Raw genomic sequence first — 288,358 nt, 5'->3', positions numbered from 1 at the left:
TGGATTTCCAGTCCGCTACAGAGTCCTGTGCCTCGAGGAGGTATTCGGCCGTCACGGAAATCTGATGGTGGAGGCAGTAGTGGCAGAAGTGGCAGAAGCCTTTGACCAGCTCCACTAGGGCTCTGGACCGAGTGCCACCCAGCCGTTTGATATACTGCACCACTTTCGTGTTGTCCATCCGTAGGAGCACACAGCATGAGTCTCTGTCCCTCTTAAGGGACGGAATGGGAAAAGAGCCCGCCAGTAGCTCTAGACAATTGATGTGGAGTATATAACAACAACAAAAGAGTGACTAAAGGTGCTGTAATCATAATATCGAGATACAACAAAAGCCTAAAAACTACCAAAAGTGATCAAAGCAAAATGTGAAAAAGGTAGGAAGGAAAAAAACTCTATTTTTTAAGAAGAACCCTCACTCACCCTAATGATGACATGCTTCATCATAGGGTTCTCACTGGGGAGACCGAATGTCCCCCCAGTGTGCTACAACGCCTGATTTACAGGGGAGCTGGGTTTTTTTTAAATGAAAAAATTAAGTGCTCAAGTGTGGTGAGTGCAAATTTAAAAGATAACAGCTGTACCATAAACCACTTTATTAAATGGTCAGCTGGTCTCATTAAAACAAGTGAAAAGGACTAATCGCGGTTTTTATTTGAACTGCTGAGTCCTAATAAAAAAAGGTTGACATGTTTAGTGCACAATTTTGCTCAGCTTTCTTCAGGATCAAATTGATCCCCCGGCGGTCCACGCTCGCCAAGGCGTGTCCTCTCCGTGAGGATATGTATGTGAAAAAGTGAAAAACTCACGGTTTTACCCGTGTGGGCACTCCTAGATTTCACCAGGGGCCAAAACAACACATATGAATTGTATATGCAACATGGTCTCGCGGTGGGGGCAATTTCTTCACGTTGCGCGAAATTTGCTGTGCAACGCCTCGCCGCCACAGACCTACTCGGCACACTTCCGCTGCCTGAAAATTGATGTGGAGTGCCAGCTCCTCCTCTGTCCACCTGCCCCCCATGGAGACTGAACCGCATCTGGCGCCCTAGACCAGGCGACTGGCATCCGATTCTATCACTAGGTCCGGTTGTGAGCCAAAAGATTACCCGTCCGTTCCATGCTTCCATGTGGTCGATCCACCACTGAAGCTCCGTCCTGGCTTCCTGTGTCAGAGACATTAACTCGGAGTAAGTGAGTCCCCTCCGGAGGTGGAATGCCTTCAGTCTCTGCAATGTTCTGTAGTGCAGCGGACCCGGAAAGATGTCCTTCATCGAGGATGATAACGAACCAACAGTCCTGGCCAGCTGACATAGATAGATTCTGTCCCATCTGAGAACTTTCCTCAGTTCCTTCTTGATCTTGGCAATCTTCTGCTCTGGTAGATTCAGGGTCGCCGCCTTGGAATCGATCTGGAAGCCCAAGAATAGCATGCTCTGCTGCATGACCAGGTCCAATTTCTGTTGGTGAACCCTAAACTCTGTAGTAGAGATATGGTGGTATTCATCTGAGTTATCAGTCCGATTCGGGACTGATCATCAACAGGATGTTGTCCAAGTAGATAATCAGCCTGATGGCCAGGGTTCGTAGATGCTCCACCACTGGCTTGAGGAGTTTGGTAAAGCACCAGGGCGTTGATGACAGGCCGAACGGGAGGGTCTGTCACTCGAAGACCTGCCCCCTCCACTCGAATTGGAGGAACCTGCAGTGGAGGGAAAGATGGGGACAGACAGGTATGCGTCCTTGAGGTCAAGATGCGCCAACCAGTCGTCGTGCAGCAATAGATCCTGGATGACGTGAATCCCCTCCATCTTGAAGTGGCAGTAAACCAGCCACTCATTTAAGGACCTGGGGTCAGTGACGGGGCGGAAGCCCTTGCCCTTCTTTTCCACTAAAAATAGGTTGCTTAGGAACCTCCTGGTTTGCAGGACTGAGAGGCAAATTGTCCCTTTTGTCAGAAGGTCCTGTACCTTCAGATCTATTAGGGATTCGTCCTGAGAAGAACAGACCAGTGGACGGAGTTTGACTGCTTGTACCAGGGTTCCTTAGAACTCTATGTGGTACCCCCTTACTGTCTCCAGAACCATGAGTCTGAGGGTATCTCTGCCCACTTGTGATAAAACATGATTATTCTCCCTCCCAAACAAAGAGATGTTAACAGGCTAGTGCTTACTGTCTCTGCTGGAGTTGTTGTGGGCCCCTCCACGGCCATGGTTGTTCTTGTCTTTTCTACCAAGGGAGGGGTAGTAGGTTCCTTTCCTGCCATCATGCCAACCATTGTTTTGTCTTGCCTTGGTTCTGTTAGGGCTTTGATAGGATTGGTGGCCGGAAGAGTGATCCCTGCCTCTTTCGGTCCCACCCAAAACCTTTCCAGGAAAGATTTTCTTCATCGATGCGCGGGCCTTGTCAAGAGCTGAGAACGTCCACACAAACTTCCCTAGCTTCTTGACAAAGGGGTCGCCGAAGAGGGAGCCCTGGGCTATGGGACCTGCCTCTGAGGACGACAGCTCCCCCAACTTAGGGTCTATCTTCAGAAGGATGGAGTGATGGCGTTGTGCGGCGAGAGGGCAGTTGGCGTTGCCCAGAAGGCATACCTCCCTCTGCGCCCACCCCGCCACATCGTCCATGGATAGAGGCTGACCTGACTCCCTGGACCACTCTGCAGGCTCTATGATTTTAGTTAAAGGTCCCACCACATCCAGGAGCTTGTCCTGGCAGGCCCTCCATGATCTATCGATCCCCTTCCTGGGGTCCCTCATATATTTACTGAAGAAGGTGCACAGCATAGGGTCTATGGCTGGGGTAGATGTGACCTTCCTCCTTGCTTAGCGGCTGTCTAATCTTGGTACCCACATATCAGCTACCTTCCTGTCAGGGACCCACTCCACAGAATGGGCCTAAAAATACCCTTGGGTCAAACATGTCGGATGGGAGTTGGATGACTGCGGGTGCCAAAACCTGTCCGAATCTTGTGTTTTGTCAGAGGAACCCTCTTCTTCCTCAAAATCACCCTCCTCCATGTCGAGGAACCCTTCTTCGTGGGCAAAATCTGTGGCGACCTCGTCGCTGGTAACCCCAGGCATATCTTCCTTCCGGTAGGGTGCCTCTTTGAGCGTTTGCAAACTCTTGTGAAAGAAGTCCGTTAGCTGGTTAAAGCATTCAAGGTGCCCCGCTTCACACTCATTAACCTTACCTGGGAGAATCTGGGTCATCCCACTAGGTCCGGTCCCCCGTCCTCTCCCAGTATCCCCGTGCCCTTGAAGTCCTCGGCAGACAGTTTATCAACACTTTCCTGCAGGGGGGCCAGTGCCTGGGAATTAGCCCTTGAAAGGAGCTTGTCCACCCCTTCAAGAAGGCGCGGTTGGGTGGACCATTCCTCCACAGAGGAGGGCAGGAGCACTTGAAAAATACGCCCTTTTGTAATTATGGGCAGCCCTCTCGCCGGTACTCCAAATTCCTTTTCAGGTATCCACACAAAAAAATTCCCTAGACTGCCGTAGCAGGAAACAAGGGAAATTAAAGTAAATTAGTGGGCTATGCCCGTAGTACCTACCGCAGCGCGGTGTCAGGCAAGGGTTGGGGGGAAAAAGGCAAGAGCGGGCGGCCGCTCAATTTCCCCAAGCGTGATGCGACCACAGGAGTGCAGGATGCTGCTCTGTGGTGCGTCTGAAGCACGTTAGAGGAGCGAAATAGTGGCATCTAGCGCACCCACGCGGGAGCAAGGGACTGACGCGCTCGGGCCAAAGAGCCTGCCGCTTGGTTGTGAAACATTTGCAGAGCGTTGCCACAATAAACAAAGAGCATCTCAAAATCAACACAGTACTCACGCAAACGCCAGATAAGCCCTAACTCTAACCCCCTTAGTCAGGAAGAAGGAATGAAGGGACTAAACTGACAAGGCAGCAGTGAAGAAAGAGGGAGGACTACGACACCACCTATGTTATATGGACTATTGGACTGTTATGTGACTGGACTCTTGATTGTCATGGTTACTCCTAGTATTTATGGGAGTCGTAGTTCATTTAAGTGCTTTTTTACTTTATCTTTGAACGTGCTGTTAATAAAGAGTGAAGAAAGTGATACATAATCCTGGCCTCCGGTCCTGACATAGAATGGGTTGTCTGTATATGATATTTTGCAGTGAGGGTTCGGGTCTTGCAACCCTCTGGCTAATCCATTTTAGCTGTTGTTCTTCTCACACTTTCGCTTCTAATGGACCTTCTGTGGGTTGTGGTTACTGTAATTTTCTAATGACTATTTGTAGCAAGGGCGAGTGACTAGACTATCGTAGATCTACTACCTATTCTAGTCCAACAGATAAGTCGTAGTCCACTTCAATTAAACCAAACGACCTAACAGACCTGAAAACAATGTTTTTAGAATATAAATTCTAGAAATTTAAAGTGGCGCCCACTCGACATGGAGTGCTCTGGTAACATAGTTCTCACAAGCTTCTTAGGTCCTTGCGTAAATAGCCCATCTAATACAGTTTTTATAAAGTTTTTAAATACCTTTATTGTGAAAAATCAAGTCAGACGCAGTACATTGTGCAACATCGCAGTGCAATATACAAAACAGAAAGCAGGTCAAGCGTTCCATTAGATATAGGCGTCAACTGTCAGCACAGTAAATAATCAAGAGGAGAATGTCACAGCTCAATCTCATCAAGGTCCCTTCCTTGTGGGGAAACACAGACAGAGCGTTGTCAGCAATGAAGGGCTAAGGAAAAAGGGGCAGGAGCACCAACTGCAGGGGGGAGAGGCAGTCATTGGCCAGCACCGGTGGGAATGGGAAAGAAGGTAGGTAATCAAAGGGCCCCAGATGTCAACAGGTCGGGACATAGCAGGTATTAAATCCCAGAACTCCGACAGGAGAGTCTTGCACCGAGAGGTGTCCTCCAGCCAACTCTCAACCTTGGGAGCCGGCCTGCAACTCCAACACATGGCCACCCTACGCCTAGCAAGGACCAGCAGCATTGCGATCAGACGGCGGGAGATGTCAGGGCAGAACTTGACAAAACCGAGAAGGCACAGAGGTGGACGGGGGCGCACTGTAGCGCCGGTAATGCCAGAAATGACAGAACACACCGCCTGCCAGAACTCCGAGACCATAGGACAAAGCCAAGCAAGATGAGCGAAATCCGCTGCAGGAGCAGCACAACGCACACAGATGTCTCCGGGAGTGAACCCGAGCCTATGGAGCTGCACCGGGGTGCGGTAAAGCCTATGCAAGTACTTGAAATTGATCAAACGAAGCCGGTAGTTCGGTGACAACTTCTTCTGATTACAGCAATAGAGCCAGTCAGCTGGCGAGATGTCGGTACTAACCCTGGGCGTAGTAGGAGTAGTGGGGCTACGCGAAGCTACGTTAAGTGGACGAGAAGCTACTCCCACCTACGCGCTTCGCGTAGCCCCACTACGCGCCACCCGCCTCCCTCCCGCCCTCCCTAAATACTTAAATTACCTTTAAAAATGAATTAAAAACCACTTACCTTGTGCGCTGCGTCCCCCGGGGATCCCTCTCGAAATCGCGCAGCCGTCTTGGATACTAATGCGCATGCGCGGCCGCCCGCGCATTTCTTGCGAGAATTGCGCATGTGCTGGCGGCCCAGCATGCTCATTAGTATCCGAGATGGCGGCCCGATTACAAGAGGGAGCCCCGGGGACGCAGCGGACAAGGTAAGTAGTTACTAATTCATTTTTAAAGGTAATTTAAGTATTTAGGGAGGGCGGGAGGGAGGCGGGTGGCGGGCAACTTCGCGGGCGTAGTGTTGCCTGCTACGCCTACTTCGCAAAGGTCGAAGTAGGCAACACTACGCCCACTCCGTGGGCGTAGCGAAGTACTTAGCCCAGGGTTAGTCAGTACCAAGATTAGCACCCCATGCCTCCCGAGCACGATCAGAAGAAATGGGGGCAGACACTAGAGTGAGGGCATATAGTTTGGTGACTAATTTGTATGGGGACGAGGAGGTATAGATGAAATCCAGAGCCGGCATGTTAGGTGGGGGTTGAGGAAAAGTGGGATGCAGCTTCCGGCATGTGGCGCACAGCTGGTAAAATAGGAGCATGTCCAGTGGCCCTGAGACGTCAGGGAGCGTATAGAATGTGTTCTCCGGATAGAGGTCCGCCACCGTCGTCAGGCCCAAGCGCACTGCACTCCTGGACATGCTGGAGGCCTGAAGGGAAGGAAAATCCGGGTGATTAACTATGGGCACGGAGTTAGCAGAGAGTAGGGGGATGCCAGACAGCTGACGCAGGCCAGACCAGGCCAGACCAGGCCCATCGGATTTGATTTGTTTTTTATTTGATTTGTGATTTTTAAAGCGCGCGATTGCTCATGGGTGTCTTGGCGCTGAGTAGACGTAGGAGACCAGCTAGCTTCCTGATAAAAGTTTACAAGCCTGCAGTGAACAGCCAGGTTTTTATCTCTTTCCTAAATGAGAGCAACAAAGGACTGTTTTTAATTGTCATTGGGAGCAAATTCAATGTCCTAGCTGCATGTAACAGAAAGCTCCTCCCTCCCCACCGGACCATCTAAGCGTCTCGACCGTGTCAACCTCGGCCCGAGGGCGCACCGCGGAAACAAACAAAGCTGTGGACAGAGGCCAGGCAGAAGCTACATCTGTCTCGACGGCGACGTGAGGCTGATAAGGGAAGGGGTGGATCCAAAAATGCAGGAAGCTGGCCTGGGCGCACAGGGCATAAAGCCGGAAGTCAGGCGCGCCCATCCCACTCTAATACAGTTTTTTAGGTCGAGCCTAGCACAGCCCGCATGCGCTGCTCTATGGGAGGCTTCTTGTGAGCACTCCAAACTTCCCCTAAACTTGTCCGTGTGATTTTGGTAACTCTCACATATTTCATTGGCCACTGTGTGTGTCTTTAAAAAATGAAAGCAAGCATTGGCCAAAGGCGCGTGTTTGTCCCACCTTTAGTCTAAATGTTCATTCCCATAGCCTTTTGGTGTCTGGTGCGAGCAGCGGTGCACATTGTGGCATCTACATTCTTTCCTTGGATCATGTTACTATAAAAGACAACGCAGTCACTTTCACTTTCGCTGCAGTGTTTTTCACTCCCGGCCGCCCGCCATTTCCTTTTGTTTTCATCACTTTTGTTACAATCTCGGCACAGGAGGGGGTGCCACGATTGCATCAAAACTAAGAAATAGAAAACAAGCATTTACAATGCAATGGTTTCGCCTTTGGAAAAGTTAGAGCTATTGGCATTGCTCATGACATTTCTTTTTTTGTTTTTACTTATAAATAAATGGCATTGTTATTTACATTGCCAACAGCTCTGAGAGAGAAACATTGAACATAGGGGGGGGGGAATTTTGTGGGGATCACACTGGGGACAGAAGAAAAGAGCTGATAAACCTATGCACTCTCACGGAGTGAGAGACAAAATCCGAGACAATCCGAGACAAAAAAAGTCATTGAATAAGAAGCAAATAAATGAGATTGACAATAAACACAACCAATGGTAAGCAATGGACAGGTTGTAGGCACACAGTAGGCATTTTGCAATCAGACAAGTTAAACTACATGGGCTGGACCACAAAAAGTAATGTGTTCACGCTGCGTCAAAATGTCAGGAAGTTAAGAAACAAGCATGGCCAGTACAAATAAGTATGACCTTAATGGGCTGCACTATCAAAGACACACTCATCACTCTGAACTCACATTAGCACTGTTCATCCCCTGCACTTGCACAGGGAAACCACTTCTCCTCCCCTGGCTTTCACAAACACCTCTCCTGTTGCACTCACATAGGCACACATCCTGTATCAGCACTTACACATGAAACCCCCCTGCCTCTGCACTCACAGATAGGCCCACCCGTCCTCCTACACCCACAGGCCCACCCCCTTCTCCTGCATCCACACAGGGCCACCCCCTTCTCCTGCATCCACACAGGCCCACCCCTTCTCCTGTAGAACACCACTCACCCCGCACTGGCACAGAAATCCCTGCACTCGGAGCAACACCCCTCGCGCCGCACGCATTCAGGTACATTGGCACAGACGCACCTCCCACCTCCGCACCTTAATAAAAACACTCCCTGCTGACTTTGGCAGTTTTAGAGCTATCACCTAGAGGTGTATAGACTCCGGATGCTGTGCCACCCGGTCCCTTGGGAAATGGCTGTTTTTGAAACCTCAAAATCAAACATAATTACGTTAAAGACCAGTGATCGGGATTTCGGAAGATATATTACCATAAAGAACATGACCCCAACATAAAATCTCTAAGAAGGGCTCAAATATATATTAATCGACCACTCATTCCAATAATAAGTGTAACCAAAACACGAAAAGGTTTAAACAGTGTAGAATGTATTGTGTTTTATTTCTCCAGCCTGCTACATATTTACCCTAACATTCTGTTCACTATTAAGATGGGCAAATAGTGGGCCACTGTAAATTATACATTTTAATGTGTCGGCAGCACAGCACTACATATGAGAAAAGTGATTACCACACAATATACAGCATATGCACACTCCATGAAGCAGCATAACATGCATGTAGTACTCCATAGATGTGTTAGCTTCATGAACAGTCACGCTGGTGATTGTTTTCCCAGTCTGGAAGGATGAGAGGCTAACATCACCAGCCAGGTTTGCACCATGTGACACACAATCTCAGACCACTTAGGACAATGGAAGCAAAAGAACAAACAATGGACGGAATGCTGAACAATGCAAACATTCACCCCCAGTCACAAGGATGTGGTAACTATGCAGCTGTCTTCTTTAAGGTGTAGGTAAAACCTCGAGAAAAAATGCAGTTATTATGGTGGTTAAAAGTTGAAAGTGCCTTGCTGTTGCCTGGCAACGAGATCCACCCACTAATCACGGGCCTCCGCAGTGCTCTGTCAGGTGTGCTGCTGAATTTGCACAGGTGGGCCAAACATCCAGTATTGACTCCCAAAATAAGACTTCACAATCTGTACAGCTTCGATTGGGAGCCGTGGGATTTGAGGGGAGACTCGCAATAAGCCACACACCTTGTTTCGATATGGAATATGACTGATGCGTGCTCAATGTGACCTGTGTCCAGCCATTCCTTGCCACTATCTGGAGCAAGCTTCCAGTGCCTTCAGCAGACTCCCTGCCACCTCGCAGAGAGCGGACCTTCAGTTCTGAGAGACAGCTCCCTCAAGGCAGGCAACAACACAGACAGCGGGTGGGGGTAGGCAGGCAGCAACACAGACAGCGGGTGGGGGTAGGCAGACAACAACACAGACAGCGGGTGGGGGTAGGCAGGCAGCAACACAGACAGCGGGTGGGGGTAGGCAGGCAGCAACACAGACAGCGGGTGGGGGTAGGCAGGCAACAACACAGACAGCGGGTGGGGGTAGGCAGGCAGCAACACAGACAGCTGGTGGGGGTAGGCAGGCAACAACACAGACAGCGGGTGGGGGTAGGCAGGCAACAACACAGACAGCGGGTGGGGGTAGGCTGGCAACAACACAGACAGCGGGTGGGGGTAGGCAGGCAGCAACACAGACAGCAGGTGGAGGTAGGCAGGCAGCAACACAGACAGCGGGTGGGGGTAGGCAGGCAACAACACAGACAGCGGGTGGGGGTAGGCAGGCAAAAACACAGACAGCGGGTGGGGGTAGGCAGGCAACAACACAGACAGCGGGTGGGGGTAGGCAGGCAACAACACAGACAGCGGGTGGGGGTAGGCAGGCAGCAACAGAGACAGCGGGTGGGGGTAGGCAGGCAACAACAAGGACAGCGGGTGGGGGTAGGCAGGCAGCAACACAGACAGCGGGTGGGGGTAGGCAGAAAACAACACGGACGAATTTTAAAAGCATATTTTCTTTTTTTTTTTGCAGTAATGTGAATGCAAGCAGCATTGAGAAAACAACTGGTGCTAAGGCCAAGTTGACAGAGGAGTTTTTACACTGTGCTCTACATGAATATATTTGCATTTTGTACCACTAAAAGTGAATGAGGTATAATTGATTTTGTGCATTTCATTGCGTCCGTTGTGCACTATGTTTTATCACCATCATGTAGTAAGCTGGTTGCAAACTAAGGGCAAAAAATGAGCATACAAAAACAGCTTCCTCTCAACAAGCATTAGATGGAAGATGGAAAACATGCACAAAAATAGTTTGCATTTTTAACCCATTTCATTCTGACCTCTAAATTAGGCCCCCTGACTGAAAACAAAATGCAACAGGAACCTGTGCTTGAAAGCTCACAAAAATAAACGTAAGTCACCCAAGGCAAACATGTTTCAGTCTATCACCAATGATACCTCACTGAGACTGCTTTTCAACAAGCTTTTTGCCAAAACGAATAGAATATTATCATTCGAAAATGCCTGAAAAAATATTAACTTTGTTCAATGGTTTTGAGACCATTCAGGCGAACCTTCAGTCGCTCTTCTTGGCTGCATGGCAGGCAGCCACTTGTCTTGGGTACTCCTTCAGAGAGTAGCTTCCACGGGCAGTGGTGAGCTGTGGTGGCGACCGGCCACTTGTGGTGTTCGACTCTCCTCTTGTCAGCCTTAGATCACGGACGACTTCTGCGTGGGACGTTGTGAGGGAGGACACTGTGCTGCGTTGTGCCTCTTCCGGGCTCCATTGCTGCTGTGAAGCTGTATGAGATCTACCTGCTGGTTCCAGCAGTGTTTCTTTGTGGAAATGTCTCTGTCTTCTGGGCACTTTCTTGTGCGTCAGGTTCACTGGCGCTGCCTCCTGTGCGCTTCTGAAGTGGTGCCCTCCGTCTTCTTCTGGCACTTGGAGTGCCTGTTTGGAGTGGGTGGTGCGATGTTCTCGCTTGCGGTGGCGAAAGATAGCCACTGGGGTTTGCATTTTCTGTGCGCGGTTTTTCGTATCTCGTGTGAGGCTGGCTGCCTTTGTAAGCTTTGCTGCTCTTGGCCACCTGTCTTGTTTTTAGACTTGCTCCGTTTTTGGGCTTCTCGCTTGTAGTGGCACCGGACACTTATGGGGGTTTACTCGCCATTTGCACAGTCGTTGCAGACTTCGGGTGGGGATAGCTGTATTCTCAAGGTTTGCTGCGTGGCTGAGCAGCTTGGGCTCTGTGATGCTCCTGTGGTACTCTCTCTTGAAAAGGCAGAGCAGTACTTTGTGTCTGTGCCTCTGTTTGCGAGCTTGGCTAGGGCGGTTGGAAGAGGGAGCAAAGTGTCTTGCGGCTTTCACCAGAGAGTGCTCTGTGCACTTACACCGGTTCTGGCTGTTCACTTTGTTTTGCGGGTGAATCAACTCGCAGCTTTCCCGGTGTGGCTGGGTGTTTCCATTCTCCGGTGTGCTTTAGGTTGTACTAGTATATCCAGCTGAATGTCAGTCATTGACCCCTCTACTTTTCTCTGTGTAGGACAGAGGCTTGGGGTTCGCACCTTGCCTGGCAGCGTTGTTACACGCAGTAATCTCTTCTCATTGGTGGTTACTGACCTTCCACACACTACTGGTTCTTTTCCTCCCAACGCCTGTTCCCTTGTCACTGAGGAACTCTCCTTGTGGACTAACTGGGAGGGCCTCTGTGAGTGGCGCGATGTCTTCCAACGGGTCTATATCCGAGTCTGCGGCAGCTGACGTGTTCTCAGCTCCCTGCGGACTGCGCTTTACTAGATACGAGGCTCCTAGTTGGTGGGAATACTTTCCCTCTTCTCGCGGTACTGCACGGTGCAAATGAGGAGATCCAGGCAGGTCGCTTCTCATTTGCGCTTCTTGTTGCTATGTACTGTACATTGTCAAAACCAACAGTCCCCCTGTGGGTGCAGTGGGGTAGAACCTAGTTGAGTGCTGTACTCTTCTAATCACTGTCTCTTCGTCGCAGGTGTCCACTCACACCCGGTGTTGCTCCCTTCTTTGGTGCGTGCGGGTGTAATGTTGCTATATGGCCACTAGTTGGCAGGGTAGCACATCCTTTAAACCACTGTCAGCTTCGTGCTGTGTCCCGGCGGTTTTCTTCCTGCTCTGGGGGTTCGCGCTTTTTTTTTTTGAAGGACGGCCTTTCACCTGGTGTCTCTCTCCCCGGGACTCTCACTAGGGCATCGGCAGTCGCAGCCAGGTAGGCGCTATCGGAAGACTCAGTTTGCGCTATGGAGAGTTATTTTATTTTTTCCGGTCCAGGCCATGCTGGGGCACAATGTGAAGTTCAGTGTGCTGACAAGGGGTGAAGAGGCTACGGTGGCCAGCCGTTCCTGATTGATGCTTTCCGCCCCTTGCAGGACACCGCTTCTCTCTCTGGGCTGCCGGGGGAGGGGGGGACTCGAGCTGGCGCTGCCGTCCGCTTGCTCCGTTGTATGGAGCAGAGTTCCTTCTCTTTTCTGCGGGTGGGGTCCGAAAGTACACTGCACCTGAGGCAGTCCCCACAGTCTGCTCCTCTCCTTCGTTGCTCTCCCCACCCGCCACAGTCTTTCATTACACGCGCTGCGCGAGGCGGGGAGGGGCGGCGTTATACTGCGGGTGGGCTTCGCTTGCTCTCTTGGGTGTCCAGAAGCTTCCCCTCAGGCTGCGGGAGCTCCTTTTGAAGTTCACCCCACCACTGCAGCCTCACGTCAGATTAGGACACTACAGCGACGACCTGCGGAGCCACGCAACACCCGAGCAACACAGCACTCACCGTGGGCGGAGGCGCGGGGCTGCAGCTGTCCTACTCGGCAACACCTGCCCGGCAACGTCCTCCGCTTCTTCCGGGGCTCCCTCCAGGCAGGCCACGGGAGCCCCGCGTGGGCCGCCATACTTCTTGTGGGCCGCCGTCTTCCTTCTTCCCCTGGGCGGCGGGGGGGCGGGCACTTCCGGCCGGCCGCGCTAGGATTGGCCGGCCGGCCGGCTGAAGAAACCTCGGAGAAACCTCGGAGAGGACGAAGGGGGCGGGCGGGAGAGGACGAGGGGGGCGGGAGAGGACGAGGGGGGCGGGAAAGGACACGGACGTCGGGAGGGAGGCGGGAAACGTGGGGACGGCGGGAGGAGGGACACAAGGCAGGACAGCAGCAAGCACGGCCCGGCCGGACCAGACTCGGGGGCGTTCCCGGCGTCGCGTGACGTCGGCAAAAGCCAAAGAATCTCGGGAACGCCCCCGTGTCTGGTCCGGCATTGATGGACAGGCCCCTCGTCCAATGGCTAGGCTCCATTTATGGAGCTAGCCAATGGGACGGGGGGCGTGTTCCATAGTGCCTTACTGTACTCAATAGATTTCTCTGGAGGAGGAGCCTAACGGCTCCGCCCCCCAGCGAAACCTAAAAAGGGCTTGTCATTTTCTTTATGTTTGATGCAATTGTGGCACCGGTGGCGAGATTGTAACAAAGGTAATAAAAACAAAAGGAAGTGGTGGGCGGCCGCTTTCAGCTTGTAAATAAATAGGAAACAAGTAGCCATCACCTCACCTCTGTTTAGAAACTGGTGTATTTTACAGCGCATCACAAAAGAGAAAATTACTGGTGCTCTTTGTTTAAACGTGCAGTGCTTCTGCCCTTTCGTAGCGCACATTTTATATGCATGCTCATTATACTAAAAATAGGATTTAGTTTATTGGGGTTACAGCAACCGACCGGTGAAATGTACCATTTCGAAAATCATGGTCCCTCGTAAATCTTTTTTTTCCATCAAAAGCGACAGGAAAATCTCCCTGACAACATTTGTGGCCCTGCTTGTGTGCCGAGTATGAGGGAAATATCCCATTTCCAACACATAACAAAATGATAATAATTATAAAGAATTGTGGAGGCAGATGGGAAAATAATAAACACATACATTGCGTTTTAAATGGCGAGCCCTCGCTCCACATGCTCGGATGTGTAATATAGAGAGCAGTGCTGGGCACTAGGACCGGCTCGGCCACTTGGGAGTGTGGGAAGGAAAAGGGAATAGGAGGAGCCTGTGAAGGAAGTGGTCAGATAGAAGGTAGGGGCAAAAAGGGATAAGACGGCAAATAAAGAGCTCCATAATTATACCCTGTGTCTGTGTGGTTGGTGGCCCCTCAGACACGACAACTTGCGATGAGGGTGGCCACGATCCGCCACAGCGTGCATGTACGGCGTGTGTACACAGCACGGGGCTAGAGCAGCGTCCCGACATCGCCTGTCCGGTGCTTGGACGGCATCATGAATGGGAGAAGTGTGAGCTGTTTGCTGATTGTGGTCCAGGAGCCTACCCCGGCTGCGTTCGTCCTGGCAAGTTCTGCAGGACTCCGGGAGCCCACCCCGGTTATGTAGCGCTTGGAGACGCCACGCTATGAATATACCCGATTCGAGCTGGGAGCCCACCCCAGTCGCGTATGCTGTGAGGAGCGATCTGAGAGCTGCCGGGGACGTTATACCTACGTGGTGAGTGCTCTAGAGTTCTCTATTGCGGTCCCGGTTGCTGGAGGAGCCCACGTGGAAGTGAAGAAGTCCAAGTCTCGTGTAGTGTGAGATTTCGACGGCGGCCATTTTTAAGTCAGGCGCATGCACCTAACCCCTGCAAGGAATCCCTGGCGGCAATTTTGGAGTCAGGCGAAGCATTGGAAACTCATCAAACATTGGCAAATGTAAACTGAAAAGTGCTTTTCTTCAAGAGCAGGTGCTTTGGTCACAGTATTCGGAGGGTGTTTCTTTCAAGTTATAAGAGCAACCTTGGCCACTGCAAAAGTGGAAAGTGTTTCTTCTGAGGACTAAGAGTGTTTCACTGATTTCATACCGGCATGAAATGCGTACAATGAACTGTCCATTGTAAGGACGTTAAGTGACATTCGTGTGCAGTTTTGGGCCTGTGCAAATACTTGCTGCTGAGGTGTGTCGCAGGGAGATACCTGTGTGTTCTGTGCCTCTTATCCAGCGTTTTCATATCAGGAAGATTTTGCCGCACTATAATGTCCACTACACCGCCACCTCAACAGGGCCCAGCGCCAGACAATACTGGTCATATGGGGATGCTGGGAGTCTCGTTAATGCGCCTACCTGACCCTCTGGTTCTTGAAGCAGGAGGAGGAATGGGTCTTCGATGGGAAGAGTGGCTTGAGGACTTCGAAGACTTCATGAAAGGGTCACACGTGACCGAAGGAGGACAACAGTTGATAGCATTGAGCAATTTGACAGGGAAGGACGTCGGCCAGATCATAAAAGAGCTATAAGCGGCAGCTGCGTTGTCCTACGCTGATGTGTGTGAGGCACTAAATCGGAAATTTCTGCATAAAAAGAACATTGACTATGAACGGTACACGTTCAACCTAGCGGCTCAAGAGAAAGAAGAGCCCATGTGTGTCTTCATCACGCGCCTTAGACGTTTGGCTCGCTATTGTGATTTTGATTCTTTTTCGACAGAAGATGCTCTTCGCCTGAGAATTATTGAAGGTTATCAGTCGGAGTCACTGCGCAGGAGGCTACTAAAAAAAAGATATTCATTAGATGAAATTGAAGAGATGACACGAGTACATGATCAGGCTGAAGAACACGCTAAGAAAATGGAAGCGGGCGGAGTGAAAAACGAGAACAAGCATATAGACTCCAGTCTCGTGGCACACGCAAGTATTCGCCTACGAAATCGAGGTCCTCCAGGTGTGGTTCTGTAGTTCTGTGACTCTGAGGGTTTGTGGTTCGGAGATTCTGAACCCGTTCAATGAAGGTCGTCGGATATAGACGATTTTGGTATTAGCGGACCGCAAATGACGAGTGCGGTATGTACGAGTGTTTCCGTCATAACCGATCAATGAGAACACTACGTATTCAGGGATTTCGTTTGAACCCTTGGGTTCCATTTTGTGTGCGGCAGCCATTTTGTGTGGTTGCCCTCACATAAGCCGATGACTATGGCCGAACGAGTCTTTGGGACACGTACACCTTAACTGACTTCTGTGTGACCTGGCCGAACTGACTCCCTTGCCCGAGGCTGACCTCGTTGAGCCAGTTCCTTGTTAAGCAGCTGGTCAGATAGAGATCAAAGAGCAGGACATTGCTGAGTTTATGGTACATGCACACACCCTTCTATCTTGCTTCTCATCTGCTTCTGTTCCTTCCTTTATGGCTTAATCATTGATATGGGTTGAGGTCTTTATGATGGGTTTGTCCGGCCTGTTCGAACAGGAATGTTGGATTTTGCTTGGTCATCTCTGGTGGGCTGGACAACGGAAAGTGGGATTGTCGTCATGCGATATGTTTGGAATGTCGTTTCTCTATTGGTCAGTTTGTATGTAATTGATGCTAGCCAGGAATGTGATTTTTGGCATAAAAGACGATGCTCCGCTCCATGAATTTGTGCAGTCTCTAGCGAACCACCCGTGTTGTGCTTCGTAGACCTCTGTTCCTGGTTGCAGCCAATAAATTTGGTCTTTCACGTCATCAAGAAGTGTTCCGTGTCTCTGTTTGCCGAGGCAGGGGAACTCGAAGACATCGGGCGTTATCCCTGGCGCCGCTGGGTTCTAAAACCCAGTTCTTCAGTTGGCCCCCCACGTGGGGCGACTTCAGCGGTACCGGTCCAAGCCCGAAGATCGTGAGGAGCTTCGTGTGGAAATTCTGGAGGAAGGCCTGCCACTTCATCAACCCCTGTATGTCTTCGTGGTCCGAAAGTCTTTGCTGCGAGGTTCCCCGCTTTCCGACGGCTACGAAGGACTGCTGCCCTGACTGTCGCCCTGTCTTGGAGCCATTAGACGATTTGTAGAGCGAGACAATAGACGGGTCTTCTGGTGACGCCATCGACATTTCAGTTAAGTATGAGTGGAGCATCTCCCAGTCCTTAGTTTTGTTTTGGGTATCCTTCGGGATCGCTTTGATTTGGTACCTGCAGGCCCCAAAGCTGAGGGACTCGTGTATTCACGAGACTATCGTTTTGAGATTTCCCTTGAAGTTTGAAGCTAGACTAGTGAGCGAAGATGCCTGGTCTTAGCAGACTTGGAAAGATATTTGGTTTTGGTTGTACTAGGGATTCCCGATTGGAGGATTCGTGTCCGGTTCCTCCGATTGGAACTCCGACCTATGAGCTCTACGTTAAACATGGAGTGGGCCCCATCGCGTATAATGAAATATGGGTTAAATATACCAGGAAAGACGGAGTCCTACAGTGGCCCCGTTATGGTAGCTTTGAAACAGAGATTTTAGACAATCTCGAAGTTAAACTGTTCAAGAAGAAAGCCCGGCGTTTGACTCTTTCCGCATATGGCAAAAGGAAGCCAAACAGAAAGAAATTAAGTTAGCGAAGAAAAATAAACGAGAACGAGGTATGTCAATGGTGCAAGCTGCTGTACAGTTTAGGGATAACGAAGAAGAACAAGAAAGCGAACATATGCTTAGGCAGCGTAAACTAGCGGTAGATAAGTGCTACCCAGCTTTGCCACCTCAACAGCAAGAAGAGAAGAAAGATCTTGTGAAAGATCCTTTAATGTCGCATCTATTGAGTTCGCCACCCCCTTATGCACAGAATGCTACGGCACCGCCACAAGTTGTAGTTGCGCAACCTCCGGTTGCTTTGCCACCTGTGATTCCTCAACAGCCAGCTCTTCTTCTGTTGGCTCCTATTCCTTTGGTGCAGCCTTCTCAAGGGCCACCTCCTTCGTCTGCTACTCCTAAGCCTGTCTTGTTTACTCTTCCTGTTACTGTCCCGTCTTCGGTTTCTTCTCATTCTGTTCCGTCTCCTGTTCTTTTGTCAACTTCTCCTTCTGCTCGACAGAGAATGACTGATGCGGTTGCTAGTCTCTTTTCTCCTCTGTTGGGTTCTTTGGGTATGTCTCCTGTTGTAGAGCATAAGCAATCGCGTAGTCAATTGCCTGATGCTAATGAACGGACAGTGTTGGATCACTTAGCGCGTAAATGGGTTACATATCCTTCGCACTATGACCTTGAGGGTGTTATGGATGTTTTCCTTCAATGGGAAGCACCGAAACAAAGATATGTTTTTGATATGATGTGTTCTTTCATTCGTGAACAATGGGAAGATGGTGAGTAGGACAGACTCCGCCTGAGTTGTACCGTATACGTTCTGAGTTTGCGAAAGGGACAGTTGTGGGTCTCGAGGTTGAGAAAGCAGTTGCGACGTTGTTGTCATTTAGGAGTGCATCTCCTTCTCAGCGACTGTTTGATCATGATCCGTCGGTTAGGAGAAAGGCGCGTCAATTTCCGATGCGTGAGGTTCCTCCAGTTTGGAGACCTGGTGATGCAAATGCTGCTCCACCTATTGTTCCACACTTTCAGCGTGTCTGGGTTCATGTCCCTTGGAAACGTGCTGAAGTTTTTTTTTTTTTTTTTTTTTTTTAATTTTTGGTAAACCTTTATTGTCACATTAGTCAGATACAAGTATGGGCCTACAACCCACATGGCTGGCCGCTAGTACGGTGAAATCAACTCAATAAAGCATATCGTGAAGAACAGTAATCCGCCACCCGCAGGCCCCGCGTCAAAGCTAGATAACATTAGCATTAGGCATAACACATGTGTATCAGGATTAAGGAAGGTTTCTTTTAAAAGATATAAGGAAAGCAGGATCCAGTTCAGTATAATCAATCAGTGAGAAAGTAAGGAATCGCACTATTGCAGGATAGTAACAGATAGGATCACTTATAGTTGAAATTCTGGGCGCCGGTGTACATTAAACAGGATCATCAAAGAGAAACAATACACATAGCATCGTTAAAACTGTCCTCCGACATGCCTATAAACATCATAAAAGCACCCTCCCCAGTTGAAGAAGCAAACAGGAAGTATGGAAATACCCTTCTCAGATCCCGGAAAAAGGAGAAAAGAAGGAGAAAAAAGGGCCATAGAAACAATAAAAGGACAAAACTAAAAAAAAAAAAGCCCATCCCCCAACCCCCTACCCTGCACTACTGTAGATGGCTACGGCCTACACCCCCTAGCAGTGTACCTGTCGCCCTGTAAAACCCACTAAAAGAACTAATCTATAAGAAATGAAAAGAAATAGATACCAGTGAAGCGGAGGAGGACCTCCAAGCCAGCCCCCAGCCCTTCTCCGCCCCGCACTAAACCCTCAGTTCAGTAAACAATGCGAAATCAAACACAACCAGTTCACAGAAGGGAACAGGATACTTTGTTTGCCCGCAAAGCTACATTGTCACAGAACGTTTCCAAGTCTCTCTTCCTCCAGCAGCCCGTTAGCAGTCCCGGTACAATGACACCATCCCTAACCTTGGCCCACCCTATCGAGCTCACCCACACACCGCAGCCAGTCAGCCTCGAAGAAGATCGTGTAGAAGGGCTCAGGCACTCCGAGTGGCAAGAACAGTCGGCCATTTAAAAAAGAGTCACTGCGGGGATCAATCCACCCCAATATGTGCACCAAGGATCGCGATAGGACTGAGTATGGGGCCCATAACAAGCGGGGAAGAATCACCGTCCCATGCCGCTGTCGGAGCCGTGCCAGTTCGTTCAGGGGCGCTGCGCGATCCGCCGTCTCCTCCGGTGATACACGTCCAATGTCTCCCGCTTCGCGCGAACCTTTCGTTGGCCGGCCAGAAGTTGTAGCAGTCGGGTCCCACCGAGCCTCGCTTGTTGACGGGGAATCAAGAGCACATCCCACTGATGCGAGATCGGGCAGGGTTTCATCCATGAAAGGTCCGACTGGCGACTCCTTCCTGAGGGCGGCAGTAATGGCGTCCAGCTTGTCCCCTAGGTTCCGTGCGCCACAATCCAGGGCACTGCGGAGGGCGCCAAGGGCCAACGTGCTGAAGTTTAAGCCCTTAAGCAGACTTTGCCTGATCCGCGCAAAAATCCAGCAGGGTTTTATAAGGAGCTACCTCAAACTGCGGATTCATGTATTATGAATCTGGCTGACATAGATATGTTGTTTGGCAATGTTGTTCCACAGCCTATTTGGGGAAAGATTCGTCACACGGATCATGCGCATGAATTGGGGGATACATGGAATAATCTTAGAGCTGCAGATACTAGACAAGTAGGTGGTGCTAAGCCTGAAGATATAATTGCTGAACTCCATGGTAGGATTATTGATTATATGAAGACTTTGATGCCTGCTTTGCGTGTTAATTGGGACAAGTTGTCTGCATGCAAGCAGAAGAAAGACGAAACTGTGTCCGACTTTTTCACGCGGTTCGAAGAGACCTTTGTAGACCTCAGTGGTCTGGACATGAGCACCGAAGGTGGTCAACGGTTGTTCGTTGACAAGTTTGTTCATAATTTGCTTCCAGAATTGTTCAATAGGTTGAAGGATTCTGAGAGTGCTTGGGCTGTTTCTACGTCAGCGCGGATTTTAGCTACTGCTCAGTACTATGAGAATAGGAACAAGGATGAGATAGAGAAAGCGGATAAGAAGACTAAGGAATTGAAGACTAAAGTTCTTCTACAGCAAGCTTATCCGCCCCGTAATAATCAGCGCGATTATCAGCAACCTCAGAGAAACTCGCAAAGGTTCGAGTCTACTCAACAGCGTTTTCCCGTAGGTCCTAATCAGTGTGCGTATTGCAAAGAAGAGGGTCATTTCAAAAGTAGTTGTCCGGTTCTGTTAAAGCGCACGAATGGTGCTTCTGGTGTGAGAGGTCAAGGTGCTCAGCAAGCTCCTAGAGGTAGAGGTCGTGGTCAGAATGCGCGTTCTTTGCCTCCACAGAATTCTATGAATAGCTTTGATCAGCAGAATGGTGCGTCTGGTAGGACGGCACAGTACTATGCGGACGATTACTATGTTGAAGGTGAGGATGTGGATGGTAATGATTGCTAGGACAGCCATAGACAAAGAGAGGGAGTTGTTTCAGTTCCAGTAGATCAGAGTGGACCCTATGTTGAAGTGATTGCATCAGGTGTGTCAGAGCCTTTTCTGTTGGATACTGGTGCTGCGAAGAGTTCTATTATGCACTCTAAACTCCCTGACACACCTTTGTCTGGCTTAAAGAATGTTTCGGTAGGTTTTTCTGGCGCCCCAGTTACGAATCCGATTTCTAGTCCATTGTCTATTTCTGTTGGACCTTGTGAATTCGAAGCACCCCTTATTCTGACGACTGGTTGTGGTGAGAACTTGTTGGGATTGGACTTGTTAAAGAGATTGTATGCGACGCTATATTGTTCTCCTTCGGGAGTACATCTTACATTGGGTCAGAGAGTGATCTCTCTGATGTATTTATCTAAAGATCGTCTTCCACCTGAATTGTCTTCTCTCCCTGATTCTCTTTGGGCTACTGGTCTGAATGATGTGGGTCTCCTAGAGATTCCGCCATATGTTGTGACGTTGAAAGTGAATGCTAGATTACCATGCATTCCGCAATATTGCATCTCCAGTGATGGTGAAAGAGCACTTCTGGCGATCATCTATGATCTGATTGAGAAAGGTGTGATTTAGGAAACGAGAGGTAATGTGTGCAATAGTCCGGTTTTGCCTGTTCTGAAGAGAACTGATTCTTCACAGCCTCCTGTATATAGGTTCGTGATCGATCTCCGCGAGGTGAATAAGATTGTAGTTCCACAATTTCCTGTTGTGCCTGATATCACCGCTTTACTGACTTTGATCCCGGCTACAGCCACGTGGTTTTCGGTGATTGACTTGAAGAATGCTTTCTTTAGCATCCCGATTGCCGTGGAAAGTAGAGATATCTTTGGCTTCTCTTTAGGAGGACGAAGTTTCCGCTTTAAGCGCGCTCCTCAAGGCTATTGTGAGAGTCCATCGATCTATAGCCAAGCTTTGAAGACGCAACTTGATTTGTTGGTTTTACCTGATGGTGCTGCTCTTATTCAGTATGTTGACGATCTGTTAGTTGCTGCTGATAATGAAGAGATTTGTAGAGAGGCTACTTTGTCGTTGTTACGTCATTTGTCTGATTTCCATCATAAGGTTTCTCTTTCGAAGTTGCAATATTGTCGACAAGAAGTTACCTATTTAGGTCACCTCTTATCGAAGGAGGGAAGGAAACTGACCCCAGAAAGAATTCAAGCAATTGCGAAAATGAGTGTGCCTACGACACAGAGAGAAGTACGTGCCTTCTTAGGTATTACATCGTACTGTAGACAGTGGATACCTAATTTTTTGTTGCTTGCGAAGCCTTTGATAGCTCTTACTGTTAAGGATACTCCAAATCCTATTCCTTGGACTGACGAATGTCAGAAGAGCTTTTCAGAATTACATGATGCGTTGTGTTCGGCTCCTGTGTTGGGTACTCCCGACTACAGTAAGCCTTTCACATTGTATGTCCACGAGAGAGAGGGATGTGCATTGTCAGTTTTGACTCAACAGTTTGGCGATAAGCAGCGTCCATGTGCTTATTTTTAGTCGACTTTGGATCCGGTAGCTAGAGCATTGCCGAGTTGTTTGAGAGCTACAGCAGCAGCGGCTGTTTCGATTCGACAGTCTGCTGGTTTGGTAATGGACAATACACTGATTGTGATGGTTCCACATGCAGTGGATACCTTGTTGAATCGTACCAAGACACAGCACTTAACTAGTGCTCGGTTGTTGGGTTACTAATTGACCTTGTTAGCGAGTCATGTGCATATAAAGAGATGCAACACGTTGAATCCAGCTACGTTGTTGCCGATTTCAATTGAGACAGACGATATCGAACAACATGATTGTTTCCTTAGGACTGAGGAAGAAACGAAAGGAAGGATAGACCTTAGGGATACTCCTCTTTCAGAGTGTGATGGTACTTTATGGGTTGATGGTTCATGCTTCAAGCTTCCGAATGGTGATACGACTGCGGCATATGCTGTTACGACTTTGCATACGATTGTTGAAGCTGCACATATCCCACATAATTCAGCGCAAGCAGCAGAGTTGATTGCATTAACAAGAGCGTGTGTGTTGGCGAAAGGAAAACGGGTGACTGTGTATACTGACAGCCAGTATGCATTCGGTGTGGCTCATAGTTTTGGACGTTTGTGGAGAGAGCGTGGGTTCCTGACTTCGCATGCGACTAAGATCCAGCATGGTCAGTTGGTGAATGAACTTCTTGAGTCACTCACTTTGCCATTGCAAGTAGCGATTGTGAAATGCAGTGCGCATAAGAAAGTTACGGATGATGTTGGTCATGGTAATGCGTTTACAGATGAAGTCGCGAAAGAAACTGCAAGAAATGTGATGAGTCGAATGTATGTTGCAGGTCCGGTGAGATGGGTTCCAGATGGAAGTATGTGTGAAGATACGATTGAGAGTGTGAAATCCATCCAAGCTGAAGCTACAGAGAAAGAGTTGAATGAATGGAGAGAGAGCAAGGGTAAATTGGATTCGAATGGTTGTTGGATTGATTTGTCAGAGCATCAAAGATGGTTGTTACCCGATGCGTATGTACTTCCAGTGGTTACAATGGCTCATGGATTGGCTCATATCAGCGTGAAAGGGATTTGCAAGTTGTTGGCTCCGGTTTGGCAGAATGCTGGAATTCCTAAGTGTGCAGAGAATCTGGTTAAGAACTGTATGGTGTGTTTGATGTACAATCCTGGTAAGGGAATTCCAACTCCAGCTGGTCATTTTGCTCCTCCAACGTATCCGTTTGAGGCTTTGCAGCTAGATTTCATCCACATGGAGAGGTGCAACAACCTAAAGTATGTGTTAGTGGTTGTTTGCTCTTTTTCTAGTGGGTGGAAGCCTACCCTTTGAAGGACAATACTGCCTTGTCCACAGCGAAAGCCCTTATTAAGGAATTCTTCCCTAGGAATGGTTTGCCGAGAATGATCTGGAGTGACAATGGGAGTGAATTTGTGGGTCAAGTGATGAAGAGAGTATCTGATGGATTAGGTATTAGGCAGAAATTTCACGCTGCAAATCACCCCCAATCAGCTGGTCTAGTCGAGTGCTATAATGGCACCCTCAAACTGAAGTTAGCCAAAATTCAAGCGAGCTCTAGTTTACACTGACCAGATGCGTTGCCTCTAGCCCTTTTGTCCACTGGAATGACTGTGCATTCACGAATGGGTTTGAGTCCGAATAAAGTCGTGTTTGGTCGCCCGGCAAACATTTGGGGAGTGCCGAGGCCGACAAAGCTTAGCGAAATAGAACATCCTATGTTGCTTGACTACCTGTATGAATTGACGGCTAAATTGTGTGTTTTGCATCAACAGGTTCACGATTCATTGCCACAAGCTTCTGAAGATCCAGGGCACGCCATTGAACCTGGTGCATGGGTACTTGTGAAGAATTTCCAGCGAACAAAGAACGAGCAGCCCCGCTGGACCGGACCTTATCTGGTGTTGTTATCTACCCGTTCTGCAGTACGAGTGCACGGTAAAAAGAACTGGATCCACGGTATACATTGCAAGAGGGCCCCTTTGCCTCTGCCGTACGACCGGTGGGTCCAGAAAGGACTTCCTAATTCTGAGACTGAGACCGTGCCTCGTTTTCTGCCATTCAGCGATGCCCGTTTGATTGGAACGAACACTGAGCAAGAAAGTGATGATCTTCTTCAAGAAGCTGTGCCTCCATTGAACCGTTTGAACACTGTTGACCCTGATTTACTTTTCCGAGAACAGACATTGCCTGGCAAAGAGCGTTATAATTTGCGACCGAGAGTCGCAGGACAAATAAAAATATTAAGTTTTCTTTTTATGATTTTTTGCAGGTTAACTCTCCTCCGAGGAACTACTTTGATTTTTGTTTTTCGAACCGCCATCCGGGTTCAGCTGTAGGGTCGCGGTTGCCGAAGTCTTTGGAGTGCAAGCCGAAGACGTTAGGTCGACGGTTCTGGTTGACCTAAGGGAGTTGCCCTGGGCTGACAGAAGCATTCCTTAGCATAGAACACCCTACCACCGCGAGCAGCAATTAGAGAGGATCGAGTTTTTCGAGTTGGAGAGACCTGTTGAAAGAATAAGCTTTAAGAGCAAAATCTGTCAATTGATGACCCGAAAACGATTTTTAATATTGTGTTTGTTTATGTTGCTTAGCTTAATGATGTTTTTAATTGGATAAGTGACATTCTCTTTTCAAGTGACGTTCATGCCCACTACGCAACCTATACCTCCTCCTACTATTTCTTCTCATTCTTTTCACCCTCTGCCCGAACATGAAATTGTTAGAAGACTGGAATTTGCTAATAATTCCTTTGTTCAACTGCACCAACAACAGCTAGTAATGAACACGGCAAATTGTTGGGTTTGTGGCCTTATGCCCCATACGACCGATAAAGGTATTCCGTACCTGGTTTTGCCTTTCAGCTATAATGGTTCTATTTGGGCATATAGAACGATGTTCATTTATGCTCATGGAGTCTATCCCCAACGTTCCGTGAAAGATAGTCCGAAGACTAGTGCTCTGGTCAAGGGTATAGTCGATATGATTAGAGGAATTAGTTCCTATGAGACTATCCCGAGAGATGAGACACAAGCATACATTGGTTGGAACGTTACTGGATATGGAGTTAGTCTGAGTGTTAACCAGCGAGCGAAAAGTTCTTCACCAATTTGGATAGTGCCCCATCAGGGTCATTATTGTCTGCAAGGTAATGGCAAGAATCCGAGAGCTCAGTTAGGGAAGAGTGTCTGCACTGAGACATATGTATTTGCGTCTCAGACTTCCCCAGCGTTCTTAGCAGCTAAGGGTACCTATTTCATCTGTTACGATAAAGCGTACACATGGTTGCCCCCTGACTTCTCGGGCACATGTTTTGTTTAGTTCCTGTTGCCTCCCACTTTTACAGCTGCGGCAGATTACCATAAGACGAGAGTTGCTAGAGGTGTCTTCAGTAAGGAAGATACCGCAGGACAAGAATTGGGAGATTTCTTTAAGGGTTTTCTGCAGTTCTGGGAACCTATGGCTAACAGCAGGAACATTCGCCAGTTGACGAGAGTGGTTGAGTCCACCATAGTCGAAACTGCCGGGGCCCTTAGTAACCTGACTGCTGAGCTCCAGTCGGATCGCCTTATGACACTTCAGAACAGAGTTGCTCTTGATGTCATACTTGCAGATAGAGGTGGAGTGTGTAAACTGATTCAATCGAGTTGCTGTGTTTTCATTCCAGACAACGCTCCGACAGTCTTCCAGGCCATTTCCAAGCTACATAAGATCTCCGAGTCTGTACATATAGACGAGGGAGATTGGTCGTTGATGGGATGGTTTTGGGGATTGATATCCACGTGGGGATGGAAGATTCTGATGGTCATTGGGATGATCTTAACTATCCTTTTCCTGTTCTGTCTCTCTGTACAGTGTGCTCCTGCTATATGTGGCCTCTGTGCTACTTCGTGTGCGAGGAGACCTGTCCAGAGAGAGTTACTAAGTACTAGGATGATGCTACAGCAACATCTTGATGATCTGATCAATATAGACCTGGATTCAGACTGACATGGGTTTGGGTGCATTGCCTATGTAAGGGCAAAAGGAGGGTCTGTGGTTCTGTGGTTCTGTGACTCTGAGGGTTTGTGGTTCGGAGATTCTGAACCCGTTCAATGAGGGTCGTCGGATATAGACGATTTTGGTATTAGCGGACCGCAAATGACGAGTGCGGTATGTACGAGTGTTTCCGTCATAACCGATCAATGAGAACACTACGTATTCAGGGATTTCGTTTGAACCCTCGGGTTCCATTTTGTGTGCGGCAGCCATTTTGTGTGGTTGCCCTCACATAGGCCGATGACTATGGCCGAACGAGTCTTTGGGACACGTACACCTTAACTGACTTCTGTGTGACCTGGCCGAACTGACTCCCTTGCCCGAGGCTGACCTCGTTGAGCCAGATCCTTGTTAAGCAGCTGGTCAGATAGAGATCAAAGAGCAGGACATTGCTGAGTTTATGGTACATGCACACACCCTTCTATCTTGCTTCTCATCTGCTTCTGTTCCTTCCTTTATGGCTTAATCATTGATATGGGTTGAGGTCTTTATGATGGGTTTGTCCGGCCTGTTCGAACAGGAATGTTGGATTTTGCTTGGTCATCTCTGGTGGGCTGGACAATGGAAAGTGGGATTGTCGTCATGCGATATGTTTGAAATGTTGTTTCTCTATTGGTCAGTTTGTATGTAATTGATGCTAGCCAGGAATGTGATTTTTGACATAAAAGACGATGCTCCGCTCCATGAATTTGTGCAGGCTCTAGCGAACCACCCGTGTGGTGCTTCGTAGACCTCTGTTCCTGGTTGCAGCCAATAAATGTGGTCTTTGACGTCATCAAGAAGTGTCCCGTGTCTCTGTTTGCCGAGGCAGGGGAACTCGAAGACATCGGGCGTTATCCCTGGCGCCGCTGGGTTCTAAAACCCGGTTCTTCACAGGTCCAAAGGTCAAAGCCAATCTGCAAGCTATCGACATTGCAGCTCAAGCACAAGGAACAATCAACAAGAGTGCCAACTCGAGTGCTATCGCTGTGGGTATGACTTCCCTCACGTGGACGCCTGCCCTGCGCTGGGTCAAAAATGCAGGAAGTGTGGGGGAGAAAATCACTTCGAGGATGTATGCAGCTCGTCGAGGAAAGAAAAGCAGCGAGATCATGGAAGACAATCTTGACCCATGAGCAACCGTCATCATGCAAAAGCAGTACGTGACTGCAGAGATTCATCTACGGGATCGTCTCACTCCAGCTGCCAGTCTCGTAGAACAGGTCGGTCCCGGCAGTCGTCTTCACAAGAGTCAAGGTCACTGTCACCAATCTCACAAGACAGTGATGAATATATCTGTATGGTTGCTGACCCCGATCGCCTGAAGAAATATCCTCAACTTAACATCAGGATTGGCACTCATTGGGCCAAATTTGTGTTGGACAGTGGAGTGTCTCTTAACTACATACCAGTGGCTGAATATCACAGGATGGAAAGACCACCCCAGCTCAGCAAAGCTCATGTGCGAGTTTACACGTGGATATCCAAGAAACCACTTCCTTGCCTGGGGAAATTTCCAACCAACCTCACATATCAAGATCGCACCATATCCGCATACATTCATGTCGTTGATGGACCTGAGGCGGACTGTCTTCTAAGTCTTCCCACTGCTGAACGACTTAAATTAGTGGACATACTGTACAAAGTTGATGATGAACTTGATGTTGTTCAAAAATTTCCCAAACTGTTCAGGGGGCTAGGAAAAATGGCTCATTGTCAGATCAGGCTACACATAACCGAACAGGTAACCCTGATAGCCCAACACCACAGAAGAGTCCCCTTTCATCTTCAGCAAGCCGTAGAAAAGGTACTCCATGATTAACTAGCAGCTGACATCATTGAACGAACTGAAGGACCCACACCATGGGTTTCTCCGGTAGTAGTTGTACCAAAGAAAGAAGAGACTGACAACGTTCGTTTGTGTGTGGACATGAGGGCACCCAACACCGCTATTGAGAGTGAACGACACCCAGGACCGCACATTAGTGACATGATTGCTTCCTTAAATGGTGCCAAAATATTCTCCAAACTAGACCTTAACAAAGGCTACCATCAACTAGAACTGCATGAAAGGTCCCAATATATTATGACTTTTTCAACTCACATAGGCCTGTTCAGGTACAAAAGACTGAGCTTTGGGGTTTCTTCAGCGGGCTGAAATCTTTTAGGAAGCCATCAGAAAGACCATTCATCATGTCCCAAATGCTCTAAACTACAGTGATGACATCTTGATCTACGGATCAACAACACAAGACCATGACACAGCATTGGACCACGTCTGTCATGCCCTCATGGAAGCCAACCTAACTCTAAACTAAGAAAAATGTGAGTTTCACAAATCGACCCTGAAATTCTTTGGACACATCTTCTCTGGTACAGGAATGAGACTTGACCCCGAAAAAGGGGCCGCTCTCAAAGACACTCCAAGTCCCCGTAATGCTGGGGATATGCGTTCATTCTTAGGGATGGCAAGCTACTGTGCCCGATATATCAATCAAAGATTATGCGACCATCATCTATCCCCTCAGAAGACTCACCAAACAAGGGCATCTGTTTCAATGGTCCCCTAAATGTGAACAAGCTTTTAAAGAAATCAAAAGGGGCTGTTGAATCGGCAGGCAACCTGGCTTATTTTGACCCAAAAAAGAAGACAGAGATTACGATCGATGCTAGCCCTGTGAGATTGGTAACCATTTTAGCTCAGTATACCACAGACAGTGACCAACGATACATAATTGCATATGCCAGCAGAAGTCTATCAGACACCGAGAAAGCATATTCTCAACCCGAGAAGGAAAGCCTGGCCGTTGTGTGGGCTTGTGAACACTTTCACATTTTCATATATGGAAAGCATTTTACGTTGTTTACGGATCATCAAACTCTAATCACCATATTTGGCAATCCCAGAGCCAAAATGTCACCAAGAATAGAGCGATGGGGTCTTCGTCTCCAAGAGTACACATATACCATTGTGCATAAGCCAGGAAAAGCTGAAAATCCTGCTGAATATATGTTAAGACACCCCAAGGAAACAACCAAGTCCCAGCCATCAATAGCTAAGGAGTACGTACACTTTGTAGTGGCTCAGTCTAGACCTCCATCGGTCCCACTTGAATCTATCTGCAATGCCACTCATGATGACATCACGCTGCAAGACGTAAGACGGCGCTTACAGACCAACAGTTGGCGATACTTGGAGAAACATGAGCAAGATGAACGGATTGACGTGCAGGAACTGGCTTCGTTCAAGCATGTGAAAGAGGAACTGTCAATCTCTGCTAATGGTCTGATACTACGAGATAATAGGATAGTCATCCCGAAACAACTGCACCAAGGAGTCATCAATCTGGCGCATGAAGGTCATAGAGTCATCGTAGCCACTAAGCGAGCCTTGAGAGAACGAGTCTGGTTCCCGCTACTAGATCAAATGTTTGAGAACACATTAAAGGACTGCCCCCAGTGTCAACTGGTCAGCCGGCCTGAGTCTCCTGCACCCCTGCAGATGTCTCAACTACCGGAAGGTGTATGGCAGCACGTTGCAGTGGACTTCTTTGGGCCTTTTAAATCTAGCCAGTACATTCTAACCATCATGGATGAATACGCACGATTTCCTATTGCACGATTTATCACCTCAACAAAAGCGTCCAGCACCATACCTATTCTTGATGAAGTGTTTGCAGCCTGGGGCATTCCAAAAGTTGTAAAGACTGACAACGGGCCCCCATTTAACAGTCAAGATTTCACAGACTTTGCAAAGCACCTAAACTTTAGACACCGCAAGATTACTCCACTATGGCCTCAGGCCATCGGCATGGTAGGAAGATTTATGTCCACACTCAAGAAAACGATTCAACAAGCTGAACTATGTCAGAAAGATACTCAAGTGACACTGAATGAAGTATTGCGAGCATACCGAAATACGCCTCACTCCACCACTGGTAAATGTCCGGCAACTCTGATGCTGGGCCGCTCAGTGCACACCAGAATACCCATGGTGGAATGGGCTTATGGAATGGTTTTTTGACTAAAAGTTCAAAAAGATCGAGAGTTTTATGCGAAATCGGTGATATGAACGTGCTCTTCGGTTTGAAGACTTTGGTTGGTTCAACCATAGGTTGAACCAACCATAGGTTGAACCAACCAAAGTCTTCAAACCGAAGAGCACGTTCATATCACCGATTTCGCATAAAACTCTCGATCTTTTTGAACTTTTAGTCAAAAAGGATTTGACATCAACACACCGGAAAGTCTACTCACATCAGAACTTATTTAAGAAAGAACTTGCCATTTTACGAAGTCTCAGTAACAATCCAGACCTCACGTTCCAGCCGGCTGATAAAGGCGGAGCGTTGGTGGTCATGGACACCAAATACTATGATTTGAAGGTCACACAACATGTAAATGATGCTGACACCTATATACCACTGGATGCTGATCCAACGTCAGTTTTTCAATCTGCTCTACTCCAGATTTTAAAAAAGGCGAAAGAACTAGCCTGGATCGATGACAACACATATAGATTTCTAATAACTGAGTATACCAAGATGCCACAATTATATATGCTACCCAAAATGCATGAGATTCCTAATGATCCACCTTTTTGACCGATAGTGGCATGTTGCAGATCTTTGCACAAGCCCATAGGAAGATTTTTGGACCATCATCTTCAACCGTTGGTGCAGAAATGGGTGACTTACATACAGGATACTACAGACTGTCTCCATAAACTACAACAAACTGCAATACCACCGGACACTGAAATTTGGCTAGGAACCATAGACGTTTCAGAGTTGTATACATCAATTCCCAACGGGGAGGGTATCGAAGCGGTAGAGTGGATGCTCTTGAACAACAATTATGAGGAATCTTTGAACATTTTTCTACTGGAAATCTTACAATTCAGTCTCTACCATAGCTACTTCTCTTGGAAAGAGGATTTCTACCTGCAGAAGACTGGAACCTCGATGGGTTTTACCGGGGCACCGTCATATGCCAACATTTTCATGGCCAAATTCGAACACACATTCATTTTACATAACAGCAACTGGACAGATCATCTTTTACTTTTTCTTCGATACATTGATGACATACTAATCCTGTGGCAAGGTACACAGAATCAATTGGAGAAAGAGTTATTGTTCCTGAACACATGCCACCCTACGATAAAATTTACTCATACCATTGACAACAAAAGCATACACTTTTCGGATATCTGCATTGACAAAGAGGGTAACGAATTAAAAACCAGGGTATATAAGAAACCAACGGACAGAAATAATGTCTTGCATTACCATAGTTTCCATTCACTAAAGTTGAAAAACCATTTACCCCTTTCGCAGTTCATAAGGATTAGAAGAATTTTTACTAACGAGGAGCATGCTTTGAATGATGTCGATGACTTAGCTAAACAGTACCAAAAAAGAGGTTACCCAGTGGAAAGTTTGGAGAGGGCTAAACAGAAGGCTTTTAACAAGGACAGATCCCAATTATTGATTAAGACTGTCAAACCCCCAATGACCCGAGAAGTCTGTGTTCTCGGGTATTCCACAGCAACAATGAACATCAAACGTTGCATTCTCAACAGATGGGAATTGATAGAACAGGAACAAGATTTCAAACAGATCTTTAGAGCCAGTCCTATTTTTGCCTTTTCTAGGTCAAAAAACCTTCGAGAAATATTGAGCAGGGTTAATAACAACACAGATATGAACCCTACCATCACAAGAGGCACGCGCAAGTGCCACAACTGTGGTCACTGCTGTAATGTCATTGAGGGAAGTTTGTTTACACACCCACACACGGGCAAATCGATTAAATTGAGGCATACATCTGATTGCAATTCCAGTGCAGTAATATATGCCATTAAATGTCCGTGTGGACTCGTATACGTAGGTAGAACCTCCAGAAAGGTCAAAATTAGGATGACAGAACACAAGAGCATGATCAGAACGGCCAACACAAAATCCTGTCTGGCAACACATTGGGGGAAAGAAAAACATACCATACCACAGTTAAGATTCACAATACTTGAACAGGTGTCGGCTGCACCACATGTTGACCCTAATAGACACTTGGCTCAAAGAGAGACATTCTGGAATCGTTATTTAAATACGTTGAAACCTAGTGGACTGAATGACAAAATTGAATTCATGTGTTTTCTGTAATGATGTATGATTTCTTACATAGCTCAAATATGCTGTAACACGATAATTACCCTGATGCCCTTTTCAACAAGACACGTATTTATAGACAATTCGAGACACTACCATAGCATTGCAATTATTTTCCCAGTATGGCACCTACCATATATCATATGGTATTCACAACCATTTCTCAGAATTCCAACTGAACACCTACTCGGGCTTTCTAATTTTAACATTTGTTCATTTTTTATGTATTTCACCATATCGGCAATTACTTTTTAAAATAGCGGGCCATTTGAAATAGCGGACTATAATCTGAGACACTTTTGGTGAGGTTCCGCAATTATGTTGGATTTAGACACTCCAAGATGGCGCCTATGTATGTTTAGTCCATCGTCGATATCCACTCGAATCATAGCCCGATACCCGAGTGCTTATAGTTTAGCAGAGACACCGAAGGGTGCTTGAAGATTATTCTTGACAACACGTGAACTGAAGATTTGCGGCTGTTACTTGTCCTTTAGGTAAGAAACAAGCGGATTGACCACCGCGTTTAGACTTTTACACTAGCTAGACGACAGTATGATTTATGTCTAGCAGTTTCATTCATAGGACACGCCGCTCAGAGTTAACAAACATTTTCGAGACCTGCAAGTGTGGATCTAACATTTCCCAAAACGTAAGTTGATGAAATCGCTCGTAATGGACGTAGACACTCATTTCATTTTGTAGAGAATAACACCAATGTAACCGTACCTCGCTGGCCAATTTCATTTTAGAAACAACTCGCTTTGAAATTGCCCACATGGCTCTCAGCGAGCATTTGCAACATGGAGGTAAGCGAGATGACAGAGCATGCTGAAAATTGCATGCCGAAAAAAACACAGTTGATGGACAGAATGCAGAACAATATCTTACATTCACCCCAGTACAAAGATCTGGGCCTAAATCCATCGTTTTTTTGCACTCCACACCACCCTAGGTCAGACAATGGCTATATGCAAATCTGCCTTGACCCTGTGCCTCATGAGAACAGTCCAGCCTGAACTACCAAGCCATGTCTTTCCTAGACCAGAATCAAGCATCCAAGGACCGGTTTCTGGCTATCGGCCTTCTTCAGCCTGGATAGCTTGACTCCAGTGACGTGGAGAGCCTGGGACTCACGTCTGAGCATACCCAGCCCACTCGGGGTGAAAATTGCAAAAAACACAGTTGATGGACAGAATGCAGAACAATGTCTTACATTCAATCCAGTACAAAGATCTGGGCCTAAATCCATCGTTTTTTGCACTCCACACCACCCTAGGTCAGACAATGGCTATATGCAAATCAGCCTTGACCCTGTGCCTCATGGGAACAGTCCAGCCCGAACTACTAAGCCATGTCTTTCCTAGACCGGAATCAAGCATCCAAGGACCGGTTTCTGGCTATCAGCCTTCTTCAGCCTGGATAGCTTGACTCCAGTGATGTGGAGAGCCTGGGACTCACGTCTGAGCATACCCAGCCCACTCGGGGTGAAAATTGCAAAAAACACAGTTGATGGAAAGAATGCAGAACAATATCTTACATTACCCCAATACAAAGATCTGGGCCTAAATCCATCGTTTTTTGCACTCCACACCACCCTAGGTCAGACAATGGCTAAATGCAAATCAGCCTTGACCCTGTGCCTCATGGGAACAGTCCAGCCCGAACTACCAAGTCATGTCTTTCCTAGACCGGAATCAAGCATCCATGGACCGGTTTCTGGCTATCAGCCTTCTTCAGCCTGGATAGCTCAACTGTGGTTTTTGCATTTGTCACCCCGAGTGGGATGGGTATGCTCAGACGTGAGTCCCATGCACTCCACACCACTGGATTCAAGCAAGCCGGGCTGAAGACGGCTGGAATGCCATAAACCGGTCCTCGGAAGCTTGTTTCCGGTCCAGGGAAGGCATGGCTTGGCAGTTCGGGCTGGACTGTTCCCATGAGGCACAGGGTCAAACTGATTTGCATATGGCCATGTCTGAACTGGGGTGGTGTGGAGTGCAAACAAACATTGGATTTAGGCCCAGATCTCTGTACTGGGGTGAATGTATGACATTGTTCTGCATTCTGTCCATCAACTGTGGTTTTTGAAAATTGCATGCCAGCACGATTTATTTTTATTATTTTTTCCCACTCTCACGGTCTTGGTCCTGTTTCTGGCACCATGTTAATCACATGATCATTTGCAGTTTGCACACGATACAACCCCACCCGGTTTTTTGGTACCACATTCATCTCTTCACGTGTCTTATTGAAAACAGCACATATCGAGAAGCACTATAAACAGGGTATTTGATCTTGGTACTTCTGCCGCTAATAATTAACTTATGTATTGTTAAGCTGGGGAACCACACACAATAATTGAATTGATACATTAACTACTTGTAACATTTTGTTTCGTTGCATGGAAATGAATCTTTTGATTGACCGCGTTTTGAACATATGTAAAGCAACATAATGCGCATATATATTCTTGCAGTTCCCCTGATGAAGGTGGCATCACCGAAATGCATTGGGAGATATTGTTGACTCCACTGAAGCATTGAACCACGAAAAGTTTTTCAAATACAAAAGAACTGTATATGAAGACGTATTAATTTCTTGTGGTTTTTCATATATTTTTCTACACTGTTTCCAGCATTTAATGCATATGTTTCTTTTGCTTAAAACTTGTTTTTAAAAAAAAAGCAGTAAACTGAAACAAGAGTGTATATTTGCAGTTTTGTTTACTTTCTTGATTGACTATAATGAGGTTTGAATTTTTGATGACATAAGAGAAGTTGCGAGTTAGCAGCCTATCCAGTTTAATCCTTTTGGGATTTCGTTAAAAACATGTACGAAGACTGATACGTTGTGGTATACATTGTAGCACCCTAAGGGGCTTGTGAATAGTGCACCTTGGTATTCAAACAGATTCTGTTTGCACCTTTGTTTATTATAGTTACCTGACAGGGGTTGGTCAGGGATTTTCCAGGGTCGCACTAATTGTTTAAAAAAACTTTTTTCTAAAAACAAGGCAACTGCCTTTTTGAATCAGGACAAAGGACAGAAGTTAACAAATAGGTGTGCAGGTTAGCAATTCTTTGATTTTCACCTTAGCTGAAAAATTTGGAACTCTTGCATGTGGCATTAACATGCAATACTATATGTTTAATTAGGCATTACATCTTCCTTCAATGAGGCAAGAATGTAGAATCATAATTAAGCTACAGAAGACACATAGTGCATTAACTATATTTCACAGTAAAAACACAAGCAATTCTCTCTCATAAATAAAAATCTAATAAAATCAGAAATGTATCTTTATATTTCCCAGGCGCCACGTGGCGCTAAGAGAATGCTTCATGGCAACACAGCTACTCAAGCCGCATTCCTCGTGGGATATTTAAATCATTTGCTAATAAGACGTCCAAAAGGCGAGACCTATTGGCTATGCCAATGCTTGTTTTGTTTGCGTTTTGTGGCCTGAAGTCCATCTTATGATGCCATCATAAAATCACATTAACTGTACATGCCAATAGACCCGATTCGAGCGGAAGACTCCTGATTTTAAGTAAAAAATTGCTTCACTTTAGCTGTCTCCTGCTTAAAGTTGCCTCTACTTCAATACAAATCAGAGGGAAAAATACATTTGCCTTAAAAAAAAAAATCTAGATCTCCCACTTTCCAGTTTTAAAATGTTGGCATGTACGGATTTACAACTCAAAGCCCAAAATTCAAAGGCAAAAAAACTGGACTGGAAAATCTTCTCACGCATGAACTCCACAACCAACTACACCAGGCGAAGAATAGACCTAGAGAACTCTTCAGCATTGTTAAAAGTCAAACAAACGGCATATCCTCACACGAAATCAAAGCCACCAAAGATCGTTGCAAAGAAATTGCCTGCTTCTTCACAGATAAAGTAACAAAAATTGAACAATCCTTCACCCAAACCTCAAATCCCCCCTCCCTCTTATCCTGCCCCCCCTCAAGCACCCTGGACCAAACAGAAAGAGATCATACCAAGGACAACCAGGTCTGCCTCCAACCAAAAAACAATTCTCACTGGTCAAACTTTGAACTCATGTCGGAAAACAAGGCCTTCAACATAATTGCAAGCTTAAAGCCCTCTTCCCACACTATGGACCCCCTCCCATCCTCAATAGTAAAACAACTCAATCACATAATTACCCCTTTCCAGACAAAAATCATCAACTCCTCTCTCACATCAGGCTGTGTCCCAGACTCCCTTCAACTAGGACAAATCACACCCATACTCAAGAAACCAGGAGCCGACCCCAACGATCTCAACAACCTCTGACCGATATCCAACCTCCTGTTCCTTGCTAAAACATTGGAGAAGTGCGTGCTCCAGCAACTCAACAAACACATCGACGATTTCAACCTCCTTGACACCTTTCAAACGGGATTCAGGAAAGGTTGTAGCACTAAAACAGCGATGCTAAATATTTCTGACAATATCCACAGAGCCCTAGATGAAGGCGAAACCTGTCTCCTCATCCTTATTGACCTATATGCAGCATTCGACACAATATATCATCCAACTTTACTTCAGACTTTGAAGAGGCGCTCTGGCATTAATGGCTTAGTACTAAAAGGGTTTACTTCCTTCCTTCAGCACAGTTCGCAACAAATTAAAATCAACTCCTGTCTCTTGAGGCCAACACAAGTCACACGTGGGGTCCCGCAAGGATCAATCCTCTCACCTTCCCTCTTCAATCTCTTCATGGAACCCCTGACAATCATTCTGAAACAAGCAGGCGTTAACTACCATCTATATGCATATAGGTCGCGTGTCCTGCGAACTTCCCCTTCACACTGCAGCTGCTCTATGAATAACAGAGCCGAGAGAGTCCAAAGGGCATGCAGCTTGCGGACGAGTGCGCAACAGGGACTGACACGGAAGAGACCCCGGTCTGGGAGATCCGTGAGTGACTTTCTCTTCCAGCCTGACTCCCTACTAGGGCCCCCATAAGTATGCCCTTGTCCAAAGCACTCCTACTCCCCTTGTTGGGGATGGATCCAGCTTTTTCGCCCTGGAGTCTCAGAGATCCTTCTGAGAGAGTCCACAGTGACAATGGGAGTCACACATATTGGAGGACTGGGATTGATCCCCTTACCACTGGGAACCGTCTCCTAGGGAACCCTCTCCTACCCAGCCGGACGTCGGACACTTTGTTCACGCTGGGTTTTCTACCCCCTCCCCCTCCCCCACCTCTTCCCTGCTTCATTTTTCTGAGTGTGCCTGTGACCAAAGCACTCCTCTCCCCTTGTTGGGGAGGGATCCAGCATGTATGCCCTGGCGTCTCAGCGACCCCGCTGGGTGAGTCCACCGCGACAAGGGAATCACACAAAACGGAGGACTCGGAATGATCCCTTTACCGTGGGGAGCCGTGTCCCACCCAGCCGGATGTCAGACACAGTTACTTCCTCATCTCCACGCTGTATCTCCTATTCCCTCCCCCACCTCTTCCCTCCTTCATTCTTTGCCTACCTCCCCTATTCCTTTCCTTTCTCCCCCTGCCTGCTTTGTATATCCTTATGCCTATGCTCTGATTAATCTCCCTCCCCGTTACCCTTTTACATTACCCCCTTACCCTTCTACACGCCTTGAACCAACGGATGTAACCTGTAACTGATGTACCTTCTGTAACAATGTGTAACTTGTAACCTATGTAACTCTCCTCATGCAAAGCGCTCTGATTCCTCCTGGTCTCGCTAGTGCTATATAAAACTCAAGTAAATAAATAAACTCAAGTAAATATGCAGATGAAACTCAAATTTGCTACAAAATCAAATCTGCCAGCGACATCCGTCACCTCAATATCACACTAACCAAGAGCCAATCTTGGTTCAACGCAAATCACTTAAAGCTGAACTCAGACAAAACAGAACTAATACTATTCTCTCCAAAAAGTAACCACAGACCAATCCAAGAGTGGCTCAAGTATCTTGATGCCCAAAACTGCTCCCACGTCCTATCTGACTCGGTTAAGTCACTAGGCATTACCCTGGACAAGAACTTATCAATGAAAGACCACATTAAAAACTCTGCAAAAGGTGCGCTTTACTCACTAAAACACCTCAAGAAAATTAAACCTTTCATTCCCCAAGATGATCTCAAGACAATAGTACAATCCCTAGTCCTCTCCAAACTGGAGTATGTGACCGCCACCCTAACACGGACACCGAAAGCTCACCTAGCCCCACTAAGGTCAGTCCTCAACATGGCAACCAGACTCATTACTGGTGCAAAAAGATTTGATCACATCACAACAGCTCTCAACTCCCTCAACTGGCTTCCTATGGAAGGTAGATGTATCTACAAACTGTCCTGCATCACACACAAAACCCTTTACTCACTTTCCCCCAACTACCTTAACAGCCAACTAGTAAAAGCAGAAAAATCCAGAACTCTGATAAGCTTCAACTCACTTCTTCTCATCCCTCCAAAAGTGAAAAGGAAAACCACTCAGTGTCGATCCTTCTCTGGTTCCCTAGAGACCTCAGATGCAATCCCTCCTTTTCCTGCTTCAAAAGGGACTTGAAACTTCATCTCCTCAACAAATTATTTACCAACCAAGGTCAACCAACCTAGACTCTGATAACCTAGTTGACTCCCCCTCACTTGACCATCAAGGATAGGTGGTTACTGGACTGTCCCAACCACCTATTTATTTATTTATTTAATGCATTTTTATAAAGCGCAGACTTTAACCGAAGGTGTCAGAGCACTGTACAATAGAACCAGTTACGTTACATGAGAGAACTGTTACAAAAAAGGAACAAACAAAAATAGCAGGCCATAGAATCAAAATAACGTAGGCAAAAGGAACACAATATCAAACACAGCAAGCGCAGAATGTACAGACAAAAATATAAATATATAAGACAAATTTACAATGACTAAAGAATTTCCTGGCGGGGTCTGAGAAGGAAGGAATTCGTTCTGAAAGTGTCTTTGGAATAGAAGAGATTTGAGGGCCGCTATGAAGGTCTGGATGGAGGTGATGCAGGGCTCGACAAATCTGAAAAATTGTACTAGTCCTGCAGGTCTAGTAACTTGGAAAATCCCCTTGACCCAACTGATACCTATTTGGCCTCTGTCTCTGAAAACGAAGCAAAAGTGACAAGTTAACAAGATTTAAAGGCATCTTGAGCAATAAAAATGTCTTTAAATCTTGTTATCTTGTCACTTTTGCTCCGTTTTCAAAGACAGGGGACAAAAGTTAGTTTGTCTTCCTACTCGCCAGAAAGGGCGAGTAGGACCTAAAAATAGCTCGTCTTCATACATTCTCCCTCGCAAATGCGAGCGGGCGAGTGGATTTGTCGAGCCCTGTGATGGCACGGAGAAAAGGAGGAAGCGAGTTCCAGATTCTCACCGCATTACCTGAGAACGATTGCGCCATCAATTTTTCCTTTTTGAAGGAGAGGGGCTCAAACAGGAACTTTTCCGCATTCTGAGAATGTCTTAAGGATAGAACCTTGAGAGACGCCTTGACCAACCACCAGTGGAGATGAGAGACTGTTTGCAATCTTGATCATTTGGGATCTGTCTGATAGGAATGAGGCAAACCATTTGAGGACTGTGCCTTCCACGCCCATTCTCTGTTGAAGAGTGTTAAGGAGGGTGTTGTGATTAACAGTGTCAAAGGCTGCAGAGAGGTCAAGAAGAATCAGAAGACACGATTCCCCTGAATCGAGTATATGCAGCGTATCATCTATCACTTGCAGCGGGGCTGTTTCAGTGCTGCATTTTTTAATAAAGCCAGACTGGAACATGTCAAGGAGATTATTGTCCATAATGTGTTGGGAAAGTTGTTTTGCAACGCATTTTTCTGTGATCTTTGCAAGAAAAGGGAGATTGGTGATGAGGCGGAAGTTATTGAGGTCATTTGCATCTGCAGGTTTTTTTTAGAAGGAGGGTAACCTGTCCTGTTTTGAGGACAACTTGGAGGGATCCTTGATTGAGGAAGAGATTAACTAGCCTGGTCCAATAGGAGAGAGTGTTGGTATCGAAATCAATGGCGATGACACTGGGAATGTGGTCAGAAGAATGGTTGGAGGGTTTGGTTTCGAGGATGCATCTGAGGAGATCATCTTCTGAGAAGGCGGCAAAGTTCTGCCAAATGACTACGGATTTTTGTTCCTCAATGGGGGAGGGGTGGGTGACCTGTTCCACCAGAGATTTTACCTTTTGATCAAAGAATATAGCAAACTCAGTTGCTTTCTTTGAAGCATCCTCAGGTTTGATGGTTTGGGGAGAACAATTTGGGTTTTTGATGAGGTCGAAAAGTTTTTTGGGTCTGTTTTTAGCTGAATCGAGGAGGGATCTGAAATGTGATGTTTTTTCCTGGAAGATGTGCTTGTGGTATTTAAATCTTGCTGAATGTAAAAGAGAGAGGTTGGATGTGGAAGGAGATTGTCTCCAATGTTTCTCCAAGATTCTAAGGTTTTCCCGTTCGTCATAGAGAGCTTTATTGAACCAAGGAGCCGATGGGGTGGGTCTTTTCCTTTTGCTTTGGAGTGGAACGACCTTGTCGATTTCAACTGCAAGGATTGAGAGGCAATGGGGGTGAGATCGTTGACATCCTTATTGGGGTCTAGACTAGAGAGTGAACGCATAGCAGAATCACATGGAGTCTCAAGATCAATGTTTTTTGTGCTGCGGAACCAAGTAGAGGCTCTTTTAGGTTGGCCGAGAGTTATAATGTGCGAGAGGTGAAAACGGAAGGGAATGAGGAAATGGTCTGACCAGTCTATACGGATGGGGGGAGCAGTGGTAAGCTGGTCTGATTTAAAATAACAAGGTCCAGAATTGAGCCTTGGCGTGTGTAATTTCTGAGCAGTGTTGGACAAGGTTATCAGCTGAGAGAAATGTTGCAAGTTTGTTGGCAGCCGAGCATTCCACGCAGCCCCAGTAGAGATTGAAATCACCTAGGAAGATATGCTAGTCGCTTTGTGAATATTGGTCACTAATGAAGTCGATGAGTTCCTCTATGAAGGAAGAGCAATTACCAGGCAGGAGGTAGATGGCATGGAACCTGAAGGGTGAACCATGATGAACTTGGAGTTCTAGGGAAAGGCATTCAAAAGTGCGAAAGAGGATGGTGGGAAAGACTTTGATTCGGAGGGAGTTTCTGAAGATAATCGCAACACCTCCCCCGAACTTGTCTGTTCTGTCGTTTCTGAGGATAGAGTAGTCAGTAAGTATCAAAAGATCAAATGAAGTGTGAGAGGAGTCATTACACCAGGTCTCAGTGAGAAAGAGCATGTCGAGATTGTGGTGGTGTCCTTCCTCGCGGCCAAAGCATGGAACGCCCTTCCGCTCCACCTCAGACAGACAACATCGCTCCCCATCTTCGCAAGAAACCTCAAAACCTGGCTCTTCGACAGACCCCCCTCCAGACCGTCCTGACTCCATCAGAAGCGGTCGCTCCCACGCTCCCTGGTCTCCTTGGGGTATCGTTGTGCCTTCTCTCGCATTGCTTTGTGCCCTTTTAAATAATTGGTGCCTGCATATAGCCAGGTTCTGAACTGGGATGGTGCAGTGAGATAAATAACGGTGATGGATCAAGCCCTGATCTTTGGACTGGGTAAGAGTGGTCTGCTTAATTCAGACACTCTGTTCATCACCACCCCCTTTTCTGAATCGTTTTTGGCCACTATAGGTGTGGCAGGGTATACTCAGACATGAGTCCCTTTCTCACTGCACCATCAGGATTCAAGCAAGCCGGGCCGACGACGGCTGAAATGCCAGAAACCGGTCCCCGGTAGCTTGTCTCCTTTCTGGTGAAGAATTGGCTTGGTAGTTTAGTCTGCCCTGTTCCCATGATGCACTGGGCCAGGGACAGACTGATTTGCATATAGCCAGGTTCTGAACTGGGATGGTGCAGTGAGATAAATAACGGTGATGGATCAAGCCCTGATCTTTGGACTGGGTAAGAGTGGTCTGCTTAATTCAGACACTCTGTTCATCACCACCCCCTTTTCTGAATCGTTTTTGGCCACTATAGGTGTGGCAGGGTATACTCAGACATGAGTCCCTTTCTCACTGCACCATCAGGATTCAAGCAAGCCGGGCCGACGACGGCTGAAATGCCAGAAACCGGTCCCCGGTAGCTTGTCTCCTTTCTGGTGAAGAATTGGCTTGGTAGTTTAGTCTGCCCTGTTCCCATGATGCACTGGGCCAGGGACAGACTGATTTGCATATAGCCAGGTTCTGAACTGGGATGGTGCAGTGAGATAAATAACGGTGATGGATCAAGCCCTAATGTTTGGACTGGGTAAGAGTGGTCTGCTTAATTCAGACACTCTGTTCATCACCACCCCCTTTTCTGAATCATTTTTGGCCACTATAGGTGTGGCAGGGTATACTCAGACATGAGTCCCTTTCTCACTGCACCATCAGGATTCAAGCAAGCCGGGCCAACGACGGCTGAAATGCCAGAAACCGGTCCCCGATAGCTTGTCTCCTTTCTGGTGAAGAAATGGCTTGGTAGTTTAGTCTGCCCTGTTCCCATGATGCACTGGGCCAGGGACAGACTGATTTGCATATAGCCAGGTTCTGAACTGGAATGGTGCAGTGAGATAAATAACGGTGATGGATCAAGCCCTGATCTTTGGACTGGGTAAGAGTGGTCTGCTTAATTCAGACACTCTGTTCATCACCACCCCCTTTTCTGAATCGTTTTTGGCCACTGTAGGTGTGGCAGGGTATACTCAGATATGAGTCCCTTTCTCACTGCACCATCAGGATTCAAGCAAGCCGGGCCGACGACGGCTGAAATGCCAGAAACCGGTCCCCGGTAGCTTGTCTCCTTTCTGGTGAAGAATTGGCTTGGTAGTTTAGTCTGCCCTGTTCCCATGATGCACTGGGCCAGGGACAGACTGATTTGCATATAGCCAGGTTCTGAACTGGGATGGTGCAGTGAGATAAATAACGGTGATGGATCAAGCCCTGATCTTTGGACTGGGTAAGAGTGGTCTGCTTAATTCAGACACTCTGTTCATCACCACCCCCTTTTCTGAATCGTTTTTGGCCACTATAGGTGTGGCAGGGTATACTCAGACATGAGTCCCTTTCTCACTGCACCATCAGGATTCAAGCAAGCCGGGCCGACGACGGCTGAAATGCCAGAAACTGGTCCCCGGTAGCTTGTCTCCTTTCTGGTGAAGAATTGGCTTGGTAGTTTAGTCTGCCCTGTTCCCATGATGCACTGGGCCAGGGACAGACTGATTTGCATGTAGCCAGGTTCTGAACTGGGATGGTGCAGTGAGATAAATAACGGTGATGGATCAAGCCCTGATCTTTGGACTGGGTAAGAGTGGTCTGCTTAATTCAGACACTCTGTTCATCACCACCCCCTTTTCTGAATCGTTTTTGGCCACTATAGGTGTGGCAGGGTATACTCAGACATGAGTCCCTTTCTCACTGCACCATCAGGATTCAAGCAAGCCGGGCCGACGACGGCTGAAATGCCAGAAACCGGTCCCCGGTAGCTTGTCTCCTTTCTGGTGAAGAATTGGCTTGGTAGTTTAGTCTGCCCTGTTCCCATGATGCACTGGGCCAGGGACAGACTGATTTGCATATAGCCAGGTTCTGAACTGGGATGGTGCAGTGAGATAAATAACGGTGATGGATCAAGCCCTGATCTTTGGACTTGGTAAGAGTGGTCTGCTTAATTCAGACACTCTGTTCATCACCACCCCCTTTTCTGAATCGTTGCTAGGATCTCATAGCGCTCATAGCGCTCTATTGCCCATTTGTGCTACCTGATTTTCATAGCGCTTTAGTGCTTTTTGTGCTGCCTAGACTTCTTTGCGCTGTGTTGGTAATTTGTGCATTTGCTCGTTTGCTCAGCTGGTCCCGTGGCGCTCGCATTGCTTATTACTAAATATTCTCAGTGCCTGATTGTTGCCGGTGCTTTATCTCACTCTGTGCCCCAGCCTTACTCGGCTTTGCTTTGCTGCCATTTTGTTTGTTGTGCCTCGGAGCCCGTCCTCTCTACCCCGCTCCCGCCTCCCAGCTGCCCCTTCCTCCCACTGACCGATAAGGCTTACTAGCGACCCCAGAAGAGCTGTGACCGTCCTGGCTCCATCAGAAGCGGTCGCTCCCACGCTCCCTGGTCTCCCTGGGGTATCGTTGTGCCTTCGCTCGCATTGCTTTGTGCCCTTTTAAATAATTGGTGCCTGCTAGGATCTCATAGCGCTCATAGCGCTCTATTGCCCATTTGTGCCGCCTGATTTTCATAGCGCTTTAGTACTTTTTGTGCTGCCTAGACTTCTTTGCGCTGTGTTGGTAATTTGTGCATTTGCTCGTTTGCTCAGCTGGTCCCGTGGCGCTCGCATTGCTTATTACTAAATATTCTCAGTGCCTGATTGTTGCCGGTGCGTTATCTCACTCTGTGCCCCAGCCTTACTCGGCTTTGCTTTGCTGCCATTTTGTTTGTTGTGCCTCGGAGCCCGTCCTCTCCACCCCGCTCCCGCCTCCCAGCTGCCCCTCCCTCGCTCCGCCCCCCCCACTATCCACTTATGACAGACACACTTACGCGCAGCGTTCACGCGCAGCGGATGCGCCCCATGCGCGCCGAAGGTGCACCAAAGGTAAGCCCGTCTACGCCCGTCCGCGCCTGGACCGCGCCCAGCGCCAAACCCCCTGGCCCCCGCAAAACCCACTCCACCCGCATAACATACGACGCCGCAACCCTGTCAGCCCTCAACCCCGGCCGTCTCCCAGACTGCTGCCAAGCCGCCCCAGGACACACCCATGGACCCTTCACCTGCCACTCCTGCAAGTTAGACTGCATCAGGACGCTCACCAAATCCACTAACTCCAAACAGAGCTCCGACACCAACCATCTGAAGTGCATCCTGCTCAACACCCGCTCTGTCCACAGTCACGCCATTGAACTCTGGAACCTACTCGACACCATATCACCGGACGTCGCCTTTCTTACAGAAACCTGGATGAACGCCTCATCAATGCCCGACATTGCCATAGCCATCCCTGACGGCTACAAGATCATCCGAAAGGACCGCGTCAACCAAACAGGAGGAGGCATTGCCATCATCCATAAGAACACCATCCGCATCACAACCAGTTCCGACGATAACCTCGCAGCCGCCGAACACCTTCACTTCCAGATCCACACCGACCCCAAGACCACACTCAGAGGCACCCTCATCTACAGGCCACCAGGACCCCGCACCCAATTCAGAGAAGACATCACTGACTTCATCAGCCCACACGCCCTCACCTCCGAGGACTACATTCTATTGGGAGATCTCAACTTCCACCTGGAAAAGAACAACGACAGCAACACCACCTCCCTTCTGGACAACCTTGCAAACCTCGGACTCAAACAACTTGTCGACACCCCCACCCACTATGCCGGACACACGCTCGACCCGATCTTCACCTCCAGCAAGCACATCTCCTTCAACCACACCACAACTCTCCATTGGACGGACCACAGCTGCGTTCACTTCAACTACAAAAAGACTACGACTCACAACCACCCTAAACCAATTCCCCGCAGAAACTGGAACAAAATCACCACCGACCAACTCTTCACATCGCTTCACCAAAACCCTCCTGCCAAATCATCGAACCCAAACCAAGCAGCCACCAACCTCACACAATGGATCACCCACAGCGCTGACGAATTAGCACCCTTGAAAAACCATCAAATCAAGCAAGGTAGCAAAAAAGCCCCCTGGTTCAATGACGACCTTAAGAAATCCAAGAAGATCTGTCGCACCCTCGAGAAAGTCTGGCGAAAATACCCAACCACTGATAACCTAGCTACCTTCAAGAATGCCACCCGCAAACATCACCAACTGATCCGATCCACCAAGAAATCAGCATTCAAGGATCGACTCGACAACAACGCCCACAACAGCAAGGAACTATTCAACATCGTTAAAGAATTTACCAACCCCACCGCCGGCACCAACGACATCACTCCCTCCCAAGACCTCTGCAACTCTTTAGCATCATTCTTCCACAACAAAATCGCTGACATACATAACAGCTTTGGAGACCAGCCCGGAGACCAGTCCACCCCACCCACCTCTGAACTTAAACCCACCTCCAACAACCTTTGCGACTGGAACCCAATCACCACTGAAGACACCATCCGCCTAATGAACTCCATCCACTCAGGATCGCCAACTGACCCATGTCCTCACCACATTTTCAACAAAGCAGACTCCATTATCGCACCCCGTCTCCGAGATGTAATCAACTGCTCCCTCAACTCCGCTACCTTCCCGGAAAGCTGGAAACATGCCGAACTCAGCGCCCTCCTGAAGAAACCCACAGCAGACCCCACTGAACTCAAGAACTACCGCCCCATTTCGCTCCTCCCATTCCCTGCCAAAGTCATTGAGAAAGCCGTCAACAGTCAACTCGCCGCCTTAATCGAATCCAACAAATCCCTCGACCCTTCAAAATCCGGCTTCCGAGCCAAACACAGCACCGAGACCGCCCTCATCGCAGCAACAGACGACATTCGAACTCTACTGGACAATGGAGAAACAGCTGCCCTCATCCTACTTGACCTCTCTGCAGCCTTCGATACAGTCTGTCATAGCACCCTTATACAACGCCTCAGCAAAGTCGGAATACAAGGAAAAGCTTTGGACTGGATCATCTCGTTCCTCTCCGGAAGAACACAGAGAGTCCGCCTCCCCCCTTTCAGATCAGAGGCCACCGAAGTCATCTGCGGCGTACCACAAGGATCATCACTCAGCCCCACCCTCTTCAACGTTTACATGAGTCCCCTCGCATCCATCGCGCGCCAACACAACCTCAACATCATCTCCTACGCAGACGACACCCAGCTGATCCTCTCCCTCACCAAAGACCCAAACACCGCCAAAACCAACCTACACGAAGGGATGAAAGAAGTAGCCGAATGGATGAAGAACAGCCGTTTAAAACTTAACTCGGACAAAACGGAAGTCCTCAACTTAGGATCACCCCCCTCCGCTTGGAATGACTCATGGTGGCCACCGGCCCTGGGAATCGCACCCACACAAACGGACCACACACGTAACCTGGGCTTCATCCTGGACTCCTCCCTCTCGATGACCAGACAAGTCAACGCCGTCTCATCATCATGCTTCAACATCCTACGTATGCTCAAAAGAATCTTCCGTTGGATCCCCACCGAAACAAGAAAGACGGTCACCCATGCACTGGTCACAAGCCGACTGGACTACGGAAACACACTCTACGCCGGAACCACAGCCAAACTACAGAAAAAACTCCAACGCATCCAAAACGCCTCAGCCAGACTCATCCTAGACATCCCCCGCCAAGCTCACATTTCCGGTCACCTGAAAGACCTCCACTGGCTCCCCGCCAACCAGAGAATACTGTTCCGCCTCCTCACCCACGCACACAAAGCCCTCTACGACCTAGGACCCGAATGCCTCAACACGCGCCTGTCATTTTACACCCCCACCCGCCAACTACGATCGTCCAATTAAGCCCTCGCCGCAATTCCACGCATCCAAAGATCCACCATGGGGGGAAGATCCTTCTCCTACTTAGCGGCCAAGACCTGGAATTCTCTCCCCATCCACCTCCGCCTCACACAGAACCACCTCTCCTTCAGAAAACAACTTAAAACTTGGATATTCGACAAGTAATATACCTCCCCTCCCTCAAGCGCCTTGAGACCCTCTGGGTGAGTAGTGCGCTATACAAATGTTAAACTTGAACTTGAACTTAAACTTGATCGAATGGAACCTGCACCCCCCCACCCCCACCCCTAGCGCCTTGAGACCCTTACGGGTGAGTAGTTGCGCTTTAACAAACTCCTGAATGATTGATTGATTGAGTGGGTGATGGTGTCAGAGATTTCCAGTTTGTGTTTGGTTGCAGATCTGCAGTTATGGAGCATACAGTGTAGGTCTGACACAACTGTTTTTGTGATGTGAGTGTCTGGACTGATAAGGGGGATAGAGATTAGATTCTTGTTTCTATTCTGTCTCCCCCCCACCGTTTGCCTAATTATTATGTTTTTGTTATATTTTCTTGCTTCCTTAGTTCATGTTATATAATGCAACCTTTACCTCGCACTGTTTTTGCCTAATTATTATGCTTTTGCTTATATACATTTTGCTTCCTTAGATCATTTTATGTAATGTAACCTTTTTGCGCTCCGATACCCACCGGTCAAGCTAGCGCTATATAAAACTTTTAAAATAAAAATAAAAGCATAGTAAGCTTAGGAGCTTAGTAATTATAACTAGCTATGAGATCAGCGCTACTATTATGTGTCTTCTAAAAGATTTTTTTTTTTTGCAGCTTGATATAGCACGAACTCGACCCGAAGGTATTGGAGCGCTTTATATGAGCACCAGTTACATTACACAAGGACACATTCATGAGATCAGTCACAGGAGTGAAACTGATTGGTGTAAGTAGTGCCAGCCGTTACAGCCATAATAAATAAGGAGAATAATAAAACCTCTGATGTGGTCTCAAAAACAACACCATCCCATCCCATTACATATTGTTGACTCTCCTTCGGGTAGGGCTTAAGGACAAGACCCTCAGTATGTTCATTCTAGTTGATCCCTTGTTTAGCCCTCCTCCCCGTCTCCCATGAATGAAACCTTTTATACCTCGTATAACTTCAGTTACGGCAACGTGGCGCCCATCTTGGAATCAAAACAACCCTCACTCGATAGACCTTCGAAGACAGAACGAAGTAGCAAATTAATCAACATATTAAAAAAATATAAAAAATTAAAGCATTCATTTAACATTGCAATGAACATTTACATTAACACATAAAAAATATAAACGATTGATACTGGCATTATTGTTACAAACATATTTTTTAAGGATGCACTTAAATTCTGCTGATTTGATTATTCACATTTTAGAATAAAATATGTGAAAATCGCGCGCACTTTAACCTTTCCCTGCATTTGTTTAAAGGTTGGTGGAGAATTAAAATGGCGGACATTATATGCAAAGCTCCTCAAGTTACTGTATGCGCTTGTCATTCGTGCCTGCCTTTTATTTACATGTTTTGGTGTACACCTTTTCCGGGTTTACCTCGTTGCATGCTGGGACATTAAGTCCAGGCTTTCCCAGTGATCCGTTTAGCTTGCACGAAGGACCGGATGAAAATAAAACTAGAAGAACTACAAGCCCCAGAAAGGCCCCGCCTGGGAAGCATAACATTTCCCTGTGTACTGGGGATACACTATTAGAGCCTCGAAGTAAGTTCAGTGCGATCAGCTGATCCTAAGTGAGCGGAGCCAAGGAAGACGGCAGGAGCCGGGGGATGGGCGCAGAGGAGCAGCGCTTCAAGCTAGCCTAGCCCCTGCTGGTAAGGAGGATTCCTGGGAGGGAGAGGAGCGCAGGCAGGCAAGCCCAGATCGCAGAAGGCAGTCCAGAGGGTGAACAATAGGCATCCCCTGGGCCTCCAGTACGCACCTTACAGTATCACTCCGTAACCCCTATCCATTCTGTGTGCACTTGCCCTGTCTGTGGGTGTCCGTAGACCTCCCTCGTACACCAAGCTGTCGTCCCATTCCTCCCAGATACTTCCTACAGAACCCACAGGAGGGTCACGAGCCCCATGTAAACACCTTAACCTTCAATAGGTAGTCTTTAAATTCTGTATAACCGTTTTAAATGTCAGTGTGTAGCCTCCGTTCCTTCTCTGTGCACACTGCTGTCCTATATGAAGCTCAAACCATCGATAATCTTCGGGCCTCCTTTCTACACTATGGCTTGAAAACCCACCAGCCTCCTGTATGGTACACGTTTACACTGTGACTGACCTCCTTAGTAACCAGTAGCTGGAACTCCCAAATAACCTTTAATTGTCCATAGGAAGGCCAGTGCTTAAGTCTTCACTATACTCCTTACAGTGGGCAACCTATGGACCTCTTGTATATATGTTGAACCACCAATAAGTAGTGTCTGACAATTCCTTGTGTTGTTGTGTAACACTGTCACTAAGCATGCCTTTGAGTCTCGGGTATACATCTTGCAATGTTAACCATAAGTCCCTGGCCATGCACACAACTTACACTTTTAGAGCCTAACACAGCACAGAGACAGCCCTAGTTGTAGCCACGGACGACATCAGATTGATGCTAGACAATGAAGAAACAGCAGCCCTCATCCTTCTCGACCTCAGCACCTTTCAACACCATATCCCACCACATAATGATCAACAGACTCCACCAGTTTAGAATACAAGGAGCAACCTCAAGTGGATCGTATTCTACCTAAAAGGAAGAATGCAGGTGGTTATCCTTCTTCCCTATGCTTCGCCACCCCCAAGAACATCAGCTGTGGTGTACCTCAAGTCTCATCCTTCAGCCCTACCCTCTTCAACATATACAAGACACCCCTGGCCAACATCGTCAAGAGCCACAGACTTAACATCTTCTCCTACACCGATGACACCAACTCATCCTCTCCCTAACCAACGACCCAACAACAAGTTCCAAAGATGCATGGCCGTCTGGATGAACAACAACTGCCTTTAAGCTCAATAAAGACAAGATAGAAGAACTCCTCTTTGGGAATGGCAAGGACTCCCTGTGGAACAGTGAATGGTAGCCTCCTGAGCTGGGCCCAACCCCCAAAACCACTGAACATGCCTGCAACCTTGGCATCATCCTCAACAGGCAGCTATCCACGAAGAAGCAGGTCAGTGTCATCTCCTCTTGCTTCTTCACCGTCCGAATGCTCAAGAAGGTATTTTAATGGCTCGCACCCAACTCTAAGTACTCGTCACCAGCATATTAAACAATGGCAACTCCCAATACATAGATATCACTGCCCAACTCATGACCAAACACCAGATCATCCAGAACACAGCAGCCAGACTCATCCTCGACCTCTCCAGACGGACGCACATCACTCGTCACCTCAGGAAACTCATTGACATACTCTAACGCTCGTCCTGTTACTCTGAAATGGTGGGCGAGTTCCAAAAGGCTCGAACCAGAGGCCTGTCTCTATTCTAGGTTCACTATGATCTTCGAGCTGAGCCTGGCCTCTCCCCATGGTAAGCAAATGAAAAAGCAGCAATAATTCTTCCCCTCTGGTCTCCGATTGTGCTTTACATTGCTGAGTTGATTAATTACACAAGCAGTACAGTTATTACCCGGTAGCTCGGTGCTTTGTGCTTACATAGCATCCTCCAGTTTCCCAGAACTAATATATAGCATGAGAAATTTTATTGCGGTCAGCTAATTTTATTGTGATGGAAATTGGTGGACAACTACTTCAGTAGCACAGTGGTGTCAAAAGCTTTTGACATGACATAAGCACATAGGAGAGCAGTCTGCCGCTCATCTACACAAATGCGTTTCCTTCCCAAATCATTATGATGGCTTTCTTTCCCAAAACCTAAACGGAATTGTGAACGCATGCGATGAAGATGGGAGTTTTGTTTCAAATCATTTGCAAACTGCTCCAACTTCTTTTCTTCACCGCTTTAGCCAATAAAAGAAAAAAAACTGTGACTGGTCTTGGTTTATTTGCCCCTGTCTGTATATGTTTTTAAGAGAAGGATAACAAACGGGAATTCTTCCTTTTTATTTTTTTATCAGGACCTCATATATATTTAATAGTTTGCAATATATTATTTTGTGAATCGTGACGGATACAAAAAACCAGACTAAGTGAAAAACATCTAAACATGCACTGCTCCTTTTAGACCTGTAGCATCAGACTTCACACATTGTAATCATATTGCCTCTTTGCCTATAGTCCTAAGAGGCCTCCACTGGCTCTGTGAGTGCAGTATGAGCACATAGCCTTTGGCTTGGGGTGCTTTTAGTGGGGGTGTGTGATGGGGACAACTTTTGTATTCATCCACAGATCATACCCCCCCAACTGAATTACCTATTCAGCTGGATTAAGGTAAGGAATGGAGCAAGTATTCACCCTGCTTTCATAGGGAAATATGGTCAGCCTGCAATACTAAAAAAGAACGAATATGAACCCAAATGGGCGTTGATTAACCAAAATGCCAGGGTTAGCGAAAATGACATCATATACCCTTTGACCTTAATTACGTCACCAGAAGTGACATCATATGACCTTTGACCCTGCATCATCCCAAGAAGTGATGTCACTTAACCGTAATCCTGATGACATCACAATAATTAACATTGCTGTAGTTACATAATTGCATAGTTCATATTATATATTCTTTTGGGGTAGAGCAAAGGGTGGAAGTTTCTCTTCCCAGAGAAAATGTTGAAAAAAATGGGCTATACTAGTGCATTTTAATGCACAATTTTCACATAAATTTGCCAAAAAGCCATAGGCTATTGAAAAACAGTCACTAAATATTAAAATCCTTTCATGGTGTGCCAAGATACCAGTGGCGGCTGGCAACTCCAGAGAGTGGCGAGGTAGGCAAATGGGTGGTTGCAATCACGAGCTATCAATCTATCAATGAGCATTTGTATAGTATGAATGTCTGGGGGCTGTGGATGCAATGTCTCATTTGAGGAGCCAGGACAGAAAGGTGAAAATTAAGGGTCAGAAACGAGCAGAAAAGGAAAAGAAATGAAGGTCAGAAACTAGCATAAGGTCAGAGAAGAGCAGAAAGAGGCTAAATAAAGGTCCTAAACGAGCAGAAAGAGGCAAAATAACAAGCAGAGAGAGAACTTACCCACTCCGCTGGCTCGCCTCCTCCAGTTCCCTGCTTCAGTCCCTCGGCGTTGGAAGTTTGAAGCAGTTGAATTCTCTGCACCAATTCAGATGCTGCTCTCATGCTGCTGATAATGTTCAGCGGCATGAAAGCAGCACCAGAATTCGCTGGAGTGGGTTTCCGCAATGATCCTACAGGCACTGTGTGCCTGTGCCTGCCCTCCACACAGCTGTCTGAGATAGATGGGTGGAGAGGTTTACAGTGTGCATGTCAGACTGGCCTCGCAGGACAGCTGGCTAAAGTGACATGCTCAGTGTAAACTGATGGAATGAGCCCCACTCCCCTGTTGCCAGTCATCAGCAGTAACCCCACCCTCAAACACCATCTCGGGCTGGGGAAAGGGGAAAATGAAATGTTAATAAATTCAATTTATTGGATTTTTTTTCCCCCTTTGTGGCGCAGGCAGCAGGGGAGGTGACCTCTACCCTAAAGAAGGGGCCGCCTCTTCAAGCTACTGAAATCTGACAGCCCCCATGAGTTCACCCAATGATGTTTTTGAAATGTTCTATGGGTGTCACTTATGTAAAAAAATTACATCTACTGCTAGTACCAGCATTTTGCCATGGTGGCCCTTTCTGCACAAACATTATATACAATATGCCAGTGCCAGAAGTTTCCTAATGCTACTTCTCTTGCACTATGAATGTGCCTCATGTCAAAGGTTATGTCTTATATGTCAAGGACCTCATTTTGTCTTGGATGGCCCCATTACATTGCCACAGTTGTCTTCCCATATGCCTAGAATTTCCTCAGGTATGCCATCACCAGCAATTTGCCACAGGTGCCAACTATGCCAAGAATTTCCTCCAGTTGTCCAAAGGTGGCTTTTGTTTATGGGTTCACCAAGCCAAAATTTACTTACAGAGTGCCAATAGTAGCATTTTGCAGAGGGTATCCCATATGCAAGTATTGCCTCCAGTATTCCAGTGCCAACATTTTGTCAAGGGTGCTTTTATAAGCTGAGAAGCATGCCAAGTCCAACAGCGGATCTGCAAGCACAACAACACATGCTCACTCACATCCACTTATTCACACTCATTCTATCATTTATTGTCATATGGTTACTACGTTTCTATATATTGTGTTAAGTTAGCATGTGCTTATTAAATGTTTAAACGCCATATTTTCTTTCTGCTTCGGTTTTGCACACGACACCTAATTGTTATTGCAGCTTTTAACCTAGACGAAAGATGTGTTTATTTGAGAATAATATGTTATTGCACTGATATCAGTCGTGCTTGGTACACTTGGTACAACTGTCTGCACACTGAGAACTGCACACTCTCAGAATAACCTAACACAAGGTTGCTGTAGGCCTGATCCTCGCACCACGTTAGTCATAACACCAATAATGTTTGTGCCAAATTATGGCTCTACGTGGGTTTAAGATACAGTTACAGGGAATGAATCAACACACTTGATGCTGAGCATGCTGAGAGCTGGTAGCTGTTGATGTGATCTCCTACTACTGAGAATTAGAGGTATGGGTCCGCCCTGCTAAGAACCCAGACGAGACCTTCTTAGATATAATATAATATGCTAATTAGGGTGCGCGAAATAAAGGTGATACAGAATTCTATAGATAACATGTTATCACCTTTTGCTTACTATGGATTAGTGACTATGCTGCTGACTCTGATTTTTATAATATGTATGTTGATATTATACAAGATACTGCGTTTGAGAATGCTGCATTGAAAAATAAACATTTCAAACTTGCACGTGTTTTCATTGCCTCCCAGTTTCGGTTTGGAATGATAATATAACGAAAGAGTGTTCATGTGTTCCACGATACCTGAGGTATTCTAAGTTCATGTTCTGGATTGTCTAAGTCATTGGGAAGTATTTATTACCAATGCGACACTGTAGCTAGCTAGGTAAGGGGATTTCTGAAACAAAGGTGAGTTGTGGGTCACCCTAACTCACCCAGGTTCTAGGTCTCTGTGCACAGTTCTGTGAGAGAACGGAAACCCTGCGACATGGCGCCCAACGTGGGGCATGGCGCCCATACGTTGATTGGCCTTATTTCATGACACTCGAGTAGTATATCATTCAAACCTTAACGCCTACATTCCCGTTTCCGGAAAACGGCAGTGTCGGAAAAACCTACCTATTTTTGAAATAGGTCTTTTTCAAGCTTGATTCTATCTAAAACGGTTTCTTTGAATTACTACCCAGTTGTGCTACGAAGTAATATTTGTATATTCTCTTTTCTGTGCTGACATGGCTCAACCAGTGGACATCCCGCAGCATAGTCGCATTGCGGTGCGTGACCATTTGCGGATGTATGATGTTCCCCTTGAAGGCTTGGCTGTGGTTCTGGTGGTGAGTGCGGAACATGCTTACCCGTACGAACTGTTTTATTCGTGGGTGACATTTCCGGCGGTGGACGCTAATTCTGGAGTGTTCCATTCGTACACTGCTTCAGATGTACCGGCTGCGTACGCTCCGTACAGAGCACTGGAAGTTCCTATAGACGCTTGGCAGCATGGAGTTTGGTTTGGTGGCGCCCTACCGCACGTTTTAACCGCTCCGAGGTTAGGTCCATTGTCCATTCCGGGCACTCCATGGCCCGCTTTGGCTGGGTTTACTCCTCATCCCCGACGTGCCACTTGTAACGTGGCTGATCTGCGGCGGCTTCATGAAGTCGCTGTGGAAGTGATTAGAGCACTTGTTCATTACACTAGCCGTAATGTTCAGGACGCGGCCCCTAGAGGCGCACAGCTTCGTGCAGAACATGCTGGTCTGAAAATCAATCCGGTCATGGTTAATTCCGTGATGGGTAAGAAGCCCCAAGAAAAGGATGATTTTCCATTCTGGCTTGCTGAGAAATTCGGCCAGCTGGAGGCTGTGTTTCCCAATACGAGTCCAGGTGATAAACACCGGATTCTTACACTTAGTTTGCCGAAAGATCTGGCTCCTGACCTTGCTGACTGTGAGACCTGGGGAAAAACTTTTGCGGCGGTCTATTCGAGGTGCTATGGCTCCCCGTCTGTGACCAATCTAGGTGGGGTCCTTAAACGTGTTCAAGACGAACACGGACCAGAGGCGGCTGTTGAATTGGGCATGCGCCTGTGTGGCTCCTTTGAAGTAGTTTGCGGTCTAATCCTTGCGAATGTCAAGGGAGATGCAGTGAACTTTCAGGTGGCTAATGCGTTGGCGTTGGTTCAAGAGGCCGACCGACCCCGACAGTTGGCAAAGATCATTGTGACTGCTTACAAAATGGTTGGCCGCAATGCGAAAGGGGTTAAAGTTTCTCCGGATAAGGAGAAGAAACAGCCCCAGGGTCAGACATCGGAAACTAGTGGTCAACAAAAGTCCAAAAAGCAAAATTGGCCTACAAAACAGAATCAAGGTAAGCAACAACAACAACAAACACAGGTTTCTGCTCCTGCGTCTCCGTTGCCTGCGCAGTCGGATCGAGTTTATGATTTGCGCGACCGCGCGATGATTAAATCGCCTGAAAGGTTTCAGGCTTCTGACCAACGCTCTCCTCGTTCCTTTCAGGACTCATCGGCTCCGTCAACCGGTGGTGGAGGGGGCGGCAGGGGCCGGGGTGGCCAGCAAGGACGTGGTCAGCCCCGCCCGCGAAACGGTGGAGAGCAGCAGGAGGGCTCTACGCCCAAGAGACCACAGTTTGCCACGAAGAAAGTCGCTGCCCTGACCGCGCATCGTTATGCCCCAGATAGTGAGAACGCGGCTTCGGAATCTGACGTGGGCTCTGACCTTGCTGGACAGCGCAGCCGAGATTACCATAGTGAGAGAGGCCCTCCGTCCACTGTTGAAGGTGACAGCGACTGATTCTTATGTTGTAATTGAAACTGCTGATACGCATGTTGCTCCCCCTGAAAGACTTTTTTGAAATTGTCCTGTTAATTGAAGGTGACATGCAGCGAACTGTAAAAGGGGTATTTTGGGAAAATCTCTCGTCTACGTATGACATTTTACTTTCGGAGGCTGACTGGCCCCCACCTTTTGTTCTCGCAGCTCCGCGAGGGGAGGAGGTAATCCTGCCCAGCTTCGCGCACACTGTGCCGAGGGTGGAGGCGCTGCATTTTGCAGAAGAGTGGGCTCTGGCGCTTGCGCCGGCTGTGTACCGCAATCAGTGTGGCTGGGATAAATTGTCACCATGCCACGAGATTCCATTGCGGTCACAGCCACAGCCTCAACCTCAATATCCCATACGGCGTGAAGCGAAAGCTTCAGTCGCAGCTATCCTTGAACAATTGGAATATCAAGGTGTAATTGAAACGTGTGTGTCACCGATGAATAACCCCCTTTTTACTGTGAACAAGCCGGACGGCTCATATCGTTTGGTTTTGGATTATAGGCATTTGAACTCGCATTGCCGTAACTGTGCCGTACAGAATACGCATGGCTCTGCGTTAGTGAATAGTCTTGAGCGTAAACGATTCAAGACCACGCTTGACATTTCCAATGGTTTTTATGCCCATAGATTAGATGGTCTAAGTTCCCAATGGACCAGTTTTACATGCGGCGGTGTACAAAAAAAAGTTTAAACGACTCCCAATGGGCTACAAGAATAGTCCTGGAGTGTTTTCCGCACGCATTGTCTCTCTGCTGGAGAGCTTCGACCCAGTTGCTTGTTCGTATGTGGATGACATTTATCTCACAGACGACGATCTTTGGGAGCATCTGTGTCGAGTAAATAGCATAATTTGTAACTTTGCTGACGTGGGTTACAAATTTAACTTTGCAAAGTCGCACATTGCAGAGTACACAGTGTTGTTTCTAGGTTACGAGCTTAACAACGAAGGGAAGGGTTTAGCACCCCATTTCCTGGAGAAATGTGCACAATTGTGCTCTCCGACAACACTGAAAAAATTACAATCTCTACTGGGCTTTTTGAATTTCGGAAGGACATATATTCCGGAATATGCCCAGCGTATCAAGCCTTTGTATGCTTTGATACAACCATCTTTTTCCAAATCATGCTGGCTGCCTGAGCATTCGGCCATTCTGCAGTCTTTGCAGGCTGATTTGCTCGCTTCTGAATACTTACAGGCTCGTGATAACCAAACCAACCTGGTGATAAGAATTATCCCTGGGGCGGTGGGTTTCACGTACCTGACTTTTAATGAAGGAGATACAGTATCTATTGCTTACAAGTCACACTTGTACACTTCGGCTGAACTGCGATTTTCCACTGTAGAAAAAGTTTTAACGGCTGTGCAGATGGCTATCCTAAAAGAACGTGCCCTGTCACAAGGAAAACGCATGTTGGTTGTTACCCCGTGTCCTGCCTTAGAGGCGGTTACGAAAGCCAGTGTACCTAATTCCAAAGCTTTGCACCCTCGGTGGATTCAATGGGCTGCATCCTTGACGTCCCAGGATGTCACGTTTATTTTTGACGCCACGTTACGGTCGCAGGAGTATTTACAGTATGAATTTGTTCATCCTGCTCCGTTAGCAATGCGGCCGTTGGAGGATTTCCATTGCATCATTTACACTGATGGTTCGGCGCAGGTTGCGCATGGCTCTAAACATGCCTACGTTTCCGCTTGCGCCATTGTGGTCGGGGCCATGGTGAACGATGAGTTCAAGTCCAGTGTTGTGCACACGCAGACGCTTGGGGACTGCACCGCACAATCAGCAGAGCTTCGTGCGCTGATGCTTGCATTAGAGTACGCAGATCCTAGTGTGACGACTTTAATCGTAAGTGACTCTTACTACTGTGTCCAGTCTTACAATGAAAACTTGTTCTTTTGGATTCAGAATGATTTTCGTGACTCCAAAGGTAGCGCAATAAAACATAAAACGATCTGGGTCCGAGTGGCGGAACTTAAAGAAAAGTTGCCACTCGTCTTTGTGATTCATACTCTCGGTCATCAGCGCGTGGGGGTTCATGCTGTTGGCAACTCGCTTGCTGATGAAGCAGCGAAGTCAGCGGTATCAAAATACTTGGTTGCAGCAGTTACGAGGTCCAAAAGCAGAATAGATGATGACATCTTGGCAGCAGTTACTGCAACACAGAAGGGAAGTAAATATCCTGCGGGATTCCCTTCTAAATACACATACCACTTAAGTCCCGATAAGGTTCCTTATGTGAAAATCCCTGAAGTTGGCGAACGTCTAGTTCCCAACTCGGATCGCAGGGCTGCTTTGATTACAGCGGCTCATGAAGGCGTGGCGTCTGCGCATGCGGGCGTCTCGGCCACTGTAACTCAGCTACAACAGAGATTCTGGTGGCGGGGACTGTACAAACAGACGCGTGAATATGTTCTTCAATGTGACATTTGCCAGCAGATTAAGCCTTCCACTGCTGCGCGTCCGCCTCAGACACAGTTGTACATCTCGAATAAACCACTTGGATGTGTTTATTTGGATCACTGCGGTCCATTTTCTTCTGATACTGCATATAAGTACATCTTAGTAGCAGTTGATTCATGCACACGCTTTGTGTGGGTATGGCCGCATCGGAGCGCTGATTCACGTACTGTCATTAAGGATTTGCGAGTCTTTGTGGGAATTTTTGCCTGTGGTACCTTCCATTCGGATCAGGGTCCGGCATTTGCCTCTAAGGCGTATAAGGATGCTATGGTTTCGATGGGGGTCCAAGTCAAATTTTCGAGTCCCTACAGACCTGAGGGTAATAGTGTAGTTGAACGAATGAACCGCGACTTAAAGCAATCTTTGACAGCTCGAGTTATAGGCACTGGTAGAAACTGGTTAGCCCACCTTATAGGCGTGCAGCGTGCGCTTAATAATCTCCCTAGAAGGTCTCTGGGTGGGCGGACCCCGTACGAAATGCTCTTTGGTATCAAGATGTATGTACCTGACCTCGATGGGCTGGACAGCAAGGCCCAGGCCACGTCCTTTGACGTAGATGAACATTGCAATGTTTTACAGAATCTACAAAAGACCAGAGACAGTCTTGCAAAGGAACATTTGCCCTCCACATCGGATGATGCGCTGCAGATCCCGGTAGTTGGCTGGCTACCCCAAGTTGGAGAACTGGTTCGAGAGAAGATCGATAACAAGAAAGAGTTTGGTCCCTCATATCGAGCACCGGTTCGAGTTCTTGGAGTGAAGGGCACAAGAACAGTCATTTTACCACCACTTCCAGGTCGTAAGGAAAACAGATTTATTTCTATTGACAATGTCAAGACACACAGGGTGGCCGATTCTTCATAGCATGACACCGGCTGTATCCTGTCCTTCCATGGTGAGGCACTCTGTGCTGGCTATTACATCTGGTGCAGAACAGGAGGTGTCCCTCGAGATGCCTGCCATATCCAGTCCTTTATTAAATACTATTCCTGATACTAACATTGATGAGCTAAACTACACTTATCCTGCTGATTTATCGATGCCTGATTTACAGACCCGTTTGGGAGGCCAGTCCAGATTCTCTTTTGACTCTGTTTCGGAAACTTCAAAGAAACCCACAAACATTGCCAGATATGCCACATTGTTCAAAAAACATTTTTTAATTCCGCCTTGGACATACATTTGGTTGATCCTATTTTCATTTTATCTTTTCATGTCAATTGGTTTTGTGTTTTATTTTTTCCGCCTGATTGATGGTCACTACGTTTAAAGAAAGAACAGGAATTCGGTACCTTAATGGAACATTGGCCCCTCTTTCCTCTTCACATTCAGCGCACAGACTGAAACGAAACTTAAATACAGTTAACATTACTGCTTGGCCTGTCCTTGATGGGATTGTGTGGGATGCGGTTAGGTTTCAGATACATGGGCCTACTGAAGTGATTAATGTTCCAAATGTGCTTAGAGTAAACATGGGAGATGTAATTAAACAAGATATACGCTCTGATGATTGGGATATTCAGGCCGTAGAGGCATTATTCTCTGATTTAAAGTATTATGCTGCCTTCGATGCTGAGGATCTGTACACAGATTCTATTAATTATGGTGATTTGTTTTGTTTTCAACACTATGGTAATCATTTTTTACTTAAGACAAATTCCAGGAGGGTTGCTGTTAATTATACACAATGGGAACATTGCCCTACTCCATTTGGGGGTAGTTCGAATACATTTCTGAAAAAATACACCTATTTTACAGACTTTAATCAATCTAATCCCGAGTCATTTTATTTTAAAATGACACAAAAATCCATGTCCAAAGTTAGACTTACCGATACAAAATTGCTGTATTCGAAGTCCTTTCTAGACAGGTTGGCTGTAGATGGCTACGAGTTTTGGAAAGGAACAATTGACCTTAAATCGATTTGGGGTACCAAAGATTGGCAGGTACAAGGCACTGAGGCTTTGCACCGTGCATGTCTCATCCCGAATCACATGTTGTTTTTAAATTCATCCATTTTCCAAACAACATGCTTTGGATTGGCTACTTCTAAAAAATTGAATACACCAACCATCCCAGATTTGGAGGAATATAAAGGTTGGGGTAATTTTACTGATTTGTCCATTCATGAGTTGCAAGCTCTTATACACAATTCGTCCTTTAACATATCCAGTTTGGATTCGAAGGGTTGGCTGCTGTGGCATAAAAGTGCTGATTCTTGCCAACGCCGTTTTCTGGGTTTGGCTAAGGGGTTCACAAAAGTCAGACTCGATCCCCGTTTTGAAGAAGACTACACTGTCACTACTTATTCTGTGGGGAAGCTGTGTCAGAATTGGTTACAACATTCCACTTTAGCTGCAGTTAAAATACATCTATCTCTATTAAATGATAATGTGGATTTGAACGATTTTATAAAAGGCCCAGCTAAAGGTAGATCTAAACGATGGCTGTATGCAATTTACAATGAAATTTGGAAGGTTACCCAGGTTGAAGCTGTTAAACGCCTGAGAGCTATTGACCAAGCAAATTTAGAAAAGGTGCTTGCAGTTGTTGATAACAGCATTAACACACTTTCTTCCCGAATTTACACGTTAAACAATATTGTGTCTTCTGTTGTTGACATTGTACATGATGAAGTGTCCGTGTTATATCATGGTCAAAATCAATTGCGTTCTGTGATGCAATTTGCGTGGACACTACAGACTCTTAAGTCTGGTCGAGTGCCATGGACTTTTATGAACGTCTCATCGTTATTTGCCCCGTTTAATCTGACTGAAAAACAGCGCATGCTATCAATGAGAGATGCAACGTTTTCTATGTTGCATATTGAAAAATTAGAATCTCTGCCATTTTCTGTGGCTGAAGTGACTGCTGCAGCGTGGCTTATTCATGGCGTTATAACATTACCTTTTGCTTTGTATAAATTTACAAATTGTATGAAATATATAGCCATTGGGCGATATGAACCATTAGCCAGCGCTTTCCTCCATGAGACATGGTCTTTGCCATACACTTACAGATGCCTTAAGGAGGGAAATGAAGTGAATCTGAATGGTGAAGAATGTACACAGTCGCCTGACCGCTCACTAATATGCAGACACATCCAGTTGCATGGTTCTTGTAATCAGGACAAACCTGATTTGGCCTGTGTTTTGAAAGGGACACCAGTTCCTGCAATTGTTCCCACGTTCACGTTGCTGTCCAACGGTAGTTATTTACTTTTGAATAACGAGTTTTGTTGTGGGTTAGAGGCCGGTATCGCATATGTGGTTACCGTGTCAGAGAGGGTGGTTTGCTGCAAGAATGTGTTGTATCCACCCACGCATGGGAATTCAGAAGTTTTAATTTGGCCACGAATACCAACCTTGAAAGCACAGTTCAATGGTTTAGGCCGTATAAGAGCCCTTTTGTCTCAAAAACAGGTGGCCCTGAGCTCTGCACGCGAAACTTATGTCCTTCACATAGCAAACACACGCACAGAAGTACAAGCACTTTTAAGTACTGATTTGCCGTTTCATTTTTGCGAGCTGGTTCATCAGATCTTTAATGCCTCCTCCACAACGAGCCTGGCTCATTTTTTTAAAATGGTTAGCAGTGGTCTCGTGACTACATTTGAAAAAGTATTTGGTATTATCCCTGCGTTCTTTCATTCTATATTTGCTAGCCTGTTTGGCGGATTTCCTGTTTTGCTGGCTTTGGCTGCAGGCGTTCTGGTGATATTTTATTTTATAAAACATGGATGCCCATCATGCGCAAGGAAACGCACAGCCCCTACTGATGCAGTTTCGCAACCGGATGCTTGATTACTATGGATCCTTGCCGCTTGCGACATTGAGCACGGCTTTTGGATTATCCTTCAGATTTTCCTATTTTACCTGTGTCCAGCCTGTGTTTCATTGCCTGAGCTGTGATTTCGACTGGGCCATTGATTTGTGTCTCTGTTTACCGACTTCTCCTGACGTCAACTTTGATCAGCTGATGTACCCCGTAGTGGCTCACGAGTTGGTCTGTTCTGGCGAAAGGGTTATGGCAGTAGCAGCGATGCATGGACTAATGGGTCAGTGGGACATATTCGCAGCGGCGCATGACTTTCTGGCACAGAGCGTTCTCGAGAACCCACTGAGTTGTCCTCTGATGTTGCTAGAGGAATCAGTGTTGGAGGAGCACGTATGTTCTTTCCCATTGCTTATTTGGATGGCTGAACTGTTTTCGGATGATGGCAGTGATTTCATGTTGGAAGCTGTAGCTACCTATTTTGCATATTCATTCAACGAGGAATGACTCTGAATACTTCCATCTGGCACGTGACTTTTTAGTAATTCTGAATGGTGCCTTTTTCAATACGAACATTCGATTTTTTCATATGTTCTAGGCCTATTAATTGAAATTAGGCCTCAAGTTCGACTTTTTATGTTTTGTGTGACCACTATAGGCATTCATACATACATTTTGTATTTTTAGCTTTTACATACATTTACATAAATTTAGCTTGGCTCAATATCATTGAACTCTGCTTTCATGTCTTGCCTCTCATAGAGTATTGGCTTATATTTTTCTTTTTTAACCGTCCTCGGATCATTGGGGGGATGTCATATGGTTACTACGTTTCTATATATTGTGTTAAGTTAGCATGTGCTTATTAAATGTTTAAACGCCATATTTTCTTTCTGCTTCGGTTTTGCACACGACACCTAATTGTTATTGCAGCTTTTAACCTAGACGAAAGATGTGTTTATTTGAGAATAATATGTTATTGCACTGATATCAGTCGTGCTTGGTACACTTGGTACAACTGTCTGCACACTGAGAACTGCACACTCTCAGAATAACCTAACACAAGGTTGCTGTAGGCCTGATCCTCGCACCACGTTAGTCATAACACCAATAATGTTTGTGCCAAATTATGGCTCTACGTGGGTTTAAGATACAGTTACAGGGAATGAATCAACACACTTGATGCTGAGCATGCTGAGAGCTGGTAGCTGTTGATGTGATCTCCTACTACTGAGAATTAGAGGTATGGGTCCGCCCTGCTAAGAACCCAGACGAGACCTTCTTAGATATAATATAATATGCTAATTAGGGTGCGCGAAATAAAGGTGATACAGAATTCTATAGATTTTGCATCATAACATGTTATCACCTTTTGCTTACTATGGATTAGTGACTATGCTGCTGACTCTGATTTTTATAATATGTATGTTGATATTATACAAGATACTGCGTTTGAGAATGCTGCATTGAAAAATAAACATTTCAAACTTGCACGTGTTTTCATTGCCTCCCAGTTTCGGTTTGGAATGATAATATAACGAAAGAGTGTTCATGTGTTCCACGATACCTGAGGTATTCTAAGTTCATGTTCTGGATTGTCTAAGTCATTGGGAAGTATTTATTACCAATGCGACACTGTAGCTAGCTAGGTAAGGGGATTTCTGAAACAAAGGTGAGTTGTGGGTCACCCTAACTCACCCAGGTTCTAGGTCTCTGTGCACAGTTCTGTGAGAGAACGGAAACCCTGCGACATTATCATGAGCACTGACTTGCACTCATTCATTTTCACCTACTCTTGTGCACTCACTCTCACCCTGAATCACTTATTTGCACTCTCTCACTCACTCTTACTCTGACTCACTTTGACTTACTCACTCATTTTGACACACATCCACAATCCCATATACAAACACAAAGGCTCACACATATATACGCACTCTCACCCAAACTCACTCTCCTACACATGCACGCACACAACATACATTAAAACCATTTTATTATATTTATGAATTTTCTTCAGATGCCAGTAAAGTTCCAGACCTTGCTGCCCCAGATTTATTACACTAATAGTGAATAATAAACTATTATTCACAATTAATGTAATAAATGAAAAGAAAATGAGGTTAGAGCCTGACTCTGATAATGCACGACACCCCTATGTTCTTGGCAGTGATTTTGCCACCTCCGAGGCCAGGGGTCGCAAAGGCTATGCCAGGGGTAACAAAGGACAGGCTAGCGGTTGCAACTTCGACTCCTGGCAACCACTAAATGACATCCATGTACGCCCAGTCAGATGCTGATCTAGAAAGCATGCTGACAACACTGGGGACGGCTGAGGGGCAAGAATAACAAGTACCTCGCTCTCGACCTTTTCATACGTCTTGTAATTTTAATTCTTTTTGTTATACTCTACACTCAGCACTTGATAATTTGTTTTTATTTTAGAGCAAACTGGAGTTTCTGACTGCTAACAAGTAACTAGATTTTCTTTTTCTTAATTTAATGCTATTCAATTTCTTGACATTGAAAAGAGTAAAAAACTGAGTTGGCTTTCCCAACAGTTTTAATTTTTACTCATGGCTCACAACAAATGTCTGCAATGAGCAGTGAGCTCGCTAAGTTATCTTGGGGGTTAGAGGCCAGTGCCAATGTACCTGTTTATCAAAACCTAATGCTTTTATCATTTACAAGAAAAAAATTGTCCTTTGTTAAATAAGCTTTTGCTGGCTCAACCTATGTATTATGTACTAATAGGTTGGTTCGCAAAATACTGAATCATAGTGGGTCATAACTCAACCTACCTCATGTATGTTAATGAGATGGGTCGAAAATTGTGACTTACTACAGTTAGCAGTCTTCGCTGGGATGGTGGGCTGCTGTGGTCAGTAGATCACCATGTCTGTGATTACTTTTAAGTAGAGAATTTTTCTTTCAATGCATCCCGTTTCCCTTTAAAGAAGGCTGGATGCACTTTTGGAGAAAAAGTGTAGGGTATGGTCCATGAGACCGCTACTTACTCTAGAAAAATGTTTTTGTCAACATTCATAAAATGGTAGGGGTCCCTACTTTTGTCTAGTTGGTAAAGTATTAACGTTTTGCAGCTGGATTTCGGTCGCAAACCATAAATACGTCCCATTCTGATCAGTGTTTGGAAGGGACTCCCTAGACCTGCCCCTTGCCGATACCGATTTGGTATGTAGTTGGAAACCCGAATTGCAATTCGGTTACATGTTACAGTATCACAATTTGTGTTTGGTACATGCCAAAAGGTCATTTTGCAGTCTCAAAACGGTTAAATTTTGCTACTCTGACCATTTGACACTGCATAAAGACTTGGCTGATTTTGCCCTGAGTCTCTTGTGTACACTTCCTGTACATCTTATGCAATAAATTGGCATTCTCTTGGCCTCCACTATACATGTTCTACTATCAGTATGTAATAACTGATCCTCCTTTATACACATTTCACTTTCCACAAGCAGCTCATTGGCCTATTTTATATGCTATGTACTGTCAGCAACTGCTGCCTGTGTTCACCTTACTTTATCACTAGACAATGCTGCAGCCTTCTGTATATAAAACACATCACAAGCTAAACAGGCAGTTGCTAGGCCTCTGCTAAACAACAGTTGCCATCCCCTTGAGCTTCCTGTATTTACTGTCAATAATCAGCCTGTATGTCTCTTTTCACACTTTATCAATCAGCAGCCACAGGGCCTCCTATATATCTATATATATATCTATATCTATATATCCTTTCACAAACGGCTTCTCTCGCTGTCATGGCGCTCTTTCGAATGGTGCGTTATCTTGTAACCAAGCCAGGATACTTCAAATCATTGCACACTTCCCTGTGGGGAATAAAGTAGATCGCACTCCGTTTTCCAATTCTGTCAAGCAGATCTTTTATTTCATCTTAACAAACAAACCACCAACGTTTCGGTTTCCACTGAAAACTTGCTCACCGTGAGCAAGGTTTCAGTGGAAACCGAAACGTTGGTGGTTTGTTTGTTAGGATGAAATAAAGGATCTGCTTGACAGAATTGGAAAACTGAGTGCGATCTACTTTATTCCCCACGGGGAAGTGTGTATATATATGTGAACAAGGGCTGCTAAGCCCGAAACGCGTCATGTTTGGTTGGTTGGGGGAAAATACTGGAAAAATAAAACACTTATCTGAATACTGCGGTCTGTCTCCTGCTTCGCCGGTCCTGCTGGATTGGAGGTGGTATCTTGGAGTCACTGTTGATATATATATATATTCAAACAAAATGCCCTAAGCATTAGGGAGCCACACAACAGTTCCCTCCCCATCCGGGCTTCTCTGTTCAGCATTGCCGTTTCGCTCCACTTTTCTTGAGTTTGCCGACGCGTTTCAGGGTAAGGACCCCTTTTTCCAGGGCTGCACAATAATGACACCTGATGCGCATGAGTTTGAAAAGGCTTCTTTTATTTCAAGCCCCATAGTGGGCGTAAGCTAAGTACAGAGCACACTAGGATTGCTGGGACTTGAAGTCCTCTCATGCGTGAATGTCTTTACCTCTCAGTGAGTTCAGGAGTTCATTAAAATATTCGTGCCTATATATTTCACTTGCAGAAAAGAGACCCTGGGCCTCCTTTATTCTTACTACACTGTCCCTACACCACCCCTGGTTCTCCTTTGTATTTCTTTTTAGTTTCTCTAAGAATCTGCTGGACCTCTGTGTACAGCGTGTCCTGGGGGCATTGCCCTCTTAGGAAGCAACTGCATATCCTCGGTACAACTTGCACTATGATTAAGCAGCCGCTAGTTCTGCCCTTTATAATTTCCAAATCGGTTGACTACCACTGGGCCTCATTAGTAGGCAGCCAAAGGGCTTCCTCTGTACACCTTGCACTGCCAATATATCATTAATTGGAATATTCTATGCACCATACACTGCTACAAGGCAAACTGCTAGCCTCTTGTGTGCAGATAATGCTATCATTTGGAAGCCCCTGTGCCACCAGTGCCTTTCTCTAGGAAGGTCCTTGACACTGAATGCACAAGTTAATCCAGGGCTTTCACTACTGTCCTTACTCTTTTAGTAGTTAGTCACTGACATCCCATGATAGAATAATCCCTACTATCTCTGTGGTGCCCATTGCACTTTTATGTACATGTTCTATTTTCAGTAGGCAGGCTATCTATTGCGCAATCAGGATACAACCAGATTTTGTGACTGTCTGAGATTGGTGGCTCCTTTCTTGAAAACTACAGCTTAATGAGGAGAAGTCGGGTATTGTCCTTTTTGGCTAGGCCAATGAAATATGGACAGAAGGAAGATGCCCCCAAGAACGTGACACCCCTCCCCCACCAAAAAGGTGGCAAAAACAAGGCCTTTGATTAGATAATTCACATAGTATGAAAAATCAAGGTGCGGCGTCTGAGGCTTCCGCTTTGACATTTAGTGTATGCTTAGGAAAGTTTTCAGCTCGACGCCCATACATTGTCGTAAGGGCAAACAACGTTTACCCCAAAACTTTTTCCACGCAGGGAATCACAACGTGGTCGTTACAATGACCGCGTTGTGATTCCGCATACCATTACTCCGCAAGTCTGAACAACGACTTGCGGGGGGGTGTTGGATTTAAAATCCAGCACTTCCCTAGTGTCCGCACAGACTGGAGTTGAAATAATAAATTATACTATTCCCACATCCAGCGCCCCCCTCCGCAAGTCGTTGTTCCGACTTGCGGAGTAATGGTATGCGGAATCACAGCACGGTCGTTGTAACAACTGCGTTGTGATCCCTGCGGGGAAAAAGGCTGTGGGATTTCGATACAGATTCTGTCGGAAGACTAACACACAAGCCCTCACTACCAGTCATTTGAAAGATAGCAATACACTTTTTGGAAACATAAATGAGTCGCTGCTGTTGCGCCTGCAAATTGTGCAGAAATTTACAATGCCTAGAAGCAATGGCCTTTCTTTTTGTATCTTGTCCTATATCACTAGAGCAAACTGCCATTATCCATCCGTGCATGCAGCAATCTGAGGAATTTTTAAAAATAGCTAAAAACCTTGTTATTTTAGGGTTCCTACCACGTACCCGATTTGATCTGGGCAGTCAAAGCTGGGATACCCTGTTGAGAGTGAGCAGCATCGGAGAAACAACATAAGCTTGTCACCCTCAAGGAGATCCCATACACATGAGACCCCAGTAAGTCCCAGAGACCAAAGCTCCTCAGTTTCCCAGTCTATTTCAAGAAATGGATCCCAATTTCATGTAGCCTCTTGATCAGGACTGCATGTGAGACTGTGTCAAAGAACACCTAAAGATCTAAAATAATGAGGGCCGCAGGTTGGCCCTTATCCATGCTGGTCCTGATCACATCTGAGACTGGCAGGAGGGTAGCGTTAGTACTGTGATTTGCCTGGAAACCGAATAGAGACAGATCTAGTATCTTGCTTTCTTCCAGGTACTGGGATGATATTTGGATAAATTGGAGGAATCTGCAGTCGTCTTCTTTAATAAAGGAAGCACATTGGCATGCTTCTGAATCGTGGGAATCTTTGCTGTGCTAGGCGAAACATCAAGCAAGCTAGGCAGAACAGGATAAAACAGAGATTGTGATAATGATATCACTGTGCAGGGCAAGGGTCATCAGGAGACCCATAGAGAGTATCAGGTAGTTTTCTTCCTTTACAGTGATTTCAACAAACATTCTGAGGCTTTGTGAGCCTTTGGGGGATGCCTGATGAAGGGAGTCCATAGAACATTTGGAGTCTCTTTGACTCCCAAAATGATCATTAATTTTGTTATGAAAGAAGGAAGATAGTTTCGTAGAGGTCAGGCGAAGCTGGAATCGGTGTTACGCATGTCTCTGGCTGCGTGAATTCTTCAGGATACTGTGAAGTTCTTTTGCCAATGACAATCTTCTTAATCCTATCTGCTGCAGATTTTCTACATACAGCAGTTTATTAATCAAGATTTCAGATCCCCAAACTCAGTAATCGGGAAGAAGTGTGGAAAACCTCAGTAGTTGAATAACAGAGAAACGGATTCCACTGTTTTGACTAGGCGTCCAACACGAGCCTCTTACGGGCTTTACTTTCAGTTTATTCTTAATAACAGTAGCGAAGACAATTGTATTCCTATCAGTAAGTAATTCTTATTATCTTAGTGTGGTCCTAGAGACTGAAGTGTTGCACGTGCAATTGTTTGCATTCTCCCAGATATAGAGCTGCAGTTAAATGCCTTGAATATCCTTAACTCCTTCTGCAGGCACTGCTGAGGTGTTGGGTACACACAGTGAGTAACATCTAGACATGCTTCATCAGGAGGAAGCAGGGAAGCACATTATAGTCTTGATTGCCCTGACTCCTGAAGCTTTTGGGTACTTAGAAGTTGCGCTGGGGCAAACCCGCAAAGAGTAATGCTTACACCATTTAATCTGATTATTTGCAGAGTTTTACATTACGGATAACTAATATTCTTGCAGGTTTATTATATTGCTGTTGAATAATAATGTTGCATGGTAATCCCTTGCAGTGTACTAGAAGCTGAAGCTCCAGCATTATACTGGTAGCGATCATTTGGAACCAATTGTCTGTTCCTTATTGTCAATTTTAATTTTGTTTTCTTCATCCTACTGAAAAGGTGTATTGCAAGCAGTATATTAGGAGCAGGTAGGGTTGTATGATTTTAAGCTATCACTGCTTTCACTTCAAATTACATATGTAATAGTTTTATGACTATTCTCCCTTAATTAATTAATTAAAACAATTGTAAATAAAATAGAATAAAAGACATTTGGCGAGGTAAGGGATACTTTAAGGCCTCTAGTATCCTTACCAGCAGATTTGGAGACTTCTGTCTGTAATGTAAACAAAGTGAAAAGAACCTTGTCCTCATGCCCAGTATCCTCGCAACCTCTGCTGCTCCTTAACTCCGTGGTTCCCTTTACTAATTATAGTTTATGCCAGGGATCTCCAACCTTTTATGTAGTGAGAACTACTTCTGCTCAAGGAAAGTCTTCCTGAGCTACTAGCAAACTTTATAACTGTAAAATAGGGACTACACTATGACCACCCTAAGCAGGATTATCAGTAGTTACCACCCAAGTATTCCTGGTGCAGTTACCATCAGAAATTCCAGGAAAACATTCATCAATATAAAATGCCTCCACCTGACATATGAAGTAACATTCAAATCTAGACATGCCCAATGACACACAGTATATAAATACAGCAGTAGGTCTCCCCAACTCAGCTTGAATCATTATTCATCAGTTTCTGAAAGTGCACTTCTTTCTATCAAATACCACTTTCCACTGGGGGCAAACAAACTCAATTTAACAGAAGAAAATCCATTTTTGAAAACAAAAACTGCCTTTAAAATATCCGTTTTCAGATTTTAGGAAATGCACGGTCCCAAAACATCAGCTTTTCATTTTCATTCAGTATTCCCATGTACAAATGCCTCATATGGACAGACTACTTTAAGTAACCAAGTATTACAGTCTTGTGCCACAGTTGCTCACACAAACACATGATGGACGGAATGCTGAATGAATCATACGTTCACCCCCAGTTAAGAGATCTGGGTTAAATCCATCGGTTTGTTTGCTCATCATGCCACCCCAGGTTTAGACCCAGCCATATGCAAATCAGTCTTGATTCTGTGCCTAATGGGACCAGTCCAGACCGAACTGCCAAGCCAGGTCCTCCCTGGACCACAAACAAGCATCCTGGGACTGAGTTCAGGGTATGGCTAGCTTGAATCCAGTGGCATAGTGAGAAATGGACCCACGTCTGGACATACCCATCCCACTTAGGGTGAAAAGTTCTATGCAAACAAATGATGGACAGAATGTTGAATGAATCATACATTCACCCCAGTCAAGAGATCTGGGTTAAATACATCGTTCTTTTGCTCACCATGCCACCCCAGTTTAGACCCAGCCATATGCAAATCAGTCTTGACCCTCTGCCTCATAGGAACAGTCCAGACCGAAATGCCAAGCTAGGTCCTCCCTGGACCAAAAACACGGATGTCTGTATTATGCCAATAATGCCCACCATTATACTAGGGCCACAGTTGGGCCAAGGCTTGAAACCGTAAGGGTCAAGGCAGAGACCATATATCAGTCATGACCATTATTACGCCAGGAATACGTGAATGTAGGCCAGTCATTCTCCCAGTATGTAAATGATGGCTGCCAGTATACCACAACTAGACCAAAATACCCCAAATAGTCAAGGATGACCATTATTATGCCATTGGCACTATTATACCAGGAATGGACACAATTACGTCAGAGGTAACACCATTATGATGGGGGCTAGCATAGACATTTGGTGGTCCTTGGCACCAGGCGTAGCTTTCAAGAAGCAATAGTGTTTATTAGTGACACACATAAATGCTACTGAGTCATTTTCTCTGTTCTGAATCATGCCCTGTTCTCCCCAGGTCTTGAGCTGGTCATACACCCAACTGACACATTTTCACTCTGACTCCTTCAGTCCCACACTTTGGTGGGTCAGCACTCCTTACTGCTCAGGCTACTACCGTCGTACTTCTTTTATGATCCACTGGTCACACACATGTTGGGACTGATAAAGCAGGGATACAAGATGGTCAACCTCCTTGTGGCTTGGTTTTATTGAGATTAGATACAGACTGTCAAGTGGCAGGCCTTCTACCCCGATACTTATTGTGTTTTAGTGTTTAGTATAAGTTACTGCCATAGGTTTGGCTGGCTGTCACTCTTAGGATCTTGAGATCAGCAGTGCTGCCTTCTTTATTAGGCACCTACTCTCCGAAATGATACTGGGCTTGGCTTAATCTCTGAGAGCTACTTTGAAGGTACTGGCGAGCTACCAGTAGCTCCCGAGCTACTCGTTGGAGATCCCTGGTTTAGGCACACACGAACGTGCTGTGTAAACTACACATTATTTCAGAGGTCTTCAGTTCCTGGCACACACAGAGATGGCCAGTGGGGGCACTAGACTGTAGGAAAGAGGTGGACTATTGTTGCCTCACCCCAATGTCTCTGAAAACACAACCACTTTTACCAAGTTTTATGCATAGCACGCTTTTCAAAAGGGAAGCTGAACATTATTACATTGCTTGAAATATTAAACCGGTTAATATGAAAAAATTAAGAGTAACAATGAATATCACTTTTTGTACACAAAAAAATCTCATTTAAAATATACACTCTTCGACCCTGGCCCCTGTATCCTAATTTAAATGTAAAATTCTGACATGGTTGTGGAAAAAAATCAACCCAGAACATATATTTAATAAAAATGTTTCTTTGAAGATGTTTACCCTTTCTTCTCTTCCAGGCTTTTGACCTTTTCTTGAAATACTAGGCATGCTTGTAATGGTTTACACAACATATTAATTGTGCTAAATAAAAGTTCTATCTGGTGAAATAATGTTTTTCATTAAACATTTAAAGAGCCTATAAATGATCCCTCAAGCGTGTGTGAAACTTCTCCTACTCAAAAAGCACAAATCTTTAAAGAAAAATGATTTACAAAAACCACTGACACAACACAACCAATAACTTGTTTTAAATGTATTATTTTTCATATATCAAAACATGTAAAGCTACCTCTTTTCATATTTCTCTTTTCAACGGCTGTCCAGAGAACATAAAGAACAATACATCACATTGACATAAACATAGTGAAAATTACAAATCTCCCGGTGATCACATACACAAACATGAGACATTGGAACCACAATAATCTAAATGTCCCCAAAATTGTTTGTTCAGTGTATCCTTATATCTTCTTTACATATTCCAAGGATAGCTGGAAGACAGCAGACAAGACCGGAGCTGCTGCAGTTTATTTTAAACGAAGCCACTATTGGGAAAAGACTACTACAATTGAAGCAGGGTAATAATAACCCCATCCCCACATCGAGTGAACCTTGACTGGAGTCTGGGATGTCATGTTACATAACTAATGGATACCGTTTAAAGAAAGACACATATGGCGTTTCCCAAATACATGTAAGGCTGCCCTCTGGTCTGTTCTGAGGAAGGCTTGCCATGATTGATAATGAATAACACTTGATCATGGGGTCGAAATGTCCATAACATTACGTTATGTCCTATTTCGGCTATCCTTGGAATATGTAAAATGATTTTCTTTCATCACAGTATCCGCGCTTTACTTGTAACATTTTAATCCCTTGGGCGCGGCCGCGATTCTGCGCCTGTGCGGCCGTTTTAATGAGTGGGCGGGTTCATGACGGCTCCCAGCCGTCATCAGCACACGCCCACCGTGATGCATGACGGACGGGGGCAGTCATCAGCATGGAAGGGATCAAAAGTAAAGCGCTGGTGCCGCGATTATACCAAAATGAAAGAAATAGATGTTTTTTCTATTTATTTCATTTTGGTTGAATGGGCGTACAGGCAAATCTCAACCCGTTTGCAACACATGCCCCTCTGTGCCACATTGGCTAGGCTTGGTGAGCCCAGGGCCCCTGTGGGCTGAAAACGCCTTTTCAGTCCCCAACACTCACACTGGCCATATTTACCCAAAATATAGAGTCACTCCCGCCAGTGTCCTCTTGAGAATTTTTGGGACCCCAGGCCAGAAATATGTTGGGACCCTGTTCGGAGTAATCTTTAACTGTAGTGCCTATGTTGCCAATTCTGTGTTGTATCAATGTCAAATATATATATGAGACACTTAAAATATAGAGACAAATTCAAAAGTAGGTATAGGTGGTGCTGGCAGAAAAATCGACAAAGATAAGGTCGAGTCAGAGAAATGTCACATTACCAGGGGACCCCTTGGAAGATGGGGGGCCTGGGCAATTGGCCTCTTTGCCAATGCTTTAATACGTCCCTGACTCTCGCTCTTCCTAAAATGCCTCGCAGACCTCTGACCCTCAACCGCAGGCAACAGGCTAATCTGCATTGCTGGGCACGATACAACCGTGTCAAACTGCTTTAGTGTGTGGAAAAGTGCTCCCTCAGGTGTCCTCGTGTGAGGTTCAGAGTGAGCTCAGGCCTCCTCTCCTGTGTGCCAACGGCCATACCATCCGCTTAGACCTACGCCGGTATGTGCAGTACCAAAACAGTCGTGAAGATGCTCTGCTTGTTACTACCCCTGTCCGCCCTCGAGAATCCTACCCCGTTAGAAGAACACATTGCACCCCTCTAAGCGTGGCGGCTTGGCACACTCCCCGTGCTACCCTTCACACGGGTTAGCAATGCCGGGTGTCATTTCAGAGCACGGCCATCCTCTCCCCGTAAACCTCTGCAAAGCAGGTCCCTTTGTGAACCGCTTTGATCCTAACATAAAATGTCTTACGAAGCGATCAAACCAGAATAGCCCCGAAGTCCCCGACGACCCCAGCGCCCCTCTGCCCCCTCTGCTCCCCTCCCCCGGGTGAGAGCCTGGAGCGGGTGAAGCGTGTGTATAAAACGCCAGAAGTTAAGGGCTGCTGCAGATTCCAAAATGGCCGTCCGACAACAAGCTGCTGGACGTGCTTTAAAAGCAGCGGGATCGGGGCCCGGGCGGTCACGCTAAGAGCTACGGCCGCCCCTCTTCCTTGACAGTACGCACTCAGTGACAGCCCCAGGCCTAGGGGCGCCCCTCACTGCACCCCATTCCTATTCCTGCCGATCCACCACTGAGCAGGCAAAATGGCTGCTTCCCTCTCAAACAGCCCACATGTGCAGACAGATCACAGTGAGCGCTCTCTCTGCCACAGTGCCCCCTCTGCCCACATCTCCAGCTTCACGATACCTAGTAAAGAGAGCGTATATCAAGGCTGGCGGCGATGTCCACAGTATTCGCTGCAACGGAACGAATCTACAGAGAAACTCGTCCAGCAAAGGACGTGCAGCGTGTCCTAAAGCGATGTCCACCTACCTACATGCACGGCCTGTGTGGCTCTGTGTGTGTGTGGCTCTGTGTGTGTGGCTCTGTGTGTGTGTGTCTGTGTGTGGCTCTGTGTGTGGCTCTGTGTGTGTGTGTGGCTCTGTGTGTGGCTCTGTGGCTGTGTGTGTGGCTCTGTGGCTGTGTGTGGCTCTGGTGCTGTGTGTGTGTGTGTGGCTCTGTGGCTGTGTGTGTATGTGTGTGGCTCTGTGGCTGTGTGTGTGGCTCTGTGGCTGTGTGTGTGGCTCTGTGGCTGTGTGTGTGGCTCTGTGGCGCTGTGTGTGTGGCTCTGTGGCGCTGTGTGTGTGGCTCTGTGTGTGTGTGTGGCTCTGTGTGTGTGTGTGGCTCTGTGTGTGTGGCTCTGTGTGTGTGTGTGGCTCTATGTGTGTGTGTGTGGCTCTGTGTGTGTGTGTATGTGGCTCTGTGTGTGTGTGGCTCTGTGTGTGGGGGGGGGGGTTTGTGTGTGTGGCTCTGTGCACACACACACACACACACACACACACACACACACAGCCACACACACAAATGCAATAGGTCTCGCATTTGCGAGAGATTAAGCTATTGGCATTGTAAATGACAATGCCATTTATTTATCTGTTTTCAAAACCAACCCATAAATACAAAAAGTTTGCCATTTACAATGCCAATAGCTCTAACTTTTTCGAAGGCGAGACCTATTGCATTGTAAATTGCTTGTTTGGTTTGGTTGGTTTGGGAGTAAAATTCATCAGACAGAAACACAGCCCTTAATTACAGTAATTGTGACATTTAGACACTGAATCAATGTGCTACTTAATGTTAACCTGTGTATCTTTTAATAATTGTAAAATACCCTCGAGGTTTCTTCTGTTGTAGCTGTTTCAATTTTGAAGTATTGTTTAACAAGAACATTTGACATCTTTTTGCCTGCCTAAAGGCATATATTCAAGTCATTTGGGACACCTGCACTTTCTCATAGCTGTAAAGTTTTATTTTAGTTATAGAACATTCACTGTTTTACTTTTTTTATTTATTTAAAGAACTAAATACCATGTTCTGTTATTTGTGATAATTTTGACACCCACATTTCAAGAAATTTGAAATGTGCTGTTCATTTACTGTAGGCTTCAAGTGTTTTTACGCTATTGTTTTTCTTAAACAGGGAACAAAAAGTTCGCTCCTGGCCTATCCTTGAAAGACGCACTCCAGTGCTCCGAACAGCTGGAATTCTTACAAATATAAGGAACAGTGGCACCCTATCTTGTTAAGAGGAATTATGAGTGCTCAGACTCCGCCAGCAGCGGACAAGGGTGCAAGCACTTCTCTCATGTGCCAGGAAAGCTATGCTTGTGGTGGCAGCGATGAAGCCATGTTTGAGTGCGACGAGTGTGGCAGCCTCCAGTGCCAGCAGTGTGAGCAGGAATTACACAGGCAGGAGAGGCTGCGAAACCATGAACGGATCCGTATCAAGCCCGGCCATGTGCCGTACTGTGACTCTTGTAAAAACAGCAGTGGTAACGTCTCGCCAAGCGGCACCCGGCAGCGGGCAGCTATCCGGTGCCAGTCATGCAAGATCAACCTGTGTGTCGAGTGCCAAAAGAAAGCCCATTCTGGCGGCAACAGGCGCAAGCACCCCATCACTGTGTATCATGTTAACAAGGCCCGTGAGCAGCAAGAGAGCGAAGGGATGGACGATGAAACCAAGAAGAAGAAGATGATTGAAAACGTTGTAAGCTTCCTGTTGGTGGATGAAACTGAAAGTATCCAGGTGAGCATTGATGTGTTTGCATCTAATGAAAGAAAGCTTTGAGTCATCAGCTTCAGGTAGACTGAATTCATGAACATTTTGACATTCACTCTGTCTCCTAACCTTTTATTCTTGAATGAATTAATGATGAAATCTGTAGTGTCCATTCAAGAGTTGCCTCATTGACCTGTTTTTCATCCGCTTTAAATTCGACTTTCACATCTGAATGAATGGGTGACTGAACAAAGTAATTTTAGTGACTTCTTAGGCATGAATGAATGTTGGGATATGTTGTTAGCACATGCTAATTTATAGGACAAAAAGGCGGCCATGCAAGAAAAGGCCATACTACATAGTTTTTAGTGCCTTTCTGTGATCTCAGCTAGACTGGCGCAGCTGTTCCCATTCACAACACCCACGTCTGGTCTAAATTGTTTTCAGATTGCTTTTTTACATTTAACGTTTTGACTTTGAGGGCTGCATATAAAAATTATTTAGTTTCTTTCTATGTATAGATATGTGTTTTGTTCAGTACCTCTAGTTTCAAAATGGCAGAGAAGCATTCTACTGGATTAGCCATCTCCCGGCATTAGATCAGGGTTTGTAGACTAACTGATTCGCTTCAAGACTGCCTGTTAGCTTTGTATCAGGGAAAGTCCATCTTAAAACATGTGAAAGGTCAGGTAAAAACTGAAAAGCATTCCTTAAAATGAGTTTCCTCTACCTGTAGATTAAAAGAAAGAGCTCACTAGGTAAGAGTTTATGGCAAGAAGGCAAAAACAGCTCTCTTGGGTCATGTATCGAGTAAGCAAGCAAAAGTAGTCCTACACTGTTGCAGAATTAACTTATATACCTGTGGAAAACAATGAGTATCTCTGTTCATAGGAAGTGACAACATTGATGTGGTTTTGCCTGAAAGGTGACTAAGTTAAGGGAGTGCATCTGAGTGTCTGCAAACCTCAATCTTCACCCTCTCAGATGTCTTAGCCCTACTTGTGGCTAGGTAAACATACTGTACTGGAGGACAGTTGTCAAGTAACTGTGTATTACTTTGGGGAAGAGAGAAAGTAGTGTTCCAAGATTTAATTTCCAGACACTAACAATGAGAAAGGTATAGGCTTTCTATCAAAACTGAAGTCAACTCATTCACTCCAAAGTGCTGTAAGTAGGAGAAACACAGCTCTATGTGTCCCCATTAATAGCAATGTAGAGAAATTATAGCTCAAGAAAAGTAAGGTTCCAATGCCTTCAAGAATACCATGATATTGTTGATCTAAAAAGTGTCAGACGCCAAAGGACGATAGAGCTTTCGATGCCTTGCATACCTTTTCCAAACTAAGCAAAGATTAAGAAAAGGTAGTAACACACCATCTCAGTGGGAAAGACCTGGGCTTTTGGATCTAAGACATTCAGGGTGCCAGGCTGATCACAGAACTTATGTTTCTGAGTTAGACACCATCAGGTTAATGACACCATCAGGTTAACCGCTGACCTGGGGTTTCTGACTCTTGTTGTGCTCCTGCATGTGCCAGCGGCATTTGACGCTGTTGATCACAATGTACCCCTCTGCTGCCATCATCGGCTTAGACCCGAGGTATTGCGTCGGGCTCGCTCGTGTCCCTCTTGCAACATTTCGTTTGCTTGCTCTACTCAGGCCCTTATTCATTCTATTCCATCTGTGCCTGCCAGCCATGTTTCCCAATCCAAACAGGGATTTCTGATAAATGCTCGCTCTTTGATCAAACATGGGATTGAATTTCACGACTTTGTTAGCTCGAGGAATCCCGACTGGGTCTTTGTTACTGAAACGTGGGCTTCTGAGTCCTCTGGCCACGATCTGCTTTTGGCCTTACCTGAAGGATACACCTTCCTAAGGTTAGATAGAGATCGCTGTAGAGGTGGCGGAATAGCCATCCTCTTCAAATCTACCCTTTCCTGTACTATAAAACCCCTATCGGTCTCTACGGATCCCTTTGAGGCGCTATACTTTTGTATTGTGCATACCCCGGTGAGTTCCTTTGCTGGTATTCTACTCTACAGGCCCCCCGGGTCCAGAGCCAACTTTTGCCCAGAACTTTTTAGAATTTTGGAACCTTATTTTGGCAGACCGCATTTCACCATCCTGGGTGACATTAACTTTCACTTAGAGGATTTTTCTTCGAAAGATACCTTCTCTCTGCTTAATTCTCTGGAGGCATGCGATTTTGTTCAACGAGTTCTCCACCCGACTCACAAGGCGGGACATATCCTTGACGGGATCTTTTCTAATGATTCTAGACTAGAGGTTGGTATACCGGTACCAATTACCTGGTCTGACCATCTAGCAGTCCCGCTGTCTTTAGAGATTCCCTGCCCTGATGTTATTGTGGGCACTGGCAAAAAACAATCTAAAAGGAGCTTCAAAAACTTTACTAAGGAGGCTCTAGCCCCTTTCATTCTCAACATCAATATTTCTACTCAGCGGAAGGTGGATGAGTCGGCCCAAGAACTCACTGATGCCATTACCAGAGCCGCTGACGAACTAGCCCCTCCTTCCTTGAAATCTGCAGCTAGACAGAAGCCAACTGCCCCCTGGTTTTCCGCCGATCTGAGGCTTCTCAGACAAAAATGCAGACAGAAGGAACGGGGGTGGCGTAAATCCTGGGATCTCAAAGACAGAGAAGGTTATAAAAACCTACTACGGGAGTACAAAAAGAGAGTCATTAGGGAAAAACAGGACTATTTTTCCAACTTAACCTGTTCTTTAACATCCTCTAAAGAGCTTTTCAAAATAGTAGACTCTCTGTGCTCCCTCCAGGTTCCTGACCCTGTAGTTGCTTCCCAGGAGCTATGTAATGATATATCAGACTTTTTCTACAAAAAGATAGATGATATTTACATAGCTCTAAAGTCACAGAGGAACTCGCTTAGTTCCGAGGATTTTTCTCAAATTAAACGACTGGAAGCTTGGAATACAGATTCCCCTCAGTCCCTTGAACATTTTCCTGCTCTTTCTTTAGAGGATCTTAATAGTCTGCTGGACAAAACAAAATCCTCATCCCCGCTTGATCCAGTTCCTCTGAAAGCACTTAAGAGCTGCAGAGAGATCATTCTTCCTCCGATGTTGGAAGTCATGAATGGAGCCTTAGAACAGGGCATCTTCCCAGCTCTTTGGAAGAAAGCCATTGTAAAGCCGCTGCTGAAAAAGACCACCTTAGACCCCGGAGTACTGAAGAACTTTAGACCCATCTCCCTGCTGCCGGCCCCTGCTAAGATGTTGGAGACCCATTTGAATCTCCATCTTTCTAATTTCCTTGACACCTCAGGCTTCTTGGACGGGTCCCAACATGGCTTCAGAAAGCTGCATAGCACGGAGTCTGCCCTGACGAAAGTCATGGATAACATCCGCAGAAAAGTGGATTTGGGTCTAACCACCGTTATGGTGCTGCTTGATCTTTCAGCAGCGTTCGACACCCTGTCTCCCCTTACTTTAACATCTAGGTTAAGGGAGGCAGGGGTAGAAGGACCGGCACTCAGTCTCCTGAGCTCCTTTTTACACCAACGAGAGCAGCGTGTCATGCTAGGTGAATACCTCTCCCCTGCTAAGTCCTTGCAATGTGGGGTGCCACAGGGGTCGGCATTGAGTCCGACCCTGTTCAACATCTACGTGGCCCCCCTTGCAAGACTAGTAAGATCTCAGGGGATGGAGGTAGTGTCGTATGCCGACGACATGCAGATCATGGTATCCCTGACCCACTCTGTGAGTGAAACCGCATCTAACTTTAGGGCCTGCATGCAACTTGTTGCAGAGTGGATGGTTTCCAGCTCCCTAAAGTTGAACGGGGACAAGACAGAGGTCCTGGTCTTTGGCAAGGACCAGGACATGTGGTCAGGTGATTGGTGGCCTCCTTCTTTAGGTAGCTGCCCTATACCTACACAATCTGCTAGGAACCTTGGCGTCATCTTTGACACCCAGCTCTCTATGGAGCTCCAGGTCAATAGAACGGTGGCTACCTGTTGGGGTGTCATCAAGACCCTGAAAAGGATCGTTCATTATCTGTCCCCACAGGCACGGAAGCAGGTGGTTATCGCCCTTGTTGGTTCAAGGCTTGATTACTGCAACTCAGTGTACGCCGGGGCCAACAAGGGCCTGCTTCAGCGTTTGCAGGTTATACAAAACGCGGCAGCGCGGTTTGCTCTCGCTTTGCCCTGGTTGGCATCTATGACATTAGCGAGGAAGAACCTCCATTAGCTCCCCATTCCCTCAAGGATTACTTTTAAACTCCTCTGCCTTACATATAAGGCTTTAACTGCAGGCTCGGCTGATGCTCTTGGATCGTTACTTACTAGATACGTTCCGAGCAGATGCCTCCGATCCAGTGAGCTCAATCAATTGGTAATTCCCAGAGCCAAGAAGGCTAGATGGGGGAGCAAAGCTTTTTCTATACAGGCACCTCGGATGTGGAACTCACTCCCCCTGGAAATCAAACTACTGCCTTCCCTCGACCTCTTTAGGAAGTCATTGAAAACCTGGCTGTTTATTAGTGCATACCAGTAGGCTCTGTTTCTGTCTGCGAACAGTCTGTCATTTGGTTTAGGCGCCTTGACGCCCACTGGGCATAGTTGCGCTTTATAAGTGATATTTCATTCATTCATTCATTTTACCTGACTGGTATATCTAGCGTTGTGGACCAAGAACTCTTACAATTTCACTCATTACTTTTAGTATCAAAATGTGTACGTAAATTGAGAGCTTGTCTGTGATCCCCCTCCCAGTAAGTTAGTCTTTGGTGACACGGATCACTGGTCTCACTGCTGCTCTTTACTGCAGAAACCAAACCCCCTTTTTGATTTGAGTGGGATGTCTCATAACAACCCTATGCCAATGATACACTCAGTATGATAATGTGATTATTTATAGTGGTGCTTGGGAGAATTTGAAACCTGAATGAGTGCCGTCTGGCTCCGAATGAGTGGAGCAAAGACTGAAATCCTATTTTTAGGGGAAAAACAAAATTGAGGGAACTACTCCAGTAGGGAGTGCAAATGGGGCTGCAAGACAACAAATTGAGTCTTACGGCAGGGCCCCGTGTAAAGGCAACCGGAACACAATATTCATGTTGAACAGTTGAAATACTGAGAAGATGTGGGCCTGGCCTGGTATTTGCACCCTCATGTTCAGGAGCAGGGTTTTCCTGAGCTATGGAGTCCAAATATGAGGCGAACAACAAAAAGCATAAAACCAGTTGATAAGTATTCCTGATTTTCGTAAATGTCTGCTTAGGTCATCCAGTCATTGACTTTATGTAACTAGCCTGTATGTTAACCAAATCATGTATTCAATAAACCTGTGACACATCTGCTTCCAAGAAGAAAAACCTGTGAGGTCTCATTTCAGGTAACCCGTTAAATATGTAAGCTTCAAAGTTCTTTGGCATTGCTTCGTAAAGTCTGTTAGAGTTCAAATTTGCATGTCAGGAAAAAGACAGCAGTATAGACTATCCGATGAACAAAACTTAGAACTTGCAAGTAAGCTGTTCATCCACATGGAAACAATGAGATTCAAGAACTAGAGCTGTTACTATTGTAATTTGATCCTGTTTGCCCAGTCGAACCAGAGTTGTTGCTGTTGAAAGCTTCACATCCAGTTGTGCTGTTTATATTGTTGAGATGTGCTGGAAGTAAAAGGCGCTGATGCTGGAGCCGAAAGGTTGTGCAGGAAGTGAGTCCAGAAACAATAAGTGGACAACCGGCAGTTTGCCTCCTCTCAAGAAATGGAGCATTGATGAAATGTCCAGTAAATAAGAAGAGGAAGTAGGAGCTAGTGGTAAAGAGGTCCCACTTTGTTCCGAAGCATATGTCAGGAAAAATCAAACGAGAGTGGGATCTGTGTCCTGAGGAATCCCTTTGGAAAAAATATGTGGGCCCTCAACAACTAATTATGGTTAGTGGTGTATGCTTTGCCACTTTTGTATTGATAGTTGATGGCATCATCATCGGATCTTTCTTCCTCTAACGAGGAGGTTATCTCTTTCCATCAGAGAAATTTTTCGTGGGGATCCACAACTGAGTAAGTGATCTAAAATGATCTCTTGTCCAGCATCAAACCTTTAATAAAAGCTGGACAACGCTAAATGTAATAGAAAAGTAGATGTGTACGGTGGACGTGTAATGTATCCATCACATCTTTGAGTGAGGTCACGGTCTACATGTTTCAGCCTTCGTGCACCCATAAAGAGTTGGTGGCTTTTATCAGGACCGATTGTAAGATAGAATTCAGAGCATCACTTAGTCTAAATAAGGTCAGGTGTGACACTTCCCCCTGAGTTCAGTTAGGTTACCGGTCCCCAGTACGGCAAGAACTATGTTCTCATCTAGAGTTGAAGAAACAAGAATGGAGACAGACAGTAATTTATTTGTGCAGTGCTGTCTCAGATGTTTGTATACGTGTACTAACATATGTACATGTGACGGTGTTGTGTTTTTCTGTGTCCTGACCAGTGTTAGTCACATTATTGGGGACATTTCCAAAGTTCCTGTCTATGTATCAGTGTCTGTTGTATAGTTTTTTTTTTAATTCTCTCTTATCAGATACCAGCGAGTTGTAGTCATGTGTCACAGATTAAATTGTCTATTTTAGTAGTTTTGGCAGTACTCCACGGTGCATTCAAGTAAGTTTGTGGCTTCATTTACACATTAGGCGTTTTGTACGAGTGCGTAAATTAGTCAGTAATTATCTGCTAGATAGCGTAATTTCCAATAGTGTTCACCTTCCAACATTAGATGTCATCTGGCGGGTGGTTTATGTCAACATTACGATTGCTGTTCCTCCCTTGAATGTTAAATTGTAAAATTGGCCTGTTAGCAGGTTCTTAATTCAAACATTTTACATTATTTAGAAAGATACAGGATAAAAAAATACCTTTCTTTCGGTCTATGCGGTACCCTTAGGTACGGAGGAAAGACGTTGCTGCCGCCTTCCTTAAAGAGAAAAGACTGATTATATATCTTCTCACTGCGGTCTATGGATATGTGACGTCAACATTTAATAAAATGTTTGGCGTCTAGTCAAAAGATGCTCAATCCTCTTTTGTCATGTTGCCCACACTTACATGTGAACTGAGCTTCCGTATCCAGATCGTTCCCCCCGTCCAGGATGTTACCAGGCATGCTCGTCGGCTCCTCTTCTACATGGAAGTGTTCTGGCGGATGGCCTTGTGTGCCGGTAAAGAATTGGAGACAATACTGTTGGAGGTTGCCCATAGTCTTTCTTTCGGTCGGGGTGGCAGTTCACCCTAGGGAATCTTACCACGTTTTTGAGACCATGTTGTATCACAGTGTTGGGACTACATTAGTCTATTGAAATATTCCATTAGCTTAATGCTTTAAGAGATTTTTGTATAGGTATTTGGTTCTTTTGACAGGGATACTCTTAATGACATGTATCGACGATTGCTGTTGTATAATAAAATATCTTAGTTGTATGAATGGTTATAGAGTTCTTATGGAATCGGCGTAAAGGGGTTTTATCTGTATTATGTCCTCTTTCTGCAAACATATGCCCGCAGAGTGAATAGGAGCTCCTGTTACTTGTTATCCACTGAAGTTGGGCATGATTTTTGTTAAACTTTTTTGCTTTACATAGGCTTTGAATTCCTTGGAGATGGCCTCATCTCTCGTGGCTGTATACACTTTTATTGTTGAATTACTTGACTCCAGAGCATCTGGTCGTTGAGCCCAACCTTAAATGTGCCCAAACGATAAATCCATCTTTGTTCCTTCTGGAGTAGGTTTTTTTCCGCATTAATGCTGGCATAATCTAGGCTCTCTAGAACATCCCATTCCACGTCATTGGGGCAGTACCCCCCATTAAGGAAATGGTTACTCCTTTTCATTATCAATTTTTTTGCATCTGATGTTGCTTCTGTGCTCGCTGATGCAAGTTTTCACCTCTCTGCAGGTCATCCCAACGTAGCGTAATTTAATGGGCACGTTATTATGTTTTCTTAATGTCCAATTCAAATCTGTTTACAGGTTTGTTTTCGTGGTTTTTGTTAGGTGGCATACTAAGCAGTTGCCACAGGAGTGAAGGTCTACTACAGATGGAAGGCCCCCATAGTTGTTCCTTTTTTCCTTGGTCGAATATATACCTGTATATCCTTCAGACCTCGTTCTCTTTCATAGGCAAAGCATGGTTTCTGCCATCTGAAAGTGCCTGTGTTGACAATATTCCAATTTTTAAAAATTCAATTCTTTACGTGATTAGATGTTGAACCATACGTTGTTATGCGGGGAAGTTGCTCCTGACTCTCCGTTGTCGTTTTATCTTGTAGTAGAGTATCTCTGTGTTGGTTCTTTGCTCGTTTATGGCATTTGTTTACAGTATGAGATGGATATTTTCTAGATTTGATTTTACTGGTAAGTGCTTTAGCTTGTTCTCTGAAATCATTTGAGTTGCCACAGTTGCGTCTGAAGTGAAGGTATTGACCATTGGGTACATTCTCTTTCAGAGTAGGTGAGTGGAAGCTGTCTAATATAATAGGCTGCTTTTGTCTGTTGGTTTTTGATACGTTTTTGTACATAGATGGTCATTCTCTTCGAATATAGTTATGTTCAGGAAAGTCAGGCTTTCATTGCTTACTGTGTTAGTGATTTTAAGGTCTCTCTAGAGTGTTGATCCATGTTAGAAATTAATGAGCTGTGTCCTCCGTACCTTTCTAAATGATTGATATAATCAATAAATGGTTTCCAAAGTACTATGTGCTCGGGAACGTTGTTATAATTGCTTAGAATATGTTTCTTTTCAAATTCGCTGACATAAAGACTTGCCAAATATGGGGCAAACGTGCTGCCCATAGATGTTGTGTGGACTTGGAGGTACAGTGCTCATTATACCTGAAATGGTTCTCCTTTAGAGCTAATTTGCAGCATTCTAGGATTAAGTGCCAGGCTGTTTGGAAATTCCATTCCTTCCTTGAGAGTATTTGTTTAATTGTGACCATGGAAGTGTCCTTAGGTAGACTTGTATATAAACTCTCTATGTCTGGTCCTATGAGTAAGTTGTTCTTTGGGTCAAAGAATAGATCCTCCATTAATTTCAAGATGTCACATGTATCTGTTAGATAGGTGGGTGTTTTTTTAACCAAAGGTCGTAGGAAGTAATCAGCATATTGCGACAAAGGTTCCAGAGTGGGGACGATCCCGGATGCTATTGGACGTCCTGGTCGTGGTATTCTTCCCTTGTCTATTTTAGGGAGGGAATAGAAATATGGCATTACAGGTTCTTTTGCACATAGGTAGTCTGCTTCCTTCTTGAGATCAAACCAAGCCCTTCCGCTTCTTCCACCATGCTTTTGATCATACCTTTCAATCTATCGGTGGGTTCTTCTGTAATGATCTGATAATATCTTGTGTCGTTCAACAGTTCCGTGCACTATTGTTCATAATCGCTTTTACTTAGTAATATGATCCCTCCTCCTTTATCAGCCGGTATTACAATTAAGTCAGGGTTATTAGTTATTGTTAATAAGGCTGTTCTCTCCTTGGTGGTCATGTTATTAAAAATGTGTTGAGCTTCTAAATTTTCAACCTCCTTGAATATTGCTTGTTCAAAAGACAGGATCTCTAGTGGTACAGTTGAGTTCCCATCGTACTTCTTTTCTCTTGCCTCTTAGTTGTTGCTGGCCCCTTCCTAAAAAAGACTTGGGTATAGATTGAAAATACGGAGGGCTTCCTACCATGTAGAGGTTAAGCCAACCGCCAAATTGTGGGGTGTAGGGTTGAAATATGGTTGTTGCCAGGTTTGTTGCCTGCCCCTACCTCTAACTCTGTTCCTACCTCTGTATCTTCTTTGTCCTCTGTTTTCTTCATTGCTACTCCATCCAGTTGAGTCTGTGGTGCTTTCTCCAGATGAATCATAATCCACTAGTTTCAGTACTCTATCTCTGGGAGGGAAATAGTATTCTCTTATGTAAGGGTAAACTTTCTCTTGGGAAAATCGCTTAAGATCTTTTCCTAATTTCTGTATCTTGCTCTGTGTCAAGTAGTCTTTTAGCTCAGACATTTCTTTGTTCATATCATCTAATTCTTTCTTAAACGCAGAGATATGACCCATTGATTTCATTTCAGTTTGGTTGCACAAATCTGTATTGTCATAGTGAGCGCTTCCGATAATATTGTGTGTATCTTTATTATTAACACTAGTCAGTCCCTGGTACAACGCCAGGAAACTGATGCCCAATCTTTCCTGAATAATAAGTCCTTCAGAAATATGTGTGGAGCATTATGTACTCATAATCCTCTGGGTGCTGCATTCACAGGTAGATATTCCGTCACCATTACTCCGTGGATGGCTGTTTTCATTAGATCTTTTTTCAATTCTGTAAGTGATCCCAGTCTACTGTTTGGGCCAAAGTTTGTGGTAGGTTAAGGTCTGTTAATAAAGAGGGACCTGATGTAATTGTGTCAATTTCTTTATCTGTAGAAGTGTCAATTTCTTAGTCTGTACAAGTTTTCTGCCATTATATCGTTATCTATGGGGATTCTGCTTCCTGAAGTGATCCTACAGGTTTTTGAACCAATTGTCAGGTGGATACGTATAGAGAAATATGTTAGGAGTATATTTTTACTCCTTCATCATGAACAATCTCAAATTCTCTTGAAAATATCGAACTTGTATGCTGCTGTTAATCCAGTAAATATTAAGAAGGGGAAGGAGGAGCTACGGGTACAACAAGTCCCACTTGGCTCCCAAGCATATGTCAGCAAAAACCAAACAAGAGTGGGATCTGTGTCCTGTGGAATCCCTTTGAAAAAAATTGGTGCAATTGATAAAACATGAACATATTTTAATAGAATGCAGGCCGGTATATAAACTTAAATTGTACTCTGAAAACTAAGACCCCTATAACTGGCTGCTGCTTTCACTATTCCAAACCACAGATGACATTGCTGAACCATGTAAGGCTTCAATATCACACTTGGCCTGTTGGGTGAAGGGTCATACCAGCAGACATCACCAGGTTTCTGGCTGATTGACCACCCTCTATCCCTAAGTCTTAATTTTGCTCTACCCATAGTGTCCCAAAGCTAATGCATGGTGGTATGCATTACTTTACAGAATTCAAACATAAAAGTAATTCTTACTCCTTTCTTCCTCCTTGGGGTATTTTTGTGTAAAACAAACTCTGAACGCCTCAAAGCTCCGATGCTTCGAGCATTGTGATGGTGTGCTACATAGACAATCAGTCGTTGCTGTATTGTTAGTAGTAAATGTAAATGTAAATGTATTTATATAGCGCAAATCACCCACATCGCAGGCATCTATGCGCTTGCTTAGGGAACCCGTCCTGGTATTCCCCTGTGAGATACCCTGGCAGGGTATCCACAAGGTGAAAGCCAGGCATCCCGCCACGAGGGGCCGTTGTGGAGATTAAGCAAGCTATTGCCCAGAGTCGCAGAGTGTGAACCCGTGAGTCGAGTAGGCACCAGAGCGAGAATTATCGAGTCCGTGGAATTATTGAGCCCAACCCCCGTCGGGGCGGGGAATTGAACCCTGGTCCAGGGCCGATCTCAGCTTCCGGGTCTGCCGCCTCTAACCCCTGAGCCACACTTCTCCACAACAGAGTAGTAGTAGTAGTATTTTTATTAATGATAGTTTTAGTTTTGTAAAATGGGATCTGTTTTGGTTTTCTGAGCCACCCTTGTGGGATTAGTAATCTTCTCTGTTCCCTAGGAAGATTCCTTCCTAATGTAGCATCCTGTGAAGCCAGGATTTCAAAACAATGCCTGATGCTTATTGGGGACAATGAGCGACTGAGTTAAAGCGTAAATGGACAATTGTCTTGATCCCAAGAAGCTGCTGGCTTCTGGAAGTGTCTGAGAGACTATTGGCATGGCCGTAATGTACACCTCAGATTGGCTATCTTTGTGTCAAAAGAAGGGCTAGAGCAGGTGAGCTCTGCAGTAGGGCACAGACTGTGGTGGAGAATGGAAGATGAAGGAACCCTAAGGCCCAGATCCACTCCAGCACAGCTTTGCGGTAAGGGTCAGTTTGTTGCACAAATGATGTCCTGCAGACCCTTCCTTCATGGTAATAGCAAACCATTCCGCTAAGTAAAATCATTTGTGGACAAGAACAGAGCCAGGGGTTGTTACCCTGCTGTTATCCTGCATTTTAACATGGCCACGAAGAGCCATTGGGATGGAGATTATTGTAAATTGTATTTTATACCTTTACAGCTATTTGAAAACAAACAATAAAGACCACAAAGAAGTCAGTAGAAAATACCAACATAGCTGTTTTTTCTTATTAATTGTAGTTTTCTAAAAGTAAACTTCCTCCTCAGCAAGTTTGTCACTCATGTAGAGTTATTCATTCTAGAGTATAATAGTTGGGAAATTAGCTCAGTTTTAGCTGTCGTGGCCCGTGGGTATTGGAGTCATTCGTCTTTCCTTGTTTTATAAATGGAGCATCTTTTAAGTTGAGTATTTGTCTGTTTGTATTAATTAGTAGTAAAAATATTTCTAACATGAACACAGCCCATGGCATTTCTCATATGCGGTTTCATTTGAGTCCTAAATGGCACTTAAAGCACAGATATGAACATGAATATCACTAATGTGTCTTTAAAGAAAAAAAAGACTGTCCACCATTCAGCTGAAATCAAGCTGCGAATGATGTTCCCGGGCACTAACTGAAAGCAGTGTTTTTATTAAATCTTGATACACTCATTGCTGCCTCTGGACTCATTCGCTGGCACAGAAGGCCTCCTGACATTACCTTGTTTTGAAGCTGCTTTTGTGATTAGTCACTGGTGAATGTGTTTGTAATGGCAAACCTTTCTAACCTGTTTAGCAGCTTGACTGATGCTGAGCAGGACCTGAGCTATCTGATTTCCGTGTAGGCATGCCTGCTGTCATCGTTCTACCGTATACGATCAGGAGGCTCCAAGATGGGCGTAGATGCAATGGGTGGAAATGTAATACTCTGCTGGACTTAACCTGGGCTTAATTATTAATAGTATTTTTTGAATTGGGCTCCTTGCCCTTTAAGTGGAGTTGTAGCCCATACTGCAAGACTGGAACATGTTTTAATTTGGGACTTTGCAATAGGCAAGAGAACAGAACTAGTCTTCAGTTGTACCGTGAAGTCATTAGTGCAACATAGAATACCCAAGCCCATCCTCGCCCTTGACAAGGAAAGTTTGGTAACCATGCAGGACAACTGTTGACCATTATATGGATGACTGCTGGTGAACTATACTGCTGATTGCACATGTATCCACCCATTTACTGTCTTGTATTCATGCGAGAGTGGCTAAGTATAAAGAAATAGTTAGATATTATGTTGCAAAATAAGTGTTTGTTAAAATGAAAAGCATACTCCACTGCAAACCTAGCTAGCATTGACTCGGCAAATAGATCAGACGTTGGGTGCCATCCTTTTGGCCTCGTTATTGGATGTTTTGTGTTTATGCCGAAGCCTAGGAGGCAGTACATGCGCTGTCTGATTCAAAAGATATTGTTTACTTACAGTGTGCTTATAGTCCACCCATTGCTTACCATTGGCTGCTTTTACTGCTGTACTTCTTTGTTTGCTTCTTATTCACCAGATTGTGTGGATTTTCCTTACATTTGTCTCCCTCGTGCACTTCACTAACCGTTATCCCCACTCTGTCTCTCTCTTGTCCGTGCACTTCTCCCCCACTCCCCTGCATTGCGTTTTCGCCTGCCTACTTCTTCCACCATTTCCACTTTGCTCTTTCGCTAGTTTGCTCCTTGCATCAGTCCTTCCTTGTTGCTTCCCCCACCCGCTTTTTCCGTCTTGCGTCCCCTACCTGCTTTTCTTGTTTTGCTTCCAACCTACACACTGTGTTGCTGCTGCCCCGACCTTCACCCACAGTGTTACCCCCCCACTCCTGTTGCTTTCACCCCATGTTACTTTCCCCCCGCCTGCGTTCTTTTTCTTTTTAGTTACAGATCTAACATAGACGGGTATCTAGCGAGGGGAAAAAATTAACAGCAGCCCCAAAAGCTTTAATTTTTTTATTTTTTAGCCATGCTTCACAACATTGGGGATGCTGTGCAGCATGGCTAATGTCCTGTTGGCTTTGTCAATGCTTGCTTGTTATGGTTGCTGTGGAACTTTATTTTTGAAGAGCAGCTGGCCTTCACCAATAAGCATTGGCTTTGGCCTGTCTTGCCCCTCCCCCTTTCCCCCCCAAAAGCATGCTGAAGTGGACTGAACTTATGCTCCATGCATTCAGTATTGGACAGAAGAAATATGTGAATGACAGTACAGACCAGTGGATGAAGTGGCCTAACTGAAAGCCCTTTAAGTATGTATATGATATACAATTTTAGTAAAATCAAATGGCCTACTAACTCCAGACCTAAAAATGTACTTCATTACATTGACTCTTTGCCTCCTTCATTTATCTTGTTGTTCACTCGACTAGCTTCCTTATTTTCTTTCAAAACTTTTCTATGCTACCTTCTTTTGTAAAGCCAACCTCTGTCACCTTGCTGGAAAGTTATAGAGTGGACGATTAACTAACTGAACCAGGAAGTAAACTTTATGCCTTTCCCTCAGAAGCCCAGCCCTTTGTAGTTAATCACATATCGCTAGTTGTATCATTCCAAGCTGGAAGTGTTTGGTTTGAAAACGTTTGTTTCTCCTGGAACAGAATACACCAATAAATAGTTCATTTACGAGGGTACCACCAGCAGAGTCACCTAACGTTCGGGCGGAGATATAGATTCTTTGTTTCAATTTTCAGGTAAAAATGAGTTTTCATTGAACATCATGAGTGAATGGCGGCAAATTAAAAATCTAATATGCGTCAGTGCAAGGACCTGAGAAGTGTGGTGACATGTCCACCATTTCGTAACTGTCTCCCTTCTCCCTCTCTCGCTTCTTTTTTTTCTCTGAGAATTGGGGTACTATGAGTGGGAATACTGCTAAGCATCCGTTCAAGTATTAGTCGCACACTTTCACTCACCTCCATTAATTCAGGTTCCCTTGGCTCTTATCCGTTTAAAACCTCTCTGAAAAAAATCCTAAAATGTAGGGTCTTTGGTCACTACGGAGTTACTCTTAATTCTACCTTTAAAATCATTTGGTATTGTCTTTTTCCTGAACAGTATTGTGTGCAGTGGAGTTCATTAATGTATCTTCTATTTTTAAGGTGGCAGATGAAGAGGAATTTATTCAGAAATTGGACTGCAACCCAGAAGAGCATCTGAAAGTTATCTCCATCTTTGGTAACACAGGCGATGGCAAGTCTCACACCCTCAATCACACCTTCTTCTATGGTCGAGAGGTCTTCAAGACTTCCCCTGCCCAGGAGTCCTGCACGGTGGGTGTCTGGGCAGCTTTCGATCCTATCCATAAGGTTGTGGTGATTGACACCGAGGGGCTACTAGGGGCCACTGTAAACCTGAGCCAGAGGACACGCCTACTGCTGAAGGTTCTAGCCATTTCAGACCTTGTTGTTTATCGGACACATGCAGACAGACTTCACAACGACCTCTTCAAGTTTCTTGGGGATGCTTCTGAAGCGTATCTGAAATATTTTACAAAGGAGTTGAAAGCCACCACAGCACGCTGTGGATTGGATGTTCCCCTCTCCACTCTTGGTCCAGGCGTCATCATTTTTCATGAGACGATCCACACCAAACTCCTTGGCACTGGTAAGTGAGATATTGGAAGTAAGGTCTGCTAACTGTAACCACTGTGGAGTTTTTATTATAATATAATGGTTAGTAGATGTTTTGGAAATTTTGACAGATGAACTGAAGCTTAGTTGGATAAATTAATTTACCTTGGATCATACACGTTGGGAACTAGAATAGAACTCTGTTCTCCTGATTCTTCAACCAGCAACTCGGCCATGGCACAACATTTATTGCGTCTTCATTACCCAATTCCTTCGCTGCAGATTTGTCTCCTGGTTATCTATCTACCCTCGTCCAGCTTAATACAGAGTCACTAGCTACTTCATTGACCTGACCTTGGTGCTGGTTAAGCGTAAAATCACTATGCTATGGAAAAACACTGAGCGTTTACAGATTGAAAGTTGGCAGGCAGACGTAATACTATGGGCAACCTGGTTCGGTATCTTCTGCTTTGTGAAGCACACCAGGGCAGACACCCTTTAGAACAGGCAAGGGCATGGGATGTAATTCTGGCAGATTTCCAGGAAGATGAGACCAAGTGCAGATGAGACCTCTGACTGAATGTCACCTGGACTGCGCTCTTCCTGTTAGGCTCTCCATGGCCTGATATTTGAGTTTACTTCTGTGCCTGCAGCTCCCCTGAATCATTAACTTATTCCAATATTGGACACAATTTATTAACACGGCTAGTGATGTGAGTATTACTTCTTCACAGTCAACAAAGAGTCAGACTTAATCTGAACCTACAAACACATGGAGATGTATGCAGTAAATGCAAGGAACCCAACACAACAATATCACAACAAATTCTACTGCAATTTATTTACAATTTCATAAAATTTCAGCAAAAAGAGAAAGGAAAAGAAAAGGTTGGTGCTCAAGTGAAGGAAGGTGTAAGTATAGGTTTTAGAGTGATTCAGTGCAACAAAGAAGTTATTTTTACATTGCACATGTAAAGCCTACCCATTCACAGTCTATATACAATATTATACAGGGGGACAGGGGGGGGGGTGGGGGGGGGCAGGTGTAGGCTTTTAAGAAACAATGGGGGGATCGTCGACGTTTCGACCCTGGCGCAATAAGGGAAAGTCACGACCTCTGCTGCGGGTCTTCTTCAGGACGGTTGTGGGGACAGGGGACGGGGAAGCACCTGTAATGGTAAGTATAAATATATTTTACAATTTTTTCTGTAGGGTTCCAGTCTAAAAGAAGTTAAAAAAGAAGTGTTGGGTACATTACCAAAAGAAATTGAAACGGTGTCGCAATTCCAGATCAGTTGGGCGATACACCTATAAGAGGTAAAGACAAACCAGGAGACTGTTAGCCCATCTCCAAAGGCACAGTCATCCCAAGGTGTCAAAAAAGTGGTGGTCAACAAGGGTTAAGACTCACCTCTGACTGAGGAATTCTGCTCAGTCTAAGGGTTCAGTCGAGAAACAGTTGGTACACAATGGGCACTCGAATTCAATCGTGCTGCATAAGGGAAAGAGGAACCAGTCAGTCCCATAGTACGATTTAACGCCCAGCAGATAAGTTTCATACGTGAAAGAACACTCACCCTAGTCCGGTAGCGCAATGGACATTCTACCGGTGGTCGAGGGCAAGAGGGAACTATGTTAAGTTCAAGTGAACCTGTGTTGGAAAAACCACCTGGTGTAAATCCCATGTTATAAATTACCACCAGTACACAGGCACAATGCTAATCAATAGCGTTCGAAAAATGCCCATACAGTCGTTTTTAAGAAGGGGCATCTGCATTAAGTATAACACAAGAGGACCTGTATTACAACAATTATCCAGGTCAGAGTCCAATGTTAAAAAATGCCGCCAATACAAGATGACCTGTATTACAAGGAATATCCAGGTCAGAGTCCAATATTAAAATTTGCCGCCAATAGTTAGACATGGTGTAGGGCAAACGCGCTCAACGGTGCAATTACAGTAGATTAAGCGAAAAATAATTCGCATTGGGTAACGCGATTGACCATTACCTTAATTTTAAAACGTTATCCCCAATGGTTCAAAAAAGGGGGGGCAGACCACAGTTCATCAAGTGAAATCGCTCGGAGTGTAATCCGGCAGCTCCCGACTCACGCAACCGGCAGGAACCACGTGATAGGACGCCACCAATCCCAACTAAGAAGGCGCATAGAAATAAACGAGGGACTCCGGCTTAATGGAAGTCAGAAAGGGACTAAACGCGAGTAAGTATAAACAAGGGTCTGAATCCGAGTGGGACATGGACATGGATACAAAAGGGTTGATAACAAGCTAGGTGTTAAAAAGATCGCCATGTTGATTGAGAATTCAACCCCAAAAGTCCAATTGAGACTATAATCTCAATAATTAGTCCCTTTCTGACTTCCATTAAGCTGGAGTCCCTCGTTTATTTCTACGCGCCTTCTTAGTTGGGATTGGTGGCGCCCTATCACGGGGTTCCTGGTTTTGAACCATTGGGGATAACGTTTTAAAATTAAGGTAATTGTCAATCGCGTTACCCAATGCAAATTATTTTTCGCTTAATCTACTGTAATTGCACCGTTGAGCGCGTTTGCCCTACACCATGTCTAACTATTGGCGGCAAATTTTAATATTGGACTCTGACCTGGATATTCCTTGTAATACAGGTCATCTTGTATTGGCGGCATTTTTTAACATTGGACTCTGACCTGGATAATTGTTGTAATACAGGTCCTCTTGTATTATACTTAATGCAGATGCCCCTTCTTAAAAACGACTGTATGGGCATTTTTCGAACGCTATTGATTAGCATTGTGCCTGTGTACTGGTGGTAATTTATAACATGGGATTTACACCAGGTGGTTTTTTCCAACACAGGTTCACTTGAACTTAACATAGTTCCCTCTTGCCCTCGACCACCGGTACAATGTCCATCGCGCTACCGGACTAGGGTGAGTGTTCTTTCACGTATGAAACTTATCTGCTGGGCGTTAAATTGTACTATGGGACTGACTGGTTCCTCTTTCCCTTATGCAGCACGATTGAATTCGAGTGCCCATTGTGTACCAACTGTTTCTCGACTGAACCCTTAGACTGAGCAGAATTCCTCAGTCAGAGGTGAGTCTTAACCCTTGTTGACCACCACTTTTTTGACACCTTGGGATGACTGTGCCTTTGGAGATGGGCTAACAGTCTCCCGGTTTGTCTATACCTCTTATAGGTGTATCGACCAACTGATCTGGAATTGCGACACCGTTTCAATTTCTTTTGGTAATGTACCCAACACTTCTTTTTTAACTTCTTTTAGACTTGGACCCTACATAAAAAATTGTAAAATATATTTATACTTACCATTACAGGTGCTTCCCCGTCCCCTGTCCCCACAACCGTCCTGAAGAAGACCCGCAGCAGAGGTCGTGACTTTCCCTTATTGCGCCAGGGTCGAAACGTCGACGATCCCCCCATTGTTTCTTAAAAGCCTACACCTGCCCCCCCCTCCCCCTGTCCCCCTGTATAATATTGTATATAGACTGTGAATGGGTAGGCTTTACATGTGCAATGTAAAAATAACTTCTTTGTTGCACTGAATCACTCTAAAACCTATACTTACACCTTCCTTCACTTGAGCACCAACCTTTTCTTTTCCTTTCTCTTTTTGCTGAAATTTTATGAAATTGTAAATAAATTGCAGTAGAATTTGTTGTGATATTGTTGTGTTGGGTTCCTTGCATTTACTGCATTCTTGTTGCATTTTTAGCTGAATTAAGCTAATAATACATCTCCATGTGTTTGTAGGTTCAGATTAAGTCTGACTCTTTGTTGACTGTGAAGAAGTAATACTCACATCACTAGCCGTGTTTATAAATTGTGTCTAGGACCACATTTTTTATATATATACAGTTACCCAGGTCCTATTGATTTCTTGGGTTCACCCCATTGTTTTCAATGAATTATTCCAATATTGGGCACCGCTCCTACCATGCAGTGCTTTTGAGACATGCCCCTTTCTGTCGCCATTACCTGATTCCTTAATTTTTCTCTGAGGGAAGGGGAGGTGACATGCCCCAGGAAGAAAGGGGGTGAGGCGGGACTGGGTGTTTGTTTGCTCAGTTTTTGTTCTATGTCTATTCAATCTCAAATGATGAATGCCAATTCAATGACCACTTGAGACTTCTTTAGCATGTGCTTATCTTGACTTGCTGTGGGGATTTCATACATATTTTACATTGTTAGCTCTTGTTGTTCTCTACAGTTACTGTCCCATTTGATTGGACAGAACGCTATGTAGGTGCGTTGATATATATTTTACGATTGAAAGTGCTGCAATGTTGAGTTTTTCTATCCCAATAAAAATCTGTTTAAAAAAACAAACATCAGTACCCTCTGACAAATGGAAACTCACTAGTCATTTTATTAGGAAGTATTTGCAGCACCAGTGGGTCTGGCCCTTCCAAGCATGTGTGATAGTAAATTTGTTTTGTATTTTCTACTGCAATCATATGCCACACAAAATTAAGAAAAGAAAACACCATGTGCTGCCTATACATCGCGGCCATGTACATGCACTAAAATTGACAAAAAAGTAAGCATTGAATATAACAGGTATAGTGACCCTTTTTACTTTGCCTGCATATCACAGGAAAAATTATTTTCACAGGCTTTGATTACAGTACCCTTTAGTTCAAGGATAACTCAAATAAAAACCAACCTTGACAGCGCCAATCGAAAGTCGTCTGCAGTCATTGATTCTTCCATACGCCAACTTACTCATCCCCAATAAAATAGAAAGACAAACTCAACAAGAGTATGCAAGATAAACTAAGATTAAAAGCAAAGAGAAGAGAGGGGTACAGTAGGACCATCTGGCACTGCAGGCTACTCTTGGGGGAGGGTAGGGGGGGGGAAACGAATAGAATAAGGAAAAATAGAAAAATAACCAGCCCATGCACTGAGGCACACTCATTTTAGGCAAATGTGCACATGCGATTATACAAAATGACCTCACTCATAGGGCAGTAGCACAAAGCACAGAAGTGGGCTAACACATTGCCCCATGCAGTTTGACATTCCAACAAAAGACGACTGATCGAAATACCCTCTGTTTATGTATATGTTTGTAGGTAGAGTTTTTAAAAACTTTTTATTGCAAGTCCTAGCAGGATATTTCTGCCAGGCTCTCCTGAGGGGGCCTGGCAAGGATTGTTATAGTGCAAATCTTCAACCCCAGGGTTGTTAAAAAGAAGCAACATCAGATCGTCTACAGTGATCTCTGAGATTCCATGTAACAACCTACCTGTCGAAGAGATTTAACACTGTGTAACAACCCACCCTTAAAGGCACATTGCCTTTAAGATATGATTCTTGCAATAAATATATCAGGCCTATTTATACGGTTTAATCTTTCATAATAAACCGATCAGACCTCTGTCTTCTAACATAACTTTTCCTAATCAACAAATCAGGCTTGTAGTATTCATCATTGTCTCATCACCATAACCACTCCTGCCTACTATATCACATGTGAGCTTTCTCACAAGACAGCCATGAGGTAAACAGCCAGTAAGATTACAAATACGTATAAAATTACAGTTGGCAAACAATATACAAACCTTATGAAGGTGTAACCAGGATTACCATGGTGCAAATCTTCTATCCCAAGGGTTAGTCTGAGGGCTGACCAACACTAAAGTCCTTGCTTACTTGGAATCTCATAGATTCATTTAGTAATAAAATACCAATCTAAACTTTACAACAGTGTGATAACAGTCCATTGTTAATGGCCTATTGGCTTCAACAAATAAATGCCACAATAAGATAGCAAGTCAGGCCTACTATCTTTGTCATTATTGTTTCTCATAATAAACAGATCAGACCCATGGCATCTGAAATGAACCAATGAGGTCTATAGCCTTCATCATTGGGTTGTCTCAATTACCAACCAGGGCCTCCTGTATTGCATATAAACTGCCAACCACTGAGCATACAGTCATTCAGTTGCGAGTACATACAAAATTACAGTTGGATAAGCAATATACAACCCTCTGAAAGGGTCCAACATGGATTATCACTTCTTAAATCTTTATCTCCAAGTATATGTTAGATGAGGTAACCAACAGAAAAACCCTTGCCAACGATGGCAATATCTGTGTACGCCCTTCAGGCCGGTGTAATGAAAATCCACCATTAAAGGCCTATTGTCTTTAACAAATGGTTTAATTGTTCAGGCCTACTGTCTTTGTCAAAACCTTTTTTTACTAAACACATCACCTGTAGCATCTGACACAAAGTTTCCTAATTAACCAATTAGGTCTGTAACCTTTATCATTGGTGTGACACCATCATCAACTCTGGTCTACTGTGTACCCCACAAGGTAACCCTCAAACCTTTAGCTAGAATATTATAATTATGCACAGAATTACCTCTGGCACAACAATGTATAAACCTACCTAAAGGGGTTTACAAAAATCATCAAAGTACTAATCTTCTTACTGCAGGGTTTGCACCTGGAGTTGTGCAACTGGTGTAGTAACTTCAGGAAGGGTGTTTTGCCATGCATGTGTGTAATGTGTGACTTAAACTTGATGAGCAAAACATGTGTCATGCACAGCCTCACCATGGCGTGCTACAAACTCTCTGTTATCTTTTGTGTCGTGCCTTGAACTGTGTTCTCAGACGGAGTGTACTGCAAAATCCGCAGCAATTTTAAATAGTCACTTGACTCCTGCAATAAATAGAGTGGCCCTTAGTGTCCCATGATGTATCAATTCCACACTCCTCCAGTATTCACTTGTGATCAATGCTGAAAACATGTAAACCGACACTGTGGTATCCATAATGCTGGGTAATCACTGCAGCAGTGGAAATCTGGTCACAACAGTTAGCCTTCTACTTGAGTTCCTTCTCAAATGCTATGGGGCGGGCATATTCTGCTCATAACTTGCACAACCAAACATTCCATCCATCATTCATCGCCTTATCACAAGATTAAAATTAGGCTGTTTATAATAGCTCAATGGAAAAGCTAAAGCAGAAAGAACACATGACCAGTCTCGCCCTGCCCTTTTCAAGACTGAAGATTAGTGAAGTACTGAAGGAGCAATGAACTGAGTAGGGAGAAAGCCAAAGATAGATCGGGTGGAGAACAGGGTCCGGTCATGGAGCTAGTGACTGTTCTCCTTTTTTCCTTGTTTGTTATTGTTTGATGTTGAGAGCCAATTATAGAACAAGGGGGAGAGGAGAAGGAGAGGTTTAAATCCCATCGCCATAATAACTGCTATATTTTGCAGCAGATGTAAATAAATGTGTGATCGCAATGCAGTAACCCAATGGGAGCGATCATTTTGCAATCTGTACTTGATAAACACAGGAGGGATGCCTTGCAAAGTGTACACTGGGCAAGTATTTATGATAGCCTTGGTCAGCCGCGGTCCATGCAGGTTTGTCGGTGGGGCCGTGTAAGGGGGGATTTCGAGGGACGATGCAGAGGGAAAATTAAATAAATAATTCATTTTCCCTGCGCATCATCCCTCGAAATCCCCCCTTACCCGTCCCCACTGTTGTTACCTGCACAAACCGCGGCTGGCCTTGGTGTATGTTCACCATAGGGCTAGGATACATTTTTACTAAGGGTAATTAAAAAACACCTTGGATTCACAGAGGGAGTAGTCAAATCAGGAGGGGACTTTATCCAAGTCATGGACAGGGACTTGGAAGGAGTATTGGAATTACCAGTGTTTTGTCAACAGACACATTGGAAATCTAACCAGACCTGAGCATAATAATATGTGATGATTGCTCCACTTGAATGAGAGGTACATGCGAATAGAATGTAAAATTCTTTGCATAGGATAGATATTGGACTTGTATTACCATCTACAGTCACACCCCAGTTTAAGTTTTATTTAAAAAAAAATTGATATTGTCCCTAGAGACAAAATGGTGACTTTGAAAATACTGTCTGCAAAACAAGGTACCCAGAGTAGAGATAGTTCCGACCATCAAGGATTTAATGGTCCATAATGACACATCAGAAATCTCATGGGAAATATTGTCGGGAGCACTAAAAGCAGTAGTGAGGGGTCATCTTATTGCCCTAGCTTTCACTGAAAATCGAAACGGTTGGTGGTGTGATTAAGCCACAGCCAAGATGGCCACATAATGCAGCTCTCTGAGTCTGCACTCAAATTTTTTTTTTTAAACATGGTGTGAAGACTATGCCAGAGATTTAGTAGTGACAGTAGGGCGAGTAGGTAGGCGTTGGTGAACGTAGTCCCTGGGGATGGGCGTTCTTGATTTCTTTATCTGCATATACAGGCAGTTTGGCCTGATGGCACTGTGGCCTAGAGGAGCTTTGATTTCGGGGTCTGTGCACCCAAGTGTTATGCGGCCTAGTTGTTATTGGCCGGCCGATACATTGGACGGGCTTGGGCTGGCTCCAGGGGGATCTGCTTGTGCCCAACTAGTTTGCTGATTTGTTGCAATCGTTGGCATTGAGAGACGGCGGCCAGGAAGATAGCACAAGCCAGGGGTGGCCATCAGCCCCTGCCTTGGCGAGTGAGCAATGAGCTAACCTGTAGTAGAATCCTGTGAGGGAACACAGGAGGGGCGGTGCCCTTTAGTCACTGCTACTATAGGGCGAACATAATGTCCATAAAAAATGGGAAGAGCAGGAACAAAAATGTATCATAAGTAAATATGTCAAACAACAAATATTTGTTTGTGCAGCACAACAATACATTGTGACAAACTGAGTTACAATGACTCACCGGAACCATATGTCTTTGTGCTCGACCTTTGGAGTATTTTATTTTTCTTTAAAATGCATTTAAAGGTGTTTTAGTAGTGAATAAAATATATACATTTAAAAACAAGCTTGGTAAATATTGACAGAGTAAGTAAGTAAAGAATTTATTTGCACAATTAATTAAAATCATTACAATTTACTCAGTCATGGTTAAAAATTAGAAAGGGACACGTTCACATCTAATCACAAAGAACAAAAACACGTTCTGTGGTCATTCCCTGCCTATCCCGACCACACCTTTTGAAAAAACAAGTATTTGCAATGCAATCGGTCTCACCTTTGGGACTTTTTATGTATTTAGCTATGCAGCACATTAGTCTGGGTGCTGAAACATCTACTGTTCTTTAACATGGAGGGAAAGTAAGCACCAAACTGCGAGACACACCAGGTATGGGAACATATGGAGAGAAATATTGCCTTTCAGCGGGAAATGGTATAGTCCAAAGATCTGTTTTTAATATAAAAGCAGGGCCCTTCGGTGGTCATATCACCGAAAATGCAAGATTTGAAAAAAATATTATTGTCTACGGGTGCTTGTGGAAGACAATTTCTATGGACTGGAATCTAGAGAAGGCTAAAGTGGTTCTGGTATTTCACTGACCTCTGCTGGTCGTTTTCTATCAAGAAAATTAAATAGAGACAGTTGCCAGAAAAAGAAGAAAAAAAAGAAAGTCCCTCAGCAGAAACCAATTCAGGTATTTTACTGACCTCTACTGGTCGTTTTCTATCAAGGTAGTTAAATAGAGGCAGTTGAACAAGCAGAAAGCAAATCTGGTATTTTACTGACCTCTACTGGTCGTTTTCTATCAAGACAGTTAAATGGAGGCAGTTGAACAGAAAAAAAGGTCCCTAAGCGGAAGCAGACAAATCCTAGGGCTGATCTCCAGAGCCCACAAAGTACATACACATATAATTATATACTAAAGTTTTACAAGAGGTCTCGAATGCTCGACCTAATAATAAATGGGGATTATAATTGTCCTTCAAAGAGTCAATAATCCACATGGGGTTGCCTAGGTAATCTACCAATAGCTTTTGTGTGCTAAATTATTCACCAGCATAGGAAATTATCAAAATTCATTCTTTGTTGACTAGTTGGTCGACGCATTTCAGCCTTTATAGAATTACAGACCGGATAAGGACCGGCGGTTGGTAGGTGACCAATGACTCTAAAATCAAAAAACCCTATATATAACATACTTATTTTCACCAGGGTCTGGGAACACACCCATGTAGTCGGAAGACAGCAGAAAGCTCCTTGATGCGTGACAGCCATTACCAGATCAATGGCAGATGAAGTAAAACTCCGAGCAGCCAGTCCCACAGTGATGTTACTACTACAGTTCTATTTGATCTTAAGGCCAGACTCAATTGCAGTAATACCAAAATAGATGTGCTTTCATAACTTTTTGGTCATATGACAGAGCAACAGGCTATCTGAACATTTCACTGGATGGAGCCGAACAACTTCTCACATTTAGGGACTACGACACAATTCTACAGATTGTGAGAGAGAGAGGCCAGATGTAATATCAGGGTATGACCATATCCATATAGCTTGAATTTACTGCCAGTCTTCGAGGCCAAATGCAACTTTGTGGAAGTTATCTAAAACATTGAATACACAATGTTGTACCCTACTAGACAAAGCAAATGTTGCTGGAATAGCCCAGATAATCATAGATGCTACTGTGTTGGCCAAGTTTAACAAGAACTGTGCGCCTTCATGGAAGCGGCAACTGCTACCCTCAAAAGAAGACTGGGGGCCTGAGCAAAGATCAAGTGATGGAGTGTGGCTAATTATTCAAGACCATATTGAGAAGAGACAGATCATTGAGCAACATAAGTGTGTAGCTGGATAGAAGCAGGCAGTGTATGTACACAACCTAAATACTCAAGCTCCCTACGGTGGTATCAATATTAAGAATTATGACAATATTCAAATGCTTCCCCAGAGGCTAAGAGCCCAACACGATGCCAACTACACAAAGGATGTGACGATATACTTTATAAAGCACGGACAATGGCAAGAACATCACACCCCTTTGGTGTGTATCTCCACTACCACACCTAGAGGGCTGGGTATGTTTTGAAAATGGAGACTTTAGCACTGATGATTGGAGTGATCAGTGTGGGTAGTGGAAGTTGGCAGGTGATAGACAAGTTGTAGTTAATGTAGGTTCTACACTGTTACACAAAGCGAAACAAGTAGACAATATTGCAGCTGAGATTGGCAGCAATGATACATACGCAATTCGGACAGGGAACCCTCACTAGCAGAATGTTGTCTCTAATATCCTAGAACAACCCTCAGAAAGCAAGGAAAATATCAGCATACTTATACATGTATAGGGTAGATTTAGCCATTCTTCAGGAAACATATTCAGGCTTTTGAGGCTGACTAGCTTTGACAGACGCTGGGGACAACATTTATTTTTCTCATCTTGCAGTACATACTCTGGGGGAGTATGTATATTGATAAGAAACTCCCTAGACATTAGTTTGATAAAATAACTGAAGACTCAGATGGTAGATATGTTATGTTAACAAGACTTCTCAATGAAAAAGATAGTACTGATCAACAAATACACCCCAAATATTGATAAGCCTGAATAATTGTTTTTCACAATTTTCAGTAGAATTTGACGTACTCAAACTGGGCTGGTTGTGTAGGACGGAGACTTTAACCTGGTATTAAACCCGTAGATAGATAGATAGATAGATAGATCGATCCATCCTAAGGCAGGGGCGCTCACAATCCCTCTGTGGGGTAACACTGCTGACATGATATATATGCTAGATTTAGTAGAGGTATGAAGACATCGCCACAGGAATAAGAAGGAGTATTCATTTTAATTCTCACAACACATCCCCTTAATACATGTGTCAAGGTGCCTATCTGTCCACACTCTCGCCAACAGGTGTTTTCAACATTGTGATTCATCTCGTGTAATCTTTCTGGAGTATAGTACCAATAAGTCGATACTTTGGTGAACGTTTCAGTGAGCCCTATATGGTATGCAGAATGCCTAGCCCGATACGAGATCTGGTCCCATTCCTTATGGCTCAGCGTCCTGCCTAGTTCTCGATTCCACCGCTCTCTGCCTGGGTAGGGAAAATGGAAGGGTGGCGGCTGCAACAGTTTGTAAAGATAAGAGATGTGTTTAGTGTCGGACGTGCGTGTGATCAACCACTTCTCGTATGGTAACAACCTCCTGTCAGCTAACTCCTGCACCTGTGGCTGTAACGCCCAATGCCTCACCTGCCAGTAACGCATCCTGTCCGATTCAGACAACCGGAATTCCTCCTTGAGGCTCCGAAAAGGGAGAACCCCATTCGTGTCATACAATTGTGAGAGCGCCCTACAACCAGCTGTGCGCCAGTGCGTGAAGGCCCCTGGTTCCATCCCTGGTGTAAAGTCCGGGTTGTCCACTATTGGCGTAAACTGGGAGGGGAACGTAGTGAGCTCATGGACCCTGCAAGTGGCGTCCCACACTTTCAGTGGGACCCACGTGACATAGAATGCATAAAGATTAGGAGGGCGGTGAGCCCTATGCAGAAAAGGCACCTCCTGCAGCGGTCGACCTGCGACTGCCTGGTCCTGGAAGAGCCAGGGTTTGTCTGACTCCCACCTACTCCACTCCACCAGATACCGCAATTGCGCCGCTTGAAAGTACTTGCGCAGATCCGGGACACCCAATCCCCCCGACTCCGGAGCCAACATCGTGAGAACTCTCTTAATTCGAGGTTTGCGACCCTGCCAGATGAAACGGGCCAGGTCCGCTTGAGTCTGCTGGATCCATCCCTTAGGCGGCTGAAGTGGCAGTGCCCGAAACAGATACAAAACTTGGGGGAGGATTGTCATCTTGACCGCCGCCACTCTGCCAAGCCATGGTATCATGCCCTTGCCCCATCTACCCAGCTCCTCCCTGATCTTCTTACTCAGAGCCTCATAATTAGCTGTGACCGTTGCCGGCAACGTGGGAGCTAACAGTATACCTAGGTACTGTACTTGGTGCGACGACCAGTGCACAGGGAAGAGCCCCTGCAACTCCGATCGAGTGGCAGCCGTTAGGGAAAGATCCAATGCCACCGACTTCCCCATGTTCATGCGGAAGCCAGCCACTGACGAAAAAGCCTCCCGTTCGCTAATACACGCGGGGAGAGCTCGCCTCGGATTGTCCAGGGAGAATATCACGTCATCAGCGTAAAGGCTGACTGTATGGACATATCCACCCATTTTCACACCCGTCACGTCCGGGTTCTGTCGAATCCTCTGGGCGAACGGTTCCATATATAAGGCGAAGAGAAGTGGCGACAGTGGGCAGCCCTGTCTGGTTCCTCTCTCGATGCTAAATCCTTGGGAGTTACAACCGTTCACCCGTACCACCGCAGTTGGAAACCTATAGCAGTTAAATACCATAGTGCGGAACTTTTCTCCAATACCCATTCTCTCCAACACTCTTTCCAAATAGGGCCAGTGCACCCGGTCAAACGCTTTCTCAGCGTCGTCAGATAGCAGCATTCGTTCCCCCGGGATTCTGGAGGCTTTCTCCAAAATGTGGACTATCCGCTTGGTGTTATCCACCGTCTGTCTCCCCGGTATAAAGCCCGCTTGGTCCGACTCTACCAGTCCGGGCAGGTGGAGCGCCAACCTTGCCGCCAGGATCCCTGTATATAATTTTAGGTCAACATTGAGGAGAGAGATCGGCCGATATGAGCTGCATTTGGTCCGGTCCTTTCCAGGTTTGGAGATAACTGACACTGTCGCCTGTAGGAGATCGGATGGATGGGCTCCCGAGGTGGAGAAGGAATTAAAGAGTCTGGTTAGAATGGGTGCCAGCACGTCACTGAACGTCTTATAAAAGAGTGTGGAGTATCCGTCGGGACCCGGGGCCTTGCCATGCTTGAGTCTGGAGATGGCTGTAATCACCTCATCAACCCTGATTTCTCTCTCCAAGTACTCTGTTTGTATCGGCGCCAAAGATGTGAGGGTGATCGTATCTAAGTAATCCTCCGCATATCCCTCCCCTAGGAGATCTTCCGTATATAGCTTTGCATAGAATCGCCGGAAGGTCACTTCTATCTGAGCATCGTCAGAAACCACCGCTCCGTCTCCCGCCTCAATCTCTTTCACTCGACGACACTGGTGAGACTCTCTCAATTTATGCGCTAAAAGCCGGCCACACCTGTCCCCTCCTGAATAATACGCATGCCGCAAGCTCAGCGCCGCATATTCGGCCCTATCCATGTCCAACGCTGATAGGACTTTCCTCGCCGCCTTCAACTGCTTCCAGATTTTAGGGGCCCCCATACGGCGGTGCACCTGCTCAAGTTCCCGGACCTTTTGCGTCAGTTCATCACGCTTCTGACGCAGTTTCCCTATTCTCTGCGAAGGAGACAGCAATGAATTCACCCCTCAGGACCGCTTTAAGCGCTGCCCATTGAGTTGCTAGCGAGGTCTCCCCATTGTCATTATGAGCCTGGTATTCTCTGATCGATTCCTTTAACCCCTTCGAAGCTAATGACGAGCTGGGCTCGTCATGGCGCTTACCTGCCGTGCGCTGATGACATGGCCAGCTCGTCATAAAACAATGAAAAACAACAATTTGCAGCACAGGACGGGAAAACGCCTAGCAGCCATGTGGTTAAGCGTGTCACCACCATTTTCTTATGCAAGAGCGTATCTCTGAGCCGCCACACCCCGCGGGGAGCCGGTGTCGACGGCAGCGTGAAGACGCCCGAGACCGGTGCGTGATCTGACAGAGAGAGTACCCCAATTTCAGATGCTGTGGCCAAGTCACGGACTGGGCCAGTGACTAAGATATGGTCCAGTCTAGCGTAAGTTTTGTGTGCATGAGAATAGTAGGAATAGTCCCTATCTGTAGGGTGGAGGTGACGCCATAGATCGTGGAGACCAAGATCCGCTAATTGACCCTTTCCAGTGTGCGATAGTTCCCCCTTCTGTGGGTAACGTTGTGTTGATCTGTCCATAGAGGAATCGAGCACCATGTTCAGGGCCCCCCCTATAATGCTATGCCTGTCTGGGGACGCTGTTATGTCCACCAGGGCAGAGTGAAGGAAGCGCTCCTGATGGTCATTCGGGCTGTATACTGTCCCTATAGTGAGCGTCAATGACCCCAGTTTGAACCTGTACGCCAAAAGCCTCCCTTTCTGCTCTGCGAGTTTGTGGAGAACCTCCCCTCTAAAGGACCCAGACACCAAGATTGCCACCCCCGCTGTTTTGGAATTGTTCGAGGAGAAAAACTGTGTGGGGAACTTGCGTGAGCGCATCCTATGGCAGTCACGCGCCAGCAAATGACTCTCCTGCAGAAGGCAGATGTCCCCCTGCGTACCCTCTAGTAGAGACAAGACAGCTCTTCTTTTAACCGGATTGTTGAGCCCCTTAACGTTCAGGGTCACCACCTTAAGGGTCACCATAATTAATCCAACCAAAGCGGCAGGAGCAAATGAGCAGTAGCTGTAAGAGGTAGAGCCGTGGCCAGATGAGCCCGGGAGCCCCCTTCGGGGCAGCATGTACACACCAAGAGCTCTGGATGGAGCCCACCTCTCTTACCCTCAACCTCCTCCCAACTCCTCTACCCCGAACCCCAAACCCCGCCAGAAACTCCCCAACCGCCTCCCACCTTCCCCTCCCTTGCAAACCACAACCAACCCAACCCCAACTGTTCCCCCCCCCCCCCTCTTCCAGTCGGGCCCAAGGACCCATTGTCCCAGTCCAGTCCAGGATGGACAAGTCTGTGGAAAAGTATTCAAGTGGACGTCCGGCCACAACCCACTCACCTTCCACCCCCCCTCCCCCGGATCCCCAAACCTGCTATGTCAGTGGTGCTTCATCGATCTCCCCCCGGAGTTCTCTCAAGCTGTCAAAGCGACCTCGCCGGATGCAGTAGACCTGTCCACCTCTTGGATTGCCTCAGCCATGTCCGCTCTGATAGTGGGCGAGTCCGGTCGTGCTGAGGACGCGGAGGGGCGCCTCCGTGTCACCGATTGCCAACACTCCCTGGTAGGGCGACGTCTACGTGGAGTAGGCACTGCATCGTCTGTCGCAGTGATCCCCAGGATGCTACAAATATCCTGCAAAGAGCGAAGCTGGTGGAGTGTTCCATTCCACCGGAAAGGGTGGCCCCAGGAATATTGCGTATCGTGGTCCCTCAGGAAGTCTGTGGCGATTTTGAAAGTTTTGCGCTTCTGAAGCGTGATCACCGAAAGATCTTGAAAAAGGGCAATCCGGTGTCCCCTAAAGCTTAGGGACTGCTGCCGTCGAGCTTCACGGAGAATCTGCTCCTTCAAAGGATAATCCGGCAGGAAGGCCAAGATATCCGGCGGGGGGGCCGAGGCCCGGCGCGGCGGTCCCACCCTGTGTGCTCTGTCTATCCTAATGACAAAGTCCGTCGGCTCACCCAAAATCTCTCTGAAGAGGTCCTGCAGATAACCAGTCGCGTCCTCACCCTCCTCTCCGGATGGGACGCCACGGACCCTAATATTGTTTCGGCGAGAACGGTTTTCAAGATCCTCATTGTGAGCTTGGAGGTCAAGCTGCTGGTCTTGCAGGCGCAGCACCTCCTGCTGCAGTTGCGTTATCTCCTCGTCTCAGGTATGTCCCGCCGCTTCTACAGTGGCCACTCTCTCGCCCAATCCATCGACTTCTCTGCGCACTTCCCGCACTTCTCCAGCCACCTCCTGTTTCAGTGCTTGAAAATCGTCCCTGAGCGAGCTAAAAAGAGATTCTAGGAAGGACCTGGTCACTGGGGGCTTGCCACCCACTGCTCCCTGGGAGCTGCTCGCGGGGCTCGATGATTGCTGACCCCTATCTTGCCTCGCCGGGCCCCTCGTTAGCATGTCCTGCAGAGTTCGATCCCCCGTCTTATTTCACCTTTTGCCAGCCATGACACCTCCTAAATTGCTCTCTTGGGGCAGCTCCAAGAAAAGAGGCGAAGTTCCGAGCTAGTCCGGCCCAGTCCCGTAGGGAGCTTAGAGCTGCAGCGTCTCTCTTCCTCGGCTCACCGCGCCCCTCTCCCCGGCCCGGGAGTCGGAAGTGTATCCCAGTGGTTCAGCTATAGGGTGCCGGGATCAGGCAGCACGGGTCCGCACCCCGCAGACCAAACCAGCCACACCCAGTGAGGCGCCTTGCAGGAGAGTGCAATAGTGTCCTGTCCACTCACCGGGCTCCGGGTCCCCCGCTTTGCATCTCCGCCGCTACTCCGTCGATTCGTGGCTCACAATCGTCTTTTCTGATCCTTCACGGAGACCTGCGCGTGCTTTCGGGCCTCCGCTCGTTGGCCATGTGACGGAGGTGTCCTGTCGCCAGACCGCAGTCCTGGTGTTACTCCCGGACCCGCTCGGACGTCCTCTCCTCACTCCATGCTTGAGAGCGATCCGCTCCAGCGGCCTCCCCTGCGTCGTCCGGGTCTCGTGCGGGGTCACAGCCGCGACCGCGCACCACCAGTTCTGCTCCCCGGACAAATATAGCGGGCCGTCGGTGTGGTTCAGGCCCCCGCGACGGCCACCGGCCCCTGCATATGATCCCGGGTTGTCCGGGCCTCTCCCTTGCTCGGCCCTCCTTGGCAGCTCAGTCGTTACGGGGGCCGCGCGTGTTCGGCACTCAGACTGCGGTCTCAGGCCTGCGCTTCCACTCTCCGCTACTCGCTTAGCGAGAGCTCTGTCGGCCACCTCCCGGTCCTCTTCAGCGCGCAGTCCAAACCTGAGTCTCGATGCTCATTGGGGCTCGTCCGCCATCCTTCAGCGGTCACCGTCGCAGCCCCGAAAACCGGACTCCAGAAACGGCCGGGAGAATCCTTGGGCTAGGCCGCGTCCCCGATCTCTCTTAGTTAGATCTGCGTGCTGGGACTCCGCCTCTTTCCACTCCTGCATGCAATCCCCGCTCCACTCGGGGCGCCAACACACTCCTGGGCTCCACTCGTGGCCACACCAGCTTCCGCCACACACCGCTTCTGGGCCATAAAGGAGTTCCACCGCTGCCTCATCAGGGAAAGAGCGCTGCGGTGCTCCGGACAGCCGTCAGGTAGGCCGCTAAGATGGCCGACCCTCGGCTTCGCTACTCTCGAAAACGTCCGAAAGGCAGTCCCAGTGCAGCTCCGGAGGTCAGCAGAAGTGCGTACTCCGGTCTCTCCGCATCCGCCGTCACCCCAGCGCCAAACGGGGGGAGATCGGCAGCTTTTTCACGGTCTAGGGCTCCGAGGTCGGAGGAGCTCGCGGAGAATGCGTCCGCTCCCCTCGCCATCTTGGCCACGCCCCCAATTCAAGAATTTTAAAAGCAATATGCACCCAATGAAAAACCATGGGGAGTAAGATGAGGAAATTGGAGGACCGAGTCTCAATGACGGAGCAGGCCACATACCTGGGAGAAATGAATGGTTTATTGCGGAGATTTCATTAGCTTCCTTGGGCATATACACCTGAGCCAGGCAATATAGAGTGGGAGAGCGCCATGGTAGAACATTGGCAATGATGTTTAGGAAAGACAGACACTGGAGTCTCATATTGCAGCTTGAAGAAGATTGTGGCGAAACAATCGCAACTAGTGAGTAGCTTTTTGAGGCATTTGTGAAGTACTACAGAAACCTATACTAGTTTAGAATTGCTTCCACTCCACACGTCATTGAAAAATACTCAGGTGAGATAGGCAGTTCTTAAATGAACCAGTTGCTCTAAATGAGATTACAGTAACCTGGCGGGTGGGAATGCATCTGGTTCGACAACCTCACTTCTGTATTCTGCAAGGTATATAAACATATAATAGCTCTACACCTTCTCTGGGTTCACACTGAGGCGAACAGCCCTACATGAAAGAAGCTGTAATTCTGGTTCTCCAGAAACTCAGAAAATACCTCCCCAAATGTGCATCATTCCACTCACTTTCGCTGTTCAGCCTAGATAACTAGATCTTGGCAAACGAACTAGCCAACTGAGTAGCACTACTAAGGGAAAGCATAGCCTCTCTGGTTCAGTGTTTTAGCTGTTTTACACCATGTATATCCTAGGCTAGAAGCAGCAGCCCTTTCCAAGAGGCAGAGGAGGTATTGGATTCATTAGAGTGGCCATTCTTGCTGACCAAGTTTCATAGATTTGCCAGGGGTGGGTTGTTTTTAAAGACACTTGTGCTACTTTATTCAAAGCTGGTAGCATTTGTACACACTAATGATCTAACATCTAGACTTTTTGAAGTGGAGAAGGGCACCAGGCAAGGCTTTTCTCATTTGCCACTACTTTTTTGTGCTCGAGAGGGACCCACTGGCCCAGCACTTTATGAAACTTCATATATGCAGACGCCCGTATTTTACCTCTTGGAGATAGCTTCTCTTGAAGTATGGAGACAACATTCTGCTGTTTGTATGTAAACCAAACCATACTCTTTCCCCTATAATATCTGACGTTATTAGAAATGAAGGAGGATCAGGTATATCCATGAATTGGAGTAAAACCAAACAGTTCCTCCTCACGCAAGCCACGACAAAGACCACACTAGAATTCCTGATTCAATGAGTGGAAGAAACAGTAAAATACCTGGGGATAGTGTTGCACCGAGACTCTGATGCCATAATTAGATTCATTACGGCCCAGCAATTGAATGCCTATCTCACATGATTGATGTCTGGATAAAGTTACCTCTCTCAATGACTGGCCGGTTGGCACTTATAAAGATGGTGGACCTTCCTATATGTTTTTTTTTATTTATGGACATCCCACACCTACTTAACAAGACCTTTTATTTATTTATTAATTTGTTTGTTTGATCGGATCACAGATCCATCAGCAATAAAAAACCATAATATAATACAGTATTTAAGAAAATTTTCAAGACACATAATTCTAAAACAATAATTGTAAGACAGCATGACCACAATATTACATAAGGTACTTTAAACAGTAAATCTAAAATGTTACCTCTGTTGTACGATGCTGATTCCAAGAAGTTCGGACCCGCAAATACTGGCTGTTGGCTTGTGTCAAATTTGCATATCCTCTATGCAGTCTTGCACTATTTAATCCCCAGGAGCCTGCAGATTTATTTATTTATATTCTTGTATAGCGCAGGACTCGACCCCCGAAGGGGTATCTCCGCGCTTACGCTTTAACAAGGAAACCTAGACATCCTCATGAACTGTGCGGGAGTCAGTGTGGAGATATCTTAACAGGCCAGAAATAGATACTTTTTTAGTATCTTCCTGAAGGGTTGAAAATTGGTGATTTGTTTCAAGGTGGGGGGTAGTGAGTTCCATAGAATGGGGCCTTTGTAGGAGAGTGCTCGACCTCCCTGTCTAGCTTTTTTAATCCTTGGGACCTGGAGCAGTTGCTGACTACTAGAGCGCAGGGTGCGACTGGGATTATAGGGGACGAATTTTTCTTTCAGGTATTTAGGTCCATTGCCATGCAAACATTTGTGTATTGTACAGCAGATTTTGAATTTTATACGCTGTCTAACCGACAACCAATGGAGTTTGTCCAGGAGGGGACGTGAAGCATAGTGGTATAACCCGCTTGCTCCTTGATTTTAAATATCCTCTGCCAAAAAGTAACATGTGCTCCTTGCTCTTATTCACTAAATTAGACAGATTAGGGAGCTCATGCTAGGATTCGGCCATTTAAGAGTGACAACTGTCATAGGTAAAGTGCCCAGTTTTAATTTAACGTAAAGTGTTCTTGTGCTTGAAGTGTTGATGTTGTCCAAGAACTCCTCAAATTTCAAATCCTGTTTGGATTCTAAAATATATTTGTTAGGCTATCGGCTCCCACATTTGACCACATACTAGACATTACCTGCCATTATCTGATTTTAACAATTTGAAAAGTGTTTTTAGGTATCGTTGTGGAGTTATCCCAGTAGGCCCCAAGTCCCAGAAGTTGAAACCAAGCTCTTACTTAATAAAGCCCAGACAACATGAGGCACCAAGTCTATTCATTGCATTTTGTTGCATCTTGTAGGGCCTCTCTGAAAGCAAATAATTTCCCTATTGCCCAGATACCCTTCCAATAAAATAATGGTTTCATGTGCATAAAAAGAGAAATAGGATTAAGAGCAAAATCGAGCAGCATAGGTATAGTTAGGGAGCTGTGGAGAAAGTTCACCAGGATATTATGAACTTATTTTCTCTTGTATATAGTTTCTCAGCTTAACAATTGTCTCAATGTTCAGCCCATGTAAAGGGCCACAATAACTACCTCAGCTCCATACATTTATAGTAAGAGGGAAATGAGATGGTGGTAATATTCTTTTTAGATCTAAGAAGGGAAGCTGTTCTAGATTCAATTATAAGATGGCTTTGGAGAATATGTGAATACCAATTATTGGACTCCCACAAGCGGATGCCCAGATAGTAGAATTTATGCACTTTCTCCAGGATGGTATAATTTAAAATCATAGTTCCTTTGAATCAATTGTGAGGGTTGAATACCACAAAGTAAGACTTAGGTTAATTCCAGAAGAGAATACGCGGAATCTTTCCAAGAATACTCTCACTCATGGGTGTTTTAGACAACAGCATGGCATTGTCTGCAATTAGAAGGACAGGTACATTTTGGCCAGAGATACTTGGAGAATCATTCATACAATCTATCAGAAATTGAAGACTATCGTTTTATGCACAGCAGGAATAATATGGGTGCGCGAGCGAACCCCTCTTCTGAAGGACCTTTTGTTGGTTAGTTTGCAATGTGTACCCCAGCGAACCTGTGCAAAAGTTGCTGGATGTAGCCACATTAATACTGTAAGCAAGCCAAGTGGGATTCCCTTGCTTTCCAATACGACCCAAAGTTTTTTTCAACAGCACAAGGTCAAAAGTGACCTTGAAGTCAAGAAAGGCAAGACAAAGATATCTGGGAGTCCGGTCAATTGTTCTTCGAACAGAAGACCTGAACAATAGTACTAATCCTCAAACAAAAACCTCTTCGCTAATAGGAAAGTATTTGGTTTTTGTCCATTCATAGGTGTAATTTGTCCAACATCTGCTTGCAGAATATCTTCTGCAGATAATCAATTAAACGTATTGGTCGATAGTTCCTGTTACTGGTAGAAGAGCCAGTTTTTATATATAGGTATGATCTCTGCTCCTCACCATGAATCAGGGATTGGAGCTCCACATTTGAACCCACTCCAAAGTTTATATGAACACCCTATGCAAAGGAGTAAAATTAATCACTGGGGATTTTATTTATGCCAGGAGTGTTGACAATCTTTTGTACTTTTATGGCTTTAAGAGTCAACTTTAGATAAAGAAGGCGGTCAAGTAAGGGATAAATATTCAATAGGGCTATCTTTATGCAAGTTGGAGAAATGAGAAACCCATTCAATATGGCATTCAGAGGGAACTTTAAATAAAGAAGGGCAAGTAAGAACTAAATATTCTATAGTGCTATCTTTATGTAAGTTGGAGTCATGGGAAACCCAGTCATAAAGTTGGATGTATATTTCACTTTTCATAGAGTAGCCCCTTTACCCATAAGCAATGAAGTCTTTTCATCATTTGGCGTGCAAGTTTCCTGCAGATCATTCAAATGCTTAGCCTCCCAATGTTTTTGGACAACATTCTGACCTACTTATAGGTTGCCCTAGAATCTTTGCTTTCTCATCCATCTTTATATCATAGATGAATTATTTTTTGCTGCTCTACACTTGTTAACATACCATCTTTATTACCAATATGTGGACTTTGTGCTTCTCACTTCTTTTTTTAAAAAAAACTACGTCAGATGTTAAAACAATTTTCCATGGCAATCCATAATGACTTGATCATTTACATTATCATGAGGATATAAAGATAAAGGTGTCCTGTTATGAGAGAATTTCATTCCAATTTACCTTTCTTCAATTGTTTATCGTTGGAATTGAATCTGACTAATGACCCATTCCACCTCCCAAGGTGCACGTTTTAGTCATTTTTTAGGGTTAATAGAAGAGGTTGTGGTCACTCTAAGTCCTTGGGTGTACGACCAATTTGTGCCAGATTCGAAAGTCTAGCATTATGTGGTCGATATACTCTTATGGGAACCCCTCTTGAAAGTGCACTGCACAGGGCTCTCTGATTTTAATCAACTGTTGAAGGCACGAAAACCATATGACAATGATATTGATGTTAGCTGGAGTGCTGCCCTTGAGCTGCTATACCTGACAGCTGAAGACATGCCTGAAACTCAATAAGCCTGGATACCACCACAGAAGATTCATAAGCGGCATCTAAATCTCCTGCAATGATATATAACAATTCCTATTCTCAGATTCTCAAATAGTGGTCAATTTCGTTAATATAATAGTCTCCTTAGGTGGGGATATGCCTCTATTATAGATGTTGAATAAAGCAATGGATTTTCCATATATTGTACTAATAATCAATCCCAGGATGCCCTTAGAACATGTATTAATGAGGCTCATTTTACAATTAATAGAAACTGCCCAGATTACTAGACCTCCTGACAGCCTACCTATTTAAGGTGGGTGGGCCTCGAGACTAAAATTTTTATATCCCGTCTTGTGTACTGAGATCTGCCCAGTTTTCCTGGAATAGGCAATCGTCAAAATCCTCAATGAAGATACTTCATCCATGAGCCACAATTGTAGAACTTAGCTCTAGTGTGTTCCAACTAATTAAGGAAATCTCAGGCTGGTTAACAGGAATATTAATTTGGTTTCTGGAACTTTTGATCACGGTAGACGAAGGGTCAAAGTATTTAGTTTATTATTTCCATTTCTCTCGCAGCAGTTACTAGTGCTAGGTGGAATGGTCAATTTTTCTTCATTAAAGGTGTTCTGCAATTTGGATTTCAAAGCTAGACTTCCTCTCGGGGTTCCCCGATTTCTAGGTCTATCAGTAGGAATGTCTGCATAATCATGTTTAATTTGCAGAACTCTGATTATCGATTACATCAGTTGCGTGAGAGTTAACCAATGTATCTCTGCTTTGTTTAGAGTGGAATTTGCAGAGTGTCTCCAGATTATGTCACAATAAGTGTTAACATAGTTTTGCCCCCTAGTTCTGCTCGGGTCTGTATAAGGTGTAGATGCCCGAATCACTAGTTAAAGGGAATCTTTGTTCTAATGCAATCAATCCCTAAATGAGACTGGCATCTACCAATGTTATTTTGATGTAGTCCCACCGTTCTCTCAGGACAGAAGAGTAATTCACATATATAATATCCCATCGAACAATGGAATAACAGCAGCAGATCCAGAAGATGACCTTATTTATTAAAGAATCCTGTTCTTTATGTACATTGCACCAAAGTTTTGGGATATGAGTTAAGGAAATAACCTTTGTTGTGTGACCTTTTAGGGAGAATGTTGGAAAAACTAGGGGGTGAATGGGGGGTATGAGCATGAAAATGAATACTAGGGGAGTGATCCAAGTCATTTCACCCATGGGCCCTGTTCAGGTTGGCCATGTTGTCTTCAAGCCAAAAACTAAGACTGACTTACCTTTAATAGTGCTACACCTGGTATATGTCTCCTTTCTACCAACTCACTATTGCTTGTACCCATTTAATTCAAAGATTCACTAATCTTTGTTGATTCCTGGTAACCGTCGCTCCACCTGTTCCCCTCCTAGCTGTGCCTTTTTCAACAGTGTTGTATTTTAGCATAGGGCGGCTTTAAATGGTGCTGCCATGTTATGCCCCAGCTATTGAAACCTCATTCGGCAAAGCATTTGATTGAGGAATTCATTGTGTTGTGTGATGTGACTGAAAAATATCAACAAGCTTGCTACAACTCGTGTTAGATCGGTGAAATATTGTCTAAAGTTCTGTATGAGTTTGCAAACATCCGTTTGCAAATTTAAAGGGCAGTTGCGCTGTGAAAAGTTTAACTGATCTATAGTCTTTCCACAGTCTTTAGTTGGGACGTCTACAACATCTATTTGATGGTGTTGTAGAATTTCATATCTATTAGAACATACAACCAAAAGTTCTAAGGGTACCCTGCCATTGTACGAACTCAACTGAGTATGTGATTGTGTTATTTTGTGGTTAGTTTCAATGGTTACTGAATTAATCGACTTGGGAAGTTGAACACTATTCATGGACCGTTTCTACTTCGTTTCAAAACTTGTTGCTATTTTTTCCCATTAACAGGGTGTCCTTTGCAGAAGCATTAACCTTCTGAATGATTCCACCTCTTCTGTCAATGTTACCTGTCCTACAATTGTCAGCTGATGTTTGCTGTACTTCATATGACATGATGGGCCTTCTGGACTGCCTTTGGCCTTTTACTTATCCATTTCAGCAGCGGGTAATAACTAATAGGAAAGTAGATTATGTAACATGAGGCCCTGGAGCTGTAAGTATGTAAAATATAAAACGTGAAATATGCTTAGCAATACAGGAACACAAATAAAACCGCCAACAACCTGCTAAAGTGTTGGTAATGGGAGAAAATAAATGTTTAAGCATTTATCAATTAGACTTTGTCAGCCAACTTTTTTGTCCATGCATACTTGCCAACCCGACAAACAGAATCAAGTAGCTTTACAAACGAAAAAGAATTCAGCATTAAAATAGTTAAAAGAATGTCTAAAAGCTGGGCATTTGATGAGTATGACAGTCTAGCTGGAATCTGAGAGGAGATGGAAAGCCAGAAACTATTTGAGTGGCTTTGCCCTGGCTTGTCCTGCTTTGACGGGCGATGTTGTTTGCCCCGGGGTTATGATACTTCTCTTTGACAGTAGAGGATTTAAAGTACCCTATCTTGTACGCTACTACTTGGTGACACAGGGCTCTCAGTTTTCCCTTTTTACAGATCAATACAGACCGAAAGAAATGTTTTTACTATCTGTATTTATTTTTAAAAGTGGTAAAATACTGAAAATGGTGGTTCTTGTGAGAGACTCTCCATGCTGTCTTTCATTAACTCCAGGCAAAAGCTGAGCAGATAGACAACATGTGGAGGATATAAAACAGGATGAGATTTCCTTAAATACAGGCATATGTTATCATAATTTTGTAGTTTAACGCTAATATGTACCTGTGGGTGTAGGGTATTATATGTTGCTGCTTATTTTGCTAAAACGTGACGGGCATCCCTATATGGGTGCACGTCTAAGAGTTAGATAAATGTGGAAATATACCATTTTACGACTCCATTTATTCTCAAAACGCAAAATAAATATGGATAAATAGAGACGGAAATGTTAAAAAAAAAAAGTACCATAAAACATGGAGCCCTAGTTATGAAGCCAGATATTGGTACCACCCGGATAGAAGGATCCTTTAGTTTATACACAAAAAAGAGCAGGCAGATGGCTTACCTTTGACATCAGTACTACCCAGAGGGCTACCGCGGCCCGGGGGGAAGGAACATTATCACAGTAGCTTTTACACACTAGGCATTGAAAACTCTCAGCCGTAGAGCCGGAATTTCCCAATTATAATCACCACTTATACCTCTGGCAGAGAACCCACTTATCCACTCACTACAGAAGGTAACGTCATGCAAGCATTAACCAAAACCGGGTTGACTGAGTTGAAAAATCTCTACACTGAAGGGATATTTCTCATGTCAGAACAGTTTGAGTAGATGTGACCCCACCCCTTTGAACATATTTACGTACTTTTGAACACAAAACACAATTTGTAAGAAGACGCCCGAATACCCTAGAGAACCAGCTGATGTTGAACCATGAACCTGGTTAATTAGATCCACGGACTCTACCAGATGGGTGTCAGGGCTATACATTTTGAGACCTAAATTTGGGGCGACCAAGGCCACCCGCCACAGACCGACCTGGGAATTTGAGCTTGGGAAGGAGTTGACCGAAGTGAAATTGACATACTAGTATGTGCAAACTCAGTTGGTGTCCATGAATCACAGACGACTTCCTTTTTAGCTTTTACATAGCACATACGTCACACCTGAGAGACCGCATAGAATAGATCCATCCAAACTGCGCCAGTGTCTGAGATGTGGAGCAGCACATGCTGGGTTCCTCCATTTGGCGTGATCCTGTTGTTCTATTCTGGTTTATTGGAATGAGATTATTCTGACTATCTCAGCATGGTAGGCACTAGAATTGTGGTCAACCTAATGACGTCCCTACTGGGCTATTTTAAATGAATTCGCCACGGGACAAGCCGATTCATAGCAAAATGTTTGATCTTGGCGAAGCACAGGATTGCAATGCATTGGGGTGGAAGTAACTCACCCAAGAAAGATGATTGGCTGAAAGATGTGGCCATGCGCAATGATAGATCAGAGACGTGCTTCGTTAAAGCCATCACATTCAGGCCAAGAGATATATGGGCCCCATCAGGTCAATGAAACTGTGTATTGAAGATGTCTACTACTATTTAAATAAGATACATTTGGAGAAGACATGCAATATGCATGTTGAAAATACTCCATACTGGCCATAGCCAAACAAGCTGTTAGAGGGTGTAGTTAATATATGAAATTGTCCGGTTGGTAAATCGAGCTGCATGTTTTTTCACTGTTCATAATTTTGACAAAAAATAAGGTTAAGGTCTGAATGTTGGATGTATTTCCGATATGTACTTACAGGGTAAGATGAAATGAGGCAGCAGCATGACTTATGACTGCTTATTGTAATAGTTTAATTTAAAACGTCAATTAAAAAAGGGGGCTTGTCCAACTCAAACTAGAAACTTAACTTAGTGGCAGAGGAAAAGCACAAACAAACCAGAACTAGATCAGACAGAAGGAAGGTTACATCCATCAGAGTACATAATACTTGTGAGTAGATCTGAGCGTACCTCATGACTTTGTCCAAAAACACTATAAATATGTGAGTAAAGCATATGACCTCCTTAGGAGTGCTTTGAAAACTAAATGGAATGGAGGCAGGTATTATGTCTCAAAAACGTAATGGAATATTGATGTTTAGAGAAAGAAAAAAGGGAACCTATTTTGGGTTTTCTATAGACCAGGCGAGACAAAACCCATTACTTCCAAAAAAGGTGTGCAGAAGGGATTGCCGTGCCCTGAGCTATTTATGGACCAGAGAAAAGTGATTCTGGAGTTAGATATAAACGCAAGGAAATGAGAAAGGCAAACCAATATGTTGTACAAGAAGTAACTCTTGAAATAAATGAACCAACTTACATTTAGCCATCATTTCGCAGTCCGTATTGTAGTCAGCAGATACTTTCTGTATACATCCCCTGCATGGGCAAGCACATGGTGCCAACAGTTCTTGTTTTCTCGTTCCCCACCAAGGGTTCTTCTGCAAATAATGTCATCAAGCTTTCACCTCTGACTAGATGAGGTATGAAAAAAACATATAGTTTTATACATAAATAACTCCAGGGCACCTCATAACTTTTACTGAAACAGAGGTAATGGTAACCACTAAAGAGACAACATAATACAAACTACTATGCCTGGGTGGCTTTACATACAAATTATTTAAGACATTCTCTAACATAGTGAGCCTACACACACATGACGATAGCAATCTATAGCAGACAAGCGAGTGTCCACAGACTGTTTGAAGGTGACATGGCGCTTCTTTGAAGCCTGGTAAGGATCATGAACTGTGAAACTCCTACTGCCATATCGCCTTACTGAACATAGACAACACGCTCTGTATATTAGCTTTGGACATTTGGACATATCTTTGCTCCAAGCATTCCAAATATTATATTTGAGGATATCTGTTTTTACCCTGAACACATACACATTGACATAATTGAAATGAAAAGTACACCTTGTTGTGAAGTGCAGTTAGAAAAAATTACTGCTGGCTTTACTGGTAATGGATTACTAAAAGAGGCTCTTGATAGAGTGAGTTAGATCATTCTGAGGAAGATAATGTTGAAATTTGGAGGCAAAAGCTGTCCTTGTTTATACCCAGAACACATTTCTCGAAGAGATATGAGATTAGAAAGAGGCACACAGCACAATGGTGCCCAACATTTTCCCTTGTTTTTGCAATAACAAACCCTAAAGTGAGCAATATTGCCAATACAAATTATTAGAGCAGAGAAAGAATTACTTCGCTGTGTGACTCCCCCTAAAACAAACAGTAGATCCGTAAACATTGAGGAATATGCAGAGTAATATGGATTTCAGATTTGTTTAGAGCTAACATCAAACCACTTGGAGAGAACATTAAAATGGATTTGCATAGGTGCTGGTACCTTGATCTCTCTTGGAAAGCCAGAATAGTGACACTAAGGTAACTGTACCAGTGTAATATATATACTTCTAACCCCAGGATCTTCACCTTTAGAATATCCCCAGGCACCAGGCTGGGTCCTGAAGAATTCTTAGCTTAGCCCATGTACACCCATAGGTGCTGCCTTTAGTATCTGCATCAAATCTGCTGTGCCACAAAAGTCACAGCAAAAGCCGCATATAGGCACTACCCGAGTGCACTGAACTCAGTTCCCTTCTTTCTGCGCCCTCTTGCACGACAGAGGGTAAGTACTGGGCAAAAAGATGGGCATGACCTCTTAAGGAATGTGTCTACAAAGAGTGTTTTCCCCATTATGACCATGATGACATAATATCCCTTAGTTAGGGTTGCATCCATCGCGATATTTTGATCCAGTGAAGTATGAAAATATTTCCCTATGAGGGCCTAGTGTGTATGAGTACATGTGGCAGCTATGTAGGGATTTTTTCTAGTGCTGAAGAAGGCTTTTGACCCATATGAGCAACGCTCCCGACTAAAACATGTTAGATAGTGATGAGCGTGTTTGAGTCCTAGTACTTATGAGACCTCCCTTTCTAAATTCATAACCATGGATCCCCTCTTGTACCCAGTATTAATTTATCAAGAACTCCTTCAATGAGGAGGTTGAGTCTATCCAGGCAGTATTATCTTACCAGTACAGGGTAAGGTAAGCTATGATGATCCATGCCACATCCATACAGTGGGTGAGTTTCGTGTTGCACTCACTGTGAGTTAATCAGCCCACCCTGAGAAAATCGGCCCAGCCTTGCCACTCCTTCTGAGAAATCACGAGGTCGTCAAGGTTCCCCACTATCTCACTCCCAGTGTGCTACGGAAGAGCCAGTGCCTCAGCTGATTACAATGTATCCCAAATTTGCCGACTGTTGACGACGCCACAAAAAATTGAAATGTTCTAGAAGGCCATGTTCCGCATCTTTGTCCCTCTAACAGTTCCTTCTGGCACGCCTTTGGCCCCCATGTATCCACAGAAGTTACCGCCGGCAGGTCCCCCCCTTTGTGACATGTGTGCCTCTTGAACCCACTTCAGGTTCAGCTCCAACTCACAGAGCAGACTCCACGGACAGCACCATGATCCATCCCAGTTCCTGCCTTATTGATGTCAGCACAGATTCTGCTGACACCAGAGGAGGACACTGATCCCATAGTTCTTTCCGACTCTGAGCCGAATCAGTCTTGACCGAAGACATCCCTACGCTCCCGCCCCCATACATTCTGACTATAAGACAATGCATTTGCTTATGAGCAGCGCTCCAGTGCTCCAAAAAATGTTTGGATCGAACTTTACCAGAGCCAACCAGCTTTTGGTGATGGTGGAAAGGACTTTGACCCACAATATGATGACACATTTTATATGGGCTGACATGAGATGCATGGGCTAGGCACTTTTTCTGATGCTGTGCACTTTTCCTGATACTGGAGTGGCATCTCCTTTGGGCCCTTTAATGGCAGAGTCTGCTCTTTATCTCAATGGAAGGTAACTGTAGATCTATGCTACAGTTACCTTCCATTGAGATCAAGACTAATGTCCTCACAGAAGGATTAAAACCTGGATAGTCCTCATTTGAACCCTTATTGGGAGGCAGGGTCGCTCATTTTCTCTACAGGGGTAAGCCATAACATCGGCAGATGAGTCCTGCTGCTAGTAAAAGGACTTATGCCCATCCAGTCCTTTCTGTACTGCCTCTTATTCCCCCTAGAACAGAGAGGCTTTAGAAGGACCATTTGTCCATTTTTCGGCAGGAAGTTCAGGCTCTTTTTAGAGACAGAACCCATAGAGAGGGTCCCGGTCTTGCAGATCAGAACTGTGTGCTATTCTTGTGTTTTCTTAGAGCCAAAAAAGGGTGGAGGTCTTTGCCCTGTTTTAGATCTTCAGCCCCTCCATTTCTTCCTGCAGAAGGACACATTTAGGATGCTCACTCTGGTTCAAGTTCTAACTGCCCTGGAACCAGGAGACTGGATGGTGGTGTTGGACCTGCAGCACACAGATTTACATTACACCATTCTGTTGGTCCAAATGCGCTACCAATGTTTCAAGGTGGGCCATGAGCATTTTTAGTTTTCCATGCACCCTTTTGCCCTCACAAGTACCCCCTGTGTTTACGAAGGTGAAGGTGGTTGCCGCATCATACGTTTGGAGGTTGGAAGTACAATTTTTCCTCTACCTCGATGACTGGCATTTGAATGCTGGCTCACCACAATCACTCTTTAGACCACATCGGATGACGTCATTGGGTTTCACTGTCCACGTGTTGAAGTCATACCTGACTCCACAGCAGAGGTTTCCTTTCTTCTGAGCTATCTTGGATACAGTGGATTTTCATACCTTCCGTCTGGATCAATGTGTAAACTATATTTGAGCTATGATCCCAATGATTCATACTCGGTCCTGGGTCTCAGTGAGGATAGCTCCAAGGCTTCTTGGCCTCCTGGCCTCCGACATCCTGCTCGTCGGCCATGCCAGGTGGTATATGGAGGCTTTGCAGTGGGGTCTGAAGTCTCAGTGGGACCAGTCCAATGGGAGTCTGTCATACTCAACCCAGGTTTTGGAGGACACTGCAGTTATGGACTCTCAAAAACATTTGGACAAGACTTCTCTCCTTACCTCACCCAGAGCTGATGGTTCTGACAGACTTGTCACTGCTGAGTTGTAGAGATCACCTGGAAGAGGTGGAGCTCAGAAGACTGGTCTCCAGTGGAAACCCACCTCCACAATAATCTCCTGGGGTTCCCAGTCATTCGATTGGCGTTGATCGCCTTTCTACAGTCCATCAAAGGGAGGAAGGTGGACAACACCACGGTCATGCGGCATTGCAATAAGCAGGGTGGGTTATGGTTCTGGGCTCTATGCCAAGAGACTCTGTGTCTGTGGACTAGGCTGCATTTTCATAGCATTTCCCTGGTTGTACACCACCTGGCATGAATTTTAAATGCAAGGGCGGACAAACTAAGCTGGTGATGACTGGCAGATCATGATGGCAGCTACATCCGGGGGTGGCGCAAGGAGTCTTCCAGCAACATGGAGAACCCTGACTTGATCTGTTTGCCACTGCAGATAATGCGCAGTGTCAACACTTTTGTGCGTTGGAGTTCTCAAGAAGGCTCCCTCTCAGAGATGCATTCTGCCCACAGCAGAACAGCACAGTATTTATTCCTGCTGCTACCTCTTCTGCTGAGCAGTCTGTAGAAAATCGAGAAGGGCTCAGGTTATCCTAGTGGTTTCGGGTTGGGCCAAGGGAGTGTGGAACCCAGAACTTTTGGTTCAGAGCATTTGTCCTCTGATCATACAGCACTTTGGGAGGATCTTCTCTCGCAGCAGCAGGGCAGGGTCTTGCACCCAGGCCTCCTCGATCTTCACCTCCATGTATGGAGATTGAGTAGCAGCAGTTGACTACAATTTAATCTACCGTCCTGGAGGCCAAGCTTCCTTCTACCAAATCTGTCCATGTTAGACACAGAGACAAGTTTATAGTTTGGTGTTACACCTGTAACCCGGACCCGATACTGCCTAAACCATGAATGAATGAATGAATGAAATTTTATTTATATTGCGCAACTATGCCCAGTGGGCGTCAAGGCGCCTAAACCAAATAAAAAGCTGTAAGCAGACAGAAACAGAGCCTACTGGTATGCCTTAATAAAGAGCCAAGTTTTCAATGACTTCCTAAAGAGGTCGAGGGAAGGAAGTAATTTGATTTCAAGGGGGAGTGAGTTCCACATCAGAGGTGCCAATATGGAGAAAGCTTTGGACCCCCATCTAGCCTTCTTGGCTCTGGGAATTACCAGTTGGTGTTGCTCACTGGATCGTAGACATCTGCTCGGAACATATCTGGTAAGTAATGAACCAAGGGCATCAGCCGAGCCTGCAGATAAAGCCTTATATGTAAGGCAAAGAAGTTTAAAAGTGATCCTTGAAGGAATGGGGAGCCAATGGAGGTTCTTCCTCGCTAGAGTCATGGATGCCAGCCAGGGCAAAGCGAGAGCAAACCGCGCTGCAGCATTCTGTATGACCTGCAAACGCTGAAGCAGGCCCTTGTTGGCCCCGGCATACACTGAGTTACAGTAATCAAGCCTTGAGCCAACGAGGGCAATCACCACCTGTTTCCGCGCCTGTGGGGACAGATAGTGCACTATCCTTTTGAGGGTCTTGATGACACCCCAACAGGTCGCCACCGTTCTGTTAACCTGTAGCTCCATGGAGAGCTGGGTGTCAAAGATGACGCCTAGGTTCCTGGCAGATTTGGTAGGTATAGGGCAGCTACCTAAAGAAGGAGGCCACCAGTCACCTGACCATATGTCCTGGTCCTTGCCAAAGACCAGGACCTCTGTCTTGTCCCCGTTCAACTTTAGGGAGTTGGAGACCATCCACTCTGCAACAAGTTGCATGCAGGCCCTAAAGTTAGAAGCAGTTTCAGTGACAAAGTGGATGTGTTATTATTTGTTCTGTCTTTAACCCATCAAGTACTTGCGGTGGGCACTGTGAAATGTTAAGTACCGGCCCTATCAGCTTTTTTGTGTTTAACGACCCAAGCATCCTTATTCGAATCACCTGTTATGATTCATTTTTTCAAATCTTTGGTCTACATGTTTCATCCTAAACCTTTTGCAGTAGTAAAAAATAAGTGTATTTAGACAACATTCTAAAAACAAATAAACAGTTCAAATCGGTAAGAGGGCCCTATCTTGGCTGCCCAAAACCCCCTTCCCAATACATTTTATCATTAAAACTCTATTTAACAGACCGTAAACCCCAAACAATTCCTACTGCCACATCAAGATTTCGGATAACCGATCCACAGCTGTCCTGGTATGGACAGTATCATATTTAAAAAAAAACAGAGGTCTTAAAAACATAATATGGTTAGAAAATAAAAAAACAATCCATAAGTATATGCAGTTGGTAACATTTTGCATTCAAGGAGCAGGGGCAGAGACCACTGTTATCCTGAACACTGGCCCAGCATGGCCGGGATGAGTGGGTTCGGTTACATCCCACTCTAGCCCTTAATATTTCATTTCACAGGCCAGGGTCAGGTAACTGTGTCGGGTATGGGAAGACGATGTCCTGGCCTAGAGTAGAGATCAAGAAACTGATAGAAGTTTTCTTACTCAAATAGGTCAGGTCACTAATTTCAGTCACCAATATTACAGACTCTTTCATTGCTTGTTTTCCTGAGAAGAGGGTCCAGGATGTAATTGTGCCACTATCTAAATGGAGGTTCTTGATGAAGGTCAATCTGGTTCTTACTTCCTTGTATCTCATCCCAGCAGAGTTTAGATACTTTAGGCGCTTCATCACCCTCCGAGAGGCTATTTAAAATATCTTGGGGTGAAGGCCAGCAAACTCCAGGAGACAAGATTGAGCTCTCTCCTTACGGCCTGAACCATAGTGCCTGGAGGAAGTGAAAGAAGCCTCATAAGAACTGCCCCTTCTAATCGGTCCCATTCATAGGCCGGATCGAAGGAAAAAAAATCTCTTGCATACAGAGCCAACGTAGGTATCTTACCTTCGTAAGCTCTTAGAGGGAAAAGAGATAAATCCCCAAATCTACTGTTGAATCTAAACCGACAACTAGCCTGCTATAGCGCCTTCTGCTTTGTGCAGTCCCTATGCATGCCCCAGTTCAGATTCCTCCTAATTAATTTGGGGCTGGTTCTTCTTGCTATAAGTTGCTAGGGCATTTAATTTCCGCTGCAAACCAATTTGGGTACAGTCTAATAATACTAGATCATCTGCATAGAGCAGACAGTCAATGTGCTGTTTCCCAACTTTGGGGAAGATTGACTTGAGATCTAAAAGTGGGGAGGTCTAGTAGAAGTAGACTGAAGAGCAAGGGTGCTGTGACACACCCCTGTTGAATGCCGTTTCCTATAGGGACTCTTTGAGATAATTGGCCTGATTTATCAAATTCCTCCTGAGCCAAGTTGTCAGAGTGCAAGGATTGAAGTACACTGAGGAGGTTTGAAGGGAGCTCCCATGCGGCAGGTTTTCCCCATAACATGTCCCTGTCCACAGAATCAATGGCTGTCTTGATGTCAACAAAACAGCAGCACAGCCCTTGATATACCTCCTGGGCTTTCTGGATAATGGCCCATAACGCAAAGCAGTAATCTGTGGTAGAGGAGCCCTCCTGAAAGCCCCCTGCTCTATTGGGATTCTTTTGAATTCGGTAGCCCAGTCTTCCAACTCAGATAAAATAATTTTTGAGAAGACCTTTAGCAATATATCAAGGAGGCTAATAAGCCTATAATGCTTGAATATGTTTTACTATGGACCCTTTCAATGAAGAAGGGTGGAGGACGGATGAAGTAATCCAACTGAACAAAGATGAGTAAACCGCTGCCCATCAAACGCTGTTCGTTTTAATTATTACTGCTGGCATGTTAACTGGGCCAGCGGCTCGGGAAAGCTTTATTAGGGCTCGCCTGCTGATGCGTTTGCGCATAGCTGGCGAGCTATATTATGGCTTAAACAGAGTGTAACCAACTCGGCGATTTGTTGCAGTGCCCGAAGCGCGTGCACATCAAAGCCACCAGCTTCCTCAGGCATGTCAAGCTTCACCCAGCCGGCATTTCTCCTCCCCTAATTATTCACTGCACGGCCGGCCGGGGGACATCAAAGGCTGCTGCTCCCGGCCCCTATTCTTCCCTTCTTGCCTCTCTCCCCGCCCCCTTCCCACCACAGCAATGCCGAGGGCTTGTTTATTTTGCAGCCTAACAATCTTGCACGCTGCTCTTGAAACAATAACCGTTGTTGGTCATGATATAATTAAACGCTCTAATTATTTTATCAGGGCCACACAGAATTTTATAAAGTCTTTTGCTGGCATTTTCGTTTTATGCTGATTGCTATTTTACACCTTTCACATGCTGGCAATTTGCTTCAAAGGAATACATTGATCCTGAATCCCGTTACTAGAGCTTTCTCCTCTTCTGCTATATATGGGTTTTAGTTGAATTTCATTGATCTCTTTTACTAATGATTTATAAAAAGTGCCACCCACCACACAGCTCCACCTACACAGCTCCACCGATGCACCCACGACACAGCTCCACAGATGCACCCACCACCCAGCTCCACCAATGCACCCACCACACAGCTTCACAGATGCACCCACCACACAGCTCCACAGATGCACCCACCACACAGCTCCACCGATGCACCCACCACACAGCTCCACTGATGCACCCACCACCCAGCTCCACCGATGCACCCACCACACAGCTCCACCGACACAGCTCCACAGATGCACCCACCACACAGCTCCACAGATGCACCCACCACACAGCTCCACAGAGGCACCCACCACACAGCTCCACCGAGGCACCCACCACACAGCTCCACAGACCGCTCCACAGATGCACCCACCACACAGCTCCACAGAAGCACCCACCACACAGCTCCGCCGAGGCACCCACCACACAGCTCCGCCGAGGCACCCACCACACAGCTCCGCCGAGGCACCCACCACACAGCTCCGCCGAGGCACCCACCACACAGCTCCGCCGATGCACCCACCACACAGCTCCGCTGATCCACCCACCACACAGCTCCACTGATGCACCCACCACCCAGCTCCACCGATGCACCCACCACACAGCTCCACCTACACAGCTCCACCGAGGCACCCACCACCCAGCTCCACCGAGGCACCCACCACACAGCTCCACAGATGCACCCACCGCACAGCTCCGCCGATGCACCCACCACACAGCACATCCGAGGCACCCACCACACAGCTCCACCGATGCTCCAACTAAGCTCCACCAATGCACCCACTAAGCTCCACCGATGCACACACCACTCAGCGCAACCACAGCATCACTCAGCACCACCACAGCATCACTCAGCGCAACCACAGCATCACTCAGCGCAACCGCAGCACACTGGTTCAAATATGTTCGTTCAATGTTTCAAGCTGTTTTCAAGCTTTCACGCTTTATTACAAATCACAAAAAGATGTTAATATTTCACTTCTGTTCTTGGATTTTCGTCACAATAAAAAACACTGAACATAATCTTCACCAAAGTTATTTACAAAAGTTTAAGCTATTGCCATTACAAATTAAATAAATTATTTAATTATTAATTATGTAAAAAAATTAAAAGCCATTGTTATTTGTAATATCAATACATCTAAGTCACGTAAATACAAAACATGTTGCATTACAAATGCTATAGGTGTCACATTTGCGAAAGTTGGCATTGTAAATGACAAAGCTATTAATTTAGCTTTTTTTTAAAAAAACACATAAATAAAAAAATATCATTTATAAGACCAATAGCTCAAACTTTCCTAATGCGAGCCCTATTACATTTCCAATGCTTGTTTTCTCAATGACTGCTCTTACCTCTTTTTTTATGGAGAACCAAATGGGGATAATTTCCTGAATGAATGAATACATTTATAAAGCGCAACTATTGCCGAGGTGTCTTGGCGCTGAGCTGTAATGAGTGATAACTGGTATTTAGTGGGCAGCATTAGGATGCTATAGTTGGAAACAGCCAGGTTTGATCATTCTTCTAAACCGAACTCTGTTAGGTTGTAGCATGAATGAGATCGGCATTGTTTTCCAAAGTTTGGCTGCCCCGTAGGAAAGGGTTCTACCCCCACCATCGAGCTCTACAGATTTCTGGGACCTGAACTAGTCCTTTATTGGCTGATCTGAGTTCACGACGCCGGATATGCCAGCAAAATAGTAGCTGAAGGTCCAGAGACCCTCCTGCATACAGTGCCTTATGCACAAAGCAAAGCACTTTGAATTTGATGCGCTTCTGGATCGGGAGCCAGTGAAGCTCACTGAGACTGTTGGAGATGGGGTGGTATTTAGGGATGTCTAGAAGCAGCGGCCACTGCAAAGCAACACAGGGTAATGTGCTAGAGTGGGAAATAATGGATGGGGGAACTGGGGTCCTAGAGAAAATCGTGAGGAAAAACAGAATGATCAAACTACAGTAAAGTACCACATCAGCTGATGTGTATGTGAAGCTCCTCACTCTCATTTAGTCCTCCTGGAAACTTGCTGCCCAGCAGAATTATGTATTAAGACTCTTTCTGCCCCCAGTGTCTTTCTCTGTTACCACCTCTGACTGTTCTCAATCCTGTCAGTAGCAAAGAAAACAAGAAGGTCAGCATTTTTTTGATGCATCCTAGCCCAGTGCCTAGCAACCCGGTATGCCTGATCCAAATTCTTAGTGTTCTAAGATGCACTTTTTGACACAGCCAATGGTGCTACCAACATTTGAGACCACTGGGACATGTGAGGACATAAATCCAGAAATTACTTCCACAGGTCATACATCTGTTGATGCATCTCTGTTTGCCAATGGCTGTGGTGAACACTCTACTTAGTATTACTACTTCTTTTGCACCTGCCACATTTAAAAACAAACTATTGTTCTTGTAACCATCCCCATCTCCTACTCTGTGTACCTGGGTAGCTATGTAGAAGAGTATCATGTAATGTTTTGGGTTTGCGATACGTGATCTGGGGAAATTGAATCACCATTTTTCCAATGACCGGATCACTTCCTGCAAGATGCCAATGCCGGGCGATTACCTTTCTGACCACCTGGCTCTCACTATTGAAAGTCGTGACAAATCTTACCGATTCCCGAATCTTGTCATTCCTTTTCCTTTTCACAAGTAAGGTGTCCAGTGCCACCTGGGATACCTTGTCACTGGTTCTTGTAAGGATTTTGGTTGGATAATCCCTGGCTGGAATATGCTTCAACATCCTTTTCTTTTCCTCCTTATTCATGGTAAAAGTGCTGCAATTGCGCTTGGCTCGTAGCAACTCGCCATAAGGCATACTCCATTTTAGATTCTGCGGGTGATGGCTATCAGCATGTAAAATGCTGTTTCCTTACGAAACAGTCTGGTGTGTAATTGGCCTGTACAGACCTCTACTGAAACATCCAAAAAGTCCATCATGTTGTGATGTATTTTGTGTGTGAAAGACAGATTTAAATCATTATGACCAATATGCACCCAAAACTCTTCCAAATCACGTTTAGGGCCTTCCCAGATGAAAAACAGGTCATCGCTGTACGTAGTCCACAGTGTTTAAAAACAAACTATGCAATTTATCAGTTTCGTAGCTGTCATTTTTTCATGAGTCCATGAGTGAAGAGCTCTCCAAGCCCATAGTTTGCTATGCATTCTGGGACTTGTATTCCATAGTCATATGTGACTACAGATCGACAAGACTTTCAGCCATGCTGAACAGCAGCTGTGCTGCTCTTCAGCATGGCTAAAAGCCATTGACAACACCAATAGCTCTCAGATTGCTGTATCCATTGGCTTTGCCAGTGCTTGTTCTGATTGAAATAGCCTTAGTACGTCCCTTGAGTAAGCTTCAAGCTCTGTCATTTCAGGTCCCTACTCCACCTTCTTTCCAGACAAACCCGGGATGAGTGATAGAGTAGCATTGCTCTCCCTTTTACGTCAGACAATCCATCACTCTTCTGATGTTCTTTGCCCAACCGCACACCTCAAAAGAAGAGGAAAGACGACATTGGTTGGAGCCCAGAAATTAGCTCAGCTTTTACATCTGTTGCACCAAAGACCGTCGGACCGTGGACGATAAAGGGGTTGTTTAAGGCAAAGACAGGAAAAGCACTGTAGAAATGGACTTTGTCCACATGATAGTGCACTGTATTGCAATCTGCTATGCAATGGATAAAAAGTAACCTCCATTCAAACAGGGCTGTGCCTGTCCTGGATATTTGTCAGGCTGCAACATTAGCTTCAGTGCACAGTTTCATGAAGCACTACAGCCTTGACAAACGGGTCTGATAGATAACGCGTTTTGGCCGTTCAGTGGTGTGGGATTATTTCTTGGGTATCTATTCTAATTATGAAGAAGGTGCAGTTAGAGTAATCTGTCATAAGAACAAGTTACTTACCTTCACTAATGCTCTGTTTGATGGGTACTGCAGGTTCCTCACCACCCTCCTTCCTCCCTCTTCTGTCGAATTGAAACTTTTCCATTTAAGATCGTCCCAAATTAGAGCTCTGCGTACTGACATGAACATTTTTAGGTCTCTGCACTCGAGGGCATGGACGATGTCCAGAAAGAAGATGACGTCAGCGCCAGGGGCGGCTGGTGACATTTGAAAGTGGTGTGGCGTAAACTAATTTGCATATTGCACCGCAGCGATCGAGCGCAGCGAGCGAGCCCGAACCACCTTGCATCCATCCATACATCATTCATGCATCCACCCATCTATCCACCCACCCACCCTGCATCCATACATCATTCATTCATGCATCCACCCATCCATCCATCATGCATCCACCCATCATGCATGCATGCATCCATACATCATTCATACATCCACCCATACATCCACCCACCCATCCTGCATCCATACATCATTCATTCATGCACCCACCCATCCACCCATCATGCATGCATCCACCCATCCATCCATCCATCCATCCACCCACCCTGCATACATCATTCATTCATGCATCCACCCATCCATCCATCCTGCATCTGCCCATCATGCATGCATGCATCCATACATCATTCATGCATCCACCCATCCATCCACCCAACCATCCTGCATCCATACATCATTCATTCATGCACCCACCCACCCATCCATCATGCATCCACCCATCATGCATGCATCCATCCATACATCATTCATGCATCCACCCATCCATCCACCCACCCATCCTGCATCCATACATCATTCATTCATGCATCCACCCATCCATCCATCCATCCATCATGCATCCACCCATCATGCAAGCATCCATCCATACATCATTCATGCATCCATCCACCCATCCATCCATCATTCATGCACCCACCCATCCACCCATCCATCATGCATCCACCCATCATTCATGCATCATCCATCCACCATGCATCCACCCATCATGCATCCACCCATCCATCCTGCATCCATACATCATTCATTCATGCATCCACCCACCCATCCTGCATCCATCATTCATGCATCCATCCACCCATCATGAATGCATCCATCCATGCACCCATCCACCGAACAATCATGAATGCACCCACCCTGCATCCATCCATCATTCATGTATTTTTATGACCATATAAAAATAAATTATGGACTCTAACAAGCCTTTAGGATCGATGTTGAAGGATGTGCCAGTTTACATATTACATCACCCCTACCTTTTTATGCTGGAAACCTTCTACCGCCCATGTATTTGCCATCCTGTAAGCCCTAGGGATGTACTATACAAATTCACATACAAACATACACCAACATGCATGCAATAATAAATGCATATATCATGCTATTCCGCCTCTACCGTTTGTTAACATTTTGAAATTGTACAACCTTAGTTCAAAGAGTACATTATATTTGTGGTGACAGTTGTTAACTCATTTTCTGAAAAATGTTTATAAAATGAAATCTGTTGAAGGCTGTTGTTGCAACTATCAAAAAAGAAATTCTGAGAATTTTTACATTTCCAAAACCCCATGCCGTGAAATAAACGGGTGACCTGGAATAGACGCACACATTTCTGCAGCAGATGCTTTAACACACTGAACTATCTCAAGTCATTTGTGCAAGCTAGTTTACTGGAACACCGAAAAACACACACTCTTACCTTGCTGCCGGTCCCGCACACGTCACAGGCTCACAGCGCCCCTGGCCAATCCTGGCGCCAGGGGCACAGGTACCCTCTCGCCCGTAGCACGCCCATTAGGGCTCCTGATGGGCATGCGCAACGCTGCCAAAACAGTGCGCATGCGTGGGCACGGGTAAAAATTCACCCTCCGTCCCCACGCATGCGTACTTGTGTTGCCGTCTGTACAATCATGTCAATGAATCAACATGACGCCCGCCCGGCGGTCTGACGTCATGTTGATTCATTGACATGATTGTCATGAGGGAGCTGCGGGCGGCGGCGGGCAGGGGGGGCTACGCCCCCACGCCCCAATGGACGAACCGCGTCTGGTCAGGGCACTTGGGTAGCGCCTAAATGCAGTTTCAGTCATCACGTCCAGGGCAGAGCAGAGTCGACGCGGAGCCGCACAACGCTACCCACTGGTGCACAAGGCCTATGCTGAAAATTCTTCCAGATCCACCCTGGAGCATAGGGGTATTCTAATAGTCTTTAGTTAGAGTATCCCCCAGAAAGAGCATTAGCTAAGGTAAGTAAGCTGTTCTTTTCAACCACTCATAATAAGCATCAAGATGCAATTTTCTGAGTACAGGAAAGGTCGTTATTGGACTTCGTATGGCAGCGGAAACCCACTGCATTAAAAAACACTATCCGGCGTCCCAAATCCGGATTCTGGACGAATGGTCCCAGGATGTCACCGGTGTCATTGTGTCCATGTGGTTCAGACAATGGTGGCAAGAGTATTTTGGCACATGATTTTACTTCTGAAGAGGGGGCTCTGAATCTCAATTACCGTTTTGCAGCCACATCATTAGCTCTGCCTAAAATGTATGATTCTCTTACTGTCTGACCACAGCTCACAACGTTTACTCCAGTTAACAAAGTCACAACTTATGAGGCTTGGCAACAATGTCGTTGCAGGCTACTCTATGATTTGTATGACGATGACAGATCAGATCATATGACAATTGTAAATATTTTTGTATGATGATTAAACGGAAGGGTTTAGTACTGCAAGCTATGACATTGGGCAACATACCAGTTCAGCAAGTATGCTTTGACTCGATAACTCACCGATTTTTTTTAAAGTTATTGAAACCATTGGACTGTAATAAGGGAGTGGAGTTGGATATGTACAAACTTCTAAAAATCTCTGGCACATGTAGGCACTTGAAGAGCTGGGAGCATATGATGGATAGACCTATAACGGAGGACTGGGAAATCCTTTGGGAGGATATTACCTCAGATGAGAAATTGGCCTTTCATGGAGTCAGGGCCGGCTTTAGCGCTGGTGGCAGCTATCCAATCTTAAGTTATTGTTAAATACATTGCACCCCCTGAGCTCAGTGTCCCCCTTCACAGGTCAGCGCCCAGTGCAGCCACACCAGTCGCACTGCCCTAAAGCCGGCCCTGCATGGAGGCAACCTTCTAAGTGGTAATGTGTTGGTATTCAAAGAAGTTAAGCAAAATGGTTTCCATTGTTTATCAGAAAGCAAATGGGGGTGTTTAAGATGTTTACTACTTATGTGGGGGAATGTCCAAGGTTTTCAGGTATGTGGAAAGAAGTACTAGCAGCAATCAGGGAGATTATAGGACTTCCAATTTTAGAGTTTCCCACAGTAACAGTAGTAATGCCTCAGTCCCGAATAATGGAAAAGCCTACAAAATAAAGATTGAAAAGCAAGAAAGACTGTGATAGCCCACTTATGGAAACCCCTACTTTAGCTGTGTAGAGTATTATGGTTTGTGAACACCTGGTGATGGAAAGACTGCCCAGATACATGATCATAGCGAAGATTTCCTATCGATATCGATGCTAGTTTTGCAACACATGGACCAGGATTGCCAAGACAAAAAATGACCTCCAATATTGGGAGCCCTACATTTATTTGGTTGATGGGGTTTGTAGGAGCCTGGAATGCTATGTCTCCGGTGATGTACTTGCACTTTGGTTAATTTTAAAAGTGAGTGAGGCTGTTTAGATGCAAATCTTTGAGTTGTACTTTAATTATTTCTAGGTACTCGAGATTGATTTGATAAAGGTGACTCGTTATTTGAGGGGTAACACAGGTGATTGTGCATTACTATTGATGTCCACTGCGCCGTCATATTTATACTAAAATGAATAGAGTCCGAGTCAAATACACTTTATTCGATTATTTTAAAATCATAAAAGTATGCTATACATTCATTTCTGATCACAACAAAAAGAAATTATAAAATTCTTTAAAAACAGAAATTCGTTATGTACAAATCTTCAATGGTGGTCAAGGTAACTATACAAAAATTATATACAACTACATAATTTTTAGAACCACTGTAGATTGTTCTGATCTTTCAAATAATTTACATAATTTGTACATTGAATATACTACAAGTCTATTTACAATTCTATTTACAGTTCTATTTACAATCAATTTACAATCAATTTTCAACCATAACCTGGCGAGGTATGCAGACTTTGAGGAATCCAGAGAACTAAATCAGATGATAAAAACCTGGAGTAATTTCAGTCAAAATGCCAATTCCCATACTATCAGGCTAGTGGTGGTCGAAGTCTTTTTTGCCTGGACCGAATAGACATTGTCAGGAAATTGGCTACCCCGTACATTACTAATGGTAATTCCATAAGCTGCAGGAACAATAAAGCCGGTTTGACTTGTATAAACTCTTGGTCCTTCAATATAGGCTTAATAAACTTCTCCCTGGCACTTTTAAAAAAAGGACAAAAAAACAGAAAATGCAATAAATCCTGATCAGAGAAATCATCACAACTACAGGGAGCATTCTCATGGAGCCTACACCACTTATCGTATTCACCCAGCAGAAAGTGAGCTTGATTAAAACGAAATTTCGTAAGGAGCCGCCGATGATATGGTTTATTTACTATCGTCAGATATGGTTGGATAGCTAAAGTTGTAATCGTCATATAATGGGATCCTACAGTTGGCTTCATTATTTCACATGACTCTCTTTCTGCTTCCCTTTTCTTTATAAAGTGGGACTTGGCCCAGCTAATGTCTTCTCTTTTTAGACCTTCGGGTTTAGTATATAGATCAGGGCGGCCCAGATATCCTGCTGTTGTTTTGATATGTGTTAGCCACTCGATCTCAGCCACTCTGTCCCGCCTCATACAGTCTCTAATGATCTTGTGATTTAGAGTTAAGTTGGGATTAAGCCATGTTTTAATCCATGACAAGAGTGGGGCCAAGGACAACGTGTCTTCAATAAACCCCATCCCCAATTCCATATGGATTGAAAAGGCAGGAGTAGATTGGGGAAGACCCATAGGAGATCGTAAAAACATGTTCTCCGCTCTTTGGATACGGGACATGTTTTTAAAACCCCATATCGAGGCCCCGTACCTGGCTATAGCCAGGGTTTTGGTTCTATAGATAGACACGATAGCCTCAGGTGGTTTGCCTCCAAGTCGTTTTGCGAAACCCAGAATAGCGGCAGATCTTTTTACTGCCGCTGCTTTATTCTGGATTTGTGGTGCCCATGTCCCTTTCTCATCAAACACCACTCCTAGATAGGTGAAAACTTTGACTTTAGAGAGCACGGAGCCATTACAAGAGAGTGTTTTGATGTTATTCTTACGATTGCCCACTGCCATGACATGTGATTTCTCTGTATTTATTACTAAATCCAGATCTTGCATAAAAGCCCCAAATGCATTTAATAGATGTTGTAAACCATTAGGGGTTCTTGACAACAATACCGTGTCATCGGCATATAATAGGACCGGCATCATGGAACCACCCATGCGCGGTACATCAATAGAGGCCGCTTCCAGAGACTCTCCCAATGAGTTAATATAAAGAGAGAAGAGCATAGGGGCCAAGATGCACCCTTGGCGCACCCCCCTTCCAGATTTAAAAAATGCGGTACAGTTTCCCTCCTGGGACATACGAATAGTCGCCCTTAGGTCACTGTGAAGTTGCGCCAGAAAATTCACAAGTGCTCGGTCTAGTCCCTTATCAAGGAGTATTGTCCACAGCTTTGACCTATTAACTAGGTCAAAGGCTGTGGACAAGTCCATGAAAGCCAGATACATCATCCCCCTTGATGCTACTGTATATTTGCTCAGTGTAAGGTGTAGATTTAGGCATTGGTCTTCTGTGCCTCTGGCAGATCGAAAGCCATACTGAGCCTCACACAGAATATCTTTATTAGTTGCCCAAGCTGAGATTCTTTCTAGGATAACCTTACCTAGGATTTTAAATGAAGAATCTAACATTGATATGGGCCTATAGCATCTTGGGTCCCCCCTTTGGCCCTTCTTAAATATGGGGATAATGATGGATTGTGACCATGTAGTTGGGGGTCTTGTCTTATCTATACTGACTACATTAAAGACATTTGTGAGTACAACTGACCACATGGCCGAATTTGCTTTGAACATATCGGCAGGTACGCCATCTGAGCCCGGGGCCTTCTGGGCTGCCGTGTCCTCAATTGCCTTCTGTACCTCTTTAATGGTAAAACTTGGTAAAGTGTATTGTATGTCAATCGGTATTGGTTCTATGGGTCCTAGATTAAGATTGCTGCCATAGTGATCCAGCCAGTCCTGCTCTGGAATATTTACCTCTAGTGGCGCATTTTCTTTCCCATTAAACAAGGGGGTATTAACAATGGTCCAGAATTTTGCGCTATCCCTCAGGGTAGCCTTCTCGTACAAATCATCCCAAGCCTGTCTTTTAATTTCTTTTTTTTCTCCTTAGAATATCCAAGTTATACTGTTTCCTAAGCCTGGCCACCTCAGATCTATCTCGGGGTACCATTTTCAAAGCTTTATGTAATTCTCGGTGAGATTTGGAGCATTCATTATTAAACCACCCCTTTACCTTTTTCTCCCTGTTTTTCGTTTTACATTTTAAATCATCTGCAGCCTGGCGGCAGATAGATTCAAAAGACCGGATTATATTCCCCTCAAATTTAAGTGGTTCCCTACAGATGTTCATTTCTTTACCCACTTTTTGATTTAAGGAGTGGAAAAAATCCTCTGGGATGACTTTGCTCCATTTCACCCGCCTCCCCTGGTCCCTTGGAATTAAGTCTGCAGAAAATTCTGCTTTAGTATTTTTATTAAATAAAAGCAGGTTGTTATCTTCTACTTTCAACACAACCAGGTTATGATCACTAAATGTAGTGTGTATAGCATTATAAAAAATAACATTATGTAACATAGCCGGAGAAATAAATATATAGTCAATAATAGTGTTGCTGTCCCTAGCACTGTAAGTTGGGACCCTTTCATTACTATCGAAGAACTCTGGTTCAAATAATTCATTCTCTAGTAGAAGTTCTTCTAGGGCAGACCCTTTTACAGAATGTTCGAAGTGTGGGAGTGGCAGCATATCTATATTAACAGTATCTCTTAACTGGCAATTCTGTTGACATACATGTATATTAAAATCTCCCATCAGGGTAAAATATACCGGAGTGGTTTGACCCTCTTTAAAATTACCCATGAACTCAGTCAGAGAGTTGATATTTTCATTGGCACCTGTATTTTGAATGGCATTATAAAAGTTGATATAAACACATTTAGATTTATTAGTCATTGTGACTTCCAGAACTAAGTAGTTATGGGATGGTGTGTGTAATACCTTAACAGTTCCATTCACTTTAACTGAAATTAAAAACTGCAACCCTCCTTTATTTCGGCCTGAGCTCGATGTCTGTGCAGCTAAAAAATAAGATGTATATCCATCTAACCAAAAATCACAATCCCTATCCCACGTTTCCTGTAAGGCTACCACATCATATTCTTTTAATAAACCCAGCCATCTTATGTTATCCCTTTTCGAGCGTAGTCCTGCGATATTCCAGCTCAATATTTTGACATTATCCTTTTCGTTTCTAGTAGGCAGTGTGGGCAATAGATGGCTACAAGTATTATCACAAGAAGTCAGTCAATCGTTTTCCTCTAAATTTGATAGGGCAGAAAACCTATTTGTAAGCACCAGACTACTTCTTGCTTCGCTTCCCTGATTATCATGGGTTTTTGGTAGCATGCCAGCTGTTTGCGTGGCCCAGGAGCTGGAACAGGAGATATTAGTGGGAGTAACATTGCGAGTAACCCTTCCTTGGAGCATCTTATGTGGTGCAGGTGGTGGGTAGAAAAAACCTAGGGGTACCGCTCTAATCCTGTCTTCTTTGACCTCTGTAGCATCCCAAAATAAACGCGAGTCCTCATGGGGTCTATTAAAGTTGACGATCATACAGTCACCAGCAAATTTTTTTTCTGTATATCCCACCCAATCAACCCGTCTACCTGTCTGAATGCACTCTGATATATTATTGGGGCCTGTACAATTTGCATCACACCACGTCTTAATATTGGCCAACTGTGTACCATTTGACTCAAATTCACCCGGTTTTAATACAGGTATATTCACCAGAACAGCGACATATGGTGTAGCTTCTGGGGGAAGGTGAACTGGAGGTCTGGGGCGCTGTCTCCTAGGCCCTGCTACGTTATGCTCATCCAAAAGGGGTGCCATAAGCTTAGCCTGAGGAGGACATGTTTTACTTATCAAATGTGCCCTAGATGTGATTTTACTATCTATTTGCCTAGTACCACAACCTTTAGACTCTAGTGGTAGGGCGGATGGAATCAAAGGGCATGTTTGTACAGTATTCCCCTGCTCCATAGGGGATTGGGGTTGCCTCTGTTGATTAAAAAATGGCTGTGATGCAGTTTTTAATAATGTGCCCCGAGAATCTTTCTCAAAAGACGTTATGTAATCATTAATCCTATCACATTTCCCCAATATTTCAGTAACACATTCCTTAAGTTTATCTATAATGTCAGTGGAGATTTGTATGAGTACCCCTTCAAGTTTGTCTACAAGGACCTTCTCCACCATGTCCTTAATTGAGATTTCGAGGGCACTCAATGGAGTTCCTTGTTTCTTTCGAGAAAATGCACCTTGAGCCTTAGATTTATAAAGAATCCGTTTAGGGCGCTTAGTAGTCTGCGTTTCAGGCTCCTGAGTACAATCATGTATGGGTTGCTGAAGGACTTGATTACTATTCACTTGATCCTCTTGTTCCGGGGTGTTGGCTATATCTTGTTGCCTAATAATGGGTGCATTTTTAATCAATATTACAGGTCCCAGGGGAATAGGTAGTCTAATTGCTGTGGGCGATGGTTGATTATCCAGCAAAATTGGGTCCAAACCCAGTTCGCGTTCTTTGTCAGCAATTTCTTGATTCAATTTGCCCACAGCTGATGTAAAAAATGTCATAATATTAGATGATGCTGTAGCTTTTCGCGCAATTTTAGCTTTAACTGTACCCCCATTACTGGATGTTTGCAATTTGCGCTTACCCATTTCCGTGGTGCAAATCGAAGGGGGGATGCCCGTCCCGTCCCCTGTCGTCCCTGGTCGGCCACAGACGGCCCGCCCTCTGCCCGGGCTCAGCCTGGCGACGCCCGCGCGCGTCCGCGACGCGGAGGAAGCTGTTGCCTTTTGTGCGCCTCCTGGCGCTGGATACAGGAAGTAGGCGCTGTTGTGGTGGGGCAGGCTGGGAACTGTGGTCCGCCCCGCTCTGCGGCCGTGGGATGGAGCTGCTCGGCGGCGGGGGCGTCCACAGCGTCAGGAACCCAGCGGTGCGGCGGTGTCCAGGCAGGTCAGTGCTGCGACCCCTCCTAGCGTGTAGGCTTCGCTTGTTGTACTCCCGCTCCTCAATGGGAGCTGTTGCCTTTTGTGCGCCTCCTGGCGCTGGATACAGGAAGTAGGCGCTGTTGTGGTGGGGCAGGCTGGGAACTGTGGTCCGCCCCGCTCTGCGGCCGTGGGATGGAGCTGCTCGGCGGCGGGGGCGTCCACAGCGTCAGGAACCCAGCGGTGCGGCGGTGTCCAGGCAGGTCAGTGCTGCGACCCCTCCTAGCGTGTAGGCTTTGCTTGTTGTACTCCCGCTCCTCAATGGGAGCTGTTGCCTTTTGTGCGCCTCCTGGCGCTGGATACAGGAAGTAGGTGCTGTTGTGGTGGGGCAGGCTGGGAACTGTGGTCCGCCCCGCTCTGCGGCCGTGCGATGGAGCTGCTCGGCGGCGGGGGCGTCCACAGCGTCAGGAACCCTGCGGTGCGGCGGTGTCCAGGCAGGTCAGTGCTGCGACCCCTCCTAGCGTGTAGGCTTCGCTTGTTGTACTAAAATGAATAGAGAAGACATCTAAAGACTCCAAGGAGCTAGAAATGTGAGTGTCGATTTAATATTTGGTTTTAGGACACAGCACCGTGTTTAATCTGGTGAGAGGTCCTTGCCCTTGCTCCCTGTGTCTGCACATACTCAGCTCAAGGTGGAATTTCTTACTTTATAGATGCTAGCACTAGCTAGCTTCTGAAAACATTTCTTAAAGAATCTATACTTGCACTCCTTCTAGGAGCCTCCATAATTCCAAACTGGCTGTCCTAAATATTCCTGCTAGATATTAGACAGAAGGATTTAAGGGAAACAGATCAAGACTTTCCTGTTTTTCTAGGAAGATACATTGAGGCTAGCTCCAACAAATCTGCTGAGGGCAGTGGTTCTATACAGATTACCATAACATAGCATTCCTTTTACAGTGTACACCGGCTACTTCCTGTGTAACTGCAAAAGTGTGTGAGTCACATGTAATTAAGATTGTTTTCTGGTCACATCATTTGATGCACGTGGCTCGTAAAGTAATAGACCAGGTGAATAATTTTTTAAGGTAATGTTTTGATCTTAAGCATGATTAATCATATTTTTCCAAGAACAGCATGAATGTCTCTGGTCTTACTGAAGTGATAATGATCAAAGGTTAATTGCAGGTCATTTACATTCATCCATCCACATGTAGATATACTCTCTAAGTACAGTACATGCTTATGTGTTCTTTCAGAAACTCACCAGAGTTGTAGGCAAAAGTATATCATTTTTTTCAAGGGGATTTTGTAAAGCATAAGTACTGGTACACAGTAGTTTTGCTTATTTCAACCTGCATAAGACACCACCGAGGAAGCTGCTTGCCACTGATTGACAGTTGTACACATTCATCATTGTAATCCCAGCTGTTTGTTAGCCTTTGTCATCAGAAGCACAGGTGGAGTATCCTGTGTCAACGACAGCTCTTGAGACATTCCTTAATGTAGGAAGCTGCCTCTTTATGTAGTGGACCAAAAAGAGGTACACTGTGTAAAGAGTCCAGGACAACCCCAATGGAATTGCAGAGGCACTAATGACACCCCAAATGCTCTCTTTTGTAGTAGTGCATGCGAGCAGTTAGGCATATCAGAGGTTATTGCTAAGCATTTATTGCACACACAAAGACAGTAAGTGAGAAACACACTCAAAGAAATCAGACACCAATTTATAAAGATAACACAAACTTTTATATGAATTTAGATACCGGGGTCATCTTAATCACGCCAGTACTTTTTGAGTTATGGATTTTTACAGTTTTCAAAAGTTGACAGTGCAATTTTTGGGAGCGGTAATGTTCTCCTATGTGTACTGCATCTGTGCACTTGACAGAAACTTACGGGATGGGTCTTCTGGGCTTAAGGTGAGTATGGAGCAAGGTTCCTCTGTCTGGGGAATCCTTAGGTCACATATCAAAGGCGGCAGAGGCCTTTAAAGCCTTCTGCCTTGATATGCTGATTTACCAGCCTTCCTGGAGGTGATGATAACACCTCTCTTAAGAGCAACCATTGTTTCTGTCCTCTGAGAGCAGGACTCTCACTTCCTAGGGGGTCAGAAACTCATCTGTGGTGGCAGGCTGGACTGGACTGGACCAGTTCGCCAGCACACTAGAAAACGCTGGTAGGGATCAGGGTGTACCTCTAAGGTACCCTCTGGGTGAATGTATTAATAAATCCATCACTGGAATTAGTGTGGGTTTATTAATACAGAGGTGTTTTATACCAAACACCAGGTTTCATTGAAGCCAATATGTAACTGGGAAACTCGTTTTGACGAGTGCCCAGTACATACCTTAAGATGGCTTCCCGGTTCACTTGTACTTTATTTAATGGAACTTGCCAGCACAGGGGTATATCTGCTCATGCAGATATGTCCTGACATGTGATATAATGCACCCTCCCTTAGGGCTATAAGGCTTGCTGTAGGGGTGACTTACAAGTGTGTGCCATGTCATGTTTTCACTTTTTAGAGCACCTTGTCACGCAGACTGCAGTAGCAGTCTGTATGAGTTTGTTTCTGAGTCCCTTAGAGTGGCACAAAGTTTACTGCAGCTCTTAGGAACCCTCTTTAGTATCTATGCCCTAGGTACTAGAGATACCACTTACTAGGGACATACAGCAGTGCTAAACTGCTGGTCACTTGGGGATCAAATGACCAGTTGTCTTGTTTTGGGGAAAGGACACTGGTACTGGGGGCTTGGTTAGCAGGCACCCTGTGCACATCTGTCAAATTTGCATCAAATAACAGATGAAAATTGGGGGACTTCTACAACAGAAACCCAGTTTCCTACACTTAACAATAAGGAATTACACACCCCTTGCATCGTCCTTTCTTGGAGAATGTACGTTTAGAATTCTCTTTAACTTGCACACATAGACAAAAGTTGAGGATCACGCTCTTGAATAGTACTTTTTCCAATTAATTTTTAACCACACATGAAGCCCTGCAAGGTTATTAGCTTTTACATTTTATAAAATAATTTGAACAATTACTTGGATAGGGGAAACATTTGTAAAGAACAATACTATTCAAATCTATATGTTTCATTGTTGATTTAATTATAGACACACTTTTACTGAACAAAAGTGTCTTCTTCCACAGTTTAGTTCTCTTTTTCTGTCAATAGAAAGAATTTTGCATATCATTGTGATTTGTCCCACAGGCATCTGTTGTAAAGAGACTGAATGGCTACAGATTGTGTGGACCTTGGTGCCAAAGAGTTATTATCACACGTTTCTCTGCTCAAATGATACACTTAGGATGTCTTTCTCAATCCATCAGCTGACCTATGCCTAGCAATGAAAATGATATCCCTGTACCTTAGTCGCATGCCATAAGACAAGCTACAAATAAGGAACGACCAGGTAGACTCTTGTAACGGAAGAGGAATTGCAGGTGTCTGCAGACATTTAAATTAGCTCTTTTCTTAAGTATCACAAATGAAAGGGCATGCTTAAGGTATGACCCCTGAATATTGACGCTAGAATATTGAGATACACAAATATTGAAGAAAACAGTAGAATCCAAAATATTGAAAGGTAGGCAAGTATAAATTTTGATAACTAACATATATTCACTGGAAAAACAAAGGTAACAGGGACAATATTGTTAGGCTTACATTTCACTCCTACAAAACCAGGGAAATTCAGCAGTTCTAGTTAGCTGAGATAACTATAACGTACCGCCCTGCAGTGCACTGCTTATGACCTCACTTATTTCATCACTCATGACAAGGTCAGTGACATCACTCATGAGACTTCAACTGACATCACTCATGACCTCATGCAGTGAGGGTGAGTGTTTTCCAAACATTTATGAGTGTTAAACATATAAACAAAGGTACTAGTGATACTATTTCTAGCATATATTATGTGAGTAGGTGTATGACTGTGTATATCCATGTGTTACTGGGTTTCTGAGTAACTGTATGTGTGTATACATAGGTGTGTGAGTAGCTGTGTGGTTGGCTTTGTTAGTGGCAGTATGGGTGGATAAATGGGTGTGTAAGTGACTGTATGGTTGAGTGACTGGCTGGTTAAGTGAGTTTGTGTGTGAGTGACTGTATTGTAGAGTAGGTGTCTGTGTGAGTGAGCGGATGTTTGAGCGCTTGTATGGTTGTGTGAATGGGTATGTAAGTGGTTGTGTGGGTGTGTAAGTGAGCATATGAGTGCTTGTATGGAGAGTGTTCGAATGTATGAGTGGCTCCATGGATGAGTGAGTGGTTGTGTGAGTACTTGTATGGGTCTGTGAATGGGTGTGTGAAAGGTTGTGTGTGAGTGAGTGATGTAATATTTGAGGTCATAAGCAGTGCATGGCGGGGGCGAAAGTAACGCTGAATTTCACTGGCTCTGTGCGAGTGAAATGCGAGCCTAACTAGAACGCCCTTGTAACCTTTGTTTTCAGGGACTTAGTAAGGTTTTTAGTTCCTAACTCTAACTTGTAAAATTTGAAGGTGAGTGTGTGAGTGCATGAGTGTCTCAGTGGGTGTGTGGGTCTGGGAGGGGCTGCATAAATGTCCCACTGGGCGTGTGAGTGAGTGTGTTAGTGTCTGAGTGGGTCTGTCAGTGTGTGTGGGCGTCTAAAGTGTCTGTGTGGATGTGTCAGTAGCTGCATGAGTGACTCAGTGAGTCACTCATGCAGCTACTGCCACAAAAACCTGCACCTGCCCTCATATCCAACAAAAGTCTGCAGTTCCACACAAAATATTTACCCAAGTGGAGTACTTTTTACTGGTTACCTACTAAGTAATACCTCCTCTGTAATTGTCTAGTATGTATTCTACACTACAGCTGCGTAATGGAGCACAAGGAAATGTCACCAGTGATCTTGTGTGCATTTAGACAATGTGATTGTCCCTGGCTCGTTTTCTTCTAGAAATATGTGATAACATGAATCCTCCTATAGAAAAGACCACACGCCTACGAAGAGGTAAATCTCCACCAAACAAGGGTCTTTACTCTTAACTATATGAAGTAACTGCCTCTTTGGTAGGTGGAGATGTCCTCATATTCCTAATCATCAAGAACTCCTCACCAAAGTCAGCCGGAAGCGCTTTGTGGTGGGGGGCTGCTTGTTAAGCTGTGCATCATCCTGGCAAAAGGCAGGAAGACACTTGCATACCACAAAAGTGGGTGGGGTTAAATAGGTGACGCTTCCAAGTGATTTACATATTTCCTTACTCGTAGTAATTTAAAGGGAGAACCATGGACTCTGCGCTCACCAGGAACGGACAAGAAAGAAACCCACTCATCACAGTCGAATACAGATTGCACTCCAATAGATGAACAATGCATTCACCTCCATCAAAGATTTCAGATCATTTGTCAATATGAAGTTGCCAAGAAAACACACTTTCTTTGATTTTACCAAACCCCGGAGTTAGTACCATATGTCCTTTACAGAAGTTGAGCTTTAATGGGTGCATCTGCTATGTTTATATGTGTATGTGCTTACTGTTGACATTTAATTTTTGTGAAATAAGCATCAGTCCCAGAATGGCTCTGGTGACCCCATCCCCCGGGGCCTGTTATTGACCTAATGGTGGAGGGGTGCGCCCTTTCTCGGGCCAAATTCAGCTCCGTTATCCCATCACCAGGGATTAAGTAGTGGGGAGAGGGGGGGCACGCAACCCTCTTCCCCTTGCTGATTTTGTCCATGGGGACCCCATCTCCGGGGCCTGGCCTTGTGTCTCTGGGTGGCCTGGTTCCAGCCAGAACACCCAGTGTGCAAGTTGGGAGCCGCGGGGGGAGTTTCAAGGACCCTACGGTCCAAACCGGCATTGCTGCTGCACGCAGGGAGCTGCTGGAAATGCAGCTCCCTGTGTGCAGGAGCAATAGTTTAATCTTTTTCCCAGTCCGCATGTCTGTGAGCAAGGAAAGAGATGAAATCTCTGCAACCAGCAGGCGGGAGTACTTTGTCAGCTCCTGCCCGCTGCAACCATAGTGTTTGCTTTTGGTTGGTGGGAGCGAAGGCAAACATCTATCCGGGGGTGGGTACCTCAGAACCTAACAGGAGCCGGCCCTTGGGTGGTGGCGGTCCCCTGGGCTGAGAACGACTTGGGAGGGGGCTACCTGCCCCCCCCCCCCTCAAAGACATCCCCTCCAAAAAGTCTCTGGGAGGTGGTGGTACCCGGACTTGAGGGCCCTTACAGGTCCCTCAAACAATATATATGTTAGCCCCAGGGAAGTAGTGGTCCCTGGGTTACGAGGGAGACCACACAGCCTCCCCATATATTTTTTAATTACAGTCGAGTAAATGCATTCTTTCTTTTATTTCACATGTTCCAGTGCCACAAAGAAATCCTTTTTTTTTTTTTTGCTTTATTTAAATTTTCAAAAAGAAAAACGGCATCAGGAGAAAATAAAACAAAGTACATAGTTTAGGAACACATGTTAATACGAAAGAAAACATGTATATAAATAACCAAATGGGTACACAATACAGTTAAATACAGAATAACACAGTTACTGAGAAAGCCAATCTGCAAGAGGAGCCCAGTTCTTAGATGCCAATAAACGCTTTCTCCTCCCCCTTAACAACAGCAACGATGGCTCCAATTTGTACCATGCGAGAATCCTAGCTTTCCAATGGATGAAGGTAGGAGTTTCAGGGTTTAACCATTGCGATGTGATACACAGTCTAATCATAGCCATTGCAATGAACAAGAACGCTGATAAATGGTGTGTTCTTTGAGAGCCTGTTGAATATTCATATCCAATGATTATTAGTTCTGCTGAGATCTTAACCGGTATTAGAAGTGATCGATTGAGAAAAACTTCCACTTCATTTAAAAAGGGACTTAAATTAGGACATGAATAGAACATATGTATGGCATCAGCGGAACCCATTTTACATCTAGGACAAGAGCCCCCACTAATTGATCTGGAAGTCCCCCAACTCGCTATCTTTGCAGGGTTATGATACAGGTTGAACATGGCCATATAGCTTTGAGTGCGCAGTGAGCCAGAGACAATAACAGATCTAGCTAATTACAGGCGGCAATTCCAGTTCTAATATTGGAACACCAAATTTAGCAGCCCACTTTGCATTCTGAGCAGATAAGTCATCCGGAAGTTCGGACAGAAGACTTAGGTATAGAGAACTAATTCTAGATTCCTTCCGAAATAGTTCAATTACGTTGATCTTAACATACAGATTGGGATTCCTGGAAAGGTTCTTGTCGAGAAAACTTCTAATCTGTAAATATTTTTTTTTAAAAGCTAGATTGTAATTGAAATTTCTCCTTCAAAAAAGAAAGAGGCCAATTGATCAGAGTGGACTAAATCACCAATTCCCTTCAACCCTAAAGACCTCCATTTCACCAGCAGACCATCATGAAATATTGGAGGAAGTAGGGCAGAGGCATCTAATGGGGTATAATAATTAAGTTTTGGAATAGCCAAGCGAGAGGGAATTTTCTGCCACACAGAAAATAAGGCCCAACAAATCTTAAATTTAGTTTTTTTGAAGTAACTGGGTTCCAGTACACATGTTAATACCCCATTAGCAGCATCCCCAAGTGCTATTTCATAAATGGATGGGGACATACAAATTGGAATCTCAACGTTATCGCCAAGAAGGGGGAGGCCAAAGTGTTGAATCAGAGCGGCCCAATAATAGTATAACAAATTAGGGACAGCTCAGCCACCTCGCTCCCGGGGGAGACATGTCCATTTTGCGGCCCTTCTCGGCCTACGATACCCCCAGAGAAACCGTTGACATATTCTATCAGCTCTCCCTAATGTTGAGTTAGAGATTAGAAGTGGGATGGACCTAAAGAGATATAAAAACTTTGGGAGAGCGAGCATTTTCAAGATATTGCATCGTCCATATAAAGAGAGATGCAGATGGTCCATTCTCTCAAGTTTCCTATGTAGCAAATCAATTACCGGGAGGTAATTTAGATCTGAGATCTTATCGACATCGGCGGAGATTTGAACCCCAAGATATGTGGGTTCTTTGATTACAGAAACATGGGAGAGGGGCATAGCTGAAGATTGAATTATTTGGGTCTTTGAGATGTTAAGCTTGTACCCAGACAAAGCACCAAATTGAACCGCAAGACTCTCTAATGCTATAAAAGATGAGACAACACTTTCGGTTAGTACAACGATATCATCGGCATACGCCAGTGCCTTGTAGTCCACCCCACAAACCCTAACTGGAGCAATCCCCTGACAGTTTTCAATCATACTCAGGAAGGGATCAATGAACAGGGCGAATAGTAGGGGGGAACAGGGACAACCCTGTCTAGTCCCCCTACTTGTAGAGAAATAGGCAGATTCTCTCCCTGATGTGTGAATTGAGGCGGTTGGAGCCAGATAGAGCGCCTGGAGGGCCTGGATGAACTCGGGGGAGGGGGGGGAAGGGGGGGGGGGAGAATCCTTTCTAGCGCAGTACCGCCCACAGATACCCCAGGAGACCCTGTTGAACGCATTCTCTGCGTCCAACAGGATCACCCCGAGGGGAGAACTCGTATCCTGAGCCCAATCAAGAAGAGCAATGACGGGCCTAATATGATCTGTTGTGTCCCTTCTGGGAATACAACCATGCTGCCTAATTGAGACCAAGGGGACTATAACTTGAACTAATCTAAAAGCTAGGATTCTAGAATAAATCTTACTGTCAGTATTGATAAGTGCAATCGGTCGATACGAAGCAGGATTTAGTTCATCTTTACCCTTTTTTTTGAACAACACAATGGTGGCCCGGCGCCAAGAATCAGGAATAACCCCAAGTTGGGCAGCCCTAAAAACAGCTAACATTTCTTGTCTAAACAATCGCAAAAAGGTCTTATAAAACTCGAGATAGATAAGTTCAGGGCCAGCAGCCTTTCCGTTGGAGAGAGATTTGATAGCGGTTTCTAACTCATCCCAGCTGATGGGTTCTGAGAGAACTTCATTCTGTTCCATTGTTACCCGCAAGGTGTTTAAGGGGTAAAAGAAGTCCTCTAGACCAGCTTGGTTTTGAACCATGCTAGGGTCTTCTGTATATAATTTAGTGTAGAAGCTCACAAAGTTATCAAGGACCCCAGCCGGGGTCTCTTGCAAGCGGCCCTGTTGGTCTGTAATTCTGACAATTCGGTTCGCCATGGCCCTCTGCTGTAGTATTTTTGCAAGTACCTTGCCTGAGTTTTCCCCAAACTCGTACATTAGCGTACGAAATTGAACATATTTGGCTGCTAGGTCTTGATACAAAGGTTCTAACAGATTAGACTTAGCTATGGAAACCGCCTTTTGACTATTTGATACATCATGGCCCAAATGGATATTGTTACATAATTCAAGTTCAGCTTGCTGTAACTCTTTGAGTCTATCTTTAGTGGGCTGCTGTGCTTGTTTCCAGCGATGAGAGGCAAAGTTTTTAGTTTCCCCACGTAAGGTCGCTTTAAATGTATCCCAGACGATAGAATCAGAAGAGGTACCCCAATTAATATTGAAGAATTCTGGGATCCGAGTAGCCATACTTTCCTGATAGTGCTGATCTATAAGAAGCTTTCTCTCGAAAGTCCAGGGCCTAATCTGATTAGTAGGACGGTCCCATGGGGGATCAATAATTATAGGATTATGATCAGATATAGTCCTGGGGGCAACTTCAATGTGTGCCAAAGAGGCATTTTGATCTGAGAGGAAAGCATAGTCAAGGCGTACCATTTTGTTGTATGGGGCAGAATAGAATGTATATCCATCCAAATCATGATGGTGAAAGTGCCATAAATCAATAAGACCGTGATCCAAGACAAGAATTTGAAGAGCCTTGAATACTTGAGGCTTTCGGCCCACATAGTTACGACAAGTTGAAAGATTGATTTGACTAGAGAGATTAATATTAAAGTCACCAGTAAATAATGTTGGGTGGGGCCATCCCACTAATTCCAAATTTAAGCTCCTAAGAACTTGCGAATCATCTAGATTAGAAGCGTATATTGAGCAAACTGATAATGGAGATCTATTCACCAAAAGTTCAATAATTGCCCATCTTCCAAAATTATCAACCCTTTTAATGGATCCAACCCCGTTCTTTAGGAGAATAGCTACACCCCTGATTGTAGATGTTTTTCTAGAACAGGCGACCAACTCATACCCAGGAAATCTTAACCGGCTACGTTTAGTCCACGAAATATGGGTCTCCTGTAAACAAATTAGATCAGCTTGTAGAATTTGGAGGATCTTATAAAACATCCTACGCTTCTTGGGATCATTCAAACCACAAATATTCCATGTGACACAGCGTAGCCTACCCCCTGCCATTCAGAAGATAGAAAAACTAATAGCCAGCAAAACTCAATTTACTAATAGTACTGTACACAGAAATAAGTGGACCACTGAGCAGCAATATAGCATCAATCATGTTTCCATGTGACACATCGTAGCCTACCCCCCGCCATTCAGAAGATAGAAAAACAAATAGCCAGCAAAACTCAATTTACTAATAGTACTGTACACAGAAATAACTGGACCACTGAGCAGCGGCTTGAAATAGCATCGAAAGGCGCAGTGGCTGCATTGAAGTCTCGTAGTTCTATGCGGAATGCAGCTGAAGGGGAGCTCTGAAAAACCCGGTGCAGAAATTAAATCTTAACTGTTATCGGGGTCCTAGGTTTTAAAGAGCTTTCTTTGCGTTAAGGGATCCATACAATTTGGCTGATCTTTAGTTATCAAGGTTAAATAAGTCAGATGTTTGAGATGTTTTGAGTTTCCTGTCCCGAAATAGAGCTATAGTTGAAGTATGACTATGTTGCAACACTATTCTGTAATGTGAACATATCAAATGAACATAAAATGTATGTGTGCGTTTGTGTTGGTTGATCTTTTTTCTTTTTAACCTTTTGCAGAACACCCTGCGGAAATGCCAGAAAAGCTGATCCAAGAAAGGTTTAGAAAGCTAAGTCGCTTTCCTGAAGCTTTCAGCTCTATCCGCTACAAGGGAACACGGACCTATAACCCCCCAACGGACTTCTCAGGGCTGCGGCGGGCCGTAGAGTTTCACCTTGAGAATAACACTACACGCTCTTCCCGGCACCCAGGTGTCATTTATAAGGCTCTAAAGGTAAACCATTTATTTGAGTACCAAAGAAGAGACTGAATGAGAGGGGGTAGGTTAAGGGGGAGACAGTAGCTGGAAACGGGTGTCATAGATTTGGTAAAGCCAAGGTGAAATCATAGTCTTGAGAACCGCCTTCTTTAGCCAGATCTGAGCTTAACCTGGAGCAAACAGATTGAAGTGTTGTGCTGATAGTGATTGTAAACTTAAAATCACAGCTGACAAAATAATTAAGATTACTTTCAGTGTAGCATGGTATTGCTCATGTTTCTTTTTTGAAAATCAGTGTTTTCAACCATGGAATAATGAGAGGGACAACTTACTACTTGCATCCTTTCCGGTGTTTTGATGGTTCAATCTTTTTAAAAACTCGTTGGTATATTTGTTGTTTTTTACCTTCCTAATATATCACTATATTTCACCCTTTTCACCCTGCCTGTATGCAAAAGAAAAAATCAAAATTGAAGGACAGAATGCAGAACAATGTCATACATTCACTCCAGTACAGAGATGTGGGCCCAAATCCGTTGTTTTTTTGCTTTTGTATATGTCGCCCTAAGTGGGAAGGGTATGCCCAGACGTGGGTCCTGTGCTCACTACACCACTGGATGTAGTGGCTAGCCTGGCTGATGAAGGGTGATGCCCTGAAACCGGTCCCAGGATGCTTTTTTCCAGTCCAGGAAGGACCTGGCTTGGCAATTCGGGCTGGACTGTTCCCACATGGTGCTGTATGCATTTAAAGCAATGCTTTATTCTAAGCATATAGTTGACATTTGAAACGCTATCGTGAATGAACCATGAAAAATACATTTATGAAACAGCTCGTAAATACAGAAGAAAAAAGATGCCTAAACCATTTCATCATAGATTTCATATAACTGTTCTGTATGTGGACAGGGTCAAATATTGTCTCTGGAAGTTTTTCAAAGAATTCTAGTTCTCTATGAATAGTTCTACTTTAAGCAGATTACTCATGCCAAAAAACGAAAACATAGTATGGAGCTGATTAGAACCTAGAGAAACCTTTGGCAGTTCTTGGCAAAACTAAATCTATGCTAAAGACCATACATACTTCTTCCCTCGTACTAGACTTAGATTAGGTACATTGGGGTAGGCGTATTTTAGAAGCACTAGTTGAGTATTTTAGCCTGTGTTATTTATGTATGTATTTTTATATGGCTTAGAAACCATACAATGCTATTACAGTATTATTTTATATTACTGTTTACGCTGTACGCATTATACTTTGCATTCTGTCTAACGATTGTAGCAATTCTCTATGAATAGTTCTACTTTAAGCAGATTACTCGTGCCAAAAAACAAAAAAAATACAATTATGGGAAGGAAGGGAAAAAAAATGTATCATAGAAAAAGAGAGTGCCAAAGTTAGAACTTTTTTTTGAAAAAATGAAGGTCGAATTCAGAGTCTCTCAGAACTCTGTGTGCCAAATCAAAAGTCAGTGTTAGTGTTTAGAGAAAACATCAAATCTTCTAAGTCTGTAAAAAAGTCGTCTGCCATTGTAGGTGAAAGTTGGATTACCTCGTTAAGAAGACTGCACATAGATGTGAAGCATCGCCGTCAGCATCGGTCGCATTAGCAATGTTCGAATCAGATGGTCCCTGTCATTTCTCGTACCTCAGCAGTAGCATTTTGCGTCTGTGAGATCTCAATGAATGTCGTCCTCAGAATCGGTAGCTGCTGGGAACAACACATTGCATGGGCCGTTGCTGGTTCAAGCAAAGTATCAACATCCGTTGGCGTGACTGATGGGAGTGTGAGACATGTGTCCAACACGCATTCTTCTTCGCATAGCAGGCAGCGTAGAGCAGGTAAAATGCAATCTTGCCAAATTGGTCTGAATGCCAGAAACTGTGTGGTATTTAATTCTCTTAGATGAGGCAGTTCCAAAAATTGGACAATACGCTCCAAACACTTCATCGCCAGTAGAGCTGTCTCCATGGAGAACTGGGTGTCGTTTGTGAAATGACTTGCCATATTGCAGCAATAGGAGCAAAAATTGTATTCCTGCAGCGAGTCCCAAAATGAGAGGCGATCCGCCAAACACAGAGTGCACGAAGTTTGGAAATATTCCTAGGACTGCTTCAAAAGGTGCTAACAGTCCCAAAAATACGGTCTTAAATACATGTACAATACCTCTCGTATCAGACATGTTTAAGATACAACTTAACATTTCTGAGAAATGTATAGGGTAATTTGTAGTTAAGAGGGCATGTGTCTCTGCAGAAGTCCTTGCGACCTGCAGATCATAGGTTTCTATGGCTGAGGTCAGTGGCACAGTTTTTTGCAAAAGAATGGTTTTCATTCTGCTTAAAGTACCAATTCGTATAGAAGAAATGTTCAGTGAAGGCCGTAAAGGCGACTCCCTGTCTGTCTTGGTTTTAGGAAACAATACTCTCATACAGCAAGTGACCCTGGCTGACACAGTTACTAGATATGGTATTCCTGGCAACAAGCCACAGCAGCTGTGATCATTGAACATAAGGTAACTCCCATTCGAGAGTTGTCCAAAAATTGGATCAATCACCGCGGCTGGTGAACCTTGCAGGTGGCAGGATAAGTTGTTAAAGGAACCATCACAGGCCCCGTGTAAGTTTATTTCTGACAAAAGAGAGAACCGCTTAGTGAGTTTTCACTGTTTCCCCCCGCTAAGAAACACTTCACGACCCCCACTCCAACATCTGTAAGTGTATGGTAATTCCCAGGATGACTTGATGTATTCTTTGCCCAACCTTTCATATGTGCCTGCTGGTATGTGTTTTAGGCAATACTGAAAATGGAAAATTGTAACCCACAGAGTGATCATTCCATAGCTGGCTTTTCAGCGACAGTAAATGGCAATCTTTCCAGTTTTTTAATGCTCAGCACCGTATAGTCTGCTCCCCTTTGTGCCAATTTGATCTGTTTATCAGTGATATTGAATTCTGCAAACAGTGACGTAGCCTAAACGAAGGTTTTGCAACGTCCAGCCTAATAGCATGATAGAACTTAATTGCGACTGACCATGTTGCAACATGACCAAGTCCTGTTCCATGATGTCTATGGCAGAAGACACTATTGTCCAATTAATATATCCTGGAAGACAGTCGTTAACCCATTGTCAACCACAGAGCTAGTTTTCTCTAAATTAATATGATCAATTTCTCGTATTCTTTCTGCAGTCTCTGCTTGCGTGATCTTCCATGCTTCATTATAAGCAGCATAGAAAACGGCATATATAAAATCTTATGACGCGGTGTTCTTGGTCCTAGCAAGAATTCGCTAAGACCAGCGCCATCTTTAAGCAAAGATAAGTGTTGCTTTACATCCTTAAGTGTAGATCGATGTAGCCAATCAAGGCAAAGTTTCCCTACACTGTATGTTGTTACTATTCCTGGATGCTGTCTTTGAACATATCTTGGGCATAGGCTATTGAATGTGAAACCCTGTGTTTTGTTCAGGAACCTATCTTGACAGTTGTTTGTGTCTGTGGGCCAGATCAACCATTTATTCCAATCTGGATCTGTTCTGTTGTGATGCAAAATAGTATGTACATCGACCCCCCCCTCCCCCCACCCCTCCCCCCCTCTGAAGTGTTACTACTATCAGGCGTAGGTGTAGGTATAGATGGATTGTTCAGGTCTTTGATCTTGGCTAACACAAGACAAGAAGTCTGTTGGACAGTGTCATTCAAAAAAATAATTTGCTCAGGGTTTATGCAGGCTCTAAATAAAGCTTCTATACCCCACACCTGCCAATCTTTTGTGCCCCAGACAGTTTTTGTCTCCATGTTGTCTTTCCAAAAGTCGAAACCTAGTGTAGACAGCTGAGCATTAAAGGCTGCAGAATAAATTTGTTTGGTGTTTGTCAACATACTTTTAATGCTTGTTTTGTTTACATTTTTAAAGTAAAATGATTCCGGATTGCATACATTGAACCCTGAAAAGTACGGAAATTTTCTAAGAAATGTTTTTGAGCTACCCTTTGGTGGCGTAGGACAATCTTCCCATTGGTTATATTGTAATACATTTATAGGATTTGCAGATCTGTACAAGAAATGATGACCATAATGATTATAACAATACATTTGTTCATAGTCTGATGAACCTTCTAAATATTCATGATTAGTGAATACTGCAGACATTTCTAGGTCTGACATATTATTAACAGTCTCGAAGTCTCAATCATCAGAAAAGGTACTAGATGAAACAAAGTCATTCAAGGAAATCTTGAACTGGTGTGGAATCTTCAACAGCTCCGACGGGCCAAAAATGTCATAATCAGTTCTGTCCCAAGCTATACCCCCTGGTGTAGGAACGGCTGTGTTGTTCACTGATGGCAAGTCTCTTTGTTCACGATGGGATGACTTGTGTGGCTTGAGGAGTAAGTTGATGTCCTTTCTTGCTGTGTCCATTTTGGCATATCTTCCATTTATCAGCATTCCCAAAGATATTACCAGAGTCAACCAAAGAAGAAGAAAAAATACACCCAACACAATCCAAAGTTCAATCCATGGTGAAACTAGATAAGTTTTTTCCAGGTGATCAAAAAAGTCTGTTGCTTGTTCTTTGAAAGTTCTTTTTACTGGCTCAGTTTCAGATTTGCTTGGATCCGCGGAAAACATAGTTGAAATCGCTGGAACCACTTGATCACTTGTTACATTTGTATAGTCAGATGCTATTTCATTGTAGACAGGCTTTTCTTGACGAACTGTTATTGGGGCTTCAAGAGGTACAAGTTCCATAGCTATGTTGCTTAGTCCTTCATTTCGCACTGCAGATTCTTCAAAGGTGATTAGTCTCTCAGTTTGAACCTCTTGGACAGTAGGCAGAGCTGGGCGTCTGCTACATTGGCAGAGTCCACTTGGCCTACTGCTTATGATCGGCCACATGATGTGGTTTGACCAGGTCGTGGACCAGAACCTGTTCTCCTTTTTACCAGCAAGGGGCGGCAGTAATACTGTTCTTGATCTGTGGATTGCTAGGACAGGTACGGGTTGTCTATAAGAAGGCCCAAATTCCTTCTTGTCTGTGATCTTTTCTCTGGCCATATCACCAAGCTTTGGGATCCAGACAGGCCTTGCTGGGATGGTTGGTTTCTCTTCAGTGGTGGTTGGCTTCAGGAACACGTTACTTGTTTCGTTCTTATTTCATTCAAGTTCTGTAAAACAGCCAAACGGTCTTTGATATCAAAGGGCTTTTGGTCTACCACTGAAGTCTGACAATCGAGGTCCGCTACTAACATTCTGGTCCCAAAAAGGACTTCATATGGAGTGATACCCCCAGAGAACTTCTTGGCAGATTGTTAATACTACGTTGGACACTTAGGGAAGAGGTGTGGCGCCGCAGCCAGGGCGACTGATACTGGACGCTGGGGGTCAAGGTTCGATCCCCGGCTCCGGCGGCAGGTCAGCCCAGTACTATGTGACTCTGGGCAATAGCTCGCTCAATCTTCCCGACGGTCCCCAGCGCCGGGACACCAAATTGGGTAGCTGTGCGCTTTACAAATACTGGACTTACAAATACTGGATTTACATTACTTATTAGATGTTTGACCCACCCGTCACCCGAACCTAATACTCTAGCTGTTATAGATTGCTTTATGTCCCGTTTTTTTCTCTCCTCTACCGAATTTCCCTCAGGATGGAATGGACAAGAGTACCGCAATCTAACGCCCAGATTATTCATCGCCGCCTTGTAAGCTCGAGAGCTAAACACAGGACCCTGGTCAGAATGTAGCGAGCCGAATGTGTATGTGCCGATAAAGCCTCGCAAATCTTTCATACCAGTTCGAGGGTCAGCCAAGCGCTGAGGCCACATCCACATGCATCTTGTCCTAATATTTGTGGGACCGCATTTGTCCACAAGGACGTCTGCATGTAGAAAGCCTAATGCTGTCTAACAATGGTGTCTGCACTGGGCTGGCTATGCTATAGTCAGGTATCTTGTGGCGTTCTGTGCTGCGATCTCTATTGCAGTTTATGCATTCAATGACAAACATGTGAATGTGAGCATTCATTCCTGGCCACCAGTACATCTCCATAACAGTTCATATTGTTTTAGAGATCCCTTGATGTATCATACCCTCTCCCAAATGTGCTTCGTATATCAATGCTACTCTACCTTTCCTGTTTGAAATCACTCTACCCCAGGGATTCGAGCAAAAGGAACGGAGTTTGCATCAATTATATATGAGTATTCAAGTGGAAACTTATTAGGTAACGCTGCACCGCTGCATTTGCTTGTTGCATTGACTGCTAGCCTTATTTCGCCGTCTATTTTAGTTTTAGAACGAGTGATTGCAGCTACGGAAGCCGTTTGCACAGCTGCCTTCGTGGCTTCATCAGCCAATGAATTCCCTGCAACATGAACGCCATCACGTTGATGACTCAGCGTATGTATCACAAGTGTTTTGTAGTTCTTGTCGTAACTGAACTGCTTGTTCCCAAAGCAACTTATACCTAATTGTGCCACCCTTTGCATCTTTGTAACCGTTTTGAATCCAGTTTTGCAAGTATTCATTGTAAGATTGAACACAATAATACGAATTGCACACTGAGTGTGGGGAATTCGCGGTCCGTATTTTCAAGCGCCATCTTGAATGCTTGTAGTTCAGCTCGCTGAGCTGTACAATCTCCTAGAGATTGAGTTTTAGTGACCATTGGTCGGAATTTGCCATCACGCCAACGACCTTTAATGATCACGCACGCCGCACTATAGGCTTGTTTACCCCCCCGTAGCGGGTTGAGCTGATCCGTCAGTATAAATTATGCATTCATACTGCTCTAGAGGCAGAATTTCAGTAGGCAGAGGACATTCATGTTCATATTGCAAAAATGCTTGTGTTTTCAGATAAGGATCAAAAACTGATTCAACGTCTGTCCAGCAAGAGAATTAACCCATTGTATCCATCTTGGATGTAAAGCCTTACCATTAGGAATGCTCGCTTTTGTCACTGCCTCTAAGGAAGGTACAGGTGTAACGAACATAATGCGGTTACCCTGTGCGAGGGCTCTCTTTTGCTACTGCAGTTTGAACAGCTGTCAGAATTTTTTCTGTAGAAGTGAATTTCATTTCTGCTTGCGTGTACAAATGTGATTTGTAAGCTATTGTTACTTTTTCACCTTCGTTAAAAGTTAAGTGCGTGAATCCGCATTGTCCTGGAATGATTCAGATCACTAAGTTGCGTACGTTTACGCGTGTCTGTAAATGTTTGTCACTAACATGTCTGTTTGCAACGAACGCAAAATTTCTGTGTGTTTTTGTGTCCAAGTTACTGTTTTAAAATCCGGTTTGATTAATTCGTAGAGAAGTTTAACCCTTTCTGCGTAATTTAGAATGTATGTTCTTCCGAAATTCAGGAAACCTAGAATTAACTACGTTTTTCAGCGTTTTTGGAGGTTGGAGCAGCGCACATTTCTCTAGAAAGTTTGCTGCCAGGCTTTTGCCTTCACTTGATAGTTTGTATCCTAGAAAAAGGACGTTGAGGTGGGCAATTCTCGATTTTCTTAAAATTTAATTTATACCCTTCAGAGGCGAAGCCCAATATAATGGATTTCACCCTGTTCAAGTGCCTATCCAAGTCATCGTCTGTTAAATAGCTGTCATCCACGTATGACAATACTTTATCATCAAAAGTTTGTAGTAACTCTGTTATCCTTGCTGAGAATAACCCAGGACTATTCCTGAATCCCTGAGCGAGACGACAGAAGTGACGCTGTGTCCCCATAATTGAGAAAGCGGTCAAATACCTACTTTCTGGTGCAATGTTTTGACAGAAGAAACCGTTTGAAATATCTACTGTGGTTTTATATTTTTTACTCAGTGTTATTCATTAATGCTGCACTGTGTGCATTTTGTACTGCAAAAGATTTACAACAAGAGTTTAAAAGTCTGTAATCCAATATTAGACGATATGTATTGTCTGGTTTGGAGACCGGAAACAAAGAATTGTTCATTGACTAGGTGCATGTTTCAATCACTCCCTGGTATTCAAGTTGATCTAAGATCTCCCTGAACTGTTTTTTAGCTTCTTGCTTAACTGGGTACTGCCGTTGTGCAGTTGTTTTTTTTTTTTAACTGGATTTTATGTTGATGAGAATCCTCATCCCATCCTACATGATTTTAGTATAATGCGGGAACTTGGTCAACTGCCCATTTCCTGGCATAAGTTTATTTTAAATGAATTGGAATGTGGTCGGAAAAGGCTGGCATAATGATGTCCTCGCCATGTGGGCACACCCTGACAAATTCTGGTGGCCAGTCTTGTTCAGCGAGAAGAATGTCATAACCCTTAGAATGCTCCCAAAAGAGTGCTCTCACTTTTCTTGGTATGTCTCCCTCCATCCGGAGTGTTATTTCATATAACTTATGTGGAGAACTAACCCTGGTATCTGCAGTTTCAACTTGGATGAATTCATTCAAGTCCACTGTCTCCAGATGATCCTTCAAGTTCTTGTGAGCTATGATGACTTCTGCTGCGCTGTCCAACATTGTCTGAGCCCATTGCCCATTTTTGAGTTGTGTCCTCAAGATCCTCTGCATGTCTGATTTTTAGACCTGCTACCTTCATTTGGTGAATTGAGGTTTCTTGTTTTTCTGAACGTTGATCGTCTTTGGACTTCACGCGTTCTTCATTGTGTTCTGACTGTCCTCTTCTTTTGGATTTCTGTAACGAAGTCTGAAAGGTACGAGAGGGATGTGTTTCAGTATCTTGATATCTATCAGGTTTTCTCAAATTATCCCTGTTCCTGAGGTTATACCTCCTTTCAGAGAGCTCCTTTTGAGGAGACCTACCTCTGGAATGAGAACGTTTCTCTTTAGAAGTTTGTTTACTATTTTCCCACTTCTTTTAAGAAGGAGTAGGAGTGTTTTTAGTAAAGACCTTTAACTGTGTAATTCTATTAAATTCTGTATATTACTAAGTAATGGTTCATCTAACATTGATTTAATGTCTGTGTCAGGTCTGTAGCTGGCTAAAGCTAGCCATGTTGCTCCTGGGATTCCTAGTGGACCGAGCCTGGTGATGTGATTTATATGTTTTAGGGCGCCTTTAAAACGGAGCCCATGCTCTTTGTATGTTAGTGGAATTTCAATATCCTCGAAAGGAATGTATTCCGTTGGTGGTTCATCTTATTTATAGAAGTAAAACACAGGTGTTCTTGGATCTGCTTCAGGGAAGACTATCCATGAATAGAATACCTCTGTTTGGTGATATTCATGTGCCTCTATCACAAAAACCTCTTGCTGATAGGCCATGTTTTATACGTTTTACAGTGATGGCTTTCCTTAAATTTAGAGGGAAGCTTATAGCATCATCGTTGGTTTCTTGGAAACATGTTATGCTAAATGCTGCTGGATCAGCCGCAGCCCACCGTTCTCGGCGCTGTTGACGCTAATTGGCATTCTGTTGACTGAAAGTTTGCAGAGCAAGTTTCAAGGAAACAAAGATAAGGTGCACAATATTTTGGAACACTGTATCCTTAAATGTTGAACAAACTAAAAAACTAATACATAGGATTTTTGTTCTACTCCGCTATGGTGGATATTATCCCTTTATCCACCCCAGACGTCTATTGGAGTATTACGGAAAAAGGGGGTCTCTGAGAAAAGCACAACTGAGTTACTTTAGTATCTAGCGTTAAATTAATGCCTTACCAAACGTTGGGCACCATGTAGTGTAGTTCCTATATTCCCAATAGGCTCTGCGCATTGGAATAATATATCCTGTAGATATGACATAGGACTTAGGTCAGTAGGTCTCTATCGAATATAGTAAACTTAATAGAGAGTGCCAGCTAGCTCAGAGGTCACTAGAAACTTTCTTGAATACACAAGAAGGGATTCGTTTCTGACTCAGTGTCGCTCACCGGTTAGAGGAGGCAGTCCCTGATGCAGAGGTCAGACCCGGGACCAGGGTTCAATCCCCGACGCGGCAGGGCCTTGAGCTCAAAATGTCCACGGACTCGATAATTCTCGCCTCTGTGCCTACTCGAATCGTGGGCTCACACTCTGCAACTCTGGGCAATAGCTTGCTTAATCTCCACTACGGCCCCACCGCGATGGGATACCTGGTCTTCCCCTTGGGGATGCCCAGTAGGGGTTATCTCGCAGGGAAAGGCCAGGACGGGTTCCCTAAGCAAGCGCCTTGAGACCTTATGGTGAAAGGTGTATATAAGAACGTATGATTTAGGATTTATGATTTACAACCGCATAAACATGACAACTTTGTTTCCCTAGGACTGGAATAACTATCTTCAGAGTTGTGGAAACAATAGATAACTATTTTACTCAGTCAATTGTGCATGCTTCGTTTCTACAGAGTTTAACTCGTTTCTACAGAATTGCAGAGAAAAATAGAGAGACGGGCGTTTCAATAAAAGGATTTATTGAACAGTCTTCTTTCTCATGCAAGAGAGGTGAACTGCTACAATCTTTAGACGGAATGCAACGTATAATGCGTACAGCGTAAACAGAAATATAAAATAATACTGTAATAGCATTGTATGGTTTCTAAGCCATATAAAAATACATACATAAATAACACAGACTAAAATACTCAACTGGTGCTTCTAAAATACGCCTACCCCAATGTACCTAACCTAAGTCTAGTACGAGGGAAGAAGTAAGTATGGTCTTTAGCATAGGTTTAGTTTTGCCAAGAACTGCCAAAGGTTTCTCTAGGTTCTAATCAGCTCCATACCTTTTAGAATGAAGGAGGTTTGGTATCTCTGTCTCGGACTCGATTTCCCAACACCTCGCAAGGGGAGTCAGAAACACTGGAGCTGGATTCTCAGCAGAGGAGGACCGCTTATTGTCAGTGCGTCAGCTGGAGAGTCGGCTACCTTCGGCACTTGCTGTAGCGAGCTGCGTCGGGCAAGTAGGTAGTCGAACTGCACCGAACCACACTGTGCTTTGCCATAGGAAGTGAAGGTATATTTATACCTTGAAGGTGTTTAGGAATGCCATCTTTTGACATAAAGTCGGGCATATGAACGTCATGAATGAACCCCTAAGGAATAGATGTTCATGCGTAATAAATGAGTTCTTGAAGAAATCAATATCCAACCTGGCAGAAGTCCCTTCTGCTTAAGAGTCTGGTTTTCCAAGACATTGTTGTGACGTTTTGTGAAGGGATGTAAGTAGTCATGCCTGTATTTGGGTAGCATGGGCTGTGCCTAAATAAGGGCTTAATTTATATGCCTATATAAGGGAAACGTGAATTGTACCTATGTAAGGGCATGAGTCAGGAAAATCATTTGGAATCTAAAACGCCATACAACAGTATCTGTGTAAAGTTATGCTCCTCTTAGGGAACTTTCTTGGTGTATATTCCAGATATCCAAGAAATTGTTCTTTCAACATCAGTGTCCTAATTCAGCAAGTTGATCATTTGAGGCACCATATTTGAGCTAAGTGACACTTTAATACTGTAGTCCGGTCTGAACCGTCTTATTACTTAACCTATTTTTGAAATACTTACAAAAAGTGATGGAATTCTGTTTTGCATTGTCTGAACTACTGATTCTACAGGGCACATGCTAGTGGTTCTGAAACACTGAAGAGTGTATTTAATGTTCTGAGAACTACAACACGAACACCTCCAAGGGCCCTGCATACCTTTCCCTTTCTAAGTCTTGAATAGGAAGGAAAGTAGCCTTTTGTCACCCATAGTGTTGTGTTTTCTTTTGAAGGGATATATTTCAGGACCAGGAATGGCGCTCCTTGTTTTTACATCATAATGTTTTGGACAGTTGTACCTCCAAAGCCTTAATGCATCCTGATATTCCAGTGGTTGTTTCAGATCTTTGGGCCAGATGTACGATGCTTTTTAGACCTGTTTGCGCATGCTTAAAAGCATGGGCCCATGTACAAACAGTATTTTGTTACTCACAAATAAATTGCGACTCACAAAATACTGTTTTGTGACTTATTAGGAAGGGGCGTTCCCTTCCTAATAGTGACCGCAAAGATATGTACCAATGTTTTGCAACCGCAATGGCGGTCGCAAAGCACTTACAAATTACCACCTACTTCAAGTAGGTGGTAATGCATTTGCAAATGGGAAGGGGGTCCCTATAGGACTCTTTCCCCTTTGCAAATGCATGCAATATTATTTTTTAAGGGCAGGCAGTGGTTCCAGGGACCACTGCCTGCCCTTCAAAAATGAAAAGAAAACTCTGCCTGTCCTTCAAAAAAAAATTAAAGAAAACGTTTCATGTTTTTGTTTTAATGCATCCTGTTTTCTTTTAAGGAACACAGGCTGCATTTACAAAAAACACTGCTTTATTTAAAAGGAGTCCCAGACATGGTGGTCTGCTGAGCCCAGCAGGCCACCATCCCAGGGAGGGCCTATCATTCCCAATGGCCTCCCAATTGCAAAAGGCTCATTAATATTCATGAGCCTCGCAATTTGCAACCCCATTAGGAATCGCAAACAGTGTTAAACACACTGTTGTACATGCCAAATAGCACCTCGCAAATGCGAAGCAATTTGCGTAGCGCTATTTGGCAGGTCATACATCAGGCCCTATGTCTCTAGAACCTGTTTCCTGCTTCAATACTCTTTGCTGCTCTTTGCACCTGTGATCCTGCCTTTATTTCCTGACTCAACAGAGAACTCCATCTACTGGTGCCTTTAACTTTGTCTCCAATTGTAGTATCCTTACCTCTAGTTCCTCGTTCCTTTAGTACTGTAGTTTCCATTATATTCAGCCTTCCAGGTCTTAGAACCTTTAGTGGTCCTGTTCAAATTTCGTTTGGCCTTTTAACTTCTATTTTCCTTTACTACTCTAGAAGGATTAGTCCCTAAGTTTTGCTTTTTCTCCTCATAGTACTCCTTCAACTTATTACTTCTTTTGAACTTCTGCTCTAGAGCAGCACCACAAGGTGAGGGATTTAGATGCTTCCATTTTGTTTCCCATCTCTTTCTTTTATTTGGCCTTTTGAAGACTGTTCATCTGCCTGCCTTCTGTACCTTAAGGTATGTTGACTGGAAGCTGATTCTTTACAAATTCATGTCAGGCTAATACATTTTGATTCAGGATTTGCATGATACTGATAGTTCCCCTTGGGCCATCTCTTATCTGGGATTATTTATTTAATAAAAGTGTTATTGATTAGACATCAGTAATGATATCCAGCATTTGTCAATTTCTACAATGATGAAACAATGTTTTACATGTTCAGAAAAGACGCTTTGTGGAAAGAAGGTCTGCATTGGCCTTCAGTGCTGGTACAATAGCTCAACAGAAACTGCGAAAATCTCTGTAAATCCCCTCCCTGCCTCGTGGTAAAATGGGATTAGGAATGGAGTTTAAGATGCTGTGCCCGAATTCTGTAATGGAGAATGTCTACAACAGAGCAGTGCTCCAGGAGTCCTCTTTCTGCTATGGAAGCAAAGCAGACATAGAGTGCAATGTGCAGGAATGTGCAATAGGAGTTAGACTGCAGAGTACTGGATGCTCGAACTTCAGGGGCTTCTACAATGAGGAGCAGAAAGGTGAGAAATACAGAGGCGTAGTGCAGGGCATCAAATCTTTCTCCTGAATCTTCAAGCTGCTTTACCACAATGTATCATAAATTGAAGTTATTGGAAAAGTGACCCAGTGAAACCCTTTCTATTTATTGTGTTCATATTCCTAGATGATCCTTAGGTACACACTTGTGCCAAAAATTCCTTCCGCTTCATCACGTAGCACCTTCCATGTATTTTCAGCCCCTCATAAGTACTTTTGCTTTTCCATGCACTGCGCTGAATCTTGGCTGAAGCATCTCTCAACTGCATACATGTTCACCTTTGCTTCTGTTGAATTTCATGGACTCCGTTATCTATGATTCAATGGCAGGGTGCGTGTTTCTAGGGATTGTTATGTTTTGTATAGAGCTAGTACGTACAACGTAATGTCATAAGATGGCTGTGGCTAATCTGTGTGGGGTTATCTGTGGACTCCGGAGCAAGTGGTTAAAGGTGATACCTTGTGGTAATTTGGGTAGGAAATGGCCTGTTTAAGTCATTGAGCTCACCCGGGAGTAAGACTGCATTTCAGAGTTACAAAAAAGAGGAGTGTCAGGGCAAGAGAATCCTGCACCAGTCGTTCTACCTTATCGTGGCTATGGTTATAATTTAAAGCTTGGTGCAATGGACCTAGGACGTGACCTCCATATGTCCCAAGAAAGTGGTTTGCAAACCACTGAAACAAATTTAAACACAGATGGCCCTGCACTCAAAAACAGGTAGGTTATTAGTAAAGGCAATTGTCTATAATCGAAATATGAAGAAATAAGTGGAAGTCTTCCCAAATGAAAAGAACAATGGTCGATTTTGATTATAGAAAGTAGTTCCTTTTATTCTTTTTTTCATAGAAAACTTCTTAAAACTCAAAACTGCAGACGCTTTTCGTCCTCATAGGAACTTCTTCAGGGCTTGATGTATCATTGATATGTATCAAAGTTTCTTAGAAGTATGGCTGTTACATGTGCAATTGGATCAGTAATACAACAAATAAATAGATATTGATTCTCCCAATTATGTACAACGAAATCGGATTTCAGAGTTTTAGGAGTTCCGAGCACTCAAGATGCACAGTGTAAATCTCTCTAGAAGTAATACTACAGGATATGTATCTCCCGAGTGGCAGTGATGGCGTCCGGTTCAGATACTAGAATCAAGTGCTCATGAGTGCAAGTGGGACAGGTCACCAGCAACTACATGGGATTCCTGCCTTGCTTAAAGGTCCTCTCTTTAATTGTAACCATCTCTGGGCTTTCCTTTTCATGAAAGATTTTAGGTTATGCCAAATAAGGCAACAAAGAACCGCCTGAAACTGCTAGACGTTCCTAGGACAGGGAAACCACATTTTAAGTGTTAACCGTTCCTAGGCTACTAAACACCTGTCTTAAATCAGGTTTGACATATACAGATTGTTAAACAGAAACTCAGTGTATCAATTGTTGTTACATATATAAATATGGGTTATAAAACAAATATCACAACTTCAAGGACATGTCACAAAGGGACCATACATATAAAGTGTTTTGTTTATTAGATAACAATACAAAAAAGACACATAAATATTAACACCATATAATATAATACAACAAGGGTCACTAAATCTGAGTAGGTAAGATGACCCATCTCTACGCGCGTTTTGGCATAACCAACGCCTTCTTCAGGAGAACCACTTGAATTTCTGTATATAAAAAATAGACATTCGTATAACATGACAATATACATACAACAATATAGTACACCGAGTCTGTCACAAATAAATCATGGTGCATGTTACATACAAAAAAAGGGTGTTCAATTAAAAGCAATACAGCTGCAACATTAAAAATTGACTAAGAAATGTATTTTGAGATGCAGAAAATAGCAGTAATTTGCAGCGAATACCAGAAAGAGAGGAGAAAGACCCAAGTGGGGTCCCCAAATGGTGACTAATATCTTTACATAGTGCACACGAGTAGATTGAAGTGGAGTCCTGACCTTATGTTTTTCACCTTGTCGTATATCCTCGACTGGGCATTTTAAAGTCAAAAGACAGGTAATATTCTACAGTCCTAGTAGTTTTAGTTCCTGGATGCTCCCAGAAGTTTTGCAGCCACTTCAAGCGTTTAAAGACCGTTGTCCAGCTTCCAGTGTTTTTTAACTATACAATAATATTTCTAGGTAAGCTTGGAACAGTTCCTACAACACGGGTATCTTACATTATGCTTTGAAATCGCACATTTTTCTTGCTTTGCATCACAGGACATTATCTGGTTCTTCATTTCTATTTTTCTTTCAATCTACTCGTGTGCACTATGTAAAGATATTAGTCACCATTTGGGGGCTGTAGTTAAACTAGCGTAAGGTTACCGTTAAAGGACTTATGCTTTATGGCATGTGCAGCTACTCTTGCATACCACATTTGTTGAAATATTGTTATATGTATGTATGTATGTATGTATGTATGTAAGAGATCTGTAAAGCGTAGGAATCGCCCCTGGAGGGGTATCTCCGCGTTATATATGTTGTTATTATGTCAAGATTATCTGAGATTATAATGGTCTGTTTCAAAATTGGTAATTAAATTAAAAAATCATTGCAAAAAAAGAAAAAGTGAACTCCCTGAACAAGTTATTTTCTGCAGTTGTAATGTAGAAAACACTTAATTAATGCTCACCAGGATGATTTCACAATCCTCAGGCTCTTGGAACAGATGTCAAAAGATAGCCTGCACATGGGCCTCTAGCTCAGCCTTGGATAGGGCCTTTGCAACACCTTGCTGCAAAATAGCCTTTTCAAAGTCTTGCTGCAAAATAATTATGCCTTTTTTAAAATTCCTTCACTAAGAGTTAAATGCCACTTTTCGTAGGTGGAGTCTTTAGATCTGGGATTCCTGCCTGCTTTTCTCTGCTAGGTGATGAGAGACTCTGAACCATTTTTTGCAAGATTAGCATTTTCTATTGATGGACCTCATTTGAGAGGCTTTTGGTCATGCTGCTGCCGTTGCGGAGGGTTCAATATGTAGAAACTCAAGGTGTCAATTCAAACATTCGCCCCAGTTGAACAAATGAGGAGTTTCGTTGGAGTACTGATCTTTGGGTCTTCTAGCAAATGCCACTCAGCTAAGGACTGTGCAGTGTGTGATAAATGTAGAGGCCAAGTTGTTGTGAAGGCATATGCTAATGCAGTATGCTGACTCTGCCGTTTTGTGGGGAGAAACAAGGAGGCGAGTCTTAACAAGGTTGTTAGAGAGAGGCAGCTCCAGAATGTAGTCCCAGGAAGACTATGCTCAGGGGCCTTAAGCATAACAAATGGAAGCTAGTACTGTACTTACATGCCTAGAAGGCGGCAAGGCTTTTATTCTGAAGGAGGCTGTCCAAAGACCACAGGCTGCAATGAGGCCGGTGCGATGTGTAAAGACCACTTCAGACACTCCGTGTACTGGCCTGACACTCCAACCCCACCACCTAGAAACAGCCCCCCTTGCTAATCTCCAAGAAAGGACATCTGATCATATTTTGGATGGATCCTGCACTTGCCCACGCTCCGCCAGAAGAGCCTCTGGCCTTTAAAGCTTTATGGGGGCGTAGGAAAGGGCGGCTTTTTGACATGGACACCCCCAATTTTTGCCCAGTAAATAATGTGATTTTGACTGAGATTGCACAGGGTTCCTGCTAATCAGGTCCCCAGTGCCAGAGCTCTTTCCCAAAACTGTCCAATTGTTTCCCAATTGGCAAAAACTTTAGCTACATCTGTACGTCCTTAATAGATGGTACCATGGTACATAGGGACAGAGGTACTAAAGGAGGGCCCCCAAGGGCTTCAGCATGAATTGTCACTCTAAGGGACCCCCTCACTAAGCACATGCAAGGGTGCCATTTCAGCCTGCGTTTCTTGGTGCAGACAAAAGGGAAAACCCAACATGTCTGCCATGTCTCCTACCACTGCATGTGATACTTTTAAGTCACCCCTACAGCAGGTCTGACAGCCCTACGGCATGCCGCGTAGTACTATATGTGAGGGCATACCTGCATGAACAACTATGCTGGTCGGTTCTATTTCTGCCAGTGCAAGTGACCAGGCATGCCATTTTAAGACATGTGCTAAATGCTGGTGAAAACAATTTCCCCAGCTACATGATGGCTTCACTGAAGATTTGGTATCAAACATCTCGTATTGATAAACCCATATTGATTCCAGTGTTGGATTTATCGGTTTGTCCAGGACTCCTTTGGCACCTCAACAGGTGGGACAATTAGCTAGACAGGTAGGCGTGCCACTCCCAGGCTTGTACGACCCCTAAGGTGGACTAAACTGAGGTGGACATGACTTTTCAGAAGTAGCCGTCTTTGTGATGTCATACTTAGCAATTCTGGGACAGGTTTATGCCCACTTCCCACAGGAAGGGGTCATGCATAAAGTTGTGCCTTTAAGCCAGTGGATAAAAGTATTTTAGCAGTTCATAAAAGTCTCATGTAGGTATTAACATCAGGGTTGTTCAGCTTCCTGGCCCAACTAATCTCAGTCTTTTCTAAGTCATCCGGCAGTTCATCTACCAGCAAGCTATAAATATTCCTTATTGTGCTAGTCTTCCTGCAGATTACTTCCAACATAGGTATCCTATGCAAATTTATAACCGGTCTGCATGTGGAGAGGATATCCCGAATCTGTACAAATGTAAAATAATGGTTGTTTGGAATCCCAAACCTTTGCTGTAATCTGGAAAAATGAAAGGCTTGCTCTCCCTCCTAAAGATCTCCAACCGTAACCAAGCCGAGCTGTTCCCATTGCTTTCCCATCGCATCATAAAGGGGAGGTGGTAAAAGCGAGGATCGCCACAAGGGAGTATATCAGCAAAGTTTGGGTATCGTCGTGAATTTTAACACTCTTTTCCAGATCCTCCAAGCACTGTACACTACCTTAAAGCGAACCTTTTTGTAGTTGCTCTGCTCCACTTTTCTCAACAGCAGCTTGGGGACCTCTTTCCCTATAGCAAGCTCATATATCATTTGTAATCTAGCCTCGTTCTCCGCCTCCTTGTTCATATCTACTGCAAATAAGGAGGATATCTGGTGCTGGAGAGCTGCCCAATAATAGAATGTTATGTTTCGGATCGAAAGCCCCCCTTTACCTTGTGGAAGTGTTTAATAAATCCCCCCCTTACATTTATAGATAAATGCAGCCCATCACTTTGTTTTAAATCTGTAGATATGTACTTTATCAGGAGGTCGAAATTGATTTTTCCAATTTCATCCACTTTCGGGCTAATGCTTACCCAAGATAAACTGCAGATTCAGCATGTCGAGAATCATTAAAAATTATATTCTCTGTGAAAATAACAACTGTCTTCCCTTTATTACGATTTCCTTAATTGCCTCTGGATGGTCGGTAGTTAACACCGCAATATCATCGACGTATGCTACCACATTTGTCTCGTATCTCCTGCTTACCACCAGCATGACTTCCCAGCTCTGTAGCAGCTTTCCCACCCGGGTGTTTATGTACAGAGTAAATAAAATATGGGAGCAGGGACATCCTTGTCTAGCTCCCCTTGATATTAAAATGTTCCCTGATTCTTGCCCCATCAATTGCAGCCAGGCTCTTGGATCGAAGTACACTTCTTAAATGGCCAAGACAGTGGATGTAATGGTCTTTTATTAACTATTAATTGTAATGCTCTTGCCTTTTAATTTCCCAGCAGTAATCCTACTTATTCCATATTTTGTAACTGTTTTTATTATGAATTAGCTCTTGTCTGTTTTTTTACGTGGCCTATTTGTATTTTTACTAATTTATCAGAACTTTATCGCTCGTACAACTCATTGATATTTATTCCTTTATATAATGTTCTCTGGGTATGAATAAAAAAAGGGGGAAAAAAAGAAAAAAAGGAAGGGGTCATATAGGGGTATAGTGACCCCGAGGGTCAGTAGTCCATTGGCTACTGCCCTACTACCCTACACTCCCCTAACATCCTCAAATTCAGTATTTAGGTGATTCCCTGACACCAGAAAACCAGATCCTGAAGACTAAGACGGACGAGAAGAGTCACACCCCTGCAAGAACAGAATATCCAGCAACTAACTTGGCACCAACCTTGCTGGCCTGTCTGCTGCCTTCGCCCACTGCACCAAAAGTCGACTTGTCCTACAGCAGTTGAGTCCCCAGACACCAGGAGACATGCCAGCACTTCACCCAGGAACCAAGACCTCATGTAGAACAGCAGGACTGTTCCATGCATCGTTCAGAAAATCCAGAGAAGAGACTCTGAGGCCTTTGGAGCCACCAAACCCCAACACCTGAGACAACCTAAGCCGGTTCCCTTCTACTGAACATCAAATCCGGGTCCCCTATAGATCCCACTCCACTACACATCCTCGCTCAAGGGGGGAACTTCGTCCTGGCTCAACTTAATAGCCTCATCTCCCTGTCTCTTGAGAAGGTCATTGTACCTAAAGAATAGAAGCAAGCCATCGTACAGCCTCTGTTGAAAATACCCCAACCAGACCCTGCTTCCATGGGAAACTATTGTCCCATCTCATTGCTGCCCATTCTGGGAAAGATCCTGAGAATAATGTGAACGGTGTTATCTCTCAATTCCTGGAAGGTAATGTCATCTTACAACAGACCCAGATGAGGTCCCGATCGAAACATAGTATGGAGTCAGCACTACTCGTAGTCACTGAAAAATTAAAGTGCGGCCTTTGACACAGTAGACCACAAGATCATCATCCACAGGCTTAAAGACATTGGGATCAGAGGTACCACCAATGGGTGGCCTCGTTTCTGAGCAATAGATCTGCAATGTATGGAGGTGAGTATCTTGCCAGATACATTCTCTGCCCTGTGTGGAGTACCTCAAGGATCATCCCTGAGCCCGACCCTTTTTAACATTTACCTGAGCCCATTGGCATAGTGCAGGAGTTTGGACTTTCCATCGTATCATATGCCGTTGATACCCAACTAGTGGTTTAGATAGCAGACACCCTTAACTCCAACCATCGGCAACTAATCCCTTGCCTGGAAAAATAGGAAACTGGAACGCTGATTGCAGCCTTAAGCGTAACTGGGATAAAACTGAGCTTATGATCTTGGGTAGCAGTCCAAACCCATGCACCGAGATTATGTGGCCAGTAAATTGGGGACCCCCTCCCACCCAGAAAACCTCAATAAAAAATCTGGAGATGTGGCTCGACCAGAACTTAACCATGGAAACACAAGCCAAAAAATTGGCGAGGGCCTGTTTTGGGATCCTTCGGATGGTTCGGAAAATTCTGAGTCTACTTCCAGAGAAATCCAGAAGGACGGTGGTACAATCCTTGATAGTCTCGAGACTTGACTATGGCAAGTCGTTATACCTCTGCTCCTCCAAATATGTCACTGATAGGCTACAGGTGGTGCAGAATGCGACAGCTAGACTGCCTCTCAAGATACCCAGGCACCAGTCAGTAAGATTGTCCTTGAGGGAGCTACATTGGCTGCCAGTTCAGGCCAGGATTACATTTAAGGCCCTCTGCCTGGCTCACAGAGCCATGCATAGGAGAGGCCCTACTATGTTGAGAACCTTGATTTCCCACTATTCCCCCCCGCTGATGTGTCAGGTCAGGAGTGAATTTTCTGATGAACACTACTAAAGTCAAGAGATCAAGGTTGGGTGAAAGATCGTTTTCACATCTGGTTCCCAGAATCTGAAACAGTATGGATCCAGAACTACGATAAATCAAAAATGAAGTGGGTTTTTTTAAAACTCAAAACGTGGCTGTTCCCTTAAATTTGACGCACGATAGCTTTCCCCCCCCTCTTCCCCTGTTTCAGTGCTGGGATGCCTGCGGGGTAGCCATGCACTTTATAAATACCTAATACACTTCACCCGTCGCCTCTGGCCCGAGTTGAAGTGGAGCACCAGTGCCAACAAGGTTCCTGAACCCTCCGGAGTTCGAGTCCACCATGGTTTCACCCCTCATGAACTCCCAGACGTCGCTTGCAGCCTTTGCATGAAGGCCCCCTCTATCTTGATTGCTCCTGGTACGAAAATCCGACGCCTAAGGACACCTCTGCACCCGTCGTCTCTGCACCGTGGAGAAGAAGAACCAAGGTGTCCCTACGTCCCTGAACATCGTGAGGCCTGAGCCCCTCTGTGGTTCAGCCCGACAGGCCTTCCAGCCAGAGCCTGCAGCCTCTTTTCAGAATGACCTACCTCCATTGAAATACGCTGTTTAGCAACCTGCACCGGGCCGCCCACATGCCGCTGGTGGTGTACTGCTGGTGCTGCTTTGGACCTTGCCCACCACTCGCCTTAACTCCTGGAGATTGGTCCTGTAAGTCGCTATACTGTACCTGTTTGCAGAACGTTTTTCTTCCTCTCATAGATAACATTTTAGAACTCAAAAATTGCAGTATCCAACTTTTAAAGTGAAAATAATTTATATTTAAAAGTTGCTTACCTGAACGATCTTTCTCTGATTCCTAAACAGATAGTTGCTATTTTTATAAATTGGTGAGGATCTCCTCCTTGTGTGTAGTTTGCGAATGTCTTGCACTCCTCTGTGATAAGCCTAAGGCTGCTCGACCACTCTACTCCCAATGGAGCCCTTTGGGATTGCATAGCAAGCCCCCTGTCCACTCATAAGGGAACCCCTGGACTCTACACAATATATCAGTTTTTTTATATATCCCATAAAGAACCAGCTTCCTGCAGGGGGCGTGGCCATTCTGGAATTCATTCCACCGTTCTGTGTGAGAAGTGGCCCACCATTTAGAGAACTCCACCAAGGTATTTCTTTCGGTTCAGTGTACTGTTTCAAGTTCATCTCATTCAAGAAAGCTTGTGGCATTAGTGCCAGAGTGTAAGAAAATGGCTCTGTATATACTGGACTACGGTAAGGTACAATGTGCACAGAGTCCACAGTCTCCAGAGGTTTGGCAGATGCTAAAGTTAGATATAACCTTACTCTCTAAAGTGGTAGCTTGGTTGAGCAGTAAGGCAGTATCCAAGGACCGTGTAAAGCATTTGTTGTCCACACTCAGTCAGCAAATGGTCTCACACACTCAAGAACTGAACTGTAGGCCAATTGTTTTGTATCAAAATATACAGTTGTTTTATTTTAGAACCATCAAGGTATCAAAATATACTTTCTCAGAATGAGTTACTTTAGTTAAATACTTTTTAAATAGGCAATCATCTTTTTGATTACAATAGTTACAGTTGTTGCAATAGGCAACACAATTTTAAACACAATGCAACATTGAGCTCAATGGGAATTTTGAGTTAAATGCAATAAGTTACTTTGTAGATTACTTTTCTAACCACAGGACTGGATCCTAGATTCAGTCCTGGGACATTTCCTGTAAACAGTTAAGTCAAAGCGTTTTGGTTACAGCAGTGATTTTTAAGGAATATTATTGTATTTTAAAAGTTGACACTAGAAACCTTTTTACATAGAATCACCTATGTTATCCTATGGGAGGAAATTCATTTAGCAGGTATGTAGTGTTATCGTTACTTTTTCTTACTCAGTGTTGGATCCTGGATCCAGCACTGGTGCATCTCCTGTAAACAATTGAAAGAATGCGTTTAAGTCATACAGGCGATTTTTAAGGAATATTTGTAGTTTTTGAAAATCGACACTTAGAAACTTTTCTGGTGAAAACCAGACAATAGATTCCTATTGAAGGAAATTTAAGTTACTGGTAAGTACGGTTAACATTACTTTTCAGGATCAGTGCTGGGCTAAAAGATGCAGCACTGTGGTCTCTCCTGATAACAGGTGAGTTAATCGGAATTTGTTGTTCGGCTGATTGTAGATGAATATTCTAAAGTTGCAAACTCCACACCAGGGGTATTACTGTTTGAGCAGAACCACTGCTCATGGGAGACCCAGTTTTTAGAGGTTCAAGGCTGGCAGGTCCTCCGGGGTTTTCAAGGTTGCTGTCTGCAGGAGACACCAGGATTTAGCAGGAGCAGGTTCAATGATCGACTGGCCTGTAGGGCTGGGGCCAAGTCAGTTGGTGTTGTCCTTTTGTTAGCAGCTGCACTGCAGATCTTCTTCTTCTTGATCTTCTTTCTTGTTTTAAAATCGGGATCTGAGGAAGGAAGCTTCAGGGTGCCCTCTAAAATACTAAATTTAGGGGCGTTACAGGTACAGTAAGGGCAGGGACCAATGGGTCCCTGTCCTGGGGTGGGTACACCCCTATCCTGCTCCTCGCCTGTGGGAGGGGACAGGAGCCTATCTCAGACTGGGCAGGGCTTCCAATCCTCAAGATGGCGGGAGCCCGGAGTTGTGCTTCACCTCGCCTACCCCACCTGAGGGGTGGGGTTGGCAGAGGCTGGCACACCCCCTTTCCTTCCCTTCCTTTGTTTTTTTCCGCCTGTCTTCCTGCCAGAGTGGGGGTTAGAACCGGTGGGGGCCAGCTGCTGAGTACAGACAGTGGCCTGGAGAAGCTCACAAAAGCAGCATGCCTTTGAAGCTCCCCCTGCCCATCCTGGGGGAGGAGACCTAGCACCTCGTCCCAGGATGTGCATTATTGCAGGCCCAGGAGAGCAGATGGCTCTCTATCTAGGGGTCCTGCAACATGTCTGCTGTGTGGCAGCCTAGGCAGCCTCTCAGTCCAGTTAGGACACTGGTAGTTGGTTAGGTTTCAGGGGGCATCTCTAAGATTCCCTCTGGAGTGTCTTTTACATTAAATCCCACACTGGCATCAGTGTGGGTTTAATGTGCTGAGAAGTTTAATACCAAACTTCTCAGTCTTCAGTGTAGCCATTATGGTGCTGTGGAGTTCATAATGACAACCTCCCAGCACCATATACTCTTAATGGCATCACTGCACTTACAGTGCCCAGGAATGACCCTGGGTACTGTCGGGGCATAGGGCTCATGCACCTGTGCTCACACCACTGGCATAGTGCACCCAGCTAGTGTGTTTGTGGGCATGGCACACAGGGATGTGTGTCATGTCGACTCTGTTTAGTTCTGTACCAAGACACTCAGCCTGCCAAGGCAGTGTATGTGTGTCAGGGTACAGGGCCCCTAAGGGTCTCACAGTACGTGCTGCAGCACTTAGGGGTCTTCTCTGGTCACAGTGCCCTGGGGACCTGGGCTACCATTTACCAGGGGCTTACCTGTGGCCAGAGATACCAATGGGGTTTAGGCTTTAGTACAGTTTTTAGGGAAGGAACACAGGCCCTGGGTACCTGATTGGCAGGGACCCAAGGTACACCAAGGAAAAGTGCATCAGTTATCAGGCAAAAAGTGGGGGGTTACTGCAACATAAACCCACTTCCCTACACCGGGTGATTTCTGTGTGTGTCTGGCTCAAAGGAGCTGGGAAGTTGCCTAATCTGGAGCCCAAATCTAAAGCCCAGTGTTCAGCTCAGACATTTAATTATTCAATATTTGTAAAGTTCAGAGCTACTCAAAACCGAGTGTCACAGCGCTCAAGACCCAGGGAAGCAGAGGTGGAAGGAGAACTACGTTGAGAAAACCCAAGTTTATTAAAAGATATTTTAGAGGTCTTGGAGCATAGGTGAAGAGGTATAGAGTTCCATGGCTTTGCAGCCGTATGTGTGAGGGAACGTCCTCCTGTTCGAACCTTATGTAACAGAGGAATGAGTAAGCGTCTTTGCCCCCCGCCCCCAACCAAAGTGCCCAGGGCAAGATTTGACCGTCTGTGTGATGGTTTGATTAAATAGATGAGAAAGGTTTAACGTTTCAAGGGTATCATTGAACGTGCTGGAAGTCGCTTTAAGGGATTGCCTATGTGTAGATAAAAATCTCCTGTTACACATAAATTGGCATTACTAATTACGCGACAAGTCCTCTCCCAGTCCATGCAATTTTAGGGTTTAAGGTTGTGTTAGAGTCTTGCTAAATTTCAGATTCTATGGATTACTGCTGTGTGCGTTCTCTGAAGGGTAATTGGCGAGTTGACAGCTACTGATGTTACCTTTTGTCTAATTGTAGCTGAGGTCTAATGGTACCAAAGGTTATGTTTTGCTTGTTTAATGTCCTAGAGGATTTTAAGAAGTTATATTTTTTGTGCCTGTCTTGGGTTGAAAATAGATGGTGGACACTAAAGAAGACGTAGTCTACTGTAGTGAGCCGTAACCTTGGCATTTCCTTGTTTCATTTCCTATGTTAAGTTTTTCAAACCCACGTTCTTTCCTTTGTTAACGGGTTAACTTTGCCTTCTCTCTCTTTTTCTTTTCTTTTTGTTGCTTTTTATATGCCTTTTCGATAGCCCCCTAACTTTGCTACCTATCTTGATTGTAATGTTGAGAATTCTTTTACACCTTTCTTGTTCCTTCAAGTTTTACAATTGTTGTCCACTGAATATGCTCTCCTGACATCTTCCTTGCTTCTTGTGGCATTTTCAAATGTGGTTTTCTGTATACACGTACACACATACCCACACATCCACTACCACATCCACCACCACATCCACTGCATCTACATCAAAGTGCAAGATGAATGTATAGATAACTATTCCATTAACACCATAATTGTCAGTGGGAACCTGCATGGCCACATGTTTGCCTTTGATTCTGAAGTAGAAACCTCGTGGTTTTGATCCTCTTAACTTAAATCTTATGTTTTTCAGCCTGTTTTGCCATTAAGCTGAGAGCCAGACCTGATGTTCTTGTTACAATGGACAATTCCATTGTGTTGCTATGGCACCAAAAGAGCAGACTGTGGTCTCAGAGGGCACATACCATCATACATCCTTGCTCACATGAAGAGTCACAGGAGGATGGGGATGGGCTCATTCCGCACTTTTACTTTCCCAAGGTGTCACTTCTCATTAAACGAGTGTGATGGGAACAGACACCGGGTTGATGCAGGATTCTCAGATTTGAATGTGGCACCGGAATGTTAAGAAGTGTGGCCTGTAAGTGCTTTGTTGTTTATTTTTCAACTTGGAGCAAAGCCTTGTTGGCCAGTTACAACACATGTAGCACGTTCCTTGGTTTTGACCACTAGGAGTACATGATTGTAGTTTATGATCCTCATATGAATTTATATTGATGTTTAGGAGTAAAAAAAAAACAGATTGCAGGTGCAGGAATTCTAGGAAATCTTGTACCCAAAGACCTTCTACTCATCAAGAGAATTTGGTAAATTGGTGGGGCAAATAATTTAAAACTGTACTACATGGACATTACCTGGTGAGATTTCTTCCCTAAACTGTTCCCCTTCCATTTCTGGTTGCAGTGGAGAGGAGCAGGGATCAGAAGAGTGAGCTCTGGCATTTGACATTGTATTTCCAAGTTCCTGATCACAATGCAAAATGTAAACTTTCTAATTTGCCTTATTTGATTTGAGGTCTGAGGAATGGACAGATGTTTTTGGAGTTGTGGCATGCTAATGTTCAGTTGAGAATAGCAGGCCACCTGATTCAGAGTTTATGGGAATTGCATAATGCCATTAAACATTTACCTCAAATCATTAAGGAAGGATATAAAAAAGATGGAAAGGAAAAGAAAATGATAAAGAGTAGGCGAGAATGCATAATGTGCTCTGGAACTAGACAGACAATTAATCTTCCTATCCTAGTAATGTCTGAAAGAATGATAAAAGTTAAAAGTTGAACCAGCATTGGCAAGGGGCAGTAGGTTTGGCTTGTCACTGAAAGTGCCTCTTAAGCCACTGAGTAGTTTAGAAACTCAGTAACACATTATACAAGCATTCTGTTTTTCACCCTTGCATTCATCCACTCATTGACTCAGTCTTTCATGTATCCTTTCATCAGTCATAAAACTGTAATAGAAACTCAACATGGATATGCAAGATTGCTTTTTGAAGAAGGGCTGAAAAGGGAAACAAGTGGCTCTCTGCACATGGTGGGGGGAGAATGTTTGCATTGCCAGCATTCCGTCCATCATTTGTTTGATGTACACTCTGCACATGGCGGGCATAGGCTTGCAAATAAAAATAAGTAATATAGCAGTGAACAGCCATCTTAGAATGGGATTATGCATAGTATATCATTTTGTTTTGTTTGAATCTGTTTATTTTACAATACAACAACAATGCCATCATCGGTTAACGCAGAGTACATCGTAACATACAATGACATAGAAACTAAACATATCATCACATTAAACATGGTATGTCAATAATACAAAGACAAAGCGCAGGACGAAACCCTAATGGTGTTGAAAACAGATACATGCAGTTCAGCAGTAATGAAACAACAGTTCTAACAAAACAACTAAAAAGACTGCGACCCACCACCACTCTTCACCTCCGTCATTTCTGAAGGATATAGCATGACATGCGCAGTGCCAATGATTAGGGAAAGTGTTTGCATGAGGGTCGTCACAATGGAGAAGTCAATTAGTAGCAACCAACAGGCTGTGTCCAGTGCCCCATCCACAATATCAGTGCTATCATCAGACTCACATGCTTGACTAGACTGCAAGTCAAATAGAATAGTATCCCAGTATGTGGCTATTGGACTTTCTCAGCTCTACTGTTTATTCTCTGTACAGGGCTGCGCTTTCGGCTTGGGCCAGTTAAGCATTAATCGTTCCCATGCTACGAATAGTGGGGGTTCAGAAGATTTTGCGGTTAATAAGACGCTTAGCCACTATGAAACCCAAGTCTAAAAAGTGAGACGTTCCTCTGTGTTTCTTGAGACTATGATACAACACAAGGTGGCATATTTCCGGTTTATGTAGATTCATGTGCTTGGTGCATGCAGATAAACTGGATGGGATGCTAGTCAATTAGTTATGTAAGTGAGGGTAGGCTCACCGCATATGCAACAAGTCAGCATTTATGTGGGCGCAATGTGGGCAAGCCTGATGTGTGAGCCTGCGAGGAGGCGGAGCAGTTAGTTGTTAAACCGCGTACTTTTTAGGTTTTATGGAAGGCCAGGAGGTTGCTTTCTGTGTACAGTCCAATTGGGAGTGAATTCCACAATCCGGCTGGGCTTGCAATTAATCTACCCCCCTCCCCCAAGATGCCATTTTGGCCATGGGGACTACAAGATTTGCAGAAGTTGCAGAGTGAGGCTCCCTTCTTAGAAGATACCACTTGAACTTGTTTGCCAAGAAGTCAGGGCTGAATCCATTAAGTGCCTTAAAGGCGATACAGAGGGCCTTGAATTCGATCCTTCTTTTAACTGGTAGCCAATGTAAGGTTGGTAAGGCATGTGCTACTGATTAATTTTTCGAGATATCAAGCAGCAGGCTGGCCGCTGTATTCTGCAGGACCTACATTTGATTGAGGAAGCCTGCACGTCTGTACAATATGAGCGCTGTTATCATCACTTTCTGAAGCTCTAGTGGGATAAAAGGAAGCAGCTTTCTGATGGTTTTGATCGTGAAAAAGCATGATTAGGTGTATGCATTGATTTGCCCCTCAAAGTTTAGCTCGGAATCAAAATAGACTCTGAGGTTCTGTACCTTAGAGACGGGAGTGGGAGTTTCGCCCATTTCCTGACGCCACCAGCTAGGTGCCAGAAAGGGGTGTCCTACCCAAATAAGAGCACCTCCGTTTCCCCTGCGTTTAGTTTGAGGCAGTTTTGTGACATCCAGTGTCCAACTTTGCGCAGACAGTCTTGGACTCTTAGTGCAGTGTCCGTGGGATCTCCAGAAAAGGACGCCAAGATCTGCATGTCGTCTGCATACAACACGGTTTTGAATCCAAAGGACCTTATGAGCGAACTGAGGGGGGTAACCTACAGGTTGAAAAGTGTTGGGCTCAGTGAAGAACCTTGTGGCACCCCACAGGGCAGGGTAAACCAGGATGAACTGTGCCCGTCAAGCTCCACCTCTGTGATAAAACCGATTTAACATAGGCAGGTGTGAGATAAGTCCTATGTAGAACTGAATAATCTGAAACTGGGCATTTGCGCGGCACATGTCTTGTGCCCTCCAGCAAAGTGGCAAGTCAAGTCCGCTTCCCAACGTCGCCATAGAGGGAGGAGCTGCAAAATAGTGTGGGCGTGGAGGGAATCGGCAAACCAACGTATGAGGTGTCTACCCCTACCCATCACTTGTAAATATTGGATTGTGTGATGGATGGGCAGTTCATTAGTCATATTACCCCAGTGGTCCCCAGTGTGGCAACCAGGGAATTATGGAATAAAAATTTACCTGGGGTAGGCCATCGGCCTCAATCAACTTCTCGTATGTCGAATAGGTGCCGTCCCTGTACTGTTCCCACAGTGTGTGTTGACCTGCAGCGTGCCATGTGAGCAGTTCAGTGGTCTATATAGGCCCACCGGTTCTAGGAATACCCAGTAGTGCAAACCCTGTCGCATAGAGGATCACATACTTAGTGCCGAGACATGGCCCCTAGCAGTAGCAAATCGACCCTCTTGTTCACATGCAAGGGTGAAATAGGTTTCAAACTACTGGCAACCTTCAACCAGATGAAGATGGGGCTGTGACTGACGGGTGCAAAACCGACAGGCATTTGGCAATTGATTGGATTTGGCTAGCAAACTAATATTGCTCGAAGTGTTGAGCTGCCAGACCCCCTTTGTACATGGGTAGGCAGAGTTTTGCTAATGCCACCCTGCACTACGACTTGTTCCAAATAAATGCCAAATCTATTGATCAAACACGACAATAAAACGCAACAGGGATGTGAATAGGAAGGTTGGTAAAGAAATATAGAAGTTCCTCCAAAACCACAATTTTAAGTGTGCACCAGAAAGCAATCTAAGTGCATAGTGATGTTACTGCAAGAGTGACATTACCATCAAAAAGTTCAGACATGGACTGGTACACCCGCACCTCCAAATATCTAAATGTGTCTCGCTGCCAGTCCAATTGCACCCAATCGATGGCAAAACATGGATTGGGGACATCGGGAAGAAAGGAGAATAGGCATGATTGTTTCCAATTTACCTGCAGCCCGGAAATGGGTGTGAAATTGGGCAGAGTTTAAGCAATTGTGGCATGAATGTTGTGTGTGTCCCTGATGTAAAGTAACATATTGTCTACATATAAAGATATTACATGTGTCCTGTTGCCTAGTGGGATGCCCCACTTACGCATGGCAAATGCTTGTGGTTCTATTGGCAGGAAAAATAACAGAGGCAATAGCAGGCAGCTCTGTCTTGTCCTTCTGTGTATTGAAATGGCGTTTGATAGAAGGGATCCGTCTTGACCCTCATTAAGGGGTCGGTGTATGATAATTTTACTAAGCATACAAAGGGATGTATCGATGCCATATTTGGACAGCACATCAAAAAGGCAATCCCATTCCAAGGAGTCAAAGGCCTTTTCTAGGCCTAAGACAAGACATCCTGCGTGAGGCCAGGTGTGGCGGGCATACGTCATAACTCCAAAGAAGCAGAGGTATAGTGGGCGGAGACAAACCCATTTTGATCTGGGTGGACCAAATATACGGGACCAAGGGTGTCAGCCGATCCGCAAGAATTTTCGCTAGGATCTTATAACTGTGTTGAGCTGAGCTAATGGTCTATAGGATCCTACGAGCATTGGGTCTTTGTTTTGGTTTGGGCAAGTAGATGACCGTTGCCTCTCTGGGCGGCAGAGAGTCCGGTCCTTTTCGTACATCGTCAACAAGTTTGGAGCTAATTGGGATGCATATACCTTGTAGAGCTCCATCGGCAAACTATCAGGTCCACAGTAATGTGGGGTAGTGTCAGGACGGCAAAGAAGGTGTTGTAGACGTCCAGGTTAGCGGCAATAACTGTCTGATATACCTGCATATAGTGTTGTGTTAGTTCACCATGGATGGAACCTTCATCCGAGGGTAGTGCTGTTATGGGCCATTGCGGATCCTGCTGGAAAAGCCTTGTCAGGAGCTGTCCAACTCTATCAGCTGTAGTGTGTGTACGAGTCAAATTAGCAGCATAATTAAGGCAACACAATCTTTCTAACAGTGCAATGTGTTTGCGATGTGCTTCTGCTTACTCCTACGAGGCACTGGTATCAGCAGCTGCCTGAGTTTCCTGGTCCAGAAGCATACGTTGTAACCTAGAAATGTCACTATTAATAGCTGCCTCATGTTGCCCTGTATCCTCAGACAGTGGCCCCCCAATGTCACCTTGAAGACATCCCATTCTTTCAATTTAGTGGAAGCCTTCTTAACATTTTTGTCAAAATATTTTGGGATAATTGACTCCAGGAAGGGTCTGAATGGGGGATCTTCCAACAGTGTATGCTGCAGGCTCCAGGTAGGGATGGGGGATTGTACATAGTACATCATTTAAAAAATTTCAAACTTTTGAGATCAGTTATTTCAAGATGGTTGCTCGGTAAACATACCAATGTGCGTCCATCTTGGAATGGTATTGTGCATGGTGTGCCATTCTTCAACCGATCCAAATTTGCTCACCTGTTGCTTGAAAATGGGGCAGTCACTAGAATCAGTACTACATGGATGCATCAAGAAAAAAAACCTTTCCAAGATAACAGACCAACTTAGAAGTAGAGGCTGCATAGGGTTAAGTGTAACACTAGAGCAAAGACTACATTGGGCTAATCCTCTGCCCCATCTTGTAAGTTATCACTGGTGGAAGTAGAATGTGAATGACACTTAAATAGACCAGTAGCTAAAGAGGGCTGCCTTCACGTGCTCTTTGCACATATATATGTAAATCATTCAATGATTTTTTTTTTATTATTACAAAAGCTCAAAAGCCTGGCAAATGGCTACAACTTTGAGCCCAGACTAAAAAGTGGCCTAATACACACACTGCTAAATCCTAACCATAAATTACAAATATCTATAAAATGACAGTTGGCAAAATAATCCACAACCCCTTGTACAAACGCCTAATAAGGATTCTCACAGTGCAGATCTTCTACTCGAAGGATTTGTCAATTAGGGTAACAAATACCAAACCTTTACCTACTACGAAAATCTGTGTGATTAATTTCCACAAAATAACTATCTACAGGCAAAACTATACAAAATTACATTTGGCAAAACAATATTAAATCTCTGCTAAGAGAGCCTAAAAAATTATTTATTTTATACATTTTCATTACAATATTGTAAATACTGTCAGTTTGAGGGTGAGGGTTAGCTATTGATTGTTAATTATGACTTTAGATGGCAACACACTTCGTGCTTCTAACCTTCCCAAAGGGACACAGTAATATAGAGGACATTTGTAGACACCTAGGCAAATTTACCCTATTAGTCGTACCAATAACCATGGGGCAGTAACAAGCATCCAGGTCTGAGGTGAGAAGCAAACACCCGATGATGAAGCATGCCACAGTTGTGGGTGAAGGCACCTTCTACTTTTAAATAATTAATCCTGCAGTAAAGCTGTGGGCTTGATACCCGTACACTTATTCACCAGATCTTGTCTCATCTTTTTGTTTCTTGTGTCTGTAATATAAAGTTGGCAGATCTTAACAATAGTCCTTCACGCGCCTTCCTTTTTGACTGATTCAGACTCTGTGATCAAGGTAGGTTTTTGCACTTGAGGCTTGAGGTTAGCAGAGTAAAACACTTCAGGCTCCATCGAAGATATGGAGTGGAGTTAGAAATTTTAAAACAAAATATTTAACAGGTAATAACTTGAACTCCGTCTAGTGCTTATTTTTATTTTTTATTTTTTTTGTTACTCTTTTCATTGACGGTTTTCCACTTTGCACGTAAAGACACATTCAGAACTGGCAGAGAACAGTTAAGAGTCTATTGTGACATCAAGAGGGTCAAAGCCCTTTCTGCTAATACAACACATACTATTTGTAGTGGTAGTGTCGTTCAGAGAAGGCATTCTGGGAGTCATAAGAACAGTGTCAATCTAATGCAACTTAATACCCCACCACTCAGCCTGCCTCGATCCACCAACTAGTAAACCTAGGTTTCATCATAACAATGCGCCAGTAGGCTTCTGCCTTCTTGTGTAAACAAAGGATCCATATATGAAGTTGCTCCAAGGAGATTAAATGGTCACCCTACACTTCAAAGAGGGAAACAAAGCTTCCAACAATAATGTGTAAAATCTCCTGAGAACCAAAAGTATAATTATTCAAAGTCCAGTGTAATCAGTGGCTCTTTAATTTCCGTATCTTCACATGCATCCAGCGGTTAATTACAACTCTTGAAGCCAACGAGTGTTTCATCATTTTGGTAAGTTAATCACCGACTTCATCAGGGCCGAAATGTATATATCGATTAAGTGCACTGGCAGCTAGTGTCCAAAGTGTGGTATATTTTACAGTTCTAATCTAGTAAAAGTTATGTTGTAGTACGCAGAACGTATGTGTATTGAAGAATTGCAAGAAGAATTAGATTATCTAATAAATGGAGAGTAATCCAACACTTTTTACTGAACAGTTGGACCTTTTCTGTGATCGTAAATAATAAAGTTTGTCTCTTTTTTTTTTTACAAAACAAAGTACTTACCTTTTTAAGAATATAAGAAATGTATTACAGTTAAGTAAAAGAAAACACTTCAAAATATGATGCACATCGAAAACCAAAAGTGTGCCTAGCATCATCTGGTCCAGAGGCCCCAGGAATTCTTATAGCTTTTACTTGCCTGGTGTTAGGAATTGTTTAACATTCAGCCATATACTCAGTTGTATGAAACGGGAGATGTTCATATTGTCTCAGGATCACTCTTGAACGTTTGGGTCATGTTCGTGGAAAAGGGGATTGCTTGAAGGGATGCATGCAGGTCTACAGCTATTGTGGCGTCACTTGGATCCAGCTACCTGTGCTGCCTAAAAGTACTCTAGAATTAAAAGAGGGCATAAAAAATACAGCAACTAGTTGTAGTCTCTAAAGTAAAGAGGGAACACCCAAATACACCTGGCAACATTCAAATTTAGCTGGGCATTAATTTAAATGGTCTCCACAGTGTTATACAAGTATGCGTGAAACCAAACATAATTGCTTTTAATAGGATTTGTAAGTTGCAATTTTTGTCAGTTAATACTTTTGGGTATCAAATCAAAATTGATGCACTTCTTTTATCAACTTTTCCAGTTTAAAATGCTTAGAGTGGTCTTGAACACATGACCCTCAAATTGATTAGACAGCTTGTGCTTCAGACAAGTCCAGCAAAGTGAAGAATATACTGATGGTGAGGCAAAACTGTGAAAATATCTATATTTTTTAATGAAGTATGATTTCCTAGTGACCCTGTCAGGCACAGTCTTCTATTCATGTTTTTGTTTTTACAGTATTTGTACAGTAACCATTGCACCATCCTGTTTGGTGGCCATCTGTGTCAGACAGAATTGTGCTGGCCCTTGGTAGAGGAGATATTTAAATTGGTAATATATCATTTTGTCTGTGGGTCTAATGGGAGTAAGCATGTAAATAAATAAAAGCAATGATTCTTTTTCTATTTACATGGACTAAATGTTGCTTTTGGAACATGCAAACAGGAACTTTCTTTTCTTTCTTTTCCAAGTTGCGCATTTTTCTCATTGTATGTTTTTTAACATAGCCATATACTTTTTCCACCTAGACTTTGATATACGTGCACGGGTAACTCAGTTTAGCTGCAATGCATCTATTTCAGTTTGAGAATATTTACTACTACAGATGTTGTTGAGGTGGTATTGGCTTATACTGAGGTAGGAGTGGTAGTCTAAAATGTTCAATTAATGGCCACAAACCGCCTGTTTCTGTATGCCATTGTTCACTTAAAATACGGTTACTTATTACTTTTAATGACACACTTAAAGAATAACTTTAATCTTTTTGTTATTTGTCTTGAAGGCGCTGAGTGACCGCTTCAGTGGTGACATCCCAGATGATCAGATGGCACACAGTTGTTTCTTCCCGGATGAATATTTCACCTGCTCAGCCATCTGCCTCAGCTGTGGGTAAGTAGTGAAACTGAGGAGTGAGTGTGTTGTCAAGGATACTCCGAGTGTGGGTGGTTGTAGCCTCACATTGATGGCGTACTGCATCCTGATGCCGTTGCCCCTGCATAAGGTGGTAGTCGTTTAGATTGCCTGCCTTCTACATATATAAAGGTAAAAGGGGGATTGGCCCTCCTTTATTCCCTGCCACAGGGAGGTGTTCAAAGAATTACAGAGTACTTTAAAACCATTAAACCAGCATGAGGACTTCATTTTATTGGGAAGATGTAGAAAGTCCTGAACCCACTATGGAGATTAATTAATCATATTTGTAAAGTTAGATCAAATCCTGTTTCTTGATGACAAGTGTTTCATGTTTGTGTTTAATATCTGCTATCTTTGACTTCATTACATATGTTTGAATTGCTCATTATACTTCCAGATACCCTCAACCTTACCAAAGCTGCATTTATTCTCATTCATCCATTCTTTCATGAGGTTTATTTTAAAATCAAGCCATCAAATGATTATTGCATACCACAAATACAATAATAAAATGTAATCATAAAAACATTCTAGCTTAATGTATTCAGTCGGGTGATCGCAATCTGGGTTTTGTCCGTCGTTGTCGCAGAGTATTTTATTTATTGTATTTTAATGACATGTATACAGTGATTAATACCCCAGGAAAGGCACTATGGCTCTTTTTTGGTGACTAGTGTGCTACTTTGGGGAACTCATGCAGATGATTTCCTTTCTCACGCAGAGGGGAGTGCCTCAGAGTCCTGTCTTTTTAATGCTGTTCTTTCTTTTATTACAAAATTGCACGCAACCGCAAGCAAACCAGTGGTATTTCTATCTTTGTTTTAAGTACTGTTAATCGAAAGTCAAGACAAAATGTATAGAGGTTTGCTATTGGTCTAATGTGTAGCTTAGCAAATGTTGATGCAGTGCCTCCGTAAGTCAATGCCAATGTCTGTGTCAGATACGTGTAGGCTGTCCTTTGTCCATGGTGGATAGGTTAGCATGCACATTCCTATATTTGTGGCTCCCAACTTGAACCTGGCTTTTTCTGTCACATGGTAAGTTTGTTATGCTTTTGTTCGAAATAGGGCTCAGTTGCTTTAGTTAAACTCCCACCCACCCCTTGTTGCTATTTGTCGCCAAGCAAAAATGGGTGTAATGTGGATAAATCCACATGAACACATTGACCAGTCTAATCAGGTCTGACCTTGGAATGCCCCGAAAAGCATGTGAAAATGGAAAAAAAGAAGGGAGAGACATTTCTACATGATTGGTAGAACATTTTGGTTCACAAAAGCTACCACCTGTGCATCTGAAGTGAGGCAAATATTGGTCCTCTGGTCCAAGAACTTGCAAAACATGTTGATAGTTAGGAGAGTGAGGGGACCCTTCGCATCGGTAGTGAGCAGATGCAGTGCTGGAGGTTTCCTGCTGGTTGGGCAACAAATGATATCATGGAACACTTTGCTTCTGACGCCTGTGTTAGATTTAGAGCTGTACTGTCCTTTGAAGAGAGGAGCTTCTCTGAGTATCTTGAAGACCTGCATGTGGCTCTACTAAAATAATATCTGGGTGAAGAAGGATTCAAGGAAGCTAGGAAACCCCAGCGCTATGAGATCCCTGGAGTCCAGCTGGCCTGGTAGCAAGGTGAAAACACAGATTAGAGACCAAGAAATGCCTTTTTGTGCAGCAGCAAATACATTTTCCAACATCTAGTCACAGAGGAACCTAGAGGTCTTGCGTCCTCACAGTTGCCTTCACTGAGTGGATAGTCTTGATTTCAGAACTATTTATCTAGCCCTAGTGTTCACTATATATCCTGTTTTATAGTCTTAGGTAATCCATTACACTAAAGTCCAGTTCCTAGTTGAAGTCAGGGGGTCTGAGGTCCAATGGATTTACCCATGGTTCCATAATTGGCTGGCGATATATTTGGCCCTTAAAGTGTGGTCTCTTGTAATACATGATAATGCTTGCTGATAAGCAACTGCCTTTGGCCCCGTTCAAGAGATCGAGACTAGTTGGGCCCTTAACTGACCTTTAAACTCTGTTCTGGTAGGACACCGGCTAGAGGATCCTCCGTAGTCATTGAACAGCACATGGAGTCTGTTGACACCCTAAAAAACATATTGTTGGGGTGGAGTTTTTTTGTTGTTGTATATGTGTTTTTTTGGTGAAGAGAAGTTTGTATTTTAACTGGAAACCGAGCAGATGGAGCTTCAATCAACCAAGCATTGAACGCATCGAGTAAGACTTTACTTACCAACAAGCACAGCCCTATAGGAAAACATTTTCCTGCTAAACGTCTTGTGTCTATCTTGGAAAAACAATAAAATGTTTGGGGTCCTGTCTCGTCTTTTTTACTGTGTTTAAATTTTACCTGATCTTTTTCACTTCCCTGTAAATATTACCCATAATATTCTTGAGATTTGGCACAGGTGTATATTGTGTTTGGTGTTATTTACTGTGTAATCTGTATCTGCGTTTGTAACCCCTACCATCTCCCAGAATAAACCTTGATTGCTCGAGTTTGCTGCTCCTGACAGGGAGTGGCTTGATGATTCAATGCCAGCTCAGTAGTATTGGTGCTCCATGAACCCCAGTAGGGCACAGTATTCTCCGTGTACTATCAAACCCAGTAACCATTGACTGTCCCATTATATTAAAGAAATGCCATGCATATTCTTTCATTAAATCATTTCTACAGCCATGCTTCTGCCTCCTTGTCATATGTCAACCTATTGTCTCTCCTTTGTAATCTAGAGCTGGATGTAAGAACTGCATGAATCACACCAAGGAAGGACTCCCGCACGAAGCTAATCGACGCTGCAGATACTCTCACCAGTACGACAACCGGGTCTACACTTGCAAGGTGATGCACAGGCAAAAGGCTGCACACAAAGCCTTGATGGACGATGGGCAAATGTGTGAATGGTGGAGGAGGTAACAGAAAATGGGTAGTTGGGAGGCAGAGCTACTCCGTACAGGGCGCAAGGAGACATTGGAACAAGGAAGAAAGGATACCACCCTTCTCTAAGCAAATTGTTTGCTTCCTGTGCCTATGTCACCCTCTTTCTGATTTCAGTTTCCTAGAATTTCAGCACCAGAGTTCTGGTTTGCTGCTTCTTAGTGTCACCAAGAGCAAATGTATAAGTGAATTATATATTAAGGCTTTAGCTTTTCTGATAACCATATAGCAGTGCAATTGCACCAGTTCAGAGTAGGTTTAGTCCCTTGCAAAGGAAACTTAGTTTAGGCAAACATAGCAAAAAGACTAATTTGATTATGATTAAACTAACTTGTGTTCACTTCTTGTGGTTAGTTTACAGCTCCTCCTTATCTTTACATTTGACGTGGGTTGGCCGACGTACAGTTCATGCTGGCCTGGCAGTAGATGCAGATATATAAGCAATACAATCTTCCTTGCGGTGGACAAACACTCTTTACATCACTTCATCTGATAATTAGATTCTCAACAAATTACAGATTAATCGCCTCACACCCTGCATGCATAATCCAACCAGTATGGGCCACACTTTTATAAACTGGCTACAGTCTAATAATTTAGCTGTATTTATGTTGAACGTTGCCATGTGAATGGCTTTGGAAATGAAAATTTGCCAGGGATCTTCCAAAGCAACATTGTTGCTGTGTCCAAGGTTCATTGAATGTCAAAACCTTTGCTAAATAAACCCAATCTTAAGACTTTATCTGTCTTTGATGTTATATATTCGAGACTGTGTCTCCTAAGATTATCTGTAGCCGTAACCAAGTCTTCAAAGTGTAGTTTGGATGTAAAAGGTTGTGATGCTTGTAACTGTGCTCAAGTGGCATGGAAGAAGGTTATTGTAAGGCGTTTTTATCCTGCCACAAACACTGATTGATTAGCATTTGTGATGGTCATTTGGCAAAGTTATGACTTTGTAGCATATGTTGTGCAGGGTGGAAATCTTCATTGGAATGTTGGGAGCTTTTTCAAGATGGCAAACACAATTGAAACACCATGCTTCTAATTTTTATTTTTCTGAAATGAAATCTAAATCTTTTGTGAGAGGAATATTTGATCCAGTTAGTGCTGCCAGTGCTGTCATTCGAAAGGTGTTTGAATCACAAAGAAAGTCATGGCTTCTTCAGCCGGATGCCTGGCTAATTGCATGGCATGACAGTTCAGACACAATTAGGTGGCACTCTTGTGTACTTTGCTTGTTTGTGTGCTCTACCTTTTTCACTTGATTTCGAAATAATATTGATAGCTATTCTAAATAGAGGGGGCGATTCATAAAACTCCTAAGATAAAAGCTTTAGATTGGATTTAGTTGACTTAAACCTAGGTTTGGAGTAAATGTCCCACTTTACCGAATTTTGCAAAGAAAATTCCAGAAATACTCCTGGGAATCTAACGCTGATTGCTGGCAGTTCTTTAGAGAACATTTCCCCAAAAGAAAATGAAAAAAAAAACACTTGAACCCATGACAAAACTTGTTCCCCTTCATTATCCTCTACAAGTAGGTCCACCATAAAATGTTTACAGACGTGCTAAGAAGAGATGTGGTCACATGGACTTTTCTCCATACTTGTGTAATTATCATGCTATCACATGTTTTAGAGCAAAACCCCACCATTCCTGATTATGTAAACACTGCTATTTGCACACTTTAGGTAAACTTAGATGCAAAATGACTTAATGATTCATGCCTGCATCTGCAATTCACAATTACTAGATATTTCGTGGCACATGTTTCAAGGACTTTGTGGAATTCTGCGTATTGACGAGGGTTGCTGTGCAAAGACAGTTACTGCGTTTGGCATTCTGCAATTGTAACTGTTGATTCTGTTTCTCAGGCATGCTATGAAGGTGGGAAGGAGGTTAATGTGGTGCCGAAAACATCTGCTTCTTCTGACTCGCCTTGGTTGGGTCTAGCGAAGTATGCCTGGTCAGGGTGAGTATCGAATACACCCAAATGTGCCCTTTTAAGGCTCGGAGTTATTTTTAATCTACATTAATATACCATCACGCCACAAATGTATGTATTCCCTTATTTAAGGGAAGAACATAAAAAAAGATAATGCGACCTCCACAAGAGGATTAACAACAATGGAGCATTTCATCGCCCTATTTACCACGCAAGATATACATTGAACGTTCCATCACTGTCCCTGTTTAGGTCTTGTCAGTAGAATGCAGCTTGAGTTCTTTGGTATGAGCACAGGACCCACTGCTGGACATATCAATATATTGACAGCCTGCTGTCTGTCAATGTGGAGTCACCTCCAAGCCATGAAGGCCACCGAGATTCCCTTGTTTGGGAACAGTGAATGTGTTGATGGGTGGCTCCTTTCCAATGTCATTCTCTATGTCATTTCAACCCATAGCATTCACTTGTTCTCACAACTATCTTACAATTCATATGAATGAGGACCGCTTTGCTTCTCATAGTTATGAAGCTACAACCTTTGAGTAATGGTTCATCAAAAGGATAAATAACTGACCCAGAGTGATGAGTCCCAGTGGAACCACGTGCGTCGGAGTGTTCTGTGGTCACAACCTTGAACTCCGAATGTGTTGGCAATTTGAACTTTGTTTGATGCACGCAATGACCCAGTGAGCATTCTACTACCCACCTCCAGGTGCAACATGCCTGTGCTATAGGATTGTGTTGGGGAACAAAAAAGGGTGTTGGAAAGATCAGTTACGGTTGAGGAGGAGGAGGGGGGGGGGGTTGTATGTGTCATTGACCAGATAGGGTTCGGCTTGAAAAGGGGGATGCCGGAGGGAGTTTTTTTGGTTACAACTGTTGCATTTGTTTGAGACTGACCATGACACACACAACATGACCACTTCTTTAGCGCACACTAATGTATGCTGGCCCTAATGTAGTGAGGGAAAGGAAACCCCTTCTAATTAAATGGATGATGTGGGACGTGTGTGGCCTAAATAATCCTAAAAAATCACGTTAGGTCTTGGCCTACTCCACAAGACACACAATTGACATACACCTGCTTCAGGAGACGCACCTATTACCCCATAAAAGCCAGCATGTTGTCAGGCAGTGGAGCTCCAACCGATTTATCTCTACATATTCAACCTATTCCAGAAGGGTTGCCATATTAATTGGAGGTACCCAGCACTTCCGTCCTGCCCAGGGCCGCTATTTGATTCTTCAGGGTATCTTACATCATAGGAGGGGGGTTGGCGCGCACTGCCTCACACTCCAGCACTCAGTTTGCCCCCATGCATCATGATAAATGCAGTATATGATTACACTTTCTTCGGTGTCAGGCTTTAGTTTTTCACCCTTGTTGGTGCAGCCAGTTCTATGACATACGCACCCTGCTTTTGCCATACGCAGGCTGCACACAATACCCATGGCGCTTGCAGCCAGCCATGCTTCTAGATATGGTGTTCCAAGAGGAGATGTCAGGCCCTAGTAACTACTTTGATACCAACAAGGACTCAGTGCAAGGCTGTGGGACAATATGGGAGGCCTTTAACACCGTGATACAAGGGGAGTGCATATAGAAGGGACAAGGCAGATGGGCTTGGAGGTCAATGTGTCCAAGACAAAGCTAATGGCATTTAACGCTCGTAAGGCAAACCTGAGGGGCTTTTGTATGAAGGATGGACCTCTAGAATTAGTTAAAGAGCTCACTTATTTAGGGGTGAACTTTCAAGGAAGTATGAAATGGGATCGCCAAATTGATCTAGCTTCTCTTAAACTCAGGCAGATTTCAGGGGTTCTCTGTTAGGAACACAGTCTCTCTCATTTTAAGCCTATTAGCCCAGCCCTAGAAATGTATAACCTGAAAGCTGTTAGCTCAGCATTATATGGCTCGGAAGTCTGGGGATGCGAGAACCTTCTAGCTCTTACCATCTCTGAAAACAGGATCCTAAGAAATATTACCAGACTTCCCCAGAGTACCCCTATGAGTCAGTTGTTAATTGATCTAGGCAAGAAACCTATTGCAGCAGCAGCTAAATTGCGTCCCCTTCTGTATTGAAGGAGACTATGGATTACACCAGAACCTGCAGACTATGCACAAGGTTTCCTAGAAATAATCAGGGCTGACACATTACATCGTATTAAATGGCTATGGGTAGTTCGAAATCTTCTAGTAGATCTAGGCCTCATTTTGCTGTGGGTAGATCCTGTAAACTCCCTCTTCCCATCAAAAGAGGTGCTGAAGACCAAGTATTGCGATTGGTTTCCGGAATAAAACGCAAGACAACAAGTGTCAACTTCCCTCACTAGCCGTTTTTTGGACCATAAAGTCGCCCCGAAGCTGAAACCTTACTGGGATGCTATTACTAAACCCCTGGACCGTAAATTGTACTTTCAGTTCAGGGTGGGAAGGCTCCCGGTGAGTTCGTTTACCATTAAATGGTCAGCCCAATCTACAACTAGGTGCCCGGGGTGTAGATCCTGCAACGAGTCCACGGCCCATATCCTCTTTGTTTGTGATGCTTATGTAGCCCCGCGACGGGCCTGGTTGTTACCAATTTGTAGGCTCTTGGGCACAGTGGACTGACACATCACTACCTATTGTATTAGCCATGGCAAATCTTTAGGCTGGGTATGGATTTTGAGGGCTCGCTTAATTTCTCATAGTGTATTAAAACAAAAAAACAAAATGATTTCTACAATGCTGTGACTTGTATATATGTTATGTTATGTTATGTTATTTTAATTTATAAAGCGCGTAGCTGCCACAGCCAATTGGCGTCCCAGCGCTATGATGGACAGTACAACACAACACAATGAAGGACCAAACCAGAAACAAAGACTATTTAACCGAGGTGAAAAGAAATGTCTTCACGGCTTTCCTAAAAGGCAGCAGGTCAGGAATGGAACGAATGTTAACAGGAAGTGAGTTCCATAGTTCTGCTGCCAGAACACCAAAAGAACGGCCGCCAATTCTGGCTTTTTTAAAGCGAGGAATCTTAGCCAGAAATTGTCCAGTAGAGCGTAATGTTCTGGCCGGGGTGTAGTAGACGATAGCTTGTGCAAGAATGGGGGGCGAGGCAGCCTTTAGGATCTTAAACACCAGGCATAAGGCTTTGAACTTGATCCTCTGCCCAACGGGCAGCCAATGTAGATCGGAGATGGTACGCCTGGCAGAGCAAAATTTAGGCAAACCGACCAACATTCTGGCTGCCGCGTTCTGCACACGTTGTAACCGAGTTAGTTCAGCTTGGTTGACACCTAGAAGAAGGGAGCTGGCATAGTCCAATCTGGACAAAATCTCTGCTTGGAGAATAAGTTGCCTAGTAGAGGCATCAAAAAACTTAAAAATAGGTCTAAGGCTCCAAAGAGCCCCAAAACAGGACCCCGCAACTCTTTTCGTGTGGGGGGTAAATGATAAATTTGAGTCCAGCCAGATACCCAAATTCTTTACCTCTGTCACCGGAGTGGGTGCTCGGCCCAATTCCTCTGGCCACCAGCAGTCGCCCCATAATTGAGCCTGTTTGCCCAGGATTAAGACTTCGGTTTTAGAAGCATTGAGTTGGAGACAGTTATCTGTCATCCAACTAGCCACGTCCTTAAGGGCTGCCTGTAACTTAGAGGCTTCAATCATGGTGTCCCCATTTAGTGCCACCGCAAGCTGAGTGTCATCAGCGTAAGACACTATGGTTAGACCCCATTTTTTTGCGACCGCAGCTAGCGGCTGCACATATAGATTAAATAGGGTCAGGCTCAGTGCCGAACCCTGCGGAACCCCTTGAGGGATATAGCAGGAAACGGATTCAAATGGGGGGGGGTAGAGACCTTAAAGGTACGCTCAGTCAAAAAAGAGCGAAGCCATTCGAGAGCTGTGCTCTCCACACCAGCCTCTTTCAAACGTTGGACCAGGATAGTGTGGGAAACAGTGTCGAAAGCGGCACTGAGATCCAAAAGGATCAGTGCCGCCGTCTGCCCTAGGTCTAAAAGCTTAAAACATAACATAACATAACTTCTTATTAGCGACCCTAGCAGTAACTAGGATGGAACTAGACACACTACAATTCTCACTACTATCAGACCGCCCCACTCATAAACAGGGTCACCTATTGGATCCCATTTTTTACCAACTGGGACGCTGTAAAAGCTAGACCCCCTTGCCCTGTTCCATGGTCTGATCACTTTGTGATACCTTTCACGATACAGACCTCAGGACTTAAACAAACAAACGAAATAAAAAATAGGTGGCGATGTAGGAGGTGGGCTGGTTTCTCACAGGAGGCGCTAAATGCAGCCCTTCTTCAGGCGGGTCCACCGGATGGACAGGAGGTTGACCAAGTCTGTGCAGATCTGGAGGGGCGCATTATGGCAGCCCTGGACTACACGGCACCTTGGACTAATAGGATTTCCATAAGGACAGCTAAATCTGCCCCGTGGTTTGGGAAAGAACTTAGGGAAATGAAAACCAAGTGTAAGCGTCTTGAAAGACGCTGGAGAAAGGACTTCTCGGGTGTTGTTAAGGAGGAGTAAAAGAACCTTATTAGGGAATACCACTCACTGATAAGGAAGGCGAAATCCACCTACTTTCAGGAGAGGATTGAGTTAGCTGAAAACTCCACCAAAGAGCTGTTCAAGATTCAGGATGAAATCACCTCCCTGTCTTCTATTGCAGCTCCATTTATAGGCTCTGAGAAATCTTGCAACTTGATTGCGGACTACTTCACCACCAAGGTGGAGCAAATATATGCCTCCTTCCCTGCCTCAGCCCGCAACAACTCGGGGAGAATGGAAGGCGGTATGAATAATGCTATCTCCCAACAACTTCATGAATTTTTTGTGCCCATGCCGGACATTATTAAACAGATAGCTGGGACCATTAAATCCGGGTCTCCCAGAGACCCTGGGACCCCTAAGGTGCTCAAAGGTAGTCTGGACCTGCTAGAGCCTCATATCAAACACCTCATTGACCTGTCCTTCAGGTCAGGAGTGGTCCCTACTAGGTGGAAGGAAGCAGTGGTACTTCCCCTATAGAAAAAGCCCCATATCAGTGCAGAAAAAGTAGACAACCTTAGACCTATCTCCCTGCTGCCTTATTTTTCTAAAGTGGTGGAAAAAATTGTGAACACTCAACTAACTGAGCATATAGAGAAAAACAACCTCTTACACCCTTCTCAGTCTGGTTTCCGCACCCTCCACTCCACTGAGTCTGCCTTGTTATACTCCATCGAAACCATACGGAGACACGTGGATGATGGACAAACTGCGGCGCTTATCCTGTTGGATTTAAGCGCCGCGTTTGACACGGTTGCTCACCACACTCTCCTTCAGGCTTTGAGGAGTGCGGGTGTTACGGATAGAGCACTCAAGTGGTTGGAATCTTTCCTAACTGAGCGCTCTTTCCAGGTCATGCAGAGGGAGTTCTACTCCAGAAACATCAAGTTGAGGCAGGGGGTGCCCCAGGGCTCGACTCTGAGCTCTACCCTTTTCAATCTATATATGGCCCCCCTTGCGGACATTGCTGACAAATATGGGATTAGGACTCTGTCCTATGCTGACGACACCCAATTGGTGGTCTCACTGACCCAAACCCTACCTAATGCCGACCTCAATTTCAGACTTTGCTTAGAAAATCTGGCTAGCTGAATGACAAGCAATTGTCATTCTTAATGCTTAATGCTTAACGGCTCCAAGACGGAGGTATTGGTGTTTGGGAGGGCCCCTTCTGTCTGGTCCTCTACTTGGTGGCCCCAGGTGTTGGGCCCCACTCCTACACCATGTGAACATGCTAAAAATCTGGGAGTTTGGGTTGACAATCAATTGTCATTTAACTACCATACCCAACGGGTGGCAGGTGCCTGTTTTGGCATCATGCGCAACTTATGGAAAACCTTGGACATCCTCCCCACGACCTCTAGAATGAATATGGTACAGGCACTGGTAACTTCGCGCCTGGACTACTGTAATCTCCTATACCTAGGTACAAATGATAGGTGTATGCGCAGATTGCAGGGCGTCCAGAATGTGGCAGCAAGGCTTGTCCTGATGTGGTCCAGAAGATCATCAGCAAAGGCAGCCCTGTCTTGTCTGCACTGGCTCCCTATTAGGGAAAGATTGAAATGTAAAGCCATGTGCGTGAGCTATCGTATCCTGCGAAAGAAGGGTCCTGTTTACTTGCATAATTTACTATGCATGGATGACCCAATTAGGAAGCTTAGATCAAGTGGAAGTGTTTGTGTGTGTCCCTAGGATCAAGAGGGCCAGGATGGGTGGTCGCTCTTTCCGCTACACGGCGGCTAAACTATGGAACACCCTCCCTCAAAGCCTCCATCTGGAGTAATCTGAAACTCTCTTCCGGAAGGGTCTGAAGACTCATTTATTTCCAAAGACATAATCAGTGCTGTGCTGTCTGTGGACTTAGGTTTCTTTCTGCAATGGTACCTAGTGCAGGGACACACTGGGTCAGTGTAACCAGGTGCTCTACAAACTCCCATAACATAACATAACTTGGACCCCATTTTAGCTAGAATCACCAACTTTGGTTGTTGGTCAGGCCTTACCATAAATCGGTCTAAATCGCTCATGATGCCACTCATGAACAGTACGTTTGCATCACAACTTAAATACCCCCTGCAGTATTAGGTAGAATCCATCCACTATTTTAAGATACAAATCCACAGGGATACGTGAGAATTACGGTACTCTAATAGACCGAATTGAAACCAGTACTGCCATATCGATCAAATTGCTCATAATGATGGCGGGCTGTGTCGCCCTCATAAAGATGGTGATCCTATCACCACTCCTATATCTGTTGCAGAATATTCCAGTCCCACTGATCCATGGGATTTCTACTTGGCTACAATCCTGTTTAACCAAGCTCACTTGGGTGTTTAAACAGCCACAAACTGCTTTGAGGGTATGGCAGAGGGTGTACGAGCAGGGAGGCTTTGCTGTTCCACTTTTAGAGCTTTGCTATTACATTGCACAACCTCAGTTTGCTGTTCACTGGTTTCATAACTATGGACAGGTGACATACCGGGATCTGGAACTGGGCCTGCCAATCCCCCATAGGCTAAATAATGTCATCCTAAAGAGCCCCACAAGGCCAAGGTCTAACATACCGGTAGTGGACTGCACAATATTGACATGGGCATGACTTGCTCAGGTCTCTAGAGTGGATGTCTTGTACTCCCCACATTTAAATTTGATATACAGCCCCAAATTACTTCTCAGGAGAGAGCCTTTGGTTATTCGCTATTACGGTATAAAACAACTCCTTATGCTGGGGAGAATATATGAGGAGGGGTATTTCTCCCCCTAACTAAATATCTGAATAAAGGCAGCTCTACACCACTTGCGATATTCACCCATATCAGGCCGCAGAAGGTGACAAAGAAGGTGTTTCCCTACTTACCCTCAGGAACGGGCAGATTGGAGACTGCTGAATCTTGCTACCACTGGCTCATTGAATAACAAAACCATTTCTGTTATGTACACCACTACATCATGAGACTTGCCCGGAGTAGATCCCCAGTCTAGGAACAGCTGGGAGGTGGATCTAGGCATCCGAGTAACAGACACATATTGAGAATATTGCTACCACCACACTAGGAAAGTCTCTATAAATGGCAGGCGTTATAATTTCCTCCATCAAAGCTACTACACTCCTGTTAAACTACATAGCTATGGGATGCTTAGCAGCAATACATGTGAGAGATGTAAGAAACCGTGGCAGACTTTATATGCCTGGCATGAAACTGTGTGGGGATTGCAAATTAATGGTCTCGACTATTCCAACTACTAAGCGATATCGTGGATCTGCCACTTCGACCAGAGGCCTTGATAGCATTTCTGGACCATATTAAAGGGATACCCTGACACTGTAGAAATCTTGTTGGCCAGGTCCTACTGCTGATAAAACAACATGTGACCATGTAATTGGGAAAGGGACGCCACCCACGGTTGATAGTTGTCACACAGATTTAGAATTATGTGATGAAATCTCAGAGACTTATTGCACATTGTCCCCCAGGGACTCGCGACCCGCTGGGGCCCGCTGAAAACCTATCGTACTTTCAGGAGATAAACAATGTACAAGGACCTGAAGGAAACTAGAGACACATCTGTGTCTGTCAGAGAATGAAGGGAGAGTTTGATGATAAAGAGGATTGGATTGAGGGTTGCATGATGATATTCTTGTGAGTTGCTGCAGTCATGATGTCTTAGTATAAAATGTAGGTGTTTTCTGCATTGTTTTTTGGACAGCAAATGATGCACACCATGGAGGTCACAGTGTGGTTTTTTCCTTGTTGTACCATTCAAAACGTAAATAAAGCAACAAAAAAGAACCAGTAAATCCTTCTGTTTCAAAGCTCTTTTTCAACACTTTGTTGGATTCCTTCCTAACCTAACTGGATCTCATGTGGGGTGCACATACCACCTTATCCTCTATTGTTGGCTTGGGCACTGTGCTCTCCTAAACCCTCTAGCCTCCCTCTTTAATTCCAACATATTCTATTGATTTTTTTTATAAAAGAAACACAACACACCAAATGCAGCCTGTGGTATCACAGGAAAGACATGCTAAAGTCACTGTTATTTTGCCCAGTTCACTTGCAATCCAACAAATGAAAGTCCTCAGCTATCATAGTTTAGATTAGTGATTCAACAAGTACAAATTCAGCTTGTTTGCTGACCCCAACATCCCCATCTTACTCTCCCAACAAAATCAAGTACACCAGTCCACTTCTTTGACCCTATCCAAATATCAAACCACTTAGGTAAGGCAGTGCTGTTCATTCACCAGCCATCTCAAACAAGCCCAATTCCCTTATTGCAGTTGTATAATCTCTTTCCAAAGGCAGTGATGTAAAGTACCATATCAAAAGTTTCCACATTTTCACAAATTTCCCAAGCCTGTTAGAAAATATAGTCACACACGGAATCTCTCTTGATGGCTGCTATTCATTTACTGGCAAAAGCAGAATCTATGGTAAATATTCCTTGGCCCATGCTTTGTTTACTGTATCCTTCCACCAGTGTTCGATTTCTGTAAACAGGCCTTCAAATCTTATTCTTATCCTGCAACATTTACTGTGCATTCAAAGGCAGAGGTTAAATGCCGGCTTAGTCTTTCGAAGAAGCTTGGTGTTTACCTTTCTTTCTCTGACTTCAAAGTGAGAGGATATATGTGACAATCATGCCGACTAATGGAATGTGCTTGAGGAAGGCTGTAGGATATTATTTTTCCCAGCTCACAACAAAATTTAAATGTCTGTAAATGATCTGTGCAGATATTTAAGAATATATCAAAATTAGGCAGGCACAAAAGAAACATAGTTTTTTGTACATTGGAAGTGTGGTGGAAACAAATATTTCAATACATTCAAAGAAAATCAATACACTAAGTGATGACATTTCCACACATTGTCGTTTGACTGTATGTCTTTGCAAATGTGATTGGCATTTCAATAGAAGATGTGTTGTCTGTATTGGCAGTTCACTACTACACCACGAATACTTTACTTTATGCCACTCTGATCTACACCACTCCATGCCAGAGAACTCCTCTCTGCACCACTCCACTCACTTCCACTCCACGCCTCTCCAAGCTTCTTTAGTACCACTCTACTCTACTTTACTCTTCACCACTGCTCTCTATACCACTCCATTCTAAACCACTCCATTGTACTCTGCACCACTCCACTCTGCAACACTGCACTCTCTGCCAATGAACTCTACTCTGTACCACTCAATTCTACGCCAGTGCACTCTACACTAATCCATTTTACACCACTCTAATCTACTTTGCACTCTACTCTGCACCACTCCGCTCCATTTTACTCTAGTCTAAAACAATCTACTCTACGCCACTGCTCTCTGCGCCCTGCATTCTACTCCACTCTGCGTCAATCCAAAGCCACTTCAATCTACTTTGCACCACTCTACTCAACGCCACTCTACTCTGCACCACTCTACACTACTCCACAGCACTCTACGCCACTCTATTCTAGACCACTGCACTCTGTCAATGCACTCTACATCACTTTACTCAAAACCAATGCAGTCTTCAACACTGCACTTTCCGCAATCTACTCTGCATCACTGCACTCTGTGCCACTCTATTCTGCTCTGAACCAATGTACTCTGCACCAGTGCACTGTCTGGCATTGTACTATACACCACTGCACCTTACGACACTCTACTCTGCAACACTGCACTCTCTCCACTGAACTATTTGCACCACTGCACTCTATGCCACTGCACACTATGCTGCTGCACTCTACTCTGTACCACTCTATGCCACTACACTATATGCCACACTACTCTTATCACTACATTATACTCCACTGTATTCCACTCTAGTTTACTCTTCACTCTACTCCATTATACCCCACTTCACTCTACTCTATGCCACTGCAGTCTATGCTGCACCACTTCACTCGATCTTGCATCACTCCCCTCTATGCCACTTCACTCTGAAACAATCTACTGCACTCTACTCTACGTCACTCCAATCTACCCTGTGCCACTCTACTGTACCCTGCGCCACTGCACTCTAAGCCAACACACTCTGCGCCACTTCACTCAAAGGCAATACACTCTATGCCAGTGCAGTCTAATCCAGTCTTCTCTACATCACTGAACTCTACGACCCTCAACACTGCAGTCTCCACCACTGAACTATGCGGTACTCTACACCACTGCATTCTGGCATTACACTCTATGCTATTCTACTGAACGCCACTGCACTCTACGTCACTCTACTCTATGCCACAACACTCTACCATGCAACACTCCACTCTACCATGCAACACTCCACTCTACAACAATCTACTCCGCTCCACTCTGCGCTACTCTCCTCTGCTCTACACTACTCTACGCCAGTGTAATCCACTACTTAAATTAAAACTAATGCACTCTATGCCAATCTACTCTTCACTTCACTCTGCACCACTCTATTTTGCTGTACTCTATTCCACTCTACTCTAAACCACTGCACGCTACACCACTCTACTCTATGCCACTGCACTCTTCCCTGCACCCCTTCACTCTTCCCTGCGCCACTTCACTCTTCCCTGCGCCACTTCACTCGACCCTGCATCACTCCCCTCTACTCTTCTTCACTCTACTCTTAAACAATCTACTGTATGCCACTGCACTCTACACTACGCCACTCCACTCTACACAGCGCCACTCAACTCTACACAAAGCTATTCTGCTCTGAGCCACTGCAATCTACCTTGTGCCACTCTACTGTACCCTGCACCACTGCAGTCTAAGCCAACACACTCTACGCCACTTCACTCAAAGCCAATACACTCTATGCCACTGCACTCTAATCTTCTCTACACCACTATACTCTACAACACTCTACTCTACGCCACTCTGTTCTATTCTGCATCACTACGCTGTACGCCACCGCTCTTTATGCCACTCTACTCTAAACCACTGCACTCTACATCACTGACCTCTACGACCCTCTACTCTGCAACACTGAAGTCTCTGCCACTGAACTGTATGGTACTCTGCTCTGCACCACTGCATTCTATGCCACTGCACGCTACTCCATTCTACTTTGCGTCACTCCACATCTCTCTATGCCAATCCACTCTATACTACTCTAATTTACGCTGCACCATTGCACTCTGGCCCTTCACTCTACGCCATTTAACTGAATGCCACTGCACTCTGTCACTCTACTCTATGCCACAAGACTCGAACCTGCAACACTCCGCTCTACCCTGCACCACTCCACGCCACTTCACTCTGCTCTGAAAAAATCTACTCTGCTCCACTCTGCAACCCTATCCTCTGCATCCCTCTCCTCTGAGCCCCTCTACTCTAAACCACTGCACTCTATGCCAGTGAAATCCACTACTTTACTTAAAACCAATGCACTCTACGTCAATCTACTCCTCTCCACTTCACTCTACACCACTATACTCTGCACCACTCTGCTGCACTCTATTCCACTCTACTCTAAACCACTACACTCTACCCCACTGCATTCCACACCATTGCACTCTGTTACTGCACTCCACATCACTCTATTCTACACTGCACCACTGTACTCTATGCCACTGCTCTCATACCAGTCTGCTCTGTTCTGCACCACTCTACCCCTCTCTACTCCTCACCTCTGCAATCTGACACTCTGCTCTCCAAGACTGCACTCTCTGCCACTGAACCGTACGCTACTCTACTCTGCACCACTGCACTCTACTCTTCACTCTGCTCCACTGCAATCTACACTAGTCCTCTCTACGCCACTGGAATCTACTCTGTATCACTCAACTCTATGCCACTCTACCCCACACCACTGTACTCTACACTGCCCCACTCCACTCTATGCCAGGACACTCTACACCACTCTAGTCTGCATCACTGCACTCTACGCCACTGTAGTCTTTGCTGCGCCAGCTAATCCGTGCCTCTCTACTCAATTCTTCACGACTGTATTCTACGCCACTGCAATCTATTCTAAACCAGTGCCTCTGTCACTGCTCTCTACGCCAGTGCACTTTGCACCACTTTACTCCAATGCACTGTATGCCACTGCACTCTACGCTAATCTACTCTGGACCCCTGTACTCTACACCACTTCACTCTAGGCCACTCTAGGACATTACACAACTCTATACTCCATTCTATGACACTACTCCATTAAACTGTACTCTGCTACATGCCACTTCACTCTACAACACCCTGCTCCACTCTGTGCCACCCTAGGCAGCACCCTCTATACCACTCCATGCTCCTACATTACACTAGTGTCTACAACCCACTACTCCACTCTACGCCACTCCACAACAATCTATGCCACTCCACTGTACGATGGTCAGTCCTCCATTCTATGCCATTCCACTCTGACAATCTACTCCACACAACTCCCTCTACACCAGTTACTTTACTCCACTCTACACCACTCAACTCTACATTATGCCTCTCCATTCTATGCCACTCCACACTGCTCCCATCCACTCTGACACTCTACTCCCTCCACGACACTCCACGCCATGCCACTCTACGACAACCCATACAACTCTATGCACTGTATGACACTAAGCTGCGCCACTCTACACCGCGCCACTCTGAGAATCTATGCCCGCCACTCTCCTTTATGCCATTAACCTTTAGCCATGCTGAACTGCAGTCATGCTGTTGTACAAGATGGCTAACACACATTGACACACCTAACAACTCTTGCATAGGCAAGACCTATTGGCTTTGCCAATCCTTGTTTGACTATGTGTGCTAGAATGCAAAGAAAAAAGGACCAAGTGTATCTGACAGAGGCAGCTTGTGATCTCTGAGATATCTGTTTCTTGAGCCCAAGAAATCTATTCCTGAGCACTAAGCATGGTGTTTCATAGGGCTGAACAGCAGACTGTGCCTCCCTGTGGGATGTGACAGCCAGTTTAACACTCCTTACTGCACCTCTCATGTAAATTGCCTTCTGATTGCCGTTTATCACCATTTTTCAGATATGTGATTGAGTGCCCCAGCTGTGGAGTCATCTATCGCAGCCGACAGTACTGGTTTGGTAACCAGGATCCAGTGGACACTGTGGTGAGGACAGAAATTGTCCATGTCTGGCCAGGAGTGAGTAATACATCTTCAGTTTGGTTGTTTAACCTGATATATTTTGACTAATGTTTGCTGTGACTATTGATCTTGTTGAATAAGCGGCCTATTAGTTGCGCTTATCTAAGAGATGACCTCATCACGAGTCCCACTGATACATGGGTGTTGATCGCACACACCCCAGAGTTGATGATGCAGTGCTCCCGTTACCTTGGAGGGACAGATTTTAAGGATATCCAGAGTTTAATCCCTTGAAGAATAAGGAATCACCAAGAGGAATCCGTAATTCCAGCTTAGTTTGACCCTGGCCATTTCTCTTTCTCCCCCTCAGTTTCCCTCAAAGATTTTGGCTACTATTAAATCTCTGGGGGGTACATGCGAGCTGTGCTGTAAATTCATGGACCTCACAGTTTCTGATAGGGCCTGTGAAGGGGTTATCAGTCCCACTGGTCATTTATGTCATGGTTTTATTGAGCTCAGATATCCTGTTGAAGATGTCCTGGCACTAGGAAGCATCTGCAAATGCATAACAGAAAATGAATAGTGGAACTATCTGGGTTTAAGAAGCTTTCTGAAGGTCAGGTGGCTGGGAGTCAATCTGAAAGTTACAAGCAGAACGTTCCACAGTTTAGCTTTAAGGTAAATAAACAACCATCCTGGCAAACTTTCCTGATCCTAAAAATGTTTAATTGATTGCAAGTCTTTGATTAGGAGGACCTAAAGAAAAAAAGGAAGCACTTTCTTCAATCCTCTATGTACCTGCCTTGCAGCAATTTACCACGTTTCACCCTTAAAATCCTGTATAAAATAGAGTCTAGGGATGCCTTTGAGATTAGAGAAGCCTTGGTTGATCCTCAAAAGCCAGCATCCTTAAGGATAACACTGCCTTTTCAGCCCTGCCAAGTGCCACGCATCATGGATTAGGCAAACTCGTTTTAATGCCTATTCTCGCATCACCACACTTTCATTAAATTTCATGCATTTAGTGCCCTTAATTGGTCAAGGCGTGCAGCTCCTGTGTCTGTGCACCTTTAGCGCACAAAACTGATTCCCTCTGACTTCTCCCTCTCTGTCATCCCTTTACTCATCCCATACCGCCCATTACAACTCTGATCCCCCCCCCCAAAAAAAAACACTATCTAGAGCCTTCCCTCTTTTATCCCTCCACTATCCTTTACAATCCAACTAACAGACTCACATGTTCACTGCTCAAATTAATTTCATATTTCCCTATACTAATTCTCCACTATTCTTCTTTGGGTTCCGGAGTAGCGTGCTGTCTGTCGAAAAGTGCTTTGACGCCTCGTCGGGGCGTAATAAGCGCTATATAAATACATTTACAATAGCTCTGCTGTGTGCTGCTGGCAGTCAGAGCGTAGTTACAAAAAATGGGCATAACCCAGAGACCGCACTGGGACCTGGGTAAGTATCGGTATAAAAGATGGTGAACTCGGTGGAAAAACAATTATTTGCACAATAACATTCATTGAATTACTCACAATAAAGGTTCTTGTTCAATATTATTTAATCATATTCTGATATGTTCAAAACACAGCACATATCTGGAAATTGTACGAAAAGTGCCCCAAAAGTGGGACAAAAGGGACGTTGTTGTGTGTAAAAGTGAGGGTTTCAGTGGAAAAGGAAGGGTAGTGACAATATATACATTCACAGTGTTATATAAGAAGCCTGTCCAGCCTGACAAAAGGCTAAAAACACATATTCATAACCAATATGTTCACTTTGACACAGTGAGAAAGCACTGTTGTCCACATTGGCATAAAATAAGAGATAGTCGACGTTTCGACTTCAGCGAAATGTAGGGTACCCTTGATCCTTACAAAGGGGCCTTCCTCAGGACCAGGGGGGCACCGTTATCCACCCGTGCATGTGGTGGTCAAATAATTACTTTGGGCCCATAGGCTCCTGTGGCAGAGAGGGGAGCTGGATGGCAATTTCTGTTTTATCCGTACAGTTCTTAATTCTTCAAAATCGTGGCACAGAATAATCTGTGATTCACTCCTGAGTATTACGCGCATCCATTCACTTCCTCGTAGGCAGTCAGAGAGTAAGCCGAGCCAAGCTTTGAAGAAGGCTGGGACTGTGGATGTCATGGATATGTAGTCATTTCTGCCTGGACCCGGCTCTCACATCACATGCTGAGCTTCTTTTTTTTTTTTTAAATTCTTTATTGTCAGGAATTTAGAGGAAATAGCAGTATGACATTTGTAATTGCCGTAACAGAACAGTAGCTAGTTCCCCGGGTGGGGATAGTATGCAACATAGAGTATAGTAACAGTTACCGTGTTCATGCAGGGCCTGATAGTCAAAAGTTAATAAACAGATATATGCCGCACCATGCCCAGCGTCTTCCCTTCCTCTAAATTCCTCCCCGCCCACACAGTTCCATGGCAGAAGGCTGATTTGTCTCTTACAGCGCATGAGCGGGTACTCATAAGAATAAAGAAAAGTACTCATAAAACCAAACAACTGTCATCACTACATCAGAGTCTGCGTATGTTCTGCTATACCATCTCACAGGTTAACAAATCAGCAATTCGTTTAGAGTGTCAGTGCGTGCATCACTCCCCCCGGTCCCTCCCTCGTTCACAGTATCCCTCTACAGCCACTAGTCTTCCTCCTCCTCCGAATCCGAGTCCTCACCCTCTGGCAAAGCTTCACATGGGTCACCTCTATAAGCGTTCCACTTCAGCCATACCCGGTTCCATTTACGAGGGCAGGCTCTCAACACATACACTGCCCTTTCCTTAATCATGAGAAGGTCCATATTTCTTACCCATCCCGTCACCGTAGGTAACTCCGGAGCACCCCACCTCTGTGCAATGTCTCGTTTGGCCACCGTCATTGCGAGGGTGACCCACAATTGTTCGTACCTGTTCAAGTCCGTAGGTTCCCAAATGTTCAGCAGGCACCTGCGAGGTTCCGGAAGGACAGACACATTCATGGCTTGAGAGACTGTGCGCATAATTTGGCGCCATAGTTCCCTTATGCGTGGACATTCCCAAAACGTGTGTAGGAGAGTCCCCTCCTCCCCGCATCCCCTAAGGCAGTATGGGTGCTGCGCCCTTTGTATTCTGTGTAGCAGTGTGCGAGTGTAGTAGGTGCGGTGTAGCACCTTGAGCTGTATCAGGCGGAACCTAGCTGATATGCCCACCTCCCTCGGGGAGGCCAATGCCTCATTCCACTCCGTTTCATCCATGTCATCTAGCTCAGCTACCCATTTCTCCCTAAGCTTGAGTGTGGGATCAGGCGTGTTATTAATTAATTTCTTATACGTGAGCGAGGTCGCTTTTTGTTCCATGTATTCGGTGAGCAGTCTATCCTCAAGGGGTGAGGACTCTGGGAGTGCCGTGTCTGGTGGGATTGCGCGCAGTAGTGCATGTCGAATCTGTACATAGCGGAATGTTTCAGTGGGCCCTAGGCCGTATTGTTGCTGGAGGTGCTGGAAGGGAACAACCGTGCCCTTATCCCAGAGGTCTCCAACTACTGAGATTCCTATGTCATCCCATCTCGCAAAGCCTTTACAGGCCCTAAGTGTGCCCAGTGCCTTGGTGTCCCAAAGTGGCGTCAGCTTAGTGATTTTCCCTTTCCATCCCAGGCGGGTCTGCGCCATGTGCCAGAGTGTCGCAGTGTGGAATGTTGGACCCAGCAGGGTCTTTACCTTCTGGCGATTGTACAGTACTGACAGCATGTCAGCCGTCCCCAGTTGCGACCAGTCTGCTTTGTATGCGGGATCGCTTCTGGAAACGTGAATCCAGTGATTAATTATTTTAAGCTGTGCCGCCCAGTAATATAATTGGAGATCAGGTAGTGCAACACCCCCCTCGTACCAACTCTTCACTAGTTTCGCCTGTGCTATACGTGCCGGCCCGTTATTCCACAGCAGGCTGGAGACCAGCGCTGCCACTCGCCGGAAGTATTGCGGGCTAACCACATATGGGGAGTTCTCTAGTACATACAGAAACCTCGGGAGAGCCATCATTTTGTAGAGAGCCGCGCGCCCTAGGAGGGTCAGCGGTAGCGTAGCCCAATACTGGACATCTGCACGCAACCTCTGCAGAGGCGGTTGCAAATTTTCGACATAGAACTGTTTAGCATCTCTCGTCACATAAATACCTAGGTACTTGAAGGAAGAGGTGGTCACTGTAAGAGGGCAGGTCGCCGGCAACACCGGGGCCTGGCCGGCAAGCACATAGAGCACCGTCTTGGCCCAATTCAGGGTATACCCGGATGCTTTACCATGTTCATCGCAGATCTCCAGCAGGGCGGGCACCCCTGCAGTCGGGTCAGTCATGTATACCAACATGTCGTCGGCGTAGAGGGAGACCCTGTCCTCCCACCCGTCGCCCCACGTGATCCCTCTAAACAACGGCGTCGCTCGTAGCAGGATTGCCAGTGGTTCTAGCACTATCGCAAACAACAGGGGCGATAGTGGGCATCCCTGCCTCGTTCCCCTTCCTAGTGGAAAGGTTGAGGATATATGCCCGTTCGCTACTACCTGCGCCATCGGCCGGGTGTATAGTAATCGCACCCACGCCATATATAGGGGCCCGAAGCCCATGCGGGTTAGTACAGCAAAGAGGTATTCCCACTCAACCAAATCAAATGCCATTTTAGCATCTAAGGAAAGTATCACTGTCTGTTCCTGAAGGAGATGCGCCCTTGCCAACACCCCGTGCACCCTTCGCAGATTAAGTGCCGTGCTCCTATGTGGCATAAAGCCCGATTGGTCAGGGTGTATCAGCGTAGTGAGATGTTTGGTGAGGCGGCTGGCCAGAAGTTTCGCCAGGACCTTCGCTTCTGTATTGAGCAGTGAGATGGGTCGGTATGAGGTACAATCGGTTGGTGGTTTGGACGGTTTTGGGATGGCCACAATGGTGGCTGTGCGTTGATCTAGTGGGAGCAGCGTCTTCTGTAGGCTGTCGTTAAACATGTCAAGGAGGGGCTTGGCCAGGACTGAGTCCATCGCCTTGTACCACTCCACAGGAATCCCGTTCGGGTCTAAGGCTTTGCCGGATTGTAGCGCCTGTATTGCCAATTGGACCTCTCCTACAGTCAGGTCTGCGTCTAGTTCCTGCTGTGCTTCTGGTGAGAGCACCGGGACATGGATGTTGCGAAGTGAATCTAAGGCCTCCCGTTCAGTGACTAGCCGTGTCGGTGTGTAGATGTTCTGGAAGTGGCAGGCTAGAGTCTGGACTATGTGCTCTGGGTGAGTTCGCAGCACGCCGCTCGTATCATAGAGTCCGTGAATCCCTTTGTTGCTGCCACCCCGCTTGTCTAGCCACGCTAGCATCTTCCCTGCCTTATCGCCCACGTCATAGATCCTGTGCGCTGTATTCGCGAGGTGTCCCTTTGTGATCACTGTAAGGTGCGCCTGATGTTGCTGCTGGCGAAGCTGTAGTGCATGGAGTGTCTCCGGAGTGGGGTCTGTCATATGTGCAGTGTTCGCCGTGTGTAAGGCAGCTTCCAAATTGGCCAGTGTAGCCCTGGATTCCCTCTTATGCCCACTAATGGCAGATATGGACGCCCCTCTGAGGACCGTCTTATATGCCTCCCACAGAATTGAAGGTGAGGCGACCGACCCAGTGTTCTCCTTGAAATAGTGTGTGGTGGTTGACTTGAGCTTCTTTTTGATACCAGGGACTTGCAGATAAGTGGGATAGATCGGGTATATCCTACCCCGCCTACACTCCTTAGTGGAAATGTGAAGGGAGACCGGGGAGTGATCAGAAATTCCCCGCGGCATAATGTCAACACTATCCACAGAGCTCATTCCAACCCCCAGAATGAAAAAGTAGTCAATTCGGGAGAGGGTGTTGTGTGGTGCGGAGAAATGTGTGTAATGCTGCGCTGTCGGGTTCAGGTGACGCCAGACATCTGTGAGGCCCATAGCAGATAAAAAGCCCGGGAGTGCTGCGGCTCCTCTCTGGCGAGCTCGCTGGGGAAAAGTATCTAGTAGAGGGTCCGCGATGGCATTGAAATCCCCCCCCATGATCACATCTCCCTCGGGGAGATCAATAAGGAATCGGCTAAGCGCCGGGAGGGCCGTAGCGTGCAGTGCAGGGGGGATGTAGACTGATACCACATTCAAGGCCCTTCCCTCCCATTGGCCTGAGAGTGCTGCAAACCTGCCCTGGTCATCCGTCTTGCGGCTAGTGACCAGGAAGGGGGAGCTGTTCCTGAGGAGGATCCCAGTGCCCCTGGAACCCGAGGTGAATTCGGAATGTACCGCCATGGTGTATCCACGCCTGTTCAGGGCTTTACAGGTGGTTCCCGCTAAATGTGATTCTTGCAGCAGTACCAGGTCTGACCGAGCACGCTTAACTGTTTGCAGCACCAAACCCCTTTTTATTTTGTCTCCCAACCCTCTGACATTCCAAGTAAGGAGCTTCAGTGGGGGCACTACAGTCGTCGCCTGGGTACCCATCGCTGGTGTAGCTTGATTATGCTGTGCCATGTGTATGATTGAACCGAGGTCTCCATTGTCAGGAGGAGAAGGGTGCCAGAGTGCGGAGGCGGTGCACGCCACCCATAGTGTGTGGTGTATTCATGCCCTGTGAGATCGCAATAGTGATGACCGTGTAACTTAACTTGAACTCGAACTTCAGAACTCCCAACCCACCACCCCCTCCCTGCTCCCCTGCACCACGGACGAATTCCCGCCCGCATCCCCAACTTGGCAGAGTGCTTGATTCCCCCCCCTATCTAGTCTTACTTGCTTGTGGGGTTGGTGAGTCCCCTACAGGCACCGGCCAGAACCCGCCCTACTCGGTTCCATCGGCCCAAGGTCCCAAGTGTAGTGATCAATGCTTGATGCTTCCAGCGTAGTCATTCATCCCCTGTTAGGCTGTCCCGAATCAAGGGGATCTCTTTCAAGATCGGAGTCCAGTCCCCCGGCTGCGCCCTGTTCAGTGGCCGGGCTGTGCGTGCGGCGTTCCGGTGTTCTCTCCTTACGGTGATCTTGGCGGTCTTTGCGCGGGCGTTGAGGCTTGCCCGCCGGTCTCCAGCCGTCCAGCCATTCTCGCGCTACTTCAGGATTGTCGAAGAACCACGTCCTCCCCTCGGCCACAATCCGCAGTTTAGCGGGGAACAGCATCGAGTAGGGTAGTTCCCTGTCTCTCAGAGTCTTTTTGACTGCATTGAAGGATTTTCGACGCCTGGCCACCTCGGCCGTGTAGTCCGGGAAGAACGCCAGCGTGGAGTTCAGGATCTTCACCGGCGGCGCCACCCTGGCCGCTTGCAAAATGGCGTCCCTGTCTCTATAGTTGAAGAGTCTGGCCAGCACCGGTCGCGGTGTGGCCCCTGGTTGGGGTGTACCCCCGGAGACTCGATGAGCCCTTTCAACGGAGAAGAAGGCTGATAGCCCTTTAGGCTGCAGTTTTGTCTTGATAAGGTCCTCTATATACAGGTCCATGGCCCCTTTCCCCTCCGATTCCGGAAGGCCTAGAATACGGACGTTGTTTCTTCTTGAGCGTCCTTCCTGGTCGTCCAGCTTTTCTTGAAGTTGTTTGGTGGTTTTTTCTAGTCGTTCCATTGCCACCTGCAGGTCCGAGGTGTCCTCAATAAGTGATTTCGTGACCACCTCTACTTGGGCCACCCTCTCCGATATTTTCTTGAAATCTGCTCGCAGCAGGGTCACTTCCGTGGAGATTGTGCCGACCGTCGCTTGGACGTCTGTGAGGGTTCTCATGATGGCCTCCAGTGTGACTTTTCCAGCCCCGTTGGTGTCAGAGGAAGCTCCGGCTGAGTGCCGACCAGGCCCTTGCGAATGACTGGTGTGGGCGTAAGCAAACTTGTCCAGCTTTGATTGCGTCGCAGACATGCTCCTCGTGTTCTTGCCCGCCATGATGGCTTGCTAGCGTTACCAGTGTCTATGCAGGCCTTCCCCCCGCTGTGTGTCGTTGATGCAGCCGGTTAAAGGTGCAGGGTTTAGACTCGTCTCAGCCCGTGGTGCGGCCGGTCTGTGGCTGCCTTTGGAAGCAGTGGAGAGATTCCCGCTGTGTTAATGGCGGCGCGCATAGGTCCCTGACTCCGTATTCTTTCACTCCTCCACGTGGAGCGCGCCGCTGCGCGTTAAGGTCGCAATGTGCCTCCGGGGGCTGGTGCCACTACGGTGTGGGCAGCCCCTCTGACTAATGGCAGTCCGGGGTGATATTTAGTGGTGTGGAGGGACTGCGCCGGTCCAGGCGCCGTCCGCCTACTCGCGCCGCTTTCGTTGGGGCGCTTCCTCGATGGTGTGCGGGGCCCCCACTGACCTTGCTTCTACTGGAGTCTTGGGCGAAGGGCGCCCTCAGGTGCAACGTTGTGTGAGCGCCGAGGCGGAGCTCATTGCCAATCAAGGAGGACCGGTCGCCGGCTAGTTCCGTCCCCTCCCGGCCGGGTGAGGTGCGCTTCCGGTCGGCTCGCCTCCGAACCCAGGGCCGGTGCTGTTGAGTCGCTGCAGGCCTCGCCTCCCCATCGACGGATGGGGCACTTCCCGGCGTCGGATTTTCGCTGGGAGCGGTTCGTTCTGTGCCGCTCGGTTCCCGGGGCCGATTTCACCCCTTCAGGCAGGTCGATACACGGATGGGTATTCGGATTAGTGTGCGGGCCGGAGTGCCTAGCGGAGCTCCCGGGTTAAGCTGCCGCCATGCTCGGCAGTTGGCCACGCCCCCCATGCTGAGCTTCTTTACTGAAGTTAGACTGCATAGTGAGTTGTAAAAGTGAGGACCTTTCCTTCCTGTGGTGCCCAGAACATGTGGTCGACAAGCTATTCCAGTACAGGCACCCGACCTGCCGGATGACCCCACCATCAATGCCACACACAACGGATCGGTACGGAGAGTTTAGCTATTGGCCTCTGCCTGATTAAATGAGGTCTGTACAGGTGGACGAGATGCTGTAATATAAATATATAATGCTGTCTGCATTAGTTATGAAGTGCAAGATTCGAGCTATTTAAACTGCTGGGGAAAAAACATGTACTTATTACACTTTTATTTTTTTGGAAGTTAAATAGCGTGATCAACCTGAATAAACCTGGGGGTCTACTGTTGAGTAAATTTTATACTTTGAAATAATAAGACTTATGCCCAATATTAGGTGCGAGGTGAAATACCCTTCAGTCTTCAAAACCAAGTTCATAGTCCAACATACATAACCACCAGTAACAGTAGGTGTGACCCAATGTCCAGGGATAGATTCCCATCAAAGTCTTGTTAATGATCAATATTATCATCTGGTCATCTACAGTTAGGGATGGTGCGTCTCTGGATCACTGAGACAATGTACATACCCTCCAGGAGAGACAGGGTTACGACCCCCAATTACTCGTAAACCATATGTATGACCATTTAATGGGAAAAAGTGCAGTGCAAAGAACCTAAGTGAAAGTGAGATTAAAAATAGAATAGAGGACAAATAGCGAGAAAACTTTAATAGCTATTGGTCTCTTTCTGATTAAAACCAAGAACAGCGCAAAAAAGCAGTTTCGCCAAATAGCTGCATAAGGGACGACATGTTTCTGCCAACCAGGGAACAAACTCCCAGGGCTTTCTTCGGGGCCTCTGTTCTAAACAATTTTTGTCACTGCATGTGCGTACTACATATAAATCAATAAACCAATATCAAATTGTGAAACCATCAAACCATTAAGGATATGTGTAACTATTCCTCCATGTCACTTGGTATAGTAATCACCTACAATAAACAAACAGTGATGTCAGTATATTGGGTATGACAATATGAAAGGATACAAAAAGGCATTCAATTTACCTTGCTCACCCATAATGACAGGGGATAGGACCTCACCTCACCTGGACCAGGCTCAGGATAGGGGAGGCCACGGGCAGTGAAAGCAAGGAAAAGGGGTGCTTGGTAATAGAGTAGGATGATTCGCTTCCTTACTCCTACAATCTATCCCCTCTCTCTTTACTAAGCTTACAAACCCCTTCTTATTACTACTTTCTAAAAAATCTCACCCACAAGCCCTCCAAATGGGCAGTCACTCAGCAACTTTCTATATATCAGAACCATTCATAGAATTCAGAGTAGCATATCTAAAACAGTTCTTAAAAGTATTACTCCAGTGTGCTACATTCTGAAAGTCAGGTCAAGGATCTCCTTACCTCTCCTTCGTTGCCTCAGACTATACCTAAGTCTGGGGGAGGCAACGTTAGGAGGAGGGCAGGGCTAATTTGAAACTAAGAGCACCGGGGTCTCGAGCAATAGGATCGTTTCTAGCTCGAAAAATGTATTAGTAGTGAGCAAATTTTTGGTATAAATCAAGAAAACGAATATATGGTCGGGACTTACTCCATATAAGTTTATAAACGCCAGGGTAGCTCTGGTCTCGACAAAGTTGAAAGTCCTGCCGATATGGCGTAGTCTCGCGATAATAGTTCTCTCTCATGAGATCTATGAACTACAAACTGACGTAATCGCGAGCTGACCTGTAGTTCTAGACGCTTGCGAGTCAAAGTGGACTCTAGCTTGGGCCGATGTGGCAGACAGACTAACTCATCTTTGGTTCTTGGTCAATCCCTAAATATAAAGTTTGAAACCATAGCACTTGTATGGGTAAGGACCGGGAATCCGAAGAGCAGCATACCGCGTGCTCTCGCGATCGATGACAAATCTCGCGAGAAGGTAAAAACTACAGGATGATTACGTGGTAAACGAAAATGTCGTTTCCCAGGTTCACGAGTATGGAAAGTTTCCAAATGGGTCTATATTCAACAGATTAGTCCATGTCGATGCATCGAGATACAGTATGGAAATTATAGCAACAAAAATCCATGATATTAAATAGATACTGTGAATTTGAAAGAACTACAAAATGACGTCCGCTTAGATTAAATTGTAGTTCGAAAAACATGCCAAGTGTATTGTCAACTTGTCAGGGGCTATCAAAGTGGTCTGTAATAAAGAGCAGGTGAGATAGCTCCTCTATTCTATTTTTAATCTCACTTTCACTTAGGTTCTTTGCACTGCACTTTTTCCCATTAAATGGTCATACATATGGTCTACGAGTAATTGGGGGTCGTAACCCTGTCTCTCATGGAGGGAATGGACATTGTCTCAATGATCTAGAGACGCACCATCCCTAACTGTGGATGACCAGATGATAATATTGATCATTAACAAGACTTTGATGGGAATATATCCCTGGACATTGGGTCACACCTACTGTTACTGGTGGTTATGTATGTTGGACTATAAGCTTGGTTTTGAAGACTGAAAGGTATTTTACCTCGCACCTAATATTGGGCATAAGTCTTATTATTTCAAAGTATAAAATTTACTCAACAGTAGACCCCCAGGTTTATTTAGGTTGATCACGTTAGCATAAGGGGATGCTAACCTGGGCAGGTCTTTAAACTTCCCTGAGACCCTCCTACCCTATGTGTTTTATGGAAGTTAAATAGCGCCAACGTTGGCTAAAGAGAAAAAAAAAAAGAGTGCTTCATAACAGTTAAAGACAACATTACTAATGTTTTCTGTATTAGCTGTGAAGCGCTCTTTTTTTCCGGGCAAAGTTTGCGGTATTTAAACTGCTGAAAATAAACGTGCAATCAATACACGTTTATTTTTCAGCAGCTTAAGTAGCGCGAACCTAGCATATGAAAAGGGTAACAATAGTGCTTTGTAACTACAGACAGACTACGCTACTAATATAGTCTGTATTGGTTATGAAGCACTTTTTTTTCCCTAAGCCAAAGTTCGCACCGTTTAAACTGCTGAAAAATAAATGTGTAATGCTTATTTCCCCAATTTAAACTGCTGAATAAGAAAACATTCTGTGGCAGTTATGAAGCAGTCTTTTGATACTGGGCATCATGTTTTGCTAATATAAAATAGCCACTAAATTGGTACCCATTGTAGGAAGGTGGATACCTGACTATGGTTACCCCAGATTTTTTGCCTAGTGTTTAGCTGGTTTTCGACTTAGTTGGCCTGGGATTCTGCTAATCAGGGCCCCAGGCTATCTGCTTTCTCTGTAAAATGGACTACATGTACTTTAGGTACATCTCCAATTGGGTATTGGGTCACCTTATGAGCCCCTATACAGTGTACTATAGGTACCCAGGGCATAGGTGCATCCAAGGCCTACCAGAGGCTTCAGCATGTATTGTGCCACCCCTGGCTGGCCACTCATATTGACACAACTAGCTGATCACTCAGCTGGGGCAAGGTCGTGTAATCACCCCTTGCTTAGATATAGTATTCCTTTGTGAAAACTCGTGCATTTTTTGCACTGTTTCCTATGAGCCCTCGTGCATGTATTTGCGTTTACCTTGCCGGAGCGAACTGCAGTGCCATCTGTTTGCAATTATCGCGCCTGCCGCTGCTCACTCCCATAAGGTAAACGCTGGCCTTGTCTGTTTCTGGGGGCTGAGGCATGACAAGCCTGTCACGGCGCCCGTCAAGCGAGCGCAGCTTTCATTATTTTACTTAAAACAAGACAACACACACGGTTACCACTGATCTGGACTTCACTCAGCAACAATAGCAGTTTGAAAGTTAAAAAAAGGTCACAATAATCAATACTGTCTATTGAACCTTGGTCCATGCTCTACCCATCGTTTGGTCGGGTTAGCGGAGCCATTCCCATGCGATATAAATAGCAGCTTCAGGTAAATTGTTGTTAATAACACTTTAACCCAAAGCGAGCCCGAAGTAACTTGTGCACCCGCAGGCTCTGTTATGAACCAGCTTAAGTCCGCATCGACGAAGCTTGCACCACTCTCAAAAGGGGCACGGAAACGGCGGGGTGACAGAGCACTTCACCCATCTCAGGCGACACCATCAACAGACCTACAGCATCCGAAGCAGGTACACACATGTACACATGGGTCAAATGATGCCGCCGGTAGATTCCAGTCCGGTCTCGAATGGAACATACATGTCCCTTTAAATCTAGAAACGTCCTCCATGCGACCATTATCTCCTTTGTCTGCAGCTCTGAAACTGAGAGGTGCTTTGGTTGACAGGATCTACTCTAACCAGGGGCTGCAGCTCATTTTCCGAAAGCATTTGACCTCTTTTTCTGGGATTACTTTGTAACTATATATAAGTGAATTCAGTTCAGAAAACTATCAATCTGAAAACCAAAGGAGCTGTAAAGTCAAAGAATCAACACACCCGTGGCCCTTGAAACGTGTCTAACCAAAGATCATTGTGCCTTCCTTTCATTCATCTTTTTTTTTTTTTTTTTTGGCAGACCTTTATTGCACATTATTCATATACACAGCGGTGTGCCTACAACCCACTGTTGGGGCCGGCCGCAATCGGTGTACCACAGTTATCATACAAGCTTGACATCAAACGCCAGAGGCACGATTGCAGGAGTCCAAAAGTCTTAGCTCACGTAGGCACTTACAGTTAATCCAGATGCAATATTTACAGCGCACCCTTAGAGTGCGGTCGTACGCCCCCATGTGATCTCGGTCTAATTTTCAGTTTTTATAAAGAAAGGTAACTTCAACAAATCCCAACCCCACCCCCCCGTCCCATCCTGGTTTCAGTGAGTAGTCCAAGTCTAGTAGGCATGATGTGGCAGGGCAGCTAATACAACGTATGTCTAACAGCACTTCCCAGGTAGGGAACGTTCACCCCCTTCCCAGAGCCATCCAGAGGCCATAGCGAGGATCAGTAACTATGGGTACCATGCCAGTCCTTGCAGCCCACTACGTTCTCACTGCCATGACCACCGCCCAGGCATTCATACCATATACAGGGCTAACCAAACGCCTCCGCCCCAAAAACTTCTCAAGCCGCTCCCTCCTCGCAGTCTGATAAAGCAGCAGTCACACTCTCGTCGCTATTAGTGTCTGTTAAAGAGAGCATATAGAGTGTAAACGGAGCCCAGACATCCCTCGGGCGAGATGCCTCAGGTAACTCGTCATAGTAACAGTTCAATTGGTCCCTGGAATAGGCCATATCTTTCAGCCACATTTGCACCTCAGGCGCTCTCCTTCCTCCCCAGACCATAGCAACCCTCCTTCTGGCTAATTGAAGCGCCAACACCACAAGCCGCCGCGACGGCGCAGCCACCCCAGAGGCAATGCCCAACAGACACAGGCGTACATCCAGCTTTACCTCAGTTGAGGCCATGACAGTTAGCCTTTCAGTCACCTCCTTCCAATAGTCGTAGACGCGTGGGCAACCCCAGGCCAGGTGTATAAAGTCAGCGTCCTCAGCTCCGCAGCGGACACATTGAGCAGTGGACCTGAGCCCATATCGTACCAGTTGGGCCGGCGTATAGTACCACTGTTGTAGAAATTTATAATGCAGAAGGCGGAAGTTGCCATTGATCACATACCCACCGGTCATAGCACAGCATTCATTCCAGTCGTCATCACTCAGCGGTTCCGGGAGACTCCTATCCCACCTTGCTCTGGCCAGGGTCGCCCCTCCACCCTCATCTTCCTGTGCAGCCTTATATAATTTAGATAGCAATTTAGTCCTGTCCTTGACCGTATAGAGCAACTGCAATGCACCTAGGGCCAATGGTTCCTCCGGATATGTTGGGTATAAGTCACGCACAGCAGCACGCAGTCTGACATACACAAAGGTGGACATAGTAGCATTCGTCGAGCGGGTGGTCATCTCCTGAGAGGAGAGGAACGATGCTCCCGGAAATAGGTCCCCCATAGTCTGTAGTCCAGCCTCTCGCAGAGTCTGCAGCCCTCCCGGCTCGCCCGAGACAGAGATATCCGAGTGATAAAGTAGCGGCATGGCCGGAGCGTATAGCGGCAGCCTGCCAGCCCGTTTACCCAGGGTAGTCCATGCAGTCGCCGTGAGGCGCACGGTATCAATCTCCCCCTTCTCGAACACCGAGTGCTTATTTACTATCATAGCCCTTAGGGGATACGGCAGAACTGCACTTGCCTCCAACGCTACGTGCGGAGTGTATGGCGGAGAGTTTATCCAGTAGCTCGCAAAGTGTGCCTGTGCGCAAAGATAATAAAGTCTCATATCCGGCAAGGCAAACCCACCTAGATCGTATGGCTTGGTCAGTACCTCCCAAGTCACTCGCGGCCTCTTGCCGGCCCAGGTGAGAGCTATCAGCAGGGATCGCAGTCTCTCAAAGAAGTGTGATCTTAGCGGGACCGGAATGTTGACGAATAGGTAAAGAAATTTCGGCAGCACTACCATTTTAATCAAAGACACGCGATCCGCCAGAGTCAGTGGGAGACGAGTCCATCTCGCCACCTGGTCTTCCAGGTTGGAAATGGCAACGCCGTAGTTGGCCCGTATGACTTCTTGGTAATCCCTGTGCACCCAAACGCCCAGGTATCTAATTGATTCCGTCGCCCACTCCAGCGGGAATTCCAATGGCACCTGGTGAGTGACGTCCGTGAGAGGCATTACCACTGGCTTGTCCCAATTTATGGTCAGTCCTGAGTGCCGGCCGAATTTAATGAACTCTCGAAGTATGCGCTCCAGGTGAAGCGCCGGGTCTCTGACATATAGGACCATGTCGTCAGCGTACATTGATACGGCCAACGATCTGAGAGGGAACTTCAGCGCTGCCTCCGCATACCTCTGACGCAAGACACAGGCCAACGGTTCCATCATGATGGCAAAAAGCAGGGGCGATAGAGGGCAGCCCTGCCTTGTCCCCCGCTGTATTGGAAAGGAGGCAGAGACGTGACCATTAATCCTACCTCTCGCCGTGGGTGCATTATACAACAGGGCAATTAGTGACGTGAAGAAGAAAGGCACTCCCATCCGATGCAGAACGGCCAGCATATACTTCCATGCCACTGAATCAAAAGCCTTGGCGGCATCAAGCATGACTGCCACCGCGGCTAGGTCTGGCTTAAGGAGATGTAATACGGCGAACAAGGTCCTCAGGTTGTGAGTGGTGGACCGGAGGGGGATAAACCCCGATTGATCGGGTAATACATAACCGGCAGGAGGAGACGCAGTCTCGTGGCTAGCACTTTGGCTATTATTTTAACATCAGTGTTTATTAGTGAAAGGGGACGTATGACTCGCACCTATTTAGAGGCTTTCCGGGCTTAGGAAGCGCCACCAAGAGTGCCTCTCTCATAGTTCCCGCAAGTCGTCCGCATTCAAAAGCTTCCTCTAGGACCATGGCCAGCCGCGGAATAAGCAAATCTGCATATGTTTTATAAAATTCGGCGGGCAGGCCATCTGTGCCAGCCGCCTTCCCATTCGGCAGGGCTGCTATCGCGTCTCTGAATTCCGCCTCGGTAACATGATGCATTAGGAATTCCTGTTGACCCCTGGAGAGCCACACCAGCGCTACATCCTCCAAATACCGCGATATTTCTGCCTCGTCCGCCGTTTCTCTATGTTCATAGAGTTGCGCATAGTGTCTCGAGAAGCATCCGACGTAGTCACCACAGTTCCCTGATCCTCAATTTCCAATACAGTGCAGTGCCTAGCCCAAGGGTCTCGAATCCTATCAGCTAGTCCCTTGCCCGGCCTACCCCCCTCTCCATAATATCTGGCTGTAGCGCGTTTGGATAGAAATTTCACCTCCTGGTCTGCCAATTCATTATATTCTGTGACCTTTGTCCTAACATCCGCTAGCAATGTGCTTTCGGCCCCTTCCTCCAGCCGGCGTTCTAAAGCCAACAACTCCCTTTCCAGTTTGGACATAGAGTCTCTGATGGACGTGAGGACCCGGACCGCAACCCGATACATGCACCCCGCACTGAGACCTTAAAGGCCTCCCACACCGTGATCATACTATCGACGGAGCCCACATTGGTCTCGAAGAACTCCTCAATTATCTGCCGCAGACGCTCGCACAACACTTGATCCGTTAACACTCCAGGGGAGAGTCGCCAGGTAAATGGGGCAGGAGCATGTGTAGGTATCCGCAGCTTCAGTGCAACAGGGGCATGGTCCGAAAGCGTTCGGGGCAGGTGTTCCGCATTCAGCACCCATCCACTCACATCTCGGGTCAATAACCAATAATCCAATCTCGACCACGTATTGTGCGCTGATGTGTAGCAAGTTCCCTCCCGCCTGCCAGGATTCTGCAAGCGCCAAACATCCAACAATTGCAGCCCATTCATACCCTCGCGCACCGCATCCGTCCCTCTCTTACGTTCACAAGGCCGGTCGTGTCTCCTATCCAACTCAGAATCCAATGTAATATTCCAGTCCCCCCCACAGAGGATTGCCGACGGTGGTAGGCTATACAGTTTGTTCCAAAGTGCAATGAAAAAATCAGGGTCATCTATATTCGGACCGTAGACATTGAGAAGAGTGATCAACGTGCCACACAGTTTACCCTGCACAACAATATATCTACCATCCTGATCCACCTCCTCATGTAGCACCTCAAATGGAACACTCTTTTTTATCAGAATCATTACCCCACGGGCATAGGAAGAATATGACGTGGCCCACCTCGCTCCCGCCCACTGTTTGCCCACCATTTCGGCCGCCGCCCCCTTGAGATGCGTCTCCTGTAGAAATGCTACTTGTGCCCCATGTCTATTCAAAAAGGCAAGCATTTGTCTAGTTTTCTGCGGCTTGTTTAGCCCTCGCACATTCCATGTAACACACGTGATGGTGCCCCCCCTATCCATATCGCCTAAGGTGTAAGTATCCCAGCAGTGCGTTCATCCTCGGCAGCCCCTGCCCTCTAAACCATCCCCCACCTCTCACCCTCCTAGATATAGCCCCATTGGCGCTTGGAAAGACCCGGAGCCACAAACTGCAGCCCCACTCACAGCTCAAAGATGACTCAGACTCAATCCCCTTGACCAGGAAAAACATCAACAACCCAACTAGTTGCAACATCCCATCCCCCATCCCGCCGCCCACTTCAGCACTCCCAACTTGCCAAAGCCTCCCCGTGCCCCCCCCCCCTTTGCAACCCCCAACAATGCAAACAGCCACATTTGGGGATCTCCCTTATCTGGAGGCGTAGTGGCACACCACCCTCGCCAGAACTGACGAGAGTGCAGACCATTGCCGTTGACAACAACCCCAACCCCTCTACCCACCCCCACGGTCAGAGCATCAGACCCGATGGTATTCATATAACAGCACATTGCACTGGGCGCCCCTGAAAGCGTTCACTTCCCAAGAACATCGCCTAAGTCCCAGAGAGGCCACCTCATCCAGCGCAGTAGCACATAATGCACAACAGACCACATTTAGCTGAGTTCCACTGTAAGAGAGCCCCCGCTACTGCGGGGTGGCAGCTTCAGCAAGGGCAGTATTCACCATAGCACTCCCCCTCGCGCAACATATAGAGCAACAACGCAAAGGGTACCAGGGGCTGAAACGCCCGAGCGTCTCTTCAGCAATTACTGCATACGCTGCAATAGAGGCAACCCAGTGCAATACTCCGCATTTCCCCCATCATCATAGTCAGCAGTGCAATGCAGGTCAGGCCTCCTCGTCCCGCCTTTCATCATCCCCTTCATGACGTCCAGGCGGTTCTTTAGCACGTTTTTTCAGTTTTTTGGCATAGTCCAGGGCTGCCTTGGGCGAGGAGAAAATCTTGTTATCCGATGGAGGCCCAATCCGAAGACGCGCAGGGTACAGCATGGCATAAGCGATGGTCTCCGCCCTCAGCAATTGTTTCACCGACGCGAATTCCTTACGTGCCGTCTGTACTGCCATGGTGAAGTCGGGATAAAACTCCAGTTTGTTACCTTGATAGTCTATGGAGCCCTTCTCCCTGGCGAGCCGTAGAATAGTGTCCCGGTCCCTATAGTTCAGGATCCTTGCCACAATAGGCCTCGGCGGCGCTCCTGGCGGAGGCTTCTTAGCTAGGGACCGATGCGCACGCTCCACAATGAAGACACGGGATAGCTGGTCAGCCCCAAATATGTCGATGATCATGCGCTCCATGAAGTCTTCCATGCGCCCCACGTTCGTGGATTCCGGCAGGCCTGTAACGCGAACGTTGTTCCGCCTGGACCTCCCTTCTAACTCCTCATTCTTCGCTTGTATGACCGCCAGCACTCTTTCCATATTAAAGACTTTGGACGAGACCGTGGCCAGACCATCCTCCGTGGCGGAAACTCGCTGTTCCACCTCTCCCATCCGTTCGTTCTGACGGTCAAATTGTGTCGCCATCTGATCAAGACGATGATTTACAGACTCCATGGTGCCCTCAATAGACTGCAGAGTCTTCTGCATAGCCACCAGTGTGGATTCCAGATTAGGCGTACCCCCAACAGCCCCACCCTGGTCGGTGTCCGCTGGCGCCTGGGAGGATGAATGCGCAGTCTTTTTTGCATCGAAGTTGATTTTAGGCTGGTTTCTATCAGGCCTGCCCATGACTGCGATCTAACTCAGCGTGGTCCGAGACTCAGCTATGCAGGGCAGTTATCTCGGGTAAGTCTTTCAAAATGCTATCAGTGCAGATATCAGCCGCCGCGCACTGTGAACTATGTCCAGGCCCAGGCCAATGGGCACCCCCAGTCCAGGCCAAGTAGTACCGTCACCCCAGCAGGCGAGGCGCGCCAGGCAATCTTCGTGTAGGTCCACAGTGCAGATATGGGCCGTGGAGCGTAGTGCCCAAGGCAACAGAAAGGCAGCACAGAAGGGCCCCCAGGTCCGTGTCCCCTCTCTGGCAGCGCCAATAGCAGGAGAGGTAGCGCTGGTGATGTGCCGATCCCCGGTGTGCAACGAACAGCTGCCAGGTGGAAGGAGGCCCCAAGATGGCGGGCGCTTTACAGGCCCGCCTCACCCAGCGCAGCAGGTCTCCCAGTGCCACGTGTGTGGCGATGTACACTCTCACCGGCAGCCCAGAGCGCGGCTCCGCCTAAGCTCCTGTCCCTCTCAGCCGCTCCGCTCCTCAGCCGACCCTCTCCCCGGCCCCCCCGGCCCGAGCTCACGCGGCGCGGGCTATCGCGGCCTAGCACCACCTCCGCAGCACCGGGCTAGCGTAGCGCCCACGCCCCACTCACCGGGACCAGCAGGGCCAAGTCCAGGCCGTCCAAAGCGTCGCAGTCTTTCCGGGGGATCCCGTTGTCAGCACCGCCTCTCCGCCTCCACAGCCACGAAGCGCCGTCACCAGGGCTCCGCTCTCGCAGGCAGCAACGGCAGCAAGGGCCTAGATCGCAGCGGAGCTTCCGCTCTGCGCCCGCCGGAGTCTCTCCGTCGTCCACGTCCCGGCCTGGGACCGTTCAGCTCCGGGCGCCCGCAGGACAGCTGCAAACACCTCGCAGATCGCCCCAGTGAGTCACCGATGGCAGCGGATCAAGCTCCGCCGGGGTGTAGGGCAAAAGCGCCGGGGAAACAGGATAAATTTGCAAATATTGAATGGTCTAGACGGAGCCTCACGCGAGTGCGGCCATCTCGTCCGGCGCCCTCTAGCGCCCCCCTCCTTTCATTCATCTTTCAAGTGTTTGTTGTTGCACAAGACCACCTCTGCAGACCCGTTGCACTCTACCTGCATGGTACAACACCCACACCCCCAAGCTGAAGTGAAGCCCACCAAATGGCTGAGGAAATTACGAAAAAATACTTGGTGTGCCATTAAAGCTACACATTACAATATATTTCATAAGGTGGCGCTAAATGGCTCCATGTCAAACCTGTGTATGCCAGTGGAATTATGCATATCTGCGGCAGCTGCTTTTTTTCACATAAATATTGGATTTGATGCATAATCCATCATGTGCTGCATAATTTGCAGATATTAAGAAAAATTAAAGTTTGTAGCTCAAACGGATCAAAGTTACAAAAACGTAGTCATATGAATGCACACAGAGGAAGCACCTTTTTCAAAGGTTAAATGATCATCTTTCAGTCGCTTAGTTTTGTGTTTGTCAAATTGATACTATAGAGGTGAAATCTTTGTCCAGACAGTATTATTACCATGTTTAACCAGCATTGGCATAGCCAATAGATCTCGCCTTTGGGACCTTATAAGTGTTAAGCCATGCAACGGTTGATGTTGTTGCACCAAGGATATTGTGCTGCATAATTAAATACTTATAAGGTCCCAAAAGTGAATCATATTGGCTATGCCAATGCTTGTTGTTCATTATCATGTATGAGACACCTTCAAATATGTGATGAGTCCAGGATGTGGGTTGTACAAAATTCTGACTTGTGTTTGATTTAACAGCCTATAAACGGCTGACTTTTACTTTCACAGGGATTGCAGCAGTTTCAAGGCCTTTTAGAGCTTTTAGTTATTCAAAAAGCAGGTAATTTCTGATAATATGGTTTTCGGTAGACTTCACTGCTTGGTTTTACTTGTGAGAAACAGCCCTTCCAAGTACCACGCATTAGGCGTTAGACTAAAGCATTTTAATGTGGCTTTCCACATTACCTTATCAAAATGCATTGTCACCCATTTTTAGCTCCTTGACCACCTATGCACGCCTAGCCTGGGTGAACTAAAGCAGGTAGTGACAGTGGCGGCGCGGTTGCACTGCAGCAGTGCTGTGTCCAAGACTCACTGTGAGAGTGCATGTCGGGGCAGGGGGCTGGGGCAGAGCCGTGGCATGGGCTGCACAGGCAGCCGGCTCAAAGTCCTTCATCGGCTGTGCGCTGAGGTAGGGCGGCTATGACCGGGCTGACGAGCATTCCACGAGTGTGCCTGCACACTGCAATGACCCATGAGTGCGTCTGCACACTGCAGTGACTTGAGCAGAGTCCTGGGAGTCGGCACCAGGAGCCGCCGCATCACATTTATTGCTGCTCCAGTCTCTCATCGTAGTTCAATCATGATCATCTCACTGCACAGGAGTTCATTCATTTTAGCAGCTTCTGCAGTGCAGTGCATAACGACTTGCTGCAAATGGTCTGCAAACATTTGGGAATATGTTCAGTGGTGTTACAAGACGTGAGGGGGTCCCCCTGCAAAGTACATTGAGGAGCCCCCCCTTGCTCAGTTAGGAGCTCTCAGGCCAGGGGACCGCTGCTGTGCACAGTGAAGGACGAAGGCCCCCTGATCCCCCACCCACCCCGGCCCGCAGTGGAGGGGGCTATGGTTAACCACTGAATATATTGTACTGTGAATTTTTAGGTTGCTCAATGAACCAGCCTTGCCCTGTCTGTCTCAGAGCGAGCGATTCATATGTCCTCTTTCTTTCTCTCAGTGAAACTTTTGATAAATATAAACATTTATCTGGACCCTTGGCCCGGCAGAGACCGTGCCCTCATGTGGATCATGATGGCGGCACCTTACTGTTGTTATTTTACAGCAAAACGCTTGCCCCACTGTGTCCTGCAGAATCTCATGGCCCGACAGAGCAGGCACTGAGGTGCCCTTCCATTTCTGGGGCTGTGCAGTAGTTTTAAGATCTTCTTAGTTTCTCATTGTTCAAATGGGTGTGATTTCTGAAATGTATATGTTTCCCTCATCTTCATTGCTTGGTTTTGCTCGCGGGAATGTGTCGTAGTCATTGAATGTCACTCATAATTACATTGAAATTATGAAAATGTCACACATAAGCAATCTGAAATTTTGTAAGCTATGCCTTTTGGGAGGGTGTTTATGACAATAACTCTAACATAGTTACTGATATTGTAGTCCAGGCTAACGCCTGGGTAGCCCACTTCTCCAGAATTTACTGTGTGTGTGCAACATCTCCTGCCTCGCCTTTAACACTCTTAACTGCACATTGTAAGCCCTTGCTTTTTTTCCTAATAAAATTAGAAAGGCTATCACTGGTAGCCCCTGGCCCAGACCCTGTCCCAAAGGATTTATATAAACACAATCTACATCTATGTGTCCCATTACTTACAAACACATTCAACAAGCATGTAGCTCAAGTTTGCCTGAACCTGGTCCAAACTCATTATTGTGCCTGTCTTAAAAAAAGTTTCCAAGATGACCCAAAATGTTATCGTCTGATTTTACTAATTGATCCGATTGTGAAAACTGTTGTAAGAATGCTGATAGATTAGCCCTCAAGAAACAGATATTAAATAAGGCTTCATGGTGGTTCTGGGAACTGCAGGGCAATGCCTTCATATGCAGCTTTTGCTGAACAAATAGAAGGTAGACAAACATGGTGCTGTTCACTTAGACCTCATGGACCTTAGCTCTGCGTTTGACTGTAAGCAGAGCAAAGCTCTGGTCCATAATGCTCATTCTTGGTGCTGATCCAGACATTGTTCATTTTCTGCAGCAATTGAGCTTAAATATCTTGGGCAAAGTAACATACCCAGCGTGATTGAAGGGAAAGGGGATTCCTTCACGCAAATGGAGGCAGACAAAAATGTGCCTCGATGATTTTAAGGATACAAAGCCATTGGAAAGTATGGCTTTTTGAGGTTGGTTCTCCTTTAGCTGAAAGCATCATGAGGTGGCATTATCTTTTGACACTTGCTCCCTAGGCTTTTCTGTAAAATCACTGACTTGTTCTGCTTTCCTTCATTTCACTGCTCTCCCTCAGCCTCCAAGCTGTTTCTTTATTGTTTGTGCAACTTTTAGGTAATGTGAATTAAAATTTGTGTTATCTGGAGGACACTGGTTAACAAGGAGAGCATTTGGCGGTGTCTGGGTTGAAGGCTACAGTTGAAGTTTAATGTAAAATGACCTTTTACGCATGCTATTAGGCTGTAGATTTCTTCCTTAAATATTTAAAACTACCGAATTGGTGAGCAGCAACTTGATTTTTTTGTTTATGTAAAGGATCTCTAATAGCCTTGCTAGACTTTTTTCCAGAGCTGATTCTCTTTTTGGTTTTGTTAATCAATGTTAGTGGATCAGGCTGTAAGGCTTTGGAGCTGGTCTGGCCCAGTTATGCATTTTTTTTTCGTAACACATTTTATTTGTTTTTTGCCAACCAAAGGTCCAGAGCGACCCATATACATGTACTGGACTTTGTACAATAGAACCTGTGAACAATCAAAACACGAACATATGCACAGTGTACCCCTATCCTCCCCTCCACCACCACAAATCATTGACAGTAGTTCTAGTCAAATGCTGCCCCGGATCCCATCTCGGTCCCCTTTATATCATGGACATAGTGTCTAATCTCACTATCTAGTTGAAGCTCGGCACTGCAAATAGGCGCCAGTTATATGCCTCTGCAATCATCCCGTCTCTGCTAAATACTCTGTTACTTGGGGCATTCCCAAGCCTGGAATGCCGCCAATTCTAGCCCCATGCAGTAGTCCATACCTCTCCAGCTACGCTGTCTTGAGGCCACTGGCTCACCAATACCCTCCTGCACCACTCCTGTTATTTGGTTTGGGAAGGTGCTGCTTAGTAACTTTTAGCAGCACCAGTCTATGTCCCCGCAGTGATTCTATACACCCCCCATCTTGTGTAGTAGAAAACATACACAGATTGGTTCAACTGCATAACTTGATGGCAGTGACTACCAGTCGAGGGGGAATGAAGAGGATGTCGGCAGCATCCTCAGTCAGGCTTTCTGCAGCTTTCTTTGCAATTTAGTTTCCACAGGGTGTGCTTCTCACAAACCATTAGTCTTCTACTGATGTTTCCATTTTCGTCGAGTTGCTATTGCAAATCTATCCCATTTCTCTTCACCCTTTTTCCTAGGATGTTCTCCATGCCCATCCAACAAGTTCTCTACTCCTGAAACCAGTATCTATCCAGAGGATGGTGTCACTGTATGAGCTTATATCCACATCGCTGAGCAACTTCCTCCTTCCATAAAAGTTTCAAGACCCACGATTTGACTGGTCACTGTGGAACTCTTCATGCATGTAGCACCTAGAGATGAGGCCCCGCAGGACATAAAACCCCTTACACCGCATCGAAGTGCATTCTTCTTTGGACCTTTCAAATATATTTTTAAATGTAAACATGGTTACACTTTAGTATCTAATAATATGAGATTTGCTTCATAAATGCATATATACGCATTGTGATAGTATTTCTGATTCTAGGATATCCAGTTGTAACCAATGAATGAAGTGTGTAATTGTCCATGAATACTCCTGTGATGTCACAGATAGTGTAGATATCCCCAGGTTATCACATTAGGAGCTACTTCAGCAAAGAAAAAGGGGTTGCCCTATGATGCACTACGAGCATTTACAGTACCAATAAAAAAGGCTACACAAATATGGGCATACCAGCAAATTCCATACTAGCCCAGGAAATATCATCCTGCCTTAATGCAATAATATTTACAATACTAAAAAGAACTTCATTGCAAATGTTTCATAATAAATGTGACACCTAATTAGTTCCTTATGATCTGTATCAGTCTTCTTGCGCATCTGATGCTGGTGATTGGGATATGGGATCGATGAAGGTGCAGATCTTTTTTTAACCCAAGAACCACATTGAATCTTTCTTTTTGTCTTCAGACAGATGGCTTTTTGAAAGACAACAACAACGCGGCTCAGCGCCTTCTGGACGGAATGAACTTCATGGCACAGTCAGTCACCGAACTGAGCATTGGCCCCACTAAAGCAGTGACATCCTGGCTGACGGATCAGATCGCCCCGGCATACTGGAGACCAAATTCCCAAATAATAGTAAGTATTTGTGTTTCTCCTTCTTAGGATTTCTCATGTCTATATCTGTCATTATACTAAATATATCATGCTCCTTGCATTGGAGAGGTCTGTTTGCATTGTTTAACAGGTATCACAAGAACATCATGTAGATTGGCAAGAGAACATGCTCTTGTGACATAGTATGGGTGGTTTAACTTAAACTCCGACAACAGATTGTATGTGAGTCGATCAGTGACGCAAAATCAATGCTGCGGCTTCTAGCAGTATATGGGTGACTTACAAGGCCAGGTGATGTTCATATAAACACCTTCTCTACCCTTCTGTTATATTTGCATTATAAATGGGTGTTTACAGTATACAGTTTGTATGTGTGTGTATGTGTACATATCATAGTAACGTGGTACCAATGTCAAGGGAGGAGTTCCAGTCATGTTAGCATAGTCCGTGTAAATATGGGGACTGGGTTTCACAAACACCCTGTCTAGGAAGGAGTTAACGCTTGCCGTCTATGTAGTTGTTGACAATACCATACCTTTCATCATGCTACAGATGCATGCATATGATGACTCAAGTGTCTGAGTTAGAAGAATGATGTTAATTAATTAGTTTGAATTCAGAGCTTGCCACTGTAAAGGAAACAGCTGTTTGGCACTAAAATGCAGGTTCGGGTAGGAGAATATTTCTCTTGAGCAGAGTCTTGAACCCAGCCGAAAGACCTAACTTTGCATCTATTTCTCCTAGTCCCTTTGTAAAAGGACCTGGCTTTGCAGTTCGGGCTGGACTGTTCCCATGATGAACAGGGTCAAGACTGATTTGCATATGGCCATGTCTGAACTGGAGGGGCATGGTGAGCAAAAGAACGATGGATTTAACCCAAATCTCTGGACTGGGGGTGAATGTTTGATTTGCTCTGCATTCCGTCCATCTGTGTGTGTTTTGATCCGTAAAAGGACCAGGGCAGGCCTTCGGACAATGTGACCAGTGCCACCACACCAGGCGCAGAGCTCGAGGGTCACTGCCTTTTGACATTTCTTGCAGGCTTAAAAGCACTTGTTGGAGAGTTCCATGTGTGCCTATCAATGTTCATGAAGGTATAAAAATGTTAAAATAACTCTGATGATAAATGTACCTGCTGAAGAGATCTTGTCTAGAGGAAGTTTTGACTCATCATAAAGTAGGATTAATGTGCCTACTGGAAAGCATGTGCAACATGCAGATCACAGAATTGTAGTTTATGCATCCAGGTCAGTGGGTTACTGCTTTTGTCACTGAGGACCTTTTTTCTGCTCCCAGTTTATTTGTTACAATCCTTCTAATGTAGCACAGTGCGCTATCAAATGTCATTAAAAAGCTGCATGGAAACTGAATTTCCCTAGTTTTCGTAGCTAAAAAGAGTTTGTTTGGGTGGATGTAAATTCTTATTAGTAAAGTCAATCCCAGACACTGTGTTAATGTTTTAAACCTGAGTTTGTGCTTCTCCAGTCCAAGCATTCTTAAAATATAGTACCTCCTGATATGGACGCCACGTGACTCCGACATCTTGTTGTCCGCATTTCTTTATGTAACATTACCTTTAGATTGATTTACACACATGTGATTCATTGTCTTTCTATAATGGGTGTGTGTGATAGGTGTTCTGACACACTAATTTGGTATAAGTAGCTCTATTAAAAAAAATTGAAGAGATGTGAGAGAAGGCTATGAGAGATAAAGGGCACCTTTGGAGAGTAGTAGTGAGGCAATCCATGGAGAAAGAGGGCACTAGGTGGGCACCAACAGAGATTGTTGCAGGCACCAACAAAGATTGTTGCACAGGACACTACCAGTGCTAAAGCTGGCCCTGAAAAGGATCCTGTACTCTAGCCAAAACAAGGGGTCCCATTAGTGGCTAGATGCTGGTATAAGCACTTAAAACAAAGTATTATTTATTACAGGCATATTATGCAGTGCAGACCTAGACGGAAGGATGTTAGACCTTGGTAGATTTAAGTCAGTACAGAGTAGACAACCAATTGCTACAGTAATGCTGTTAGAATGTTAGTATGTATTTATTTCAAAGTTAAGATTTTGTCTATTTTCCATTGCCAGTGAAAGACAATTATCACACCTAGGCTCATGCATGGGTCCTTCGCAGGCTCACCAAGACTCCCAAAGGAGCAGGGCCATGGTCAGGCCAGTCAAAGTTCTGAATTAGACTGATACCCTGCAAGTATAAGAGCTCAACTAGAATCTGATTGGAGAACACTGCCCTTCACAACTCAGTTAGAGCTGAGAGGATTAAATGTGATCCTAGCTGTGGGTATAGTTCACTCTGAACTTTGCCTAATCAGAAATGATCATGTGTCTTCTGGTACATTACAATTGACGACTTCCACCTAAACTGTGTTCACATAGCCATCGGTTCTCAGTCCTGAGTTACTTTGGTCATAAGCATTCAGACATAATTGAGAGCCTTTTCTTTTTTTGGCCAATTATTTGTGTTTAGTTCATAGTAAACAGTATATTCTTTTTGTTGCACAGAAATGTCATAAATGTGGTAGCCTCTTCAAAGACAATGACACAAAGCATCATTGCCGTGCCTGCGGCGAGGGCTTCTGCGATGGCTGCTCAGAAAAGACGCGCCCTGTTCCAGAACGAGGGTGGGGCCTAGCTCCTGTTCGAGTGTGTGACAGCTGCTATGAACAGAGAGGGGCTCAAATAGGTAATGCATATTTGTATTTTCTGGGTTTCCTTGGGAATATTTGGTCAATTTTCTGATTTTGTGTGTAACTATTACAGTGATATATGGGATAAATAATTTTGATGACATCCTACTCATGAGTAGCATCATTCCTGTAATGTAGAGATGTTCTTTTTCTGGTCGATGTTGAATGGTGGATTTAAAATTTTGAGTTGAGTGATGCAAAAAGATCTTCAGGAATTTCAGTCAATCAAAAGAATGTTTATTTAGACCATTAGTCTTTAAATTGCATAAAGCACACAAACATTAATCATCATAAAATATATACATTCAGAAGGTATCATAAATGTTTATAAACAATAAAAGCCATTCATGAAATTCATAAAAACTTAAACATCATAAAATATACACAGAATGGGATCATATCTTAGACTTATGGAGCAAACACTGGCATTTCCTAAAAACAGTTCAAAACAACTTAAAACTGGCAACCAGTCTCACAACCCAGTTTTTACGATGATCATAAATCTCCCAATGGCACAAGCAGCATCCAAGTAACGCATGTCCATTAAGAGTTCCACTGCTTGCATGCGGTTACTGGTGCCATATTTTTTAAACAGTGGTCTTAAAATAGTTATCTGAAGGGGCAGGACTTTTAGACAATCTATGTGGTTGTGCAAATTGTCCCATTTTACACTCAAGCCCCAGGTACATTTAGCCGCTACATCTATCATCCCTGTTTTTATCTGGACACTACTATAACATGGGTTACTGCTGATTCTCAACCTTAACAGTTCACAACAGAGCCTATGGTTAGGTAGTGAATCTACATAAATGAATCATTTTCATTGTGCCAAGGGTTGAGCATAAACTGGACTGAAGGCTTCCCTTTAAATACTGCCTATAGCGTTCTCTGGAAACTTCCTTCGTTAGGGTTCGGAGTTTGCTCCTCGAGGTTTCTATGTGCAGATTCTGGGTACGTATCCTAACACTCATTTCCCTACATATGACCTCAAGGTTTTTCCTGTTGCCCTTAGCCCATTTCAGTTTAACTGCTGCCACCCCTGCCAGATTGGTCCATGACGTCAGACCTGTTTCCATTCTTACTGCCTGGATCATTGCGGACCGTGGTAGAGATGGTAAACCTTTCTGACATTTCCCTTCCTTAGGTTCCCAACAGCTTTTGCTGCTGAGGCTTAACAGCCCGGCTCTGCACTGAAAATGGGGGCGGATCACGGCAGCATACGCTTTTAAAACTGGTCTGTGGGACATCTCCCCAAAATCTCTGTTAAATATTTATAGGCCACTTACCGCGGCTAGGGCTCCTACTTTGAGTGATTCAGTATGAAGACTCCCCTTTAAATTCTTCTCAACCCATACTCCTAAGTGCTTGTATTCATTAACCGCTTCCAATTTGGTGGAACGTAAATACCACCCAAACTTTACAGATTTTTTGCCAAAGCCCAAAACCTTAGCCTTCTCCATGTTTACCACTAGCTTTTTGCAGTTACAGTATTCCATGAGCACATCCATCTTCCTTTGCAAGCCTATCTCTATTAGATCCATAATCATAAGATCATCCGTATAGGAAAGTGTCCCTTTTTGACGTCACCCCCACTTTTACCTGGTATTTGATGTGATTTCGACTGGAAGTGTACTGGGTTCCTGCTAACTGGGTACCAGATCTTTCCCCAAAACTGGGCAATTGTACCCCAATTGGAAATACCTTTAGCACTCCCTGTAAGTCCCTACTAACTGGTGCCCTGATTACCTTGGGCAAGGAGGCCAAAGAGGGTCCCTGCAGCACGAATTGTGCCTTCCTAAAGGACCCCTCACCAAACACATAGAGACTGCCACTCTAGATTGTGTGTCTTGGTGCAGACAAAAGTGAAATGCATGGAGTACAGTTAAGTCACCCCTACTGCAGGCCTTACAGCCCTAGGGCAGGGTGCACTATATTAAATGTGAGGGCATAACTACAGGCGCAGATATACTCCTTCCCTAGTCAGCCCTATTGCTGCCAATAAATGTGAACAGCGAAGCTATTTTGAGTACGTGTGCTGGACACTGATGAAAACGGGTTATCCAGTTACATGATGACTTCACTGAATACAGGGATGTTTGGTATCAAACATCTTGTATTAATGAACCCACCCTGAAGCCAAGGTTGGATTTATTAATACATGCACACAGAAGGCACCTCATAGGTGCCCCTTGAAAAGCTACCAGCCATTGGTGTACTGACTGACTGGTTTACGCCAGCCGGCCACTAGAGACACGTTTCTGACTCCCAAGAGTTGGGAACAAAACCGCTCGGGTAAAAGGTTGAACGAAAGTTCCTCTTTTGCTATGGCTAGCTTTTTGCGTAGAAAATGATGTAGTTTCGACTGGAAGTGCACAGGGTTCCTGACAACCAGGTCCCCTTTGCCAGATCTCCTTCTTCAAACTGTACATTTAGTTTCCTTAATTGGCACCCCTTTAGCTCACATATAAGTCCTTTGTACCAAGGGCCTTGTGGTTAAAGAGGGTCTCTAAGGGCTGCAGCATAAATTGTGCCACCCTAAGGCACTCCTTCCCAAGCACATGCACACTGCCACTGCAGCCTGCGTGTCTTGACGCAGACAAAACTGAAGAGTCAACATGGCATTCATCCCTGTGTTAAAACAACAGTTGATGGACAGAATGCAGAACAATGTCATACATTCACCCCAGTACAGAGATCTGGGCCTAAATCCATCGTTTTTTTGCACTCCACACCACCCCAGTTCAGACATGGCCATATGCAAATCAGCCTTGACCCTGTGCCTCATGGGAACAGTCCAGCCCGAACTGCCAAGCATTCATCCCTGTGTGCCTTGCCCATAGACACTGCATGAGATATAGGTAAGAGACCCCTCTAGCAGGCCTTAGCCCTAAGGCAAGGTGTGCAATATCTCCTGTAGGGCATATCTGCCTGAGCAGGTATGCTCCTGCAATATCCGTGTTGATTCCTGGATAGTGTAAGTGACCAGGGAAGCCATAGTAGGTACATGGGCTGAACACTTGTTATTACAAGTTCCCCAGCTCCATGATGGCTTCACTGAAATATGGGATGATTGGTACCGACCACCTCAGCATAATAAACCTGCACTGATTCATGTGTCAGATTTATTAAAACGTGTACACTTAATGGGGTCCGCTGAAACCTACCAATCCTTAGTGTGGTCATAGACTGGCCCAAGCCAACCTGCCACCACCAGACAGTGTTCTGACCTAATTGGGAGAGGGCCAGTGCACTCTGAAGCTGAGAACAATACCTTTACTGGGTGGGGGTGTTAACATTCCCCCAGCCACCCTTCCCCCCCTTGTCAGGAAGAGCCATCCATGGCAGGGAGCTTCAAAGGCCGTGACACCTTTGAAATGCAACCCAGCCTCTCCTGTTAGAGGGAGCAGGCCTCCTTCCTGTCCCCACCCCCATTTTGGCGGGAGTTCAGGTGAGATAACATAAAAAGAATAGGAGATGTGCCCCCCACTGCCAACTCCACCCCTCAGATGCTGGAGGCGAGGTGAAGCACACTTTTCAGTGCCCACCCTCTTGAAGATGGTGGGACGACTCCAATCAGGATCAGGAATATGCCCACCCCCCAGGTGGCATGAGCATTAAGAGGGTGTAGTCACCATTAAAGTAAGTAGCCCATTGGCTACTACCTGGTGCTCCGTTTAAACACCCCTAAATGTAGTATTTAGGTGGCCCATTTGAGCCATGAACTTCAGTTCCAGACGACCTAAGAAGAGCCGGACACTACAGGGCCGCACCAGCAGAGAAGACTGCAGAGAACAACTGACTTGGCCCCAGCCCTACCGACTTGTCTGCAGCCCTCCTGCACCAAAAGCCGACTCGTCGTGCACCTCAGCGATCTTCAAAACCGTGAGAGGACTGACTGCCTTCAATAAAGATGAAGACTTCCGAGAACAGCTGACTTGTTTACTAAGCAACCATCTTTAAGGTAAGGACTCTGTGACCTGAAGAACTGCGTAGCCTACCGCGGTTTCACCTCTCCGGCCAACACCGTAAGCTAGAGTCCAACTGGCAAATCAGCCCAAGCAAGGTTCCCCAGCACTCCGGAGCCCGAGTCCACTGTGAGCTGACCTCTCCTGGACTCCCCGACGTCGCCTGCAGCCTCTGCACAGAGACCTCCCCCAACCGCGACCTGTTCCAGTAAGCCGTTTCCAACACCAAAAGGCACCCCTGAACCCATCCGTCCTGTGTCTTGATGAAGAGGACAAAATGTGTCCCTATGTCCCCGACCATCGCAACTTACCTCAGCAGATGTAGGTTGTCTTCAACCAGCCTCCTGGCCTGAGCCTGCTGCCTGTTTCCGGCTTTCATCATTGCTTTGCATTGGGCCCTTGATGCTGTGTTGGCACCCTACTCCCGGACGCCCCGGTGCCGCTGGTGGTGTAGTGGTGCAGTGTTGGTGCTGCTTTGGACCCCATTCAGTGCTTGCCTTAACCCCCGAAGATTGGACCCCAAACCATTGGTGCTTACCTGTACAAAATGGGGTGGTGATGGACGGAGCATCTGAACCAATCAAACACTCGCACCCAGTCAACAGATCGGGGTTTAATCCATCACCGTTCTTCCTAGGACCGGTTTCGGGCATTACAGCCGTCTTCATCCAGGCTTACTTGAATCCAGTGGCAAAGTGAGCAAGGGACTCACGTCAATGCCAGAAACCGGTCCTAGGAAGCTTGAATGCGGTCCAGGGAAGGCATGGCTTGGCAGTTCGGGCTTGACTGTTCCCATGAGGCACAGGGTCAGACTGATTTGCATATGGCCATGTCTGAACTGGGGTGGCAGAGTGGGCTAAAGAACGGTGATGGATTAAACCCAGATCTGTGGACTGGGTGTGAGTGTTTGATTGGTTCAGATGCTCCGTCCATAACCACCCCCTTTTGTACCGCTTTGTTCGCCATAAGTTGGCCGGGTATGCTCAGACGTGAGTCCCTTGCTCACTTTGCCACTGGATTCAAGCAAGCCTGGCTGAAGACTGCTGTAATGCCAGAAACCGGTCCTAGGAAGCTTGAATCCGGTCCAGGGAAGGCATGGCTTGGCAGTTCGGACTTGTCTGTTCCCATGAGGCACAGGGTCAGACTGATTTGCATTTGGCCATGTCTGAACTGGGGTGGCAGAGTGGGCTAAAGAACGGTGATGGATTAAACCCAAATCTGTGGACTGGGTGTGAGTATTTGATTGGTTCAGATGCTCCGTCCATCACTACCCCCTTTTGTACCGCTTACCTGTAAGCAGCCTCTGACTGATTGCCCAAAGTCCCCATTGATTTGTATTGTGTCCTGACCTCGAATTTGCACCCGGCTGCCGCTGGTGGTGCACTTTGAAAAAAAAAAAACATTTTTATTCTACTTTTCCATTTACTAATATTGTTTACGAAAATCCCAAAATCGTAAATATACACAGTGAGCACAGTTGTGCCAAATACAGAAATAACTGTATCATAAATACACATTGCCCGCATGCCCCCCTCCTATGTACACTATGAATACATCGTTCTCATAAGTTACCCCGTTGGTGAGAGTGTCCATTAGTCACTTAGGTCTGAGTCCGATTCTTTGAGCGGCGGGGTACAAATATTGGTGATGCACTGTCGATGCTGCTCTGATCCTTGTCCAATACTGACCTTAACTTCCAAAGACTGGTCTTATAAGTCGATGTTATGCCTATGTATGCTGAATGTTTTCTTCCTCCAATATGTTAACTTTCCAAAGTCTGAAAATTCCACTAACTGTCTTTCTATTGAAAAATGTATTTACCCATGACGAAGTTCTGTGGTTCTGCTAAATTAATATAAGCAACTACTATTTTTAAAAATTGGTTTCGGATTTATTCATTGAGTGTGTGTCTCATTTATTGCCACTGTGTTTACAACAAATGCTTAATACTACCCTCTGATAAGCCAAACTGCTCGCCCACACTGCCACAAAAGAGAGCATTAGTATTAGCTACATTAGCCTCTGCAAAACATCTCAGGATCTACTGGACTCTCTGCACACTGTACCTCATTTTGGTATAGTATATAGAGAGCTAGCTTCCTACCAGGTAGTTCACCTCCTTTGTCCCTGGCCCCTAACTCCCCCACCCCCTTAACCACCTCCCCCCAAATATGATGACCTGCTGATTAGCATTTCAAGGCAGAGGAGCTTCATAGAAGCCACAGCCTTTGATATTAGAGTCTGTCTTCCCTCAGAGGAGAGGAAGCAGCCCCCTTTGTCCAGAGCCCTTTGGCACCTGGACAGGCGGGATAATTACTCATCAGGGAGGCTCCCTGACTTGTACTTCCCCTAAGGTTGGCTACCTGAAGTGGACATGACTTTTCAGAGTTGGCCATCTTTATGATGACAAACTTAAGAATTTTGGGTCAGGATAATAACCACTTCCCACATGAAGTTGTCATATGGGGGCATAGGGGCCCCAAGGGTAGGTAGCCCATTGGCTACTACCCTACAGTACTCCGAGTGCAGTATTTAGGGGAGCCCCTGGCACCAGAAAATCAGATCTTGCTGACCTGAAAGAAGAAGATGGACGTGAAAAGTCACAAAGAGCAAGAACAGAAGATCCAGCAACTAACTTGGTGCCAACCATGCAGGCCTGCCTGCTGCCTTTGACAGTTGCACCAAAGACGACTTGTCATGCAGCTGCTATGTCTACAAAGCCTGGAAGACTCTTCAGTACTTCAACCAGGAACCAAGAACTCCTGTGGGACAGCGGAGCTGTTCCCCCTGCATCCTTCAGGTACCAAAGGCTTAGCTGTGAGGCTTCAAAACTGCAGAAACCCAACGCTGGAAAGCACCACTGTACCTGAGCCGCCTAGCCAGAGCTGAAGTAGGCCAACTGTGCCAATGTGGTCCCCCGACCCTCAAGACTATCTTGGGCTTCCTCACTGTGGACTACCCAACGACACCTGCAGCCTTTGTTCGTGACAAAAACCTGATGCCTAGGGACACCTCTGTACATGGAGAAGAGGACCAAAGCGTCCCTATGTCCCTGAGCATTCTGAGGTTTGAGCCTCCCTGTTGGTTCAGCTCGACTGGCCTCCCAGTCAAAACCTTCAACCTCTTTTTACGAAGAACTATCCCTATTGACTTCCATTGGGCTCCTGATGCTGTTTTGCACCCCTGCACCCTGCCACCTCAGTGCCGCTGATGGTGTCTTGCTAGTGCTGTCTTGGATCTTACCCTCCACTCACCTTAACCCCTCGCATGCTGCACGAATTTTCGCGCTGTGTGGGAGTTTTAAACAGTGGGCGGAATTCAGACGACCCCGGCTGTCGTGCGCACATGCTCACCGTGACGCATGGCGGCCGAGTGCCGTCCCGAGCACCCAAGTGGTTAAGTCCTGGAGGTTGGTCTTGTAAGTTGCTGTATTGCGCCTGAATGCCGTACTTGTTTTTCCTCCCATAGGATAACATTAGTGCTTCTAAAAATTGCAACTTTTTCACGCAAAAAGTATTTCTCTTCAAAAATGTACTTACCTGATCTTATTGATTCTGGTGCTTATGCTTAAATATATATAAAGATGTGTGCTATTTTCATAAATTGGTGTGGATCTCCTCATTGAGTCATGTGCATCATTTACTGACTATTTTGTATATATGCAGATGTAGATGTCTTGCACTCCTCGGATAAGCCTAAGACTTCTCTACCCCCTAAAAGAGTACTTTGGACTTGCTAGAGGAAGCCCCTGTCCAAACATAAGGGAACCCCTGGACTTTGCACGATCTATCTCATTTTGATATATCATATAAAGAGCCAGCTTCCCACAGCCTGCATACAGGAGACATTCTATAGGTTTCCCTTTAATTTTGGGGCTAACACCCTTTGCCGCTGCTAAAGCTGATGGCAAGTTGGCTATTAACAGGGATAAGAGTAAGGGAGCCAGGACAAATCCCTGTCTCAGCCCAGTGTTAAATGGGATTTTCTGGGTCAGTGTCCCCTCAATATTCGTAATTACCTGTGCTCAATTGAGTGAGTGCAGCTCCTGTATTAGACATAGAAGGCTCTTAGGGATATCTTGTTTCACCAGTGTTTCCTATAGATAAATCCGGGCCACTAGATCGAACACAGCACAGAAGTCTACGAAGCAGCAGAATAAACTACCCCTTTGCTCCACAGACTTCCGTGCAAGGAACCATTGACAGAAACAGTGGTCTATCGTATAGTGGCCTTCCTGAAAAACAAACTTATTTTGGAGGTATAATGTGGTTTAATTCAGTCCATTCCTTAAGAATATCTAAGATAGTTTTTGCAAACAATTTTTCACCCACATCTATCAGGTTAATCAACCTGTAATTCTTTGGAGCCTTTGTGTCCCCACGCTTATGTGTTCGTCTAATGATGGTCCCTTTCCAGTTATCTGGTTACTGGCCTTTGGCTAAAATTCCTTGAAATGTCTGGCCTGGTCTTAATTATGACCAGGGCCTGCCGCTCTAGTTAATACCATTACTGATATGGTGTTTTTAATATTGGGCGATGTGCACTGGGTTCTGATATCCTCATCCACTTTCTTTCATTGAATTACTCTCGGGCTTTGACCTTTCTCCATAGATTTCTTTTAAATATTCAACCCATGCGTCTTATCTTCTGCAGCACGAGCTTCCAAATCTTTTTGACGTTTTTGTTTCTATTGCTTCTAACAGGTTTTCCCAACAGCTCTCCTTATATATTCTTATTCAATGTCTCATCATTTTTTTATATATGTTCTTGGTATTCTGAAGACTGCCAAATATATCGCAATCAAACTTCACCTGGTGGCTTTTTACCGCTTTCCTGATCTGGGTCTTTAACTTTCTACAATCCCGATCATACCAATCATTAGCTTTCTTAGAGTTGGCCTGGACCCTATTCCTTGGCTTCCTGTTAGCATTTAATTCAATGCTCAAGTGGTGAACCACCTGATTAATTGTATGTTCGAGGCATGTGGGCTGCTGAATTCATATCTGTGCATAGATCGCTGCCTAGTGTTGGGTCCGGATGATTGCACATTGTTGTCCTGGAAGAGTCTTCGAAGTATCACGAGATAGGTGGCTCCTCCTCTGGACTACAGTGCGCATGGGCATCCTCTCCATCCTCAGATTTTTTTTTTCCGCCATCGGGTTCGGATGTATTTTCTTGACTCAAGTTCGGGATCAATATAAAACACTTTTCAAGGCCAAAAGGCCTTCGGGGCGTCGGTATTGTCTTTCGTTCGGTGCCACCTACTTGATCCCGTTCTTCGAACAGGACGTCGTAGGCCGTTTGCCTTTTTTCGACACCAGAGGCCTCATCAACGATCGACAATGGAATGGAGCCCATTCAAAAGATGCCCCGTTTGCAACTCCAAATACCCCCACATTGATGTGCACCCAGTGTGCAATAAATGCCTATCCCCGGACCACGACGAGGCCAGCTGCATGGCCTGTTCTAGGTTCAGGTCTAAGAAGACACTTCGGCTTCGACGCACCGCAAGACAGTCGGCGCAGAAGACGGCGCCCGACCCGGAGAACATCTTCGAGGCTGATGACGAGGGCGTCGATGAAGAGTATTCTGAACAACAGTCTGATCCTGCGTCGGAGCACGACTCTATCTATGATGAGGACGAAGAAGACTACGTCCATGAGGAAGACGTCGTCGAGGTAGGAGACGACGCAGTGGCCATCGGAGCCGTCGATGACGACTCGAGCGATGAGCAAGGTCCTACCGCAGTCGCGGGGCCCAATACTGACACTGTACTTTCTAAGGCTCAGGTCGAGGCATCGCCGGAAGGCCTTAGCCAAGATCTTACTCCACATTCTATAGCCCCGCGTCAAGGCCCGGCTAAGAATATTTCTAAGGAGCCATCGGTCGATCAACCACAATCACCGGTGAAATCGAAACCGAAACCGACCGATGCTAAAACGAAACCGAAACTGCTGAAGACAGTCCTCGGATCGACGGCTTCGGAGTCATCGGCTCCGATCAAAACCAAAAGTGTCATCGACCCTTCGGGGTCACAAGGGGGCGTCGGCCCAAAGATCGGGGCGCCAAAGCCTGTATCTACGGTCAAGCAGGTCGCGCTGACGCCGTCGACATCCAAAGATGGAGACACTGACAAAGGACTCAAGGCTAAGAAGACTCTCGATCCAAAGCTTCAAGCCTCCAAGCCAATAGTGGGCAAGGCCTCGAGTCGAAGAGCAAAATCGACCCGAAAGAGCATGTCACTTCGAAGCAGAAGAGCGTGCCTGCTGCACACCGGGAGCTCGAGTCGACGCAAGGCCGCAAGCAAACTAGTGATCAGACGAAGTCGGTCGGATCGAAGACAGCGCCGCCCTCGAAGAAGGTCTGTTCATCTCCAATGCTTACGCCACCAATCAAGTACGGGCTACCCCCGACCGCTCGACCCAAGGCGTTCGAGCCACAAAAAAGCACCGACACAGCCAAAAAGGTGTCGGTAGTATCAAGAAATCAGCCCATTGAGGAGGACGTGGTGTTCCAAGCGCCCTCCTATGACAATCAGTCAAAACTATTCATCGACTCGGATTCTGGCAGACTCACTATTTACAAAAGAAAGATCATTCCAGAAAATCCTTTGGAGTCCTACAAGATCCAACTCAAAAAGAAAAGGGACTCTGCCACCTCACCTGTTCTTTTTGAACATGTGGAGTCCTACGGACAACAATATGCCTATTCTCCCACACGTACCAATGAGGATGTGGGTGAGGGATACAATGAGGAGGAATTTACTTATCCTATTGACAGATCAAGAGGAACATCAACCCTGGACTAACCCTGTTGACCCTGGTGAGCCACACACCACGCCTGACACTCAGTCCTATACCGTCAAAACCTCGCCTACTGAAGATACTGCTGCGTTTAATGCATTGATTGAAAGGGCAGCCAAGAACCACGACGTGGAAATGCACGCTGACCCAGTGGAGGAAGACTTTTTGTTTGATACTTTCTCAACTTCAGAAAGATCAGTAAAGACATTGCCTATGCTAAAGGGTGTCCTTAAACACGGTGGTGACATTTTCAAGAAGACGGCAAGGGTTGTGAACGCAAGAATTGAACGGAAATACCGGCCTGCGCCTGTAGACCCTACGTACATCAAGGGCCAGCTCCCATTGGACTCCCTAGTGGTGGCTAATGCTCGTAAGAGAGCAAACTCTCAGACAAGTGGTGATGCTCCTCCCCCGGACAAAGAATCCAAAATCTTGGAAGCTTCTGGCAAACGAGTAGCGGCTCAAGCAGCAAATATTTGGAGGATCTCAAATACACAGGCCCTATTAGCCAGATATGATAGGGCTCATTACGACACGTTAGAGCAGCTACTACAACACCTGCCTGATGCTTATAAGGAGGGAGCAGAAATGCTGATACAAGAGGGGAACCTGATTTCAAATGCATCCATTAAATGTGCGCTGGATGCAGCAGACACAGCAGCTAGGGCCATCAACACAAGTGTGATGCTTAGGAGGCATGCCTGGCTACGCATCTCTGGTTTTAAGCGAGAGATCCAAACAACTTTACTTAATCAGCCGCTTAACCTTGACTTTCTATTTGGTCCTATTGTAGACACAACCCTAGAAAAAATTAAGAAAGACAGTGAGACAGCAAAATCCATGGGAGTTCAGCAGACACAACAGTTCAGGGGCGGTACCTTTCGTCGCTCCAATAATAGGGGAGCCTCTAGAGGTCAAGCATCACAGCAGGCCCAATACAACAAAGGAGGCACACAGACCACCTATAACAAAAACAATAGGGGTGGATATCGTGGAAACAGCACCAAAGGCAGAGGACGAGGAAATAATAATGCCAGATCCTCCGCCACCAATAAACAGTGACGTCTTGTCACTGCCCCCAGACCATATAACACCGGTCGGGGGAAGACTTCAGCAGTTCCTGCCAGTCTGGGAAGGCATTAGCACGGACAGGTGGGTGAGACAACTTATCCAATACGGCTATTGTCTAGAACTAACCTCCACTCCACCCAACATACCCCCAAGGCACCGTCCTATGTCGGCAGAGCACATGCACTTATTGCATCAAGAAGTAATCTGCATGCTGCAAAAAGGGGCCATAGAACTCGTGCCTTTAGAACAGAGTACAGGGGTGTACTCACTGTACTTCTTAATCCCAAAAAAGGACGGGTCTCTCCGGCCCATTCTAGACCTCAGACCCCTGAACCAATACATCTTGTCAGAACATTTTCATATGCTGACTTTGCAGCAAGTTCTACCATTGCTCAGTCAGGGGGACTTCCTAGCAACCCTAGACCTAAAGGACGCATATTTCCACATTCCAATTCACCCAGGACACAGGAAATATCTCAGGTTTACTATAAACAATCAGCATTACCAGTTCAAGGTCCTGCCTTTCGGGGTCACTACAGCCCCCAGAGTGTTTACCAAGTGCTTGGCGACAGTGGCTGCGCACCTAAGGAGACAACACATCCATGTCTATCCTTATCTGGACGACTGGCTTGTCCAAGCAAAGTCAGCACAGCAGTGTGCCAGTCACATGTCCCGCACGATTCACCTCCTACACAGTCTAGGATTTTCACTAAATTACCCAAAATCTCATCTTCAACCCGCACTTGTACAACAGTATCTAGGAGCGACAATAAACACTCTGACAGCAACAGCACAGCCAAACTCTGCCAGAGTCAACAGCATGCAATTGCTGCGCAAGTATTTATGCAACTGATAGGTATGATGGCCTCCTGCATCTTCATAGTCCCTCACGCGAGACTACACATGCGTCAGCTTCAGGAGTGCTTGGCACAACAGTGGAACCAGGCTCAGGGACATCTCAAAGACCTAGTGTTGGTGACCGGTCGTGCATACAACTCTCTGCATTGGTGGAACACACAAAACCTTTGCAGAGGATGACCGTTCCAAGAGCCTGTACCACAGATAGTGCTGACAACGGACGCATCTCTCCAGGGCTGGGGAGCGCATGTCCTCCATTATACAGTGCAGGGTCTATGGACGATGCAGCAGCAGAAGATGCACATCAACCTGTTGGAGCTGATGGCAATCTTCATAGCGATCAAATTGCATTTGTGCAACAAAGTCGTGCTGATCCGGACGGACAACATGACTCCCATGTATTACATCCAGAAGCAGGGAGGCACACACTCTCCACAATTGTCACATCTAGCCCAGAGCATGTGGAAGTGGGACATTTAAAGAAACATTTTCCTCATGGCGGAACATCTCCCTGGCAAGGACAACCAGATGGCGGACCTGCTCAGCAGGCACAGCCATCAGATGCACGAGTGGGAGATACATCCCTCAGTGCTCCAGCCGTATTTCCTGCAGTGGGGTCATCCAGAGATAGACCTATTCGCCAAAAAGGAAAACGCAAAATGCCAAACCTTTGCCGCCAGGTTCCCACACCCGCAGTCTCAGGGCAATGCGATATGGATGAACTGGTCAGGCAGATTTGCGTACGCTTTTCCTCCAGCACCGCTCATACCGCTAGTGGCACGCAAACTACGGCAGCACTCCATGACGCTCATCCTAGTTGCTCCAACATGGGCAATGCAGGCGTGGTACACCACGTTCCTAGAACTTTCAGTGGTGCCTCACCAACGACTGCGACTCACACCCAGTCTCCTCACTCAGAGCCGTGGAGACATTCAGCACCCAGATCCGCAACAGTTGAGCCTTGCAATATGGCTCCTGAGGTCATAGTTTGGCTACCTAAACCTGCCCCCTGACTGTATGAACATCATCAAGGAGGCGAGAAGACCTACAACCAGGGCGTGCTATGCGGCAAAATGGAAGCGATTTGTCATTTATTGTTCCAATAATGACATAAATCCGCTAGATGCATCAACGCAAAACATTATATGTTATTTGCTACATCTATACAGATGCAATCTGGCATATAGTTCCATCAGAATACATTTAGCTGCAATGGCGGCTTATCTTCAGAACAGACAGCACATTTCCCTTTTCAGGGTGCCGGCCATTAAGGCATTTATGGAGGGACTCAAAAGAGTGATTCCCCCCAGACACCCACTTTCACCTGTCTGGAATCTGAACATAGTTCTCACCAGACTAATGGGACCACCTTTTGAACCTCTTCACTCTTGTGAAATACAGTTTCTGACATGGAAGGTGGCCTTTCTAGTAGCAATCACATCACTAAGAAGAGTTAGTGAGCTTCAAGCCCTAACTATTCAAGAGCCTTTCATACAAATTCATGCTAATAGGGTAGTGCTGCGTACCAACCCTAAATTTATGCCTAAGGTGGTGTCGCAGTTCCACTTTAATCAAACCATAGAACTACCCGTTTTCTTCCCAAATCCAGATTCAGTAGCAGACCGAGTACTACACACACGGGATGTTAAAAGAGCTCTCATGTATTACATAGACAGGACAAAATATTTCAGGAAAACTAAGCAACTGTTTGTTGCCTTCTCTCCACAGCACAAAGGCAACCCCATTTCCAAATCAGGTATAGCCAGATGGATTGTTAAGTGCATACAGATCTGTTATCAGAAGGCTAAACGCACATTAACAGTTCCCCCAAGAGCACATTCCACACGCAAGTTAGGGGCATCCATGGCTTTCCTAGGTAACATTCCTCTAGAAGATATATGTAAAGCAGCCACACGGACCACCATACATACATTTACAAAACACTACTGCGTTGATGTACACTCCAAACAGCAAGCTGCTGTAGGACAGGCTGTTCTCAGAACTCTTTTTCAGACAGCTGCAGCTGGCACGGGCAACCACCGCTAAGGAGGAAACTGCTATTTATTCTATGCACAGATATGAATTCAGCAGCCCACATGCCTGGAACGGAATATGCTACTTACCAGTATGCATCTGTTCTTGGCATGTAGGGCTGCTGACATTCATATCGCCCACCCTCCTCCCCGGTGCCTGTCGCAGCTGTAGCACTCAGAATCATTCTCAGGCATGGTCATCACTTATTGTACTATACTCCATCTCTGCCACAATGGCGAAAAACAATCTGAGGATGGAGAGGATGCCCATGCGCACTGTAGTCCAGGGGAGGAGCCACCTATCTCGTGATACTTCGAAGACTCTTCCAGGACAACAATGTGCAATCATCCGGACCCAAAACGAGGCGGCGATCTATGCACAGATATGAATGTCAGCAGCCCTACATGCCAAGAACAGATGCATACTGGTAAGTAGCATATTCCTTTCATACCGCTTTATGCAATTTGCAGTGGCATGAGTCCTCACTTGGCCCTGCTGAAACATTCCTGCGAAATTCTAGTGGTAAGGCACTTTGGATAGTCCATCTGTAGGGGTATAACCATTTCTCTTGACCTACTTGCTGCTATAATTATTTCTAGTTTCACTGGATAATGGTCACTGCCCTCTACTTGCAGTACCTGGAAACTCCATATTTTATCAAAGAACCAAGCATGCATATAGATATAATCAATGGGCCAAAGTTGCATATAGATATAATCGATGGGACAAAGTTGCAACCCATTCTTAAAAGTCTGGTAAGCCGGCTGGTCGGCATCCCTCTGTCCACTGACAGAGAATAAGCCCTTAGAGCCCAAATATTTCCCAAGTGCGATGTAATGTGTTGCTACTATTGTTGCAGGTTCCTCAGCTACTTTCATCCAGAATTCTGTAATTGGAGAACATTACTGTGCATGTGCATGGATGAGATTCTGCTTGGGAGGCCAGGAAGATGTTTCAATTTCGACATGTTAGTGAAGAATAAGATTGAAAACCAGGATGATTGCGTAATCATGTGCAATTCCTGTAGAATCCTTGCATATGTGCACAGAAATAGTAAACAATGACTTTACAGAGCAAGTACAGAATAAATACATAACATCAACATTTGTGTTGAGTGCAAACATTTTTACTGGTGTCATGCTGGCAGGGTGAACTTGGAATTTGTATTTTATGCATCATTTACAGCAAAACAGAAGTTATCTTTATTCTTGCTTAATACCGTGTGCAACAAACCTGCTTTACTGAGCATGTCGTTTGGCAAGATTCAGAATGGAGGTTCCATCAGATGAGGTGTATCCCTAAATATTCTATTCAAATATGTTTTTATTTTTAAAACCTTTATTCATATTCAAGCAGAGTACAAGATAACTCATCAGTTATTTTCATCTGTGCGTTAACCGTATAACCTTACATTTCAATCTTGATTGTTGTAGAAACACAGGTGACAATATATTGTTGTGCAGGCCTGGACTTCTGGGGTCAAGTATTCATTATTTAGTTGTCTTCTCACTATCCGCTTCCTAGGGGAAGTTATTTACCCCTAAGATTAGCACACCCAGCCTAGAGGATATGGGCTCCCATTATTACAGCAGCCCAAAATCAGATGTTTTTAAATAAAGTTATGAGTGTTGGCTGAGTGTTTCACTTTATACTGTCTTTTAGTTACAAGCTCAGGCACAAATGACCTTATTTGTTGAGATTGAGATTACGGCATTGCTGAAGAGCACAAGGCACTGGACATTAAATGTCTCAAAAGCATGTTCTGCTACTAATCCTGGTTCTTCCTGCTATTAGAGGAACTATCGCTAATTAAATATGTGACCATTCCCGCATTCAAATGGACCATCTGGCTTAGGTGACTAGCATTGTTTCAGTACATGAACCATTAAGTATTTTTGTGAAGTGAAATGTTTGGCCACAATAAGAGTCGGTGGGATAACGTTCTATAGGAGAAGCCTTTCAGGTTAATGACTGCCTCTGTTTAGTGAGTCCTAATCAAAAGAAAGTGCACTTAATGATTTACTGGTGTCTTCGTGTACCAGTTGTCTACCCGAAACCCTCAAGCAATATTTGTCTCTGGTGGTGTTAAGTGTTCACCACTATGGTGTAGTATCAGACGACATCATCATTGGGTTTCTCACCTAGGTACTCGCTTCCCTAGGTGAACACCACCTCCTTTCGAGGGAAAGTACCTCCTATGTCTAAAAATTGTTGTTTAATATAAGTGTAGTAGATGGGGGTAAGATCGAAAAGTGAGGTGCTGATGTTTGGACGTGTAAGTTGTCCTTAGCATCACACGTATACAGTCAACATGTTCCAGCCTTTATCGCCTGTAAGGGTCCGAGTCTTCGTCAGGACCGACTGCAGAGATCAACAGATCCCTTGTTGTGATTCTCAAGTATCTACTTACGTGTCTTCACACCGATAATTTTATTGTAAGTAACAGTGGCTTACAATGAACATGTGCTTTGTTGAGAGAAAAGTGCATAGTTAGAGACTAGTTGCGTCTTAATTTAATTTTTGCATAATATACAATTTTTAAAAAACAACAACTTTTGTATGAGTATTTGTTATATTTTAGGGCTACACAGTGTTTTCAAGACACTTGCAAAACGTAGGTGAGGGGGGAAGGAGAGTTGTAATTTAAAAAATCCCATTGGGATTGAAGAATTATACATAAAAGCAGGGGGAAAGGGAGAAGGTGACCAGTTCCTTAGCTACTTGCTAGCCACCTAGTGAAATTATTTGTACATTCGGCGGGAAGAATAGGTATACATTTGTGGCTTTATAGTCCTGTTTAGGTTATACAGAGCGTGAAACTGTATATTTTACCTTCTTGTTTTTCTCTATCCGTCTCACTACAAGGCTCTTGAAACCAAAAGTTCCACAACTTTTTTTGTCTTTGGCAGGACTCTTGTTATTTAGCTGATGGCTATGTTGTATAGTTTCTGGTACCTATCTCGCACTGTGTTAACAAATATTGTATTAAAACCAACAAGTATGGAACATTACCAAAAACAACCCTACACACTGGCCATAGACTAACAGCCATTGGTCTCAATATTATTTAAAAGCTGTTATGAAAGGTTTGGGGTCATATATCGGGCTCTGACAATGCTAGCACCTTTTGGTTTTCTGTGTAGATATTAATTTGAACTGTTCTGGTTTTACTTGCGTGTTGATAAAAACCTTATTCTTGTAAGTAATTAAAGCACTAAAGGGAGTTTGAAGGCAGACACCCCCCTTTCTCAGTTGGCAGACTGCTTCTTCCAGTAGACCGATGGGAGTAGGTGCAGTCGGAGAAAGGACATAACACTGACCACCCTTTTTAGGGTGCACGGTGTAATGTATTTTTTTCCTTTCATGCCACGAAAAACCTGATGATGACAGAAGAACTAAACATCAATAATGCCCCTCATATTAAGGATTTTATGGTCATTAGTTTTCTGTTTTTCGAAAATAAACTTCCACAGTGGAAGTTTGTTTCTGAGAAGCAAAAATGTGTCAATAGTTTGGTGTATAGCAGTCGTACACCATACATTTAGTACCTTCAAATGATCCACCCACAAAGCGGTTCCTTTCAGTGTACAGCGCTGTCTCCCAGGTTGACAGTCAGCTCTATACTTGGTGGAAGGAGTACGCCCAGGATGTTATAGTTATGCCCTCCACCATCCTGATGGACACTACTCTGTCCACCAAACTTTAAATCCAGCCTTCAGTTTCTAACCCCTACAGCATTCTAGAATAGGCCATGACTGCTCCACTCTGCTACTGAATGGAGTACCTTGGTTATCCATAGGCTTTCCTGTTTGGGTGTCTATTTGTAGTGTATTCCGGTGAGGCTTTTTCTGTGTTTTCCAATGATTCCAAAAATACTAAAAATGAGTGGCTATTGGTGTGTTAATTCTTTTGTGGTCTTTATATGTTTTCATGGGTGGTCTTTTTTCGGTGCTTATAAAGAATCTTGTTTTTATTTTCTTCCTTACCTTGTGTGTTCCTGTCATTATTTCTACCTTTCTTCTATCCTACTTCTAACTCTCTTCTTTGTAACTTTTTCTTGTATTCTTATTGCATTGCTGCATGTTTCTCTTTACATGGGCTTGTACTCCTCTGTGCCCAAATGTGTGGTTTTCTTCGAGATGTAGTAAATGGGCATCTTGAAAGCCATGGTAGTGCCTTCACATTGTTCAAAATAGATAGATTTTTTGTTTTCGCTATTCGTGTTTATTTAATTTTTTACCTGGGTTGTAATCAGTAGAAAATGCTACACTGTCGTGCAGCTGGCCCTGTTGCTGACATGGGATAAAAAAGGTTTATATAGTCTGAAGACACTGTTAATTAATTAATTAATTATGTGCTTATATAGCGCTGGAATCACTCCCGAAGGGGTACCTCCGCGCTTCGACCGCTGCGAAACCCTTCCTGGCTTCCCTGAGAGATGGTCCCTTAATGGGTATCTCCAGGGTGAGACCAGGCATCCCCGGCGGTCTGGTGGGGCCGTTAGTGAAGATGAGGCAAGCTAGTGCCCAGAGTTGCCGAGTGTGATTGCTGATCAGAGTCGGCACCGAGGCGAGAGAATTATCGAGTCCGCTGACCCTGGTCCAGAAACCTGCCGCGTCGGGAATCGAACCCTGGTCCCGGGCCGTCCTCTGCTCGCGGGTCTGCCGCCTCTAACCAGTGAGCCACACTACTTCACTTCACTGTTCAGGCCTCAGTTGGACTGTTGTACCCAATTTGGAGACTAGATCCTTGGGTAATGTGTTTACATCTGGAGACCACAACTAAAGTATTGTGTTAGGAATGGATACCACATCTGAAGTTCAATTACTAGATCATGAAGTGTTGCGTCTGGACACTTTGCTCGTGTATTGTTTCTAGTTGGGACGGCCAACGCTGGAATACATTCTGGGATGGATACACTCCGAAGACTGCAGAAAAGCTGATGATCAAATGGTGCACAGTTTAAATCTATTAGGAAAGGAAGGAGGATAGAATGGGTATTCCTGATTATGCCATGCACAAAATTAACATATGAGCAAATCCTGGACACACGTATAGACTCAAAAGTTAATACAATTTATGAAAAGTAATACAGTTGACACCGGTGGTTTTCTTAAGGGATGTTTATGTGAAGATGTTCATGAGGTAAACAAAACAAGTGATTCGCTTGGACAGCATACAAAAGTATACTTTTGTATGCTGTCCAAGCGAATTGCTTGTTGGGCCTTTGTTTTTCCACAATATTCCTTGAGAAAAACTACTTCTGTATGCTTTCCAAGCGAATTCACAATGTCCTAAACTTATCCGAACATGCTTAAATTTTCCATCATGACCAGATGCGACTCCTATACGTTATATTATATTTTTTTGTTGCTTCTTCTTCAAGTAAAATAAGTTTTTGATGCAGGTCTCCATAGGGTTTCCGCTCTAAGTATGGTGTTTAAATAGCCACCCCACCAAAGTCACTTTTTGTGTTCACTATGCTGTGGTCTCACCTGTAATTTTAAAAAAAGGCATTTATTTTCTCATATCATATTGTTCCCAGCCCTGAAGAGACACAGGCATTGACCTGTTGACGAAACACGTGTCGGCTGGTGTTTTGTTTACCTCATGAACATCTTCACATAAACATCCCTTAAGAAAACCACTGGTGTCAACTGTATTACTATTCATAAATTGTATTAACTTTTGAGTCTATACGTGTGGCCAGGATTTGTTCATGTTTGTTTGGCAAAGGGCTATCAGCTCTTCCCTCATTCAGGGGTTTTGGGGCTACCTCTGACCTGGCAGCACCACATGCTTTTGTTCTTCATTCTGTCAATACCCGACAAGGTTACCTGCACTTGCGCCACTTCCCTGCTACCCCAAAACCCTGCGCAGAATCAACAAAGTTAACATAAAATACAACTGATTTTAAGCCTCACTACAGGATACTTAAAAAGGGAGACTCATGAGTAACTGGAACAGAGGGTAGTGAAGGTGTATACAAGTTTTTCAACAGAAGTGGTAGAACCAACATAAATAAATTTCTGTGTGTGTTGGATTAAAACGAGGAAAATGTGCCTAGGAAACTGTTAAGGATGGATATCATATGGTTTTTGTTTTGACTAGCCCAAACAATGCTTCCCTTATTTGCAATCACATTAACTTACTGTGATATTTTTTCTACTTTATGGGAAGAACCACACTTTATCCTTTTCTGTTAATTCCTCGCTTTACAGATGTTGATGAGGCACAGGACGAAGAAGAAGGTGGCACTCTCATTGCTAGAAAAGTTGGGGAAGCCGTGCAGAACACCTTTGGAGCGGTGGTCACAGCCATTGATATCCCATTAGGTGGGTTTGTTTCACCTTTTGTTTATCAACTTTGACATTTGCTATGATACTTTATTTCACTGGGCATCTTCAAACCATTAGCTCTCTCCAATTTACAAATCCGTTATTGCATTTGCTGCCCTGGTAAGGCTTGCAGGGCCGTTTTTGAAATGTGGGTAGTATATGGATTTGTGTTTTTCATATTTTTGATCTGGGTAAATCTGGAATAGGCTTTAATTGTTCTAAATCAGAATTTGGTTGTAAATATGGGGAACATGTATAATCAGACGTTGAAGAACCCATGAATCCTCTGTGGCTTAATGCAGCTCTGATTACTTTGCTACACAGTCATGTTTTTCCATACTTGACTCTTGACCCCCAACTAGAGAAGTAAAGTAAGTTGTGGTCACTAACATGCTACAGTCTTGGATGATTTTTCTAGGATAACAGGTTCTTCTACATTTTAGCTTAAAGGCTAAACCTATTCAATCTTCAGTAATAGATACTAATTGTGATGGCAGCTTGAGAAATCTGCAGAATCCTTCAGATCTCATGTGAGTTTGGTGCCTCTAGGGTATTTGGCCTCCAGTGCGGATTCAAATAAATTATCTACTTCTATGCTGCTGTGCACCCCTCTGCACATTTCCTTACAAGACTATCTGTACATCTGTAACCACCTCATTATCAACATTTAATTACTTTCACATACTTAAAACATGTTATTGTCAATACCTGCATGTACTTCACCGCTATTTTGACACCATTGCGCTTTTAAATTATCAGCTCCCTTAACCGTAACCCCAACATTACCCTTTCCCCTACCTCGACCCCAGTTCCAAAGCTGTATCCCCAGTACCAACCCTACCCCTAAATCTAAAATCTAACACTGTCCTAAAATTTTAACTGTTGAGTGACCGCTTAAGTGATAGCAACTTAAATGCTGTTGATGTGAAGTAAATGACGATGTAAAGTTGACCTGTAAAGGTGTGACCATGTAACTTTTGCGATGTAAAGGGATGGGATGTCTACTTTATACTGCAGTCCAAGCCATATAGTAATACTACCCCTCTCACTACCCCTCTCTGTAGGCTGCTTGACACAAAACCCGTTTGTGTGACCTGCTGAAGCTTAGACAGTCCTTAAATATGGGAATCTGCCAACCTTATATACCTGTACTTTGCTTCTGGGATAACTTTTTTTGTGTAAATAGCTTGACATCTGAGGCACATAGTCTTATAAAGTGGTGAAGGGAGGAATGAATGAATGAAAGTAATGAAGTATATGCCTTGCAAAGACCTCGGTATACTACATGTTAAGCGGAGAACAGTGACTTTATATAGTGCCATGATATGAATAAATTGCTCACAATTAACAGAAGCACATTAACTCCAGATACATATCACTTTTCCTACCATAAAGCGCATGTAAGGGTATGGTCTGGTGAGAGCGACCCCATCAAATCAACCAAGGGTTTAGTCGCACCTTGTTATGATTCAGTAGTGGTTAAGTCTTTTCATACATTTTGATAAGAGTTGCTTGTTACAATAAGAGTTTGCTGGACTAAGATGAATGGTCATGAGTTTGGTTGATGGGTAGATAGGGCCATTTAATTCAGTGACTTGTGGAACTGATGATGTGTGGTGGACAGTCATGTAAATCGAGTGATTTAACTGTTGCTTTATCTATTTGCAGGCCTCATGAAAGATGCTGCCAGACCACTGTACTGGGTACCAGACCATGAAATTGCAAACTGCCACCACTGTCAGAAGGAGTTCAGTGTCAAGACTTCCAAGCACCACTGCCGGGCTTGTGGCCAAGGCTTCTGTGACGAGTGTTCATGTGACCGGCGGCCCGTCCCTTCCCGCGGCTGGGACCATCCAGTTCGTGTTTGCTTTAAATGCAATAAAAAGCCTGGTGATCTCTAACACCTAGCTTCCTCTTCTGCCTCTTAAAAATGTTTAGGTTCTCAGGGTTAGGAATAGCATCTCCCTTTCACCTTCAACCTGTGGAAGCAGGCGCATGCTTTTGACTTCTGAACTCTGATCACCCACAACACATCCTCTTCTGCCATCTCATCGTGGATAAGGGATTTGTTATTATTTTAAATACATGATGCACCTTAAGTGATAACAATTTATGTTATGGAAATCTCTTCCATTGTGGATTGTACGGATGTCGTATGTTCCTGCACCCACAGTTGTGTGAGCTTCATTTAATGACCGGACAGGACGGAATTCTAAGTGTTTGCAGTGCAAATGGTCAGAGAATGTTCTGGCCTGAATTGTCCTCCACTTCAGTGCAAAATAATCACAAAAGGACAGTATGTATTCACAGAAGGTGAACCTTGTTTTGCAGTCATGGATGTGTAGTGTGTATTTAACACAGAAGAATCTGAGTGTACAGATTAATCCACAGCACTTTACGTATCGTATGTATGAAAAAGCCTGGCCAGCCTTTCCGTTGAGCATCACACCAACCTATTTTTTACCTGCGTATGTTAAGGTGTGCAAGGTCACAATCTTCAGAACATGCAAATTCTAGTTTTATGCTTTAATATCTTCTATGAAAAGGCTGCTCATGTCGGATTTGCCCTTTGGAGTACTGTATTCTTATGAATGCTGGCAATCCGACCATTTGAAATAACTCTCACTTTCAAATATATGGTTTCAACATTATCCAAAGCACTGTGGCAGCATTTGCAGCAGGGTACATTCAGAACCTTTGGCAGCTGAATCATGGGACCAGAGTCTTGACGTAGGGAAGTTCAACATTGGATACCACTCTAATTTTACACAGAACGACAGACATCCGTGTTCCTGACGGAATTTCTGGGCATTTATTGACACTGGATCAGCAGTTAGATTGCAAAGACTCACAAAATTAAGTATCAAAGAGGCATGGGCATTTTAAAGCACAACTCCCTATCCTGGTTGAAGTAAGGTTGTGATGCAGTTGAGCTGTTGTATTATCTCCAGATGGGACCGGACAAAGACAGAAGCAAAAGATTGTTATGGAATAGTTGTATATGCAGGAATGCCCTGGAGTATTTGCAGTTTACTCTGCACTTGGGATTGCGTGGCAGGCAACCACTTAAATATTCCAGGGTTCCCTATGCCAATTGAGTTGAATTAAGGGAAGCCATCTGGATGAACTATCAGTGGGCAGTGTCAGAGCTTTCAAAACAAGGAAAGAGGGATACCTTGTTTTCCTTTATTTTAGGAAATTGAGTGTAAAGTGTAAAGAAGGTCCATGGTTACACGTAACTAAATTAGCTGAAATAGCAATATTCCTATTATTAAGTTCCCCTCTTCCCAATATCCAAGGTTATTGGTATTCTGTGAATTTTCACATTACACCTGCTGTGTTTTAAAATCCTCCCTCCAGCTATATTTGTTTCTTTTTACAAATGTAATATTGATAAATTTCCATTCTGTATCTTTAGAGATGAAACAGATCTCAAACGCATTTCATTTTTTTTGTGATATGCCATATTCTTTTAATAATCAATGAGGAAAGAAGCCACAATTTTAAATTATGTTTTTGTTGTGTTATTGGATTATGACTTCCAGAGTCAGATGCAGAGGAATCCTTGATGCAGAAAATGTGGCTAAATCTCTGTGGCCTTTGGAGAGTTTAGCCTTCCCAAATGAGTGGAAGGTGCCCCTCACAGATTGTAAAGCTAAAATATTTATTGAAAATTGTGACTTTTATTGATGCTTGAGAGTGGTTTGGAGATATGGGTGGATGTCACTAGGCAGATTTATAAAAAAAATAACCATTTGCAGGTGAAGCAGTATTTTCAACAGGTGTGCTAGATTGTCTGGGAAAGCTACTGGGCACAGTAGCACCATAGCAATATGGATATTTAAGGTGTGTGTTATCAGGAATACAATGTTTGATGGCATGTGTGGTTGTAGATACACATGCTCTGCATACTCTGAGTTGTGCAGGTTGTTTTTCTTCGGAGAAGTCTTTTGAGTCACGATGTCGAGTGACTCCTCTCTGTGGTATAAAGCATTGACATCGACTCCATTGTTAGGTAGGTTTTATCTACCATAGGGTTCGGGCGTGTGTACCTCCGCTCCGTGTTCGCCTTGAGTTTTGTTTCGATTCTCCAATGCTTTTCTCTGTTCTCGACGGTACTGTTGTCGCCTACGCCTTACCTTCTCCTTCTCCCAATTAAAACTCCGCCTGTTTGTCCGAAGCCCCTTCGGGTCTGTGCCCTTTGAAGCCTACCTTCTCCATTGGCACTAGTCTTCTTGAAAAATATCCACTGGTAATGGAACAAATGCCTTTTTGGTTCTGTCTATGTTGCCACGTGAAGTACCCTCACACAGACCAACTCTCGGTGTGCAACCTGTGCTTGTCCCTTGAGCACACCAAAGTGGTCTGCCACACCTGTAAGTTCTTACGCTACAAAAAAACTCTTGGGATCGGAGAGCTCGTCGCCTCGAGATGTCCTACAGAGCCACTGATGATACTTCCAACCTCTTTGGTGAGAAGTATGCCAAGGAGCAGCTATCCATCGACGGGGGCCCCTTCCCTGTCGATGCAGGTTTGAAGAGGACTTTGAGGTGGAGGAGATTACTCCAGCTCAACAACCTGAGAGTACACCTCCCCCTGCTCCTGTCTAACAGTATAATTTTAACAAAAAACCTTCAGCACTGTTGGTCTCAACATCTCAGGTCCCTGGGCCACCACTTCTATCTAGTCATGATTGGCACAGAAATACCCCTACGTACGCACCATCTTCAGGCTTGGTACTGAAAGCACATGAGAAGTTGAAGCCTTCTACTTCAGCTTCCTCTGACCAAGACCACAATCTGGCACCAAGTCGATCTTCAGTACTGGGCTGACAGTGGCCATCTTCCACCTCGGCACCAAGTGTGCAGTCTACTTCCAAGCTGGAAACTTCAGAGCCAAAGCAGTCCCAGCCAACCTCTAAGCTCAGTATACTTGCTGCACCTTCCTCTCCTCCACCACCTAAGAGGAAGCTTACTTGTGAAGAAACTTTAGACATGCCAGTTCCTCTTAAAAGGAAGACTATGGACAACCATCCCTCCACCTTATCCGCCTCCCATACTAACTCCACCACCTTCGCCCCCACCCCGCCTCTTCCACTGTCTCCTGCACCGCCATCTCTTCCGGGAGACACACAAGATGACTCCCTACAATGGTCTACACAGTCAGACACTGGTGTGCGGGTGTGCGGTTCACAGGGAAATGACCCTTGGGACACCTATGACACTGATCCCCCCTGCTGACACGGATCCTGATATTTATCCTTCATGCCCTTCTCCTAAAGATGCTGCCTCTTACCAGGAGGTTATAGAGAGGACTGCTGCTTTTCACAATGTGGAGCTTCATAAACAACCTTTAGATGATGACTTCCTCTTTAACACACAATCCACCAGGAATCAGCCTACCCAATACTTACCCATGTTGAAAGGTATATTTAGGCATACTGAGGACATATTTAAAGACCCTGTGAAGGCTGGGGTCGTCACACCTAGGGTAGATGAGAAATACAAACCTGCACCATCCAACCCTATTTACATTAGAGGACAGTTGGCACCAGACTCCCTAGTTACCACCACGGCATGCAAGCGTGCTAACTCTCAGGCCACTGTAGACACTCCAGCTCCCAGGAAAGAGAGTAAAATGATAGATGCTGTGGGGAAGATTTGCAGCCTAGGCTGCCAATTTTGGTGTGTTACCAAATCGCAAGCTCTCCTAGCATGCTATGACCACACCCACTGGGATGAAATGAAAGATCTGCTTCAGTATCTCCCAGAAGAACTCAAAATACGTGGTCAAATGTTGGTATGGAAGTGTTAGTGATAACTTTACCTTCAAATACTGTGTGCATTAGATGCTTCAGACACCGAAGCCAGAGGTGTAATTACTAGCATTTTACTTTGGCTCCACCCTTGGCTTCGAATCCCGGGGTTTAAGACTGAGGTTCAACAATCTGTCTTAAACATGCCCTTGGAAACGGAACATCTGCTTGGTCCTCTTATGGATTCCTCAGAACAAATGTAAAAGATACAGAGATGGCCAAAACTATGGGGGCACTTCAACACCTGCTACGTGTGGGGTTTTTCGTCGCTCAGGATACTGTAGACCCTCAAAATCTACCTCTTCTGATACTTCCACCTCCCAACAAAAGCAGCAAACTCCAGGCTCCCACCTAAAGGACTACCACTGTGGCTCCTTTAGAGGAAACTGCACCAGAGGTTAGAGGTAAGGGTGCCTCCTTCGTGTTCAACACCCTCCACCAAACAGTGACTCCTACCGATTCCCCCATCACATAACACCTGTCATGGGAAGAATTCACAGTTACCTACCCGCATAGCAATCCATCACATCAGAAAAGTGGGTACTAGCCATTATCTAACGCGGCTATTGTCTAGAGCTCATTACCACACCACCCAACATTCCCCCTTGTAAATGTAAATGTACATGTTATTTATATAGCACAAATCGCCCACATCGCAGGCATCTATGCGCTTGCTTAGGGAACCCGTCCTGGTATTCCCCTGTGAGATACCCCGGCAGGGTATCCACAAGGTGAAAGCCAGGCATCCCGCCGCGAGGGGCCGTTGTGGAGATTAAGCAAGCTATTGCCCAGAGTCGCAGAGTGTGAACCCGTGAGTCGAGTAGGCACCGGAGTGAGAATTATCGAGTCCGTGGAATTATTGAGCCCAACCCCCGTCGGGGCGGGGAATTGAACCCTGGTCCAGGGCTGATCTCAGCTTCCGGGTCTGCCGCCTCTAACCCCTGAGCCACACTTCTCCACTTGTGTTCACAGACTGTCCCATGAGCATCAGACATTACTCAAACAGGAAGTTCAAGCTCTTCTTTTCAAAGGTGCTAAAGAGCGCATCCCTATTCAACATCAGGGTTCAGGGGTATACCCTCTGTACTTCCTAATTCCAAAAAGAACAGGTCTTTAAGGCTAATTGTAGATCTCAGGCCATTAAACAAATACATTTCATCAGAACACTTCTATATGATTACCTTACAGGATGTCATTCCACTTCTTCAGCAAGGTGGCTTTATGGCAACACTAGGCTTAACACCTTAACCGCAGCCGTTTTTCCGCCGCAGTGTGGGCGTTCTATTGAATGGGCGAAGCGCCGTTGGCCGACGGCAGCACCCGCGAGGTAGCACGAAATGGGTTAAAGGACCTCTACTACAACATAACAATACACTCGGCTCTTTACAAATATTTAAGATTTGTCATAGTGGTAAAACATTACCAGTTCAAGGTTTGGCCATACAAGGTAACACACTGCACCTCGAGTATTCACCAAATGTCAAGCAGTGGTTGCAGTGTATCTGAGTAGACAAGCTGTCCACGTATTTCCATACCTGGATGACTGGCCTATCAAAGCCAGCGCTCTTCATCAGTGCAAACATGACAGCCAGGTGACAATAAAATCTTCTACACAATTTGAGGTTCACTATCAACATCCCCAAATCTTGTTTACAACCATTACAGATTTAACCATAATTAAGAACAATCCTAAAGACGCAATCAGGATTAGCTTATCCCAGTCCCGTAAGAATTAAAAGCTTTTTGACCATACTGCCCCACTTTCAGGCCAACCAACCACTCACAGGAAGGGTGCTCATGCATCTGTTAGAGATGATGGCTTCTTACATTGCCATAATTTCCCACGCAAGGTTACATATGCGTCCATTACAACAATGACTAGCTCATCAGTGGTCACAGTCACAGGGTCCACTAACAGATCTAGGGCCAGATGTAGGAGCCCTAATACCGGTCGGTAACGGCCGAATTCGGCCGTTACCGACCGGTATTAGGGTTTTCATATGTAGGGGGCCTATATTTAACTGATTCTGTAAATTTACCGAATCGGTAAATTTACAGAATCGGTAAAATACATGAATGGGAACTCCACTCACAAGTCATACCCTACTTCCAAAAGTGGGGCTTCTCTCAAATAGATCTTTTTGCCCTAATAGAAATCACAAAATGCCCAAACTTTACCTCCATGTAGTCAACACCCGCTATCCATGGGCAATACACTATGGATGAGCTGGTCATAGAAATTTGCCTACGCTTTTCCACGTCTCCCTCTCCTTCCATTTCCGGTTTGGAAGCTCAAGCAGCCATTCGGAACAATGACCCTATTAGCTCCTACGTGGGCTCATCAGACTCGGTTCACAACATTCTCCAGTATTACATGTTTCATAGATTCACATGCTTGTATCTTCCCCGTCGTCATGGTGGGAGTCTCACGGTAACAGAGTCGGTAGTCACACTCGTCACTTAGTCGTCGTCGACACTGTCTTAGTTCCTGTCGTCGACGCTGCGGTTGTCGTCAAAATAGTCGTCGTCGACGCTGAAGTCGTCGACTGGGCTGATTTTTTTACCTCAGATTTCGACGCAGAAACCCTGGAACTTGACGCCGGAGCAGAAGATGCCCTTTTCTGACCTGACGACGTCTTGAGAGGAGTATGGGGTAGAGAAGACGCCTCCTTCTCCTTAGATTTAGACTTTTTAGGCTCCACCATTTCATCAGAATGTGAGGCCTTCCTCTTTTTTGGTGTTTGAGCAGCAGACTACTCACCAGAACCTGAATCTGATGCAGCCTTCCTTTTTTGAAGCCACAGCAGCAAACGAGCCTCTCTGTCCCTCAAAGTTTTTAGCAGAGAAGGTTCTACAATATTTACAATCCTTGGCAATATGATTTGGATGAAGACAGTAAAAGCCTGAAAAGCCTCTTTTTAGAGCTCTCAGCCATTATAAAGCAAATAAATGTCCAACAATACCTTATTAAGAAGAAAATTCGGTTGAAAAAGGCCAAAAGTTCAGACTTGAAAATTCCAAACTGAGCAGAGCTCAGGGAGACTCCTTCCTCACACGAAGGCGGTTGGAAATCTGAGGCAGGAAGGTTTCTGCTGGGGAGTGTGAGGTCAGGGCAGTAATGCTGATTGGCTGAATTTTGGACCAAACAATGAGGAGGTCTGGTTACCAAATAATACAGTCCCTATGGGCTTTTCTATGAGTTTTTCTTCTCTATGATACTGCTTTGGTCATTCTGTTACCGTGAGACTCCCACCATGACGACGGGGAAGATACAAGCATGTGAATCTATGAAAGATAATACTGGAGAACTATAGTGTACAGGTAAGTAACTAATTCCTTACTAGACCTTTCAGTAGATCCACACGAGAAGATCCATAACAGGCTTTACCTTCTCACTCAAAATCATGGACATCCAGATCCCAAAACTCTCAACCTAGTGGACTGCCTCCTAAGGTTATAGAATTTAGTTATCTTAACTTACCAGCAGAATGTATGGACATTCTTCAAGAGGCATGAAAACGTACTACTAGGGCTTGCTATGCAGCAAAATGGAAACGTTTTGCTTACTACTTTCGTTCAAAACTAAAAAGACCCTTTCACAGCTACAATACAAAACATTATATACTTCACTTACAAAAGGCAGGTTTAGCATTTTCTATACGCTTACATCTCGCTGCCTATCTTTAAAATAGACAACACCTTTCTCTCTTCATGGAAGAACTTAAACATGTTATTCGACCTAGAATTCCACCTGAACCTTACTATAGTACTAACAATACTCATGGGACCCACTTGTGAGCCTCTACACTCATGCTGTCTTCAATTCCTATCATGGAACGTGGCTTTTTTAGTTGCTGTAACGTCACTCAGACATGTTAGTGAGCTCCAGGCATTAATCCTAGAAGAAACATATTCCAAAAACAGGAGGACAAGGTGGTTCTTTAAACCTGCCTTAAATTCCTACCTAAGGTAGTCTCACAACCAATCCATTGAATTGCCAGTTTCTCCCCCTCAACCAAATTCTGTTACAATCTTTAGTTTTCAAAAGTGCGCTTTTACATTGATAGAACTAAAACTTTTAAGAGGTATAAGCAACTTTTTGTCTCCTTTTCACCACCACACAAAGGTAACTCTATATCCAAAGCAGGCACAGCCAGATGGATAGTAAAATGCAATCAGACTTGCTATGCTAAGGCTAAAATACCTTTACATGTGCCTCTCAGAGCACACTTTACTTGCAAAAAAGGAGCAGCCATGGCCTTTTTAGGAAATATTCCCAAAGCTGACCTATGTAAAGCAGCTATGTGGTCAACACCACACACTTTCACCAAACATTGTGTGGATGTTTTAGCACGTCAACAAGCCAATGTAGGACAGGCAGCGCAATGTACACTTTTACAAACCACTGCAACACCCATTGGTTAGCCGCTGTTTACCAGGAGGGACTGTTTTACCAACAATGCAAAGCATGTGTATCTACAGCCACACATGCCATTAAATGGAATATGTTACCCTGACAGCATCTGTTTATCACATGTTGTACTGTAATTTCACATTCGTCCAGCCTCCTCCCCGGACACATATGGGCGTTGCAGCTCTTTACATTCATTAGTTTTCAATAGTTATACATTTAGCTTGGTCATTGGATTACTTACAAATCCTAATGTTTTACTCACCAGCGGGAAAACAATCAGAACCCATGCGTATTACCACCGAGAGGAGGAGTCACTTGACTTCTGACTCATAAGATTTGTTCAAAGAAAAACAACTTGCACAACTTCGGACCCGGCACTTAATGGCAGGAATATGCAGAGCATGTGAATCTACAGCACTACAGTCCACCAACAAATGCTTACAGGGTAATGAACATATTCCATATCTGTCCTGGACTTTAACAACTCAATGCATTCTAGGAGTTGCAGTCTTCATTCTCCTCAATTGTAGATGCATTCGTCCTCACAAGTGTTGTAGGAGGAAATCCTGAATTGCAATATGGTGTCCCAGCTGATATGGTGTAATTTTGTAAACTAACACAGTGGGGGGAAAATGTGCATAGTTTATGGCTCTGTTGGTCCTTTTATATATGTGCAGGCACTTCACCCTTAAGCGGACAGCCTCTGAAACTAAGACCAAATATTCCAAGTCCTCTACGAAGAGCTTTTGCAACAAATAGGCTAAAGGTTTATGCCCTTTCCTTCTATTTTGTGTCTGCTTCTGTTATCGAATGAATCTTCACGAAAAAACAGCTGACACCAGTATGAATCCTTCTTGTGTTAGTAGAGTATATCGAAAGGATAAGTATGCACTTTGCAGTTGCTATTTTATAGAGTACATGACAAGAACAGATGATGTCAATAGCAGTGTGTATGTTGTAACAATTTGTGAATTAGGTGCATGTATCTTCCTCGCAATGTTAATTAAACAAAAACAACCTTTCCGAAGTTCTTATCTTCTTTGTATCAAATCAGTGGTTTCCTGTTATGTCTCTTTTTTTTCCAAGCATGAATAGTTCACATAAGTATTGTGTTAAGTATTATATTCACTGAAAAACACGAAAGGTTAAAGTAACGTTCTAGTTTGGTGAGATGCAAAATAGTTTTTTAATTTTTGTTTTAAAACCTTAAATTCACTGAAAAAGCAAAGGTTAAAGTAATGTTATAGCTAGGTGAATTTGTCAGGGACAACGTTAATGTTTTGAACTAAAAAAAAACACAAATTCCCCAGTTATAGTTAGCAAAACTAACTATAACTTGCGCCCCTGTCATGCACTGCTTTGATCTCACATATGATATTACTAATGACATTCTATCACATCATTGACGACATCTCAGATGACCTCTCCTGCGGCAAACCCCCGCATCTAGCCAATCCCAAGCTGTGCACGACCTTCGGCTGTGCATGGTGGCGGGTTGGCCCAAGGCCTGGCCTGCAATCCCCCCCACACCCCCCCCCCCGACATCCAACCCCATACTGCACACGGACTCCATTTAAATTCTGTCCCCGGTGCCACGCCAAGTACCCGCGCACCGACTCGCACGAAGTGTGCAACTTGTGCCTCTCCCCAGAGCACGACTAACTAGACTGCGATGCGTGCAAAGCGTTCTGATCCAAAAAGACGCTCCGTGACCGTCAGGCTCGAAGTCATGAAATGCAAAAACAGCACAGCATCTCCATTTCGGATGTCTTGGTAGAAGATTTAGAACAAGACGTCAACGATGCACAAGGAGCCGAGGAAGAAAAGGAGATAATTTCCGTGTAAGAAGCCGACTCCGACATGGACGAAGAGATTCCACAGGGTCAGCGTACCGTGAGTACCGATCCTCCCTTGCCCAAACTCCACCGCTGCCCAAGTAAAAGGCACTGAGGACACGTTTCAGATGCCCCGCCTTCAGGCCCGGCACCAAAAAAAATATTAAAGCCTTCTTGCTCAGGATCGAGTCAGCCACATTCGGGTACCAAACCGAAACAATCGAAACTGAAACACATGTTGGAGTTAACTCTTTTGGTACTGAAACCATCCTCTGATCCGAACTCTTAGGTGCCGAAAACATCGGCTCCAAAAATATTATCACGAAAGATAAAACGTCTCCTATTCCATCAAAGGAGCCTCGCTTCGACGTCCTGCCTTCAAATACAGACCCAAAACAATAGGAACTGGTCATCAATCTCAAAACTGGACATATTTAAAACAAAATAGCCATTAAAACGCAAACCAGAAATGGAGGACGCCTACCACATTCCTCTTAAAAGATAACATGTTGGTACTAATACCTCTCCTCCTTCTCTACTGTGTAGTTCCTATATTCCCAATAGGCTATGCGCATTGGAATAATATATCCTATAGATGTGACGTAGGACTTATGTCTACTAGGTCTCTATGGAATATATTAAACTTAATTGTGAGTGCCAGCTAGCTCAGAGGTCACTAGACATTTTCTCGAATAAACAAGAAGTGATTTGTTTCTGACTACCGCATAAACATGACAACTTTGTTTCCCCAAGATAAAACTGATCTTCAGAGTTGTGGAAACAATAGATGGATATTTTACTCAGTCAATCGTGCATGCTTCGTTTCACCAGAGGTGCAGAGAAATAGAGAGACGGGCGTTTTCAATAAAAAGTATTTATTGAACAGTCTTCTTTCTCATGCAGAAGAAATTAACTGCTACAATTGTAATACTAGCTGTAAAGTATAACACGTACAGCAAGAAGACTATTATAAAATAATACTGTAAAAGCATGGTATGGTTTCTAAGCCATAAAATACATACATTAATAAATTAAGACTAAAAGTACTCAACTGGTGCTTCTAAAATACACCTACCCCGATGTACCTAGCCCAAGTCTAGTACGAGGGAAGAAGTAAGTGTGGTGTAGCATAAGTTTAGTTTCTTTTTGCCAAGAATCTATCCAAGATTTCTCTTAGGGTCTAATCAGCTCCGTACCTTGGTTTAGAATGAAGGAGGTCTGGTATCTCTCTGTCTCAGGACTCGATTGCCCAACAACCCGCAAGGGTCGCTTGGAAACACTGGAGCTGGATTTCTCGGCAAGAGAAAAGACAGCGTCTCTTTCAGTGCGTCTTCTGGAGGGTCGGCTTCCTTCGGCACTTGCTGCAGCGAGATGCGTCGGGCAAGTAGATAGTCGAACTGCTCCAAACCACCGTGTGTTTGCTAGGGCAAGTGTGGGCATATACTTTGAAGGTGCCGAGTTTGATGTACAGTTGGACATAATAATGTCATCAAAGAGTCTCAGTTCTTTGAAAACTCCATGAGTTTTTGGACAAATCAATATTCAAGCAAGGGGAAATCCCTAACTGCTGAAGCAGAGTTTTCCAAGAAATCGTTGTGGATTTTCCGAACTAGTGGAATTCGCCATGCCGTATTTGGACTGCATGAGCTATGTCTAAATATGGTTATGATTTCTATGCCTATATAAGGATATGGTGATTTATACCTATATAAGGGCATGAATCGGGAAAATTACACTAGGGTCCTAAAATGCTATACAACACTACCACATCCTTCCCCACCGAACCCACATTTATGGATAACACCAACAAATTCACCACCACCACTATCACCTGACAATCAGGATAACGGGACGGGGTAGATGATAATAGTCCTGATCCATGGAACGATTATAACAGATCCAAACACAGATAACGATCCAGACTTATACCCTGCAAAACCCTCTCCACCTGATGATAATATAGGATATATAGGCCTAATAAATAGGGCTGCTGAATATCATGGAGTTCAGCTGCATAAAGAGTGACTTGAAGAGGATTTTTTCTTTGAGACATCAAGCTCTTCCCAAAGATCCACTCACTCACTGCCTATACTTAAGGGTATGCTAAAACATGTGGACGGCATCTTTAATTATCAGGTTCACGCACACATTCTTACACCAAGGTTGGATAAGAAGTATAAATCTGCACCATCAGACCCAGTTTACATCAAAGGTCAATTACCATTGGATTCTTTAGTGATTCTAATGCCCGTAAACGGGCAAACTCACTAACCTCGGGGGATGCCCCTCCTCCCGATAAGGAATCTAAACTAATAGATGCCTCTGGAAAAAGAATACGTGCACAGGCAGCCAATCATTGGCGTTTTGCTAATATCCAGGCTCTCTTAGCGAGATACAACAGAGCGCACTTCGAATTGGAACAATTGCTCCAATTTCTACCTGATGAACATAAGTCTAAGACGCACAACCTAGTTCAGGAAGGAAAGATAATTTCAAGCACATCCATTAGATGCGCTTCAGATGCAGCGGACACTGCGGTGTGCAATCAACACCAGTGTCTTGTTACGAAGGCACGCCTGGCTTAGAATTTCAGAGTTTAAACCCAAAGTACAGGCTTCTATCTTAAACTTACCTTTTGATAAAGAGCATCTCTTTGGTCCTGTTGTAGACACTTCCTTGGAGAAGATGAACAAGGACACAGACACGCTAAATATATGGGAGCCTTACAGTCCCCATCCAATTGGGGTCACAACTTCTACAGAGGGGGCTCTAAAAATATATCTACTGACAACACCTCTACATCCTCTAAAGGTAACAGTCAGTCAACCTCTCAAGAGGTTACTTTCGAGGTGGATTTAGAGGCAATAATGGCAAGGGAAGAGGTAAAGGTTCCACACCCCGCATCTTCCCCTAAAACAAACAAACACTGACTTGCCTCCCCTTCCCCCGATAATTCCACATCAGTCGGGGGACGTCTCTCTCAATTCCTCCCCTTCTGGCATACAATAACTACAGGCAGATAGGTTCTAAGAATTATCCAATCTGGTTATTGCCTGAAGCTTACCAACAATCCCCCAAACATTCTTCCACGTTCACACAAAATGTCAACAGAGCTTTTACACCTCCTCAAACAAGAGGTTCACTCTCTACTGCAAAAAGGAGCTATAGAGCCCGTACCAATACAATATCAAGGATCGGGTGTGCACGCCCTAAACTTTCCCATACCCAAAAAGGACGGTTCTCTCAGGCCTACATTAGACCTCAGAGAGCTAAATCAATATATTCAATCAGATCACTTTCATATGGTTATGCTTCAACAAGTGCTCCCACTCCTACAGCAAGGCGACTTTATGATCACTTTTGACTTAAAGGACGCATACTTCCATATTCCAATACATCCAGCTCATCGCAAATATCTCAGATTTGTAGTAGCGTGCAACACTACCAGTTCAAAGTGCTTTCATTTGGAGTCACCACTGCTCCCAGAGTATTCACCAAATGTCTGCCAGTAGTCGCTGCTCCCCTGCAAAGACAGCATATTATTGTCTTCCCATACATGGACGACTGGCTTATCAAAGCCAGCTCTTACCGAAAGTTTCTCCAGCACACTCAAATAACACTGCAATTACTGTACAATCAGGGTTCAAACTGAATGTGTTGAAGTCCCATCTCCAACCCTCCAACACACAATACTAAAAAGTTCTAGCCTGTCACAATTCAGCCAGAATCTGCAATATTAAGGCACTCATCTCAGTTTCAGCCCGACCGGTCACTTCCAGCATGAGTATACTTGCTTCTTCTGGAAATAATGGCATCTTGCATCATAATAGTTCCCCATGCAAGACTTCAAATGTGTCTCCTTCAAAAATGTTTAGCATGTCACTGGAATCAGTCTGAGGCTCAATTGTCAGATCTAGTGTTGGTAGACAGCCACACTCCTTGCTCTCTGCAGTGGTGGAACCCACAAAACATATCCTTCATCGACCCAGTTCCACAGACCGTGCTAACAACAGATGCATCGCTCACTGTTTGGGGAGCTCATCTCCAAACTAACAGTTCAAGGTTTGTGGAGTCAGAAGCAAACAAAACTTCATTTAATCATCTAGAGTTGCTAGCAGTATTTCTAGCGCTCAAAGCCTTCCAGACTTACCTTGCAGGCAAAGATGTCCTAGTCCGCACCGACAACATGACAGCCATGTTTTACATACAGAAACAGGGGATACACACACTCTGCAGCTGTCACACCTTGCAAAAGCCATTTGGAGGTGGACCATACATCACAACATTACCTTTCTCCTGGCAGAACACCTTCCAGAGTAAACCATCAAATTGCAGATCTTCTCAGCAGGCGGAGACAACAGATTCATGAGTGGGAACTTCACCCTCAAGTTCCTCTCCCATTCTTTCAAATGTGGGGTTTTCCACAGATAGATCTGTTCGCCACACATCAAAATGCATAATGCCCAAACTTCGCCTCCAGGTATCCACACCCATTGTCCAAAGGCAATGCACTATGGATGAACTGGTCAGGGATGTTTGCCTACGCTTTTCAGCTTCTCCAACTCATTCCACTAGTGGTTCGGAAGCTCAGACAAACATCCCTCACACTGATCCTAGTAGCTGCCACATGGGCCCATCAACCTTGGTTCACTACCCTGTTGAAGCTCTCAGTAGTTCCTCATCAAAAACCCAATCTCACACCCAGTCTCCTCACACAGAGCCGTGGAGACAATAGACATCTAGATCCCAAAGAACACAACCTAGAGATCTGGCACCTGAAGTCATAGAGTTTGGTTATCTCAACTTTTCACCAGACGGTATGAACATCATTAACGAGGCTAGAAGGCCTACTACAAGGGCTCGCTATGCAGCTAAATGGAAGTGGTTTGTTATATATTGACCCTTTAGATGCTTCCATTCAAAATATCATTTGTTACTTACTACACTTGCAGCAGTCTGCATTGGCTTACACATCCATACACTTACATCTTTCTGCAATAGCTGCATACCTTCAAAATAGACAGCATCTGTCCCTTTTCAGAGTACCTGTTATCAAGGCTTTTATGGAAGGACTTAAAAGAGTTATTCCACCAAGACTTCCACCTGCTCCAGTGTCGGATCTCAACAGTGTCCTTACCAGACTAATGGATCCACCCTTCGAGCCATTGCATAAATGTGAACTGCAATTTCTCACTCGAAAAGTTGCTTTCCTCATTGTTATTACATCACTGAGGAGAGTGGGTGAGTTGCCTGTGTTCTTTCCTCAATCAGATTCAGTGGCAGAAGAGACTCTACACACTTTAGATGTTCGGGCTCTACACACTTTAGATGTTAGACGAGCCTTACTGCATTACATAGAGAGAACAAAACCATTGTGTCCAGCTAAACAACTCTTTGTGGCTTTTGCTCCACCACACAAAGGCAATCCTATTTCTAAATCGGGTATTGCTCGGTGGATTGTTAAATGTATCCAAACATGCTATGCAAAAGTAAAGAGGACTTTACCAATACCCCCTAGAGCGCATTCCACCCGCAAACTAGGGGCTACTATGGATTTTTTATGAAACATCCCCATAGCTAACATCTGTAAAGCTGCAACATGGTCTACACGCACACATTCACCAAGCACTATTGTGTAGATATGTTAGCGAGACAACAAGCTAATGTATGCCAGGCAGTACCTAGAACACTTTTTCAGACAACTGCAACAGCTACAGGTTAGCCTCCGCTTTGGGAGAATACTGCTGTATAGTCTATGCAAAGCATGTGATCTATAGCTCACATGCCTCAAACTGATAAGGTTACTTACCCAGTAAGCATCTGTTCTTGGCATGTAGAGCTGTAGATTCACATGCGCCCACCTGCCTCCCTGGGTACCTACACCTGTTGCAGTTCTTCTTACTTACGTACATACGCATGGGCATCTTTGTAATACCTTTACTAACTCCATTCTCACTCTCTGTGGGAAAACAATTTAAGAAAGGAGTTTATGCCAATGCGCACTATCACCGAAAGGAGGAGTCACCTACCTCATGACTGGAAAGACTTCTTAACAACTTGCAAACATCCGGACCTAGCACTAGATGGCAGGAGTATGCAAATAATGTGAATCTACAGCTCTACATGCCAAGAACAGATGCTTATGGTAACATTACCCTTATCTATGTCTGTATTTAGATGACTAGCTGATAAAGAATGGAAGCATTCAACAATGCTTTGCACATTCTCAGCTAGCAGTGTCGCTACTTCAGACTAGATTGAACCATCAATGCGAGAAAGTGGGATCCCCTGCTCCAATAAATTCAGCTCTTCCTAGGCTTAGTTTTGAATGCCGAAACAGGCAAAGCATACTCCAACCAATAGAGAGTAATAGCATTCCAGCAGCTGTTGCCTCTTTTTCAGACATATCTTCCCATCACTGTCCACATTTTAATAAAACAGTTGGGATGATGGCTTCGACTATATTGTGATTGCGGTAAACAATTCCTAGGCAACTCAGAAAATCATTCATACAATGGTGTGCGGAGGATATAGCAGAAATAATAAACCAGGTGTCTAAAGAGAAATAATTAATTTTATTCAGTTATAAAAATACAAGTTGTTTTTTTTGTTAAAAAACCTTTGATCCAGAACATTATTTGAATTAATAACATAGGCAAAACATGTCATCGAAGTGAAACTACAATTCAATGCAAAGGGGAGGTCGAGGAAAACTTTTTCTCGACCTCCCCTTTCCATTCCAGTGACGTCAGACGCCAGAAGCGGTCGGACTCACCGAGGACTACACAAACATCTATCTGAATGCAGGTGATCAGCTCGATCAACACTGACACCTTTGAATTGAATAGCAGAAATCTCTTCTGCCCACAATCGCAGAAATATCTACTGCCTATCATCGCCCGAAGTTAATTTTCATCCATTTTAAAATTAATGGTACAACATCTATACGGTACCAGTCGTATTATTTATTTGAGGAGGCATCAATACAATTAGCATTCTAAGCTAGAAGAAGGAGGTCCGAACTTAAAGAAACAATTGTCCATTTAACCATCGCTCATACTATAATTCCTATATCAATATAAAGGGACTTTGAAATGTTATCATACCAAGAAAATAGGTTATCCGTTCAAGCTTTTTGCGTGCTAGTCTACGAGCAACTAAGTGGTGTGATAATTTCCAGAGGAAGGCGTGTGAAACGCCGAAACGCGCATAGATAATTACTACAAGAAGGAAATTTTTATATGTGTAACACTTTTTATTTAAATGTTATTGATAATTACTACAAGAAGGACATTTTTATATTTGTAACGCTTTTTATTTAAATGTTATTTTGGAATTGTATGTATAAAACTGTAGTTTCACTTCGATGACATGTTTTGCCTATGTTATTAATTCAAATGATGTTCTGGAGCAAAGGTTTTTTAACAAAAAATATAACATGTATTTTTATAACTGAATAAAATTAATTATTTCTCTTTAGACACCTAGTTTATTATTTCTGCTATATCCTCCGCACACCATTGTATGAATGATTTTCTGAGTTGCCTAGGAATTGTTTACCGCATTCGTTTTTCCCTGTCCTAGGAACTGAATCACATTAAGTTCAGGGGGCCCTTGATAACTTCCAATATTTGTATATAGTGATTGCACTGCATTCCAGGTTACACATATGCCTGTTACAAGAGTGCCTCTCACAGAAGTGCAAGCGGAAGGTCATTGGGAGGCGTCTAGTTATGGTAATGACCAGGGGGCCAGCATTCTCTCTGTTGGTGGAACAGAAACAACATGCTGCTAGTCAGGCCCTTTCTATACCCCCTTATTCAGGAGATCATCCCTATAGAGGCATCCCTCATGGAGTTGGGGCCTCCTCCCCACCAGATTATCATTGCGAAGTGCCTGGATACCCTTTCGGGTGATTAGTGCGCTGAACTAATCAATATAATATAACATTGAATGAACTTGGGCTTCACAGCACCAGGGTTGTCACATCAATTAGCTGGTACTTTTAGCCATCAGGTTAGCCCTCATAACATTTCTTCCACTTCTAAGGGGGAGAGCAGTACTTATAAAGACAGACACCATGACGGCCATGATCTACTTCCAGAACAGGAGGGGATTTTTTAGACCTGCAAAGCAGGGCACACCAACAGAGCCATGAGTGGAAACTCCACCCACAAGTGTTCCACATGTACATCTAATGCTGGGGGATAATAGACTTGTTTCCGACTCCCCAAACCGGAATATGCCAAAACGCTGCCACCAGGTATACCATACTCACAGTCCATGGGAAATACACCATGGATGTACTGGTCAGGGATCTATGCCTGCTTTTATCCACCTCTTCCCCTCATCCCACGTGTGTTGAGCAAGATGAGGCAAGTGTCCATGACTCTCATCGTAGTTGTGCCAATCTGGACAAGACATCATGGTACTGCATTATCCGCAAAACATCAGTACAAGAAGTACTGAATCAGGCCAAACCTTCTCACTCAGCATTAGCGTCAGCTCGGACACCCAGACCCCAAATAGCTCAATCTCGCAATTTGGTCCCGGAGTTCCTAGTGTTTGACTACTTTAACCGCACACAGGAATGCATGGCTATTTTACGAGAAGCTGAGATGCCCACTTCTCGTGACTTATATGCAACTAAGTGGAAAAGGTTAATGCAGTACTGTATTTCCGAACAGCTGGACCCATTTACAGTCCCTGTGCAGGACCTTGTTTTCTACCTCTTTACATGACATGTCTAGCGTATGCTTCCATACACCTACATATATCGGCAGTTATGGCATATCTTAAAAAAAGACAGCATTAATCAATTTTCAGGGTGGTTTAATTAAAGCCTTCATGGATGGTTTAAAGAGGGTAACTCCTCTAAAGACACCTCCTTCACCTGTATGGAACATGAATGTAGGCCATACGCGAATTATGGGTTATTCTTTCGCGACACTGCCTTACAATTCTTGTTATGGAAAGTGGTTTTCCTACTAGGAATCTCCTCACTCAGATGTATTATTGAGCTCCAAGTTCTTATAATACAGAAACTATTCATTCAGGTACATAGCGATAGTGTAGTTCTTTGTACGTAGCCTAAATGTCTGCCAAAGTTTGTCTCATCGTTTCACATCAAACTATTGAGCTACCTGTTTTTTTCCCCACAACAATAGTTGGTGTGTGAAAGGGCGTTGCACATTTTGGATGTTAAAAGAGCTCCCATGTATTATATTGACAAAACTAAACCGTTTAGAATGTCCAATCAACTTTTTGTAGCATCTGCCAAACCCCCACAAGGGGTGTGCTACTTCGAAAGCTGGCACTGCTAGCTGGATATTTACATTTATTCAGACCAGCTATGCTGAAGCCTTCGCACTCTACCTGTGCCTCCAAAATCGCTTTCTACTTCTGAAAAAGTAGTCACATCCTCTTTTTTCAGTAATATCCTTATAGATATCTGTAAGGCTGGTACTTGGTCATCTCCACACACATTTTTGATCACTGATGCAATATCGTGGTAAACCATATCGTTGCCAAAAAAATATAATTTACTACAATATCATGTTCCTGATCTCATAATGGTAAGTACAAAAATATGGGGGAACAATGTAGTTGACTATCGTTCACAAATATGGAAAAATATTGTTTCATTTTTAAATAAAAATTATTTAAAGTAGTAAATGTTCAATATTTTAACTATAACGTTTAATATAATGTGAATTAAATAAACTCTACTAATATTTAATACTATATATAAATATAACACAAACGCGTTTATATACATATATGTTCGAGGTATGTGTGTTGTAGATACACATGCTTTGCATACTGCCATCTAGTGTTGGGTCTGGATGTTTGCAAGTTGTTTTTCTTCGATGAAGTCTTTTCCAGTCAAGTGGTAAGGTCACTCTTTTCGGTGATAGTGTGCATGGGCATCGTCTCCATTGTTAGATTGTTTTGTTTCCACCATCGGGTTCAGACGTGGTTTTGGCACTTCAATTCAAGACCGTTCTTCGGTATCCCCTCGGTGCACAACCCACTGTACCCTCATCGGTATTGTTTCGTATGTGTCCCCTTATTCCTGCATGTCGAAAAAATAAGAAAACTACCCATTTTCGATCCAGAAGTCGTCGTTGGAGATCTTTGGGCCTAGCTGTGTCAGTCGTCTTCCACTCCGTCATAAACATTGAGTCTTCTGGAGATAAAATGGACTCTCTTTCAGTTCAGTCCTTGGTACCACTGCAAGTATCCACGCACTGACCTGCATAAAGTCTGCAACTTGTGCCTCTCCCCAGAGCACGAGAAAGAAGATCGCGAAGCTTGACGATCTTTCCGATCGAAAAATACTTTGCGGGTCCTTCGAGCTTCACATAGGGACATGCAGCGGCAGAACATCGTCTACACACCGGATATCTTCATGGAAGATACCAAACAGGAGGAAATGGAAGCAGCCGAAGATGAGGAGGCCTTTTCTATCCAGGAATCGAACTGTGGATCGACTTAGAGTCTAAAGAACTCCCAGTTGGACAGGGTGCCATGAGTAAGAAAGCCCCTTTGCCCACCAAAATTATTTCCACCAAACAAAAGGTTTGTGGGCCACCACTGCCTATGGGACATGGTCGGCAGAGAGTGACTACTTCTAACGCCCTTTGAGCTCTGCACCGAAACAGCATACTAAGCATTACGGCTTGAGTCAAGACAAAACACCTTCAGGACCTAAACCTTTGGCTCCAAAGGATAAGAAAGACGATTCCAGCTCTGCACAGAAAATGTTGGCACCAAAATATAGCCTTCAAAAACCTCTGGAATCTATCCTGGAACTTATGAAGGAAAAACTTGACCCTAAACAAAAGAAAATTTACATTAATCCAGACTCTGGACCTATTTTGGCCAAGGATGCAATACCATCCAAAAGAAAGACTGTTTAGAGGATACAAGCTACAAAATTCCTCTGAATAAAGAAGAAGGACATGGCTACAAGTCCTCTCCGCCCTATCCCTCAGTCCCCTCTAACACCTGCGCCACTACCAGGCTCAGACCCCTTCGATATCACACCAGAAGGTTCTCCACATACACAGCCTGATATAGAGGAGGGGGAGAACAGTCCACCACCAACAGATCCATGAAATGATTATAATATTGATCAACGTAAGGATAATTACACTGATTTATACCCTGCAAAACCATCACCTCCTGATGACAATGCAGCATGCCAGGAGTTAATCTCAAGAGCAGCATCAACCACCCAGAATTTTGCCTTCCTTAACTTAATGAGAGATGCACTTGACTGCTCCTGCTCATGTAAAGCGCTCTGATACCGCCGGGTCTAGCCAGCGCTATATAAAACCTTTTAAATAAATAAATACCACGGAGTTACAATATACAAGGAATCTTTAGAAGATGATTTTCTATTTTAAACACTAGGTTCTTCACATAGAACAACTCAAAGTTTACTCATGCTAAAAGGCATGATGAGAAAGGCTCATGATATTTTTAAAGGCCCTGTATGTGCCCGTATATCAACACCTAGAGTCGACAAAAAATACAAGCCTCCACCATCTGACCCAATATTTATTAAAGGGAAGATGCCTTTAGATTCCCTAGTGGTATTTAATGCTTGAAAGAGAGCAAACTCACAAACTACAGCAGATACTCCTTCTCCAGACAAAGAGTCTTAAGTTAATTGATGCATCAGGCAAAAGAATAGCTGCACAATCTGCCAACCATTGGCGTATTGCGAACACACAAGGACTATTGGCAAGATATGATGGAGCCAACTGGGACAAAATGGAGGAACTACTCCAACACCACCCAGAGGAGTATAAAAAAAAAAGAGGACAGGAACCAGAGCAGGAGGGAAAATCAATATTGAATTCCTCTATTAGATGTGCACTAGATGCTGCTGACACTGCAGCAAGGGGAATTGACACCAGCCTTCTCCTTAGAAGACATGCCCGGTGTAAACAGTCTATTTTAAATGTTCCATTTGACAAAGAACAGCTTTTGGGGCCTCAAGTGGATGTGTCACCTGAGAAAATGAAAAAAGATACAGAGGTGGCAAAATTAATGGGAGCACTTCTGTCACCATCCAATAGAGGTTTTTTTCGCCGCTCATTCTATAGAGGAGGATCCAAAAGTAATCCCTTAGATTCAAATGTATCCTCATACAAATCAAACATGCAACCCTCTTCAACTAGGGGTTTCTATAAGGGGTGGTTACATAGGGAACAATTTCAAAAGAAGAGGTAAAGGCACATCAACATGTACCTCTCCCTCTCCCAATAAACAGTGACTTGCCTATAATTTCCCCTGCCCACCTTACACCTGTCGGGGGAAGAAAACAACACTTTCTTCCCATTTGGGAAGCAATTACAGACAAATGGGTTTTATACATTATCCATTATGATTATTCCCTAGAACTCACCAGCAATCCTCCCAATATTCCACCTCGCAATCACAAGCTTCCATCACAACATCAACAGCTCCTCAAACAAGAAGTAAAAGCTCTTCTACCAAAAGATGATATAGAACCAGTTCTGTAGTAGGGGATCTCTGTGTATAGTCATAATCTAGTGAATAGTCCCGCCCATGTGCGTGGACCCGGCAATCAAAAATAATCTCTTAAATTGTCAAATCATGCAGAAACTGCAAAGACACTTAAGAGAGAATTTAAAGACAATTAATGCAGCCTATATCACAGGCTACACTTTCCAGTACTTCAACTAGAAATTCCACCAAACAAAACCACACACAACACAGCCTGCCCAGTTTCCTCCATAGGGAAACTTGCCTCTACCAGTAAAAGACTCTGGAATGATAGAGAGAAAGGCATGGACAGACAAGCCCCATAGGCTGCCATTATGTGGCTTAAATAGGATACTGTACCTTTAAGAGAACTCTCCAGAACTTTCTCCCAGTATCCCAGAATGCACAGCAGGTCCCTTTTACTTTCAGTTCTTTTTTCCGGCTCCTGCTAACAGGACCCTGGCATTGAGCTCTCCCCTTTTCAAGGGTTTATATTGGATTTAAGTTCACTTTTTGATAAAAAGTGTTTGCAATTTATATTCTTGGTATTCCCTTCTCTCCTGTGTGTTTGTTCAGGCTTTTTAGGGCTCTAAAATGCCTGCTCTTTTCGACAAATGCCCAGCATGTGGAAGGAAGAAGGCCAAGACTGATCCACACGACTTCTGCATTATTTGTCTCCCTGACGCACATGTCCCTGAAGACTGTGACATCTGCCAGAACCTCTCTGCAAGGACCCTGAGGGAAAGGCTGAAGATTAGGCTTCAAGGCCTAGAAGAGAGACGACTGCAGGCTGCAGGTGGGTCTGGGCAGGCTGGGAAGGGTCCCTCTGCCTCTGCTGAGGCCTCTGGGGGGCTCCCCAGAGGCAGGAAGACCAGCAAACGGTCCCGGTCTCCGTCGGCGTCGATTGCATCGACGACGACGTCGAGAGGGATGACGACAGTGTGTTCCCCATCTCCCCGGGGCTCCGGGTCGAGACGGCATGAAGATTCGACATCGAAGAGCCTGGTGAGGCCTCCGTCAAAACTACTGTTTACGGAGTCTTCGCCGTCGTCGTCGACGTCCGTGTCGAGCTATCGGCGCCGAAGGAGAAGCCACAGGCGTCGGCGCTCGTCGTCGAGGCGATACCGCCGGTCGCCGTCGAGAAGACGGTTGGCGTCGAAGGGATCCTCGACGCCGACCGAAGAGTCGACGCTCGTCGTCGAGAGTGGAACGGTCGACGTCGCGGAGGCAGCGTTCGGCGTCGAGGAAGGAGAGGTCGACGTCGCAGAGGTGACATTCGACACCGGAACAACGACGTTCGGAGTTGAGGAGAAAGAGGTCGGCGTCGAGGAGTCGTTCCCACTCCCCGAAGTGGCGCAGGAGGAGTTCTGGCGCCAGAAGTCACGATGAGTCTGGTGGAGGGCGCCGGAGACGGCGATCACATGCTGGAGGGGCTGGTTCGCAGTCCCCTCCTCCGAAGAAGTCACTGTGCTCTGTGTACTCGGTGGTATATACACCACCTCGGCCGAAGACGCCGCCTCCTCTTGTACCTAAGGAGGATCCTCCCGTCAACGCTCCTTTCCCACCACTTCCTCCCTCAGGACAGCCACCACCACCACTCCCGCCGCATGGGCCTGCCCCTAGGCCGGAGATACCTCCTGTTCCTCCACCAATATCGGTGTCACTACCTCCTCTTCCTACCCCACCTAAGGGGACTCCTAGACCAAGACCCCAGGATAGGCCACGGAAGACGCCTCCACGGAAACCTGCGGAGCGCCCACGGAGCGGGAGGTCGCGCTCTCGCTCCAGAAGGAGGGAGCGATCACGCAACAGGTCATCCACGCGGTCGAGACGCCGCCATAGGAGGCACAGATCTCGCTCTCGCTCAAGGTCCTCAGGGACCAGGGACTACTCTCCGACTTTATCGGTATCGCCGGACACTAGGGTGTCGCCGGTTGATGATCTGGTGGCGTTTCATGATGTCCTATTAAGAGGCGCAGCCAAATTGGGCATCTCCTTGACGGTGCCCACGCCCAAGACATTGGTAATTTTCGAGACACTGCACCAGAAACACCTGTCTCGTCCTCTACTGCCTCTGGTGCCGGGCCTGGAGGAACCGGCCATGGACCTTTTTCTCACCCCGGCGCTGACTAAGGCGGCCCCCTCGAGATTACAGAAAAAATACCGGGCCCCCGATTCGGATCCGGCTTTGAGAGTGGAACCTCCTCCGGATTCTGTGATAGTGACGGCGGCCCGCCAACCGCATGCTACCACCCCGTCATTCGCAGTCCCCCCAGATAAAGAGTCTAGATGGATGGATTCAGCTGGAAGGAAAGTGTGTGGAACATCGGCGACCTCTATGAAGGTTGCGAGTGCCACGGCTTTGTTGGGACGCTACGACCGTGCCCTCTGGGACTCCATCCAGCTCTGGGACTCCATCCAGCAGTTTGCGGAACACTTAACTCTGGAGAAGAGGGAAGATTTCCAGGAAGTGTTGAACGAGGGGATGCTGGTAGCGAATCAGATAATCAGCGCTGCAGCAGAATCGTCCCTCTTGGCGGTGCATGGCTTTTGCCATGGGATTAACCAACGACGACATGCCTGGCTCCCCCTTACGTCACTGAAACCTGACGCACAGCAAAGGGTTGCCAATCTCCCATTCTCTGGCGAAACCCTATCTGGGAAACATGCGGATGATGAAATGGTCATCATGAAGGCGAAGGCCGAAACACTCACGCCTGTGGGTCTAGAAAAGCCCAAAGAGACGAAGAAATCGTACCGCCCGTTCCAACGGCGGTTCGGTGGACAGGGCAGAGGACGTGGTCAAGCTTCGGGACAGTCACAGCAACAACAGCAGTTCCGTAAGCCGTTCCAGAAACGGCAGAAGGGCAGAGGCGGCCAACAGTCGGCACCAGCGACCAAAGGCCCGGCCGGGTCTAGGCCCACTCCGGTAGGGGGAAGCATCCAATTTTTTCTGGCAGAGTGGAGAAGAATTACTCAGGACAAGTAGGTACTGAATATTGTTTGCAATGGATACAGTCTTCGGTTCACCAGCCCGCCTCCAGCAATTCCACCGGTCAGCTCGCAGTTCCAGCTGCACGAGCTCCAGGTGGAGGCAGATATCCTGTTAAGGAAAAGGGCGATAGAAGACGTACCTCTGTCTCAGAGAGGAAGAGGTCTGTACTCCCGGTTCTTCCTGGTTCGCAAAAAGGACAAGAACGAGTTCAGGCCCATTCTGGACCTGCGACAGGCAAACAAATGGATTAGCAGAGAGAAGTTTTGCATGCTGTCGTTGCATCAGATTTATCCTCAGTATGCAACAGGGAGACTGGCTATGTGCTATAGACCTACAGGATGCGTACTTCCATGTACCCATTGCACACAAACACAGGAAGTTCCTGCGATTCAGAGTCGGTGCCAATCATTATCAATACACAGTACTCCCATTCGGACTAAAGTCTGCGCCGAGAACATTCTCGAAGTGCATGGCGGTGGTAGCAGCACACCTGAGGAAGAACAAGGTGTTTGTCTACCCATACCTGGACGATTGGTTGATCAAGGCCTCCTCCTTCTCGGAAGCTCAAGCACACTTCCAGAAGACGTGCGTTCTCTTGAACAAGCTGGGGTTGCACATCAACATGTCCAAGTCTGTCCCGACTCCGGTCCAATGCATACAGTACTTGGGAGCCTCCATCAATACGCTGTCAGCAAGCATGTCTCCTTCGGAGGAGCGATGATTATCACTCCTTTGGAGGGCTCAGGCTCTTATGACCACTCCATCTACAACAGTGAGGACGGTGTCTTCTCTACTGGGATCAATGGCCTCTTGTATCTTCCTGACGCCACACGCACGACTGCACATGAGACCACTGCAGGAGTGCTTGGAGGACCAGTGGGATCAGAGGAGAGGATCTTGGGACAACAAGATACGACTGTCTCTGCATGCTCTTCAGTCGCTGAAGTGGTGGTGTTCAGCAGAGAATCTCCTCAGAGGGGTTCCCTTCCTCAAGGACATTCCCACGCAGACTGTCGTGACGGATGCTTCTCTCCACGGGTGGGGGGCACACTCCGGAAACCTACAAATTCATGGAACATGGTCCCCGATGGAGGCCACGTATCACATCAATTTCCTGGAACTCAGAGCTGTTCACTTGGCACTGAAGGCCTTTCTTCCATCCTTTCAGACCAACTCTCTGCTTGTACAGATGGACAATACGACCACGATGTATTACCTCAACAAGCAGGGGGGTTCGAGATCACGCACTCTGTCACAGGAGGCGCAGGCGATCTGGCACTGGCTTCTGGCCAGAGGACTGACGATAACGGCTACCCATCTGCCAGGTGTGCAGAATGTTCAGGCGGACGCACTGAGCAGACTGATTCAGGAAAACCACGAATGGGTCATAAACGACGAAGTACTAGGAGAAGTCTTCGCAAGGTGGGGGACTCCAGACGTCGATCTGTTTGCCACCGCCGAAAACAGCAAATGCTGAGACATCGCCTCCAGGTACTACCAGCAGGGGACGCTGGGGAATGCGTTATGGATCAACTGGTCGAACAGCTTTCTGTACGCTTTTCCATCCATTCCCCTGATTGCGGCGGTACTCATCAAGCTGGCCCGGTCCAGGGCTCAGATGATACTCATTGCCCCGGAATGGCCCAGACAGTGGTGGTTCACGGACCTGCTTCACCGGTCTCTCCTTCCTCACATACGGCTGCCGTGCAGGCCGGACCTTCTCACGAAGTTTGGGGGAAGATGTTGCACCCCAACCTCTCGTCTTTGAGTTTGGCGGCATGGCTCCTGAGATAGTGCAATATGGCCATTTGAATCTGCCTGAAGATTGTATGGACATACTGAAGGAGTCTAGCAGACCTTCCACTCGGACCTCCTATGCTTACAAGTGGAAGAGGTTCTTTATCTGGTGCCAGTCCAAGAACTATGACCCGACGACGTGCAAGGAAGACGTCATCCTTCCTTACCTTCTACATTTGGCGCAGTCTGGACTTAATGTTCATTCCATTAAGGTTCATCTTGCTGCTTTGACTGCCTACAGGAAATGCCCTTCACAGACTTCCTTCTTCCAGATCCCTGTGATCAAAGATTTTTTGGAAGGCTTGAAGAAAGTGTTCCCTCCTGTCAGGCTTCCCTCGCCTTCATGGGAATTGAATGTGGTGCTGTCCAGATTGATGAAGGAGCCTTTTGAACCTACTCATAAGGCTTCGTTACAGCACCTGTCCTGGAAGGCGGCGTTCCTCGTGGCCATTACATCGGCCCGCAGGGTGAGTGAAATTCAGGCGTTGTGTTGCCAAGAACCTTATTCTGTATTTTATGCTGCTACGGTTATTATGCGTACTCACCCTAAATTTCTTCCCAAGGTTATTTCTGATTTTCATGTCAACCAGACCATAACGTTGCCTACGTTTTTTCAGAATCCTTCATCTCCAGCGGATAGGTCTCTACATTCCCTGGATGTTAGGAGGGTGTTGAAATTTTATCTGGATCAAACCAATGATATTCGTAGGTCAGACCAATTATTTGTCAATTATGGATCGGTCAGGACGGGTCTTGCTACCTCTAAGCAGTCCATCTCTAGGTGGATTGTGTCCTGCATACAGTTGTGTTACCAAAAAGCTAATAAGACCTTAGGGCTGTGGTTCCCAAACTGTGCGCCGCGGCGCCCTGGTGCGCCGTTATCAGGAGCCAGGGGCGCCGCGCACGATCTGGGAAAGGAAGTGTGAAAGTCACACTAAAGAATGTGTCACTTTCGCCTCCGTGATTAAAAGGTTGCTCTGCCCCTATTCTCTGCCTTTCTGAAGCAGAGCAAACAAAACAGGTGATGGACCGAATGTGGATCAATGTCACACATTCACCCCAGTCCAAAGATCTGGGCCCAAATCCATCGTTTTTTTGCACTCCACACCACCCTGGGTTAGACAATGGCGATATGCAAATCAGCTCTGACCCTGTGCCCCATGGGAACAGTCCAGTCCGAACTACAAAAGCCATGTCCTTCCCAGAACGGAATCAAGCATCCGAGGACCGGACCGGTTTCGAGGTAACACCTCTCATCAGCCCGGCTAGCTTGACTCCAGTGGTGTGGAGTGCCTGGGACCCACGTCTGGGCATCCCCAGCACACTTATGGCGGCAATTGCAAACAAAACAGGTGATGGACCGAATGTGGATCAATGTCACACATTCACCCCAGTCCAAAGATCTGGGCCCAAATCCATCGTTTTTTTGCACTCCACACCACCCTGGGTTAGACAATGGCGATATGCAAATCAGCTCTGACCCTGTGCCCCATGGGAACAGTCCAGTCCGAACTACAAAAGCCATGTCCTTCCCAGAACGGAATCAAGCATCCGAGGACCGGACCGGTTTCGAGGTAACACCTCATCAGCCCGGCTAGCTTGACTCCAGTGGTGTGGAGTGCCTGGGACCCTCGTCTGGGCATCCCCAGCGCACTTATGGCGGCAATTGCAAACAAAACAGGTGATGGACCGAATGTGGATCAATGTCACACATTCACCCCAGTCCAAAGATCTGGGCCCAAATCCATCGTTTTTTTGCACTCCACACCACCCTGGGTTAGACAATGGCGATATGCAAATCAGCTCTGACCCTGTGCCCCATGGGAACAGTCCAGTCCGAACTACAAAAGCCATGTCCTTCCCAGAACGGAATCAAGCATCCGAGGACCGGACCGGTTTCGAGGTAACACCTCTCATCAGCCCGGCTAGCTTGACTCCAGTGGTGTGGAGTGCCTGGGACCCACGTCTGGGCATCCCCAGCGCACTTATGGCGGCAATTGCAAACAAAACAGGTGATGGACCGAATGTGGATCAATGTCACACATTCACCCCAGTCCAAAGATCTGGGCCCAAATCCATCGTTTTTTTGCACTCCACACCACCCTGGGTTAGACAATGGCGATATGCAAATCAGCTCTGACCCTGTGCCCCATGGGAACAGTCCAGTCGGAACTACAAAAGCCATGTCCTTCCCAGAACGGAATCAAGCATCCGAGGACCGGACCGGTTTCAAGGTAACACCTCTCATCAGCCCGGCTAGCTTGACTCCAGTGGTGTGGAGTGCCTGGGACCCACGTCTGGGCATCCCCAG

At 45.1% G+C, this 288,358-nt stretch overlaps 1 protein-coding gene across 1 annotated transcript; it reads left to right on the top strand.

Annotated features, from left to right (window-relative positions):
• Window positions 1-49,575: 49,575 nt before the first annotated feature.
• On the top strand, window positions 49,576-260,346 carry ZFYVE1 (zinc finger FYVE-type containing 1). Its single transcript, XM_086937085.1, has 12 exons — window positions 49,576-49,730; window positions 77,171-77,776; window positions 92,923-93,427; window positions 153,486-153,700; window positions 188,855-188,961; window positions 191,728-191,836; window positions 193,807-193,904; window positions 207,389-207,506; window positions 232,746-232,916; window positions 235,419-235,599; window positions 256,556-256,669; window positions 258,341-260,346. The coding sequence occupies exons 2-12, from the start codon at window positions 77,285-77,287 to the stop codon at window positions 258,571-258,573; spliced, it is 2,343 nt and encodes a 780-aa protein (XP_086793211.1). The 5' UTR covers window positions 49,576-49,730; window positions 77,171-77,284; the 3' UTR covers window positions 258,574-260,346.
• The last annotated feature ends 28,012 nt before the right edge of the window (window positions 260,347-288,358 follow it).

The sequence above is a fragment of the Lissotriton vulgaris genome, chromosome 9 (genome assembly GCF_964263255.1).
Source record: "Lissotriton vulgaris chromosome 9, aLisVul1.2, whole genome shotgun sequence".
NCBI lineage: Eukaryota > Metazoa > Chordata > Amphibia > Caudata > Salamandridae > Lissotriton > Lissotriton vulgaris.
Note: the sequence above shows the minus strand (reverse complement) of the source record. Positions and strands in the feature narration are given on the sequence as shown.

What these genes read in the sequence shown, in the direction of transcription:
- ZFYVE1 (XM_086937085.1), top strand. Translation starts at nt 77,285, where the DNA reads ATGAGTGCTCAGACTCCGCCAGCAGCGGACAAGGGTGCAAGCACTTCT. An exon ending in GACCAAATTCCCAAATAATA is followed by an intron (nt 232,917 to 235,418) that starts GTAAGTATTTGT and finishes TTTGTTGCACAG; the next exon opens with AAATGTCATAAATGTGGTAG. An exon ending in ACAGAGAGGGGCTCAAATAG is followed by an intron (nt 235,600 to 256,555) that starts GTAATGCATATT and finishes CTCGCTTTACAG; the next exon opens with ATGTTGATGAGGCACAGGAC.